General features: G+C 36.9%; 13 protein-coding genes and 6 long non-coding RNA genes across 21 annotated transcripts; 13 read left to right on the top strand and 6 right to left on the bottom strand.

Moving 5' to 3' along the window:
- Positions 1-3,733: 3,733 nt before the first annotated feature.
- Positions 3,734-5,449, top strand: LOC149618575 (uncharacterized). The gene is made up of 3 exons (XR_016375482.1): positions 3,734-4,266; positions 4,334-4,411; positions 5,319-5,449. It is a non-coding gene; the product is annotated as an uncharacterized LOC149618575 (long non-coding RNA).
- A 15,473-nt stretch (positions 5,450-20,922) lies between these two features.
- On the top strand, positions 20,923-26,885 carry LOC149618574 (uncharacterized). The gene is made up of 4 exons (XR_016375172.1): positions 20,923-21,503; positions 22,703-22,958; positions 24,161-24,510; positions 24,890-26,885. It is a non-coding gene; the product is annotated as an uncharacterized LOC149618574 (long non-coding RNA).
- Positions 26,886-29,132: 2,247 nt separating this feature from the next.
- On the bottom strand, positions 29,133-31,053 carry LOC149618573 (putative glutamate receptor). The gene is made up of 5 exons (XM_089854501.1): positions 31,027-31,053; positions 30,796-30,884; positions 30,478-30,562; positions 30,229-30,390; positions 29,133-29,846 (listed from the first exon to the last, which is right to left on the bottom strand). Exons 1-5 carry the CDS (start codon positions 31,051-31,053, stop codon positions 29,133-29,135), a joined length of 1,077 nt encoding a protein of 358 aa, XP_089710627.1.
- Positions 31,054-32,602: 1,549 nt separating this feature from the next.
- LOC149618572 (putative glutamate receptor) lies at positions 32,603-34,170 on the top strand. The gene is made up of 7 exons (XM_089854500.1): positions 32,603-32,629; positions 32,842-32,933; positions 33,203-33,293; positions 33,359-33,520; positions 33,642-33,798; positions 33,877-34,100; positions 34,144-34,170. The coding sequence occupies exons 1-7, from the start codon at positions 32,603-32,605 to the stop codon at positions 34,168-34,170; spliced, it is 780 nt and encodes a 259-aa protein (XP_089710626.1).
- A 15-nt stretch (positions 34,171-34,185) lies between these two features.
- On the top strand, positions 34,186-38,873 carry LOC149618571 (uncharacterized). The gene is made up of 4 exons (XR_016375493.1): positions 34,186-34,450; positions 35,835-37,100; positions 37,169-37,238; positions 38,806-38,873. It is a non-coding gene; the product is annotated as an uncharacterized LOC149618571 (long non-coding RNA).
- A 6,079-nt stretch (positions 38,874-44,952) lies between these two features.
- On the top strand, positions 44,953-45,983 carry LOC149618570 (putative glutamate receptor). Its single transcript, XM_089854499.1, has 5 exons — positions 44,953-45,041; positions 45,115-45,205; positions 45,266-45,427; positions 45,532-45,685; positions 45,754-45,983. The coding sequence occupies exons 1-5, from the start codon at positions 44,953-44,955 to the stop codon at positions 45,981-45,983; spliced, it is 726 nt and encodes a 241-aa protein (XP_089710625.1).
- A 6,055-nt stretch (positions 45,984-52,038) lies between these two features.
- On the top strand, positions 52,039-54,716 carry LOC149618569 (uncharacterized). Its single transcript, XM_089855255.1, has 6 exons — positions 52,039-52,174; positions 52,246-52,407; positions 52,511-52,664; positions 52,733-52,956; positions 53,066-53,355; positions 53,715-54,716. The coding sequence occupies exons 1-6, from the start codon at positions 52,151-52,153 to the stop codon at positions 53,926-53,928; spliced, it is 1,068 nt and encodes a 355-aa protein (XP_089711381.1). The 5' UTR covers positions 52,039-52,150; the 3' UTR covers positions 53,929-54,716.
- A 5,267-nt stretch (positions 54,717-59,983) lies between these two features.
- Positions 59,984-64,264, top strand: LOC149618568 (pancreatic lipase-related protein 2-like). Its single transcript, XM_089854498.1, has 10 exons — positions 59,984-60,005; positions 61,133-61,404; positions 61,915-62,061; positions 62,129-62,240; positions 62,310-62,426; positions 62,667-62,804; positions 62,874-63,128; positions 63,557-63,710; positions 63,783-63,980; positions 64,171-64,264. The coding sequence occupies exons 1-10, from the start codon at positions 59,984-59,986 to the stop codon at positions 64,262-64,264; spliced, it is 1,509 nt and encodes a 502-aa protein (XP_089710624.1).
- A 917-nt stretch (positions 64,265-65,181) lies between these two features.
- Positions 65,182-68,059, top strand: LOC149618567 (uncharacterized). Its single transcript, XR_016375386.1, has 4 exons — positions 65,182-65,257; positions 65,364-65,435; positions 66,771-67,727; positions 67,795-68,059. It is a non-coding gene; the product is annotated as an uncharacterized LOC149618567 (long non-coding RNA).
- A 4,891-nt stretch (positions 68,060-72,950) lies between these two features.
- On the bottom strand, positions 72,951-166,172 carry LOC149618566 (uncharacterized). Of its 2 annotated transcripts, XM_089855545.1 has the most exons (9): positions 165,449-166,172; positions 163,147-163,356; positions 81,002-81,196; positions 80,666-80,934; positions 79,354-80,593; positions 78,954-79,215; positions 78,735-78,882; positions 78,560-78,670; positions 72,951-78,043 (listed from the first exon to the last, which is right to left on the bottom strand). In XM_089855545.1, exons 2-9 carry the CDS (start codon positions 163,312-163,314, stop codon positions 77,236-77,238), a joined length of 3,201 nt encoding a protein of 1,066 aa, XP_089711671.1. In that variant the 5' UTR covers positions 163,315-163,356; positions 165,449-166,172; the 3' UTR covers positions 72,951-77,235. The 2 variants fall into 2 exon arrangements, with proteins under 2 accessions (XP_089711671.1, XP_089711672.1); XM_089855546.1 differs by lacking the exons at positions 163,147-163,356; positions 165,449-166,172 and adding an exon at positions 127,674-128,261.
- A 447-nt stretch (positions 166,173-166,619) lies between these two features.
- Uba1 (ubiquitin-like activating enzyme 1) lies at positions 166,620-186,211 on the bottom strand. The gene is made up of 25 exons (XM_089855281.1): positions 185,942-186,211; positions 185,455-185,574; positions 178,005-178,078; positions 176,771-176,939; positions 176,567-176,701; positions 176,393-176,499; positions 175,591-175,681; positions 175,385-175,517; positions 174,790-175,040; positions 173,563-173,733; positions 173,387-173,485; positions 173,226-173,306; positions 173,014-173,169; positions 172,456-172,704; positions 172,270-172,383; positions 170,790-170,854; positions 170,663-170,711; positions 170,448-170,594; positions 170,304-170,378; positions 170,048-170,234; positions 168,955-169,337; positions 168,450-168,533; positions 168,263-168,363; positions 167,805-168,197; positions 166,620-166,867 (listed from the first exon to the last, which is right to left on the bottom strand). Exons 2-24 carry the CDS (start codon positions 185,572-185,574, stop codon positions 168,050-168,052), a joined length of 3,189 nt encoding a protein of 1,062 aa, XP_089711407.1. The 5' UTR covers positions 185,942-186,211; the 3' UTR covers positions 166,620-166,867; positions 167,805-168,049.
- A 401-nt stretch (positions 186,212-186,612) lies between these two features.
- Positions 186,613-190,734, bottom strand: LOC149618564 (putative glutamate receptor). The gene is made up of 8 exons (XM_089854862.1): positions 189,630-190,734; positions 189,435-189,523; positions 188,811-188,901; positions 188,580-188,741; positions 188,303-188,447; positions 187,849-188,060; positions 187,266-187,543; positions 186,613-187,136 (listed from the first exon to the last, which is right to left on the bottom strand). The coding sequence occupies exons 1-8, from the start codon at positions 189,657-189,659 to the stop codon at positions 186,929-186,931; spliced, it is 1,215 nt and encodes a 404-aa protein (XP_089710988.1). The 5' UTR covers positions 189,660-190,734; the 3' UTR covers positions 186,613-186,928.
- A 188-nt stretch (positions 190,735-190,922) lies between these two features.
- LOC149618563 (putative glutamate receptor) lies at positions 190,923-195,420 on the bottom strand. The gene is made up of 8 exons (XM_089854497.1): positions 195,391-195,420; positions 195,207-195,295; positions 194,590-194,680; positions 194,369-194,530; positions 194,073-194,217; positions 193,645-193,856; positions 191,461-191,738; positions 190,923-191,298 (listed from the first exon to the last, which is right to left on the bottom strand). The coding sequence occupies exons 1-8, from the start codon at positions 195,418-195,420 to the stop codon at positions 191,082-191,084; spliced, it is 1,224 nt and encodes a 407-aa protein (XP_089710623.1). The 3' UTR covers positions 190,923-191,081.
- Positions 195,421-202,140: 6,720 nt separating this feature from the next.
- On the top strand, positions 202,141-205,831 carry LOC149618562 (sodium-dependent multivitamin transporter-like). Its single transcript, XM_089854496.1, has 11 exons — positions 202,141-202,473; positions 202,532-202,827; positions 202,925-202,992; positions 203,252-203,336; positions 203,441-203,579; positions 203,644-203,851; positions 204,297-204,451; positions 204,525-204,703; positions 205,225-205,337; positions 205,404-205,434; positions 205,520-205,831. Exons 1-11 carry the CDS (start codon positions 202,363-202,365, stop codon positions 205,563-205,565), a joined length of 1,431 nt encoding a protein of 476 aa, XP_089710622.1. The 5' UTR covers positions 202,141-202,362; the 3' UTR covers positions 205,566-205,831.
- A 2,306-nt stretch (positions 205,832-208,137) lies between these two features.
- Positions 208,138-208,581, top strand: LOC149618561 (uncharacterized). The gene is made up of 3 exons (XR_016375438.1): positions 208,138-208,223; positions 208,299-208,421; positions 208,498-208,581. It is a non-coding gene; the product is annotated as an uncharacterized LOC149618561 (long non-coding RNA).
- Positions 208,582-211,913: 3,332 nt separating this feature from the next.
- On the top strand, positions 211,914-214,479 carry LOC149618560 (monocarboxylate transporter 9-like). The gene is made up of 4 exons (XM_089854097.1): positions 211,914-212,159; positions 212,239-212,388; positions 212,936-213,697; positions 214,190-214,479. The coding sequence occupies exons 1-4, from the start codon at positions 211,943-211,945 to the stop codon at positions 214,348-214,350; spliced, it is 1,290 nt and encodes a 429-aa protein (XP_089710223.1). The 5' UTR covers positions 211,914-211,942; the 3' UTR covers positions 214,351-214,479.
- An 810-nt stretch (positions 214,480-215,289) lies between these two features.
- Positions 215,290-216,875, top strand: LOC149618559 (uncharacterized). The gene is made up of 2 exons (XM_089854495.1): positions 215,290-215,785; positions 216,213-216,875. The coding sequence occupies exons 1-2, from the start codon at positions 215,300-215,302 to the stop codon at positions 216,873-216,875; spliced, it is 1,149 nt and encodes a 382-aa protein (XP_089710621.1). The 5' UTR covers positions 215,290-215,299.
- Positions 216,876-241,467: 24,592 nt separating this feature from the next.
- On the bottom strand, positions 241,468-243,058 carry LOC149618558 (uncharacterized). Of its 2 annotated transcripts, none has more exons than XM_089854868.1 (2): positions 242,733-243,058; positions 241,468-242,652 (listed from the first exon to the last, which is right to left on the bottom strand). In XM_089854868.1, exon 2 carries the CDS (start codon positions 242,614-242,616, stop codon positions 242,179-242,181), a length of 438 nt encoding a protein of 145 aa, XP_089710994.1. In that variant the 5' UTR covers positions 242,617-242,652; positions 242,733-243,058; the 3' UTR covers positions 241,468-242,178. The 2 variants fall into 2 exon arrangements, with proteins under 2 accessions (XP_089710994.1, XP_089710993.1); XM_089854867.1 differs by having other exon boundaries at positions 241,469-242,652; positions 242,737-243,058.
- A 15,042-nt stretch (positions 243,059-258,100) lies between these two features.
- LOC149618557 (uncharacterized) lies at positions 258,101-259,315 on the top strand. Its single transcript, XR_016375479.1, has 3 exons — positions 258,101-258,336; positions 258,418-258,775; positions 259,185-259,315. It is a non-coding gene; the product is annotated as an uncharacterized LOC149618557 (long non-coding RNA).
- The last annotated feature ends 29,043 nt before the right edge of the window (positions 259,316-288,358 follow it).

Genomic DNA, 288,358 nt, shown 5'->3' with positions numbered 1-288,358 from the left:
GGCCTTTAAGAAATAGGACCCAAACTGCAGCCTTGTCTCTAATTATGCAGCTACCATTTTTTATAAGTCCTTTAATTTAAGTAAATTACCTTAATATCATGATACACCGGTGTGTCTTTTAATATCATTAATTTCATTGTAGGATCCTTTAGGATGTCTTCCAAAGAATCGTATCTGAAGGGGTCACTCTGCTTGGCAAGTTTGGCAAGGAGCGTACCAGTGAAGGATAACGACAACAACATGGAGGCAATTCTCCAACAACTCCAGCACAGACGTTCGTACAGTCGGCTACTTTTACTGTAACGGTACTGATTGACGAGCACAATTACGGACGAAAACAAATAATTTCCGTAAGTCTTTATAAAATCCAAACCACTTCGTTTTCTTTTGAGACACTGGACTATTAGGGTCCAGCAAAGCGAATACAGCAGTAAGACGAATATCAAAACTTTCCATAACTAATTGATAATTGAAAAGTTTAATTTGATTATATCTTTCAAGAGGAACGTTTGATTCTGAATAGCATAGTTAGTGTTCCATCTGTAGATAGTTATAAATCTCGGCATGCGTTCCATAGTAGGGGATCATTCAGTACAGCCACCTCTCGGTGGAAGAGGTTAACGGTAATAGTTAGTATAGGGCGCTGTAGGTTAGCTGTGGCATAGGGGCTAGCCACCACCCCTCTATGCATTGTAAAGGGACCCACCTGTAAACAAGCCACAGGCTTAGTGTGGAAATCCCTTCTTAGTCAAAGCTTAGATTATTATTATTCGAGTTGCTTAGTCACGTGTAAATTGCTCTTGTCGCTATAGCCTAAGGTTATGTACGAGAGAGGAATGGAGTGGTATCCTCTTTACTTATAAAACCGAAGTCCTCCCAGCATCCTTAGCGTTTAGATTGGGTCGTACTGTACGAAAACGTCGAGGACGCCCCCTCTATCTCAAAAATAGAAGGTAGTTCTCATACAAATACATGGGCGCTACGCGGCAGCACTTAGCAATCGCCTCCCGAAGGGTAAGGGTGTGCTCGAGGTACATTGGGATAGTTTTAGTGCCATTTTACATCATTTCTCCCTACTATGGGTGAATTTTACGTCCTTGGATGGGAAAGGGCCTATCGAGTTAGCAATATGGAGTATGGTACTCCAGAATGAAACGTTCCTCCTACAAAATGAAAATTCTTACGATAGCTTCGAAACTTCTTAAAGATGAAAAATAGTCGGGGATAAATATCCTGGGTGGACCTGATATAAAATTCCAGTCTTCCTTTATAATTATTGTGGTATAATCAAGATACATTACGCCTTTTTCTGTTAGATACGTTGGCACCACGCTGAATTGCGTCTCCTTTGAATTAATACTCATTTAAATTATTGTGGCATTAATTAAAACAAATAATACTTACATTTCGAATTAAGGATCCAAATATTCCAGACCCATTCTTGTTGGAAGATATTTCGCCATAGTTAATGATTCCATCAGTTAAAAGACTAACGAAATGAGTTTAAAATTTAAATGAATACCAAATATTTCTCTGTCCTTAAATGTGTTCAAATACCAACTGGCGAATGTTAAAGGGTCTATAAAGCGGGCATCGGCGGGTTGGTAATAATTATTGAAATACGTCACGTGACTGAGAAAAGGCGTGGTTCAAAGAAACTTTTTTTTTCGTTTCATTTCGATAACTATCTACCACTTCGGGGCTGTAATCTTGCGAAAAACAAGGACCAAGTGTCCATTCCACAGCATGTGGAGTATTTGTGTTTTGACGTCACGTGGTGCCTTTGACATTTATCAAATATGTTTTACACACCCACCGATGCCAACTTTACAGTCTCTTTAATTAAAAAATTTATTAAAAAAAAATTTTTTTTGTAAAAACACTACTCATTTCGATTAATTCGATCACATTCCGAATTTATAGAAGAATTTTTTTTCGCGTAGTTTTTGAACTAGTTGATCGAAATATCTTTTAGTTAAGTCATTATTCCCGATCAAACTTAAGTTTTTCGATCAATAGGTAATATACTATTTTAAATAAGTCACGTTTGCCGGAGTAACGTTGTATACTCCTCCTTTTAGTTCATGCTTCAATATATATTACCTAAAATTGTATTTGGTTCTGAGAATATTAAATATCATAGCAAATGGACCATCGAAACTATTATCGTCGACTTTCTCTAAGTAAAATGGGATCTAAAAGATAAAGTAAATGAAGAGATTACAATAAAATTTAATTTTAAAAATATGGAAAACCCACTTCAGTTGCGATGGCGGTTAGCGACATTATTTCTATAATTATTTCTATCAACCGTCAAAGCGTTTTGAAGTCGACGGAGGAAGTGATATAATTAAGTACGTCTTTTCTAGATAAAGGAATATTACTACACCAAAGACTCTATTAAGACTATAGAGTTCCATAATATAATATAGCATTGTTTCAAAGCTTTTTCCTCATTTGAAACAATATTATTGCCATAATTATAACATGGCGATAAACCCCCACCAACTCCATTACTTGCATAATAAAGCAGCAATCATTGCCTTCTCTAATACTATGCCTGCAAAAGCGATGAAAAATTAACTTAAATGTGGCATATTGATTTGCTGATAGTTCTCGTAAGGTGTCGCTTTTCCGAGAAAAAATGGTTAAAGTAGAGCTAGGTTGTGAAATCCCTATTGCGATTGCGCATCTCTAATGCCGGTCGAATGGTGCAATAATGGTGCAAAGAACCTTAAATTGAACTATATTATATGAATTTTATATTTGTTTGATTAAATTAAATTAAAATTTGGCTTTATGCATCGAAAGAGCGACATCTAGCGGGATTTACAAAATCGCTTCTGCTTCCGCATTTTTTTTTTTCATATTTCCTGGCATAGTGTTAGAGAAGGCAATGCAGTAATTTACCTTTCTGGGTAACAGGTGGTTCTTTTCAGTTCAGTGTTTCCTAGATATTTTATGTAATTGGGCGTAATAAAACTATCGTGCAAGCCTGAATAATTGGCGACGGGTAAAAATTAACAAGGTACAATGGTATTGGCTTATTGATTGAAATCTAGTAAGTAATTAAGCCATATATCAAAGGAAAAAGATTCGAATAGCGTGGATAAAGACAATTAACCATTTTATCAAGCAATTTATTTATTTTTATTAATTTTTTTTTCGTGTTTACTTCTTTGAAGCTCATCAAAGTGTACGAGTATACTTCTTTACTGTGTTTCAAAATACACAGTTTAGACCTGTCTGTAGAATACAGGGAACCAGTAAAATAAGTATGAGTGAAATCAGAAGTGAGATGAGACCAGAAGTACTGAGCTATCCAAATTCTTCACTCGGCGAAAGTGAATATTCTTGATAACACAAGAACGGTTGGCCCTCTAGTAGCGGTTTCTGAATTTTCCCTCCAAAACGTGAGACGCTCGCGGTGGTAGACGGCCGAACTAGATTCAAGGAGTCGCGTCCGTGTTCGGCCGCTTTGGGTTGAGGGGAAGGGGATAGGAAATGCTTTTGGAACTCGACCAATTTTTTTCTCAGTAGTGTAGGCGCGTGGGAAGCGGCATAAAATCCTCAAATTTGTTCACTAGTGCCAGGATCTACTTTCAATGCTAGAGCCCTTCACTTCTAGTCTCATCTCACTTCTGGTGAAATCTGTTGAAATGCACGGACGTTATTCCATAAAAAATGTTTTTATATTTACGGCAGACATTGTTCAAGGGGGTGACGGATTGGGAAATATTTTTACTGCGTGAGTACTACTTAAGAGAAACCTCCCTGCAAATATTTCTGTCTTCTCTTTTGGGCTGGGCGTTGATTATCAATTAGTCAGTCAGCACATCAACTTACATATATAAAAGGCCTAGATCATAGTTTTATTTACAGTGGTATTAAAACGTGAAAAATAAAGAACAGCATAATAAATAAGAGGTCTCATTAGGCGTGACTCGTAGTCCGTGACCTCCTACCACTGCGCAGGGTGGTATGAAAGAAAAGGTAAATAGTAGAAGACCTTTTTATTCTGTTCAGGTCAACAATGTCATCAAAACGTTGATAAGAGAGATCCAAAAATAGATTTTATGAATTTCTTCACGCGATGAGGTGTAGAGATCTTACTACTTCACGTGATAAAACTTAAATAATTCAGTTAACGTAGGTTTCCTGACGACACCTACTTTTCGATTCTTCAAGGGTTTTGAAAATATTAACTCAAGCACGACGACAATGCATGAGCTAATTGTGTTGAACAGATAAAAAATGGTGAAGAAAGTAAAAGATTCCATTGTTAAAGGCGAAGGTTCAGGTGTAGTTTCAGTGATGCATAATTCTCCCATAGATGTCAAGAAATTTGCTTTCACTTCCATTAGAAAAGTCTCCACTACTTGTTCGGTCCTATTTTGTCATAAAAATTAAGGTAATTTAGTTTGAAGATACCAACTCCTTCCCCTTTTGCAACCTTTTTCCCCTTTTTCCCTTTTGCAACCTTTTTCCCCTTTTTCCCTTTTGCAACCTTTTTCCCCTTTTTCCCTTTTGCAGCCTTTTTCCCCTTTTTCCCTTTTGCAACCTTTTTTCCCTTTTTCCCTTTTGCAACCTTTTTCCCCTTTTTCCCTTTTGCAACCTTTATCCCCTTTTTCCCTTTTGCAACCTTTTTCCCCTTTTTCCCTTTTGCAACCTTTTTCCCCTTTTTCCCTTTTGCAACCTTTTTCCCCTTTTTCCCTTTTGCAACCTTTTTCCCCTTTTTCCCTTTTGCCATCTCTTATCCCTCTTTTCACCCCTTTTGCCATCTCTTATCCCTCTTTTCACCCCTTTTGCCATCTCTTATCCCTCTTTTCACCCCTTTTGCCATCTCTTATCCCTCTTTTTACCCTCTGTTTCCTCTTTTGCCATCTTTTTACCCTCTGTTTCCTCTTTTCCCATCTTTTTACCCTCTGTTTCCTCTTTTGCCATCTTTTTAACCACTGTCCCCCCTCTTGCCATCTTTTTACCCTCTTTTTCCCCCTTTTGTCATCTTTTTACCCTCTTTTTCCCCCTTTTGTCATCTTTTTACCCTCTTTTTCCCCCTTTTGTCATCTTTTTACCCTCTGTTTCCCCTTTTGCCATCTTTTTACCCTCTGTTCCCTCTTTTGCCATCTTTTATCCCTCTTTTCACTCCTTTTGCCATCTTTTACCCTTTTTTATTTCTATTTTGCCATCTTTTACCCTTTTTATTTCTTTTTTGCCATCTTTTACCCTTTTTTATTTCTTTTTTGCCATCTTTTACCCTTTTTTATTTCTTTTTTGCCATCTTTTACCAATTTGTTCCTCGTTCTTTTCTCTCCAAGTTTTACGGCTGGATGGGTACCATTATCCATATGGACACTACTCTGCATACGATAAGCAAAACTGAGGCTTAAATGCTGTCTCGGAAATATCTTGAAAACGGAGTTTGCCATAATCTACGCAAAATATAACTCAACTTACACATATTTAATGGTATTCGCTATTTCACTCCGTATATCTCTCCTCATGTGAATTGCGAACATTGATGCACTTAGGGGAGTTTTTGAATAGTGAAGTTCAGAAACGTCTCCGCATACTAAAGTGCACATTACCAGGAAGGGTCTTTTCAAAGCTACAACTGCCATTTTTCCTTTCATCATTTTAGCAAATGTATCGAATAAATCAACGTCTTTCAGCTTAAGTACAGTATTTTCCCGATTTACTTTCTCCCAAATCTCTCTTTCGATTAGGTCACTAGATTGCTGATAAAAGACAACTTATTGAAATTTGATATCATCAAATTGTTACACTTACATTTTAAGGTAAGTATACCGGTTTCGAAGTTTTCCTCTTTTCAGTTGAACCACGGCCAACTTAGCTCGTCTCCTTCTTCGCCTGTACGGAGGAGATAAGTTGGCCGTGGTAGAACACATAAAATAAAGAGCATTTCAAGACGATATCATGTATCCATGTAAAACACGGAAGAAACTTCGATCAAATTAAATGGATAAATAATGTGTTATATATACGGACTTATATTCCATCAAATAGAGTTCTACTGTGCATGCGTGAATTTCGTAGCGTTATAAGTGCCTTGGGAAATGTATATCGGCGTTTTCGTTGAATCTACACTTACTGCGTTGAAAAAACAGTAATGTGACATTGCCCAGTCACTACTACAGGAAATAGTATCACTACTACTTCAAAAATATAGTTCATGGTACGCCCCTACATAACGTATTGTGCTTCGCTATAAGTTGGATACATGATTCGATGAGATATTATTCGAAATAGTTATGAAAATTTCTAAGCCGCTCTTTTTTTTCAGATTATAGTTGAAAACTTTGCTTTTACTTTTATTTTATAGTATGGCGGATTATTTTCGCCTAAAATTAGTTGCATGTTAGGATCGAACAAGATGTCTTCCAATGTGTCGTATCGAAATGGTGCGTCCTTTGTTGCTAGACTGGCCAAAAGCTTCCCTGTGAACGACCACGACAGTAACATACAAGCGATTATCCAAGAAATCCAGCACATTCGTTGGTACGTTCGATTAGTTATAATATTGCTGTACTGATTGACAAGCACAAACGCTGCCGTTAATACGTTATGTCCAAATGATTTTGTGAAGTCCAGGGCACCGTAATTTTGCTTTAATGATTGGTTAATAATCGTCCATATCATCGCGTACGCTAACAAGACTACCATCAGGATTAACCAAAACTGAAATTCATTAAGTTTTAAAATATTTTCTTGGTGTTAACAAAGATAATACAGAGTGTTTCTGAAAATGTGCCCCGAATTAAAGGGTGTGTTTTAGGGTCAAAGAACATGAAGTCTAAAACATTTAGTTACCGAGATTTAGGCTTCCAAACTTTGGCCCCAAAAAACAAGTAATTAGTCACTTCTACCCATTTTATAATAGATTTCTGCTAGATAAAGGCTCGGTAACGTTCTTCTTACATTAATGCGTGATTTCCTTGTCATAGGGGCCAATGTTTGGGAGCCCATATGCCTACGTATCTAAATAGAAGTAGCCTAGGCTAAACGTCATAGATTCTCGTAAAGTGAGGCCAGTTGATGCACTGTCAAGGCTTAGTACACACTAAATAGGAAGATGGTTTGCAAAACCGAGTGTAGTCAATTCTCGCGTCGTTCTCGATCTAGCTAGCTCTCAGTAAGTCTCTAGCCTTATGAAGTATAGTTAGTGTCATACTTATGAAACATTTCTAAAAAACTTATGGTTTGACCCTAAGTACAGACCCTTTAATTTATAACAGACTTATAAGGAGCCTTATGTATTTTTCTTACTGATTTTCCGAAAGATCTCAAAGATGAGAAATGGTCAGTTATAAATATTTGTGGAGGTCCCGAAATTATTGACCACTCTTCACGAAAAATAACACTTTAATTTATAACAGACTTATAAGGAGCCTTATGTATTTTTCTTACTGATTTTCCGAAAGATCTCAAAGATGAGAAATGGTCAGTTATAAATATTTGTGGAGGTCCCGAAATTATTGACCACTCTTCACGAAAAATAACACTTGTGTAATCAAGCCACAACACTCCTTTTTCAAACATGAACATTGGAACAACGCTGAACTGCGTCTCCTGTAAATTAATTACGGTTTAATAATAATATTTATTATGAAATTTTTACCAAGGTCGTACATTTCGAATTAGAGATCCAAATACTCCAGATCCATTCTTATCAGAATACGGCAGTCCAAAATCATATGTTCCAGTTGTTATAATACTATTTACGAAACATTTAAATTTTAGACTTATTAGAATATAATTAGAATTATTATTAGAATACTCTACCTGAAGTTTAATTTTGTACGTAATATAATTGCCACTAATGAAAGTACACCTTCAAGGTTATCACCATTCTGATCCGCTTCCAAGAGAAATGGTAGCTTTAAAGAAAAAAATATTATTAAATCTAAACAGGAATACGTGAGTTTTATTTAGTTGGAATCTTTAATGAGCCATAGACCCCATAATATCTGATTGAAGGTAAGGGGAAGGGCTTAAAACTATGTTAAACCGCCCGCTCCTCCTTTCCTAGCGTTTCATTGGCTATTCACATAAATAGGACAACCGTCGACCGAAGGTATACTCGTTCAAACGAAGCAAAGAAAACTAATATCACGTGATTTCTCAGTTAAAATGCATTATCCGTGACGTCAGGGGCAGAGTCCTGCTTAAGCCTGGCCCGGCCCCATCGGATCAGGCCGAACCGGGCTTTCCACATTTGAAAATTTTATCGGGCCGGACCGGGTCGGGCTTTTCAAATTTTGGAAATTAAGGGACCGGGCCGGGTTTTTTGTTCATTTATTCAAAATTCGGGCCGGGCCGAACTTAACTCTCTTTTAATCAAAAATTCAAATGAAATATAATTTAAATAAGTATAAGCTTCTAAGAACAATTATCAAAAGAAATGAATACACGACGCTTAGAAAACTAAAATTACAACTGCATTACGTGTAACGGGTCGGGTTTCGGACTTTTTTAAATGCTTAATCTCGGGCCGGGCTCGGATCGGGTATGAAAAATTCGGCCCGTGCAGGTCTCTGGTCAGGGGTGACTGTTTCAACACCACCTCCCCTTTAATTCAACCATAAAGGCACATAAAATGGTCTTATTTTCAAATTTATTTTAAAAAATTTATTTACATTAGTTGAAGCCGCCTTTAGTTCCATGTTTTACGCGAAATTGGCTTTTTAAATGTTTCTCATAGCTGTCTGGTGAGCTTCTGTAATGTTCAATCTCTCTGAAATGGTGGTTGATCCGATAGTTGATAAAGTAACGGTAAAAAGAGTATTGCATTCTAATTAAACCATACCAGACAACGTGTCTCCAATTCACTAGGCTGGCATGTCCTCTGCGGATATTAATCAGGGAGGAGTTGAAACGGAGATGAATTGTCCGCACTTTTAAACCGACAACCATAAATCTTTTCTCCCACAACGGGAAAAAAAGGATATCGCGTATCACGTGACAAGCAGCACCAGAGTATCCCTGAACTCGCAGTACGAGCTGCCATCTCGCGAGAATCTTGAGAAGGAAAAATGCGTCCGTTGGCTGTAGTTGCGAAATCAGTTCAAAACATTTTGAACATAGTACATATTTGTTGGAGATAGACCGCTAAATAGTAAATCAATATAGAGACAGTAACCCACGAGTCAATTAGAAACCAAATTATTCCGTGGCTTCCTCTATAGGAGTCAAGGCACGCGGTGTAGATTACTAGTTCCCCCTCACAGTACGTCTCCTATTCAACTCGTCCCTGTCTTTATACAGGCACACAATGTTTTAAAGGGTATGGTTTCAAAGTTTCTCTAATGAGAAACTATCGATTAAGTGAAACCTTGCTTTCTATTCTTTACGAAAAATAACATAATCACCGTAGCAACGTCCTCGGAAACAAACCGGAACTGTTTCCAAATAATTATAACCATATATTATGTATCAGTATTGCCCATGCGATAGAAATGTTCTTTGTTTGAACATTTCTCAAACAAACCAGAAGAAAATAGAGACGTGTATGGCCTACAGGGATTTCTTTCCAGGTTACGGAAAAAGATAGAGATAGATCACTGTGGGCGATGCTTCTATATCCAGGAAATCCGCCGCCAGGAGACGGCCCTTTCTATCCTTACTTATGGACATGGTGATAGGCTTATAATTAGAGTCTAGATTCTTAGTTTTACTCTAGCTAATGAAGTCAAAATAATAGCGTGCGTATGATGCCGCATGAGGTTTTGAGTAAATCCACTCGAGAAAAGCAAAGAAATACTCAATTGTTACCTCTCCGAGTGACGTAGGTCACGGAGAGGTTCTGTAACGATCGTGTGTGTCTGTGTGTGTGTGTGTCTGTTGTTACACCCACGTGACCGCGTTCGCAGTTTCCAAATCGGAGCAAACGTGTTCGCCATTTCCGAACTGCTTTCACAGTCACGGAAATGGCTACTCTACTTGAGTTCTCACACCACCATCTTCTGGTCTTTGTCCATCCCACACGGACACCAGTCTGTACTTACTGGCTTCTAATCACCACCATCTTATGGCCTTCGTCCATCCCACATGGACACCAGTCTGTACATACTGGCTTCTAACCACCACCATCTTCTGCTCATTGTCCATCCCACATGGACACCAGTCTGTACACACTGGCTTCTAACACCACCATCTTCTGGTCTTTGTTTTTGTCCAACCCACATGGACACCAGTCTGTACTTACTGGCTTCTAACACCACCATCTTCAGGTCATTGTCCATCCCACATGGACACCAGTCTGTACACACTGGCTTGTAACACCACCATCTTCTGGTCTTTGTTTTTGTCCATCCCACATGGACACCAGTCTGTACACTTGGCTTCTACACCACCATCTTCTGGTCTTTGTTTTTGTCCATCCCACATGGACACCAGTCTGCACACCTGGCTTCTACTCCATCGTCATCGTTGAGTTTAAGACATTCGCGGCGATCAGCTAGGGTTACGAGAAACGTCTAGCCTCCCTAGGGTGGGTTGTCCACGATAGGTTTTCGCAATTGCGGTTGTTCTTGCTTTTAGCTGTAGTTCGACACCCTTATATACTACCTATTTGAGTAAGGCGAGGCAACCGGCGTATGCTTCATTTCAAACGCCAATATTAGTCAAGTCTCTCAAGAATGTTTAATTGTTCTTTTTTAAAACGATGTAACGTTCAATAAGGCGAATGACTAACGAAGAAAATATTAAATATTAATTATATTTATTTTAATATTTAAGATAATCTTGTTTCTCAATTCAAAATTAATACGGAATGAGTCAAAAAGCAGCCTATGTTTTTGTCTGTGTGTGTCTGTCCGTTGTTACAGTAGTGCGCTGCGTTAGAAGTTCGTTTTGTTTTGATGTGTAAAGGAATCCTACAGAACCATAATATTCCCTTTATCCTTAATATAAAGTGAATATGTGGAAATATTTTTCGTAATTATGATGTATTTAGTACTTTTGTAGCTTTAAAGCTCTATTTCATTTTGATATTCCAAAGATTTTTTTTTAATATTATTATTTAAAATGGATGTTTATATATTACTTAAGCTATACTACATCTGTTTATAGCATAATCCTTTCTAAAGTGAATACAAGCACGACGCTACTGTGTTGGTCAAATGAACTTTTATTTGTCAATAGGCCTAGTGAACCAAAAAGTAGACGCATGGTTTTCGTTTCTGTAATGCAGAGACGTTAACGGTTTAGAGTGAGCCGAAAGTTAAATACACTTTAGGCTTAGATATTATAATCATGGTGGAAATCTGGGCCGCGTTCAGCAGAGCCCAGCGCTGTTAGCAGTGTCCTACATAACGGGATTGTGTTTTTGATTTTGACGTCACGGTGCTTAGCACTGAGCTAGCACGGTCTTCAAAGAAAATAGTCGGCTCTTTGGATAACGTGACGTAAAACGCATAGTTCTCAGCTTGGCGAAAAAACCATGGAGGAATTAATACAAATAGCTCTATGGGACTATAGCTATTTAATTGGCGTGAAACCAGTTGATCACGCGAGAATTTTAAGATATATGTTAGTTTCTAATTTTAATTATAAAAGTTGTTATCTATCTCTCTAAATATGTTATCATACAATTTTTGATAAGCCTTGGTACCTTGCACGCTTTATTGCGCTAGCGTCATTTATAAAACGCCGATGACCGGAGAAAAGCTATGACGACAGAGCTCACCGGTAAACATTTCCATAATCTTTTTTTGGTGAGCTCTGACCAGTGAAAGGTCTGATCGTAATCGGATAATAGCTTCGTGTTTTCATGCTGTTTATGGTAAGCATTTACTTTCAGTGTGTGTAGCCACAAATAAACTTTGGTGTTATGTAACGTTAACAGTCATGTTGACAAACTAAGAAAATCGTTGAGGTGAAACGAGAGGATAGTGTTTATATGGCAACCCTGTTGTGAATATGGCTTTGAACATAGAGGGCATACAGTTGAGGAGTAGAAAATTGGGCCTTTACAAACACGTAAAGGTAATATCCCTCCAAAGTTTTATCTCTTCATTTCCCGTTTTTTCCCCATCGGATGATTTTAATGTGTACAAGTATATCATTATTGGATGTAAAATGTCGTCTGATTTACAGTATATTTGCTATGTTTTGTATACTGCTTTAATATTTCATAAATTTTAACTTAGGAAACATTTTCATATCTGGGTAAATAAGTTTGTAAGTAGTCGTCTTGACTCGGAGAGGTAATATTTTGGTTTTCCCAACTTGTTTATATATAAATATCACAAGAATGACTAGGCCTAAAGTGTTTATCGTGCATTCTTCATTGTATTAATATAAGTGAAATATTTTTAAGAAATGAAAGTGAACAAGACTTAAAATTTAAGTCATCAAAGTTCATGCACCCTAACGAAAAGCTCCGACCCTCAATGCATAAAATAATTATAAATAATATAAATTTTCATTATGATCCTGTTATTCATTCTAGGTCCTTTTAAACAAAAACTTTTCAATTACAGTAAATCAAGTTTAAGATATTTTGATGAAAATTTCCTATCCCAGCAATTGCCTCTTCGTTGACAAATATAAACCTTTAAAATGTTTTTATATTTAGGGCAGACATTGTTCAAGGGGGTGACGGATTGGGAAATATTTTTACTGCGTGAGTACTACTTAAGAGAAACCTCCAAATATTTCAATCTTCTCTTTTGGGCTGGGCGTTGATTATCTTATCTATCAGTCCGATGTCAACTTACATATATAATTAAAGTTACGTTGATGCACAGCTGGGAGAGCTGGGCGGTAAGATTCGCAATCGGGACCGACTGAAAAATCCCAATCGCGCTAAATAATTTTTGTTTTGCGCGAGATTTACCGGAACTAAGTTTCTGGTCTACGTTTTCTAAATACTAAATTTTGAAGCTTTTACTTGCTTCCTAAGGTTCATAGTTTTTACTTTCTAAATCAAAGTACTAAGGTTGTTTTCTAAGTTTTATTTTTTGCTGGAGCAGAGCTCCTTGTTGTTTGAATTCCAAAAGTGTTGTGAGTTACAAAGGGGCCCGTCGGCCTTTTATACATACAGTCCATGAACTTATATACAAGAAAAACAAATTTATTTGCACGTGTGATATGGACTACGCTTCGAGAGGGAGAGTTTTTCAAAGGATAGGATGACGTCTTTTGGGTTCTTGACCCTCCACACCTGAACGTCCCCTTCCACCGAAATGTAAAGTTAGGGTCAGGCGTTCACGCCTCTTCTATAGATGATCTGGTTTTATTTTTAAAGGCGATTTGTTGCGGTTTTTTAACTCTTTTGAATTTTAGTTTCTATTTTTAACCCTTTAAGGTTATTTTTTTTTTTTGGGGAACTCTGACCTTTTTTTCAACAATAATAGGCCTAGATCATAGTTTTATTTACAGTGATATTAAAACGCGAAAAATAAAGAACATGATAATAAATAAGAGGTCTCATTAGGCGTGACTCATAGTCCGTGACTTCCTACCACTGGGCAGGGTGGTATGAAAGTAGATGTAAAGAGTAGATTACCCTTTTATTCTTTCCAGGTCAACGTCATCAAAACGTTGATTAGAGAGATCCAAAAAGATATTTAAAATTCAATTACGCGATGATGTGTAGAGATCTCACTACTTCACGGGGAAAGCTTAAATATCTCAGTTAACGTAGGTTTCCTGACGACACCTACTTTTCGACTCTTCAAGGGTTTTGAAAATATTAACTCAAGCACGACGACAATGCATGAGCTAATTGAGTTGAACAGATAAAAAATGGTGAAGAAAGTAAAAGATTCCATTGTTAAAGGCGAAGGTTCAGGTGTAATTTCAGTCATGCATAATTCTCCCATAGATGTCAAGAAATTTGCTTTCCATTCCATTAGAAAGGTCTCCACTACTTGTTCGGTCCTATTTTGTCATAAAAATTTTCGATTTTAGTTTGAAGATTTACTACCAACTCCTTCCCCTTTTGCAACCTTTTTCCCTTTTTCCCTTTTGCCATCTTTTATCCCTCTTTTCCCCCCTTTTGCGATATTTTTACCCTCTGTTTCCCCTTTTGCCATCTTTTTTACCCTCTGTTCCCCCTATTTTGCCATCTTTTTTACCCTCTGTTCCCCCTATTTTGCCATCTTTTTACCCTCTGTTCCCCCTATTTTGCCATCTTTTTACCCTCTTTTCCCCCTTTTGCCATCTTTTTACCCTCTTTTCCCCCTTTTGCCATTTTTTTTACCCTCTTTTCCCCTTTTGCCATTTTTTACCCTCTTTTCAACTTTTGCCATTTTTTACCCTCTTTTCCCCTTTTGCCATTTTTTACCCTCTTTTCAACTTTTGCCATTTTTTACCCCTTTTCCCCTTTTGCCATTTTTTACCCTCTGTTCTCCCTTTTGCCATCTTTTTACCCTCTGATCCCCCTTTTGCCATCTTTTTACCCTCTGTTCCCCCTTTTGCTATCTTTTTACCCTCTTTTCCCCTTATGCCATCTTTTACCCTCTTTTCCCCCTTTTGCCATTTTTTACCCTCTTTTCCCCCTTTTGCCATCTTTTTACCCTCTTTTCTCCCCTTTTGCCATCTTTTTACCCTCTTTTCTCCCCTTTTGCCATTTTTTACCCTCTTTTCCCCCTTTTGCCATTTTTTACCCTCTTTTCCCCCTTTTGCCATTTTTTTACCCTCTTTTCCCCCTTTTGCCATTTTTACCCTCTTTTCCCCCTTTTGCCATTTTTTACCCTCTTTTCCTCCCTTTTGCCATCTTTTTACCCTCTTTTTTCCCCCTTTTGCCATCTTTTTACCCTCTTTTTTCCCCCTTTTGCCATCTTTTTACCCTCTTTTTTCCCCCTTTTGCCATCTTTTTACCCTCTTTTCCTCCCTTTTGCCATCTTTTTACCCTCTTTTTTCCCCCTTTTGCCATTTTTTACCCTCTGTTTCCCTCTTTTTATCCTCTTTTCCCGCCTTTGCCATCTTTTTACCCTCTTTTCCCGCCTTTGCCATCTTTTTACCCTCTTTTCCCGCCTTTGCCATCTTTTTACCCTCTTTTCCCGCCTTTGCCATCTTTTACCCTTTTTTCAACTCTTTTTTGCCATCTTTTACCAATTTGTTCCTCTTTCTTTTTTCTCCAAGTTATACGGCTGGATGGGTACCATTATCCATATTGACACTACTCTGCATACGATAAGCAAAACTGAGGCTTAAATGCTGTCTCGGAAATATCTTGAAAACGGAGTTTTCCATAATGTGCGCAAAATATAACTCAACTTACACATATTTAATGGTATTCGCTATTTCACTTCGTATATCTCTCCTCATGTGAATTGCGAACATTGATGCACTTAGGGGAGTTTTTGAATAGTGAAGTTCAGAAACGTCTCCGCATACTAAAGTGCACATTGCCAGAAAGGGTCTTTTCAAAGATACAACTGCCATTTCTCCTTTCATCATTTTAGCAAATGTATCGATTAAGTCAACATCTTTCAGCTTAAGTACGGTATTTTCCCGATTTACTTTCTCCCAAATCTTTCTTTCGATTAGGTCACTGGAGTGCTGATAAAAGACAAAAACTTATTGAAATTTGATATCATCAAATTGCATAGCGCGGCTCCAGTGGATTCCCTACAAGTTGGCTTTCCTTAACAACTCGATTTTTAGCTTGGTAAAGCTAGAGGCATTTATGGGCGGGATTTGTACGTGCGTGTATAAATCCCGCCCACTAGCCTTTGCCAAGCCAAATCCGGAGTTCAGGAGGAAAGTCACCTTGTAGGGGATCCACTGGAGCCGCGCTATGCTTTAAATTTTAAGGTAATTGTTCCGGGTTAGAAGTTTTTCTCTTTTCAGTAGAACCACGGCCAACTTAGATTGTCTCCTTCTTCGCCTGTACGGAGGAGATGATCTAAGTTGGCCGTGGTAGAACACATAAAATAAAGAGTATTTCAAGACGATATCATGTGTCCATGTAAAACATAGAAGAAACTTCGAGCAATTGAATGGATAAACAATATAGGGACTTATATTCCATTAAATAGAGCTCTACTGTGTATGCGTGAATTTCGTCTCGCGTTATCATTGCCTTGGAAAATGGGCATCGGCGTTCTCGTTGAATCCGCGCTTACTACGTTTAACAGACGACAGACAGTCATGTGACAAGGCCCATTTACTACTACAGGAAATAGTATCACTACACAGGGCCGGAAATAAGAAAAATTTCTTATAGGACATGTGTCCAGTGACCCCCTATTTGACTTTAAAATTTATTGGACATTGTCCACTGCCGTGTGCATAAATAGTGTCGCATCTTCATAGTCAAGCTATCAAAACTTTGGAAAATTTATTGGTCAAAATGTCCAGTGACCTTCTTAGTTTTTATAAAAGTTATGGGACATTTTAATATTTTATTGGACAATGTCCAGTGTCCTGTGCTTATTTCCGACCCTGTCACTACAACTTCAAAAATGTAGTTCATGGTACGCCCCTACATAACGTATTGTACGTCGCTGTAAGTTGGATACATGATTCCGATATGAAATACTCACTGATCGAAATATTTAAGAAAATGTTTCAGATTATAGTTGAAAACTTTGCTTTTACTTTTATTTTATAGTATGGCGGATTATTTTCACCAATAATCAGTTTCATGTTGGGATCAAACAAGATGTTTTCCAACGTGTCGTATCGAAATGGGGCGTCCTTTTCCGCTAGACTGGCTAAAAGCTTCCCCGTGAACGACCACGACAGTAACATACAAGCGATTATCCAAGAAATCCAGCACATTCGCTGGTACATTCGATTAGTTACAATATAACTGTACTGATTGACAAGCACAAACGCTGCCGAAAATACGTTATGTCCAAATGATTTTGTGAAATCCAGGGCACCGTTATTTCTCTTTAATGATTGGTTAATAATCGTCCAAACCATCGCGTAGGCAAACAAGACTACCATCAGGATTAACCAAAACTGAAATTCATTAAGTTTTAAAATATTTTCTTGGTGTTAACAAAGATAATAGATAAAGTTCTTTGACCCTAGTTACCACGATCTAGGTTTCCAAATATTCCCCCCCCCCCCCAAAAAAAACAAGTAAATAGTCACTTCTACCTATTTAAAGGGACTGTAAAGAAGGCAACGGCGGGTGGGTAAAAATTATTTGAAATACGTCAGAGACACGTGACCAAAGAGAGGCGTGGTTCAAAGAAGCTTAGTTCGTTTTATTTCGAAAACTAAAACTTCATGGAATTGGCACTGCAATCTCGCCAAAAAAGGACTAGATGTCCAGATCCACTCCATGAGGAGCCTTTGTATCTTGGCATCACGTGATGCCTGTGACGTATTTCAAATAATTGTTCAAATAGAGCTATTTCAGAGGGGGTAATGGCTACGTCACCAATGCTATTTGCCCATAGAGAAAACCCTCACAAAATGTCCGCCCTACACTCAAAGGCAGGCCCAATTTTCGTAGCAGACGAAATTTTCCCCCCACTGAAATAGCTCTATAATAATTCTAGACCTCTGCTAGATAAAGGCTCAGTAACGTTCTCACATTATTGCGTGATTTCCTTGTCTTAGGGGTCAAAGTTTGGGAGCCCATACATTCACGTATCGAAATAGACCCGATATCCTTTTAGACACTTTTAACTCAGTTTGACCATGGGTTCATAAGATATGTTCCATAAGTTTGTCACTGGTTAATCATGAAGTAACCTAGGTTAAACGTCATTGATTCTCGTAAAGTGATGTCAGGTGATGGGCTGTCAAGGCTTAGTACGGACTAAATAGGAAGATGGTTTGCAAAACGGAGTGTAGTCAATTCTCGCTTCGTTATCGAACTAGCTAGCTCTCGGTAAGTCCCTATCCTTACGAAATATTGGTAGTGTTATACTTATGAAACATCTTATAAACTTATGGTTTGACCCTAAGTACAGACTCTTTAATTTGGAACAGACTTATAAGGAACCACATATATATTTCTTACTGAATTTTCGAAAGATCTCAAAGATGCAAAATGGTCAGTTACAAATATTTGTGGAGGTCCCGAAATTATTGACCACTCTTCACTAAAAAGAACACTTGTGTAATCAAGCCACAACACTCCTTTTTCAAACATGAACATTGGAACAACGCTAAACTGTGTCTCCTGTAAATTAATTACGTTCAATAATAATATTTATTTTAAAAATTTTACCGAGGACGTACATTTCGAATTAGAGACCCAAATACTCCAGATCCATTCTTTTCGGAATACGGTCGACCAAAATCAAATGTTCCAATAGTTGAAATACTATTTACGAAACGTTTAAATTTTAGGATTATTAGAAAATAATATTTTCAGAGAATACTCTACCTGAAGTTGAATTTTGTACGCAATATAATTGCCACTAGTGTAAGTATACCTTCAAGGTTATCCCCACTCTCATCCGCTTCCAAGAGAAATGGTAGCTTTAAAGTAAAAATATGACTGAATTTAATCTGGAATGCATAGATTTCTTGCATCGTATTTCTTGGAATCTTAAAGAAGCCATAGACCCCATACTACTATCTGATTGAAGCTAATGGGAAGGGCTTAAAACTTCGTTAAACTGCCCGCACCTCCTTTCTAGCATTTCATGGGTATTCACATAAATAGGACAACCGTCGACCCAAGGTCTACTCGTTCACACGACGCAAAGGAAACTTTAGGTCGCGGCACAGGTCACGTGGTATCTAAGTTACAATGCATTACCCATGACGTCAGGGGTGACTATTTCTACACTTCCCCCCTTCTAACTCAACCAGAAAGGCACATAAAATGGTCTGTTAAAGATTCCAAGTAGAACAAATTTATGTATTCCTGATATAAAGTCTATTTGGAATATTTTATTTACATTCGTTGAAGCCGCTTTTAGTTCCATGTTTTACGCGAAATTCACTTTTTAAATGTTTTTCTGAACTGTCTGGAGAGCTTCTGCAATGGTGGTTGATCCGAAAGTTGATAAACTAACGGTAAAAAGAGTACTGTTTGCTTAGTAAACCATATCAGCCAAAGTGTTTCTCACATTTGCTAGGCTGGCATGCCCCGCTGATCTTAATCAGGGAGGAGTTGAAACGGAGGTAAATTGTACAAAACCTTTTAGACTGACAACCTTAAATCTTAGCCCGTACAACGGGAAAAAAAGGAAAACATGGATATCGCCAGAAGTGAGATGAGACTAGAAGTACTGAGCTAACCAAATTCTTCACTCGGCGAAAGTGATTATTGTTGATAACACACCAACGGTTGGCCCTCTAGTGGTGGTTTCAGAATTTCCCCTCCAAAACGTGAGACGCTCGCGGTGGTAGACGGCCAAACTAGATTCAAGCACGCCGCTTTTGGTTAAGGGGAAGGGGGTAAGAAAGTTTTTTGGAACTCGACCAATTTTTTTCTCTCTAGCGCGGCGATTGAAGCGGCGTAAAATCCTCAAATTTGTTCACTAATGCCAGGATCTATTACCAATGCTAGAGCCCTTCACTTCTAGTCTCATCTCACTTCTGATATCGCGTATCAAGTGGCAAGCGGGACTAGAGTACCGGTGAACTCGCAGTACGAGCTGCCATCTGGCGAGGATCTTGAGAAGAAAAAAAATGTGTCCGTTGGCTGTAGTTGCGCAATTAGTTCAAAGCGTTTTGAACATAGTATATATTTGTTGGAGAGAGGGCGGTTAATAGTAACTCAATATAGAGACAGTAACCCACGTGTCAATTAGGAACCAAATTAATCCGTTGCTTCCTCGATAGGAGCCAAGGCACACGGTGTAGATTGTAAAATACTAGTCCCCTCACAATACGGTCTCCTTTTCAACTCGTCCCTGTCTTTATACACGCGCAGAGATATTTGAAGTAAGCGTATGGTTTCAAAGTATCTCATTAGAGTAGATCGATTAAGTGAATGTATCTCATAAACAAACTGTATATATTTACTTTAATATTATTTAAGTTCTAAACCATGTTTTTTATTCATTATACCAAAAAATAAGTTTATTGCCGTGGCAACGTCCCCTCAAACAAACTGAAAGTTGAAACTCTTTCCAAATAATCATAGCCGTATATTAAATAAGTATTAGTATTGTTCATGCGATAGAAAATTCAAGATACTCCTCTGCCATCTTTCTTTAAACTTTTCTCAAACAAACCAGAAGAAAATAGAGACGTGTATGGCCTACTGGGATTTCCTTCCAGGTTACGGATAAAGATAGAGAGAGATCACCGTGGGCGATGCTTCTGTTGCCAGGAAATCCGCCACCAGGAGACGGCCCTTTACTTATGGACAGTGTGATAGGCTTACGATAAGAGTCAAGATTCTTAGTTTTACTCTAGCTAATGAAGTCAAAATATAGCGTGCATATGATGCCACCTGGGTTTGTGAGTAAATCTACTCGATAATAGCAAACAAATACTCCATGGTTTATATATAAATATCACAAGAAAGAATAAAGTGTTTATCGTGGATTAGAATATTCTTCTTTATTGTGATTCGAAATACATAAAGTGAGATATATCAGTGAACATTTTTCAAGAAATAAAAATGAACAACCCTTAACCCAACATCGTGAAAACCACACCCTGAGATCTTTGGTTTCCATCAGTTCATACTCCTATTTATCTGGGTTCGACTTAAAAAACCCAGCCCACAAAAAACCCCACAGTTTTTACCTACCATAAATGATATTTATGGTTTTAAGTTCAAAAGTATTTAATAATATTAATTATTTTTTAGAAAACATTGAAAGACTTATCTTTACTAAGCAGTTATTTTTGAATGACAATTTCTACAATGCAACCGTGGTATAGACCCAACCAACAAGTCTTTTGAATTTTTATAACGGCTCAGATCTCGTTCTCGGGTTTTGAGGCAAGAAAGGGATAACGTGATTGGCTTGAATTTCCCATGCGCAGAACCTTTTTTACGCCAATAGACTCTAATCCTATCAGAAAAATATGAGATTTATTTTCGTCGCTCAACGGCAGATGGTACTACAGTCAACGTTGTTAGTCACGTGATCCAACTTGTTTGTTGGGTCTATTGATGTGCTTTACAATATGGCGTGAATGAAATAGTCTGGATAAAACCTGACATTAGAACACGATAGTCCAGTTTTGTGTTTGAACGTTCCTAGATGTTATATTGGGTCTAATTGCGGTAGAATTTGTATCGGTGAAATAGGTATTAGACACTAATTTATAGTTTTTAAAGTCAAGATTTACTAGGCGTTTCCTTCTAAGCACTTTGGAATTTTTTCTAAATCTCTTAAAGTGTACTGTTTTGCTTGAGATCTTGCAGTTTTTCTTTCGAGGGCGTAATGACGATGATGTCGAAATTTCAACTATTAACGAACATAGTGCCATTGTCATCGTGAATCCGTATGCCATGAGTATGAAGTAAAACTTTTCAAGTTTCAATGGCAAAGGTCCAATAGTGTGAGATTCGGAACACATCTTGCCTATTGATGATATGAAGTTGACTTTTTGATCGATTAGGTGACCTTCAACAACTGTTTCAACCCTAAGTAAGTGTCACAAATAGCGAAAAAAATAAATGTTTAGCTCTCTATAAATGATTTTATTAAGAAAATAGATTAAAACTTCCAAAACTAGGGTATACATAATGGTCTAACTAATATGATTTCCGCCAAACAACTTCTAGCAGAGAGCCCAGCGAAACATTTAAATTCCTTATACAGGGTTGCCACAGTACCTGGAAATCCTGGAAAACCTGGAAAAGTCAGGGAATTTAAAAATTGGCCCAAAAGGTCAGGGAAAAGTCAGGGAATTTTAAAAATTTCAGCAAGGTCAGGGAAAAGTAAAGGAATTTTAAAAATTTCAGCAAAGTCAGGGAAAAGTCAAGGAATTTGATTTTAGTGGGTAAAATTTCTGGGTGATAAGTCTTTATTGAAAGACTAATGAAAGTTTCTCCTCATCCTCTCTTAACACAGAAAACTCTAGAGCAATCCTTAAAAATGTCTAGAATTGTTTTTGTAAAGTAATTGCTCTCTAAAAAATCTCTTAGACTGTTATTTATAGTTAAAATGTTCCTTATTAATTTTGGTGCGAAAAATACATTGGAAAACTTCATGTAGAAAGTTAATTCAATTATAAGCACTTAATACGTGCTGTAAACATTTACACTTTCGGCCTAAAAAGGTCAGGGAAAATCTCAGAATAGGTCAGGGAAAACCTGGAAAAGTCAGGGAATTTGGTTCTGAAAATTCCGTGGCAACCCTGTTATAGGAAAAATAGTAAGTTTTTTTCCGGAAATATAGGATTTTATAGGAGAAAAAATTTCTTTTGAAAGAAAAATATTGGACTAAAACTGCTCATATATAATACTATTATGGCTTGAACTGTGTAGAAAAAATGTCAAAAAAATTGGATTTATTTTGAAAAGAGGAACTTAATAAAAAATTCCTGAGCGGGGGAAGCAAACTCCGCAATTTCGATGTCTAGTTAAAATTGATCTCGATAAAAAGGTAAATTTTGATAAATTTGATGCTAAACTATACGAAAATTTTGACCAAGTCAAAAATATAGGATGTTATAAGACCTTTGATAAAATTATAGAATATTATTGGGCAGGCTCAAAATATAGGATTTTATAGGAATTATAGGATCGCTGGGCTCCCTAAACCTTCTATTTATAAATTTTTCACATTTTTTAGAATTCAGCTACTCACACAAAGTTTATGATTTTCTTTACATCTTTGCTCAGGTCCTTCCTCATGTGAAGGCAAAACAAAGTGACGTCGAAGACTTTTTTCGAGACATGAACTTCTTTGAGTAATCCGCAAAGCTCCATATTTATGCATAGAAATGCCCTTGTCATCATCATAAAAGACATTTTACCATTTTTTGTGGCTTCAAAGACATCTATCAAATTGAAACTTTCATAATTTGCCGCTGTCCCTTCACGAACAGCCTTAGCAAAAAGACTTTGTTCGATGGCATCTGTTGATTTCTGAAAGAAGGTAAAATAACATATAGATAACATATTTTAAAGAAGATTACGTAAACGGCGTTGCCCATGTTTTGACGTGTTTTCTGTCTACATAGACGTAATACACTCTAAAGCCTTCCCCCATTATTACCATAAGTTTATAAGATATGTTCCATAAGTTTCTCACTGGTAACTGAGAGCTTGACACGAAGTGAATCAATCGAAACTTCATAGATTCTCGTAAAGCGACGCCTGGTGAGGCGCTGTCAAAGGCTTATTACAAACTTAATAGGAAGATGCACTGCAAAACAGAGTGTACTTAATTCCAATGAGATAGAATATATGTATTAAACCTAGAGTCACAACGTGGTATCTCGAGATCGACGTTTCGCGATACACTTTTTGTCGAGCATGAATCTTTAAACAAATACGGGTGGCGCCACCTATTAATCAGTCGAAGAACTTTTTTATTACCGTCTGCTGCTATAATCTGTGTAACAAGCTGTCAAGATAGTTTTTTAAACGTGTTAAATAATAAAAACTCTAGTCTTTAATCTAATAAATATATGAAATAAAAATCATAACGATGTTTCTGATTGCAAATAAGCAAGTAAAAGTTGTAATTAGTTCCGCTAGAGGCTGACAGGTGGCGCTGTCTTGTTTTGATAAACGTGCTTGATAAAAACAATGTGTTTCGCGGTAAGCCGATTTGAACTGTAACTCTATCTATCTCTTTGGTTAATTCTCGCTTCGTTCTCGGACTAGGTCCCAGTAAGTCCCTAGTTTAAACAAATTAGTTTATTAAAAATAGAGAAACGAACACACAAAGGCGTGGCCGCCATTGGGGTATCCTTCCTCTCGCCAAGAAGCAACGCCAGATGTAGCCCGAGTTCACTACACGCGGGAGGCTAACAAACTCGCACTGCCTCTAGCGGAGCTATTTGGTGAGAGCGAGGATACCCTAATGGCGGCCTCGCCCCTGTGTGTTGGTTTCTCTGTTTGTAATAAACGAATTTGCCTATTACGAAGCGTAGGATGTGTAATACCCTTATAAACTTATGGTAATATACCATTTGAAATACCATGCATTTTTGTCAAAGCCGATAACGAATTTTAACTGTGTATAAAGAACAAATCAACCACGTCCTCAAACATATATAAGATGCAAACCTTCATTTTCTCGTAAATTGGTGTGTTTTCAAGCAAAGCAAATTTCATTTCGGGGTCGTCTAGGATATCTTTCAGTTCTTCGTACCGAAATGGCTCGTTCTTCTGCGATAGTTTAGCCAGAAGAGTACCCGTCAATGAAAGGGATAAACAAAAACATCCAAGTCTCCAAGATATCCAGCAAATTCGCTGGTAAAATTGATCACTCTTAACGTATCGGTATTGATTGACTAGAACAATAACCGATGAAAAAACGAAATCTCCAAATCGTTTCACAAAATCCATAACCGAATGATGTTGTTGAAGTGATTCAGTAATTAGAGTCCACGATAAAGAGTACAATATCAAGGAAACGAGAACAGCCATCCACAGCTGGAATGACGACATAAATGTTATCAGAAGAAGGATGACACTCTGTATTATTTCTTAATACTTTAGTTATGTAACGTCATTCTTCCCATTTTGTTTGCTTTCTCCCTTCATCAAACTTCACCGTAAGGTGAATTCTATAATTGTTTGGCACTAAATCCCCAGCAATAAACCCACAAACCTCGTCTTGGGATGGGTCAAAAATCCAGAAGCGCGTCTTGCCAAATAGTTAAACGCTAATAGAGTAATGATGAGGGAACTACTTACATGGCGTATGTGATTCGGTTTAGTAACCTTGCTCCAAATGTTAATGCTGATGTTGGGAAGAATGACGTTACACTTACCCCGCTTTGTGCTAGTACACTTCTCTCGAAGAGAAGTATTATATACATCTAATGTTATATAATATCCTGTTTTGGTTCACAGATTTCTTACCGATGGTTGAAATACGTTGACAGACGTGAAATGATCGACTACGAAAAGTCTAGATGGACCTGTGATAATGTTCCATTCTTCCCTGCCTAGCACCATTGTGTAATCTAGCCATTGTACTCCATCTAATGTAAGGAACTGAGGAACCACGCTAAACTGGGTTTCCTGAAATTAAGTAAACTATTAATGCGTGAAAGGAATTGAGTGTTGTGAAGAAATTAAAACTCTTGCGTTGCGAATTAGCGATCCTAAAATTCCAGAGCCGTTTTTTTCAGAATGAAGCTCCCCAAAATCAATCAGACCAATGGTCGTAACACTGAAAATTATCAAACGCTGTTAAATGATTACACCAGAAGGGGATAATAGAAGAAGGATGACACTCTGAACGCTCTTAATATTCTTTAGTTATGTAACATGATTCTTCCCAGGCTCATCAAACTTCAGATGGGCATCGCACCGTGGGGTGAATTCTATAACTGTTTGGCACTGAATCCCCAGCAATAAACCCACAAACCTTGATTGTCTTGACGTGGGACTAAAATCCGCAAGCGCACGCGCCTTACACTAATAGAGTAATGATGAGGACTATTTTTGTGATTCGATTTAGTAACCTTGCTCCCTGTCTTCTGATGTTGGGAAGAATCATGTTACAATTACCGCACTTTATGATACATTTTTCATTATGAGAATTATTATACGCTTCTGATAATATTGAATGTTTTACCTGAAGTTCAATTTAGTCTTTAACATAGTCCATAGTTCTGAAAAAGGTCCTTCTAGACCGTCACCATTTTCCATCAAGAAATAAGGTATCTGCAAGGATTAAGTGTTTGAGAGCCATATTGGACTAAATACAAAGAGGCAAACCAGTATGCTCAATTAATAAACGTTGCCTTATTGTGCAGTGAAATTACACTTTATTAATACAAATACAATTTTTGCATTTTCATATTAATGAATGTAACTACGAATACATAGATTTCTTTAATTGGAATCATTAAGAGGCCATATCTGATTGAAGCTAAGGGGTTGGGCTTAAAATTTTGTTAAACCGGCCACTTCTCATTCCTCGCGTTCTTTGGCTATTCACATTAATAGGACAACCGTCAACCCTAGGTCTATACGTTCAGCATATGCAAATAGAACTGGATTACATTTGGGCTCGGCGCACGTAGGTCGCTAGCTGTGGTTTCTAAGTTCAAATAAATTAACCCTAGGTCTACACGTTCAGCATATGCAAATAGAACTGGTTTACATTTGGGCTCGGCGCACATAGGTCGCTAGCTGTGGTTTCCTAAGTTCAAATAAATTACGCGTGAGTACAGGGGTGACGGTTTCTAACCCACCTCCACTTTAATTCAATCAGAATGGCCAGGAAAATGGGCTCTTAAATATTCCAAGTCGAAGAAATATTTGTATTCATTATATAACTTACTTGCGTTGCTACTGCAGTTAAAGGCATGATTCGCCTCTGTCGTTATCGAACGCGACTGAAGAATCTTGGAGCCAAGGATTTATGTCATTTGCGTGGTTCAAAAGTTATAGTTTGTTGCGTACAGCGAGACTAGAGCATTGTATTTATTGTTAAGGAAACAGAGAACTTGCAAAGTTCATTAAGTTCATTTACCGAGTTGTTCAGAGTATTTCCTTTTTCGAAAACCCAAGTTTTTTTCGTTATTGTTTACTTACGTGCAGCCGCAACCTCTATGTATTTTTAGTATGTTTTGAATATAGGGTTTATATTTAAAGACGTATGAAATTATGGAGTCGGCGTTCCCGTTAAATCAATTGTAAATTATGCTAGAAGTATATAATACTATTCTCAGAGAGAAATGTACCAGCACAAAGCGGGTAATTTTAACACGATTCTTCCCTACATCATTTTACATTTGGGGCAAGGTTACTAAACCGAATCACATACGCGATAAATAGTTCCCTCATCATTACTCTATTGGCGCTGCTTAACTATTTGCCAAGGCGCATGCATGCGCTTGTGGTGCATTTTTGTCCCGCGTCACGACAATCAAGGTTTGTTGGTTAATTGATTGCTGAGGATTTATTAAATACAAAACAGTGATAGAATTCACCACACGGTGCGGTTCCTATCTGAAGTTTGATGGGCGGGAGAGCTAAACAAAAAAGTGCACGAGCCTGGCATGAAACATGTTACATAACTAAAGTATTAAGAGGATGCAGAGTGTCATCCTTCTTCTATTATCCCCTTCTGCTTATGTATATATTTCAGTTGATACAGTTATGTTGAGCTATCGATTTTACCTAACAATTTATCGTACGCATAACCATCAAAAGTAAGTCATTTTAACGCGAAACTATTCGAAGCAACTATAAACTATTGAACTAAAGGCAAATAGAAGTAACAGAGGATATTTAGCAATGGGGAGGTTAATTAAACCCTCTCGTAGTGCCCAGTTTCATTAATAAATTTAGCACAAAATTTCATTATTTTAAATTTGTTTATTTTTAATTTTCATGTACAATTGAGCAATTGTAGGATATAATCACAAATATTTGGAAATAATTTGGGTTTCCTTTGACAATTAAGAAGCTGTTTAGACTTGTGTTATTAAACTAATTAAGTTAATGGGACAAGTTGAACTTGAAATAGTTTTTTTTTGTTCGTTTCTTCTTTCACTAGTTGAAGCAAGAACCCGTATGCTTATAGTTTTGCATTGGATGCTTCCCAATATGGCAGTGGTGCATAACGAAGTCCACCGGAAATAGTGGCTAAATACAACCCGTGATCAGCGCGTTACAGCCCAATTCTGTATTTGAATGTTCGTAGATTTAATATGAGGTCTAAATGCAGTCGAATTTATCTCGGGCGAGTAATTATTTGTCCTTATTTTATCGTTTTTCAAGTCAAGAATTTTTACGCGTTTTCTTCTGAGAACTTTGGAATTTTTACTTAATCTCTTTAAGTTCACTGTTTTGCGTGAGTTTATGGTACGTGGTGGTAAAGATATTTCAACGATTATCGAACAGATGGCGAAGGATATGACGAATGCGTAAGCCATGAATATGAAGTAAAATTTTTCGATCGTCAAAGGTGTAGGTCCAACAGTATGAGGTTCCGAACACATTTTCCCAATTGTCGATATAAAGTTGACTTTTTTGTTGATTATGTGACATTCAACCACCGATTCAGCCCTACAAATCGAAGATTAAAATATTATCTTCTATATCTATATAAATCAAAGTCCTGACTGACAGACTGACTGATAATCAACGCCCAGCCCAAACCGCTTGCCCTAGAAGGCTGAAAATTTGCAGTAACGTTACTCATGAGTAGTAGGCGCGTAATAAGAAAGATTTTTCCAATTCGCCGCCATCTTAAAAAATGGCGCCCAGAAATGTAAAAAATCTTCTCTATGCAACGAAGTCCGAGCGTTTCAACCGATTTCACAAATATTTAGTACACTGGTTTCCTTTAACCTATAGACGGGATGAATGGTCTTTTGGGTTCGAATTGTTGCCATCTTTTTAAATGGCGACCAAAAACTTAAAAACCCTTCTTTATGGAGTAATGTCTGCGTGAAAAGTAATAAAAAAATGTCCCGACGGGCTGACGGGCAACACCGAATGCCTTCGCTCCTAGGGTGCTAAAAAATTATTAGTCGTCAGTAAATCTACCCATTCCGTGTATCATTTTGATGGAAGTTCTTATTACACGTGAGCGACTCCGCGGGTAACAGCTAGTACTTGATAAAACGGTATACGGAATTTCTTTGCTGCTCATAAAAAAAAATTTGGTTTTAAAATCAAAAGGAGTTAAAATTGCTACGTTACAGGGGGATCATACTACACCATGTAATATTATGTATTGTCGGTATTAGCCAAATAACTCTGTATACCCAAAAGTATGTTTAAAAAATACAGTATCTGGTATAGTTCTAGGCACTAACATAACGATGTTAGTGCCAATAACTATACTTTGAAGTGGTAAATTTGAAATTTCCTGTTCAAACTAACCAATCAGGATTCTCCGGAGAGCTATAATTCCTTTAACCCAAGGGACTTGGCTACTTCCGACTCAATTTAGAACACCCTCACATCCGCAAGTGAAAATGTTTTTGGCCTAGTTTGGAGTATAAATCCATGGTACATCCTTTTCAGGAATGTTAGTTTGTTCTACTTAAAATAGTTCATATTGGCTCTTATTTCACTTGGTCAACAAACCACCAGTTTATAAAATCCGTTGAAATTAAATTTTAGCTACTCACACGAAATTCACGATTTTCTTTATGTCCTTTCTCAAATCCTTTCTCGTGAGAAGGCAAAACAAAGTGACATCATGGACTTTTTTTGAGACATGAACATCGTTAATTATGCCACAATTATCATAAACTACAGCATAAAATGCCCTGGTCATCATCATAAAAGCCAATTTTCCGTCTTTCGTATCATCGAAGAGATCCAACAGATTTAAATCGTAGAAATTACCCACTGTGTTCTGACGAACACCACGAGCAAAAAGACTTTGTTCGATAATATCAGTCGATTTCTTAAAAATAGTGCATTTTATGACCATTTCTTGTTTATCGAAATTATAGATAACACAAACCTCCATTAACTCATAAATCGGTGTATTTGCCAGCATACCAAACTTCATTTCGGGATCGTCTAGGATATCTTTCAGTTCTTCGTACCGAAAAGGCTCATTCTTTTGCGCTAATTTAGCCAGAAGAGTGCCCGTCAATGAAAGAGATAAACAAAAACATCCGAGTCTCCAAGATATCCAGCAAATTCGCTGGTAAAATTGATCACTTTTAACGTATCGGTATTGATTGACGAGAACAATAACCGACGAAAAAACGAAATCTCCAAATCGTTTCACAAAATCCATAACCGAATGATGTTGTTGAAGTGATTCAGTCATTAGAGTCCACGATAAGGAGTACAATATTAAAGCAACGAGAACAGCCATCCATAGCTGAAATTATGATATAAATTTTCACTGACATCAGGGATAGATTTAATTTTAGAAGTAGGAATGGAGAACGGTTAGTATTTACTTCAGTCCGACTCATAGCCCAGTATAGAGCCCCTCCCTCCAACACGTAACGAAAAGTTTAAATTATCTTATTGGCTCACTTAAACAACGTTTTGATGACGTTGCTGACGGGGACGGCGAAAAATACGTTATTCCTTTTTACCTCTGTCGCTACGACCCGCCTCTTCTTTTATACCCCCCCCTTCCCGGGGAAGGGGGTCCGGGACTTTGACGCTCGCCCACATTACTCTGTTCTCCGTTCCTTCTTCTAAAATTAAGTCTATCCCTGCTGGCATCTTGTTTTCTTTTGTACTTAACATACCGATGGATCAAACACGTTCAAAGACGAGAAATGATCGACAACGAAAGTTCTGGGTGGTCCTGTGATAATGTTCCATTCTTCCCTGGCTAATACCATCGTGTAATCTAACCATTGTACAGCTTCAAATGTAAGGTACTGAGGAACCACGCTAAACTGGGTTTCCTGAAATTACGAAAATCTTTAAATAATAGAAGAGGGGTACAGAATGACCCAAAGAATGGAGTGGTGCTTAGAATTTAAAATATTTACATTTCGAATTAGTGATCCTAATATTCCAGTGGCGTTTTGTGCAGAATATATCTTCCCATAGTCAATCATACCACTGATGGTAAGGCTAAAAATTTTCAAACATTATTAAGGGATTAATGCAAAAATATATTTCAGTTTATTGTCAAATATAGTAAATTACTCTTGAAGTACATTTCTCAAAGCTACCATATCTAAGTTAAACGCCCCCCTACAGGTGATTTTTACCCTTTTTCTATAACTTTGCACGGGCTAAGTTATCTTAAAGTCACCATTTACCCATACCCCTGCATGCCAGAAGTCGCTTATTATATCACTTACCTGAAGTTCAATTTAGACTTTAACATATCCCATATTTCTGCAAAGGGTCCTTCTAAACCACCAGCATCTTCCGTCAAGAAAAAAGGTATCTGAAAGGATAATTACACAATTTGAAAGTCATCGTTTTCCCATAATAATTTAAGGAAAACCGATATCCGCATTAATAATTATTAATTTATTAGGTAAATTTAGCCAAACCGTGTTGTTATTTTATTATTAAATGAAACTTACCTCCGTTGCTATTGCTGTTAAAGACATGATAGGCCTACACTGTTATTGACCGCTACTAAAGCATAGATCTTAGAATAAAAAGGGTTTATTCAACTGCGAGCTTCCAGAATGATTTACCATTGCATACAGCGAGAGACGTATTTCCCCATATGAAAACCAATATAGAGCTTGTTTTCTGTGTTATTTCTGTTATACCGAATAGGAAACTAGAACTTTCTCGTTATCTTTCACCTCAATACGCCCCAAATAATATATATTTCAGTGTATTTTATTACTGGCTTTGTTTATAATTAATATGACGGTTGCAATTATTGCTCTAGAGTCGTATAATTATCCGTATAGCAATAATTATGGCTCCTTTATGGTTTGTGCAATAAAGTTAGGTTCTGATATGGATTTTTTGTGTGCGTGACTATCAAAAAACTTTTGACATGACTCTAAAACCACAAAGGAATAAAAGTATGAAAATAAATTATATTTGGCATCTTTTGGAATATTGGGAAATTTTATACAGAAACGTATGTTGACACCAGTAATAACAGAGGCAAATAGAAATAGATGAAAGTGAGGCATGAAAGAGAATGCTATTTGCGTTACAGCATTTACTTTTCCGTCGTGATATACTTTAGGGAAAATTTGCGTATGAATACCAGTACGAGTACACAGGGAAACCAAATTACATTTAGAATTAATATTTGCGTTAAAAAATCTATGATAATCTCTAAGAACCAAAAATATTCTAATACCTCTAAATGCCGGGTACCAAGTTGTGGCTTGGTATCGAAACTCCACACATACGCAATAGAGAGGAATAAATTAGAGAAGTTTTTTCAAGGGTAGTACGAGTCACGTGACGTCTGGTTTCACAGCTGTGCGCCGAGATAGGTGCGCGTGAGAGAGAGAGAGAGAGAGATAGGCCTGTGCCGTTATAGTTACCTACCCCTTCACTATTTGACTCTCCCTCTTATACCTTCTAACTGGTTAGCTCTCGTTTACAGGCAATGGTAGCCTTTGAAAGATAAACTGTTCAGTGCAAGACGTGTATGGTAATTCCATAGCATCCCATTTTGACATATTAAGATATATATCAGCAAACCTTGTTCCCTTAATTCCTTTGTTCTCCATAGTTGCGTGATTAGTTCGCGGGAAAAAATTTTAAGGTACAACATCTGGACTTCTCGTGAAAGTTTAATATCGTGTCAAATTCTTTTGACGAGAAAAAATTTATATAATCAAAAGATGCTATAATTAACTTTTTGGCGCGTCCGTCAATTTTCGTTCATATAATTAACTCGGTGAACTTTAAGATAGCGTGCCATCGAAACTCTATCGGAAACCGATAGTACAGTACTTCATATACCAAATGTACTAAGAAACCCAGGTTCAATTTCGTTTCTATTTCACTTGATGTTTGTGTATCAATATTCGTGACAGAGAAGACGGATTTAGTTCGGTTTGTTTTTTGCGCTGTAAAGAAATCAATATTGAAAACAATAGACAGCAAAGTCAGAGGGAGTGGCATTGATTTAAAAGAAAATCGTAGAAATAAAGTTATTTTTCTTTTATTACAATCGAGATGCCGGTAACTGCTGTCACGACGATTGTAAGCAATTTTTTCTCTTTATAATCCGTGTAAATTCGAACTCTCACTTAAAGCTAATTAATTTCTAAATTTTTTATTAAAATAAAATTTTCTTTGTGTTCTAATACCATGTTCTACCAAAAAGATTAATTATTGTGCTATATTTTTCTGCAATAACGTTACCATTTTGACAGTATCAAAGTAACGCTTACGTAATTTTTTATTTAATGCAGTTGCCTGCAAAGTTTCTGGAACATGATGGAGTTACCTTAACTGGACCTTACTCGGTACTTTACCATGCAATAAATAGTAAATTAAATAACAGGTACAATGAAAATTTTATATATTTTAAGATATTTACCGTAAAACTTGTACCCAAAAACGTTTTGAAATTTAGTTTCGTTATGTTTCAATTTCACAAAAACTTCAACGAGTTAGACCATTTTTCATAAGAATAGGTGATTTTCACGGGCCTAACTTGAAAGATCCCACTATTTTAGAGCTACATGTTTACTTAGAAGTTTTCCGAATTTATTAAATGCACTGCTCTATCGGTTTGTTCTAATTGTTAATTTTTTTAATTCTTTTTCACAGTGTTAATCTCAATATTGTTGGATCTGGTGATTTTGGTAAAGTTGTGTCTGAAAACAATGGAACGGGAATATTTGGATCTTTGTTAAGAAATGTAATTAAACTTTTTTCATAAAAAAGTTGTTTACATTAAATTTTATTAAGTTTTTTTAATTTTAGGAAAGTCTATTCAGTGTTGCACCACAACCATTTACCGAAGAAGCTTGTCGTTATTTGGACTACACCTCTGTCTTATTGTATGACGACTGGGCTATTGTATCAGGGAAACCCATTTTGTCGTATCAGAACTACTCATCCGCTCTTGCTGTATTCGATTTCAATGTAAGTATAATGAATGTATATGATATAAAAATGCATCTAGAAATAACCAAACCCAGAGCCAATGGGGTGGTTTAAAGACTTCCATAATATCACTACTTCGGAAACAATTTTACTTTTTCAGGTGTGGCTTGGAATATTCGTGGCATTTGTTACTTTTACAATGTTTAGACTATTATTGCCAAATTTGCTCGTGAGAAAAAGGAGTAACAGATTTAAATCTAAACGACAATCAATTGTTTCATCGATGCTTTTCACACTAAGAGTTTTAGTGAGGCAAGGTAAAAACTTTAGTTTCAACCTCTAAAACAAATTATAAAATATTTTATTTCTCATAACTATACTTAATCTTTTCTTAGACGTTAACTTCGGAATTTGGCACAAGTTTTTGCATCAGCGTATATTGTTCGCATCTTTAATGTTAGGGTTTTACGGCATATCCACACCATTTATGTGCTGTATATTAGCAAGATATTCCAAAGCTGATTCTTTGTTATTCTACGATAAGTTAGAAGATTTTCTGCAATACCCCGATGTTAAATTATTTCTCTTTGAAGACACTCAAATACACGACGAGATAAAGGTAAGCTAGATGTATATTAATTTTTTTTCAAGAAAATTGTAAGGTTTCATTTGCTTTAAGAACTCCTTGAATCCAATGATGAGAAAATTATGGCGTAAAGTTTTGGAAGATGGCTCTGCGAAACAAGTTGGCGAAATTACAGTTGATGAAATTTTTGCCAACATGCTACAAGGAAAAATTGCATTTACGGCTCCAAAAAGAATTTTTTTGTCTTTGATCAATATTTATTGCGAACTTGTGCAGGAGAATGTGCCCTTGTTTTCAAATTCAAGACTAACGGACTCGATGATATTCACTATATACACCAGGAAGGATATTGATGAGGAGTTGAAACGACTTGTGAATTTCGTGTGAGTTAAATGTTTGTGGTTATCCGTGCTGTTCATAAACTACGTCATAACGTACCTGTAGGGGTCATAAATTTTATGATGAGTATGAGAGAGCTGATGAGTAGGCAAGGCTTTCTGTGTCATCAATTTGTGATGAGTGTGAGCTAGTTTTAACTGAGGGGCATGACTTTTGTGTCATCCGTTTGTGATGACGAACCTGCGTCATCAATTTGGATTGAAATTGACAAAACTGATGAGGGCCCATGACTTTCTGTGTCGTCACTTTGTGATGACGTTGACGAAGCTGATGAAAGGGCATGGCGTTTTGTGTCGTCAATTTTTGATGAGAATGACGTAGCTGGTCACTTATTGCTTTCACCAGAAAAGATTAGATAAAATCACTTATTTCATAGATCCTAATCCCAAATGTGAATGAGTATTAAGATTCGTCAGACATTTTTTTTCTAAAAGCTCCTGATATTCTGGCACATTTATGACGTGTTTTTCCTAGTTTAATGCACATCTACAATTCTACATAGCGTTCCCTAACTTGATGCTTGAATTCATATCAATATAAGCATTCCTAAATAGTGTAATCTATCACGAGGAAAATTTGTCTAGCTCTTCCCACATAATCCGCGCGCATGCGTTGCAAAAACGGCTGGCTACACAATGGTTCCTACTAGCTACATGTTTTGTTGCTCAAACTTAATTAAGTTGCAATTAAAATATTAAATACCTTAAACTTCTTGACCCTGACATATAATCTCTAAATACTTATAATTTCGACCTTAAACTTCTTGACACTGACAAATTATCTCACCCAGAAGTTTATGACTTCTTATCCTGGGAAGTATTGGACTCTAACCATATCCGGAACCATCTCTGTTAGCCAACTTAACGAAACTTTAAGGTGTGTCCTGTGGTTTGAGGTAACGAATCAGAAACTGTGACAAGAACAGCTGTTAATAGAGTTTGCTAGAAATTCCGGTCAAACTAGTGTGGGGTCCTAGGCCCACGGATTGTAATGGATTGTCGTAGAGTTCTAGCCAGACGGCTTTTCAACGATTGGCGCTGAAAAAGTTTTGAACACGCCCCACAGTTTGAGTGCCACAGCCTCTCAGCGTGGGATTTTTTTCAGTAGATTAGATAGTTTTCCTAGTGGGGAGGAAACTTTTGACCCTCTTTTACGATTGCCATAGGCGATTTTGACTAGCAGGGATGGATACTATATAAAGCCTTAGTGTCCAATACTTCCCAGGATAAGAAGTCATAAACTTCTGTCTCACCCTTTGTTACGTACAACACGATAGGGAGGACAAGCTTGCCACGATATAGTGACGATGATAATTTGTGTTTCATTTGTAATTGAAGGAAACAAAATAAATGCTTTTAACTTTTTTAGAGTATTTCAAATTGTGGAAACGAAAACAATTGATGCCTTAATCGATCGGGACGTGTATTACGGCGAATTGTGTTTGCAAAGAGATCCACCCCAACTTGTGCCGTTACAACTGATAAAAATCTATATATTTGTCATATTCTACATCGTTGCCATAACCCTGTCTATATTGTGCCACATTATTTGGTTTTCTCTCGCTTATTTTAAATGGACTACCGTGTAAATATTAATTGGAGACAGAAGCTTGAAATACCGAAAAAAACTTAATTTACTCATTTCGAAATATTTTCTATGAATCTTGAAGCAATACAGTACATTTGTTAGACTTAGTATGAAACACATTTGTTTTGTCATAAAGTCATAAGATATGTTCCATAAGTTTATCACTGGTTACAAACTGGAGCTTGTCATGAAGTGATTGAAGTAGGTTATAGATTCAGAGTAAAGCGACGCCTGGTGAGGCGCTGTCAAAGGCTTAGCACAGACTAAATAGGAAGATGAACTGCATAATTAACCGAGTGTAGGACTTCAATTCTCGCTTCAAACTAGCTCGAGCTGTAAGGCTCTAGCATTACGAAGCATGGGAAGTGTCATACTTATAGAATATATCTTATAAACTTATGGTTTTATTTACGCCGGGGACGTGACATTCATCACTGTGTAAGACAACAACCTTCACGCCTTGTTATTGATTCTATATAAAGTCAAATGTTACCTTTTTTTACGAAGGAAATCATAATAGTTCAAAACAGTTTTTGTTTTTAGGCTAAGCAAGATGTTGGTCTTGGGACTTTTTTGTAAGCTATAATTGTGTATAACTTTATTACATATCTTAAAATTAGTCTTAGAAACTACTCAGAGTGAAAGAGGAATTAAGGCATTATGGTGAATACAGGGTGTTTCTGATAAGTCTGAGATAAATTAAACGGTGTGTTCTTCGGATCAGATCATCAGAATGAGTTAAAAGTGTCAGAGAACATGAAATCTGAAACATTTAGTCCCTAAAACTTGAAAATTGGCAAACATTTCAGAGTGCCCATTTTGGTTCAGACAATTTCACTACCCTCCAGTCTAAGAACGATAATGGAAGTGTACGTTTAAAGGTGGAAATATAAAAGTAGTTAAAAGTGTCATAGCACAAGTTTTGTTTTCTGAGTAAAAATGTACCTTGTCAAAATTGGTTGAAAATAATGATTGATTCATAAACCGTGAAGATTCAGGTGACATAATAAAATGAAATTTATTTGCTCCCGGATGATGGATCATTTTGTAAGCCTCATAAAATCACCCGTTGTTTTTGACATAAAGTAAAGCCATGTTTTATTTTACTGAGGAAGACATTGGGCAAAATTTTAATCTGATTCACTGGTGATAAGCGAGATGTCGTACACCGCCACAGCAACAAATGTGAGCTGTAATTTTTATGATCACTAATTAACATTTTTTATTACCAGTGCGCTATAGAAATTAAAAATTATTTATGAAATGCTAAGTAAACCTAGGCCATGTTCACACTTGACACTTTGAAACCGCTTTCAGTAGGTTTTGAAAGGTCGGAATATAAAATTTGGTTGTAAATCATAGAAATCTTTCATGACAAAATGCAATTATTACTTTGAACCAAAGATTTGACCTTCCCAAAAAGGTTGAAAACGGTTTCAAAGTGTCAAGTGTGAACATGGCTTTAGAGTAATCGTGTTATACAAATAGTTGCTATATTAAAAACTAGCTGTTACCCGCGGCGTCGCTCGCGTGTAATAAGAACTTCCATCAAAATTATGCAAAGAATGGGTATATTTTACTGATGACTAATATTTTTGTAGCACCCTAGGAGCGAAGGCACTCGGCGTTGCCCGTCAGCCCGTCGGGACATTTTTTATTACTTTTCACGCGGACATTATTCCATAAAGAAGGGTTTTTTAGTTTTTGGCCGCCATTTAAAAAGATGGCAACAAATCGAACCCAAAAGACCATTCGGCCCGATAGGTTAAAGGAAACCCGTGTACTAAATATCTGTGAAATCGGTTGAAACGCGCGGACTTTGCTGCATAGAGAAGGGCGCCATTTTTTAAGATGGCGGCGGATTGGAAAAATCTTTCTTAGTACGCGCCCACTACTTATTAGTAACGTTCCTGCAAATTTTCAGCCTTCTAGGGCAAGCGGTTTTGGCTGGGCGTTGATTATCAGTCAGGACTTTGATTTATATAGATATAGATAGACTAGCTCTTACCCGCGGCGTCGCTCGCGTGCAATAAGAGCTTCCATCAAAACGATATAAAGAATGGGTAGATTTTACTGATGACTAATATTTTTGTAGCACCCTAGGAGCGAAGGCACTCGGCGTTGCCCGTCAGCCCGTCGGGACATTTTTTATTACTTTTCACGCGGACATTATTCCATAAAGAAGGGTTTTTTAGTTTTTGGCCGCCATTTAAAAAGATGGCAACAAATCGAACCCAAAAGACCATTCACTCCGTCTATAGGTTAAAGGAAACCCGTGTACTAAATATCTGTGAAATCGGTTGAAACGCGCGGACTTTGTTGCATAGAGAAGAGTTTTTACATTTCTGGGCGCCATTTTTTAAGATGGCGGCGGAATGGAAAAATCTTTCTTAGTACGCGCCTACTACTTATGAGTAACGTTCCTGCAAAGTTTCAGCCTTCTAGGGCAAGCGGTTTGGGCTGGGCGTTGATTATCAGTCAGTCTGTCAGTCAGTCAGGACTTTGATTTATATAGATATAGAAGATATACCAAGGAAAAGCGAAAAGTATTAAATTGAGGAACGTATGAAGATGTACTATTACCGCTTTTCTTAAACTGCTATAAAACTTCACGTAGCCCGAATGTTATAATTTCCAAGTGTGAAATAACGAAATGTTGCTCGTACGACTGAACACTTAAAAATGCTTTTCGAAGTTGATATTTTCGGTTTAGTAGTAAACCTTAAATTCATTGTTATAATATTTTATAAAGATGCTTGGATTTCTTGAGAAAAATGGAGATGGGTTCGTTGGACCATTTAAGCTTATTTACCAGGAAATACAGGAAAAATTAAACAAAAGGTAATTGCCATCTTATTTTAACCAAAAGCATATTTTTTTTCATTCACCGTTGATCTAATTGAAATAATGTTGAGTTTTCATTTTTATTTCGATTGCAGTCTTAAACTTCATATTTTGGGTACATATGACTTTGGTAAAGTTTTATCTGAAACTAATGGAACAGGAATGATTGGCTCAATGCTTCGAAATGTAAGACAGCGCTTGTACGGAACTACATGTTGTCGATGTTTATTCTATTTCCTTTTTTCAGGAGAGTCAATTTAGTGTTTGTCCGATGCCATTAAATGACGAGAAGAATCGTTATTTAGACTATACGTCTGTCCTAACGTACGATGATTGGGTTATTGCGTCAGGAAAACATATCACTTCTATTCAGGATCATTTATCTTCACTTACTACATTCGATTCTAATGTGATTAAGACAACACTATGTTTTCTCAAGCACATAATAATAATACTTTTAGAGTAAATAAAACCCTTCTGTAAAAATAATATTTTACAGGTTTGGCTAGCAATACTTGCGTCGTTCGTTACTGTTCTACTGTTTTCGATATTTGAAAAGAGCTTTGCCTTCATAATTTGTCGTACAAAAGAGTCTAAACAGAAATCATTTTGTTCAACGTTACTTTTCATAATGAGAGTGTTAGTCAGGCAAGGTTAGAGTTTATATCGAGTTGGAAATGAAGTTGACATTCAACTGCTTGTACTCAGTACGTCTCATCATGTTTTTAGACGTTTCTCTGGAGAAAAGGGATCAATTGCTACACCAGCGTATTTTGTTGGCGGTTTGGATGCTGGGTTGTTTTTGCATATCCGCTTCATTCATGGGATGTATTTTGGCAAGATTTGCAAAAGCGGAATCTTTAATATTCTACGAAAAATTGGAAGACTTTCTCGACTATCCTGAAGTGAAACTGTCGTTTGTCGAAGGCTCCGAACTGCATAAAGATTTGAAAGTATGTTTTAGATACGAAAATATGTCAAAATTCAAAATTGTATGTTCTCATGGCGAGATGCGAGTAATATTAAAATGTAATATTATTCCAGACTTCTTCGGACCCAATGAAAAGAAGACTGTGGAATAAAGCGTTGAAAGACAAATCTGTTATGAAACCAGTCGATGTAAATTTCGTCAGTATGTTTGAGGATCTAAAACTGGGGAAAATAGCATTTCCGGTTCCAAAGCGATTATTTATGTCCGTGATTAATAATTATTGCAACCATTTTCAAGACAGTCCTCCTATTTTATCAAAACAAAAGCTTTTAAGTTCGGATACATTTACACTCTTTACCAGGAAAGACATTGATGAACATCTAAGGCGAATTGTTAATTTTGTGTAAGTAGAGTGATACTACCACGTAAAGGCAAATGGAAACGTAAAGAAACAGTACGTTTGACTCGTGTTGTTTCTGAAAGTAAGCTAGGTTTGCAGTAAGAAATCGGAGATGTTCTAGTGTCCCGAATGACTCGAAGAGAGAAGCATTGTAAACATCACAGTGGACACTGACTTAGTGCTTCACTCTCTTTTATTTCCATTTGCCTTTGATAGTGTTAATTTGGCCCTAAAATATAAAAAAGAGTTTTTAAACATTGCAGGTCTTCTCAAATTACGGAAACAAATTTGATCGATGCCGTACTTGATCGTACAACGTTTTACGGGGAGCTGTGCCTACTTCGGGTTCCACCCGAGCTTACTCCCTTGCCACTATTAAAACTATATCTATTCATGATATTCTATATTGTTGGCATGTCAATCGCTATAGTTTATCACGTCATATGGTTCACTCTTGGCTATCGGTACTAAATTTTAGTAGGATTATAAAGACTGTAACAACTGATAAAAAAAGGTGGAAGAAGATTCAAAAGTGTATGACTTTTGAGAGCAACCATCTTATAAAAGGAGACGTGCAACACGAGGTGGAGGTCGAGGTTGTCATGGTATCGTGATGATGATAGTCCTAGTTTATGAATGGTCCCTTTCGTAATTGATCTAAATAAAACAAATGCTTTACATTATTTTAGGGTATTTTAAATTGTGGTAACCAAAACAATCGATGCCTTAATTGATCGCAACGTGCATTACGGTGAATTATGTTAGCAAAGAAATCCACCTCAACTTGCCCCTTTACAGTTGATAAAAAGCAATATGTTTGTCATATTCAATATTGTTGCCATGTCCATGTCTATATTGTGTCAGTTTATTTGATTTAACTCGCTTACTTTTGATGGATTACGATATAAATATTAGCATAAGTTTATCATGACTCTAAGTAGTGATATGGCTGCTACTCCTATGGCAATAGTGTTTGTCTGGCTCCCTTTAATGAAACCCTATACTCTCTCCGTATCATTTATCACCTCAACTTCAATAGAAAATTGTACTGCCTAGCCTAGCGTTTCTTTTATCCCTTATAGAATGTTTCAGGACTGAAACCGCCTCTATCTCACGAGAGAGAGGGATTTTGGGGTTGCTTAAGTAAAATTCGTTTCCCCCAATGCCTGCCTATACGAAACGTAAAAATCTCCTTTATTCCATTGGATGATTTTTTTCATTTGACCCATTTAGTAATCGTCTCGACCGCTTGCTGGCTGCATCGCTACAGAAATTTCAAAATTTTCTCTCTTCGGATCTTAGCGCTATACGAGTTCTGACGTCACAGTAGCCTGCGGAAGATGCCTAGTTGTAACACATATTTGTGTACTTAGAGGCATGATAAACTTATGATATTAGTTGGAGGCAGTAGGCTAGCTTGAAACACGAAGAAACTTTTCTCATTGCGATATATTTGCACGGAATTCTTAATTCAACATAGCTGTTCTGTTTCTTGTTCAAATACCGTGCTAAAACGATTTCCAAGTAAATGAAGATTCAGTTGACATTGGAATCTTTAGTTTCTTTCTTTTTGCTTTGCGATAACGGATCATTGAGCCAGGCTCATAATTTTGGCGTTGTTATTGATTTCAAGTAAAGCCATATTTTCTTTTACGAAGGACGTTATTGGGCAAAATTCTAATCTGATTCGCTGGTGGTAAAGATGGCTCATTTTTTCGAGTCAAGTGAAGATGGTTTCAAAGGTCCTTTTAAGCTTATTTACCAGGAAATGCAGGCAAAATTAAACGAAAAGTATTATTATTTTAACCAAAGGCAAATATTGTTTTTAATCACAGTTGATCTAATTGAAATAATATTTAATTATTTTTTTTTCGTTTGGAGTCTTAAACTTCATATTGTGGGTTTGTACGATTTTGGTAAAGTTTTATCTGAAACTAATGGAACAGGAATGATTGGCTCCTTGCTTCGAAATGTAAGACAGCGCTTGTTGGAAGTAAATTTTGTCGATGTTTATTTTGTTTCCTTATTATAGGAGAGCCATTTCAGTGTTTGTCCGATGCCATTAACTAAAGTGACGCATAGTTATTTAGACTACACTTCCGAGATCAACCCGAACTTTCTCCCTTGCCACTGAAAAAACTCTATCTATTCATGCTCTTCTATATTGTTGGCATGTCCCTCGCTATATTTTATCACGTCATATGGTTCACTCTTACCTATCGTAGTGAATTTTAGTCTAAAGACTCGATCTGATGTTTCTATCTCTAACAATTGACAAAGACGGCGGAAGGAAAGTCAGAAGTGTATGACTTTGGAGAATAACCATCTCACAAACGGAAAGACATGCAACAAGAAGTCGAGGTCGAGGTTGTCATGGTCTCGTGACGATGATATTCCAACTTGCATGGAAACAGTTGTATTTGATGGAAACAAAACAAATGATTTACACCATTTCATAGTATAGTATACAGGGTGTTTCTGAAAAGTCCATCACAAATTAAGGGGCGTGTTTATGGGACCAAACTGAGCGGAAAGTACCAAAGAACATGGGGTGTACAACATTTTGTTACGGAGATATGGCCTTCCAAACATTCGCCCCTAAAACAAGGAAATATCCAAAAATGAGGAGTAACACTTAAGACCGACTAACCAGCTTGTTTAAAATTACTAGACAATTTCAATAGCCTTTAATCGAACAATTGATTTCTACCTTTACTAATCAGAAGCGTATAAATGAGTAGAAGTATGCCTACGGTGGTAATGTAAAATTAATCCCAAGGGACATGATGTTTCAAGATCTTCCCAGCACCAAGTAAAATGGTTCTGATTGAAGGGACTTTTATTAGCACAGCGTAAACAACGTTATTTTCAGGAATTAGTCCAAATGTCCACGGGCGGCATTACAAAAACGAGGCAGTCTTTCGAATGATACTTGGACATGTTGGAAGATCCCTGGCTTGTTCCTGTTATCTCAAACCGTAAAAAGCTACGCAAATCTTCATCATCACGGACAACACTCTTGTACGTTAGGTATGACCTTGAGAAAACCTAAAAGGACATCTCGAATGTATTTGAAAAACCCATCTCCAATTAAGGGGCGTGTTGTTTGTTTCCAACAGAGTAAACTCGCCCAGAGAACAATTACAATGCAGAGCCACGTTTCGGCGTTAATGGCCCACAAAGGTGGTCCCAAACAAAAGAACAAACTTTAATTTGTTTCGTTCAGTAAGTGTTTCATGTGTCATAGATAAAACGCCATGTAATGCCGCCCGTGGACATTTGGACTAATTCCTGAAAATAACGTTGTTTACGCTGTGCTAATAAAAGTCCCTTCAATCAGAACCATTTTACTTGGTGCTGGGAAGATCTTGAAACATCATGTCACTTGGGATTAATTTTACATTACCACCGTAGGCATACTTCTACTCATTTATACGCTTCTGATTAGTAAAGGTAGAAATCAATTGTTCGATTAAAGGCTATTGAAATTGTCTAGTAATTTTAAACAAGCTGGTTAGTCGGTCTTAAGTGTTACTCCTCATTTTTGGATATTTCCTTGTTTTAGGGGCGAATGTTTGGAAGGCCATATCTCCGTAACAAAATGTTGTACACCCCATGTTCTTTGGTACTTTCCGCTCAGTTTGGTCCCATAAACACGCCCCTTAATTTGTGATGGACTTTTCAGAAACACCCTGTATAATTGTGGATTCAAAAATATTAAAAAAGTGCACTGCGGCGAATTATGTTCCTAAAGAAATCTACCCCAACTTGCCCCTTTACAATTGTCATATTCTATATTGTTACCATGTTATTGTCTGTATTGTGTCACTGTATTTGGTTTTCTCTCGCTTACTTTTAATGGATTTCAGTGTAAATATTAATTAGAAACAGTAGCTTGAAATACCGAAAACCTTTTTCTCATTACGATATGTTTATGTTACCACCGAATTCTCAATTCAACATAGCGCTTCTGTTTCATGTTCAAATAGCGTGATAAAAAGGTTTCCAAGTAAATAGAGATTCAGTTGACATAAGAATCTTTATTTTCTTTTGTTTCTTTGGGATAATGGATCCTTGAGCAAGGCTCATAATTCAGGCGTTGTTATTGATTTAAAGTAAAGCCACATTTTCTTTTACGAAGGACGTTATTGGGAATTTTTTTAATCTGTTACGCTGGTGGTAAGCGAGATGTCGGTCACCGCCGTAGCAACAAATGTAAGCTGTTATTTTTCAAATTACTTTATAACATTTCTTATTACCTGAGCTCTTTAGAAATTACAATTTGCTAATAGAATTTTAAGAGAACTTGTTGTAATCAAATGGGGTATCATGCCACTTGTTATATATGTTGATAAGTGAATATCTAGGAAAAACAATAAGCATTTTATTAAGTATAAACTAAGCACATATTCCACTTTTCGTAAATATGTGTTAAATTTTAATTAAAACATTTTCAATGTCTGGACCATCAGTTAAGTTATTTACCTCATTCTTATCGATACTTTTTAAGTCTTCGATCTATCCAAGATAATTTTGATTAGTATCAAGATGTGCTAAATACTAATACTGCTTTCGATTAACTACTATAAACTTCACGATAGTTTCCAAGTGTGCTATTTCAAAAACTTTCTAGTTCGGCAATCGGCGTAACACTCACGCTTTCTAAGTTGACGTTTTCGGTTTAGTCGTAAAGCTGAATTGCATTGTTATATTATTTCATAAAGATGCCTGGTTTTCTTGAGCATAGTGGAGATGGTTTCAATGGTTCTTTTAAGATTATATACGAGGAAATACGGGCTAAATTAAACAACAGGTATTGTTTTTACTCGCCATTGATCTAATTGAAATAATATTAAATTCCAATAACTTTTTTTTTTCGATTTTAGTGTTAAACTTCATATTGTGGGTACATATGATTTGGGTAAAGTTATATCTGAAAATAATGGAACAGGAGTGTTTGGCTCGTTGCTTCGAAATGTAAGTCAACGCTTGTTTGGAAGTAAATGTAGTCGATATATATTCCATTTCCTTATTTAGGAGAGTCAATTCAGTGTTTGTCCAAAGCCATTAACTACAGAGACGCATCGTTATTTAGACTACACTACTGTCTTAACGAATGATGATTGGGTTATTGCTTCAGGAAAACCGATCACTTCTTTTCAGGATCATTTATCTTCACTCACTACATTCGATTCTAACGTAATTAAGACAACACTGTGTTTTCTCAAGCACACAATGATAGTACCGTATTTAGAGTAAAACAATCCCTACTGTACAACTAATATCTATATTTTTGTCTACAGGTTTGGCTAGCATTACTTCTGTCTTTCATTACTGTTCTCTTGTTTTCGATATTTGCAAAGAGCTTTGTCTTCATCAACCAACGTAAGAAAGAGTCTAAACTGATATCATTTTGTTCAACATTACTTTTCATAACGAGATTGTTAGTCAGGCAAGGTTAGACAAAACGAATGTGATGTTATTGTTTACTTTTAAGTAACGATTATGATTTACGATGTTTTTAGACGTTGCTTTAGGGAAAAGGCATCAATATCTACACCAGCGTATTCTGATTGCGGTTTGGATGTTGGGTTGTTTTTGCATAACTGCTTCATTCATGGGATGTATTTTGGCAAGATTTGCCAAGGCGGAGTCTTTAATACTCTATGAAACATTGGAAGACTTTCTCATCTACCCTGAAGTTAAACTGTTTATGGTTGAAGGCTTCCCACCATATGATGATTTAAAAGTATGATTTACGTACAAAAATATGGCAAAATTGTATGTTTATATGGCGAGATGCGAGCCGATAATAAAATATTATTTCAGTTTTCTTCGGATCCAATGAAAGTAAGACTAAGGGATAAAGTGTTGAAAGACAAATCTGTAATGAAGTCAGGCGATGTAAATCAAAACAAAATGTTTGGAGATCTAAAACTAGGAAAAATAGCATTTCCGGCTCTAAAGATATTATTTATGTCCGCAATTAATCTTCGTTGCAAACTTTTTCAAGACAATCCTCCTATATTATCAAAACGAAAACTTGGAAATTCCTACACATTCACACTTTTTACCAGGAAAGACATTGATGAAGAACTGAGGCGAATTGTTAATTTTGTGTAAGTAGAACTATGCAAAGGCAAATAGGAACGCAAAGAAAGCGTTAGTTTGATTCGTGTTGCTTCTGAGTCAACGAAAAAATATTTACTAACCCCTTCATGGTATAAACTAGCGAAAAACTCGAGTACCAAATCAAATGCTAGTAAGCGGGCAAACCGAATTACATTTTCCATTTCTGCAATATGAAATCTGAGATACTTTAACGCCTCAAATGACTCATAAGTCAACATTATGTTTGGCCTACCAAAGAAGCTGGAGAAAGCATTGTAAACCCCATATAGTAGATATTACATTAGTGTCCCTACTCTCTATTATTTCCATTTGCCTTAATTTAGTGGTAATTTGACCCTAACGTCTGCTTTTAAACATTGCAGGGCTTTTCAAATTGCGGAAACCAATTTGGTCAATGTTTTACTTGATCGTACAACGTTTTACGGCGAGCTATGCCTACTTCGAGATCCACCCGAACTTTCACCCTTGCCACTGATAAAACTATATCTATTCATGCTCTCGTATATTGTTGGCATGTCACTCGCAATAGTTTATCACGTCATATGGTTCACTCTTGCCTATCGTAGTGAATTTTAGTCCAAAGAATCGATCTGATGTTTCTATATCCAACAATTTACAAACATGGCGGGAGGAAAGTCAAAAGTGTATGACTTTGGAGAATAACCCTCTCACAAGCGGAAAGACATGCAAAACGAAGTCGATCGAGGTCGAGCTTGTCATGGCCTCGTGACGATGATATTCCAACTTGCATGGAAACATTTGTAATTTATGGAAACGAAACTAATGATTTGCACAATTTCATAGTATTTCAAATTGTGGAATCAAAAATATAAAAAAACGTGCATTACGGCGAATTATGTTCCGAAAGAAATCTACCCCAACTTGCCCCTTTACAATTGTCACATTGTTACCATGTTATTGTCTATATTGTGTCACTGTATTTGGTTTTCTCTCGCTTACTTTTAATGGATTACAGTGTAAATATTAATTAGAAACAGTAGCTTGAAATACCGAAAAACGTTTTCTCGATACCACAGAATTCTTAATTCAACATAGCGCTTCTGTTTCTTATTCAAATAGCGTGATAAAACGTTTTCCAAGTAAATAGAGTTTCAGTTGACAAAAGAATCTTTATTTTCTTTTGTTTCTTTGGGATAATGGATCCTTGAGCAAGGCTCATAATTCAGGCGTTGTTATTGATTTAAAGTAAAGCCACATTTTCTTGTACGAAGGACGTTATTGGGCAAAATTTTTAATCTGATACGCTGGTGGTAAGCGAGATGTCGGTCACCGCCGTAGCAACAAAGGTAAGCTTTATTTTTTCAAATCACTTTATAAGATTATTTACTACCAGAGAGCAATAGAAATTTTAATTTATTAATGGAATGTTCAGCGAGCTTGTAACGCGGTATACGTAACTGTGAGTTTATGCCACTTATTGCTATATTTCTTGAGAAATTAATATCAAGGAGAAGCTTTTAGCATTTTATTTAACTACCATAAAAATTCTCGCAGCCCTTATGTTATAATTCGCAGTAGTTTCTGAGTTATTCGATGGAGTGGAACACCAAAAATCCCATGCTTTTTCTATGGGACGCTAAGCCTAAAATCTGTGAATTATTTCTTTAACATTACGGGAGGGTGTGGGTTCTTATCTAGAAGGGCCTACCGGCCCTCTAGAATTTCCAAGCTTGAAATTGCAAAATCTTCCTCGTTCGGCTGAATACTTTAAACCGAAATTATCAATATCGAAAAGCATTTTTGTCGTAAAACTTAATTACATTGTTATTATATTTTGTAAAGATGCCAGGTTTTCTTGAGTTTGCTGAAGATGGTTTAAAAGGTCCTTTTAAGATTATTTACCAGGAGATATTGGCTAAATTAAACAAGAGGTATATGCTATGTTATTTTAACTACAGGCAAATATTGTTTTTACTTTCCGTTGATCTAATTGAAATAATATTTAATTATTTTTTATTCGTTTGGAGTCTTAAACTTCATATTGTGGGTACATATGATTATGGAAGCGTTTTGTCTAAAAATAATGGAACAGGGATGATTGGCTCCTTGCTTCGAAATGTAAGACAGCGCTAGTACGGAACAACATGTTGTCGATGTTCATCTATTTCCATATTATAGGAGAGCCAATTCAGTGTTTGTCCGATGCCATTAACTAAAGAGACGCATCAGTATTTAGACTACACTTCTGTCTTATCGTATGATGATTGGTTTATTGCGTCAGGAAAACCTATCGCTTCTTTTCAGGATAATTTTTCTTCACTTACTACATTCGACTCTCAAGTAATGAAGACTTTACTATGTTTTCTCAATCACATAATGATAATACGGGAAACCCTCATATAAGCGGTTCCCATAATAGCGGTCTTCATAACCACGGTTCCCAAAATAGTAGGACTAAGAATAGTTCAATTCTTTAGGATTAGCACTGCTATTTCCCAAACCGCGGCAGATGATCTTAAACAGTAGTTTCGAACAACGTTTTCGAAGCTGGTTTTTGGAACCACGGTTGCTATTTCGGGAACTGATGATTTTATTTTAAATTTTGTCTACAGGTGTGGCTAGCATTACTTGTGTCTTTCGTTACGGTTCTACTGTTTTCGATATTTGCAAAGAGATTTGTCTTCATCAACCAGGGTAATAAAGAGCCTAAACGGAAATCATTTTGCTCAACATTATTTTTCATAATGAGAGTGTTAATCAGGCAAGGTTAGTGTTTCTAAATGAAGTTATTATTTAGTTGCGTGTACTCAGTACGTTTCATGATGTTTTTAGACGTTGCTTTGGGGAAAAGGCATCAATTTCTACACCAGCGTATTGTGATTGCGGTTTGGATGTTGGGTTGTTTCTGCATATCCGCTTCATTCATGGGATGTATTTTGGCAAGATTTGCCAAGGCGGAGTCCTTAATATTCTATGAAAAATTAGAAGACTTTCTCAACTACCCTGAAGTTAAACTGCTTATCGTTGAAGGCTCCGTACTGCATGAAGATTTAAAAGTATGTTTTTGATACAAAAAAAATGGCAAAATTGTATGTTTTCATGGCGAGATGTGAGCCAATATTAAAATATTATTTTATCCTAATAATATGTAATATTATTCCAGAATTCTTCGGATTCAATGAAAATGAGACTATTGGATAAAGTGTTGAAAGACAAATCTGTAATTAATATAGCCGATTTAGATTTCAACAAATTGTTTCGAGATCTAAAACTGGGAAAATTTGCATTTCCGATGCTGAAGCGATTGTTTATGTCCGTCATTAATCATTATTGCGAACATTTTCAATTCAATCCTCCTATTTTATCAAAACGAAAACTTAGAAATTCTGCGACATTTACTCTCTTTACCAGGAAAGACATCGATGAAGAACTGAGGCGAATTGTTAATTTTGTGTAAGTAGATGATAGCGTACGTTTGATTCATGTTGCTTTTGAGTCAACGAAAAAATATTTTCTAACCTCTTTCATGGTAAACATTCGAGAAACACTAACTAAAGCATGTGTTAGTAAGCGGGCCAACCAAATTACATTTTCCAGGTCTGCACTAAATAATCTTAGATATTTCAACGACCCGAATGACTGAGAGAGAGAAGCATTGTAAACGTCACCAGTGGACGCCACCTTAGTGTCTTACTATCTTTTATTTCATTTTGCCTTTGATAAAGTAATTTTACTCTAATATAATCAAATTACTTTTCAAACATTGCAGGGCTTCTCAAATTGCCGAAGCTAATTTAATCGATGCTTTACTTGATCGTACAACGTTTTACGGCGAGCATTGCATACTTCGAGATCCACCCGAACTTACTCCCTTGCCACTGATAAAACTATATCTGTTTATGCTCTTCTATATTGTTGGCATGTCACTCGCTGTAGTTTATCAAGTCGTACGGTGCACTCTTACCTATCGGTAGTGAATTTTAGTATTAAGACTCGATCTGATGTTTTTATCTCTAACAACTGAGTGATAACCACGGTGGAATGAAAGTCAGAAGTGTATGACTTTGGAGAGTAACCGTATCACAAACTGACACACACAACAGGAAGTGGAGGTCGAGCTTGTCATGATTTCATGACGATGATATTCCTACATTATAAATATTCCCATTTGTAATTGATGGAAACAAGACAAATGCTTTACATTATTTTAGGGTATTTTAAATTGTGGAAACGAAAAATTGTGGAAACGAAAACAATCGATGCCTTAATCGTTCGCAAGTTACATTGCGGTGAATTATGTTAGCTAAAAAATACAACCCAACTTGTCCCTTTACAGTTGATAAAAATGTCAGTATATTTGCCATATTCTATATCGTTGCCATGTTCTAGTGTGTATTGAGTCACTTTATTGGGTTTTCTCTCTTTTTCTTTCAATGGATTACGGTATAAATGTTAATTAAGAAACAGAAGCTTGGAATAGGAACAAAACTTCATTTACTCATTTCGAAATATTTGCACCGAATTCTTAATTAAACATACCTCTTCCGGTACTTGTTCAAATAGCGTGATAAAACGTGTTCCAAGTAAATGAAGATTAAGTTGATATAAGGAACTTAATTATTTTTTTTCTCCGGAATAATGGAACATTTGCAAGACACGTAATTCGGTCGTTGTTTTCGATTTAAGGTAAAAAGGTTTTTTTTACGAGGGACGTTATTGGGCTTAATTTTATTCTGAGTCGCTGGTGTTAAGCGAGATGACGGTCACCGCCGGAGCAACAAATGTAAGCTTTAATTTTTATTAGCAAATTATAAAATTACTTATTATGAGAGTGCAATAGAAATAGCAAGTTATTAATGGAATGTTAAGCTAACATGTTGTAATCAAACGGGGGATAAATCTATAATTTTCTGCAACTTGTTCCTCTCTTTCATGATTATTAAGTATAATATCAGCACAAAGTCCACTTTTTTAAGCACGTCTTTAAATTTCAATTAAAAAATTTAAATATAAAGTGATTAGCCTCATTTTTGTTGATGCTTTTGTAGTCTTGGATCTATCAGGGATAGATTTAATTTTATAAGTAGTAATGGAGAACGGTTAATATTTACTTCAGTCCGACTCATAGCCCAGTATAGAGCCCCTTCCTCCAACACGTAACGAAAAGTTTAAATTATCTTATTGGCTGGCTCACTAAAACTACGTTTTGATGACGTTGCTGACGGGGACGGCGAAAAAAACGTAATTCCTTTTTACCTCTGTCGCTGTGACCCGCCTCTTATTTCATACCCCCCCCCGTCCCGTGGAAGGGGGTCCAGGAATTTGACGCGCGCCCACATTACTCTGTTCTCCATTCCTACTTCTAAAATTAAATCTATCCCTGGATCTTTACAACACCGTTCTGATTAATGTAAAGATATACCAATACTGCTTGCGTTTAACTACTATATAAATTCACACAGCCTGAATATTTTTAATTTCCAAGTGTGAAATTGCAAAATCTTTCTCGTTCGGCAGAACACTCAAAAAACGTTTTCGAAACTCACATTTTCGGTTTTGTCGTTCCATTGTAATATTATTTTATATAGATGCCTGGTTTCGAAGACCCAATAAATCTTATTTACCAGGAAATACAGGCAAAATTAAATACCATGTATTGCCATGTTATTTTAATCAAAAGCAAATATTATTTTTACTTGTCTTTGATCTAATTGATGATGTTTATAGAAATAGTATTAAGTTTGTTTTTTCTTTCTTTGAAGTGTTAAAATTCATACTGTGGGTATATATGATTTTGGTTACGTTTAGTCTGAAAATAATGGAACAGGAATGGTTGGTTCGTTGCTTCGAAATGTAAGACAATTAAACGCTTGTACGAAAGTTAATATTTCCATGTGTTTATCGAATGAATTTTCCCATTATAGGAGAGCCAGTTCAGTTTATGTCCCATGCCATTAAATGACGAGACACATCGTTATTTAGACTACACTACCGTCTTGACGTACGATGATTGGGTTATGGCGTCAGGAAAACCTATCACTTCATTACATAACCATTTATCTTCAATTACTACGTTCGATTCTAATGTGATTAAGACAACACTTCTTTTGTCAAGAACATAATGATAAAACCGTATTGAGAGCAAATGATACCCAACTGTATAAATAATATTTTAATCTTTGTTTACAGGTTTGGCTAGCAATACTTCTGTCTTTCGTTACCGCTCTGGTGTTTTCGATATTTGCAAAGAACCTTTTCATCATAAACTGTCGTGCAAAAGAGTCTAAACGCAAATCATTTTGTTCAACGTTACTTTTCATAATGAGAGTACTAGTCAGACAAGGTCAGACAAGTCGAATAAGAAGTTAATATTTACTTTTACGTAACCAATACAATTTATGATGTTTTTAGACGTTGCTTTGGGGAAATGGCATCAATTTCTACACCAGCGTATTTTGCTGGTGGTTTGGATGTTGGGTTGTTTCTGCATATCCGCTTCATTCATGGGATGTATTTTAGCAAGATTTTCAAAGGCCGAATCTTTAATGATCTACGAAAAAGTTGAGGACTTTCTCGACTACCCTGAAGTTCAACTGCGTTTGTCTGATTTACACCCGCTATATAAAGATTTAAAAGTATGTATTAGATACGAAAATATGTCAAAATAATATGTTTTAACGGCGAAACGTGTGAGACAATATTAAAATATTATTTTATCCAAATAAAAATGTAATATTATTCCAGACTTCTTCGGATCCAGTGAAAAAGAGAGTGTGGAATAAAGTGTTGAAAGACAAATCAGCGATTAAACATGTAGATGTAGATGTTATCGAAGTGCTTGAGGATCTAAAACTGGGAAAAATAGCATTACCGGTTGTAAAGCGATTATTTATGTCCGTGATTAATCATTTTTGCGAACTTTTTCAAGAGAATCCTCCTATTTTATCAAAACTAAAACTTGGGAATACCGACACATTTTCGCTCTTCACCAGAAAGGACATCGATGAAAAACTGAGACGAATTGTTAATTTTGTGTAAGTAGAATGATAGTACCATGCAAAGGCAAATGGAAACGTAACTAAAGCGTACGTTTGATTCGTGTTGCTTCTGAGACAACCAAAATTATTTACTAAACCACTTCATGGTAAATCAAGTGCGGACAAACGGAAGAATTATATTTTCGAGGTCTGCACTAAGAAATCTGAAATATTCTAACAGCCCAAAATTACTCAAAAGCCAAAGACATGATTGGTCTACCAAAGAAGCAGGAGAGAAGCATTGAAAATATCATAGTGGACACTACCTTAGTGCCTTGCTCTCTTTTTTATTTCCATTTGCCTTATTTAGCCGTAATTTGGCTCTGAAGTAAACGTATTTATTTCAAACATTGCAGGGCTTCTCAAATTGCGGAAACCAATTTGGTCAATGTTTTACTTGATCGTACAACGTTTTACGGCGAGCTATGCATACATCGAGATCCACCCGAACTTACACCTTTACCACTGATAAAACTTTATCTATTCATGATCTTCTATATTGTTGGCATGTCACTCGCTATAGTTTATCACGTCATATGGTTCACTTTTGCCTATCGTAGTCAATTTTAGTAGGTCTATAAAGACTAACAACTGATAAACACTGTAGAAGAAAAGTCATAAATGTACGACTTTTTAGAGTAACCATTTCACGAAGTGAGACGCACAAAACAAGGAAGAACTATTTCCCAAAATAGCAGCAGCTATTTTTAAAACAGAAGTTTTAAACAACAGCGCTGTTTTTGTAGATTCGCGGTTGCTATTTCGAGAACTCTTCTTGGACCTGCTGATACAAGCAGGGAGGAGACACTTGAGAGGGAGAGTTAGTCTAATGTTAAAGAAGCAGTAATATAAATGGAAGGGGGGAAAAAGGGAGGGTAGGAATTTTTATCTCTCTCTCCCTCGATTCCGGCTAAGGCGCACGCGCGAGTGGCGGTGGTTACAACGCTCCCACTTCCAGTTCAAAGCCGGTTTTTAAATTTTACGCATGCGCGCGGACACCGCGGCGAGTGACTGACCTAACGCCGGAGAGAGACGAGTTTAGCCACGAAGCGAACCAATTCTGTTCTTATAATTACTCCCATTCAAGTCCCTCCTCCCTGATACAAGGTTCATCCACATAATAAGAAAAATTACTGAATATCCTTGTTTTATACACAAAAATCGTGAAAACTCAGTTAACCACACGTAAGAAACACGCAAGCATTATTTACTCCGGGAAAAGTGGGCATTCATCACTGCGCAAGACAACAGCCTGTACGCGTTGTTATTGATTTTAGATAATTGCCAAATTACTTTGGATGGAAATATAACAGAAATTGGATTTTGGGTATGTGAGAAGCCGGTTACCGCTGCCGCGACACTTGTGAGCTCTATATTTGTATCACTTTATATTAAATCTTAAAATTTATCTAAGAAATTAATCGTGGTAAAAGAGTAATTAATGGACTATGGTATATATATATACATGTATATAATGACAGAAGTCCGAAATACAAAAGAAATTTATTATCTCATTTTTAAGTCTTTGCACCTAATTCTTATTTCAACACAGCGCCTTTGTTTCTTGTTTAAATCGCTTGATTAAAAATTATCTGAGAAAATAGAAAACTGTATTAAAATAAAAGAATAGCTCGTTAAATTCTGTTTTAAAATAAACCGTGAAGGTTTAGTTAAAGTAAGAAACTTAATTTTGTTTTTCGCTCCAGGATAATCAATTCACGCGTTGTTATTGATTTTAAGGCAAAGTCATACATATTCTTTTACGAAGGACGTAATTGGGCTAAATTTTAATCCTATCCACTGGTGGTAAGCGAGATGTCGGTCACCGCCACAGCAACATATGTAAGATGTATTTTTTTATAATGACTTTAGAGTAATCATAATTTTCATAGCACTATACAAATTACAAATTATTAATGGAATGTTAAGCGAACTTGATAAATGAATGTATAGTAAAAGCATTTTTTCGTTTAACTACTAATGAAATTCGGGAAGCGCTCTTATAGTCGTTTATGATGGTGTAGCTTTGGTTTTTTGAACTGAAGTAGTACTAGGTCAAGTGAGGTAAGTCACGTTTGTACCAAAATAGTCTTAGGTTAGGTTAGTTTAGGTTTTGATTTTTGAACCCCAATATTGTTAGATCAGATCTTTTTTGTTATTTTAACCCCAATATAATTTGATCAGTTTAGATTTATTTTGGTTTGTTTATATGAGTCCAATAGTCGTACGTAAGTCAGGTTAGCTTTGGTTATTTGAACCCTAATGGTTTTACATCAGCTAAGGTTAGCGTATGATGATCTGGATGTACTACTGTAGGTTTAGGAATTATTCTAAACTCAAGGTAAACACTACTATTTCGAAAAACAGCAGTTTGAACAACGCCGCTGTTTTATTTGAAATCGCGGTTACAATTTCGGGAACTACTGTTCTATGAAATGCTAAGGCAAGTATACATTCAAAAATCACGCAGTCCAAATGTTATAATTTCCAAGTTGACAATTGCAAACTCTTGCTTATTCGGCAATCCTCAGAACAAATAAAATAGGTTTCAGAGGTTGACATTTTCGGTTTAGTCGAAAAGTTTAATTATATAATATTTTATAAAGAGCCCTGGTCTTTTCGAGGCAAGTGAAGATGGTTTCATAGGTCCTTTTAAGCTTATTTACCAGGAAATATTGGCAAAATTAAACAACAGGTATATGCCATGTTATTTTAACCAAAGAAAAATAATGCATTTAATTTTTTATTTTTTTTTCGATTGGAGTGTTAAATTTCATGTTTTGGGTGTGTATGATTTTGGTAACGTTTTGTCTGAAAATAATGGAACAGGAATGATTGGCTCGATGCTTCGAAATGTAAGTCAGCGCTTGTTTGGAACTAATTGTTGTCGATGTTTAGTGTATTGCCTTATTTCAGGAGAGTCAATTCAGTGTTTGTCCGATGCCATTAACTATAGAGACGCATCGTTATTTAGACTACACTTCTGTCTTAACGTACGATGATTGGTTTATTGTGTCAGGAAAACCCATCACTTCTATTCATGATCATTTATCTTCACTTACTACATTCGATTCAAATGTGATTAAGTCAACACTTTTTCAAGCACATTCATAACACCGTGAAACCCAAATGCAAATTTAATATTTTAATTTTTGTGTACAGGTTTGGCTAGCAATACTTCTGTCTTTCTTTACTGTTCTATTGTTTTCGATATTTACAAATAGCTTTGTCTTCATAAACCGACGTAATAAAGAGCCTAAACCGAAATCATTTTGTTCAATGATACTTTTCACAATGAGAGTGTTAGTCAGGCAAGGTTAGAAATTTAACTAGTCGAAAATGAAGTTAATATTCACTTGTCTGTACTCAGTACGATTTATGATGTTTTTAGACGTTGCTTTGGGGAAAAGGCATCAATTTCTACACCAGCGTATTCTGATTGCGGTTTGGATGTTGGGTTGTTTCTGCATATCCGCTTCATTCATGGGATGTATTTTGGCAAGATTTGCAAAAGCGGAGTCTTTAATATTCTATGAAAAATTGGAAGACTTTCTCGACTACCCTGAAGTTAAACTGCTCTTGGTTGAAAGCTTGCCACTGCATGATGATTTAAAAGTATGTATTAGAGAAGTAAATATATCAAAATATTATGTTTTAATGGCGAAACGTGTGAGCCAAAATTAAAATATTATTTTATCCAAATAAAATGTAATATTATTCCAGACTTCTTCGGATCCAATGAAAATGAGGCTATGGAATAAACTGTTGAAAGACAAATCTGTAGTTGAACTAGTCGACGTTGATTATGACCGTATGATCGAAGGTCTAAAACTGGGAAAAATAGCATTTCCGACTCTAAAGCTATTATTTATGTACTCGATTAATCATTATTGCAAACATTTTCAAGACAATCCTCCTATTTTATCAAAACAAAAACTAGGAAATTCCGACACATTGACGCTCTTTACCAGGAAAGACATTGATGAAGAATTGAGGCGAATTGTTAAGTTTGTGTAAGTAGAGTGGTAGTGCCATGCAAAGACAAATAGTTTCGTAAAGAAAGCGTACGTTTGATTCATGTTGCTTCGAAGTGCTAGTAAGCGGGCAAATCGAATTACATTTTCTAGTTCTGCACTAAGAAATCTTGAGATATTTCAACGCCCCAAATGACTCAAAAGTCAACGTTATGATTGCTCTATTAAACATCGTAGTACACAACCTTAGTGCCTTACTCTATTTCCATTTGCCTCTATTTAGTGTTAATTTGACCTTAATATCTACTTTTGAACATTGCAGGGCTTCTCAAATTGCCGAAACTAATTTAATCGAAGTCTTACTTGATCATACAACATTTTATGGCGAGCGATGCTTATTTCGAGATCTACCCGAACTTACACCTTTGCCACTGATAAAACTTTATCTATTCATGCTCTTCTATATCGTTGGCATGTCACTCGCTATAGTTTATCACGTCATATGGTTCACTCTCGTCTATCGTAGTGAATTTTAGTATAAAGACTCCATCTGATGTTTTTCTCTAAGAATTTATAAACGCGGTGGAAGAAATTTCAGAAGTTTATGACTTTGGAGAGTAACCATGATCTCCATAGACAATTCCTTAATTTCACGGAGAGAAATCAACAATGCCTAAATTTGACCTTTCAAATTGTTCGTTTATGTTTATATATTGTACAGGTTAATGTTAAGTGTCCGGCCAAAGAACCTAAACGCATTTTATGGTATAGGTCAGGAATATATAGAATTCTTCTACTTGGTATCTTGACCTTGCCATTTTCCGGGCCTTGCTACTTGAACTGAAGTGGACGAGGAGTAGTAACTGTCTCTTCTGACGTCACGCAAATGTACTTGAACTTAAAAGCCAGGTGACATTGACGTAGCTATCGACCTATGAGCGCCGGACCCGAATGTAAACATGTTCTCTCTGAACAAGTAGTTCTATAGTCGACGTGAATGACCAATGAAACGCGAGGAAGGAGGAGAGGGAATTAAGCCCTTCCCCTTACCTTCAATCAGATATTAGCGTGGGATCTATGGCTTCTTAGGGATACCAAATAGAAGAACTATTTATTTAGGTATAGGTCAATATCTAGGACAACATAAATTAGTTGTTGAATTATTTCGCACCATTTTCGTAAACGTTTGATGCATTTTGAATATATATATTCATGTCTCTACACAAATTCCCGTTAATGTAGAGTTTCCGCCCACATAACTTGTTGACATGTTCTTAGTCGTAGAATTTTTCCTCAAATTTTGACATGGTTTGTAGATATGGAATATTGCAATTATTCACTTCTTTAACTAGTTAACAACCTCAATAAAAGAATCGATGTAATACTTAAGAAAAACTTGGAAAGGTTTCAAAATTTTAGATTATTTTTGGTTTGGTAATTCGAAATCGTGAATTTTCGATCCAAAAACTTTATTTTAATTTTAAATAGCAACACGTCCAAGGTCAGTTTTAAATCGAAACTGTCCTTCATTTTGCTGTTTTATTATGTTTTTTTACGCTATGAATGCGTAGTGGCGTTGATTTATTTCAACTACGACAGGTTTTTAATGACATTTTCGCTAAACCTTTACCGTTCATATTAAAAACCTTACTACACAGCTTTTAAGTAAACACGTCGACGTAACTGACATTAACGTCAGTCCCTTTGTCTAAAAAAGTTGAGTTGTTTTTCAGATCTAACGGAGTAGCACGTAACCAGGTTGCTCAATTTATCAATCGCAGTTTCATCTTAATCCATCATTAAATTCCAGATTTCGATCGACTTTGTTTTGTTCATAGATTCCTATAAATAAATAACTGCGAAAGTGTAAAGATTGAGTTGCCCTTTAGGTACCTTGAAAAGTGTACGATGGAAATCCAATTGCTCTTCGGTTTGCTTTGCGTTTGGTTGCCATACGGAAACGCGATTTGTAAGTTGAAATATTTTCAATTTTTGCAGAAATTAATTCGCAGCACAATTAAAGAAACTTCTCTAGTAATACTCTTATAATAAGAAGCCCACTAAACTTTGAATGTTTGTCCATAAGTAACGTAACATTATTTTGTTAGTTGCCCGAATATGACTCATAGTTCTCCATCGAGGTCTAAGTCGCAATTGCTCGTTGGATAAGTAAACCAAGGTGCATTGATGTGGGTTGAAGAAATAAGATATTATTTTACAGTGGGTTCAAGAAGTAAGGCCTTATTTTAGGGTGGTTGCAAGAAATAAGGTGTTAATTTAAACAGGATTTATGAGAATTATAATAGTAAGTTTAGATTTAGTTGTACTAGTGAGGTTCGCATTGTGAATTGTGGTTTAACTTTGCTCGATAGCGAGAGAGACAATTACCACAATTAAAGGTTGCGCATCGTGGTGCTACTTACTCAAGTTCTCTGTTTGAGTCATAATATTACAATTATTGTAATCATTTAAGAAAATAAAAGAGAGAGCATCGAGAGGCTATTCACTGAAACTATTCTGTACGTCTTTTAAGGGTTAAGCATTTGTTACGGGTTATAATATTTTTAGTGTTATTAAAGGCTTCGCATCGTGGGGCTACTCACTTACGTTTTCCGTTTGTGTCGCAGTAACATAATTAGAACAAAAGTAGAATGATTGAAGTTGGAATTACGGGTAATCATTTCAGCACAGTTAATAGTAGCGCATCGAGGGGCTATTCACTCTAATTTTCTGTACAATGTGGCTACTATTACGAGCCCAGCCCTTGGGTCGTCTTGTTCCTTTTATATTTAGAAAAAGGCCGTTCTTTAAAGGTATAAGGTTTTGTTTTGTGAACGTTTCCTTTCAAGACAAACAAAATCATTCGATTCCTCGAACACAAAGAATAAAAACAACAATGGATAAATGTATTTTTACCCTTTTTTGATAAAATGTCAAAAAATGTCAGTTTCGTTACAGGTGTTTGAATGAATTCCATAAAAAACACAATTGTAGTATATATATCTCACAATCAATCAAATAGTCTTTGAACATAATAAATCATTTATATTTTCTCGATTTCATTTACCACGTAAATATCATAACGTATTCGTATTTGCACTCCCTTTAGCAAATCTTTTAAATATTCATATTAAAGGTCATGTTATAACAGAGATAAAGCAATTTATTAAGTTTAGAAAAATAAGAAAAAATAATCAATTATTATATTAAATGTACTTCCGTTTTAAATCAAATCGAAAATTTCAATAACGCAGGAAGGAAACATTGTAAAATAAGATTAGAACCGATATTTAATTTTTCACTTCCTCCATTTTTCATTTTTATTTGATATCACATTTAGGTAAAAGAAAAGTGAGTTTTGTGATTTAACTCACTTCGTAATTTCATTTTAAATTAAAAGCATCACTTTAACAATGCGTCTAATTTTGCTTGTATTGTTTTACATCTCTTTAGGAGATGCAGTTGGTAAGATATTTAGTAATACAAGTTGTAAATCATAAACTTGTCAATATTATTTGGTCCTAAGTACAATATAGCATTTTCAAAAAAAGGGGGTCGCTGTATCGACTGATTAAAACGGAACATCTGGTATGTGGACAACAAATATTATAGATAGGGCTTCATAGTTACCAGTCCTCCAGCAAACTACTTATTGTTTCAAGCCATTTGTAACGTTTTTGTTGTCCAAATAACTTAATGTTCCGTTTTGACACATCAACGTGGTCACACAGTAGACTCTATTCAACCCCTAACAATTGAGAAGAGTATATGAATTATAAATCCATTTATTTTAATTGCAGTTGACATAGATAAATGTATCCCTGATCTTGGATGCTTCGATTACGTCGGGGACTTTTACCATCCCATTTATCGTCCGTTCGCCTTACTCCCAAGTGATCGAGAAAAAATCAACACTACATTTCGTCTCTACACGAAAAGCAACCCAACAACGCCAATTTATCTGAACAACTCTGATCCAAATTATAACTTTACCTCAACACCATTTAACGCCGAAGATGAGACCAAGATCATCATTCACGGTTTCAGAGAAGGCGAAAGCGCTTGGATGACGGTAAATATTCCATGACTTTTTTCCATGATGGATGGCCCCTTAAATTTAACATAAGATATTTCATAAGTATGACGCTACCTATTCGTCGTAATGCTAGAGACTTATAGCTCGAGCTAGTTCGAGAACGACAAGCGAGAATTGAAGTACTACACTCATTTTTGTTGTTCATCATCCATTTAGTCCGTACTTCGCCTTTTGACAGCGCATCACCACGCGTCACTTTACGAGAATCTATAACCTACGTCACTTCATGACAGCTATCAGTAACTTATGGAACATAACTTATGAACTTATGATCTAAGTATGAAACTAATAGACGAGGCTAATCTTATTAAGGGGTTATCCGTAAAACACCATAATCATAACTTGTTTAGAGTGTCTCTAAGGGGAATATGTCAAAGAACATTTTTGACTCAAAACCACCCATAGAATCACCCCACTGTACTTCGATCCTACCACCATTTTGGAGCACACTTTGTTTGATATTATTATTATCTGTAATCTCTCCAGGATGTAAAGGATGAGGTTCTGAAAAGGATTAGTGCTAACATTATCACCGTGGACTGGAATGGTGGATCTGGACTTCCATATACTCTAGCTGCCACCAATACTAGAGTTGTTGGTGCCGAAGTTGGGTTTTTGATAGAAAAACTAGTGGTACGTCATGGCCATGGGTTCTTTCATACACCGAAAACTATTATAATGACATTGTGTATTTAATTAGAGTCAAGTCAGTGCAAATTTAGATCGTTTTCACATCATTGGTTTCAGTTTGGGTGCCCATACTGCCGGTTATGCTGGTCAAAGACTTCAGGGACAAATACGAAGGATCACAGGTTGGTTATCAAATTACGTAATTATTATAGGAAAATTGCTTGATTAGAGGTATTTTCTATTTGCTTTAGCTCTTGATCCAGCTGGACCAATGTTCGAGGGAATGGGTACGAAGGTGAGACTGGATCCTTCTGATGCCAAATTCGTTGATGCAGTTCACACCGATGCCAAGACCTTACTTCAACTTAGTAAGAGGTTCTTAATTATAATGAATGCACAAGCGTGTTTTTAAATGGTTCCTTGATTGCTTACGTATATTTCTTGTCAATAATTTCCAAGTTTCAAACATATTTTGACATGGCTTAAATAGATACACTGCATGTTTTACCTTGCTTGCATTTAACTCTGGGAAATCGTAGTGTGAGCATTGACCCTACCTCACAAAAATATGTTTTATAAGTCAGTAATTGAATTTTTCATCGCAAAAGGTTTCGGAACGTCTCAGACCATGGGTCACATCGATTTCTATCCCAATGGAGGACACGATCAACCAGGATGTCCTCAGAGTGATCCTGAAAAGTTCAAAGTCATAACAATTGATCTAGTTGTTAAAGGATTAGACACTGGTATTTTTTATTAATAAATCTATCTAATATTTACTCGTGAACTTAATTTGATTCCATCTATTCATTAAGCCGGAGACGAAGTTGCTTGTCGTCACCGCAGGGCGTACTACTTGTTCCTGGACACCTTGAAGAATGACGCTAAGGAAATTGGATTTCCTTGCAAGAATGAAGATAAATTCAACGACGGACAATGCGGTACTTGCGGACGAGACGGAGAACTATGCGGAGTCATTGGATTGGAAGGTGAATCGCTTAAACCAATCACAACGCCCGAAGGAGGAGTCAAGTTGTTTTTGAAAACCAGTGAAGAGGAACCTTATAAAAGTAAGTTAAACCATGTAAGTTAATGACTTTTGTCCTGGGAAGTATAATACTAACGCTGTTCGTGGATCTTCTGTTATTTGTTAATTCAAATGACAGGTCGAGTTAGTTTATTATTAGGCCTACTGGAGCGCAATTCAGGCTTCTAACTAAAATATGAAGAGTGACGTATAGATTTTGTAACAATATAGTTTCGAATACGTTCGGGATCTTATACTTCCCAGGATAGAAGTCATTAACTTCTGGTAATACCAGGAAAAACATAAAAGGGACACGTGGAATTCTTGTGGGTGCCCTTTGATATTTAGTTATGTGGGGTTAGTTAATTGGCTTCATCAAAGAACAAAGCGTCATCAATGTCGGAGAGCTAAAGATTCCCGTGTCTCTTCTAAAGGTTTTTGCTAAATGCTTAATGTTTATTTTTAAATTAGAATATCACTATCAAATCACTCTGAGTACACCAAAAGATGATTCCAGTCGTGGCAGGGGAATTAACATTTTCATTAAAACTGTCAGTTTTGGTGGAGTGAACGCTACTCTTGAAGGTGAAAATGGAGAAAAGGAATCTGTTCAACTGACCTCCGGGTATTTTAATGTACAATTGTTCTGAATCAACAAGTAAAGTTTTAACACATCTGCTTTCCGTTCCCACATTAGAAATCAATTGTTTGAAGCAAGCACTGATTATCGGTTCCTGGCTATATCGAGTAAAGACCTTGGAATTTTGAAGTCCATTTCCGTAACGTTCACAAAATCCGGTTCCTTCGAAAACATCGTTAGACTTAATTGGAGAGTGCGAGATGAGTTATCACTTAAAAATATCAAAGCTGTGGCCATGGACAGGCTGAAAATATTGTAAGTACCACAAAGTGGGGTAATTGTAACATGATTCTTCCCAACCTCACTATATTTGGAGCAAGGTTACTAAACCGAATCACATTCGCGATAAATAGTTCCCTCGCCTTTACACTAAACGTTATCGCTGCCGTCTCGATGTCTGATAATGTCTTTAGTATTTATGCATATTTTTTTAAACTAATTTCAGGAAAAAATCGGAGGAAATATCCACTTATTGTTCGGAGAATAGTAAGCTTCAATCTGGAAACGATTACCAATTTTTACTTGGAGGATCTTGTTGAAAATAAATACTTTATTAGTGAACTTGCGTAGTTTGAATTACTTTCTAAAATATGCCTATATACATAGCCAAATATTTAGTGATAAATAAAAATATAAATGACAAAATATTTTTCGTTCGTGTATTTAAAAAGGATGGGGATTATGATAGTAAGTTTAAGCATTGCAATTAATTGTATTACTAAGGTTAAGCATTGTGAATGTGTTTCTACGTTTTAGCAGATTTTCGGATCGAGTGGGCTATGGCCTTGTCTATTTGCAGGTGCTGCATTGTGCCGCCATATAGCAGAGTCACTAATATATTTAAGGCTATTTAATGGAACTTCTTTTTTCACTCCACTAAAACCACTCGACGTAAATATTGCTTTCGACATTGGAGCAGTATTAAAGGTGACAAGAAGGCTTTTAATTCAATTTCAAAGGATCTATCATTGTCACTACAATAAAACTTCTCCATGGGAAATTCCAATTGAAACGTCAACGGTTTTGGGCGGGAAAAGATGGCCGTTTACAATTAGCATTTTTCATTTTAAAATAAAATACAATTAAATAAATTAGTGTAAAATTTAAAAGATTTCACCTTGAGGGAGTCGAGATATACACAATTTTAAATTATCCCCATGTTTCGGAAATAACATACTTTACGTTGTCGTTTCCATGGAGAAGTTTCGTGTTTACGACTCATGCAATATTGCTCTACACTGAAAGTTTGCTCCATTGTGGCAAAAAATATTTCCGTGGAGTAGTTTTAATGGAATAGAAACAAAAGATTCATTAAATTGTCTTAAATATACTTGTGACTCATAGAATACTGCTCTATGTTGGCATAGCCGCGCAACACTGCAGCCATAGCACACTCATTTCTCGCTCACGCACGCAATGTGCTCGCGATGAGTGCGTGATCGAGTGGGCCGTCAGAATTATGACACGTCAGCTTAAGGACGGTTGGAGGTTTCACGACTGTGCGTAACGCTGGCTAAAATAACCCGTATTTGGTAATTAATTAAGGTTTTTATTATAATTTTTCATCGTATTTTAAGTGAAAGTGTTTGTATATTAATTTTAATCTAAAATGGGCTATGAAAATCTGCGCAAATCAAGCTAAACCCTGGATTCGAAAAGTGGGTCAACGAGGTTAGGCTTAGTGTGGCGAAGGCCTAGCCTTAATTTTTAGTAAGTACTATGTTTCAAGTTATAAACTTTCAACTCTAAATTTTGTTAAAATCAAGAGTATAGGGGTTACAAGTTTATTAATCAAGCGTGAAAATTAATATCTTGGAGTGTAAACGTAGTGAAATTATCTAGGCAGTATTGGATGTTGCGGTATTTTAGTGTTAAACTTTGGCTTTAATTATTGCTTTAATCTTGGCCTCATTTTGGCAAATGTAAGGTTAGTTTCTCTAAGCTGGGTGTAAATTTTCTGTTCTGCAAATATTTAATGGAAAACGTTCAGATTGACGTTTCAGATTAATAGTTTGCGGCTCAAATGCGTGAGCCCCTGTAGAAATCTTAAATTTGTCGAAATTTGTTGATAGGTTAATAATGCAATTGTTAATTTGCGGAAGTTTATTGTAAGCTGACCCTTCTTTTTAGTTTACTGAATTTATTTAAAACTTATTGCGAGATATTGCTGTGTCATTTTAAGCCACTCAGAAAATGTCACAGTAAGGAAATTTTTGAAAGATCGATATGAATATTTTCAATGAACTTAATTTATTGCTAATTTACCCCACAAGAGAACCGTTCGCACTGAAGCATCTAGGATTGGTACGAGTTGCAAAGTTCAGTACTTTACCTTGGAAGGTTTTAGCGAGTTTGATAGACTTTGTTTATTAATTACGACCTTTGCAGAAATTTAAGCCTTAGTTGATATTATATTTTGGTTACCAAACTATGGAGGCAATTCTTGAACCTTTTAAGCGAGTTATCGCTGGTTTTCGATCAAGCTTAGATGACACTTAAACGTAATCTATTGGTGTAAATGTGGGTGTCAGGTCCGTTTGTTTTCACCGTAACAGCACTATTTGTGTAGTTTAGCCATATCTAAATGGCTTCTTGGAAATAATTTAGAAGTTAAGTTTGGGGATTTAGATTAGATTGGAATCTTTCAAATCGTTAATTTTTAGCTTTTATGAAAAGCAATGGCACAGTATTCATGATTAACATTTATGTCATACTTAATCTAAATATTTGAAATTAATCTTATTACATTTTTGAATCGTCTTAGCTAAACTTTCTAGTTAATTGTAGCCTGAATTTATTCCTGGTTTTACTATTCAGTCTTTTTAGTCGATCTAAAAGCAATTCAAAATTATTATTTATTCCCATAATTGATGAATATTTCAAGATTTACACTAAACCGTATTAATATTAATTTTCCTAGTTATGTTTAATTATTTATTTGAAAGTGAAATTTATGTTATTTTAAAATACTTGTGCCATTTAAAATGATAATAATTTTAAATTGTATTACAATGTTTGAATTGAATAGATTTTACTTCATTTTAGCTGTCATCCATTTCCAAAGGAGCAACTTATGTTGGATTCTAGAATGAATTACTATTATTGGCAAAATGGCTTGCAATATTAAACCCAGTACAATTCCATGCTCAATTCAGGTCTACACTTTGATTTTACCCGTTGAAACTGAATCTCCTTACGAAAACAATTTAGACCGCGTGTGAAGCATTTTAGGAACCTAGAGCGTAACAATAATTAAATCATATTAATAATAATACTAATTAGGTCAATGACTAAGGACAATTCCATTCTTAATTCAGGTCTGCCCTTTGATTTTATCCGTTGAAAGGGAATCTCATTAGGAAATCTATTTAGACCGCTTGTGAAACATTTTAGCGACTTAGTGCGTAGCATTAATTAAACATTATTATAAATATATTACCCTACGTAATTATTTGGCTATTAAGTTTATTATTTAGTATTCTATTTATTTTTAGAAGGGAAGTGCTTGTGTCCTGTTCATTTTAGGGATTTTTTTGCGCCAGGACATAAATAAAATGCTTAATTATGGAATAGGTGAGACTGGTCCTAGTCCTCCCTTTTAAGAATAATGAACCTAATCAGGATTTTAAGTGTGAGATTCCCTTTTCGGTATTAAGGTATCTAGTTTACTGTTTTAATTATAAAGATTTTTAGAGGAAAAAGCGCTTGTCAACTCGTTGAGGGACTTTTGTAGGATCGAAATAAATTTCTGATTTATGTCTAAGGTAGAAGGTTGCATGTACGCTTTGTCCTTTAAAAATAATCACCATTTTAAGCGGGGTTAAGGCAAGGCAAGGCTTAGCTTTTTGTGGTATTATTTTTCCTTCCCTCTGAACACCTCTATTAAGGTATTTAGTTTAATGTTATGCATTTGCCATTTATGCCAATAATAGTCATTTGTTTTATGCCGAAACATTTTGCGTTACTTCAGGCGAGACTACTCCAGTGGATTTTCATATTAAGGTAATTAATTTGAAGTTACGCATGTGCCATTTTTTTACAAATAATAATGAGAATTTTTCTTGTGCAGGAACATTCTCACGAGTCGACTTCATTCATCTAGTGGACTATCATTGGAAATCCCATACTAAGGACGAAGTTTCCTGGTTTTGGGGGGCTCCACAGCGGGCTTTAGTTTAAATTTAATAATTCCCGAGTTAAACAGGGACTTGTTAAATTTAAATTGGGCTCGCAAGGCTTACGTGGGGGGTGGTTCAGTAAGTATAGCTTAAAGTTTCGATACTAGGGGTGGAACGAAAAAAACAATCGCTGGACTTATAATCATTTTTTTGACCTTTTTTGCGTGGTTTTTTTTTGTATTTTTATTAATTTTTTTATAAATTTTAAATTTTTTTTTATTTAAAAATTCTTTTTTATAATGTTTTTGCCTATTTTATTTAATAAAAAGGTTAAAAAGGGGCCTAAAAATATCACCCTAAGTCCAGAGGCAAAAAAATCGAAACCAAGTCTAGTATATTAAAAATTCAAGAAAACAAAGAACGAGGTTTAAGGCAAAATTTATTCAATAAAAATCAAAAAAAAACAGAAGTGTTTACAAAATTTCGAACAAAACAATATTAAAGAGTTTTGTAAGTTAAAGTTTGAACGTAAAAAAAATAGTAAGTAGTTACAAATAAAATTTGCAAGCAAAAAAATTAAGTTAAGTGGTTACATGAAAAAATTGCAAGTTAAAAACATGTATTTTGTGTCTTCTAGCTTCGATGATTTCCTCCATATCTTTTAAGTCAGCGCTGAGAGAAAGAGCAAGTCCAGAAGACATCATGTAACGTGAATCCAACGAAGCATGTCATCAGGAATGATACATAGCAAGTCTAGCACAGCGGAAGTCATCAGAAATGATACATAGCAAGTCTAGCACAGCGGAAGTCATCAGAAATGATACATAGCAAGTCTAGCACAGCGGAAGTCATCGGGAATGATACGTCTCGGAGTGACAAGCAACAGAAAAATCCAAGAATATCAGCAGCATCTATAAATGAAAACATTAATAACACATCATAAACTATTGCCTATTTTAGGGCAGAACGAAATAATCTCTTAGATTAAATAATTTAAGAAAAACGTGTCATTAATTAAAAAACAGGCTTGAAATGACTTCCGCGATTGGCACCCTTAAATAATAATCTGGCTAACTAATTATTTCCCAAAATTGTATAGAAAATAGTTTTAGAAAAGCCTACCATTTATTTTAAGTTAAATTATGCACCCTTTTATTACCTTAATAATTTAAAACATTGCCTAAACTAGTTTTAGGAAACCTGACCTTTCAATTAAATTATAGCTTAACAATGAAAATAATTTATAATATCCCCTTAACTAATTTTAGAAAAAAAAATCTATTTATTTTAAATTAAATTACGTAACTTAATCATGAAAATAATTTAAAACATCCCATAAACTAATTTTAGAAAAACCTGCCATAAATTTATTTTAAATTACTTAGCTTGAAATTAAATATGGTGTCCCTTTTAATAGCTTAATAATTTAAAATATCCCCTTGAGTAATTTTAGAAAATCTGCCATTTATTTGATTTAAACCATTCCCACAGAACCGATAAATAAAAAACCTTGGGACAAGGCTTAACTTAGGCTTAGGTTAGCACAGCCTCGTGTCTTAAAATTATCTCTTCGGGTCGCTTTATCTCTAAATTAGTTTAAAATACCCCCTTGAATAATTTTAGGAAAACCTGCTTTTCTAACCTGCTTAACTATTCTCACAGACAGAACCCGGAAATAACTGGGTTTAAATGGGAAAAGGCTTAAACTTAGGCTAAGGGCAACCTCGTGTCTTAAAATTACCTCGGCAGGACTTGATTTCCGAAAATCTGTCGCGCTATCTCTAAATTAAAAATATCCCATTGACTAATTTTAGGATAACCTGCTTTTATTTTAAAACTATTCCCACAGACAGACACCGTAAATAACTAGGGTTTAAATGGGACAAGGCTTAAACTTAGGCTTAGGGCAACCTCGTGTCTTTAAATTATCTAGGCAGGACTTGATTTCCGAAAATCTGTTGAGTTATTTCTAAATTAATTACGTACCCCGTTTAATATGTTTAATAGCTTGTAATAATAGCCTCTAAACTAAGGGATTCTCTCTTGTCCAACATCTCGTTGTAATATTTCATTTATGGTACTTTATTTTTAATAAATAAATAAAAATAACTAACATTTAACATTACCTAATTAATTTAAATACTTGAAATTAAATAAATAATTTAAGGGGAGCTAGATGAATTTGGATTGAAATTTAAGCTTACGGACTGTTAAGCACGAGGAGGCCAAGCAATGGCAGCCAAGTAAGTTGAAGAGCTTCGTATTCAGCTTGCATCCTCGGGAAAAACTATCAGCGAAATGGCGGCTTCCAGGCAACGGTTGAATCGTAACGATCAACTGAGCGGTAAAGGTTTTTCCAAGTGACTTTCCTCGACTGCTTCTTGGCAACAAATGAGCTGGCTTGTAAGTCATAACTGGAAGTAAATTTCCAACGTCAGCTGAGCGGGAAAGATTTTCCGAAGTGACCTCCTCCACGGCTACGAGGCAAAGAAAGAACGCGGCTCTAACTTCTAACTACAAAATAATTTTCCAACGTCGGGACTGGGGGCGCTAAAAGCGCCGATGCGCGGACTCGGATGCGTCGTGTCCTAGGCCTATATTAATGAACGCTAGGCCTATATATATTAATGAACTCTAGGCCTATATTAATGAAAGTAATTGAATGGATAATCATTACATTATTAACATCTATTGTGACGTCACAAGTCAATTACATCTGTGACGTGGTCACATAACTTGGCGTCATAGGTCACGTGACTTGACGTCACAGGTCACGTGACCTGACGTCACAGGTCACGTGATCTGACGTCATAAGTCACGTGATCTGACGTCATAACTCACCTGATTTGACGTCATAGGTCACGCGATTTGACGTCATGCCACATGACCGGATATGACGTCATGCCACGTGACCGGGTTTGATTAATCTGTTCACACTTATAAACATACACTTTTGCGTAAAGTAAATACTTGAAGCATTAGTTTGTGCCGTTTCGCGTGGCTGCTATGTCACGCTTGAGTCCAATGTACTTCGGATAAAATCATTCATTATAACTTTGTTAATGTATTCAAAACTTTCATTGGATAAAGTCATTTACTCTGACAGCTTATTAAGAGTGTTGACACTCTTAATAACATATTCGACTCACCGCTCTAATTTTGAGAAAACACTTAGGTAAATAATACACTAAATCAGAGGTATGAATCAAGTTTCTATACCCTAGCCGATAACTATATTTAGTAGGCTTATAAGTAAAAATAAATTTATAAGGCAGACTTATAAATATTAATGCAATATTTTATTTCGAAACATATTCCATTATATACATTCGGATTTATTAAAAACTAGTAAATAAAATTCTTTTCAAAAAGTGTGTAATTATTCATTACAACTTTGGTTAAGGTCATTTATTCTGTTTATTATTCGACTCATCTGTTCTGTTATATTGAGAAAGCCCTTTAATGTAGTGGAATTTTACTTTAACTAGCTGCAAAGGCAACCGGTGTTTGCTCTCCTGCTCATAAAATTTCAGATGGGCATGGCACCGTGGGGTGAATTCTATAACCCACAAACCTCGTCTTAACGTGGGACAAAATTTTTTTTACTAATGTTCTGATGTTGGGAAGATGCATGTTACAATTACCCCTATTTTTGGTACACTTTTCTCCAAATAAAAGTAATATATACTCCTGCTTATATTCAGAGGGTACCAATCAAGTTTCTATAACATAGTCATAACTATAATTAGTAAGCTTATAAATAGAAATAATTTTATAATTTTTTAATTATTAATGCAAGTTTTTATTTTGATTTATATTCCATTGATACATTAGATTTTATCAAAAAGATTAATAATGAAAATAGTAAAAATATTTTTAAAAACGTGTAACTTCTGAGTGTTGAGTCCTGGTACATGTTGGTTCTGAAAATGATAACAAAATTTCTATTATTATCAAATTTTAATCGGCGTAGAATTAAAGCTGTTTTTCCACGCAAATACCCTACTGATCATTACGGTGGCTGTTAGGATCGAAAACTAGGGTATTTGTTTGGCAAATCGTAGCATTATGCTCGTTCGTAAAGTCACTGAGGCCAGAATGCGCGAGTGGTTAGCCCCTCGGTGACACTATAAAGTAATTCAATCATATATAAAATTATATATGGTCGAGGGGTCCAACATTTACTCGAAATCACGTACGGTTCTCGCGAAATCTTTGAAGCAATCAATAAATTACGAAATCAAAGAGGAAATCTTTGGCGAAATCAAGAAGAAATTCCGAAACCTTTAGTGAAGTCGCGAAATCATTGACGAAATCACAAAATATTTGCGAAATCACGAAATTCCGTACGTTTTATTTTTGGGAATGTCGGACCCCTCGTAAATTGTACTTGGTATGCCTCAAAACATAAACATTTATATAGCTTAGAAAGAAATACCACTATGGCTGCACGGGATGGAGCAACGCCGGAATAGCCAGGAACGTTTAAAACAATACCGAACATCTGCAATTATAATAAATAAATTAATTAGTTCTTCCATCATAGAACTAAGCAGAAATATTCAATTAATTTGCTTGAATCGGCAACATGAAAGATTTGATTAAAGAAACAAATCAAAATTTTCTGATAAAGAAACGTTAAAAAAATACTTTAACATATCTCTTACTTGAGAAGTATTACTGCTGAAAGCTTTTGTAGAGCTGAGAATATGTAAATCGAGTCTTACCTTTCATGATTCAAGGAGGATGGAGGGACGAAGAGAACCATCCAAACCGCGGGTCCCGTCTCTTTAGATGGTTACTGAAAAGATATCTAAGGGATTAAAATTAAACACTTACTCCCGTCTTTTCACAAACCTTAATTTGAGAATATGAAATATTAAATTTAAGCTCGAGATTTGAATCATAATGAAACTTTTAATGAAATGTAGCACGTGGTTTATAGAGAATATTTTGAAACCAATACTAAAAAAGTTCAACTTAACTTTACAAAACGAGATACTATACCTTTTCAGCCTTTGCTAGTGCTGTAAAGTTAGGTTTGAAAAAGGTGTACCCCTTTGGTCGCGAAACTTATAACTCATAAAATAAAATGTTAAAACTGAGATGTTTTTAAACAATTTAATACAATCAGTAATTTTGCAATAATATTACATAATGAGAAAATATAAATATAGTTTGTGAAAATTTGAACGTTACTCGTAAACAATAACGATTATGAGACAAATTAACGTAATCTTAATGATTTTAAAGTATGCGAAATGCGAAGGTTTACACGGAATTCTCAGTGTTCGATTATATTTGTACAATTTCGTTCACTTACAATTTGTAAAATGAAAAAATATTAAACCTGTAATTTAATCTTTGGAAGAACATTTCTTTTAACCGCTAATAACATATACTTTTCTTCGGTTTATGTTACGTTTTGATTTCATTGTTCGGTTTTTTTTTATACAATTAAGGATTGCTAACGAAAACTATTAAAGGCAACGGTTTAATTTACAGTATTTAAAAACAAGGTTTAATTAAACGCAAAGATATGTATGCATATTCGTTTTCTAATTAAAATAACATAGGTATTATTGGTTTGTTAACTTGATTATGCCCTATTTAATGCTACTGATGTAGCAATCCATCACAAGCAAAGTTTGCGTGAATGGGAAGGATCTGATTCAATTTTAATTCCATTCTAAGATATGCTTCTTTCGTTGAAAGGCTTTACACGTCCATGTAAATATTATTTATCTGTTTGTCTTTGTACCTTCTGTTTTGTCATGGTTATTTAAATACAACTCTTTTTAAAATTATTTATAATAGGCCTACAACTAATAGGAATTATTGTTTAGCCATTTTGTCAACGCATCTTAAGGTGGGTTTTGTGGGAGGAGCTACACTTATCAATATGCGTGACGTCACGAGCATTTTATCTCGTTGCGTGTTGAATCATGCGCGTGCGCCTGACCTCGCGTTGCTACCAACCAATGAAATCAAAGTAAGAAAGACAGCCCGAACCCCCAAAACCCGCTTAGAAATCAGCATATATGGTGACACGTTAATTAACACAATTATTCCTATTAGAATGTATTCCTGCTATAAATGTTATGATAGTTTTACCAACAAATCAATCATTATTTTAAGGTTCTATTTTCAATCAAATTTCGGGGTATTACATTATGAAACTTCTTAATTAATTTGTATAAATTTTGGTCCATAATTAATATTTAACAATAAACTCTGCCATATATATATAAATAAAACCACCGGTTAAATTGCACCACTATAAATTTGTTCCAGTAACGTAAAAAAAATCTAAACACTTTTTATGAATTAAATATAAGGCAGTGAGCAAAACCCGTTTTCGCAAAAGAAAAAGCTATTTTATCAATAAGGCAAACTCTATATCAGGGATTGCCAACACGCAGCCCGGGGACCACACGTGGTCCGCTGAGTTTTTAATTGCGGCCCGCCTAACAAATTTGGGAAGCTGTTTTTCCCGCACTTTGTGAAATCATATTTTAATAAAAACGTTTTCATGTTTCTAATTTATGCGTTATTAATTTTAAATTTGAAACCTGCGGTCCGCGACATAGTTGGAATTTTGGAATTTGGCCCTTTAGCCGAAAAGGTTGGCCACCCCTGCAGTCTATATTATATTTTTCTATTTATGTTTCTACAAGAAACAGAAACGTATCATTGTTTTTTGTAAATTTCCTTTAAAACTACTTGTAAATATTATCATAGCATTCTTTCCCTACAAAAATTAGCACCCAGATATTACTAACAGTGGGAAAATCACAACAATGGCTTTATCGATCACATCCACACACATTTATAGTAAAAGATTTTTCGTGGTAAAGGACAGATATATATATAATAATTAGCAGATAGTGTGAAGATTAGAATTGTTTCAAGGAATGTTTTTTGTATTTTACACACATAATTTGGGTGCGAGTGCTTCCTGCCTTTGGTATGTTCATTATCGAAGGGTTAATTGAGAAAACCTGGTCAGAAATGAGCGATCGCTTAGGGTTTTTTATCAAAATTGCTAATTAATTTGAGATTTTTAAGAATAAGATAACGTATCGCGTACCAATTCAAATATTTAGTATTTAATCTGTTCAGACTAATCACTGGTATACTCTTTGTACAGCGACACGAATTGTGTCATAGGTTCATGAACTTACCACACATTAGATCGTTTTGAAGGATATGCTTGTGTTTCCCGTTTGAAATTGCGTCTCCAGATGTCGCTATGGTCGTAACGCAAGCATTGGTCGATTTTTCAAACGCATACGCTACGAAACGCTTCAAGAGGCGTTAATGGGTTGTGACATAAGTTAATTATACCTCTAAGTACACAAATCGCTACCACTTCTATGGCAATAGTGTTTGTCTGGCTCCCTTTAATGAAACCCTATACTCTTTCCGTATCATTTATCACCTCAACTTCAATACAAAATTGTACTGCCTAGCCTAGCGTTTCTTTTATCAATTTTAGAATGTTTCAGGACTGAAACCGCCTCTATCTCACGAGAGAGAGAGGGATTTGGGGTTGCTTAAGTAAAATTCGTTCCCCCCCAGTGCCTGCCTATACGAAACGTAAAACTCTCCTTTATTCCACTGGATGATTTTATTTTTCGTCTCGACCGCTTGGTGGCTGCACCGCGACAGAAATTTTAAAATTTTCTCTCTTCGGATCTTAGCGCTATACGAGTTCTGACGTCACAGTAGCCTGCCAAAGATGCCCAGTCGTTCCCCGAATTTGTGTACTTAGAGGTATAATTAACTTATGGTTGTGAACGAACCGTACGGAGTGTACATTTATCTAGCTTCTTGCTGGTACAAAGCACAGGTTTTACAGCGCCATCATTCTTAATCTCCGACACATTGTATGATATTTTCTATTCAGAGGTATTGCTTATAATACTGAAAATTTGAATTGATAAGAAAAATATTGAGTTTTATAGATCAGTTTTGTAGTTAATAGCTGCTCTTTTAGAACTCTTGAGTCAAAGTTTAGATGTTTAAATTAATAAAAATAGCCTATTATAAATAAGATAAATAGAAGTGACACGTGGAACCTTTCTCCGCGATGATACTACCAGGAGCAGATGACCTGCTCCTGATACTACTATAGGTGGGCGTGTACTCTAGTAACCACATTACGTTTGAGCCATGTTGACATCAATTTCCTCTCAAGTATCATTGCGGTATCATTGCGGTATCATAAAAATCCGTTGTCCCTTCTACGTTTTTCCGTTAAAAATTATAAAATCACCAAAATTAAATTTAGAATTAGTTTAACTAATACTGGAGATGCATTAGATAAATATTTGGAAGAAGGTTGAAACATTTTCACTCGTGTATAGATTTTACGAAACGCTCAGTTGGCTAGATATATTTACGTGAAACGTCTATCATGTATTGGTAATATTTTCGAATATCTATTTTTAAACGCTGCTGTATTTAAGATGCATTTCCATGAATTGTATTAAACGTACTATAATATACTTGATATATTTATGCATATATAAAACAATTCTGAGATAATTTATATATATATATAAAGTTTTCAAACCCACATTCAGAAATATATCAGCAATTGAATTATTTTTTAAATAACTACTTAAAAAATTATAGCATAATCCTCGTATGGTTTTAAATCAGTATTTGAAATTTGATGTTCGCATAATTGTGGTATAGCTGAGCAAAATGGCTGAAGAAATTGAAATCTTGTTACGCCTGATAACAAAAGTATATCGGTATAGAAACTAATAGTACAGTTCATTAACAACCCCTGCCTTTTGCTGTAGACGACATGTAAACTGAGAAGCAAACTACCCTCCGCTCAAAACGCCTACAGGAACTAGCCAATCAGGGAAGAGCTTCTTGACGTCATAGGTTTAAAGAAAGTAGTACATGATGCTGGCTATCCAAATGTTTACTTTGCTACTTTATGAGCCTATTCACGGCTTATTCCCTGTTCGACGGTCGGGAAGGAATCATACGCAGAGGGGGTCGACACAATTCTGGAATAAAAGAGGGCTACTCATTTTACACTTCAGCGAAGTGTACTTTTTGTTTTTATATCTATATACTTTTGTTGATAAAGCCTGCATTCGGGAATCCTGCGTGTCTGTTAGTAAAAGTCGACTTTCACTCGTATGTAATTACATAAGACGCTCTTCACTTTCTAGTAACCCAATTGGTAAGGGGATAACTCTATAATACTGCTTAGAAACGCTCATACATTAAAACTAATTAAATGAATTTAAAGACAAAACTATATTAGAGTTGTTGAAAATTGGTCCTAAAAAGCTACTATAAATCTAAATGTGGGTTATTCAGATACTTTTGCCTTAATAATGACAAATACTTGGAAATTTTTTGCATCAATTTGAAAGTTTCCTATTAGAGCTTGGGTAGAGGCACCTTTTGCGAAAACCGTAATCATCCTCAATAATGGCGGTTGGATCTATATCGGAGTTCTTGACATTTGTACATCTCTGTTCCCTTTCTAATGACTGCGACAGGTTTCGTCTTTCAACTTGATCCGCGAATAACGAATAGAGATTGCTGCGTTGCTTCGGTTTGTTCCCGCTGTAAGTGTGAGACCTGAAAGCGCTTCCGCTTCTTCCGGTTGTATAACTTCCGTTTCCGGATATGGACGACCCACGCATGGACGCCTGAGCATAAATGAAATCCGTATCGTCTCTCAGTCGCGGTTGCAAACCCGATCTCGCTTTGACAAATCCGTCTGGGTCATAATGACCTTGGTAGTCTAAATCGTGTCTTAGGTCAGAAACCGACATCCGGCGTTGTTTGTGAAACATCCCGTCAGGTCTAGCCGGTAACGGAGGTGGGTGTCGACCGCCCGTTAAGTCCAGTTGACTCATTCCCGCTATAGAGTCATACACTATTTCTTCGTAAACGTGGTATTCCGCCGCCGTCGTGTACACTAGGGCTTGTCCTTGCGCGTTTCCAGTCACAAGAATGTGGTCTGTTTTCAACTTTTGGTTTTTGCTTTTGTACCTTCTTGGGAAAGTACCACCGCCGGCCGGTGACGATACAGTGTCTATTTTGGTTTCCTGAATGCGCCCCGATAATGGAATTGAGCTGTTAAAGGCGGAGGAAGTGGCATCGTTGATACCATTTCCGTTGATTTTGCGTTGACTTGAATTGCTTGGTAACTTCAAGCCACTGATAAATACATTAATTAAATACAATTAGTTAATTTAAAATTTTTGAAAAAATTAGTATGCGCCAGAAGGAGCCAACTATAATCTACAGATTCTAGCTTCTAGTCGTTTCATTTTCAGCGAAAAATTATATGAACATGTGCTTCACACGTGAGCAATAAGCCAAGCTTTTCAGTCAAGCCAAACCGGGCAATTTAAACTGATTGCTTTAACAATTACTTGATGTATCGCAAACTTTCAGTGTCAGTTGAAGCGTACATCCATCTTCTATCTATGAGTTATAAAGCATTGAAAATATTTTGCTTTTCGGGAAATACCAACTATCCTAGTTAAACCCTGAGGTTGCAAAGCACACCATTAATAAACTAGCTTTGTAACCAGAGTTGACGTATCTAACTATACGTGTTATTGCTTGTATTATAGTGACAAAATATGGTAATTTTAAAAACACGTGACTTAATAAAATAAATATTAAGATCTCTCTAGTGTTGTTGAACAATAAAATCAGACAACTTACGAGCTTTTAGATGGCCTGCAATTAACATTGGCAACTTTTCGAAACTGTATGTCTTCCAATATTTCCAACATACAACGAGCCACCTCGGTGAATCGATTTTTAAATTTTCCGCTGTAAATAAGAAATTTTAGCACTTAATATGATCATGACTTGTTAAGAAACATTTCGTAAATACCTGGATGACGTAGAATTGGCTTTGGTTTCTTCGGGGGAATGAACTTGAGCTTGGACAATTTGTTGCGAACCTTGAAGGACTTGGCTACTGTTGTATCCGCTAGATTCCAGATTGAGTGAGGTCGGTTTGTTAACCGAACTGTTTGGTTCTGTTAAAAATTTATTAAAGGTATCAAGAATTAGTTTACATTTTCAAGAAAACCAAGGGTTAAACACTAACCTTTCAGTCTCTTAACTTTAGCCACACTGGACTTTCCACTTCGATACTTCTCTTCGATCATGGTCACGTAGCTACAGGGGAATTCTTTAACACTCTCAAGATCGTAATACTCCGCTTTACCATAAAGCAGAGCGTCAATTTCTTCTTCGAATGTTGAATCCGTTGAAGCCACGTTGTCCGTCGCTCCTTCTGACAGACGGGATCTGATGCCCGCGCACAACGGGTCTTTTAAAATTGACTTAGAACCTTTCACGTACGCTCCCTAGTGAAGAAATTACATTATTAAATTTACAAATGGTTTCATAGCATTCATTAGCTCTATACTTTAAGGTCAGAAGGGCAATAGATAGAACCTGACAGACCAACCAACCACCATAATTTCAAATAGCAATTTGCATACTTGTTTCGAGCCTACGTAACTGCATCCGCTGTCCGAATATTGACTGGTGTGAGATTTGACTGAGACGTTCTTGGAGCTGTTCGTCGCGTAAAAGTACGAATCAGTATCGAAGCGTACCGACTTCTGCGACGTGGGAGAATCACCGTCACCGGATCCTGATGTGGTGAAATCCGAATTGTCCGATTCCTTACGGTTGGGTCGCATCTCCGACGAGATAGAGCGAGATCTTCGTCTGGGCCTTTGTTGCAGAGAAGCTCGCGGTATCTGAGGGCTTTGCGAACCCATTTGGCTCGTCGTACACTGGCTAGTCCTGTTACCCGATATATTGTCTTTCTGCTGCGCCGAAATGGAAGCGTTCATACTCGCTTCGCATTTTTGGATGGCCGTTATTAAAGTCCTTCTCAGATGCATTAAATGATCCAAATCAACGTCGTAGTATTCGGTTCTTCCGGTAAGGGGCGCGTTGCGCGAACCCACGGAACTGCCTTGTAACGAAGCAGTATCGTAGTAGTTCGTTAAATTTCCTTGAGGCCTCGTTGCAACCATCTGACCCGTTTCGAATCGACTCGCGTTTTCCATTTCGCCTTGGAAGAACTCAGTTCTCGCGTTTGTTGTCGCGACGCGTAATGGTAAAGTCTCCATAGCGGGATGCTTCTGGAAGTCAACGGCTTTCGTGCCCATTTTTGGCTTTGGGTCAATTCCCCTGTGATTAGGGCTCGAACTTGAGCTAGACGAGTCATTCACACCGCCGGAGTAGTTACCACTAGCATTACCACCCTTCTGCACGACCACGTTTGGCGACCTTCTGGACACACTAGGTGAGGTTTGCGCACCAGATTTAAGTTTAGAGTCTAATGCCCTTTCAGAACCCTGGTGGTGACCGGTGCTGGATAGACTACCTTTCCGTTGGGTAACGGGTGGAAGTCTTCGCCCGGTCAAACCGCACACGGTTTGTGGAGGTAGAATGGGTTCACCGCCGTAATACGAACTCTCAGGTATTTCCGGCGTGGGACAAAGACTCTTGTAACCACTATCGACAGAATTTGAACCGGCGTAACCAACAGATTCCCTGTCTTGGTCTTGCGTCGTGGTTTGAACCACCGTGGGTGGTGTTTCGAAAGAGTCATCAGAGTCACCGGGATCGTAATCCAAAGCACTTATGGTTTCCAAAAGTGGGTTGCAGTTTGGTTCGGATTTACTTCGCCGGTGATTCTTCGACTTCTCTTCACCTTTCTTTCTTCTATTAAGAAAGCAAAGATAATATTGACCATACTGATATAAAAGCTTTCCCTTTCCCCAGAATTTATCTTACCCCGGGTCTCGACTCCTTGGGGGTCTTTGAGGTGGTGCGACATTCATCCTTTTTCTTCTAACTCCTGGGGAACCGTAAAGAGCAGTGGCTCTAAGTACTTGTCGTTGATTGGCTGCGAGGACGTCTTCTTGGTAGCCAGATTCAGCGTCACTCGCTTTGAGCGGTTTCAAAGGCGGAAGTGGCAAAATAGCTCGTTGTTGAAGGCTTCCGAAAGCCGAGGCGTTTTGTCCGGCGTTTCCACCGGGTGATGTGAGAGGTTGGGCCCAAAACTAAATAGTACAAAATGATTATTTAAGTTAAAACAATTATTCATGTACCACAGGGAGATATATTTACCTCTAGCTTCTCATTGGATGCTCGGGTTGGTTCGGACGACCGGGCTAAAGCTGGAGTAGGATTTTGACTTAGCGGTTGTGCGAGGGCTGCTTGTGCCTTGCCAGCGTTTGTTCCTCCGATTAGCACCTCTTCAAAAATAGCGTACATGTGACACATCTGACGTGCGAAGTCATCCCCTTGCAAACTCAGTTCCGCCTTCAAGATCAAAAGAAACAACAGTGTCAAAAACGTTTTCTAATCGAAATAAAACGGCATTAAAAAAATTAAGTATTCTAAAAAATATTCCACTTCTTTAGCAGCTTTAATTCATTAAGTACTCATGATATTTATATACATTTTTTTAAGAACAGAAAAAAACCCAAACGAGTATTTGATGAATAGGTGTTGTCAAGTAATATTTGATGTATATTAAATGAATAACGAAAGTGGGTAATCGTGATTTCTGGATGCGTCTCACCTTCAAAACGATGTGTCTGCCCCTAACCAAAACACACCCAACCAAATTAAAATGCAAATTTGTCAGTCATTATAGCCTAGCGTATTAAAATACTTCAGCAAAGAGCATTTTACGAGTTACGGAAGACTTAACATACGCGTCACACACTCACACCTTATCCGGAATCATTAGAATTAGAAGAGGATAATAGAAGAAGGATGACACTACTTTAGTTATGTAACATGATTCTTTCCGGGCTCATCCTTTTTGTTTGCTCTCCCGCAAAACTTCAGATGGGTAACTATCGCACCGTGCTAGGGTGAATTCTATAACTGTTTGGTAGTTACTAAATCCTCAGCAATTAATTAACCAACAAACCTTGATTGTCTTGACGTGGGACAAAAATTAATCCACAAGCGCATGCATGCGTCTTGGCAAATAGTTAAACAGCGCTAATAGAAAAGGTAATGATGAGGTAACTATTTACATGGCGTATGTGATTCGGTTTAGTTACCTTGCTATAATAAATGTTAGTTCTGATGTTGGTTGGAAAGAATCATGTTACAATTACCCCGCTTTGTGGTGGTACACTTCTCTCGAAGAGAAGTTTAGTATACTTCTGTTAGAATCTAATGTATCGAATTGAGTGTCAAAAACCTCGTAAGAAAAACAATATAACTTTTCACCATCGATTGATTCAATTTAAAGTTCGTTTTGTTTGTCTCTTTCGACTGTACTCTTATAAATTTCCGCCGTGGGATCATTCTTAGGCTATTCAATGCCTTAAGTATTGTAATTAAGAACCCCGAGTTTCTTCTTGACTTTCCCATCTTATGGCCGCCAGGGTAAAATAAAAATTACATACGTATCTTTTAGTTTCTTCACAATTTTATCGTGAAAATTGCGCAATAGAAAAAATAATAGTTTCAATACAGAATCATTTTTCATGTTGTGTTAATGGAACAAGCGATTTTGCATAGCATATAATATGTTTAATGCAATTTCAATGAAGAGAGATTTATTCTAAACGGTTTACGAAGTCTTTTTGATATAGATTTTATGGTAATAACCTCTTGCACCAGTTTTTTTTACTCCATAATAGCGAGAAAAACAAAATTACATAAGTATTACTGCGAAGAAAAAAAAAATTCGAACACGCATAAAATAATTTCGTGTCATTTGAACTAATAATAAAAAATACACTCAATGTTTCGTTTGTCTGTCTAATTCTAGTTTCGAGTCGTTGTTGAACCCGTCAAAGTCCTTCACTATTAGTACTGAAATCTTTCTAATGTTTCAGAATACAAGTTTCATAACCAAGCCACTCCTTACTGATTTTAATTGCAATTTGGCAATAAGATAACAACGAAAGTGTTTCGCTCCACACTGTAATTCTAACGAAGGATTTAGAGGTTTACATGAAGTGCAATTCGGCAATAAGAAAACCGTGAAATTGTTTCACATCACACTATAAATCTAACAAAGCATTTGCAGGTTTTGAAGTGCAATATGGCAACAAGGAAATGGTTTAACTCCGCACTGTAATTTTATCGAAGGCATTGGAGGTTTACATGAAGTACAATTCGGCAATAAGAAAACCATGAAATTGTTTCACTTCACACTATAATTCTAACAAAGCATTTGCAGGTTTTGAAGTGCAATATGGCAAAAACGAAATTGTTTCACTTTACACTGTTATTTTATCGAAGGATTTGGAGGTTTACATGTAGTGCAATTTGGCAATAAGAAAACAACGAAAGTGTTTCACTTCACACTGTAATTTTATCGAAGCATTTGGAGGTTTACACGTATTGCAATATGCTAATTAGAGAACAACACAGTGATGTATACGAAACAAATGTTTTGAGGTTTACAATCAATCACACACCTTGAAGTAAAACTTTCGATGGCGTGTTACCTAACTTGTTCCTTCAAACTTGAATTACGGATATAAGAAAAGCGCGGTAAGGCGAAATTTCTTCTCGCCCGTTGGCTCTTTTAACGCATTTCATACATAACATAGACCATCCATGTATTTTTAAAGATTTATCCCAAGTTCGCTCTCAGGAATTTTACCTTCGGTATTTTTATTCCCCTGATTTCTGGCCCTAGGATTTTTTTTAATTTTGTGGTCTACATTATATTTTGGGAGCGCGTAAAAGACATTTTTATATGCACCTGACGCTTCACCCTGCCGGGCATTCATTCTTCTTGACGGTTTTTTAGATTTTCCCCTTTTGGGTGGACCTAAGACAACTTACTCCCAGAGGGATTCGTACTAATGTGATATTTCTGGAATTGGAAGATAGTAAGCTGAGCACTTCACTTTCTCTTCACAGTTTCTTTCCATGAAACTTGAAATTCTCTATAACATATCCTAGATATCATGAGTTCATAAGATATGTTCCATAAGTTTGTAACTGATTACTGAGAACTGGTCATGCAATGCATGTTGTACGTCAAACGTCATAGTCTCGTAAAACCTGAGATATGAAGCTAGGTCTTTCTGATTATAATGTCCGAAATAATAACTCAGACAATCCATTTCAGTCATCGCATTTTAAATCTTTTTACATAGCTTAAGTTTCTAATTCTTTCCTGAATTAATATTACCAAGAATAAATACAATCACTGAGAATTATTGTGCCCCATATCTCCAACGTTAATTTCTATACAGGTTTTGTGGGTGGGACTTGAGAACGCTTCATAATTTTGACGTCTTTCTAACTGCGATCTCATTGGTTGGTAGCAAAGCGAGATTATTTAATTCACCATCTAAAATTTTTCATACATAATGATTAGTCTGGCTCGTCCCACAAATTCCGCCTAGATATGTTGAGTGAAAATGGTTACGCAGTGATCCCCCTTTCAGCTGTATACATTCCTGATTTTACCCAGTAGCACCTAGTACACTCTGCGGAACAATGGGTCTTTTCAAGAAGTTAAAATCCGTAAAAATGACATCGGGGGGTTAGGGGAATGCAGAGGCATTCTGCCCTTCTGCGTCTATGCGAGCGCCCCATGGTGGAAAGTAATTTATAAAATACTCTTTTCAATCTATCTTAAAACTTCTACTAATCCTTTTGGTGGTGTTAATGGTCCTTTAACGATGGAGTTAAAAAATTCCCCTTTCACTGAGTGAATCGATCAGCGTGCCCTTAGCGATATGTTGGGCAGATTTCGACGATATTATAATCGGTTGGAGACGCTAAATTGGAATTAATGACGCTTATTGCCTTCGCCCATCTTCCCGCGTTGAGAGATGAGTTGGACTGGGTTTTGAAAAAAAAAATTGCAATGGATAAGCTCGGCCCCTGGGAATTATAATGAAACTTTACCCATGCACTTTTTTGCTAGGAGTACGAATAAAATGGAGAAGAAATTGTGAACGGAGTTGAGTTTCCAATTTTAGGTCTTAAACGGTGAGGGGTAGGAAATTTGAAATGAGCTGGTAAGATCTCCACTGCGCAGCTCGAGTGAGATTGATTATTTGGAGATTGAATCTATTTACAAATAAAGTGGCCTCTGTACCCCAATCAACGTCAACGAAGCTTCCCCAGCATAGTCAGCGTTACGTAAGGGTCGTACTGCACGATATAGTGGCCCTCTGTGTTGCAATAAGTGGGAGCAATTTGCCATGCCTCTACCGAATCGCAAGCTACTCAGGGACAAGTTCATTGCCTACAACATCATTTAACTCTTTTCTCTAAGAGATGAGCCGAAAAGATCTCTACTGCGCAACTCGGCTCGAAAAAACACCACCACTCATTGGCCAGACTACTGAGTCACCTGTTAGCACGCCTACGCGTTAAACCTGGAACTTTTCCAGTGAACACCATTTTTTAAAGTGTAAATTCATCTCCTACTAATGAGTTCTCCTTGTTTTCGGCTTGCTTAGAATGTCAAAAGAAAGCTCGCTTATAGAATGTCAAAATTAGCCCTTTTTTTAAAAGTAGATATTACAGCGGTTTAATTTTTATCCACCCTTTGCCCAAGGTTGGAATAAATTGTACGGAAGGATTGGGACGTGGATGATACATCGGAAGATTACATTTTTTCGACTTATAACCCTAACCCTGGTTGTAAAAAGTAGTTATTTTTCAAAATCTTTAGGGTAGTTCAATCATATTCTGTACTAAAAGTTCTTCTAAAGTCAAACAGAATCATTAAATAATGAAGGCACATCGATTTTTAGATCTAACAATATTTTAAAACGTAATATCTCAGCTTTTTATGTATCGATTCAATTAAACAATCGTTCTTTGAACTGTTGTGTTAAATTTCTGCTTGAAATTCTGTTAGAATGATTGTTAACCTACAATTTAAAGAGATTCTCCAAGCTTAAGTGTTTTTTCTATTTTAATCGAAAGAGCTTATAAAATAATGAATATATCAATTGGAACCATGTCTCTATCTACATTATTAAAGAAGATATGAGCAATTATGCTTCCGTAATGGATGGCACTACGCGTTAGGCTTCTCCACCAAGCACTGGGGAGGTACTCTCCAATTGGACGGATCCGTCACGTGGTACTAGGGCGTCCAATAGGGGTGCTTCCCAGTGCTCGCGAAGACGCCTAACGCGTAAACTGAATTGCGTGTATCTTCTTTAATAATGTAGATAGAAACATGGTTCCAATTGATACATTCATTATTTTTTACCCTCTTTCGATTAAAAATGAATAACATTCTAGAAGAGTGCATCACTTAAAGACTAAAGTCCCTGCAAAATTTCAGCTCAATAGAAAAATCAGTTTGGGTTATCAATCAATCAGGGCTTACTCAGATTTTGGGGGACACTACACGCAATTACATGCATATATTATCTATTTAATGTTGCACATAATTCTGTTTTTAATCAGAGCTAAGAGAAAAACTAACAAAAATATTTCTCAAGGTATACTTAGCCCTGTTTATTAAAAGAAATATCCGCACTAATTTAGTTAAATAAGTTGCACATAATTCTATCTTCAATAAAAGCTGACAGAAAAAAACTAACAAAAATATTTCCCAAGGCACCTAGCTCTGTTTATTAAAAGAAATATCCGCGCTAATTTAGTAAGTATAGAAGTTTTTAACTAATTTCATAAATGTACTCTTAATAAATTAGGGAACTTATCCTTTCATCGCAATTATTTTTATACATCATTCTCCCTTCTTTACTTTTAAATTATAACTCTAAGAGCTCTCGGCGTAATCAATTTTAGAAAATGAGCCCTTGAGTGAGTTTTCGTCCACATTTACAAAAATGGTTTTAGCAAAAGGCGGCACGACGTTTTTCAATTTAACTCTATCTCGCTCTCTCAATAATTTAATTATACTACAATTTTCCCCAGAAGAACCAATTTTATATTATATTTTCTAGTTTTGAGACGATGCCAAACGAAAGTGAAAAATTCCACCACCACTGGAAGAAGATTTTAGTCGAAACGAGGCCATCGATTCGTAGACTCTTTAAAAATATCAAAAAATCCAAGCCATGGAAAACTTTTCCATTAACTTAATTTAATAGTAGAGTTCTACAGTAGTTTTTCATTAAATTTATGGAGAAGAAGTACATCTATTGAAGTCTTTCCGGAATTAAGAAAGAGAGATCTGAAATTCTGAATTTAATTTTTTTTAGTTCGTAATGTTTTAAACCGATTACTATACGTAGGGTGTTTCTGATAAGTCTTTTATAACTCAAGGGGGATCTTCTGTGGGTGATTTTGAGTCGAAAATTTTCTGTGACATTTTTCTGTTCGGGGCACTGTTTTCGAGTTATAGATAACCAAGTAAAATACTCCAATAATAACTCGAAAACAGTACTTCAATACCTCCATGAAAGTTCCCGTAAAAATGGTTAATCTCAACGCATCTTAAATATATATTTAAACATATTTAAAATGTAGATTATGCTATACCAAGAAGTGATATCTAGTTTACTAGGGTGAAGGTATAAATTCGCCACATTTATAATCTAGCTTTATCTCCAGTCCAAAAGACGTAGGTCCGGAGTTAATCCCCGCCTCTAAATTACAACCAGCATCTCATTTGTCCTTGAAAACTCACGTCAGCGCGACGCGAATGACGACGAAAATTACAGTCATATTTTCCGACTGAGGAGAGGCGAAATAGCCCGGCCTCCTTTTACGTCCCCCCTTGTATTTTGAAAGGGGGACTGGGACTATGGCGCGCGAATACTTAGGCATCTTATACCTTCTCCTTAGTAAACTAGATATCTCTACTTGGTTATACCATATATTTTCAAAAATATTAATTTTAATATTTTCTCAGAATTTAGACAGAAAAGTTACTTTCCCATGACATTTTTCATTATTTAAAAAAAAATATCTCCTGCCCTCTAAATCATTATCTGAGCGGATATTTAGGTTTAGGTACATGCAAAAAAAGTCACTTAAAAACCAAGATAGTGCAAACAATGCATTAACAACGGTTGAGCTTCGGATGTAATTAGGCGTTGCTCAACTTTCACTTTCAAGAGACATCACGAATTTCTTAAGTACCCCGTGACGTCCCGGGTCTTTCTCACTCTCGCTCTCGCTCTAGAGTCCGAAGCAATTTACTCAAAATCGTTATTTAATTGTAGCGCGTCCAGTCATAAAACGTATTTAGTTTTGAAATGTCCAGCCCTCGGGTGTTGTACGGCTTTAAGTTCGCAATCACGCTGCAGACAAGCGAATTATACTACGACGTCGCAAAGGTCTGATAGATAAAGTTTTAGGTCACTTTATATTACCTTGTCGTTTATTTTAAAGGGAGTATAAAGATATTTGCAACCTAAACGTCGTGAGAGTGCACGTTATTTACAGACAGACAGACAGACAAACTGCGTTTCTCTTATTGCGATAGACCATTTTCATAATCGTTTGCTAATATGGGTTGTTTCTGAAATGTCTGGCACAAATTAAGGGGAGATTTTTGAGTCTAAAATGTTCTATGGGAGATTTTTGAGTCTAAAATGTTAAATAGGAGATTTTTGAGTCTAAAATGTTAAATGGGAGATTTTTGAGTCTAAAATGTTAAATGGGAGATTTTTGAGTCTAAAATGTTAATTAAATGGGAGATTTTTGAGTCTAAAATGTTAAATGGGAGATTTTTGAGTCTAAAATGTTAAATGGGAGATTTTTGAGTCTAAAATGTTAAATGGGAGATTTTTGAGTCTAAAATGTTCTATGGGAGATTTTTGAGTCAAAAATGTTCTATGGGAGATTTTTGAGTCAAAAATGTTCTATGGGAGATTTTTGAGTCTAAAATGTTGTATGGGAGATTTTGAGTCTAAAATATTCTATGGGATATTTTTGAGTCTAAAATGTTCCATGGGATTTTTTGAGTCTAAAATGTTCTATGGGATTTTTTTTGAGTCTAAAATATTCTATGGGAGACTTTTGAGTCTAAAATGTTCCATGTGAGATTGAATCAAAAAATTAAAAATGACCAATTTTTGCTGCCTTAACTTTTTGACCCATCTAGTTGAGGCCTTAAGTAGACGATACAAATGCGAACAAGCCCAACCCTATCTATAACCTTTCATCAATACGAAGTAACCGAAAAAAAGATAAAAAAAATCAATCAATTTTTTTTTTAAAAAAAAATCAAGATTTATACAATGACTTGATCCCTGCATACAAATTAATTATTCTACATCAAACCCACCTGATCTTTCTAAACAAGATTTAACACCACAAGCAAAAATTTTAAATAATTAGTAATCAACAGATACAACGAGACAGACGGGTCAGCTCAGTTGGGCGTCATCAAGACCATGCATGGAACTGCTTTATTTCTTTTTTTTTTTCTTTTTTGTTCGTCGATAGTCCAAAAAGGTTTGTTTTTATTTCAGATTAGAGTTCAAGAAACTTGGAATAGTTTATTTTTCGTTCAGGAAAAAGCACCCTGTCTTTGCCCCCCTTTGAAACAGAGGAACTTCAAGAGATAGTAGCATAAATGTTGGATAGATAATATTACTGAGCACTAAAAGGGCTAAAGAAATTTCCTCCCCCATTTCTTAACTTTAACTGCGCTTTATGGTTGCCAGTAATCGACGTAACAAAAGGGGATAGGAAATCCTCAGCATCGGGACATACAAGGGGTTTGGTACAATGCCGTTTCTGCGCACTATCATGGTATAAAAAGGCTACAGCGCATGCGCCAAAAAGCGAGATGGAGGGCAGCGTTTTACCTCCGTGTCTTTCCCCCTTAGTTACATCGAAATGGTCTATTTGCGAGAGCATCTCAGGTTTGGAACTGAATGATCACCGAATTTTCATTGCACTCACAAACGATTGGCAACGCACACTATGTATAAGGAAGTTTTTGATGTATGCATAACCTATATGTTTTGAGAAACAATACTGCCGTAATCTTTGGTGGTATTGACACAGTTATTACATGACAATGATGCAATAGTTAACGAAGTAACGGAGGGCGTGGCATGTCCTGTTTCTTTGTTTAAATTGTGGTTCTTTCGGAATGTTACAACTAACCCTGAGCCTGGGTACCACTGTACTAGGTTCCAGTGACGAGCTACAGATATTTTCCGCCAGATGGCGACACCGATATGATGTCTCCACGCAGTCAAACAGTACACTGTATTCCCTTCCCCCCTTTTTTAATCTTTCCAGTTTTCAAATATGAAAACTAATTTTCGCATATTTAAGTATTCATTCAAAAATATTTTAATTAAAATTAAATGCTACTATCCCTTTAAATGGCTAAGACGATGGGAAAACAGTAGAACTCCCTTTACGAAAAGTAAATTTAATTAAAGAATCCCCCCCCGTCCCCGTCTTTTGTACACTAGTCTTTCGTTTCATCGGACAGTGCAAATAATACAAGGGCAGGGCCAACCCGTGCACTTTCAAGTTAGCCTGACTAAATACATTTCAGGGTAAATGTACTTTGGTAAAAAGTACCTATTTATCTTAACAGTACGCACCAACTTAAGAATAATATATAAAAACAAGTCGGGAAAACCAAAATATTACCTCTCCGTGTCGAGAAGATTATATAACCTTAAGTATCCAATGAAAACGTCGACCTTTTGCCCTCATCCTTTCCCGCGCTTTGCGCTTCCGCATTTCATCCTTACTCTCAACATTATCTTCCTCCATTTTACATATAAAAATCAAATACTCACAAAAAGAAGTGGCAAAAACCTGCTGGTTCTTTACAACCACTTAATTTGACTTAATATCCAATTTCCAACAACAATAATATACCGGTAGTTTAATTGACAACCTACTAGCATCGCAATTCTCATAAGGAATGGCTCCCGCGGATAAAAAACGGCAATTTTCAACTAGGTGGGCGTTATCTCATAAGATTTGAAAAATATCATTTGTCTTTTTTACCAATGCCTAACCGTTTGGATTTTTTAAAGCAGTCTTAGCACCAAAAAATATTTTTGAATGAGGATAAAAAAGGTCTGTCCTCTCGTAATTTTTTAAGCTTTTATCATGATTACTCTATACAACAGTAACAAGGAGTATAAACGCATTAGTGGAAGCAGTATTTTTTTCCCAAAACAATCTCGCTTATGTTTATGCAATGAATGAAATATATCACAATGCACGGGCCTTGATAGATATAGGAGGCAATGAAGGAAATATATCGCATGCACGGGCCTTGGTAGATATAGGAGGCAATGATAATCTCTCTCTTTGCACGAGAGGTTTATCTTTAATATTTAAATAAATATAATTATTTTTAATTATTTTAATCTTCAATAATTAACATTAATAATAGTTAAATCGTTTAAAATAAAGTTATACTTATTATCTTCTCAAACTTTGCTAATATTGAGGTTTAAAGTGAAGGGTACCCCTCTTCCCGCTTTCTTCAAATTTTGGGGTATATATACGATTCGTTTCCATTATAATAGTAAGGAAAAACCGCAAATGCGAAAACCTTTGGTAGCGATCCTACCTTAGGGAGGCTAGACGTTTCTCGTAACCCTAGCTGATCGCCGCGTATATCCTAAAACCAAACGATGATAATGGAGTAGAAGCCAATGATACAGATTGGTGTCTATGTGGAATAGACGGAAGACCAGTGGATGGTGGTGTTAGAAGGCAGTGTAAGTGCAGACGGGTGTCAATGTGGGATTGACAAAGAACAGAAGATGGTGGTGATTAGAAGCCAGTATGTACAGACTGGTGTCCACGTGGAATGGACGAAGACCAGAAGATGGTGGTGATTAGCAGCCAGTAAGAACAGACTAGTGTCCGTGTGGTATGGACAAAGACCAGAAGATTGGTGGTGTGAGAACTCAAGTAGAGGAGCCATTTCCGTGACTGTGAAAGCAGTTCGGAAATGGCGAACACGTTTGCTCCGATACGCAAACTGCGAACGCGGTCACGTGGGTGTAACAACGGACAGACAGACAGACACACAGACACACAGACAGACACGGCCGTTACAGAACCTCTCCTGGACTACGTCACACGGAGAGGTAAAAACAGCAAAGGCAAATAAAGTACTTTGGGTTCTCTATGCATTAGATATTATCGTTGAAATATTGAAATATACTAGACTTATCTCCAATAATTAATTCAGGCTTAAATTCCATCACCAAGGGAATAGAAAACCTGTCGGATGCGTATTTGCATAAAAAAGATATCAAACGTTCAAGTTACGATTTTTTTTTCTCGTTTGCTTTTAATGGCTCGAGACAATTTTTCTTATTTTTGTCTTTTTTTATTTTTTGGGGATGACCCATTAAATGTTTATCACACGATTGCAATAAATCTTTATCGATTCAGGGGCGTATTGCAGCAGGTTCTTTTGGTAATGGGGTGGCATATCTTAAATCAGGATTTAAACTAGCAATTTGTTACAATATTGAATATCTGTTTTTAATCGATAGATGCTTATGTTTTACTGTATTTTACACAAGATATCATGGTTAATGATGCGGAAAGCGGCTCTAACACCAAAGCCAGATATTCTTCATCATAAAAATTCTGTACGAAAGTTTAAAGGTATACACTTGTATAAGAAAAAGTGTATACTGTAATGAATATATCAACTGGAACCATGTTTCTATCTGTAATATTAAAGAAGATACAAGCAATTAATGTTTCCGTAATGGTCACTACACGTTAGGTTACTCCGCGAAGCAACCTTCAGACGAGGGGATTAGGAGGAAACTACCCCTATTGGACGACTAGAATCACCTGACGTATTCGTTCGATAGAAATAATCCCCCTGTCTGCAGCGACGGGGGACTACCACTATTGGACGACTAGTACCAGCTGACGGATTTGTCCAATAGGGATAGGTCCCATGACTGGTGGGTGCTTTGTGAAGTAGCCTAACTCGTAAGGAAACATAATTGCTTGTATCTTCTATAATATTGCAGATAGAAACGTGGTTCCAATTGATATATTAATTATTTTATACGCTCTTTCAAATAAGAATAACTAAATTTTATCGTCGAGTTTTCCTGTAAGAAGTTTTGCGAAAACCGTCTACAGCTGCTTAGAGAGATGTACAATATAGGAAGCAGGCCAATACCAATCAAAAACAGTTCTACTGCGCATGCTTGCATTTCGTAACGTTATCAGCGGATTGGGAATGTCCATCGGCATTTCCGTTCAGTCTACCCACCGAGTCATCCACGCTTACTACGTTAAAGCAGACGACAGACAGTCAGAGGACATTGCCCAAGGAAATAGTAACACTACTCCTTAAAAAAATATTTCTTGACACGCTCATACATAACGCGTTGTACATCCCTTTAAAATTTGACATAAGTTCTTGGAATTTTTGAACAAGAAAACTTGCACGCGATCTTAAAATTTATGTTTAAAATTAAATAAAAATTCAGATCGTCTAGGTCGTCTAGGTCTTTCGTATTGACCTAGACGTTTTTGGTTACTTTCAATATGTAATTTACAATTTATTCAAAGCAAAGTGCCCCATAGCTCAAAAAACTCTTACCAAGTTTAAGAAATTTATCTTAAATTGCGTAGGAAAATTCGTATTAAGCTCTAGAAGCGGAATTTCGAAAAATAATTTTGGATGCATGGTACAAGAATTAGAAAACTGGCACATGCTTTTCAATTTTAATTATCGAATTAGGCTTATACGTTTAAAAGTTATCGTGAAGTTTAAGCGTAATTATATTAAACCGCGGAATGTCTAAGATCCTACATGCTTGCCCAGACGTTTTTGTTTATTTTGTCGTCGTGTTTTCTGTTTATAATACCGGTATAAGCGATCGATAACTTTTAGGCTGTCGAGGCCTCGAAAGATGCAGTGAAGGGAGAACACGGTTAAACTGCATAGTTGCATATGAAAATAAACCAAGTTTATCAGATTCTAGATCAATCTCGAAAATAAAATTATTTTTAAGTTATTTGAAAAATAATAAAACCATAACGCTTAGCATGCAACGAATAATTTTCGATATAACCAGACAGGAAAATATTTTTCTTATTTGTCTTTAAGTTTGGATTCGAACAGGGATGTTTAGATAGTAACAGAACTTGTTAACACTTAGTGAAATGTTTATTTTAATTAAACCACCCACAATGGGTGGATCCTAGTACTTTTCGTAAGGTTGTAACCAATAAGGAGCTTTCGAAATATAACGTGCTTTATCTAGTTTATACAAACTCACATTGAGTTCCATCATTGCAAGAGATTCCCAAGTGCTGTTTCTATAGGGTAACATCAATACTGGATAAACCCCTCCTACCAAACGTCAGGCCTCCGCTTATCCAATCATAGTTACTCCCCCACTAGACTTCTGCTACATAAAATCCTTCACCATGGAGATGTAAATGGGAGGAGCCTTCTGAAGCCCCACCCCTTTTGCTCTTTCCCTATAGAGAGCTTTCAGTTGGAGGAGTTGCTGAGTCTCTTGACATAATTTACGCTGCCATATTGGTGGGATTAGAGCAGGAATGAAGCTGAGACCACCCAATATGGCTACCAAAACAGCGGGACGACTTGGGATGGTGTGACGTACTACTATCCCATCTGAAAGCTCTCTATAGAGCTTTCAATTGGCAAAGTACTACGTCACACCATAATAAGTCTTACCCAGATTCTGGCATTCATTTTGGTGGGTTTCAGCTGTCCTTCCGCATTCAACCTACCACCGTGTAAATTTACTAACAAGCCTTAGCTCTTCCCCAAACCTACAGCATATTCACGAGCAGAGATATTTTCATTTTGATCAAATATTATTGCGAATCTGGTCCCATTCCCATTTAGGGTTGACTGATCTATAAGAAATTCTCCACACCAGATGTTTATGTATAAGAATTTATATTTTTGAAATTTAGGCGAAACGTGTCATCGGCAAAGGTCCGGTGTTCACTGAACCATATATTATATTTTTACACCATGTCCAAATATAGGTTAGGCTCAGCAACTTAATACCCATTACAGGTGGGGGCCCCGAAATAAATTTAATAAAGTGCTTTTAATTGTCGTATAAACTTTATAATAAGCTACACCATAAGAAAAGATGTCGAAAGAATTCGGAAATATTTTAGAAACAATAAAATGTAATGAAATTCTTTTCATCCTGCGTGAAAAATATAATCATTTGGAGAAGAGACTCATTTCTTTTAACAAAGCGTGTCGAGAGACCATGCAATGTCACAAGAGGACAATCAACATTTTTGTGGCTGGCAGCACTGACACGCGAAGTTCCATTCGTTTTGGAAGCTTACCTATAATTCGCCAGAAAAAAATGGTTTATATTCCATTTTAAGGTTTGATTGTTTTAAGAAATGGGAAATCATTATTTTAAGTCGTTCCGAAGTTGTGGTATTAATAACCTATGACCCTCGACTTTTGAAAATGGTATGTTAATTTGTAAATAATGAAATCTATTCATAGCAGGGTCTACTTGGTCTTAGGGAATGTTTTATTTCGCACCTTTATAGAAAAGGGTTGAACAAGATTTTATAAAAATGCTGATATTACACAACGTTTATGACTATCCCATACCCTAATTAACTATAGTGATCGATTGAGCTACAATTGTCGAAGATCTGATTATTTTTAGTGTCTTTTGTGCTAATTCAGTTCTGTGGGGTCCCTGAAATAACCCTGTGTTCTGCAATAAATTTTAAGGAGTTGCTATATTTAGAAATTCTGATAATAAGTAAAAATTTTGACAATGCAACTTTCTACCTATAGAAAGGGTTTCATTTACCACAAGGGTGCACTAATAGAGTATTTGTCGTCTGCTAGAAAGGGTTTCTTCTAACTGCCAAGCAAAAGATTTCACAAGAGATTGCAGAGAGAAAGGCAAACAGTTCCGTTTGAATCAGTACTAGGCTAAGTCGGCTTATAACACTGCACTGAACTGACCTGCACAGTTGAGAGAGGGAGAGGAAATTTCTCTAGCCCCTTTTATAGAAAACTCCCTATTGGGAATGGGGAAAAAAGGGTTTCATTATTTGAGCTCAAATTTGAATGAAAGTAGTACTAGTAGAGTATTTGTCGTCTGCTACAAAATGTTTGGCATAACTTCCGCCAATTGGGAATGGGAAATTTAAGATATATTTTGACATCATCTGGGCTAAAATATGACAGAATGTATTTTTATTATTCGGGTCTTGGCCATTCTGTTTCTCTCGCCAGAACGCTGCGAGCGTCGTGCATGAGAAGACCCAATTACAATTAAACACGAAAGGGGGGTGGGGATAAGGAGGGAGCTGATAAGAAAAATCTAGAATCCCGCAAAACCCGGGAATAGTAGTGTAGTAAAGAAGAGGGGGTTTGAAACCCTTACGAGAGAGAGAGAGAAAGGAGGCGATTGGTGGGAGGGGGAGAGGCAATGAAAGAATATTTTGAAGAAGAAAAAAAATGGTAGCCCAGGGGCATATTTTTTCAGGAGCTTCAAAAGCTACAATTAACCACATTCCAAGGCGACATTATAAAACCGAAGCTGCCAGAATCATTGGGCGGGGGTCAACAATACTTTTAAACGTTGCTTAGCAACGGAGGGGTCAAGTTTTACGGACGAAGGAACTTTCCGGAATAATATTAAGCCAAAAACGGAACGGTTGGCGCCAAAAGACGGGTTAGGTAAGAAGATGCGCTTAGCGCCCTTAATAAGCTTTATACGTTGCCAGCGCCTCACTCGAGCTCTATCTCGCGTCGTCGTAACTCGCTTCGCTCGCGAACTACGCGAAAATTCCGCGCCCAATATAAATAAATTAATCCCCGGGCTACGCTTTTGGGTCCCATCCATCGGATTCCCCTCACGCCTTGAAATTAGGGAGGGTTACGATCGCTAATGGGTGAAACGATTCAACTCGGAATAAGAAATAAAAAAAATAAGATGGGCAAGGTTCGAAAGTACATAAAACATTATTGGCTTTTCTTTTACATCGAAACAACGAACATTTTTTAAAAATATTTAATGGGGTTTTCGGTAATATGCAAGCACTCTGCTAAAATGAGATTGTGCTTGTAATAAATGGGGTTAAAGTAAATGTGTTTTTATGAAATTACTAAGTTGGGAACTTTCGGTAAACTACTCTAAGTTAAGAGCTAGGCCTATATTGTTTCCGAGATTCAACGAAAAGGGTTCTATTGTATCCACGATAAAACGAAAAGGGTCCAATTGTATCCGAGATAAAACGAAAAGAGCTCTATTGTATCCGAGATAAAACGAAAAGAGCTCTATTGTATCCGAGATAAAACGAAAAGAGCTCTATTGTATCCGAGATAAAACGAAAAGAGCTCTATTGTATCCGAGATAAAACGAAAAGAGCTCTATTGTATCCGAGATAAAACGAAAAGAGCTCTATTGTATCCGAGATAAAACGAAAAGAGCTCTATTGTATCCGAGATAAAACGAAAAGGGCTCTATTGTATTCGAGATAAAACGAAAAGCGCCCTATTGTATTCGAGATAAAACGAAAAGCGCCCTATTGTATTCGAGATAAAACGAAAAGGGTCCCATTGTATCCGAGATCCAACGGAAAGGGTTCTATTGTATCGGAGATCGAACGAAAAGGGTTCTATTGTACCCGAGATCGAACGAAAAGCGTCCTACTGTATGCCAGATTCAACGAAAAGGGTTCTATTGTATCCGAGATTCCCCGCTGTCAAAACTTTGAGGGGTTTAAGGGTTTTAGACTAACTGAAGGCTCGCAAAGGGTTCTAGACCAAATGATAATAAACAATACAATGCCCCTTTATGAAACACATTTCCAAAATGAGTGTTTTAAAAACGCTACATGGGAACAACTTGATCTGAAGGTAAATTTAACTGAGCAGGCACTATACCTATCAACGTCCTGTAACTAATATCTGAATGGTTGTAAAATAAGCTTATCTTCCGACAAAAGAAAAAAATCAGTTATCTGATTACAGGTCCAACCAGCGTCAGATAAAAATCTTAACGTATTAACCACACGAGCGAGACCGTAAGCGTTTTTGGGTGAAACTAAAATCTAAAGTGAAGATGGCTTCTTTAATATTCCTTCAAAAAAATTACACTTAATGTAATCTAAAACGATTTGAATTACTTCGAAATATAACTATATAACCAGTTTTAGAATAGATTTCGTGTGAAATATGAAAATTAAATTGTAGGTAAAAACCTTAATTAATGGTATATGTAATGAAGAAAGGATAGAATAATAGAAACATCCCTATGGTCTAAATGGTGTTTAACCTCTCGTATGACTGTAGGGCCTAAAGGTGATAACCTGTTTCGATTTCCATTCGGTCTTAATCTTAATCGGAGAACGAGATAGCGTGGTTTTTTCCCACGATATGTCAATGATACGTGCTTGGTCTCGAACCTCCGTCGCATGCAGCCAGTGCGCGTTTCATGATAGATGTACATCTTAATAACAGGTTGCCTCATTGACGACATCTTGTCATACCTTGTAGAGCAAGGTTCAAAAAACGTCATTTTGCGTGCACCAATATGTTAAAGGAAAAGTTTAGGTAACATAACTGATTATACCTTAATTTAAAAGAACGGCTGATTTTTTCTAAATATAAAAGGAATTAAATATTAAAAATAAATAAATGATCCAAGGGATAGATTTAATTTTAGAAGTAAGAATGGAGAACGGTTAGTATTTACTTCAGCCCAGTATAGCCCCTCCCTCCAACATGTGACGAAAATTTTAAATTATCTTATTGGCTACGTTTTGATGACGTAGCTGACGGAGACGGTGAAAAATACGTAATTCCTTTTTACCTCTGTCGCTATGACTCGCCTCTTCTTTCATACCACCCCCCTCCCGTCCCGTGAAAGGGGGTCCGGGACTTTGACGCGCGCCCAGATTACTCTGTTCTCCATTCCTACTTCTAAAATTAAATCTATACCTGATGATCTCTTATTACAATATGATAATTAGTACATTTAATTAGTCTTAAAAACAATCAAGGACTACCGCCTCGCCATCCGCCATTGATTTAGTGCAGGCGTCTGCTAAATCGAATCTCTTACCCCTACGGGATTGGTTGAATTCTCACAAGCTGAGAGATGTAAGGCTAAGAGGTTCTGGTTAGCAGAAGCTTGCACTAAATCAATGGCAGATGGCGCAGTAGTCCTGGATTGTTTTTAAGACTAATTAAATGCTAATTATTTTGTAATAAGAAATCATTTATCTATTTTAATATTTGATTCCTTTTATATTTAGAAGAAGGCCGTTAATTTGAGGTATATTGTTGTGTTACCTGAACTTTTCCTTTAAGACTCATCTCATTTATAAAAGGGGCCACTCAAACGTTAAATTATGATGTCTAATTGAAACTCGAAGATTGTATAAGAGCGCTACGCGAGTCATATTAAGTTCAAACTTGAATTTTTTTAGTGTATAATTACTGCTAATTATTTGGGGGCATGTAATGTATGTGAAAAGAAAAGATAACTTTGTTATATTAGTAAAGAAATTGAAACATCGAATATATTATTAAATTTTAAACACTGACTGAGACTTGGAAGGCGTGTGAAAATATGATGTAGATCATTGTATTAATTGCTACAGAGAAGCAAATACCACAGGGGCTTGGGAGATCACAAGTACAATCAAAAAGGGATATCTAGTTTACTAGGGAGAAGGGCTAAGATGCCTAAGTATTCGCGCGCCATAGTCCCAGTCCCCTTTCAAAATACAAGGGGGGACGTAAAAGGAGGCTGGAAAATTTCGCAGCCTCTCCTCAGTCGGAAAATAGAAGTAATTTTCGTAATTCGCGTCTCGCTGACGTGAGTTTTCAAGAACAAATGAGATGCTGGTTGTAATTTAGAGGCGGGGATTAACTCCGGACCCTATACGTTTGGACTGGAGAGAAAGCTAGAAATGTGGCGAATTTATACCTTCTCCCTAATAAACTAGATATCACTTCTTGGTTAGTTGAATTAAAAAATAATTTCGAATATTTGTGGCTAAAATATCATAGAACATTTTCCACTCCAAATTGCCCTAAGAACACATCCCCCTTAATTTATTTCTCACAGGCCTTTCAGAAACACCCTGTATAACCAAAACCACATTAATAACTTCCTTCCATGTTATGATATAATCCTGCAATATCAGGTGAAACTTCCCCAATTTTGACCCCAAAACGACACCGTTGCAGCTGGTGCGTACTCTTCCAGCATTTTTAATAAAAACGGTATACAAGGCAATGCAATAATACTTCGTACGAGGTTAGAATAGCGGTCGCATAGAGTAATAGCACCCGATATTATTTCCCCCATAGAGCTCAAACAGTCAAAGGTAAGGAACTGCCATTATTCCATATTATATCGTGATATGTATGACGCGTTACGGCTATACAGTTTTGTCGCACGCGTTTTTGGAGGCGTCGCGTACGTCAAATCGCTTTATCACATTTTATCATCGTAAAGAAAGAGTCTTCCGGCACACGGAATTAGCTGCCCTAACGGGAAATTTAGGAGAAAAAATATATACATCTTTTCCATATGCTGGGAAAAAGTATTTCGCAGCCAATTTTACATGTATCGTTTCCTGGGACTATACGTTTAGCCTTAGCCTTCCGGCAATTTTAAACAAACATTTTGCACGAATTACATCATTTAAACACGCCATATGCGAAAGAGTTTATGGTTAAGGAATATTAAAAAGAGATAGAGGTAAAAGATATCTGATTAGACCCTCAGGAATGATTCAAATTATAGCCTATTCCAATTTCAAAGTGATAAGTGTTGTAGACACGCTAATATTAAATATTTAAAGATGAGTTGTGTTATAGTACTTAAAAGCTTCTTAGAACCTTGCTATGATCAGAAATGTATTTCAAGGAACGGGATGGTCTATTTACAAATAAATTATTGAAGGCATCACTAAGCCTATCTGACTTGAACGAGGATTTGGTTTTACAGCTTCTATTTACTATTGCTTTTCTTAAGGATCAAATATTCCAGAGAGGAAAATATACAATCGCGAGAAAATTGGTATTTTCTTAAGAAGGATGGATGTGAATTTCAAGAAATTTATCCTAGAATGATAAAAGGACAGAGTGAATACCGAGATAGCGGTTCCCTCTATCTCAAAAACAAAGAAAATTGTGATAAAGCAGTGCCATCCCTCTCAAAGACGAAGCGAATACCGAGAAAGGTGGTCTTCCTTCTCAAGGACAAAGGGAATATCGAGAAAGGTGACGTCGTCCTTCTCAAGGACAAAGGGAATACCGAGAAAGGTGTGCCGTCCTTCTAAGGGGCAAATCTAATGCCGAGAAAGTGATTTTGTCCTTCCATACTTCCAAGGACACAGCAATTCCCCAGAAAAATGATGTCACCCTTCTCAAGAACAAAGAGAGTCACCAGAAAAGAGGTCTTATTTTTGGAAAAAAAAAGCAAGCTAAGAAAGAATCCGCTTAAATTTCGACAAGGACAAATCAAATTCCGAGAAAAGGGATAAGTGCAAAGAGAGTTGCTAGAAAAGCGGTAGGTATAATTTTTCCAAGGACAAAACAAATTACTAGAAAGACCAGTCCCTTTCGTGTCCACGGACGAAGAAAGGATCCCTGCAGGTGACAAATCATTATCATTGATAAACCATTCATCATTTAAAAATAATAATAATAATCATTTTAAAAATACGATATTTTTGAATAATTTATATAAAGTGAAAAAAAGATAAAAAAAAACAAATAAAGGATTCGAGACGAAAAAACAGGAAGTAATTCGTAAAGTGGTTAAATTATTCAACCAAAATTAAATCCCTTTTCCAAAAAAAAAAAGAGAGACAAACGTATCCTGTCTCTACAGCTAGAAAATAAATAAAAAAGGGGAAGAAGAAATACTTTGAGAGGTCTCAAAGAAGAGATCAATATCTAGGTAAAAAACGGTAATATATTTTCATAACAAGACTTTTTTTTAACCTTAGATAGTTTAGTCTGCAAGCAGTATAATATCTATACAGAAAATGTCAAAGCTTAATTTCCGAGAAAGGCTGCCAAGCGAAAGAGAAAAAGAATAAGAAATTTCCTAAAAAACCCATTAATCTTGAAGAACGCCGGCCGGCCGGCCCTCAACTAAGCAGCATTCGGGAAACTCGCTGTTTATTACACGAAGAGTTTATTTTATTTTTACAAGAATCCTTACTCGAAACGCTAAACCTTTTTTTAGAAAAAATTCCTCATTTTTATGAATATTATTTCTGATATAATTTTGAACCTACGCACTTAAAAACATATGGAGTGTTGAGGCGTATTAACACTCAATTATAAATCTTATAAAAAAATTGGTAGTTATGGCATATCAAGAGACACTTTTCAAAAAAATGGGGAGCTTAAGTATCGTCTGATTGTCATAGCAATATCGATTACTCAAAACCACCTCTTCATTTTTCAGAATATAGACCTTTTCGATGCAAAAAGGGGGTTGATACTTTGCCATCCTTCTCTGCGCAGTCTCGTGATACAAAAGACTGCAGCGCAGGCGCCAAAAGCGAGATGGAAGGCAGAGTTTTACAATCATGTCTTTCACTCTACGTTACATCGAAATGGTCTATAATTTAAGAGTTCCACCAGAAAAATGGTTGTTAACAGGCGCCCAGCCAGCCATAATATGGGTTGAAATGGGTGAAAGAGAAGTAGAAATAGGTACAAGAGGTGGTACTAAATCCTCAGTTTTAAATCTAAAACTATTTTTCTCCTCGCTAGATGGCGCGCGACGCTGTTGTAAATATACCATTTGAACTCCAATACTTTTTCCCTCGTCACTATAAAGCGCGAAAAAGTAAAAAAAAACTTTATAACAGAGTATTCACGTAGAAATTGCGTTAATTCATTGATACACGGAAAAGGTTTTCCTCCTTACCGATTTAACTACTGAAACTTGACTGAATGACGGGGGACGAGTATTGTACCGTATTTTCAAAGCAATTAATTTTAATTACATTATTATTTTTTATTTTAACTTCGACGTCGTCTTTTTCTATTAACGGGAATTCCTAATTATGTCTGTCGAAATCACTCCACGATATCGTGTATGGTATCATATTGGAACCCGGAATAACAAGTTTAACTTAATTCAATGTTTGATTAAACATAGACGTGATATTAAAAGACTTAATTATATTTATCCGCTTCTTATATCCAATTATAACGGGGAAACTTTCCGAGTTAATTTGACTAATTTTATTATTTACGAGAACCGAACGGGGTTTTGAACCGGTTTAAAGAAAATTAAAAAAATAAAAAAATAAAATCCAACCACGGAATGATAATTATGATTAAGGTACTTTATGTCTGGGCTTTAATTTAATTACATGATTATTAAATTTTCTCGTTTTTAATTTATTGAAACTTGTGCGGTTAACCAAATATAAACATTAAATATAATAATAATTATATTTATTAATTATTTATTTATTAATAATTTCTTGTCTGGAACATTTCTATACCCAATTATGTTTAAAAAAATTTTTAATTTACGATGATATAAAATTGATGTAACACAGTGTGTAGAGCCGAAGTATAGTGAGTTCTATGGGTGATTTTGAGTCAAAAGTGTTCTATGATATTTTGCCACCCTAAATAAGTAATGATTAGCATGAACTCTTAAATTTAAGAAAGAAACTTTAATTATGGGGTCATTAAAATTATTACTTTTATAGGCAAAACGTAATAGAACATTTTCTACTCAAAATTGTTAATAGAACCCGCTGTACTTTGGTACTACCACCCTTTTTGAAACACCCTGTATGTTATTTCTTTAATAATAAATGAAATGAAAGGCAATTAATATTATACCAATATGGAGTTTTGAAAACATTTTAGTTTTACTCGGTTTCTTTGAAAAATGCATTCACGGAAGAAATGCTTACTGTTAATTACTGACTTATGGAACTTTGAGGGTGTACATTTAGAAATAAGCAAAAAGTTATCAATTATCATCTAATACTCAATTAGAGATGACAAGAAGGTGACAACGGTTGAAAGTAGGACGCCATAGTATTAATCCGCCTAAATATTTTGCGTAAAAATATGAGAAATGCTTCCGTAGAACATTCATTTTAGTAGGAAATACTTTAGGCATAGGAAATAATTTCATTAAGCCTTGGTCATGACAAGCAATTAATGAATTCTCTAAAAGTGGGAGAGCCTGATTCGATCTCAAAACAAATATCGCGCCGTCTAGTCTAAAAATTATGCAAATATAAACAACACTCACTCCATCGTTGTTCATCTTCCTCAGCCCAACCTCAATTTTGCTGTCATGGAGTAGAAGTAGAAAGGAGAAGAAATGGGGCTCTATTCTCTACCCACTAAAGAAGACTTTCACCATTTGAAGGAGCTATATGGTTCCTTTCATCAAATGTTCAGGTTTACCAGGAAGGTTATGATCACCTCACCCAGTGTCCCCAAGGTTCTAATCCAAATTCTATGATTCTGATGAGTTTATGTGTTAAAATATTTGATATTTAAAAATAGTTTAAGAAATTCATTTTTTCAATTCAAAAGTATATTTAAATTATAAGATTTTTAAAAGAGCAGTGCTTTTTGAATGAAAATTAGTTCAATTCACGCAACTACTCAATAAAAAACAAGTTGGGAAACCAAAATTAACCTCTCCGAGTCAAGACGCAATTAAGAATTTTTTCTTAAATTATTAATTAAATAAATATAATTGATATTAATTATTTTAATCGCCATTAACTTTGCTTAATTCTAGTTAAATCATTTTAAGAATCTTTATGGGAGTAGAAGTTAAAAAATTGCTTTTTGGGAACACGTTTGCTCCTATTTGCCAACTGCAAACACGGTGACAGACACGTCCACTGTAATACCTCTCCGTGACGTCATCGTCACTCAGAGATGTAAAAACCCCTAAGGGCTGGGTTTTTTCGAACCCTGCCCTAACCTTACTCAATCCCATTATGAGAAGTTAGCATCTCGATTTTACTTCCATGATTTTTGGTACACGTAACTTGTGACCATCACAGACGCTATCCTTAATCAGTCACGCATGCAACTCTCTTAGACCAGGGGGTCCGCCTGGCCATATCGGAATGCGCGACCTAGAGCAATTTTTCAACACGTTGAAAGGAAATGGTCCAATGGACCAACCATACATAGCTCATAAAGTTTATATAGATTTATAAAATGAGGTGCATTGGGGTGAAAAGGCGTTTTAGAGTCTACTTAAAACAGCAGCTGGCGTTCATGGCGTGCAGCCAGTTTAAAAGAAAAAATAAAAAATGTTCGCTAATAAAAAAATATTCGACTCCCAATTACTGTTATTACTTCAATACTAGTTGATTTCCTGCATCGCGTTAAAGATTAACCGAGCGGTGGTAAAACGTTAGTGGGTTTTGTAAAATATGATGTGCAAAAACACGGTAACTGCTGTGGCTTCGCGCGACCAGCAAGCATCTCGACAGGGTGGTCTGGTTAAATATATTCCACAATATTACCACAACCCTACAATACTCTTTATAAGTATGGGTCGACTTCGCTACTACTAGCGGGTAAATTTCCCGTATATTGCGCCTCCTGGTGGGTGGCGTTTTAACCGGAATCAAACCATCTAACGTTTAAGGGTTTGAGACCCTATTCAAATTGTATGCTCTAGTGGATGTTTCTGATAAGTCTACCATTAATTAATGGGTGTTTTCTTTGCATCAAACCATAAGTTTATAAGATATGTTCCTTCCATAAGCATGACATTACCTATAAAAGTTCGTAATGCTAGAGACTTACAGCTCCAGCTAGTTCGAGAACGACGGAAGCGAGAATTGAAGTCTTACACTCGGTTAATTTTGCAGTCCATCTTCCTATTTAGTCTGTACAAAGCCTTTGACAGCGCCTCACCAGGCGTCGCTTTACGAGAATCTATGACCAACTTCAATCACTTCATGACAAACTATCAGTAACCAGTGACAAACAAGGGGACAATCAATGTTGGGAGCCCATATCTCCGTAACTAAATATTGTAGACCACATTCTTCTTAGACACTTCCCTTTCTCGGATACAGGTACCAAAAAGCATTCGCCACCCTCACAGCAACCAAGGCCCTACACCAAGTAATCCAATAACTTAACTCCCTCAAGGCGTCCCTACATTAAAAAGTTCACTTGGCTAAATTTTGAATTAAATAAAACGTAAGTACATACCCTATCCATTTATATCGAATATTCAGTGTTTCTGGTTTATATCCTTTAGAGAAGAACTTTCGATGGTAACTAATCTATATCAACGAATTTTCTCTTAATAAAGGGCGTATTAAAAGCCGCCCTCTCCGTTATACATTTATAAGCAATTTATTAAATAAGTAATGATAAATAAGGCAAAAATCCAATTATAATTTTGCTTTTTTAATCGCCTCGAGGCTTCTAAGTATATATATCCCACGAAAGGGAGCTACGCTCAACTTATTAAAGGGATAGTAACTTTTAATTTGAAACGCCTGAAAGTTTTGATAGTTTCTAGGGTAGATATAATTTTAGAAGCTGGAATGGAGAACAGAGTAATCTGGGCGCGCGTCAAAGTCCCGGACCCCCTTCCCCGTGACGGAGGGGTATGAAAGAAGAGGCGGGCCATAGCGACAGAGGTAAAAAGAAATAACGTATTTTTCACAGTCCCCGTCAGCAACGTCATCAAAACGTAGTATAAGTGAGCCAGCCAATAAGATAATTTAATATTTTCGTTACGTGTTGGAGGGAGGGGGCTCAAAACTGGGCCATGAGTTGGACTGAAGTAAATACTAAACGTCCTCCATTCCTGCTTCTAAAATTACTTCTATCCCTGATAGTTTCAAATAGTTGAATATGAGAAATTTTAGTTTAGTTTTGTTGCTTAAATCGGTAGTATTTTGAAAATTTAAATAAGCAGACGGTACAGCATGGGTGATGACGTCATAATGGTGTCGCCTTCTATAGACCATTTCGATGTAACTAAAATGTGTAAAAAGACACGGGGGTAAAACGCTGTCTCTCGTCTCGCTTTTTGGGGCTTGCGCTGTAATCTTTTTTTCTCATGTGCGCAGAGACAGATGGCAATGTATCACCCCCTTGTATGTCCCAATTCTGTGGGTTGCCTACCACCTTTACTACGTCGAATCGAATAGGTCTATTGAAGAAACTCAAATGCCGTCGTGCCATCTGTACGCTGTAAGTATTGATAGCAACAGCTCTACGTCATAAGGGTGCACGGCGTCCTTATTTTTAATTACAATGGGAAAATTCCAGAGGAGTGTGGCTTTAGATGTACGTACTCCTGAAATATGACATCTCTATACATTAAAAAAGCTTCCTTTTTTCTCAAACTAAAAATGTTTAGACACAAAATTTATTAAATTACTATCCCTTTAAGGAAGTGGCTTCTGCTACTAGAATAAAAATGATGAAATTTAATTCGATTTTAGCTAAAGGATGTTTTTTATCGCATGTTAATATGTTAGGGTTTGTGCGCGCGGTGCTGGTAATTCATGTCCCAGGACATGATTTATAGCAAAATTGAAGCTGGCTGAACATATTCGTTAATCGAGAGTGAAAAATGACAGGAAACATTTTTCTTTACTAAACTATAGTTGCTGATTAAAGGTCTTTATTATTAAAGCCCTAGGACCTAAGTTAATTTTAACTATCATTTAATTAAACGTATAATTGAGCTATCATTCATTTATAATAAAATAAGAAAATTGCGACTTCAAATGAAGACAATGTACTATGCTTACAATTGAGTAAAGTGTCATAGGTTCATGAACATAAGCCTACAACTACTACATGCTATGAGCTCCACGCCCTCTGGAGAGTAGGAGACACCAGTGAAATTTGAGATTATAATTGTAGCGTTCCAAGGCTCGAGTACAAATTGCAACGCGTTCCGAGGTAAAATTCGTCATACATAATGAATTGTCTAGCTCCTCCCATAAACCCCGCCTAGATAGGGTGAGTGAAAATGGCGATTACATAATGATTCCTAGTTTCTCTATGTATTCCTGTTTGTATACTTAGGGTATTGTTAAAATATGTATTAAAAATAAAATTGGTGTTTTTCAATTTGTTACCATTTCCGCATATTTTAATTTTCAAACGTCTGATGCGTGACTCGAGTTTCAAAAATTACAAGAAACGTAGACGGTAAATATAAACATTTCATATTAAAAAGAAGCGTTACATTATTTCGAGGGGACAGTCACTTATCGTTATCCCCCTCGAATTTTTCACTCTCTTTCTGCCAAAAAGCGCTTTTAGATCCACAATGCGTTGCATCATTGCTAATTTGTTCCATTTCCAAGCTATTATATCTGTTAACTAGCATCAAAGGCACCCCTCACTCCCGTCAGCCAGTCGGGGCATTTTTATAACTTTTCATAAATAAAAGATGGCGGCCAATCGAGCCCCGAAACTAATGAACCCGTCTATAGGTTATAGGGAACCAGCGTACTAAATATTAAATAAATCTGTTGAAATGCACTTACGTTATTTCATAAACAAGTTTTTTTTTTCATTTCTAGCCGCCATTTTTCAAGATGGCCGCGTATTGTAAAAATATGTGTTAATGCGTACCTTCTAATCCAAAGTAACGTCCCTGCAAAATTTCAACCTTGTAGATAAAGCGGTTTGGGCTTGGTGTTGATTATCAGTCAGTCAGTCCGGACTTTTACAAGCTTATTCCAATTGTTCAATAAATTTGATAGTGACCAACCCCTCGACAATAATTCGCCATGACCATGAGTGGTGAGAACCAACGACAAAGACTCTATCTAACTTTACAGCATAACCAAACGGAAGAAGACTTTTTTCAACTCATAAAACCATTGTCAAGTTACATCGAAATCTTTTACATAAACTCAACTCGAACCAGTCTGTTTACAGCACGCCTAATTCTCATTTTATTTTTTATTTAATTCCTCCTTGGGTTCTTTTCAACGAACCTTAAATTTTGACAGCTCGAAGAAAACACCACCGATTTCAGCTCCCCTCGCGATTTAACTTTAGAATAGTGAACTGGACGAATTTGACCCAGTTTTCTTCGATTAAAAAAAAGAAACATTACAAAATGGACTCGGTTTGACTTTTATCGCTACATTAGGTCGAAAATATGAAAAACCTTGCCTGAACTCCAGGAGTTATGACGCCAAGGAAAGGGGATCGAGAGACTCATTTAAATATCCCGGATACATTTTTAAAAGAAGTTGAAATAAAAAAATAAATAAAATATGTCTCTGATAAATATCTTCGAATAAGACGGGTCAAAAATATTAAAATCTAAACCAGTTTATTAGGTCGATTTTTATTTTTAACTTTGAAATGATAAGTGTTTAGAAAATTTCATTTTTAAATGCAATTTACAAAAATATTTATCTTATTTTTTCCCACTCGGAGTGATGATGGCGTAACGGAGAGGTATTACACTGGACATGTCTGTGTGTGTGTCTGTCACCGCATTCGCAGAAAGACATTTATGGCTTCTACTCAAATCGTTAGGATTAAGAAATACGCGGCTATCGGCTAGGGTTACGAGAAACATCTAGCCTCCCAATGACAGGGCTTCCACCAAAGGTTCACGCAATTCTGGGTTTTCTTATCATTTATTGTGAATCAATCGCTTTATATACTCTAAATTTCCAAAAATTGTTAAAGAGGCATACGCTTGAATTCAAACGTCAACAATAGCTATGTTTAAAATGATTTTAGGAATGAATTTTCTAAAAACCATTTAACTAGAATTAAGTTAAATTAATGACGATTAAAATAATTAATATCAAATATATTTATTTAATTTTTTAAGAAAAACCTCTTAATTGTGCCTCGACTCGGAGAGGTTTATTTGGTCTCCCAACTTGTTTTCCATAAATATCTAACTTAAAAAGTTATGGTTATAGAGGATATTTCTGAAAGGACAGTCTAAAATACAGGGATTATGTTCTTTGGGAGATTTTGAGTCGAAATTGTTCTATGACATTTTTCTCTGAGGGACACCGTTTTCTAGTTATGGTTTGAAGAGTTTTACACATGACTGACCCCTTAACTAAATTCGCTGTCTTACAGTTTATTAATTAAATTTAAAACTCCAATGTTCATAACTTAAAAACGGTGTTGCTTAGGACATGTTTCTGTGCATATGTTCAATTTAAAAACCCAACCCAGTGCTAAAATAATTAAAAACATAATCCGTATATAATTTGTGTACAGAGAAGTTGAGAGCAATATAGTCCCCCTCCAGTTTTCAAGTCCCCTCGATTCATTTTAAAGACCCGGATCACATATCAAAATGGTTACTCTATTATTCAACCCTTACAACACGCCGGGGAGAATCGCAGTTGGAAAGTTCTCACCCGAGAAGACAAAAGAAAAACCTTCATGAATAAAAGACAAAAATCGGCAACCGAAACAAAAGACATACACGAAAAAGAGTTCCCCACCAAATCGACTTGTCTTCTTTAGACACTATAAGTGAAAGCAACATTGATAAAGGCTTACTAGAGGCATACGTGAATAACAGTACGACGGTATTATGTCTATTAGCTCATTTTGTTTAAACAAAGATTATAAAAGAAAGGATCAATAACGCCCACTTATTAAAAAGCTTTCGAAGAAGAATTTCATCTCGAACACTTTTCCCACCATTTCTTCAAGTGCGCGACTTGGACCATGTATCTTAAAAAATCTTTTTGTATTGCTGAATGCAAAAAGGGATGAACTTGATGGTTGTTTATTAATTAAATTAATTACTGTATATGCAATTACGGTACTGCCCATCTTTCGCGGTTGAGGGCTGATGCTTTTAAGGGTGTTTGTTAGTTAGAATTTTTAATTTTTCTAACCAATATGGCGGTGTTTTGATGAACTGGGAATTAGTTTGGGGAGAGTGGAAGCTGAGATCGTGGTTTTATTATAATATTTATCATATGTTCCATGATAAGTTTGTCACTGGTTACAAACTGGAGCTTGTCATGAAGTGATTGAAGTAGGTCATAGATTCAGGGTAAAGCAACGCCTGGTGAGGCGCTGTCAAAGGCTTAGTACAGACTAAATAAGAAAATGGACTGCAAATTAACAGAGTGTATACTCAATTCTCGCGACTGTATGGGCTAGAATATAAGATATGTTCCATATGTTTGTCACTGGTTACAAACTGGAGCTTGTGATGAAGCGAGGGGGAGGGGTAGGTCATAGATTCGAGGTAAAGCGATGCCTCGTGAGGCGCTGTCAAAGTCTTAGTACAGACTAAATAAGAAAATGGACTGTAAAACCGTGTGTACTCAATTCTCGCGTCTGTATTGGATAGAATATAAGCAAGAGCCTATAGTTTAAAAAGAGTCTGCCTCTATGCGGTTAGCGCGCGCCATGAAAACTAACAACATCTCCCTTAGTGCCTACCCCCCCTTGAGCTGAGGGCCATAGCACATTGAAAAATGCGTTATTCGGCCGCGAAAAGTAGTTCTGCTAGTATACTTAGATTTTTGGTCTTTGGAAGTTATGGTGTTTGGAAAGTCAAAATTTAAAAATTTTTGCTAAGCCTCGGTATTCCACGGGTATTCCAAGCGAAAATTGCTTATGGTTCGTGGCCGTTGTGAAAGTAGGCGCGCGCGTCGCTTACGTGAAGCCTGGTCTTTTCATAGGGATGGGTACCGGCGGCTAAGGGCTTGCTCAAGTTCAGGCCGTTGTGAAAAGAAGGTGTGCCGGCGCGGATTTTCCAGCTGTCGCAAAACTTAAGCTAAGGATTACTTTACCGGGAAAGGAGAGAGTTTTTCGCCGGAGTGATAGGAGATTTGCCGGCTTGTGAAAAAGTAGACAGGTGTGCTGGGAGTGTATGAGATAGGGGTGCTAGTATAGGAACTTAGGAAGAGGTTGTGAAAGAAAAGACAGATGTGATGGGATAGTACAAGAACGACTTGAAGCGTAAAATAAGCGAGAAATATTAGTTTTTGGTTCCTTTACTTTGAAAAATGAGTTTGAACGATTCAAATTTGGCGTTTGAGTGTGCCTTTTCCTAAGCCTTGGCACGCCGCCTTGAGTCGACGGGGAAACGAGTCCCTCCCGTACCGGTTGTGAAAAGAAGGTGTGCCGGCGCGGTCGCGGATTTCCAGCTACCGCAGCCTACCGCAAAACTTACGCTAAGCTTCGGTCTTTCTAGGAATATGATGTTTTTTTTAGGATTTTAGTAAAATAAATTCGTTCCTTCATGTTTCTGTTGATTTCATTTAGGCAAACAAAGCTAAGCCTAGGATTCGAAACTAAGCGCTTCATCCTACAGCCGCTTCCAAAGACCCAAATAATAAAGCAGACGATTTTTCTTGAGCTTGGCAAAGATTCTACAGGCGTCGCTGATGTCGAGGTACTACTTTTCCAAAAAAATCAATATCTGTTTCCCCTTATTTGATTGGCTAGCTTATATAGGGGGTAAGGGGGTATATAGCGAAGATGCTAGTTTTCAAGAAACCTATGGTAGAAGGTACGAAAAAGCGCTTGAGACAGACTCTTTTTAAACTATAGGCTCTTGATATAAGATTTGTCACTGGTAACTAAGAGCTTGTCATGGAATTATGTAAGTGAAACGTCATAAATTCAGGGTAAAGCGACACCTGGCGAGGCGCTGTCAAAGGCTTAGTACAGACTAAATAGAAAGATGAACTGAAAAATCGAGTGTAGTCAATTCAGGCGACTGTATGGATTTCCTGAATTAACTTTAACTAATTTCCTTACAGTAGTATACAGTACACAAAATACATAAAGCCTGAACACACAAATCACTGACCATGCGTTTCTTTCTTCGAAGCATTTCATATTAAACCTGACATTTCAATGCTTTAATTTTGCGAAATCACGTTATGAACCAACCAGTCTTATTAAATAATAGTAACAAAAATTATAACATTGGCATTAATCTCACTTTTGAATATACTAAGTTCCGTGTTAGAACTTACAAACGCAACGCATGGCAGCAAAGTTATTATTTTTCTCTTAAAACTTCTCATATATCAAAAAATAGATATATATACATTTTCTTTTTATAAAGTAACACCTGCATCAAAAATGAAAATTGTTCAATTTTATGTTTTAAAAACATTAGTGGAACAAGGTAGTACCAAAAATGTATTCATTAGTAGCATGAATCGCGAGTTAACTGATATTGCAAAAAGTTTGTTATATGAGACGTTAACTTTGTCGAAATTCTGCAGATATGTAAAAATTACTGTGTATTATGTTTACTTAAGGGGCGTCTGCTAAACCGAACCTTTAATCCTTACCTCTCACAGCCTGTAGAACCTCTCACTCCTACGAGATTGGTTGAATTCTCACAGGTATTCTGAGAGTTAATTTGAAGAGGTTCGATTTAGCAGACGCCACTTAACCAATAGCGGATGGCGCAGTAGTCGTTGATTGTTTTTAAGACAAATTAAATGCTAATTACTTTGTTATAAGAGATAATTTATTTCTTTTTTAATATTTAATTCCTTTTATATTTAGAAAAATCCGTTCTTTGGAGGTATAATGTTATGTTACCTGAACTTTCCTTTAAAATCTTTCGTTTCAACAACTCAAGATTCATGAATGAATTTAGTAAATTCAAGACTTTTCCAGCCCAGGTTAGACAGACATGCAGTCACGTGTGAGCTTCACAGAATATAAAAAATTAATGTTTCGTTCTTCGTAATACGTGGTGCATTTAGAACGTACTTTTGCCCAAATTTACTGAAATTAATTTTTCCCCGTGGTTTTGCGAATTACTCTTCTGCCTCGAAATAAATGGCTTTGAGAGAAAATTTCTTGTTAAAGCACGTGTTTATATACACATATGGTTGCTGGCTGGTGTCATTAAATTCTAAGTATTCCGGACACTACAGACACAAATTAGAAGGAAATTGGAAAATAATCGTGCTGACACGAGTACGAAATAAAAATTAAATATTTATCGCTGTGGTGCATGATGATGCGCATGCTATGACATAGGATCTCGTTAAGTAATTGCTACGATACATCTGTTAAAATATAATCGAGCTGTTTAAAATCAATAAGAAGAAAAAATAAAATTGTGTTTTCTTTTAAGTTTTGGTTCTTTTTTTAAGATAGTATGATATCATATTAACATAAGACTATCATACTCTCCGTAAGTATGGGTCGAAAGGATATCTGCAATGATTACGTATTCCATATATTACTTGAAGACAGACAGGAGGTCTTTCTCTTAGGTTATTTCCCTCTTGCCAAGAGGCAACGAAAGACGGAGCTTGAGTCAACTACAGGTACAAGGCTAGCCGACTCGCACTGCCTCTTGCGGTGATTCTGGGCCGGAGGGAAAAAACCCAAGAAGGTGATCTCTCCCGTCCCTGTGGTATTTGGTTCCCTTCTGGAGTTAATAGAGTGGTCTATAAAAGGGTAGAGAAGAGTCTCGTGGCGATGTATTTATTTCTCGTTAGAGGTTCGCCCCCTGGTGACGAATTTGTTGGAAAAAGAAACACTGATAGCCTACTCTGATCTCTATTCCTACCCGTAACCTGACTTGGCCAAGGAATATAAATCACAGTAAGCCATGCATCTATTTACCCTTTTCAAAAGGTCGTCTGCTTGATATATTTTTAAGCATGTGTACACAAAGCCGATAGATGGTGCTTTAATGCGACTGAAGTCCTTTTGTTTGAAGCCATTCTTAACTTACTTCTTCGTTGTCCGTTGTTCTATAACAATTTGGAGAAGAAACTTATGGTCAAAAGATGGCGCGACAATCAGTTTAATATGGTCTCAGAATGCCAATAAGGAGACCGAGGGAGACCCATACTTATGCATTATACGTTTATCTTATCACACATTTCAGATACGATTATCATAATCGGCATAAAATGCATGCCCATCTGATATAGAATAATCAATTTACCACTTTTTCTTCACGACTATAGAAAAACGTACAATTTTAATTAAAATCTTTTTCTTTCCACTGGAGATCCAGCCAGCTTCGTCTCATTTTTGCTTAATATCCTAACACACGCATGCAAGTACTGGAGTGAATTTGATCTAAAAACGTGACACTCTAGAAGACGGGAACAGGACGGGATAATGAGGTATCTCTTTCTAAAAAAAATTATTTCAGCGAAAAATGAGATTGAAAACCGAGCAGGTGATTTGGTTTTACTTATTTTTACGCCTTAGAGAGAAGGTTATCGGTTACACTTCGTTGCAAAGAAAAGTTTACGATGTCGAAAGAACTGTATATAGCATAAATAACGACTTCTAGATAAGTATGAATCTAGTTTTTAAAATTATACTGTTCTTCGGATTATTTGTTAGTCATCTTGCTTCACAGCGACCTCTTTTGACCAACTACCAACCTGGATTCTTAAACTATTATTTTTTAGTCAATTCATTGCTTCGAGCACACACACACACTCACTAACTAACAAACAAGATACCAGACTACAAGTTGCGTACGTTTCACCAATAAAAAGGTACAATTGAGACCTTTTAACATAGTTAACTTAACTATGAGTTAATGATAAATAAAGTATTTTTTTTTTCAATTTAGCTTTAAGGTTTTTATTTGGGGCACAATTTCTACTATAAAATATTTATTTTTAAAATTTAAATTTTTTCTTAAATAAAGAACATTAAAAAACTTTACGTAAACTAAAGAATAATAGAATTTAAAACTTTTCTTGAACTAAAGACTATAAATATTTAAATCTTAAAAAAGTATCAAAATTAAAAAAAACATTTTTTAAATAAAGAATACTAGAATTTAAAACTTTTCTTGAACTAAAGAATATTAATATTTAAATCTTAAAAAATACTAAAATTAAAAATATTTTTTTAAATAAAGAATATTAATATTTAAATCTTAAAAAATACTAAAATTAAAAATATTTTTTTAAATAAAGAATATTAAAATTTAAAACTTTTTTAACTGCAGAATATTAAAAATCAATACATTTTCTTAACTAAAGAATATTAAAATATAACTTGTTTGGAGCTGTCATACTTATTTATAAATTTACTCATAATTTTAAATTCGGTATATCCTGGAATACGATACATGGCGTGTACTTGTGGTTGAGTTGCGATATCACAAAGTTTCGTAATGAGGTATTTTTAAACCTCAGAGGGACCATATCATACTTCAAACTCAATTTGCTCAAGATCCCCATAAATATAACACAATTCTCTAAGTAAATTTTGAAACCTTTCCCAGACTGCAACCCAACTATAGCGAATGTCGCGCAGTCAAAAGTCTTAGGGGATTTTCGTGCGGTTTTTATATTACCACTTAAATTATACGTATAACCAGAAGAGGATAATAGAAGAAGGGTGACACTCTGTATCCTCTCAATACTTTAGTTATGTAACATGATTCTTCCCAGGCTCACTCTTTTAGTTGCTCTTCTGCTCATCAAATTTCAGATGGGTATATAACTATCGCACCGTGCTAGGGTGAATTAACTATAACTGTTGGCTATTTACTAAATCCTCAGCAATCAATTAACCAACAAACCTTGATTGTCTTGACGTGCTGTAACAAAAATTAGTCCGCAAGCGCATGCATGCGCCTTGGCAAATAGTTAAGCAACGCTAATACAGTAATGATGAGGAATTAACTATTTACATGGCGTATGTGATTCGGTTCAGTAAATAACCTTGCTATAATAAATGTTAATTCTGATGTTGGTTGGAAAGAATCATGTTACAATTACCCCTCTTTGTGGCTGGTACACTTCTCTCGATGAGAAGTATTATACACTTCTGACCTAAGCCAAAAACCGAAAAGAGGGATGAGAGAAGATCGAAGTTGTTCCGAGCGTGGACACGAACTTGGAAACTTGGCAATAATTATATAATGATAAATGTTCCTAAATTATATGTATTGGTAATTAATAAATATACGTTTATTGTGATTTACACTGGGTAATTTACGACTAATACCGCGTGAGAACCTGAAATGGATGGATCTCGATCTACCGCTTCTAATGATTCAAAATTCTAAATTTAGAAGTATGAAGGTAGTTTGAGTTGCCCGGCCTACGGGCGCTCTACTTCGTTTACCTGTCGGGTTGTATCACCGCCATATGGGCTCCTCAACGTTTTGAAAGACTCTGCATTATTTACCACGCAGGTAAGTCTTAGCTAATCCTTCGGTTAGAATCAGAAGATGTCATTGCTATGTTGTGAAAGCGACACGTCATGATTTAATCCAATCCATAAGAACTTTGGTGCAAAAAGGGGAAAATACCGCCGTGGTTTTCCCAAATGATTCACATGATTGAAAGATGCTAGAGTGGTAGATTACTTCAGAAAAGCCAGAAATTAAATTGAAATTTTAGTTATTTTCTTGCAATTCGAGATACACTACAATTTGTTTTTTAATATCTGCACCTTCGTAGATATTCAAATCTAATTTATCACAATACAGTAAAAAATTGGCATTGGTAGAGGAAGTACTAGGAACCGAAAGTTCCCACGGTTGCAGTTTAAAGGGGTACACTGGGTCTGAATTATTTCCATTTTAATAGAAGGAGCGTATAAAATAATGAATGTATCAATTGGAACCATGTTTCTATCTACAATATTAAAGAAGATACGAGCAAGTAAAGTTTCCGTGATGAACACTACGCGTTAGGCTGGGAAGTACCCCTATTGGACGCCTAGTACCACCTGACGGATTTGTCCAATAAGAACACTCCCCAGTGCTTGGTGGAGAAGCCCAACGCGAAGCGTCTGTCCATTACGGATACTAAATTTCTCATATCTTCTAGAATTTTGCAGATAGAAACATGGTTTCAATTGATATATTCATTATTTTTTACCTTCTTTCGATTAAAATTATGAAAAAAAAATCCCTTTAAATAAATAATATTTTAAAAATAACACTACCAAGTATAGCAGTATTTTAACGTTAAATTCTAAACCAGCGTGAATCCATAATTGAATAACTTACATATTTTTCGAAACAATTTCTAAAACACCAAAAAAAAATAGAATAAAGAAAAAAACTTCAGAAAAAATCTGGGAGTTTGAAATGTGTTAAGCAACTATTGCCAGCCTTTCTTTAACCCCTATAGGTCACTACCCTAGAATTTAAAGCGCAATGTTCTACGTGTATACAGATCTGAAAGTACCCGGTACCATTAAAACTTTAATGGCTCTCCATCAGAGTAGATTAAATTTTGAATACATTTCTGTTAACAGCTTCGTTGAAAGCAAACGAAAAAAAAGTTAAAAAAAAATCTAACTAGGAAACCGAATTTTAATGAACTACATTAAAGGGAGTATGAAACGATAATACACAACTTTCTTATCGCTTGAATAATCCGGAAATATTTAAGTACTTTTAGAAATAAAATATTAATGACCTCGCTTTAGAAGTCTTAACTCCAACCAATCAGAGATCGTCGTTTATAAGACAAATCAAGAACTCACTTCGAAAAAACGTATCAGATCCTTGAAAAGGATAGCTTCTCTCTGATTGGTCCTAGATATCAACTAAACTAGGCTATCAAGCCATTTTAAAATAAACCGGTTTTAATTAAAAGTAATTGTCAATTAAGTTTTAATTGTTTCTCAAAAAATTAAATTATTAATAGACCCTTTTCTAAAGGAGGGACGTGTGTCGTCTGCTTGGTATAAAAGGGTTAAGACGGTACATTGATTCGTATGTGGACAACAAAGACGTTAGATGGGGCTTCAAAGTTACCAGTCAATTACCAAATTTGGTCTATAGGATTTTTAGTCTCAAGAAGGCAAGATGGTCAAATATAAAACTCTTTTTCTGAAAAGTATCTATTGGCCATAAGGAATTGATCAAAAAGTATACTTTTCTTACACTTCATTCTCCCTTTGGTTGAGAAATACATAAAAATAGTTTAAGATAAGTGGCGTCTATGGTAATGAAAGACCTAAAGACAATTGGACTAACATACGTCGTCTTGCACTTTGTAGATCTACATGTTTATGTCGTTGAACCGAGTAAGAGAGGTAAATATGTTAATATTAGGAGAGAAGGTACAGAAGCGATTCATCCTTCGCGTTTTCGAAAGTAATCTGCATAATGACACATCATTCGCAAATTAAGTTTCATTAAGTGTAATTGTATCATTAGGAATGAGTAATTAAAATACTTAATTATAGTCTTAAAGAAGTATGGTAGTTTAGTTTATTCATTCAGGAACATGGAGGTACGACGAAGATTTATAATAATATTTGTAAGTAAAGCATATTTGTAAGGAACAAGAAAAGGGTGAAGGGGGGTTGCCTGGTGGCACATTTTGAATTCAACAGAAACCATAGCCAACTGTGATCTTTGTCTCTACCCGTAATTAGACTAGAGTTAGGAAATAAATTCACTCTCCATATGTGTCCAAAGTATTTTTCTTTTCAGCACGTAAGGGTATAGGAGCGTCTCCTGGTGGCAGATTTGCCTTAAATAGAAACCATCGCCAACTGTCATCTCTATCTGTACCCATAACCAACTAGAAAAAATATCACATGCCCTTTTATTTTATTTATTTTTCTGGTTCTGGTTTGGTGTGAACTTTTAAATGAAGATGGCGCAGCTGCCTCTTAGCTTTGCCTCGCATGGACAATACCCTACTAGGGACCATACTTACGGAGTGTATGATAAGCTTATGGTTTCTATTTAAACTATTATTGATCCGTCTAATGAACTTCTTCAAATTATATGCATATTTTGCGATGACAATGCGGAATTCTTGATAATTTTAATAAATTTAATAGTCTCCTGGTATAACAAGACATGCTTTTTTCATCATTATCTTGAATTTTAGGACTATTTTTATGAGAAAACTACTAATTTCAAGAAACTCTAGACTCAGAAAAACTAACTAATGAGTAGCCTACATCTACATTGAAATAATTAAGAAATTTACAAGAAATCTCTAGGGAAAATCATATTGATACCTTTATTTTTTAATTGGTAATACCTTTACCTTAATTAAATCAAAATGTATTAAACGATATTTACTATTTAGTCACGTATACATTTGCATCATTTTAATGCAGTAATAGTAGCATTTAATTGGACTATCTATACCTCTTCATCATCATTTCGAATTCGAAACATTTTTGCAAAATATTGAGAAATTTAGAATTTTTAAATATTCCGAAAATTTGTACAAAGTCTCACGTATAAAAATTGCAATTAATTTTTTTAAGGTACCTGTACTCGTGTACCATTATATTTCTTAAGGTGTGTCTTATTATTTGTTTGTAAAATCATTTTTAGATATAAACAACAGATTTTGGATGAAAAATTAACATTTCAAAATAACTCTTTCAAAATTAATGATAATTCCGCACCCAGTTTTATCTTAAAATATCTCAAGATCGCTTGTTGTGAATTATAGATACTTTAGTTGTCAGTAGACAACGCAGAGCTGAAAAAACATCCAAATTATTTGAAAAACCAATTTGTTTCTGTATCTCGTAACATAATAATCTGGGCAGTTTGGAACAGATCAGAAAAAACTTATATTTGAATTTCGCCGTACTGCCGACGAAGAAATTATAGATATGACGAATGTCAGACCATTGATACACAGAAATAAGAATTAGCCGCTCTGATTTCAAATTATTTGAAAGATCCATTTGTTTCTGAAGCTCTTAACATAATTTTCTGTGCAGTTTGGAACAGATCAGAAAAAAACTTATTTTGAGGAGTTTCGCTGTACTGCCGACGAAGAAATTATAGATATGTCGAATGTCAGACCATTGATACACAGAAATAAGAATTAACCACTCTGTAGATTTGAACGTTTTCACGCGAAAATAAGTGTTCATCTGATCTGTATATTTGTTTCTATCTCTAAAACATTTGTTATCAACTTTAAGGAATCTATGAATTGTAAAGATCATTTGTTCGTGATAACACCTCTTCTGTTAAAAAAGAAACACAGATCAGACTTAAGAGATAAAATCGTTTTAAATCCACACCCTTTAGGCAATCAACTTAAGGCATACATGAAAAGAGACACGTGACATACGCTACTTAATTTTTACACAGAACGCTATTGCACGCGTGTATAGCAAAACACTATAAGATGATATTTTAACAATTTACTTTTCGTGTTCAGACTCTATTAAACTACACAATGTACGATGTTTTTTTTTTTAAATTTCTTTTTTTTTACTTGGTAAAAGTTCTTTATTTATAATTGAGATGGGGGGTAAAATGGTGGCGAGAATGGCTCAGCTCCCAACAACCAACACACTCGTCCTTGACACCGCGGTCAAGCATGAGAGTGCCACCCCGCGTGTACGCTGGAAGCTGGCGCGAGAGCCACCGTCTCTTACCAACAAGCTAACCAGAATTTTAGGAACCCCGAAAAAATGCAACCGAAATGTTTCTCGATCAATTTTTTTTAACTTCATTCCAAGCACTATATAGAAGTAGTTTGGTAAGGGGGAAAAATAAGTCTTAAACATTTTTTTTCTTTTCTAAGAGGCCTCGTTCGTACGTTAGAAGATTCTTGAAGAAATTTGGTGGTTGGTAGTGTGGTTGGTAGTTTAGAAAAGGCTATTTAGAAAGAAAATGCATGTGATACCATAAGTTTATAAGATATGTTACATGATAAGTATGACCCTACCTATACAAGTTCGTAATACTGAGAGACTTACAGCTCGAGATATTTAGTTCTAGGGAGAACGACGGAAGCGAGTCAATTGAAGTCCTAACTACAATCGGTGGTCGTTAATTTTGCAGGACCAAGTTCCATCTAAGTCCTATTTAGTCTGAACTTACTAAGCCCAAATTTGACAGCAGCACCCCACTCACCAGGCGTATGTCGCTTTACCCTGAATCTATGACCTACTTCAATCACTTCAAAATTACAAGCTCCAGTTTCTAAGTTACCAGTGACAAACTTATGGAAGGAACATATCTTATAAACTTATGGTGATACTGTTGAAGGTAAACGAAGTCTCTGTGGAAAAGACTAGAGCTCAACTTCCTTCAATGAACTTTTTGAATGCTTGGTCCTTTCGACCGATACAGAATGAGATTGTCGTTTGAACTTGAAGGATCGCGAGGTGGTGATCGATTGGGAATTTGGTCCTATAACACATGGGTAAGAATGGCCCATTCATACAGACCGATACATAATTGTGTCAAACCATAAGTCTCTTCGATGAAATGAAGGGAGTAGGCAACCCCCAGTATCGTACACTCACGATACAAAACGCTCAACATCAGAACATTTGGAGCAATGTTACTAAACCGAATCACAATCGCGATAAATAGTTCCCTCATCATTACTCTATTAGCGTTCCTTAACTCTTTGCCAAGGCGCATGTATGCGCTTGTGAATTAATTTTTGTCCCACGTCAAGACAATCAAGGTTTGTGGGTTAATTGATGGCTGAGGATTTAGTAAAAACTAAACAGTTACAGTTTTATGAGCGGGGTGCATGAGGCCTGGGAAAAATCGTGTTACATAACTGAAGAAGTAAGAGTATACAGAGTGTCACCCTTCTTCAATTATCCCCTTCTGATAACACTATAACTTTTCAATGGTGTAGCTATGGGCCCTTAGGATAAAATTTACATTAACCATATCAAGTGGGGGCCTTTAATTCTTAAATAGATAGACAAAACAAGAGGGTTCCAGATCTCGTCTGAAGGGGTATTACGGTACAGTAATTACCGCTATCTTTATAATACAGCTAACCAACCCATTACATCTTTTTTTAAAAAGCAACAATCCCCCAAACGCAAAAGAATATATAAAAAAAATATTCTAAGCTTGTCGAGATTAAGAAAAAATCACGTAACTCAAGTTCCAGTTTCGGTTCGGGGTTTCGAAAATAATTTTTTCTTTTTTATTTTATGAAAGGCTATCGAGGCAATTCCCATTAATTTTTTCTTGCTTTTGATTTTCTTTTTACAACTTTTAATGTTACGGTATAGACCAGTGAACAAGAGTTTTTCTCCCATGATAACGGAAGAAGGTTCTGGTGGTGGTTTGCTATAATGGACATTGCCCAAAAAAGAACCCTCCTAACCGACTGAAAAAAAATATAAAAATTTCACCACCATCTGCCGCCTAAAAATTCCATAAGTGAAAGGTGAAACACGAAATGTAATTAAGCTAAAGAAATATTACATTATTCTTTTCTTTTTATATAAATACTATGGAGTGACGAAACCGCATTACAATATTTTAAATGGATATAAATTTAAAATAAAAACGACAATTAAATGAATCTTGCATTAATGTCTCAAAGGGAAGGTGAAAAGGAAATTCAAATTATTCTTATCGATTCTTCTACTAATTATGAGACCAATCTCCGAAAGATTTTAAAATTCAAATTAGTTTTGATGAGATTTCATAGATAACTTGAAATTAGCACCTACGACCAATCGCGTAACGCCCTGCTTTCTTGTTAATAAAATTTACGTGACAGCTCCATCTTGTGTCGCCACGATTGTCACATCGCGTGCAATTTTTAAAAATCAAATCTCGTGCTAAATTTCATTTGACAGGGAGCGTGCCACGTGAAATTTGTTAACAAGAAGGCAGGGCGTTACGCTTTTGGTCGGAGGTGCTAATTTAAAATTACCTATGACATCTCAAACCAATTTAAATTTTAAAATCATTCGGAGGCATCAGGGATATATTTAATTTTAGAAGTGGGAATGAAGATCAGAGTAATGTGGGCCCCCGTCAAAGTCCGGGACCCCGCTCCACGGGACGGGGGGCATGAAAGAAGAGGCGGGTCATAGCGATAGAGGTAAAAAGGAACTACGTATTTTTCGCCGTCCCCGTCAGCAACGTCATCAAAACGTAGTTAAAGCGAGCCAATAAGATAATTTAATCTTTTTGTTACGTGTTGGAGGGAGGGGCTCTATACTGGGCTATGAGTCGGACTGAATTAAATACTAGCCGTTCTCCATTCCTACTTATAAAATTAAATCTATCCTTGGAGGTATTTATTGGATGTTTCTCTATACAGACTGGTCTTAAAATTAGTACAAGAATAAATAAATAAAAACACTTGAGTCTTCCCTTTTCACCCTCCCATTAAATTAAGTATTTCCTTTCCAATATACAACCCTAATTTGCTAATGATAGTTATCCCAAATAAGCACTATTTAGTTAGCACTAAGATTTTTTTCACTATTTGTGTAGGGGAAAACAAAACCCTTTTCATGATGTCACACCGCAGATGTAAAGAATATATTTATGGATTTAATTCTTAGTTAATTTACAGAAAATTATAGGGTTTTCTTGTATGAGGCAGATGCAACATATAATTCACTTTAAACGATTGTTCAAAAGACGCTTCTCTCGATTAAAATTAATTTTCCATTTAAATGCAATGTGTTTTGTCCCAGTCAGTAATAAACGAGTGTGCATTATATAATTATAGTTGATTTAAAGAAACTATAGCAATTTTTAGGGGTTGTAGGTTAATATTGTGTATTTTGCTTTTTCATATCAAAAAACTAACAGATGCCACCTAAATAATATTGTTTTAGTTTAAAAAAATGGGTTTTTAAACGGGTTAAAGGCAGAGATTAAAGAAAGGTTCAGGTAGCATAACATAATCCCAAGAAGAGATACCTAGTTTACTAGGGAGAATGTTTCACATGCCTTAGTATTCGCACGCCATAGTCCCAGTCCCCATTTCAAAATACAAGGGGGGACGTAAAAGAAGGCCGGGCTATTTCGCCTCTCCTCAGTCGGAAAATATGACTGTAATTTTCGTCATTCGGCTCGTGCTGACGAGAGTTTTCAAGATCCATTATTTGAGATGTTGGTTGTAATTTAGAGGCGGGATTAACTCCGGATCTACGTTTAGACTGGAGATTAAGCTAGAAATGCGGAGAATTTATAACTTCTCCCTAGTAAACTAGATATCGCTTCTTGATTATACCTTAAAAGAACGGCCTTTTTCTAAATATAGAAGGAAAAATATTAAATGATCTCTTATTACAGAATAATTAGCATTTAAATAGTCTTAAAAACGGGGACTACTGTGTCATCCGCCATTGGTTTAGTGGCGTCTGCTAGCCAGAACCACTTACCCTTACCTCTCTCAGCCAGTGAGAGTCCAACCAATCCCGTAGGGGCAAGAGGTTCGACTTAGCAGACGCCACTAAAACAATGGCCTATGGCGCAGGAGGTATAAACTTATGCTACCTGAACTTTTTCTTTAAGTGTTACTGGTATTAGTCATGCAGTTTTGAAAATAAAATTTGTTAACTAACGAATTGCGACTGCGCAGATATCATAAAGAACAAACATACAGACATACAGACAAAGAAAAAAACTTTGAAAAATAAAATTTTCCAAATATGAGTATTTCAAAAAGAAAAATTTCTTTTGTAAAATTAAATTTTGATTGAAAGCTTGTTATCAAAATTCAAAAAGGTTCCACTCCTCAAAAATTATTTCGATAAATATGAAAATTGAAAATTGAAAAATGAAAAAAAAAAAAACAGTAATTTGCAAATCACTCAGAAAATCACGGGCGTATTACGAAGAAATTCCATATAGTTGAATTTCTGGCAAAAGCACATATTTTGTGAATAGTTTCAATTAGATAAAAAAAAATTAATGCGCCTCCCCCAACCTTAGGCATGCAGTGTAGCGTCAAAATTATCGATACTCGATCGAGCGGCGATAGTGAATCACCCCCGTATGATGATTTATGTCCTGTTTCGAAAAGAACAAGTTTTTAAAGACATCTTTAGAAAACACTCAATGTCAAAACCGGTAATTGATTTTACTTGAGAATAATTTTGACCTTTCTTGAGCCTGGCATGCGCCCATAGTAAATAAATCATTTTTTCCTTCTTCTTCTTCTTAAAGGCGCAGTGGGTACGCACACGCTTCAAATTCCCCCAAACATAATGCTTTAAATTAAACCAATTAGTTTTGTACTCAGCAGTTATTGCTTAAAAAAATATGCGAGTGATAATCCGAGGGGCGAACCACTTCTATGACTTAAGAGTGTGTTATGTCTAGGTAACTCTCATTGTTGTGACATCAGTAATGTATTTCCAAAGTAAAAGATGTGTTGTTTTAACTTAGTAGACGACAGTCTGTTAGTCTTTTAAATCGATCACTGTCATTGTTCAGACATGATATGATGACAAACGTTTAGCATTTTAAAGTGATCCTTTGAACATTGTAGAAGTCCCAATAATCTATTCCTTCGTTCAGTATATGGGATCCGAAACGAGCATACCACTGGGTATTTCTGGGTTTTATCGAGTTTTTTTCTGGGTTTTATAGGTTTTTTTCTGGGTTTTATAGAGTTTTATTCTGGGTTTGATCGGGTTTTTTTCTGGGTTTTATCGAGTTTAATCTGGGTTTTATCGAGTTTAATCTGGGTTTTATCAAGTTTTACTGTTGGTTATCGAGTTTTTCTGGGTTTTATCGAGTTTTTAAATTTTAGCAATTACGAAAATTTTAGTAATTGTCCTTCAAAACTCACTAAATGCTTAATTAAAAAATCTTGAATGTTTCATAAAAAATGATAAATATTTTTAAATAATACTTCTCATAAGTTGCAACAATAAATATCTTGAAGCTATTTTAAAAATAAATTACGTAAGCATTTAATTTCATCTTAATTGAAGAACTTAGTTATGGGTTTTATTAATTGGGTTTTTTATGTTGGGTAAAACCCCAAAAAACCCACGGGTTTTTTTTTCATTCCCACTTTATTCGCAATATATTTTAAAGAATAGACTATTAAAACGGAGCAGAACCATTCATTCTCAAACTAGTTAATTGGTTTCAGTAAGTAATTAACACCAAGTTCACGGTCTCTGCTAGAAACCAACAATTAGCCTAATTAGTAGAATATGACTAAGCTTATTACAGGCTTCCTTATACAGTACCCAATTTAGAGGTAAATAAACTTAGTTTTTTTGATATTACTATTTTTGAATCGATTTAATGTAAGAGAATATCGCGTGCTAAGAAGCAATACAAATTAAAAAACGATCATAATAATTATTCGTCTGGAAATTCAAAATTAAATTAAAGAATAAATAAATTTCTTTTATATTAAAATTTCTGCTTGCAGTTTGTACATCTTCAAATCGATTTAATATTAGAGAATTATCTGTACTTAAAATTAAGGAATCTTCATTAAAAAAATTAAAATTATTCCCATGAATTTCTTAATTAATATATAATAAAGAAATTTATTAAAGAATAAATAAATTTCATTTATGTTAAAAATTCTGCTCGCTAATTTTAAAATTTCAAATCGATTTAATATTTGAGAATTTTCTCTACTTAAAATTAAGGAATCTTCATTAAAAAGAATTAGAATTATTCCCAAAAATTCATAAATAAATAAAATAATAAATGAATTCAATTATTAAATATTTCTCATTACAATTTTTAAAATTACGACTCGATACAATCAGCAGATACGTTTCTAAACTAAGAAACAACCCCAATTTTAAAACTTATTACAATTCATAAATTAATGAAAGAATTTTGACATTTTCATGAATCAAAACTAAAATAATTTTGACAGGCACCCAACCCTTTAACACACCCAAACAATTGCTTAAAATATTTTTCAAATACACAATCAGCAATCCCAAAAAAAACCCCTAACAATCTATCAACGTGTAACCTTTAAATCCCAAAAATTTCTCCACCCAATTACAAGAGTAAGAAACCAGTACATTTTTTCAGACAAATCATCCCACAAAAAAAACATTCTCCCAAAACCCTTATTATCTCACCTATACTAAAACATGTACATCTTATCACTAAATAGCATCATCACTTCAGAAGAACACAAGCATCTTAAGAAAAGAAATTAATAGTGAATAGAAAATTCTTCTAACCTGATTTTAATCCTTTCACCACCAAGTACTCTTAAAACATGATCACGAAGAAGTTTCTTTTCTCAAAATAGATGCAACCTCAAGATACGAACGATGTAATATTTCAAAACTTTAACTGATCACTGTTAACAATGCACGAAAATCGCGTTAAACATTTTTTAGGCAATCCAGGGAACTTCTTTTACTACAATGCCTAAAAAGTGAGTGCCACAAAAAATTCGTTGTCACAGGAACAACCTCCTACCACCACCACCGACGTCGTCGTTTAAGTACTGTGGTAGTAAACACTCATCATCGCGCACTGGGGGCGTCAACCGTTCTTCAATTACCCATCCGTGGGTCCATCGACTGCCCGCTAAGAAAATAATAGCTTACGGAAGATGAAGACCAAAACCGCCCTGCTGGATGCAATGGGCTTTGGGCTTTATTCACCTTTATTATTATTATTTTTTAAGGTAAGTTGGTAGACAACGTGCGTGCGTTTTGGGGGATTTATCGCTAGTCTACGATTTTTTGCACGGAGCTGAGAAATAAGCGACTATCTCGACAAGAAGTCTCGCCGGGTTCAAATTCTAAAATCGGGACGAAATTTCTACGTACGGTCCGTTTTCTTTTTTTGTGTGTGTGAGGAAAAGAAGAGGGGGGAAAAATTCCAAATCGCGATCCGAAAAGGGGCCGAAAGGTACATTTTTAGTTACATCTTCAATAGGTACGTCTATTGGTAACTAATGAAATTTGTTTTTAAATGTTTTTAAAGTAGTAGTAGTAGATGTAATTATGATGTCGATGTTTGTCGTAATATTGGCACAGTATCGTTTACTGATATTTTTGTCTGCTGTGTTTGGCTTAAACCTTTTGCGCAGTTTGATCTACAATTGGTTTCATTCTCGCTACAATTACCGATTGATTGTGTGCAAACAAGTGTTGCTAGTCATTTTTCAGTGCAATGCAACCACTAGCTATAACTGACTATAAAGTTTGTAGTATTCTGCTCGATTCAGTTATCATTCAGTTGCAAATCAGAGTTGCTCTAATAACAAATTAGTGGCAAAACTGAAGTGCAGTTAAAGTTTAGGAAAGGGGGAGGAAATTTCTCTAGTACCTTTAGTGCACGTTAAGTATCTGATGTAATGTTACATTTGGTACTATAATTCATGTTCATATATGCTTGGCTTTAAACGTTTGCTTCGTTGGCTAGAAAACGGCAGCATCACAGCAATTGAACCTAACCAAACCTTTCCTAACGCTCCGTAAATGTTATTAGAGTGGGACTGAGGTTGAAGTGTTATTTTGTGCTCTAAATTTTGCATAATACTGGTCTACCGTTCATATTCATAGTTTTCATCTGGTACACATGCAATTACCTAAATATTAATGCTGACTCATGGGTTCAACGTAACATTATCGAACTATGATTTAGCATATCGTTTGACATCAATCTTACATCTTGCAGTACGATTATTGCAAGTTGTTAATTAAATCACATTGCTTTTACGATTTGCACCCATGTTGTTGCACACATACCCAACAATTCACTTCGTTACTGAGTGGTTGCGCCACCTCTTTCAGCAGTCATCTCCAAAGGAGTGATCTAATTAACACGCCATTTTTCCATCTTGTTAAATTTGGTGCTAGAGAATGCTACCCAAAATCGTAAGTAGCGTCACCGCAGGAGCAAACCACGTGACTTTACCGGCCCTCTTCGTAAAATAGCCTTCTCCACTTTCCCCCGTTGTATCGCCCCTGTCGGTCCTGCCCTCCCTCCCTCCCTCCCCCAATGAAAAGCCCTCACTTCCTTTCAGTGTTACGTTGAAGGCTTCTAAAAAATACAACCCGAAATACTGGATCAGATTTTAAAAGAACGGAGAAGTGCGCCAACTCGTGCATATCCACGTAACTCGGATTTTTCCTCTCAAATTTTAACATAATCTGAAACTATAGATCAGTATGTCACCTCCATTAAATTTAGAGCTGGATTATGACTCGCGTCTTGACTTTCTTTGAATCGAGCATGTCAGAAACCTCAAACCTCTTTGGCATATGCCCTTTGATTGTTGAAGTTAACAGAGCACTGGTTAAACATAAGTCTTGTGACCTACAGTCAGAACTAAAACCGTTTTGATTTCAAAATGAAGGTTTTGTACATTTCTGGTAGACCACTTTTCAAAACATCTTTGTTACGAGTGCCCACTACATACGAGTAACAAAACATTAGTTACACAAGAGTTTGGTGACCTTTAAAATAAATTGTAAATGCTTATTTAGTTAGGCCATTTTTTACATTTCTGGAAGCTATTTATGAAATAAGTACAAATCGATCGATAACCGGTGATCCACCATTAACAGAAAAGAATTATCGTTAATCGGCAAAAATCGATCGTCTGTCGAAACAATCTGTTGATAATCGGTAAAAATTGGTTAATTGGTTTGAATGGGTTAAATAAGCGGTTAAAATGAGTTTCGTTGGGTTAAATAAGCGGTTAAAATGAGTTTCGTTGGGTTAAATAAGCGGTTAAAATGAGTTTCGTTGGGTTAAATAAGCGGTTAAAATGAGTTTCGTTGGGTTAAATAAGCGGTTAAAATGAGTTTCGTTGGGTTAAATAAGCGGTTAAAATGGGTTCTATTAGGTTAGTAAGCGGTTAAAATGGGTTCCATAACTTCCATTGGGTTAAATAAGCGGTTAAAATGGGTTCCATAACTTCCATTGGGTTAAATAAGCGGTTAAAATGGGTTCCATTGGGTTAAATAAGCGGTTAAAATCAGTTCCATTGGGTTAAATAAGCGGTTAAAATCAGTTCCATTGGGTTAAATAAGCGGTTAAAATCAGTTCCATTGGGTTAAATAAGCGGTTAAAATCAGTTCCATTGGGTTAAATAAGCGGTTAAAATCAGTTCCATTGGGTTAAATAAGCGGTTAAAATCAGTTCCATTGGGTTAAATAAGCGGTTAAAATCAGTTCCATTGGGTTAAATAAGCGGTTAAAATCAGTTCCATTGGGTTAAATAAGCGGTTAAAATCAGTTCCATTGGGTTAAATAAGCGGTTAGATCAGTTCCATTGGGTTAAATAAGCGGTTAAAATCAGTTCCAGTAAAACGTACTATCGTCATCGGTATTGGCATTGGTTAATTTTCCTCACCTGCCATCACTATCATTCGTAAAACAATTACCTCAACATTGAACTCTTACGATATTAACCATGCATACACCCACTAAATCAGAATTTATTGAAAAAGAGCGTCGTTGGAGATACGAGGTTCTATACCTTTTTCGAAATTTCAGTTATGTAAGAAGGAAACCTTCCTATGGTGAGCGCAACAAACCCTCGAAAGATATTTTTATCGATATAAAAGATCTGTTGGCTGGTGGTGGTATTGAAGGCAGAAAGTCAACGTATGTCACTGTTGCTATCTCGTAGGCGGATGATGTTAATCTTTTCAAACGTCAAACTTAAAACGTGAAAGAGCCAGCAGCCAAGAGGACCTGCACTTCCTTTCTCGCAGACTAGACTCACTTCATCCATAACGAACGAACGAACGGACGAAAAGAGAATGAATAATTAGAGCAAAGACCATTATGTCAGCATCAGTTAGAAATCGACTTTATTGCAGATACTCTATTAGATAAGTCAAAGACAATTGACATAAATTTAAAGAGATAGTTTCCCTGTGCTGGATTTCATTTTATGTTATGTAAAGTAAAGATTCTGTTGATAATTTTAAGTCATTTATTTTTCCACGTGTATATAGTCTATAAAACCATGTTGAATTGTGAACACTACATACTTAGTTTAGGGGATTAACACAGTGTGAACTAAGGGGACATATTAGGACAAACTGGACTACAAACTAAAATAAGCTAATTTTTATTTTAGTCTCTGGCAGTCTAGATAACTTAATTTTACTACAAAACAAGTCGGGAAACCAGGATAAACCTCTCCGAGTCGAGACGCAATTAAGAGGTTTTTCTTAAAAAAATTAAATAAATCAAATTGATATTAATTTAATCGTCATTAATTTACCTTAATTCTAAAAAAAATCGTTTTAAGGAACTTTATTCCTAAAATCATTACACGGTGACAGACACACAGACATGTCCAGTGTAATACCTCTCCATGACGTCATCGTCACTCGGAGAGGTAAAATTTTTTGACCCTGAACGTCAAAATTTGATTTAAAATTGTAAAATTACAGTATGATATAAATAAATGATTTACAGCGGTAATTTACTTTTTTAAAATTACAGTATGATATAAATAGGTAATTTACAGCGGTAATTTACTTTTTTAAAATTACAGTATGATATAAATAGGTAATTTACAGCGGCAATTTACTTTTTTAAAATTACACTATGATATAAATAGGTAATTTACAGCGGTAATTTACTTTTTTAAAATTACATTATGATGTTAATCGGTAATTTACAGCGGTAATTTAACTTTGCCAAATTACGGTATAATATAACTCGGTAATTTACAGCGGTAATTTAACTTTGTCAAATTACGGTATAATATAACTCGGTAATTTACAACGGTATTTCGTAAGTTACCGGTAAGTAACAGACAGTAAATTACCAGCTCACATCCCTTTAAAGAATATTAAAAATCAAAAGAAAGAAAAGTGCTTGCCATCTTCAGAAAAATAAGATCACATCGCTACCCCTTTAAATTCCATCCATTCCTGATACATCTTAGAAAAAAATGTCAATTCTTTTAAAGTCTGTTTTTCCTGGTTCAAACATGAGGGATTAACGCACCATCGAATGCTACCTATTCCATTAATTATACCTTCCAAGGCCAGACCAATGTAAATGCCGATAGAAAACGTAATAGTAAAAAAAGAAATGAAAAACAGAAGAGTAGGCATAGACCATTAAAATAAATATCTACCACTCCATAACTAATATCTTTCTCTCACTATCCCAACACGGAAAACGAACATTATATCCAACATCTTATAATAAAAGAAAGCTCGTACGAGAGATAATATTATGGTAATAACAATCGTTCGTCTTAATGGAGCTAGGGTTTTTGGTGCCTTTGTAGGCCCTACACATTCAAAAATGGGACGGTCGTACGCGTCGCAAATGAGGACAATACTCGAATTTATATTTATTTTAGAGGACGGTTAATTTAAGTAGGTCTATATTTAATATTTACTATTTATTATTTAGGGCAAGTGGTCAGGGAGACGAACTGGCTGATGCTGGATTAGCATCAAGCTTTTGTTAAAAATATACGTCTAAGACGTGTTTTATTTGTCAGATATTGTTCTACACCAGTGATTTTTATAATCCTTAAGGTCCATTCAGACGTTGATTTGACAATTTCGTTTTGTTTGCGTCGGTACGTTCATTTCCCTGTTCAAACGTTAGAGCAGACGACTTAATAAAAGTCACAGCATATGTGGTAGTTTTCGCACCAACACTTTTGAGTACTAAAATAGACGAACATTCAAAATGATTGACAAATACCGCGCCAAGAATCCTAAAAGTTTTCATACATCGTCTGCCAAAGCGTAGCTCACTCTGTCGCGAGTTAGTAAGGCTTGATCGTGTTAGCTATGGTGGATAATTTTAGTGTAGTCTGAATGGACCTTTAGTCTTGCTAGGCATATTCTTAAATCAAAAGTGCCCAAATTCACAAAAACATTCTGGCAAGTTTCGCGAGTGCTACATGGAGAGGTTAAGAAATTTATCGAAAAACTTGCAGATTTTCAGACATCAGTCTTAAAGTTCGGAGTAATGACTACGGACTACTCATAATCATTTTAACCCAGTGGTAACACTAAGCGAATGGCCACTGGGATGTAGGCTTTTTCAAGTATAGTTCTAGAAAAATATTCATATGAATTCAAAAGATCAAAAACATCTGTACCGGTACTACATGTTATTCACTTAATTTCTTAACGTCTCTATTAAAAGTTTTCAAAATATAATTGGACTGTTATATATGAAATTCATTACCCATAAATATTACCAAATTATTTTGGCTATGACTTTTTAGTGCAAGATTATAAAATGCAAACAAACTTTTAAAATTTTCCCGAATTTTGGTTTTCAACATACAGTAACCGTTTTTTAAACCAGGCCAAATAAAAGTGGCGTTAAGTAATTTATTTTTAAGGAATTTTAGTAAATTCGTGCTTATAAATTCACAGGAAAGTAAGGTAAAATGCGAATGCGATTAAGTTAGTTATGTCACTATAGATAAATTTGATAACAAATTTTCTTCGTATTCTCTTTCGAAACCAAGTTCAAAGCTCTTTCACGAGAAAACTTCAGTTTCTCGGAGCTATAATTAGCAATGGCAAATATACATAATACAAAGTGAGGCAGCAACGATAGCGAGTCGCCTCTGAAGCAACGAAGAAGGTATTTACTGCCAGCTAGAGGGAAAACTGACGTAAGAATACTTCAGCAAGTCCGCAGGCAAACCGAATTACATTTAGTGCACCAGGTTATCACAACCAAGAATCTAAAATATCCTGACGTTCATAATGTGGGAGATGAGGTCGCAATTATTCCTGTTAGCTGTATGCATTCCTGTTGTAATCTAATGAAGATTAAAAATTTAAAACTTTCTAACTAAATTTTATTAGTCCTTCACTTCCGAGGCTTCCTCAATAAATTTTATAAAACTAAGAACGTTGATGTGTATCCTTATTTAAGACATGTTGAAAAATGCAGCTGCCTCAATCCAAAATCTCAGGAATCGATCCACGCGCTTCTAGGAAGTATCTGATGTCTTTTTACATTAAAAAAGAAGATATTTTCTTCTCTTTTAAATTCTTAACATGTACAGGGTGTTGAAAATGGTAGTGGGACAGAAGTACAGTACAGTGGAAACCATTCCACTGTACTTATGTCCTACCACATTTTATGGAACACCTTGTATGAAAGCCAGGTTGTAACCTTTAAGAAAATAATTTAAATTTTATTTTTCTTATCTTAAAAGAATAAGTATGTTTCACCCGGTGGTCCCGGTTTATTTGAAAATATATTTATCTTAAAAAGCTTCAATTATGATAAAGAAAAGCGTGGATAGCAGATGTGCATGCACGTCGAGGCTATGTGTCTCCATACAGTTAATCTACTGTCAATACGACCTCCAACTGCATTAACCTTTTTAAAAGCAATAAGATACGCTTATTGAATTTACATTACTCCTTAACTAATTTAAAATTGTAAAGTATTTTCCATATCAATTAATGTTTAATTGACTACAATTCAATTAAGTTAAATTAAATTAAATTAAATTAAAAATAAGAGTTTATTTAAGGCAATAATTGCTGCGGATGTTGGGCTAACCCCATCTTGAACAAGATGGCCCCGGCCAGATTAGAGCCTCGTCGGTTGTAAGGCTCCATCTATTGAGAACATTTTACTTGTTAAGATGTAAACCCCAAGTATCCCTTAACCCCAATCGCTTTTAAAACCGCCCATGAGTTTTTAGTGAGTAGCCACTCGATGATTACCCGTAACCCCTAAGTAACCTTTAATTTCCTATCACTAATGAATCCCTATCCCTTTTAAAAGCATCGATGAAAATCTCCAAAGAAGGAAAATTAATTATCGTTAGTGAATAGCCCCTTGACGCGCTACTTTTAACAATGCTAAATTGATTACCCGTAACCCAGACGCAACCCTTTATTGCCCATCACTTTTAAAACCACCAATGAAACTCCCAAATGAACAAAAATATCATCTTAATTAACAAAATCCTAACAAAGACGAACGAAAAACCTTAATAGAATAATGTTCATTGTACAGGTACCTTTCAACAAATTTCACTAACGCCAACGTTGCATCCAGATGGACAGACAAATTTTAGAAATGTATAACACATCCGAACGAAATATCATATTTCCTCCGTTATTAGATACGAGATTATGTATACATAACGGTAAATATTTTGCTTATAAAATTCCATTGTCAACAGACATAATTTATAAAGCTTAACTACAATCACGAAACTTGGCATATTTGCATGCTTTTTCAAAAACGACGCGTATAAGCAATGCATAAGTTCATAAGATATGTTCCATAAGTTTGTCACTGGTAACTTAGAAACTGGATCTTGTCATGAAGTGATTGAAGTAGGTCATAGATTCGAGGTAAAGCGAAGACGCCTGGTGAGGCGCTGCTGTCTAATTTGGGCTTAGTAAGTTCCGACTAAATAGGACCTGGATGGAACTTGGCCCTGCAAAAGTAATTAACCACCGAGTGTAGGACTTCAATTGACTCGCTTCCGTCGTTCTCCCTCGAACTAGTTATCTCGAGCTGTAAGCCCATCTCTAGCATTACAAACTTGTACTGGAAGTGTCAAACTTATCATGGAACATATCTTATAAACTTATGGTATAACCGTATTTCAACGATATGTATTTTTTTGTTTACCCAAGGTTTGTTTTAAAAATAAAGGAATGTAAGTGCGTTGAGACAACAAAGGAGAGAGAGAGAGGTAGATAGAAATATGCCAGGCATACTCGAGTCTCGTGCCAAAGAAAATGAACCCGTATTATGTTTACCAGTAAAATTCTTGACGGATGACGAAAGATAACGGACATTCAACGGTCATTAGGTCAGTAAAATATACAAGCCTATAAAGATCACCGGTTATATAATTTTCTTGTTTAAAAATATGAAAGAAAGAAGAAAAATGTTCAAAATGATCCATGTTCCAATTTATTTTAAAGAGAGAATGAAGGGTTGCAAAAACATTCATTTAAAGGTAAACAGTCATTGGCCATAGTTTCAGCCAATCAAAAAAGAAAACTGAAGGCGAGATGCATGATCTCTTAAGAATTTTGTCAAGGACTAAGAGAAATCGTTCGTGTGTTTTTAAATCTTTCCCACATTTCGCGTTCCCTTCTTTCATTGGCTGAAACATAACAGAAACCAAAACGACAGAATTTTATTTTGTCTGGGTTTTCTCGTTAAGTCTCTCATTGGGACGAGGTCGCCATTGAGGTATTCTCTCTAGTACGAAGAAACACCTCCAGAGGCAGTGAAGCTGACCAGCCTGGCGGGTGTACATAATTCTGGCGTTGCCTTACCCCAATGAACACAGGTTTCTCTAGATGCAATTTCCAAAATGGTCTATTATAAAGCAAATAAAATCATAGTATCTCAACTCTTCACGTTACCTTTAATATATTGAAAGAATAATGAAGGGAACAGGTTACGCGTGTGCTTCAATCACTTTTTGAACAAGAATTTCCGAGTCTATTATGATTTTGAAAATTGAACACCGTTAAAAATTGCGACACGATCAAATTGTAAATTTAAACCAGAGCTGAAGGATTTCTACAAATTCGACAATCGTAACGAATGATCAATCTCTCGGAAGTTGAAAGATATTGTACTTTAGCTCAACATTTTTTACTAAAAACATATTGCTTTGTTTATAAACTCAACCACAGAAGTTTGTAAGGTTAGAAGTGTTCAAAATTCTCAAAGATTACTCTGTTCATTTTATTATAATGTACACCATTTTGACGTTGTAATTATTTTATCTGCTAACATATCTAAACCGTAAAAAATTGTGTTACAGACAGAAAACCAATTTGTTCATTGGGTTAGATGATAGATTAAACATGGATATTATTACGTACAAATGAACCCTTTCAGTTTTCTTCCGCTATTCGATACAAGCTGGCCTCCTTTAGCGTATAAAAGAATGTTTTGATTTAATCGAAATTAAAGCAAGTTCTTTGTAAGAGCTGTTTTTCATAAATTTTTAAATTTCAGTATGTAATGGTTCCATATTTTCTTGGTGAATTAATGTTAGCAGAAATTAGACAACCCTCATCTCTGTATCAGGACATAAAGGGTTCGTCTCTGTACGCGTTTATGACACAAAAAGTCTATACGCAGAGCGACATTTTAATGGTTTCAGATTATTTCAAATTAAAATTGTCAAACATTATTAGGCAAATCTCAGTATTAGGACATAGCCCCTTTTCCTTCTCATGACACAAAAATGACAACAGCGCAGGCGCCGCACAGCCATATCAGCAAAACGACGTCATATCGGGGTCGTTTTTCTCCAAAATGTCACCAAATTCTTTTTAAATCTCAAAGAGATTTCACAAAACATAAACATGTATACATGGTGTTTCAAGGGGGATGCACTTTCGGCAATTTTGAGTTGAAAATGTTCTATGACGTTTTGCACTAAGTTAAGATTAGGGGTATTTACGGATGGCCCCTTATATTTCAGTAAGAAACAAGTAGACAATGCTACTTTAACTTAGGAATTATAAGTAAAATATTGAACCCAATCTTAACTTGAAAACGGTGTCCCTTAAGCCAGAATGTCATAGAAAATTTTCGAGTCAAAATCGTCCAAAGAACATCTTCCATGATTTCATATCGATCTTACAGAAACACCTTTACATCAAACCCAACTTTGATTTATTCTATTTAGATAAACATGCTTCGACTCTAAATTCAACAATCTATTTATCTTTTGAAATCCCCTTTCAAATCAACGTAACCTTTTACGTATTTAATCATCAAATATGGGAATAAGATGTCATAATAATGTAATAAACTTTAAGAAGCCACGCAGCAAACCGAAAGAGTTACGAGTTCACTAATTACGGTGGAAATTTTGCATGGGCGAACTGGAAAAATGAAGACGCTCTTAAAAGTGACCTTCTCGACTTGAATCCGGCTTCCCAATTATAATTAACGAGAGAATATTTCAAAAGTTACTCTCGGCTGTGGTTTTAAAGACTCCATCAAAATACTTGAAATACCGTTTTCGGACGTGAGATCAGTGCTTTACGATCGTATTTACGTCGTCGTCGTTCGGCCCTTCTTAGGAAGGAGCCTATGCTCTCCTAATCAGTTGGCTCCCACGTTTACGTGCCCCTTCAAATTAAACGAATTGTGCCTCACGGCAATGACGTTGACGTTGTGGGTTTTATGGAATAATCTTCATCATAAGCCAATCATTCTCTTTAAGTACCCATCTGAAGTCACTTAGTGGAGCGTCCCTTCCACTTTTCTTTTACGTCAGCGCTTCTACCTTAAAGGAGATAGGGATAAAGTGGAAGCACCCATACCCATAACGTTGCCTCTGAACCCCCCCACCTACGGAACGGCTACGAAGTCATCCCAGCATCCTTAGTGGCGTTTAGGTAGGGTTATACAGTACGGAATCGTAAAGAACGCCCCTTTTTCTTAAAAGTAGAAGCTAGTTCTCATACAAATACAATGGCGCTAGTCGGCAGCACTTAACAATCGCTACCGAAGGGTAGGGCTGCATAAGGTACACTGGGAGAATTTCAGTGCAGCGGTAGTATCTCATAAAACCAATACCAGGTTAGGGTGAGACGGGGTACAGAATACGGAGGGGGCATAGAGTTAGACTAGTCCTCTATATATTCCATTCAGACATGGGTACTTAAAAGTTTGATAAACTTCTGGCTTCATAAAAAAGTATTTCAATATTTTTAGGTTTTCTTGCGGTTTGGTTTGACCGTTCGAGAACCCAATATAGTATTTTTAAATATTTGTCTAGTATTTTTATTTAAATGAGGCTTTTCAACAGACTTAACTTGTTTTTCACCCACTTGAAGCTGACTGAGGTTAGCTTAGATATGAAATGATTCATGCGGGCTAAAATGGAGCCACGCTATCCCAAAGCGTTAATACTTACTTCGTCTGGGTGTCGCGGTACTGCCAATGAAAAAAATCGGTATGATAAATTGCAGACTCTTGAGATTGATTGCACAATTAGATCACTTGGAGGTATTTCTTGGATGCTTCACTATGCAGATAGGTCTTATAATTAACAGAAGAATCGATAAAAAAATTACTTAATTCTCATTTTCACCCTCATTTTAAGCTTTATCGTTCGAAAGTTAGCTATACCAGGGATAGATTTAATTTTAGAAGTAGGAATGGAGAATAGAGTAATCTGGGCGCGCGTCAAAGTCCCGGACCCCCTTCCACGGGACGGAGGGGAATGAAAGAAGAGGCGGGTCATAACGACAGAGGTAAAATGGAATTACGTTTTTTTCGCAGTCCCCGTCAGCAACGTCATCAAAACGTACTTTAAGTGAGCCAATAAGATAATTTAAACTTTTCCTTACGCGTTGGAGGGAGGGGCTCTATACTGGGTGTTCTACGAGTCGGACTGAAGTAAATATTAACCGTTCTCCATTCCTACTTCAAAAATTAAATATATCCCTGGCTATACCTAAACCAGGTTAACATTAATTACCATTAAACAAAATCTTAAAAAAAAAAACATTAAATAGAAACATGTAAAATGGATTAAAAACCTCTTTATAAACACGAATTGTTTTTCACATTTAAAACACGTACTCGAGATTTAGTTCGACAGGCCGCCGCATTTCTATCTGATTGATAATATTTCAGCTATTTCCTATTGTGAACCGGAGAAATACCAAGGTCCAAAAATACAAAAATAAAAAATGCAAGCAAAGATTTATCAAAAAGGGGGTTAGGATTTAAAAAGGTTGTATTCGCTAGAGCATGTAGGAACTAATGAGTTCGAAATGGAAAAACATTAATCACTCGCCCAAATATTTATTTTACGAACAATATTAAGAAACGAATAAGCTGGCTGCTTTTTTATCTGAAATGAAGAGAGAATTTGACCAACGTTTTCGACCCCCGCAATGGAGGGGGATAAAAAGAAAATCAAAAAGCCCCAACAGGCGTTGCCTTGTTCAGAAATTTAAGCTCCATAGGTCCTTCAAGCACTTTGGTGTTCCTACAATATTTATGGTTTAAAGAAGTTCGTAGTAACTAACTTGAGATGCAGGATGACTGAAAATTCAGATGGGAACCTGACCCCAAAAGGTATTCATTGCGTGTTGTTTGACCAGGCTTAGGGTTGGGTATACGTTGGCTTAGGGTTGGGTTTTGTTGGACTTGGGTCAAATGTTTCGGTTAGCTTAGGTTAGGTTTTGTTGAACTTAGGTCGTGTTTAGGTTAGCTTAGGGTTAGGTTTTGCTGGACTTAGGTCGTGTTTAGGTTAGCTTAGGGTTAGGTTTTGCTGGACTTGGGTCGTGTTTAGGTTAGCTTAGGGTTAGGTTTTGCTGGACTTGGGTCGTGTTTAGGTTAGCTTAGGGTTAGGTTTTGCTGGACTTGGGTCGTGTTTAGGTTAGCTTAGGGTTAGGTTTTGCTGGACTTGGGTCGTGTTTAGGTTAGCTTAGGGTAGGTTTTGGTGGACTTGGGTCGTGTTTAGGTTAGCTTAGGTGAGGTTTTGCTGAACTTGGATCGTGTTTAGGTTAGCTTAGCTTATGTTAGGTTTTGTTGAACTTGGATCAGGTTTAGGTTAGCTTAGCTTATGTTAGGTTTTGTTGAGCTTGGATCAGGTTTAGGTTAGCTTAGCTTAGGTTTTGTTGAGCTTGGATCAGGTTTAGGTTAGCTTAGCTTAGGTTAGGTTTTGTTGAACTTGTATCATGTTTAGGTTAGCTTAGCTTAGGTTAGGTTTTGTTGAACTTGTATCATGTTTAGGTTAGCTTAGCTTAGGTTAGGTTTTGTTGAACTTGTATCATGTTTAGGTTAGCTTAGCTTAGGTTAGGTTAGGTTTTGTTGAACTTGGATCATGTTTAGGTTAGCTTAGCTTAGGTTAGGTATTGTTGAACTTGGATCATGTTTAGGTTAGCTTAGCTTAGGTTAGGTATTGTTGAACTTGGATCATGATTAGGTTAGCTTAGGTGAGGTTTTATTGAACTTGAATCATGTTTAGGTTAGGTTAGGTTTTGTTGAACTTGGATCATGTTTAGGTTAGATTAGGTTTTTGTAACTTGGATCCTGTTTAGGTTTTGTTGGACTTTCGTCATGGTTTGGAGGTAATTTTGTTTAAGCTACATGGGACGTCAGGATGTCCTAGGTCCTAAGGACTATGCCATCCGAGAAAGGTGTTACGTAAAACATCAACAAACCGAGACTTAAGTGAAACCATAGTTAAAATAGCCAGGAATCTCGTTGAAAAACCGAGACATGACCAAGGAAGTAGAATCACGTGATGAAAAACTTGATTTGCTCTCAAACCATAAAACCAAATCCACATACGCAGCGTTGATCTGTCAGTAGATGAGGACTGTATCTTGTGCCCTTATGCAATCTTGTTTTATATTAGGGGCTTTTATGGCGAAGCACGTGCCCCATACAAAGAAATGAAAGAAATCTAGTGGCCTCGTCGTGCACAAATCACGCGCTATAGAAAGGCCGTTCTCGTACATAAAATAAGAATAAAATAAAGAAAAAAAAATACTTCTGTTTTGGGGGAAACTAATAAAAAAGAAAAATAAATTCTAACGATACATCACGCTCCGCTGGCCCTGTTTTCAGACGGAAGAAAATAGCACCTAAAATATAAGAAACGCCGGAATCTTAGGGGTCTCCCTCTGAGCCTACTTCTTGCGGGTTTTTTTTTCTCTGGGTGATATACATTCAATAGATCTATTTTTCTATGGTCGTGCTAGTAATATATCCTGAGATATGGGTTTTGAGTCACAATGGCCACTTTGAGGCAGTTTATTAAAAATAAACACGAAGGAAAATCCTAGCGTAGCTGCATTGCGTCAAATGTACTTAGTGGTGGATTCTTTTCATCCGTTTGAAACCTTCGACATGGCATTCTAAAGTTTTGAAAGGTTCTGACTGAGTTTATGGCAGGGATAGATTTAATTTTAGAAGTAGGAATGGAGAACAGAGTAATATCTGGGCGCACGTCAAAGTCCCAGACCCCCTTCCACGGGACGAGGGGGTATGAAAGAAGAGACGGACTGGTCATAGCGACAGAGGTAAAAAGGAATTACGTCATTATTTTTCGCCGTCCCCGTCAGCAACGTCATCAAAACGTAGTTTAAGTGAGCCAATAAAATAATTTTAACTTTTCGTTTCGTGTTGGAGGGAGGGGCTCTATACTGGGTGGTCTATGAGGATGACTGAAGTAAATACTAACCGTTCTCCATTCCTACTTCTAAAATTAAATCTATCCCTGGTTTATGGCGTGTTTTATTTGTCTGCATGCTCTGATATCGTTCGAGATTTATTTAGACTATCTCGTCATCAAATCATTAGGATCGTTAATTACAGATTGCTTTGAAAATAAAATTCGCACCACTTTGAAATTGTCGCCACAACGTCTTGACAGATTTAGCAGGTGATTAAAAGTTCTACAGTGCAAAGAAATTCAGTATAATCAACCACTGATCAAACTGAACCTTGACCAAATAAAATTTCAGCAATCATTAATTCAAAAGGAAATCGATTAAATTGTCAATAACTGAATTCAAACTTAATTTTCTTTTCAATACAAAATCATTGTAAATATAAAAAAGTTTCGTTGATTTTCATTTAAAAATATAAAAACCAGTCGTGACATTTCAAAGCTGTATAATTGAGTTATTTCTGACTAATAAAACCATCAAGGTGTCAGAAAATAAAGTTTAATAAATGTCAAAATTAAAATTTAGTTCAAAAGAAACAACCTTCATACCTTTCAAACTACGTAAAACTATAGGTAAATTAACAATAATAAGTAAGAAATGCTGGGCCTTTATCAACATTCTTTAGCATACAGACATTGGAAAGAGTGCATCACACAAGAAGGGGATAATAGAAGAAGGATGACACTCTGTATCCTCTTAAATCTTAATACTTTAGTTACGTAACATGATTCTTCCCAGGCTCACTCTTTTTGTTTGCTCTCCCACTCATCAAACTTCAGATGGGTATATAACTATCGCACCGTGCTATAGGGTCAATTAATTTGGTATTTACAAAATCCTCAGCAATCATTTAACCCACAAACCTTGATTGTCTTAACGTGGGACAAAAATTAATCCACAAGCGCATGCGCCTTGGAAAATACTTAAGATGATGAGGGAACAGTTTATCGTGTATGTGAATCGTTTTAGTAACCGTGCTCCAAATGTTGGGACGATACATGTTAAAATTACCCCGTTTCATGGTTGGTACACTTCTCTCGAAGAGAAGTATTATATACTTCTAGTCACACTTATAACTATCATATTACTTACATTCTATTACGTAAAAATATAAATTTATATTTATTTCGAATCATTAAGTTAAAAATCAAAAACCTCATAAACATAAACTGGCCGACGCTGGAAGGCAATTCAAACCTAGTGGTCTAATTTGATTCCACAAATCTACATTTTCTTCTTAGGGTCTATTTTTTTTCTTTAATATATTTCTTTAATATTAGAAGGTTTATAAAAACTAGTATATATAGAAAAATAAAACAAGAATTCCTAATGGGTATAATGACAATAATTATAGGTTACGTCAACGAAGAGTAGAAAACACTATAAGGTGTTCAGTGACCCTTTTTCTTGGCTCTGCATGCCACTCTAGAAGAAGAGGGACTGCAGGGTTAAGGCTCCCAAAATGAATGAAAATAGACTGTCGTCAGCGCCACCTTCGGGCCAAATGTCGCCCATTAGAGACGCATTAAGTGGAGCTATAGACTACATTAATATAGCTTGGATTTAACCCCCCCCTCCTACCTTGGATGTAATTAATAAAGGACGCCTTATTTCAAAATTCCAAAAAATATAATGAAAATAGAAAAGAATTTAATTAGGGAAATGTATGAAAACATACTTAATAGGGACACTCTACATATGATGCTGTTGGAGAGACTTTCAATAAATTGCACTTTTTAGCAGCGACTTTAAGCGAATTGCACTTTTCAGAAGCGACTTTGAGCTATCAGCACTTGTCAGAAGCGACTTTGAGCTATCAGCACTTTGTACGAGCGACTTTGAGCGAATTACGCTTTCTAGCAGCGACATTAAACGATCTGCACTTTGTATGAGCGACTTTAAGCGAATTGCGCTTTTTAGCAGCGACATTAAACGATCTGCACTTTGTACGAGCGACTTTAAGCGAATTGCGCTTTATAGCAGCGACTTTAAACGAATTGCACTTTTTATCAGCAAATTTAAGCTAATTTCCCTTCTTAGCAGCAAGATTAAGCAAATAGCACTTTTGAGGAGCAACTTTCAATGAAATGCACTTTGCAAGAGAAACTTCAAGTGAAGTGAACTTAGTGAAAAACAATTTATGTGAATTGCACTTTGTTGAATAACGTTTTAATGAATTGCAGTTTAAAAATATTGCGAAAAACTTTAAACGAATAAAACTATAGCAAAAAAAGGACACCATAAAAACGTTCATTTTAAAAGGGGCACATAATGCAGCCCCTCAAAATCAATGCAAGCAAACCAACCACAAGTGGATTTTTGGCTTGATACAACAAGGAACCCATAAAGTATCATATATGGCTTCTTGGTACTAAACATAGCTATTACAAGAACAGATAACACAGATAGCTTTCTCTAAAGGGGCTGGCAAAAATTACTCCCCCTCTCTTATTTTTGACTGTAAGGTAAGCTAATCAATAATTGATTCAAACTGAGCTTCTTGCCTGGCAAAACAACAACAAAAAATACATCTTCAGTCAAAACTAGTTAATACAACAAATTGCAAATTTGTTCAGCACAATAATAATAATCTGTCAACGATATGGCCATGCAGGCAGCAAAATGTCCTCAATTAGATTATGTCCTATCTACTTGAATGTCACATCATGGAAAGATCGAATCATTAAAATGTGGAAAACGGATGGAGTGTAAAAATAACGAAACAGGTATTGGTAATGAAGGAGCTAAAAGCCCGGGATACTGAAGCCATAGTATACCGAGCAGGGTTGCGTGTACTAGATCAGCCGCGAGCGGATCGACATTGTCGCGAGCACATCCCCGAATTAGAAATCCGGCGCTAATACGAAACGGTAATGGACCCTCCCCCCTCCCAAAAAAAAAAGAATAAAATTAATGAGAACATTCATATTCTCGCGGCTTTCTTCGCTTCACAACTTGCACCAGTTAACTCCCATCTTTAATATAAGAGGCAAACAACACAGACGAGTGCAGTACCTTTATTTCACGTCCTTGGTAACTTTGCGTTAGACGTGAAGATGCAGATCTCAAAGGTTATTTTATAACCATATCATATTTTGCATAAGTATGAGTCCACACAGTTAAGGTTTCAAACAGACCGCAGCGCCATCTTCATTCAAGATTTTCTCCTTTCAAATCGAAATTTAATATAGCCTATTCTGATTTCATTTCTTGGTAGAGATAGAGATAATAGTGGGTGATGGTTTGTTTTTGAGGCAAATTCTCCACCAGGAGACGCCCCTCTAATGGAAATACATCAGGAACTGAAGTGCCATAGCCCACAGTGATTTCTTAAACTTCTTGGTCAAATTAGGTGTGAGAGATCACACTATACTATCACGGTTTCGTTTCCAACAAATCTACCACCAGGAGACGCTCCTCTACGAGAAGTTGACAAATACAACATTAATTGAATAGAGGCATAGCCTACTATGATTTACTTCGAATTAGGTTAAGGCAGGGTCGATATGGACGGATCACAGTAGGCTATCATGGTTTCTGATTCCGACAAATCAACCACCAGGAGAAATACAACAGGACCTGAATCGTGGCATAGCCTACTATGATTTCGTTTAAATTTCTTGGTCGAATTCGGTAGAGGGTCGATTACAGTAGGCTATCATGGTTTCTGTTTCTGACAAATCTATCACCAGGAGACGCTCGTGTACCCTTTTATAAAGGACGTATGCTCTGAACAAATATCCTTTCGGCCCATACTTATGAGCGCAACGAAAGACCTGTAGTGTTAGCTTCAACGCGTGCATAATTGAGTAACGAAGCTAAAAATTGCGAAACCCCTTTTGCTTTCGATGGGTTATTTAGTAATATGGTGCCGAACTGGATTGACTGCAAAGACTGGATTCGGTTTCAATTGTTATGCTAATTTGGCACACGAGCCGCTCGCTCATTTTCATTGTCAGCTTTTACCCCTCCTTGTTTCATTGTTTAATAATGTCTGTTAAATTAATTTAAGAAATATTTTTCTTCTCTCCTCAATGAAAGACCACTTACGGGCCATTAAGGCTTTCATTGTAAAAAGGGGAAAAATATAAATTCCAATTAAATTATCATTGTTAGGAAAACGGCTTATTCACATTAGGATAAATATACTTATATATCTTAAAGCATTGTAATTTGCATTACGATGTGTGCCATTGTGCAATTGTGTGGTCTCGGAGTGCGTCCATTAACACTTGAATTTTAAATGATCTAAGAGTGTTCTTAAACACGATAGATCTTAATTTCTAATCACGTGACATTATTGAATTAATTGCTGAATCGCGCGCGATTTAAAATTCGAAAACAAAGGCTTAGTGAATATTGATGAATTTATATAAGGTAATTTTAAGGGATTTTAAAGAAGGAACTGGCGGGTGGGTAAAATTATTTTAAATACGTCACAGGAACCACTTAATTGAAGTCAAGATACGAAGACACCTAGTCCTTCACGAGGCAGCAGCGCCAATTCCCTGAAGTGCTGGTAATTGAAATAAATCGAACTGAGTTTATTTAAACCACGCCTCTCCTCGGTCGCGTGCCTCTAATATCCGATGCCTGCTTTACAGTCCCTTAAAATCTGGATTTTTGTATATTGTCTAAGGACATGGCATCATGGAGATTGTAGAATTTTACGGATGACCCCTTAAACTTAAAGTACTGAAAGACAATTATTTCTAATTTAACTAAGTGATCATCCCTAAAACACATCATCAAATCCATAACTCGAAAACAGTGTCCCTTAGTACAAACAAAATGGAGATAGAAATTACATTTTCGACTGAAAAAAATCGCCTAAGTAACATCCCTCTTCGTTGTTTTCTTTTATAACATCCCTCTTATTTTATGCCCGACTTATAAAAAAAACCCTTGTATAAAATGACATTAAATTTAATTCATTAACCCTATAATTTTAAGAATTAAACCTATCTTACAAAAACCCTTTCAGAAGGTAAAAATTCCATTAAGGGCAAAACGAAAAATAATAATCAGCATACAAATAAACAACAAGATTAAATATAAAACCAGTCTAATGACATTTATAATTTATTATTGTCGATGACCGACGTTGTTCGTATCCCACTCATATTAAACGGGGTATTCTAATCCACATAACTATTTAAAAAAAAATAAAAGAAAGAGAACAACCAAGCTCGAATTGAATTGAGAGCCCCGAAATCGCCGTAATATATTTCAGGAATCTTAGGAAGTCATTTTACGAAAATGTCATCGACAGTGGAATGCAGTTTATAATTGAAACCTTCAAAGCCGTATCAAAGCTAAAAGCGTTGCTGCAAGATATTACCAGCCACCGCGCATTCCCCTTTTAATTCCCGTTCCCTCATTGTCCTAAACTCATCGAAGAAAAATTCATCACAGAAGAATTCTTTTAAAATTGTTGGGTGCAGTCCTTTCATTCGCCAGCCCATTCAATGATGTTAATAAACTTGATCACTCGTAGTGCTCAGGAGTATAATCAGGGAGCTGTAGAAATGGAGACATTGTGAGGTGAAGTATAGTATTGAGCTATATCATTTGTGACGTCAGTGCCTAGGTAAAACGTCATGGGCTTAGCTTTGGCAGTGGGCGGCCATGTTTGGTACCGCTTCAGTTCTATGGGAAAATAGCATGGGTGACGTCACACTAAGGCTTCTGAGATAGCTCTATTCTACACCAAGAGTCTAGACTCGGTTGGAGAAAGGAAGTTAAATTGGTTCCTTATTGTCACGTGTGTTACTAATTCGGTACTATTTTGTGACCGTTCTCCTACAAAAGAGGTACTATTTTCAAAAACATCTTGTAGTACAGCCAACGAACGCGTTTTCCCTTGTCAAGATTCTCACGAGATGGCAGACTTTGTCAGTTCTTCCGGTCTCCCAGTGTTTCCATTCTGTTCATTAGGCAAGAAACTGCAGAGAGAAAGGCTAGCAGTTCAACTTTAACCTGTTCTTCGTAACACTGCACTGAAGTTAACTCTGAGAAAGAGTAGGGTGGAATTTTCTCTAGCCCCTTCAGTGAAAACTGTCTATGGAAAACGTTGCTATAAGAGTTATAAGAGCACAGTGTTAAGCCTTTGTCAGCCCAGGAATGATAATGGTATGCAAAAGAACTCGGGTGGGTTGCTATTGGATGGGCCTATAGTAGGAGTCCTAGTTCTAAATGGGTAAACGACCATGACCATCGACCATAGCGAACAAACAGTCGATTAGCCAAGGCCCAATCAGTACTTATTCGTGACTACACATCATGAATTTCTAAGCATAACAGAAAGCGCTAAAGAAAGGTGGATGTTACGGTGAAACAATTGAGTTACTGTCTTTGGTATCTTGTTTGGAATAATGGTTGAAGCGCGCGTCTTCGACGAATGTTGCGTGTAACCCGCGGTCATTGAAAGAAATAAAAGGCTCGTGTTGGCCTCGCGCTAAGCGTTAAGCATGATTTTACAAAGGATGTTCAATTATATCCGGCCCCTCGATCCACAATACTAATGATATCGAACAAGACAAATTAACATTCCGGTATTGCTAAATATTTTCACGAAGAGATACAGGAAGACCTATTAATTTCGATTATTCCTAATTAAGTCCCAGAGCTGTGCTAATTAATTAGTTAGCTAATTGAATTTCTAATTAATTAGCAAAATTTACTAATTGAAAATGGTAATTGAATTTTAATTACCTTAGTGCTAATTGAGAAGTAATTCTAATTAATTAGTATGAATCGGAAAGGTAATTATCTAATTAAAATTTAATTAGATTTAGGATTAACTAATTAGCCAATTGAATTTTCAATTAATCTTTTACGCCAATTTGTTGTAAAAAAATCGAGGAATTAACTCTTGATTCATCTATTTGAATATGAAAAAGCCTTATTATATCGATGAGGAAACCTTAGTGCTACTCTAAATTTTTCAGCTCCTCAAACATGAGAAATTTTGTAGTTCGCAACTGCCCCATGTCGAAATTTCAACTGTTTTACCTACTCGAATTAATAGCAGTGCGCATGTATTTACTACTCAGGAGTCCATTATAGGAACTGTGGCAAGAAAATGAAGAAATGAGACAAATTTTAACATGACGGAAGGTTCGAGGCTTGTCTCATTTTTCGAGAATAATTCATGGCTACCGCGTACCCGTTTTTCAATGGCATTAAAACATTAAACTTTGCATTACCAAAGTACTAAATCCATGGGCACTTTTAAACTTTCATGTTTACTTATGGTTTCTTTTTTACCTTAATTAGACAAGTAATTAATTAGAAATTAGTAATTCTAATTAATTAGTTTGATAAATTAATGCCTAATTTCTAATTCAATTGAATTAGTTTCTATGTCTAATTGCTAATTGGCTAATTAATTAGTTCATAAATATTTCCCTAATTGCTAATTCTAATTCAATTAGTTGTCAGCTAATTAGCACAGCTCTGTTAAGTCCAAACATTTTCTACTTGCATTGAAAATTCAATAGGAACAAGGCAGTAAGTGATAAACTCCTCCTACATAACGTCAGACCGCCGCTTACCCAATCATCTTTACTCCCCCACTAGCCTTCTACTTTATAAATTCCTCCATCTTGTAGATGTATATGGGAGGAGCTATCTGAAGCCCTGCCCCTTTTGCTGTTTCCCTATAGATCTTTGATTCCATTCATAAAATAATGAAATGGGTTAACGCCATAGTTCAAAGCATGTGGACTTGGAACCAGACACAGAAAAACTAACTTTTGGACAATATGTAGTAGTTCACTTAGGTCAAGCCCAATTAATATTAACACACTAATTTTCTATTTCAAAGGTGATTAAGCCGAACTGAATGGGTAAGGTGAAGTAGCTTGACTTAATATTTATGTGAAAGTTTTGAACCATCTAATTATATAATAAGTATGTTATTATAATACTTACAAAAATACTCATGCCTTCAATACATAGCCGAAACTTCTCTAATTAGTCTAGGGAACCTTTACGAAAGTGTCAATTAAAATATCTAACCCTTTTCCAAGTTTCTACATCATAGTTCTATAATGAGTCGTCGTTGGCCTAATGGACAAGCCAATTTACTTAATACCTAAACATTATAATCAAGGAGCGTCAACGTTTCAAGTATCATATTTTCGGTAGCTCACCCAGTTTTTAATTTTTGAGTGCCAAACCCATGCAGCTTTTCATAATGACGGGTATCAAGCGAAAAATGTACGAAATTTTAAAGTTTAATTACGTTCTCGGCATATTTCTTGTTATGAGAACGGAAGTCAAATTCTTTCCCTAGATTTTAGGTTTGTTATTTTTAATGTTTTTCAATCTAATTAACGGCTACGTAATATTTATTTCGTGTGAAACCTCATTAATATTTAAATACAATGAACTAAGGCCGATATAACCTATTGCAAGTAAGTATAGATATCTTGTACTTGTCAGCCGTTTTCCGTAGCTTTCTGCTAGAACTAAAGGGGAGGAGATGTAGAAACCGTCAGTCCTGACGTCACATGTACTAATGTATTTGAACTTAGAAGCCAAGTGGCGTTGACGCAGCTATCGAGCTACGACCGTCAAACCCGAATGTAAACAAGTTCTCTCTGCGTGTTCTGAAGGAGTAGTCCAATAGTGGTATTGAGAGGGGAGGAGCTACGGGGACGTGACGTCAATATTGGTAGTCCAAATTGTATGGTCTGAGCTGACGACTTCCAATATGATCGCCAAAACCGAGGTAAGAAATAGGGGGTGTGACGTCATGAGAAAGTTCGTAGTAGCAGACTATAGTCGACGGTTGACATGTGAATGACCAATGACACGCGAGCGAGGAGGAGCAGGCGGTTTAAGCCCTACCCCTTAACTTCAACCAGATATAAGCGTGATTATCTATGGGTTCCTAACGATTCCAATTCCTGATTATTGTAAGAGAGACACGTCTCTGTCTGTTAGTGACGCATTGACATATTTTAGCTAGCGTAACATGGTTAGTAACTTTATTAAACTAAACCACAGACCATCGAGACTCGCTTTAAAGTATAAACAGTTTTAAAAACATCAATAAATTTAAGTGAAACTTTCCTTGCAAGAATTTAATGATAACAAATTATTCCGGTGTTTGAATTATGTCTATGACTTCCTCAGCTGTTGAAAATTATAGGTCTAATTATAATCGACGATTTGAGCTTTGTGATTTTATCGTAGTTCCATAACCATTAGAGAAAAGTCCCCCGCGTGCGCCAGTTGTGAGTCGCTAATTAGAGAAAATAAGGCTACGGAGTATACAGGGTGTAAGATGTTCCAAAAATGTAGTCGGTTCTATTGGCAATCAATTTTGAGTCGACTCGAAACTGTTCTATGCCTATGCCACGTGAAAGATTATTTCCCCCCCCCCCTTCATTTTTGGTAAAATTAATTATGTAAAATATGAAGTTGTCTAATTATGGTTGTATCTTCTCTGTATTCTATTATAGAGTCTTGAAACCGTGTTATATGAAAAGAGGGAATTTCAATCTACAAAATGAGGCCTTGAAGTATTCAATTGAAGGTCCCAAACGTAAGTTATGGCGAGTTTAAGACAAGTGTTCCATATTTGAACTGTTCCAAGTTATGGCAGTGTGAGGTTGTCTAATTATGGTTGTATCTTCTCTGCATTCTATTATAGAGTCTTGAAACCGTGTTCTATGAAAAGAGGGAAATTCAATCTACAAAACGAGGCCTTAAAGTATTCAATTGAAGGTCCCAAACGTAAGTTATGGCGAGTTTAAGACAAGTGTTCCATATTTGAACTGTTCCAAGTTATGGCAGTGTGAGGTTGTCTAATTATGGTTGTATCTTCTCTGCATTCTATTATAGAGTCTTGAAACCGTGTTCTATGAAAAGAGGGAAATTCAATCTACAAAACGAGGCCTTAAAGTATTCAATTGAAGGTCCCAAACGTAAGTTATGGCGAGTTTAAGACAAGTGTTCCATATTAGAACTGTTCCAAGTTATGGCAGTGTGAGGTTGTCTAATTATGGTTGTATCTTCTCTGCATTCTATTATAGAGTCTTGAAACCGTGTTCTATGAAAAGAGGGAAATTCAATCTACAAAACGAGGCCTTAAAGTATTCAATTGAAGGTCCCAAACGTAAGTTATGACGAGTTTAAGACAAGTGTTCCAAATAAAATCTGTTCCAAGTAAGAGCACGCAGCTGACCCTATGACATTTTGCCACAAGAAAAACACCCTAAACAAGTTATGATTAAAATGTTTAACGGATGACCCCTTAATTAAAAATAGCACTGTTTTCAGTTTCTTAATTAAATTTAAGGAGTCGTCCGTAAAACACTCCAATCACAATTTCTTCAAGGTGATAAAATGTCACGGAAATTGCAATTTCGACTAGAAATCGATTTCCACAGAACAAACTAACTGCACTTCGATCCTACCACCCATTTTGGCATTAACACCCTGTACTATACGCAATGGATGGTGGTTCAAAATATCGGGGACACACCTTCCTCGTAAGCAACGCAACATGCGTCAGCTGCGACGGGGACCCTCAAGCTGCTGTTGCTCTCTCTCTTGAAATATGGTATCCGTAAATACCGTACCGTTTTTAATTTCTCATAAATTTCGAAACTGTCTTATAAATTAAAGTGCTTTACGGTTCATGTTTTTCTAATTTTGGGCAGGATTGTTTATTAAATTTGAAGAGGTTGGGTTCTACATTAGAAAAAGACCACTCCATTAATTTCAGCAGGGAAGCAAACACCACAGAATAGAGTGGTTTTAGTCAAAAATAATTTATTGTTTTTTAGAACTTATATAGACCATTCAATTAATTACTTTAGTGAAACCAAGACACAGGAGATGAAGTCTCCTTCTTGGGTTATTTCTCTTAAACTAAGAAGCGCCGCTAGAGGCAGTGCGAGTTGCCCAGAGTCCTTCCGCGTGTAGTCAACTCTGGCTCCGTCTGGAGTTACCTCTTGGTTTGGAGTTATCAAAGGGGGCGGCCCCCGCTAACCCAGCTTGTGTGTTGGTTTCACTGCAAGTAATTTATTAAATGGTCTATTTGTTCAATAAGACAATAAAACATAACTAAAACCACTCCTTCCAAGCTTAGAACAGTGGATTACTAACAAGCTAAGAGCACAAACCTCTCGTCAGTGTAGACGCAAGTTCATAAGGTATTTTCCATAAGTTTGTCACTGGTTACAAATTGGAGCTTGTAATTTTGAAGTCATTAAAGGGACTGCAAAGATGGCATCGGCGGGTAGGTAAAAATTATTTGAAATATGTCAGAGGCACGTGACCGAGGAGAGGCGTGGTTCAAAGAAGCTTAGTTCGTTTTATTTCGAAAACTACCACTTCAGCCAATTGGCGCTGCAATCTCGCGAAAAACAAGGACTAGATGCCCAGTTCCACTCCATAAGGAGTCTAGTATCTTGGCATCACGTGATGTCTGTGACGTATTTCAAATAATTTTTACCCACCCGCCGATGCCTTCTTTGCAGTCCCTTTAAAGTAGGTCATAGATTCAAGGTAATGCGACGACGCCTGGTGAGACGCTGCTGTCAAATTTGGGCTTAGTAAGTTCAGACTAAATAGGACCTAGATGGAACTTGGCCCTGCAAATTAACCAACCGAGTTTAGGACCTCAATTCTCGCTTCCGTCGTTCTCCCTCGAACTAGCTCGAGCTGTAAGTCTCTAGGATTACGAAGTATAGGAAGTGTCATACTTATGGAGCATATCTTATAAACTTATGCTACAGATAATGGACGACAGCTTGGACTGGACGTAGACGTACTTTCTTAATAATTTATCGAAATCCATTTTGTAAAGCGTATGTATACCCAAGGGTAAACTAAACGCTAATTGTTTCCTTCATAATAACCAATCCCATTTTTTCTTCTTAAGTTCATAAATTAAGTACCAGATGCGGCACCCTTATGGCTTGGGGTGGTGAAAAATATACAAGATAGGAAACGATACGGGATTTGCTAATAGCAAGATATTTATATAATTAAACCGTTTCTGTTTCCGTTTTCATTGTCAAAAACGAGGATATGAACTTGGCTTGGAGGGAAGATGCAACCATATTTGTCAAATTGGATCACACTTAAACCATTTGCTTAACCAGGGATAGATTTAATTTTAGAAGTAGGAATGGAGAACAGAGTAAATCTAAGTCCCGGACCCCCTTCCACGGGACGGAGGGGTATGAAAGAAGAAGCGGGTGGGTCATAGCGAGAGAGGTAAAAAGGAATTACGTATTTTTCACCGTCCCCGTCAGCAACGTCATCAAAACGTAGTTTAAGTCAGCCAATAAGATAATTTAAAATTTTCGTTACGTGTTGGAGGGAGGAGCTCTATAATGGGCTATGAGTCGGACTGAAGTAAATACTAACCGTTCTCCATTCCTACTTCAAAAATTAAATCTATCCCTGGCTTAACATATTCACCCAATTCAAAAATATGGCACAAGGTTTAAAGCTAGTAATATCATAGGTTTATAAGATCTATATCATAAGTATTTACACTACCTATACTTGGTAATGCTAGAGACTTACAGCTCGAGCTAGTTCGAGAACGACGAAAGCGAGAATTGGAGTCCTACACTCGGTGGTTAATTTTGCAGGACTTACATCTAGGCTCTATTTATTCTGTACTAAGCCTTTCTTTGAGAGCGCCTCACCAGGAGTCGCTATACAAGAATCTATGACCTTTCACCTTGGGTCACTTCATGACAATCTCTCAGTAACCAGTGACAAACTTATTAACTTAAGTAATATTGATGAGGGATTTGATACTGCGACATGGTACACTAAAATCAATGTTGGTCTAATCTATACCACACTGCCAATGGTTTCCAGGGAAAGTCTTAAATTCCCCAAAATTCTAACGATCTCCGAATTTCCAAAAAAAAAAAAAATTCCAACTCTAATTTGCAGTTGAAAGATAAGTGTATGATAACTAAATTCGGAACTCATAATTTTTGCGCAGAAGTCCACCTACATGAATAACCCTTTCGGGCACCCAAGCAAGCTCCGTTCCAAGAAGTGACGTATAAATTAACGACAAGAAGACACACGCATATGCTATTCCCGCAATGCTATAGCAGTACAGTATTGCGAGGGCTGGCGATAATGAATGTCAACCTCCCCGGGCTTGTTTGGACAGCTAGTCGTTGTGTTTAATATACGATCTGAATATCGCGAATCTGATATCGGTTATTCTTTCAATAGAAATTCCTTAGTTAAAGTAAAATTTATTTTCAAGAATTAGTTGAAAGATCATTTTCAAAAGGTGGGTAGCAGTATCGTCAGCGTACATCCGGTAGTATTTGCACGCAAAGACGTTAGATTGGGCTTCAACGTTACCAGTAGTGCACCAAAGTCCTTTTGTTCGAAGGACCAGGGAGAAATGAGGTAAGATGGAGTGGTAAAGATGATGGACGACCTGCGACACTGAAGCTCTCCCAGTGTACCTCGCGCGCGTCCCTACCCTTCGATAGGCGATTGTTAAGTGCTTCCGCCTAGCATCATTACATTTGTATGAGAACTAGCTTCTATTTTTAATACAGAGGGGGCGTCATTTACCACATCGCACTGTAATACCCTACCTAAATGCTGAGGGTTCCGGGACGACTATGGTGCCGTTCCGTAGGTGGGGGTACAGAGGCTACGTTATAGGCATTCGGGTTACCACTCCATCCCGTTCTCCTTCAAGGAAAGACTACGGTGGTAAACGAAATCATACGCAAAAGGGGTCGACACTATTCTGAGGGAAAGGGGGGTTCCCATATTACATGGATCGAGAAACCTTCAAATATGTATACTTTTAGTTTTGATCTATGATCTTTTGTTATCATAGAATTATCCAGCGCGTCAAGAGGACAAGTTTGGCTAAGACTAATTCCCTGAAACTCTAATAATAAAAGGTATAGTTTTACTTCAATAAGAGACCTTCTACCTTGGTTTATTTCTTTTCCCAAAAGACGAATAAGATAAAATAAAAATTGCACGAGGCACGCAGCCTCCCACGTGCGTATTGTCGCCGAATATTTCAAGTCGGGAAAACTTGTCGTCGCCTCGAAGCGTTTTTTGGGCCAGGATGATCCTCGCAGTTCCACACCCAGATTTTGAAAGCCTAACATCAAAATTCACGTATCTTGAGACGATTTATAACCCGAACATAAAACATCTAAGCATTCAATCCCAAATTCTTTCGAGAGATATATTTTTTATCTTTCTCTTATCCAAAAATAAATTTTATACAATTTGTAGTACCAACGCGATGCCTGGTTCGATCTAGGCGCTAGATATAAGTAAAATGACCACGATAAGTATGACAAACAACGTTAATGGAGAGGTGTTTCCGAGTAAGATATGATTTCAGTTCAGGAGCGACCTCTGTTGAGGTAGAGTTAACACGAAGGAGTAAACTATATTGACTTATAATGAACCCCCAGCCGAAAACGGCTTTATCTAGAAGGCTGAAATTTTGCATGGAAGTTGCTTTTAAGTAGTAGCTACTCATAAAAAATATATAATTCCGCGGCCATCTAGAAAAATGGCGGCCAGAAATATAACCTACAATAAGTTTGTAAGATATGTTCCATAAGTATGACACAAACTATACTTCGTAATGCTAGAGAGTTATTGAGAGCTAGTTCGAGAACGACGCGAGAATTGACTAAAATCGGTTTTTCAGTCCATCTTCCTATTTAGCCCGTACTAAGCCTTTGACTGCGCTTCACCAGGCTTTGTTTTATCAGAATCTACGACCTACCTCACTCACTTCAAAATTACAAGCTCCAGTTTGTAACCAGTGACAAACTTATACAACATATCTTATGAACTTACGTTAATATCCATATCCTTTAGACGGGCTGTATGGTAAAAATTTGTTGTTAAGCATGCCCTTTCGCCATCTTTTAAAATGGCGATTAAAACAGTATCTGAAATGCAAGCACCTTTGCTGCTAATATAGATTATATATATTTATAAAACTATTCATTTTCATTTTCAGTTTTAATGGAAATACCACCATCAGGGAAACAAACAGTCCTTGAGATATTTAGCATTACGACTATGGAAATAAGTATCTGACTTACTGTAAATACGTTATTTATGCTATAAGCAAAAAACTAGTTTTAGTTTGATATCCTGGAGTTTTGGATCTTTTTTATACATATCTATTTATTTCCACCTTCTATACCTACATTTGATTTAATTCTTTTTTTGGTTCTTTACGTTACTAGGAAACACGTTGAACTCTTGTTTTGTATGAAGAAGTTTGTTTGGTTGCTTGGTAAAATCCGTGAAATAAGATTTTAAATTATATAGCCTTTTTATGGAAATTTTTAAATCTTTTTACCTCTCCGAGTGACGTATGTCACGGAGAGGTTCTAATTTCGACGTGTGTGTGTGTCTGTCTGTGTGTTTGTCTGTTGTTACACCCACGTGACCGCGTTCGCAGTTTCCAAATCGGAGCAAACGTGTTCGCCATTTCCGAACTGCTTTCACAGTCACGGAAATGGCTCCTTTACTTGAGTTCTCACACCATTATCTTCTCGTCTTTGTCCATCCCACACGGACACCAGTCTGTACTTACTGGCTTCTAATCACCACCATCTTTTGGTCTTCGTCCATCCCACATGGACACCAGTCTGTATTCATTGGCTTCTAATCACCACAATCTTCGGGTCTTCGTCCATTCCACTTGGACACCAGTCTGTACATACTGGCTTCTAATCTCCACTATCTTTTGGTCTTCGTCCATCCCACATGGACACCAGTCTGTACATACTGGCTTCTAATCACCACCATCTTCTGGTCTTCGTCCATCCCACTTGGACACCAGTCTGTACATACTGGCTTCTAAACACCACCATCTACTGGTCTTCCGTCTATTCCACATAGACACCAATCTGTCTTATTGGCTTCTAACTCCATAGTCATCGTTTGGTTTAAGACATTCGCGGCGATCAGCTAGGGTTACGAGAAACGTCTAGCCTCCCTAGGGTGGGTTGTCCACCAAAGGTTTTCGCAATTGCGGTTGTTCTTGCTTTTAGCTGTAGTTCGACACCCTTATATACTACCTATTTGAGTAAGGTAATGCAACCGGCGTATACTTCATTTCAAACGCCAAAATTAGTCAAGTCTCTCAAGAATGTCTAATTGTTCTTTATCAACGCGATGTAACGCTCTATAAGGCGAACAACTAACGAAGAAAATATTTAATATTAATTATATTTATTTTAATATTTAAGATAATCTAGTTTCTCAACTCAAAATTAAAACGGAAAGAGTTAAAAAGCAGCCTATGTTTTAGTCTGTGTGTGTCCGTCCGTTAGTGCACCGCGTTAGCAGTTCGCTTTGTTTTGTGGAAAGAAATCCTACAAAACCTTAATATTTGGTTTTCTCATAATATATTATTAATATATGGAAATATTTTTCGTAATTTCGATGCCTTTAGTGGTTTTGTAGCTATAAAGCTCTGTTTCATTCTGATATCCCAAGAATATTTTTTATTATTATTATTTGAAATCGATGTTTATATATTACTTAAGCTATACTACATCTGTTTATAGCATAATTCTTTCTAAAGTGATTTCAAGAAGAACGCAACTATATTGGGCAAATGAACTTTTATTTGTCATTAGGCCTCGTGAACCAAAAAGTAAACGCTTGGGTTTGGTTTTCGTTTCTGTAATACAGAGACATTAACGGTTCAGAGTGAGCCGAAAGTTAAATACACTTTTAAATAATTAGGCTTAGACTTTATAATCATGGTGGAAATCTGGGCCGCGTTCAGCAGAGCTCAGCGCTGTCAGGCGCTGTTAGCAGTGTCATCCAGAACGGGATTTTGTTATTGAATTTTGACGTCACGGTGCTCAGTGAGCCAGCGCGGTCTTCAAGGAAAATAGTCGGGTTTTTGGATAACGTGACGTAAAACGCGTAGTTCTCAGCTTGGCGAAAAAGCATGGAGGAATTAATACAAATAGCTCTTGCTGATTCTGATGGGACTATAGCTATTTAATTGGCGTGAAACAAGTTGATCACGCGAGAGCGGCGAGAAGTTTAAGAGACATGTTAGTTTCTATGTTTAATTATAAAAGTTGATCTTATCTATCTCCATAAATATGTTATCATACAATTTTTGTTAAGCCTTTGTACCTTGCACGCTTTATTGCGCTAGCTTCATTTTTAAAAGACCGATGACCGGAGAAAAGCTATGACGACAGATCTCACCAGAAAACGTTTTCCAAAATCCGCTGTCTTTTTTGGTGAGCTCTGCTGAACGCAGCCCAGATCAGTGAAAGGTCTGATCGTAATCGGATTATAGCTTCGTGTGTTCATGCTTTTTATGGTGCGCATTTACCTTCAGTGTGTGTAGCCACAAATTAGCTTTGGTGTTATGTAACTTTAATCGTCATGTTGACAAACTAAGAAAATTGTTGAGGTGAAAGGAGAGGATAGTGTTTACATGGCAACCCTGTTGTGAATATGGCTTTGAACATAGAGGGTATACAGTTGAGGAGTAGCAAATTGGGCCTTTACAAATACGTAAAGGTAATATCCCTCCAAAGTTTTATCTCTTTATTTCCCGTTTTTCCCCCATCGGATGATTTTAATGTGTACAAGTATATCCTTATTGGATGTAAAATGTCGTCTGATTTACAGTATATTTGCTATGCTTTGTATACTGCTTTAATATTTCATAAATTTTAACTTCAGTATTTGTTCATAAAAAAAAGAAACATTTCCATAACTGGGTAAATAAGTTTGTAGGTAGTCCTTCTCTTGACTCGGAGAGGTAATATTTTGGTTTTCCCAACTTGTTAACGTGTAATTTTGAAAATATCTAAATCTATATTAATGATAATAGTTCGTGCGTTCTTAAGCAGGAAACTCTATGAAAGAATAAAGATAAAAGAAGATTCTCTACGTCTCTTTTTGAACAGACTGTACATAGTTTTCAGTTGACCCTTCCGTACCAACAACAACACCCAAATAACATTATGTAATCTTGTCCTCAATGGAGAATTCAAAATATACATTGAGATTTAGCAAGACATCCGTTGAAACTTATGCAGATATTGATGTCATCGCTTGACATCAGCGATTCCACGTTGTGTAAAACAGCGTTCACGTTATGCATTTTCTAAAACTACACTATTTTTCATTAAATTTATGTTTAGAAATGTTACGATTTGACATTGGTTAGTGATAGCAAGGCGCGAGTTAATTCATGCAGGTCATAGGGTTATGTAAGACGGTGTCAAATGCTTAGCTAGTAGGTGGAGTGAAAAACCGCGTGTAGTCAATTCTCGTGTCTTTCTTGAACCAAAGAGGGTAGAAAGACGGGGAGTTGAAGCTAGCGGCTTCGGCAGAGCATTTTGGGCGTTCTCGCTTTTCTTCTTTATTTATTTGTTGTATTTCCCTCCTAATATCCGGTTCACTGTATTTCAACCAATAAGAGGGCAGAGAAAGATGCGCGCGCACACCGGAAGCTTAGAGGTAAACTTTCGAAGCGAGAACACTCCAGCCAAGCCTTCTACTCCCCCTCTTTCTACCCTCTTTGCTTGAACTAGGTCTCATTAAAATATATGCAAGGTTGTGCTATTACACTTTGAACAACTTTACATTACCATCTTAGGTACACTTTTACCTTTAAACGTAACACGGCTGCAAGATAAAGGCTCATTAGCGTTCTAAGATCGGAGGCTATTGAAATTGTCTGAACAAGATGGGTTCTCTGATATGTCTACCTCCCCACGAAATCAAGTTTCCTGGTTTCAATGGCCAATATTATGGGGCTCGTACCTCCGAGACTAAATATTTTAGATCCCATATTCTCTGACACTTTTCACTCAGTTTGACCCAACGAACACTCCCTTTAATCTACAGCAGACTTATCAGAAAAGACCTCTTCGTCAGCTTGGTTTAGTAGTAAGACAGATCAATTGTAAATAGAACGAGAAGAAGTTACACAGGGCTTCGCCGTTACCAGTCCCACACCAAAGTTCTTATTGTTTGAAGTCATATCAAACCGTCTTTGTTGTCCACATTTCCTCCGGATGTACCGTCTCAAGACAACACTTTGGTCAAACACTAGACCCTATTTTACCCTCAACGTTTAAAAAGGTTCTTTTCAAAAAATAGTCAGTAGCTATTGCTGCATACATAATGTTGAACTCTGTAATTGAGCCACGTTGTTAATTTGTGACCGCGCATTAATGTTCCCTTATCCCACTCTAGTGCCACTCGAGCACGAAAGCTCCAAAACTTGTAACTCAAGATTATACCAACACACAATAGAAGCAAAGACAAAACATTCCCAGGCTACAAAATACGACGGCGCAAAGTAAATGAGATGCAAAACACCTTTCTCTAAATCAAACAATTTCTCCCTGGAGCCCCGAAAAGTCACGCTATATAGTGGACATTGCCCTTTATACTCGAGTAAAGGTTTCTTATTTCCTGATTTGTCTCTATCGCAAGCGGGGGACGCGGAATTTCAAATATTTCTCGAAATAATCGATATTTCTGGGGTGAGACCTAGTCCTTTCCAACAACAGGGAACGCTTAACTTAAGAAAAGAATTAACAGATCACGTTAAAACATTTTTATCTCGGACTTTCGTAACATCGCATAATCTCAGTGTTGAATCCCAGAGAAGATATTACAGGAGAGTGAATCAGTAAAGGCTACCACTATCACATACTCGAATATCTTCCCAAATATCTTACTATACAAAAGTTCTGGTATCCCAAAATGGGCGTGGTTGTAAGACAATTATTCGTGGGTATATCAGTTCAGTTCTCAAGCTCAGTTTATTAGGTCTAAAGTATTCGGAAGCGTTCAACAGAGTTATCTCAGTTGTGACGTCATTGCCTATTTAAAACGTCACGAGTTTAGCTTTGGCAGTGGGCGGCCATGTTTGGAACCGTTTTGGTTCTATATGCAAATAGCATGGGTGACGTCACACTAAGGCTTCTGAAATAGCTCTATAGGGAAGTAGTAATTCCATCACATAGTCAGTTAATTTTCCAGGATACTTTATAATGTCAGCGTTCTGACTTCCCAAAATAGGGGTCGCACTAAAAATTATTAATTCCCCTAATTCAACTTAAAAGAACCTCAATTATTTGGTATCGTTCAACTGAAAAGAAGTAAATCTAACACATTATCAAAGATAATCCCCAAATCAGTTAAATACCAGAGTTCTGACATCCTCCAAAGTGGGGGTGGAAATAAGAGAAAAGTAGGAAAATAATTTCGTTATCGAGTGCCATTCCTTTAGTTGAGAGCTCCCTGAAACGAAGAGGATCGTCTCGCGCTCTCTCAACACGTTACGGGCGCGCTTCCGCCCACATGTCAGCTCGATGAATAATTTATCTTTCTGAGCTAAGTCTTTGCCCGAGATGGCATAGCGCACGCGCCCCCTGACAAGTCACCGCACGAGCCCCCAAAATTATTAAGACTGACGAAAACTGATGAGAGTTGAATGAACTAACTACAAAGGCAGCTTAGCTTACCATTTCCAGGCGTAGCTTGGCAAGGAGTTCGTCCATGTTCACAACCTCTTCCGGAGGTGGAGGTGGTAGTGCGTCCGGCAGGCTCCCTACACCACCATGGTCACTTTTCTCCATAGGGTTCGTTGTTTCTAGACTCGCATTGGATGCGTAAGGATCCGAACTCGCCATGACCACTTGGTGTCAAAGGTTTCGATACCTTCTTGGTTATTCCTAAAATACATATGACATACATTTAATTAGAAATTTAGCACTGCATTACGTTGACTCATGGTAACATACCAGGCAAAAATAAAACAAGAAAACCCTTCATGACGTACCAAACGCGAACGTTTTTGTGTTCATATCGAAGACAATGCGGATAAGACCTGACCCCCATAGTATTCAAGTGTATTAGTCTTAGGATAGGTTTAGACTACATTTGGTTAAAGGGAGCCACCGGAGGGTATGCTAGCCAGTCTGCCTATTCGTTTCAAATTTCGACGCTGCACTTTTGTGGCGCTGAATCTGCACGTCCAACTTTGTTTCAGTTTTCTGTGGGAGAAGCCTGGTTCTAGGTGGCCATGGGGGGATACTTTCTATTCACTCCCCTCGTAGCTAGAAGAGGGCTCGGAAATCCGCGGGAGGGAAATGCAAACCCTCCGATGGCTCCCTTTAAGCTTAGGTTAGGTTCAATTAAAGGTCATTTTGCTTTTAACCAAGTAACTAAATGATGTTGTTTATACTGCGGGTAAACACTAGTTTTCTTTTCTATTATGAGCATATGGGAATACAACTCATTACTTTAAACAACGCTATGAAATTTCGAGGGCCTTCCCAACGCCTTTGTGTAGAGGGTTTTGTATTGCAAAATGCTCGCAAAGCTTTCCTATCTTTTATTAAGGGTTTAAAAGATCCATGATTTTAGTCCTTATTTCGCAGCTACCACATTATATTGGTTAGGGAAAAACGCTATCAACAATGCGGCTTCAGATATAACGCGCGGACATATTACCAATAAAACTGGATATATGTCGTCTGTCTAACATTGTTTATTAGCTAAGTAATAAACCATAACTCTTAAAGGATAAAAGCCCAAATTTCGGCTAATGGATTAAAACAATACGACATTTAACCCCTGAAAAGAAATACATTCAAAACTAACTTACATTTAAAGTATAATGCAATGAAATAAAGTTAACTTTACTAAATACACTAATTAATATTACAAACTCGCACAACTAAAAAAATTGAAGCAACTTAATCTTCCAAAAACCCCGACGCTAATGAAGTCGCAAAAAACTAATTTAGGGCAAGAATTTCGACTTTGACCCGTTTGGATCTCGCATTGTCTATTTTAGTATGAAAATTAGACGTTTTAAATTTGCTTTCCAAAAGATTACTTTTAGAATAAAATGACGCAAATAAATGAGATAAATAACTTAAAATAAAAATTACTTTCTAGTGATTCCATTCTTGTGTTAATTTTATAACCAAATTCGTCAATTAGGCCAAAAACTGCGCAATGACGCAAGCACAAAGAAAATTTAAGCCGCGACAGAGCGATTGCTCAATACATGAACTTATGTCTATTTGGGTGTCAGAACAAAACTGCAGCAACAAAATGCCGTAACTGTCTCATCAGCAACCTCGATAGGCCTTAGACTTACATCAGACTAAAATATGGATTTAATTATATTATATTACATTTTATTATTACTGCATTGATTTACTTCGCTTGCCAGTTGTTGTGTAATATAAGCCTATAATGGCCGCTAATTAACAAGGAATTAAGGCAAGACACTGTAGCCAAGCTCAACCTTGCGCTTTATAAAAACTTAAACAGCGTATTTCATGATCAGTATTTCAGAAAATTGTATTCATTTATTCTGATTCAATCAATATACAGTTGCTGAATTGATCTCTTTTGCAGTACATGTCTACATAGATTGAAACCAAATCGATGCAAGCCACAATACTAAAGAACACGCTCAAACGTAGTACTTATCATTTGCTAATCGACCAGAAATAATCGAAGTAAATACGCAAGAACATGAACTTAAATTTTAAGTGCATAAACCTTGCACAGACAACTCATCGACTTTCATAAGCCTCAGTAAAATCCCTTCCATGAACCAAAAGACGAGAAAAATTGACTTTGCATCGTGTTACACTCAATGTCTGTACATGGCATTTGTCAATATTGACATCGTTTGAAAAAATAAGATTCATGAATCACTTTTCGTTTCGCCTTGCTTGAAACGGTTGCACACTAACCATAACAAAAACGAAAAGGCGGAGAGTATTGAACTTTTACTATACGTACCTTGACAGATAGATAATCCGTTCGATAAATATAGCAAGAAGCTTTACGTTTTTTCAGGGGCATTGCAACCTTCTTCACTCCGGCTTGAAAAAAGGCTTCTTCGTAAGGCAAACAACAATGCAAGATTGGTTGTCGTTTTAATCATAATCGAGTCGCGAGGAGGCACTACGACATTAACTTATTTCGGGGTAATTTCCAAGGGAAGTCCTTTAATTATCCCGTACCAAACATCAGTGTCGCCGTTAGCGACTCCGACGGTTTCCCGTTAAATTTCCGTCCATACTGCTGACGGTATGTGCGATGCATTGTACTCCGCCGACACAAACCCTATCCACGACAACGATGTTACGTAAAAGGGTATTCCTTCCTCGGTTTGTTATAAAAAAAGGTTATAGGGTCGTCGGCATCGGCTACTGACTGTTCTTCAGAGATCGCAATGCACTCGGCCTAGGCAATTCGCGCGCGCACCAGGCTGGGGCAGAAATGGGTAGACGGGCAGTAGTTGAAACGCAGGAAGTAAGTAGTGAAAAAAAGAAGGGATTCCGATCGATTTCGGGAAACATTTTTGGGAGGAAGCAACGAGCAAGCTCCCGCCGCAGTTCCTCCTCAAATCCCTCGTGGGATCATACGTTAGTAGCAATGAGCAAGAGTAAAGTAGATCTCGGTTGAGCCCCCGGGTTTTAGATAAGGGTACGGGGATTAAATTTCAACCTCATTAGATATTGCGAGCACAGACCCATTTAGAGAATAATGTACAACATGAATATTGGTTGTAATTACTTAGTAAAACAACACTACGCTATTTGAAGCAAATGAAGTAGAATTACTACTAACACATAGGCATATGCACACTTTTCAGGAAGGTCAAATTTGTTCAAACGACATCGTTATGGGCTTAAATATACTTACATATCTAAACCGGAGTACGAAATAGGTGTGTGAATGGAACAGCTTCACAATTTTTTGGCAATACTTAATAATGCTCGAGAATTTTGTGCTAGCTATGTTAATAAACCAACCTTCAAAATTTCCATGCATTCCATTACTTTTAAATGGACCCGACGTCGTGTGCTAATACCCAGACATGTCACCATCACCATGGAAATGATAGAAGCATCAAATTGAACTCATTAAGAGCTCAATTTTATATTAAGAAATGAACAACAATTAATTCTTTTGAAATTTTATTTTATTCTGTCAGATAGAAAACTTTTCATCTTTCAGGCTTTTTCGTGGTTACAATAATTAACAAAGCTCAAACATGGCCAAAAACAAAACAGTATAAAATACTACAAAAAAAAAAATTAGCCTGGGAGAAAATCAAAATAGCAACATTAACAACAAAATTTAAATTAAAATTGAACCAAACTCGGTTAAATTAATATTATAGTTGGTCACTAAAATGAATCTCTTCAGTATCTGAAATCAATTAAAAACATACAATTAAAACCTACCGAAGAAAAACAATGCAATATAACAGGGTTCATACAACTTTTGGAAAACAAATTTCCCTGAGTTTTCCAGGTTTTTCCCCATATACTTCCCTGAGTTTTCCAGGTTTTTCCCCATATACTTCCCTGAGTTTTCCAGGTTTTCCCCCATATACTTCCCTGAGTTTTCCAGGTTTTCCCCCATATACTTCCCTGAGTTTTCCAGGTTTTCCCCCATATACTTCCCTGAGTTTTCCAGGTTTTCCCCCATATACTTCCCTGAGTTTTCCAGGTTTTCCCCCATATACTTCCCTGAGTTTTCCAGGTTTTTCCCCATATACTTCCCTGAGTTTTCCAGGTTTTTCCCCATATACTTCCCTGAGTTTTCCAGGTTTTTCCCGTATATGGAGTATCCTATGGAGCAAATGTTAACGAAGGAGGGGGGATAAATAGGACTATAACAAACTCAAAGGACACCCCCGTATCTCAAATATAACCAGAGTTATGAGCTTCCAAAGTATAGTGTCATGTTTATCCTATGGAGGGTATGTTAGTCACCATTTTGCTCAATTACTCGGCCCCTGTTTGTCGTAGCCCTACGTTTTTATTATGGTTGGATGGGGGGCAAATTGGACTATAACTTACTCAAATTGCATCCCCGTATCTCTAATATAACCAGAGTTATGAGCCTCCAAAGCATAGCCATAGTGTCATGTTAATCCTATGGAGGGTATGTTTATGAACATTTTGCTTAATTACTCGGCCCCTGTTTGACGCAAATTTCCCTGATTTCCCTGAATTTTTAAAAAAAATTCTAAATTGCCCTGAGTTTTCCCCTGAGGTTTTTGTCAAATATTTATTTCCCTGATTTTTCCAGGTTTTCCCTGTTTTCCAGGTTTGTATGAACCCTGTATAAGGTAACTTACCTTTCAGAAAGAGGTTTACAACTGGACTTTAAAATGGTTAGTTTATTTGTATGTTTGTATGTTGCTTCGGAAGCAGAAGAGGGGTTGGAAAAAAAAAGATACCTAAACTGACAAAAGTTTTTCTATGACTTGATGAATTTGGTTGGTTAATTGTTAAAGACGCATGTTAGGAGAAATTGTAAATTAATTAAGTTGACTGTAGACTAAAAAATTCGCGAGATTACATTATGTTGTAGGGGGGAAATTTATTGACTGTTTTGCGGCAACTTGTAACGAACATAAGGTACTTCCACATCTTCACCATCACGATCGTTGCAACAAAGCTCAAAAACTAGAGCCTTGATATGAGGTTCTAGCTTTTTCTTTGATACTCTCTTCACAACCTCAGACATACTACAACGAACGTAGAAATATTAAGTACTAAAAATTAATAAATTTCAATTAAAAGTTTAAGTTACTTTAATTCTAGGCGTTCTTCTCTTTTAGCAGCATTCATAAAGAACGAAAAGAGCATACAGACACCTTGTGATAACATTGTAATTTCTAGGTCATGTTTTTCCTATGATAAATGAAGGTTGTTACGTTAATTGAAGATTTAATTACCAACTAAATTAGTCAAATATTAAACGGGATTTGGGGGCTTACTTGAAAATATTTAATGAACTCTCTTAAAGTTAGTTCACCCTCTACTTCAAAACGATCCCATAAAGTGAATTCCGTTTCATAATACTAATGAAAAAGTGAACGTATTACTATTAGAAACTGACAAATGAAATATTTCAATAAAAGCCTAGGCAATTGCCTATTTTAGCAGTAAGTTAGGGGAATAACGGTGCATCCAAATTTAAAGTCAATTCAAGAGTTGAAATAAGAGTAACACCACAATAGAAAGCATCACACTGAATGTGATACGTTCATTGAGGTGTGCTTCTGAGAAAAACACGATTTCTGCCTAATAACTATCAGTAGTTTCTTAAATGGAACCCGAGTCAACTGGCATAAACACCAATATTATTTTAGAGTTGCACTGAAATTGCTACTATTCACGTTTTCAAGCAAAAACTTGTGATTCTAATTCCCTGACCTTTTTCTACGATTTTCCCTGACGTTTTCAGGCCCAATCTTTATAGTTACATGTTCTAAATCTTACCTTCTGTTTAGGAGCTGGAATAGGTTCCGAAAATCCAAAGAAGGGAAGAGCTAAGTTGACAAATCCATTCTTATAGAGTTCAATTTTCTTATGTCCCTGAGCCAATTTATAAAGTTCCAGGCACACGAGACCAGTCACTAGTGACGTCGTCGTTGCAATTGCGGGAATGATTTTACCAGCAATCAATTTACTCTTATGCCTATCGGCTGGAGGGATGTCGTAGTTTTCAGCTCGCAAATTAGAAGCGGCCACAATATAGTCCATATGGTGATTGCTATCATCGTCCTTTTCAAATTCAACAGGTTGCATTTTCAGACCATCCTTTCCATGCTTATGCAGACATTCCATTATCGCTTCTTGAATTTGTACAATTTTCTCGGAATCTGCATTGCATGGAAGATAGGCAATTAAATGCAAGTAAGAGAAAGTTTTTACAAAATTACAAAGGATTTCCGAAAACGTTGTGGTACTATGCAATAGCGCGCACACAATATACCAAAAACGCTATTGTACAATGCATCAGGCCCTACTAGATCAGGGTTCGTACAAAATGTTTGTAATGAAATTCCTAGCTGACTTTTCCAGGTTTTCCCTGACTAAATTCCACAAATTTCCCTGACCATTTGCAATAACGTACATGGCGAACGTATATGAAAACCAATCTATATTCACTCAAATAATTATTGCACGAGTTATTTTTATAAAAATTAGCCAGTTAATTCGTTTAAATTTAATTTAAAGTAAATCATAAATAACCTGAGCGAGCGAAACGAGCTCCGCGAATTTGGGGCTTTGCTCAAATCTCAGACAAAAATTTTTCTGATCACCATTATACTTTCCCTCCAATATATTTTTCCCTGACTTTTTAGGTCCATTTTAAATTTCCCTGACTTTTTAGGCCCATTTACAATTTCCCTGACTTTTCCAGGTTTTCCAGGTCGTGTACGAACCCTGTAGATAAGAACCCACACCCTCCCACAATGTAATTGTACTATGTACTACAGTCTTTAATAGCTTAATCTTTTAGTCTTTAATAATCACTAAATCCTGAAATAGGATCAATGCTAAAAGTTTTGAAGATAAGGGGACTAACCACACTGATATTCTTGGTTAGCTTCAGCTTCCGTGACTGCAATCTTGACACCGGACTTGGGTTGGAATTCAGGCACTTCAATTGTTTCTAACATTTCTACTATTGCTCCTTTGTCGTTATTTTCAGGAAGGAAGTAAACAAAGGCCTTCAAATTCGCACCAGCCATGACGTAGTCCAAGTGCAAAGGCTAAATAATTACCATACTAATTAAAAACCAATTCAACCATAACTTCGACTTCTAATTAAATAAAATTACATTATTAGGATCAAATTTAATAGGATGAGGGCATCGTTTAGGTCCAGACCAAAATGGGGCACCTGATGATGTAACCTGAACATAAATTGTAATTAATAAAAATCAAGTTTTATATTAATAAGTATCAAAATTCGGAAATCTTACTTGTTCTGGTGGGAAGTTAAACAATAATTGCTTAATTTGATTGCTATACTCTTCCTCAAACTTGAGCCGAGCCCATCGAACGCAATCCTCAAAATTTTCTGGTCGTTCATCAATAATTGCTTTCTTAACGGACTCTAAGATTTCCAACTAAATGACATATACAGATTAGAAAATTAAAAAAAGTAATGTTAATTTTTTCTAGTATTAACACTTACGGGTTGATTTCCAGGTAATCTCAACGTCCTTTCCAAAAATTTTGGATCACTGAAGGAAATAACATTGTCATTTATTTTCATTCATAATTTTGTTTCTAGGAGCAATGAATGAAAACTAAATACAAACCTGGCAAACTGTACGGCATTTTCAACAGATTGTCTAAAGACTCCCTCAAAGTCGTCCCTTGCCCACTGAACGATAGAAAAAAAACAAAACACACACAACCACAAATGAGAATTGGAAATCCGTAACATAGCAAACTTAAGCATGTCCCTTTATCTATACATCTTCAACTGTACACAATTTGCCTATTTTGGACTAGCAACCACATTAACTCTAATAGTATCGACATACACGGTCGCCGCGTCAGGGGACTACTATTTTTATAAAGGTATTACTATTCTCCACGATAGCATCGATAAAGGTATTACTATTCTCCACGATAGCATCGATAAAGGTATTACTATTCTCCACGATAGCCACCATAAAGGTATTACTATTCTCCACGATAGCCTCGATAAAAGTATTACTATTCTCCACGATAGCCTCGATAAAAGTATTACTATTCTCCACGATAGCCTCGATAAAAGTATTACTATTCTCCACGATAGCCTCGATAAAGGCATTACTATTCTCCACGATAGCCTCGATAAAGGCATTACTATTCTCCACGATAGCCTCGATAAAGGCATTACTATTCTCCACGATAGCCTCGATAAAGGCATTACTATTCTCCACGATAGCCTCGATAAAGGTATTACTATTCTCCACGATAGCCTCGATAAAGGTATTACTATTCTCCACGATAGCCTCGATAAAGGTATTACTATTCTCCACGATAGCATCGATAAAGGTATTACTATTCTCCACGATAGCATCGATAAAGGTATTACTATTCTCCACGATAGCATCGATAAAGGTATTACTATTCTCCACGATAGCATCGATAAAGGTATTACTATTCTCCACGATAGCCTCGATAAAGGTATTACTATTCTCCACGATAGCCACCATAAAGGTATTACTATTCTCCACGATAGCCTCGATAAAGGTATTACTATTCTCCACGATAGCCTCGATAAAGGTATTACTATTCTCCACGATAGCCTCGATAAAGGTATTACTATTCTCCATAATAGCCTCGATAAAGGTATTACTATTCTCCATAATAGCCTCGATAAAGGTATTACTATTCTCCATAATAGCCTCGATAAAGGTATCACTATTCTCCACGATAGCCTCGATAAAGGTATCACTATTCTCCACGATAGCCTCGATAAAGGTATCACTATTCTCCACGATAGCCTCGATAAAGGTATCACTATTCTCCACGATAGCCTCGATAAAGGTATCACTATTCTCCACGATAGCCACTATAAAGGTATTACTATTCTCACGATAGCATCGATAAAGGTATTACTATTCTCCACGATAGCATCGATAAAGGTATTACTATTCTCCACGATAGCATCGATAAAGGTATTACTATTTTTATAATAGCCACGATAAAGGTATTACTATTTATATTATTGTCGCGTTAAACGTATTAGTATTATTCCTGTTATATCCCACTCAAAGCTTCCCTGTACAAACAATAAAGTCTTACCTGTAATGTGTGTTCAATGGCATTGGGAAAATTCTTCAGAGTGCAAATGGGAATGGATTTTTCTGGCGGATCCTGAGATGATGAGTAGGATTCGGTCATATGCGGAATTACAACCTTAAACACACAAAAAAACACTCGATTTTTAGTACCACATCCTCCACACATTAAGGGACATAACTCTTCTACCTGGACATTTCCCTTTGTTCCCAGCGTTCCGGATTCTAATAGAGGTAACCTATAATAGACGCATCGTCTATCCATATAAATACGAGCATCAACATTGTCTAACGCATTAGCAACTCCATCAAGCTGCTCAAAGAAGTCATCATCATAGATATTCTCCGTTTCGGGACCAACCCTGTTTTGGTGGGCGACTATGTTAACTTCCGGGTTCATTTTCTTTACCGTCGCTGCAGCCGTTTCAGATTTGTGGTGCTAAAATGAAATTCAAGTGTTATAACTTTGAAATGCAACTTTTGCAGGTATTTCAGGTTTGTAGGCAACTTTTGGGAACACTATTTCCCTGGCAATTGCAGGTATTTCAGGTTTGTACGCAACTTTTTTTTTAACACTATTTCCCTGGCAATTGCAGGTATTTCAGGTTTGTATGCAACTTTTGGAAGAAACACAATTTCCCAGAAAATTGCAGGTTCTTCAGGGTTTGTGCAACTTTTGGAAGAAACACAATTTCCCAGAAAGTTGCAGATTCTTCAGGTTTGTATGAACCCTGAACTTATAACTTACACCAACATCCCATGGTCTGAAGAGAAATTGCCGATTAAGGTTAGACTTCTCAATGATATCCATATCGGTCAAGATGACCTTTCCGTCGCTTCCACACCCAATACCCATCATGGCGAAGTTCTTAAGCAATTCACACCCAATTGCTCCAGCTCCAACCTATCATAAAAACACATAAGAGAAGAAAACTAACAGAAATTACTTTTAAGTCTTACCAAAAAGTACTTCAACTGTCCAAGCTTCTCCTGTACACCTTTACCAAGTACAGATACTTGTCCATCATATCTGCTGCCAGTCTAAATAAGAAAAATAACAAGGACGTTTAACTTCATATGAACTTAATAAATTCAAAAGAAATATTCTCTTAGACTCTTACCGGTTGGGCATCTTCTTCGGACACTCCACCAACAGGCAGACATTCAAGAGCATCAAAGTAAAACCACTGATGAATCGGAGAAAATTTCCCTGTGCATGCCTTTAGAATAGAATACAAAAGAATTATACCAGTCAGGACTAGATCGATAGAGGTTAACAAGGGTTACTATTGATTACCTTCATAAGTTCTTGAGCAGTAATGCCTCCAATTACAGCTTGCATAGGGCAGACATCACCAGCAGCGACAAATGCTAGTTTTTCAATTAGATCCGCATCTATTTCCTCCACGGGATTGCTTTGGGTTTTGTTCACATCTTTGGCAAGGGACACTAGAGTAGTTGCATCATCCTGCACCAAAAAAAATAATTCGTTAGAATTATACAACGACTCAGGGCTCCCACCAAAATCTCAAAAATAAATAGGGGAAAAAGGGACTTTTCACGATAAAATAGGGACCTAAATTCTAAAATTAGGAACCAAAAAGGGACCACTGGTAAAACAAAATGATATCTATTCTGTGAAAATATCACAAAAAGTTATTAACCTATTACTCTTTTTTATTTTTTCGACAAAATAGGATATTATTTCTGACTTTCTTTTGTTTATATTCTTATTCTAAGGGAGCGGTAGGTAAGACTTGAGACTGGCTCTAATGTATAAGGAACGTTTTTTTTGATTAGAAGTAACTATTTTCGTATCATGTTTACTGTTTTTGAAAAAATCCACTGAACTAGAATTTGGGCCTTTACAGGGTTCGTACAAAATTTTTGGAATGAAATTCCTAGCTGACTTTTCCAGGTTTTCCCTGACTAACTTGAACAAATTTCTCTGACCATTTGCAATAACGTACATGGCGGACATATATGAAAACCAGTCGAATAATTTTTGCACGATTTGTTATTGTTATAAAAATTAGCCAATTAATTCGTTTAAATTTAACATTAAGTAAATCATAAATAACCGGAGCGAGCGAAGCGAGCTCCGCAAATTTGGGGCTCTGGTCAAATCTCAGACAAGACATTTTCAGGTCACCCTTATACTTTTTCTGAGGTTTATAAAAATAGGGTGATTTAAGGACCGAATACCAATTTTAGGGTAGATTAAGGACCTTGTAGGAAAATAGGGACTTTTAGGGACCTGGTGGGAGCCCTGCAACGTTAATAACCAAAAACATTCATATTCTTCGTTTCTATACGTAAAACTGTAGGTTTAATAATATATCAACTCGGCTATTAAGCAAAATTGCGAAATTAAAAAACCCTTTCACTGTTAGCACACTTTCTGGCACTAATCGCCACAGTTAAGGCAATAATGCAAAAGGTTGGTGCTCCAATATGATTCTTTTAACTTATGGCAAAGTTAACAGTGCAACTGACAAATTATTCAAACCTTAATCTCACGTACCTTATTCCATGGTTTGGGAAGCCTTCCATTTTGCTTTTGGAATTCATGCAAGGCTTGGAATCCGATATGAAGCTGCAATGGCCTTTCCATCTTAGCAAAATCGGATATAAGCATATCTTCAGGATTTTTCAAAGACTCGGTTAATGATTTGAATTCCACAGTCTTTGGCATTTTAACTTGCGAGGCAATTCCGCCTCTAACGTAATCGTTGTAGTCGCTAGTATCGCATTCAATACTGAAACTGAATGGTCCTGTTGACAAAAAAAAAAATTAAGTTTAATCAGAAACTAACCTAACTATGTTGACAAAAAACGGTTAAGTTTAAATCAGAAACTAACCTAACTATGTTGACAAAAAACGGTTAAGTTTAAATCAGAAACTAACCTAACTATGTTGACAAAAAACGGTTAAGTTTAAATCAGAAACTAAACTAAATGTTGACAAAAAACGGTTAAGTTTAAATCAGAAACTAACCTAACTATGTTGACAAAAAACGGTTAAGTTTAAATCAGAAACTAAACTAAATGTTGACAAAAAACGGTTAAGTTTAAATCAGAAACTAACCTAACTAAACAAGATTTTAACGTTAAATTACCTATAACTTTGATTTTCTTTGGAGAACTGTTATTTAATTCCGTCATGCCTTGAATCTCGGAGAACGCAACATAGTCACCATCTTCAAATCCGTGTCTTCCTTCATCAAGACACATGACAATGCCTTCGGGACCCTACCAAGTTAAACACCACGATATTTGATATCATACTATGACAATTAATTTTGATTAACGACGAAGTTTCTACCTTGGATATATTTGAGATCATGGCAGAAAGTGTTTGTTCACCATTAACATCGGTTATCACAAATTGTTTCCCAAAATCACAAAAGATTTGCCTGAATTAAACAAAAATTACAAATTAACTTTAATATTAAAGCTAGAAAATTTAATAATTAAGGCTAGAACATTGAGTTAATTAGGGGGGACATTAAGGCTAGAACAATGAGTTAATCAGGGCGACATTAAGGCTAGAACAACCGAGTTAATCAGGGCGACATTAAGGCTAAAACAACCGAGTTAATCAGGGCGACATTAAGGCTAAAACAACCGAGTTAATCAGGGCGACATTAAGGCTAGAACAACCGAGTTAATCAGGGCGACATTAAGGCTAAAACAACCGAGTTAATCAGGGCGACATTAAGGCTAAAACAACCGAGTTAATCAGGGCGACATTAAGGCTAGAACAACCGAGTTAATCAGGGCGACATTAAGGCTAGAACAACCGAGTTAATCAGGGCGACATTAAGGCTAAAACAACCGAGTTAATCAGGGCGACATTAAGGCTAAAACAACCGAGTTAATCAGGGCGACATTAAGGTTAAAACAACCGAGTTAATCAGGGCGACATTAAGGCTAGAACAACCGAGTTAATCAGGGCGACATTAAGGCTAGAACAACCGAGTTAATCAGGGCGACATTAAGGCTAGAACAACCGAGTTAATCAGGGCGACATTAAGGCTAGAACAACCGAGTTAATCAGGGCGACATTAATGCTAGAACAATGAGTTAATTATACACCATTAATGTTGTAAACATGAAAAACATACCCAAAGAGGCCTTTAGTAGACGCTACAATAAGAGCAATATCATTTTCGTGAGTAATCTCCGATATCCTGAGCTGTTCATCAAGACTGGATTCAGTTAGTACTATGACCTGTAAAACAACACATTAATGAAAATTACAAGCCAATTAAAATCACTCCTTATAAATCAACACATACTCTAAATTTCTTAATAAAGTCATCATCGAGTTCCCCAGTGTGATGCACAACCTGGACGTAACTATTCAATTCAGCTAAATGTTGAACACAAGCCTCAGCTCGGTTTTTTCCAACATCGTCACTTTTCAAGTAAAACTATTGCAACATTGAAAATCATTATTATCACCACTGATACCATAAAAAACCCAAAGCAGTGAATCGCACCTGTGAAGATAAGTCAGCTAATTGCGTGACCTCGGTATCATGAACAGTAACAGATTTGACACCTCCCAATATAACATTTTTAGCAATTTCAACACCTAATCCTTTCATTCCCGAGATGAGGACATCCGAGGTGGCCATGCGTCGCATGGCTTCATGTCCGAGAACGTACCTTTACAGAATCGGCAACATATTTAATTAAGAGAAGCAGGAATGAAGAATACTTAAAATTTACTTAAGTCCGACTCATTACCCAATGAAGAGCTACCCAAAATCTCAAGGGTTCGGACAAAATTTTTATACTGAAAATCCCTGACTTTTCCACCTTAGCCCTGACGAAACTTTGCCAATATCCCCGACTTTTCCACCTTAGCCCTGACGAAACTTTGCCAATATCCCCGACTTTTCCACCTTAGCCCTGACGAAACTTTGCCAATATCCCCGACTTTTCCACCTTAGCCCTGACGAAACTTTGCCAATATCCCCGACTTTTCCACCTTAGCCCTGACGAAACTTTGCCAATATCCCTTACTTTTCCACCTTAGCCCTGACGAAACTTTGCCAATATCCCCGACTTTTCCACCTTAGCCCTGACGAAACTTTGCCAATATCCCCGAATTTTCCACCTTAGCCCTGACGAAACTTTGCCAATATCCCCGACTTTTCCAGCTTATCCCTGACGAAACTTTGCCAATATCCCTGACTTTTCCAGCTTATCTCTGACGAAACTTTGCCAATATCCCCGACCATTTTAAGAACGTGTTTACCAGAGCCCACTTCATAATTACACCCGGCCCATATTTAGCATTGCTCAAAGAAATCATGGTTTGATATACCAAACGATATCCCTGACATTTTACGAAAAAACTTTAAATCCCTGACTTATCCAGGTTCTGAACGAACCCTGAATTCTTATTGATAAACGTAATTTGAAACAAATCAGTTTCATAATGTCAAAGTGATCAACAAAATAATAACGTTGACAATCTTTCTTAAATATAAACTGCATTGCTGTCAAACCAACGTGTATGACAGAAAATCTATATTTAACTTTGTATTGCAAATTATAAATATTTCTAAGAGCTTTTCTATAACTTCTACTGAACCCAAGTTCAAGGTCTAATCAATTTAATGACCATGGCCTCAGTCCTAGAACTTCTATAATTATCTAAATGCCGAAGCAGACCTACAACTTCTAATGTAGGGGATATTCCTAGATCAATATCTTTATACTTACAACTGCCTTGAGTAAAGGCTTTCATCAATTTCACCATCATGCTTGGCTGATCCGTTTTGAGCAGCCATTTCACCCTGAAAAATTAAGAAAAATGGAACGACGTCAAAGACCAGCCTCCTTAAGCAATTAGTGGAAAAAGAAAGACCATTTCATTTCATAATTTAATTGCTCTGGGAACATAAAACCACGAAGATATCATAAAATAAAATATAATTTCAAACACAGCTTAGTTACGAAATTAATGTCCAAAGTCTTAGAAAAAAGTTTTTAAAAAAATCACGCGAACTTTTATTGAAATGCAGCGCGTGCTAGCGCGTGGTTTAAAAATATTTTTTTTTTGAAAACTATACAAAAAAGGCCAAGTTAACCATACACTACGAGAAATGAGATACTATACCTTTTCAGCCTTTGCTAGTGCTGTAAAGTTAGGCTGTGAAAAAAGTGTACCCCCTTGGTCTAACTCGCAAAAACTTTTCCACCTCATAATGTTAAGCTCCATAGAGTTTAACATTACGATTTCGGATTGAGTATAAATAGAAAATCCCTGATGGGATTCACAATTTCATTAACTGAACTGCATCGTTGATATTAATTTCATACAGAAATAGAAATTAGGGTTCGTAGGAAGTGGTTTGGTTGAGATGTTCAAGGTTGGGAAGCCCTAGCCATTCATCCTCGGTTTCCAGTCATTTAAAAACACATGGGAAACACCGGGTACCTTAACTAGTACTAGCAAGTTCATAAAATATGTTGCGTGATAAGTTTGTAAATTCTGGTAACTTAGAAACTGGAGCTTGAAATTTTGAAGTGATTGAATGAGGTAGGTCATAATTCAGGGTAAAGCGACATACGCCCGGTGAGTAAGGCGCTGCTGTCAAATTTGGGTATCTTAGTAAGTTCAGACTAAATAGGACCTAGATGGAACTTGGTCCTAGCTGCAAAATTAATTAACCACCACCGAGTGTAGTTAGGACTTCAATTGACTCGCTTAATTGTCGTTCTCCTTCTCGAGCTAGTTATCTCGAGTACTGTAAGTCTCTCAGTAGCATTACGAACTTATATTGGTATTGTCATACTTATGGAACATGTCTTATAATACAAGTTTACTTTCTATTTACTTTCTAGTCTAAGTTGATTGAGTAGCGGTACTAAACACGCCCTTGGTTACCATGGTAAATTATTGAATAATATTATGCATGTTGCGTTGTTATAAAGGGCAAACAGGCATACGAATTAAAATATTAGTAGCACTATTGATTTAACTATCTAAACTTTCTTCAAACTTCCGAGCTTGTGAGAAAATGTGCACTTGTTCATAAAGGTCAACCAGGGTTCGTGCAAATTCTGGAAAACCAATTTCCCTGATATTTACAGGTGCAAGGCCACCTAGTAACTGCAGAAGTGGCTTTCTTTGGAGTAATAACAACGGGATAGGTTATTTTTCAAACAATTTATATCCTGGACATTTCCAGGTTCTCCAGGTTTGTATGAACCATGTGAACACACTACCGACACTCTTAACATTTTCGTCATTAACACTAAAATTAACCCATAACCCTATGGGCCAACTTTGGGCGCACAACATTTCAAAGCAACTCGAATAAACGAAGCAAAACTTCAATAACGATAAAAATAATCTTAAAAGCTTCCTCTACTTGAACAAAGTAACATCCTTGACATTAACCTTCAATACTCAAGGAAAAAAAAATGTTTTAAGACTTTCCTGATTCCTTATTTTGATTACTGGTACCATATTAAACTGTTTATCTAAACCGGCTCCAATTGGTACTTCAAATTCTCTACCCAAATTAAGCATACTATGCCAGGGTTCATACAACTTTTGGAAAACCGATTTCCCTGACATTTCCAGGTACAGGGTCCACCTAGTAACTGCTGGAGTGATATTTTGTGTCGAGTAATAACTACGGTAGTGGCTATTTATAGTTGGAGCTACCCCTTCATACTTTACAAGCCTCACAAATTTCCATGAATTTCACTAAAAAATTATAAATTTCCCGGAGTTCTCCTTGAATTTTTAGTCTAAAATTTATTTCACTGACATCATTATAGGTTTGTTTATAAACCCTGTTAAACTAACACGCAATTCTTTGAAGATTTAAATACATTTTCACTTAATAAAATTAAATATCTGTTCCTTCAACCATACGAAATATTTTTTTTTTCAATGATTTTTATACATGAAAAATACATTTATCCAAATTGAAAACGATTGTTTTTGGGTTGGGTGTACAGTGGTTTTTAATAGTATTTTGCACGTAACAAAACAAGTACGTTAATTCATGAATCGGCATCAATATAAACGACATAAATCTGTTTGCACTTTAACCCTTTACCACTACGAGGTTTTCACAAACAACGACGCTATAAGTTGTGCTTAATATTCTAAGAAATTAACTCTTTGGCTTGCAAATATAGCAACAAAACTACAATAACACTGAACAATTTGAACAAGCTTTTCTAGTTTTCCATATTTGTATGAACCCTGAACTAGAATCTATCTCCGGTATCCTGAACCTCACATTTTCTTGATTAAACTTAAAAGAAATTCGTTGAACTATATTAAGCAATTGAAATACTGAGAAGCTATTAAACAAGTGCATCTGACTCAGGAACTGAGCTGTTATAATCTCCCTAATGTACCGTTGATAAGATAATAAAAGGTTATCTTAGTGTCAACCATTTCTTAATATCAAATTACGTCAGAAAGGGATATAGGCAGCCATTTTTTAATATATCAGAATACCAAAACGTATTTTCAGCAGACAGGTATTTCAGTATGTACACTTACACACAAAATCAATGAAAATATTATTTAAGGTATTTCTTGGTAAATACTTCGCGTGCTATGCTGGTAAAAATGTCAATACAACACTACGTGCTATGCACTCTAGTCCCTCATATTTACGACTGTACTGTCTAACACCTTAGAAATAAAGCAAATATATCATAAGCTTATAAGATATGTTCCATCCATAAGTTTGTCACTGGTTACCAACTGGAGCTTGTAATTTTGAAGTGATTGAAGTATAGGTCATAGATTTTAGGTAAAGCGAGAGACGCCTGGTGAGGCGCTGTCAAAGGCTTAATAAATAATGCAGACTAAATATGAAGACAGACTGCCAAACTCAATTCTCGCGTGGTTCTCTTAACTAGCTCTCAGTCTCTAGCATTAACAAGTATATGTAGTGTCTTATAAACTTATATCTTATCAACTTATGATAATATTTATTGCTAAAATACATAATTATATCATAAAATTCAAAGTTTAATACACCAATAATATCTAAAGTAACTTTTGTAACCACGCTTACGAGATTTATAAACTCGCGCCATTCGCACGTGGCCATAAAAGCCTTGGCTATAACTAAGAATAAACTATACTGGTTCCTTAGATTCAATCATACTTTATTAACTAACTAATTAAACAATAAATAATGCCGACTTGCATTAATACAATTAAAGAAATAATAATAATAATTACTAATTAATGATGAAGTCCAATACTTGGGCGAAGACGCCCTATGCTCGAGCATACTACTACATTCTAGTAGTGGAGAATGACTGACTTAATAGCATAAGCAGTCGACGCTTATATAGTACGGGGAAAGGTCAGAGGTAACACAGGGTGTTAATCCTCCAAGTAACCTTGCACCCCTGGAGTAGAACTCAGGAGGTTCCCTAATTACTAGGGAAGGTTACACTTTCAACTTTGCGAAATACTAATTTATTCCTTTACCATAAATTTTAGATTATTAGGATAACATTTCATAATATTGCAACATCTACAGTTTCTTGCATAATCAGAATTAATTCAGATTTGAATGATGCTAATTAAGTTATAAGATCATTTTAAATGGCTCTCTAATTTTCTATTTAACTGAGACTTATTTTAAAGTTTATTATTAAACATGGTTCTTACAACTTTTGGAAAACGGAATTCCCTGATATACCCAGGTTTTTTCCCTTATTTCCAGTTAGAGACCACCTAGTAACTGCAAGAGTGGTTTTTTGTTGTAAAAACTACAGCAGTTGTAGCAACCCTTTCAGGGAAAACTTGCTCAAGCCTCAAAAATTTCCCTGATTTCCCAGAACTCAAGTAAAATTTATAAATCATAAATTTCCCTGAATTTTTTGTGAAATTTTAGTCACAATTTATTTCCCTCACATTTCCACGTTTGTATAAACCCTGGACAAAAGCTATCTAAACTTAAAACAGTTGTTTTTGGGTGTACATTGACTTAGTTCTAACTATATTTTGCAAAGCAACAAAACAAGTACGCTAATTTCACCTATCAGCATCAATATAAATGACGTGAACTAGTTTGTATTTTAACCTTGAATAAAAACCTGTAATTTCACACAAAATAGGGCTGTTCCATACCCTACTTGATACCAATTTAGAATAGAGTACTTAAGTCTTTTGATACCAAAAAGATTTGATACCCCCAGCCCTAACACAAGACCACTAAGTATTGTACATGATATATTTTCATAAATAACCCATTGGTAAATATAGAACCCAAAAAATGTACAATAACATGCTAAAAACGGGGCCTTTTTTACCTAAAAACCAACCTCAAAGCATTATAATATTATAATTAGATCTAGATAAATGTATAAATAACTTTCAAATAATAACTGATAACTTCTAGATACTAGATATGGTCTAAGCGGGTTACATTTAGTTATATATTTAATCAAAAGTAAAACAAAACCACCATTGCTAACTCCATATAAGGATAATATCATAAAACTAGGCCAAATCTACTAATAATCCCCGAATTTTTTCACAAATTTAAATGTATCTACGTTGACAAATAAGGTATTTCTCTTAAGCCTTGGCTAACAATGATTTGGCAGATCTGAAGTCAACAACCAGGAAACGCGATAAACAATGGGTGTAGAATAAAAACGAACCGATTACAAAATTTTATAGTTAAAAAAATTCGGGCCTTGGTCATGATTTATATAATAAACGAAATAGAAGTTATAGAACTCACAGTATTTTCAAGTTCGGAATCTTGGGCTAATGATAAATTATCACGGTCAGACTCCGGCCAATTTTTAGTACTATCCGCGGCTACATTAGAACAGCTTGTTCCCATAGCAACGAAAACAGCGGACGACACATTTGTATATCATAAACTGAGCGAATATTATGCCGAGGGACAACTATAGAAGCCGAGTATAGACAGAGAAGCACGGCGCTGTAGGGGAGCGGGCGATGAAGACCCACGGAACGGACTGATGACGTGGCCTTGACGGGAAGGCGGGAAGTTCGCGATGGCGCAGTAGGCTTAATCATAGACTAAACGCGCATAGACTGCCGTAAGCGCCAGCCTGCCAAGTTAGCAGACGACTTTTTCGGCCTATTTTAAGCGCGAAAACTACGAAATTTTTTTGAGTGAAAATTTGGTTTCAAGTGGGGAAAGACAAAAGCGAGGATTGACGTAGTATAGATAGTTTTCACACATGGAGAATTCATACCATTTATACCAGGAGGCCGGGCTACATGGAGGACAAAAACCAGTCTGCTTTTGTCCTCCAGGTAGCCTGGACTCCTGGTGTAAATGGTATGAATCCTCCATGTGTGAAAACTATAAAATTACAAAAATATCTCCGCATTCTTAAAAATTCAAAATACCATGGTGCTTATTCCCGATATGTGTGTCAAGGCTTAAGACAATATTTTCTGACAAACAAACCTGGGTCAAAATCATGCATCGTCTGCTTCAGAGTATAGAGACGCATCATTTTGATTCAGATTTGGCAGTTAAAGTAAGCCTCGGCACAGGCATCGGGAATAAGGTGGATTGAAAATAGTATGGACAGTAAATTTTCGATACTATTCTAATAGGGACTTGGCAATTCGAGCTTAACTCCGCCCCCAGCGCCATTATGGTATGTTTTTTTAACAGAATGAAAGCTATATAAGCCCCTCCTCCTGGTATGTTTTTTAGCACTAGTGGAAGGTAGCCTGACGTTGCATGACGTAGTACTGCCAAGTCCCTATTGTGCAATTTATTGGGCTGCTCTAACTTCACATCGCATAGAAAAAGCGTGGCGCGGAATTCCGTCCCACAGAAGCTACCCGTCCATATTTAATAATAGTCTATAGTTTATCTGAAAGGGAAACACCCCAGCGGCCGTTGCGACTACCCTATTCCTGTCTGTCTAAGTGCGCTTGCTTGCGGCAGCTTGAAGTTAAGAACAAGGGGTAGAACTTAGAAGCAAGTCTAGCCATGCCTCACGTGAACAACTTCACTCCCCCGCCGTCTTCCCCCTCATTTCCGTAGCTAAAAGGGTCTTTTTTTTCTTTTATTCAAAATTCTTAGGTATTTGAGATCTCATTCATGAGAAGGGGAACTTACAATGGGAATTTAAAAAAATAATCTAAGATGATGTGAAAACATTTAGGGAAAATAATAAGGCAGTTCTAGGGAAATATATAGGCCTAAAACCAATTAACTGGATTGCTAGTGGAATAATTATTTAAACAATCTAATTAGGCATATACATAGTAGATCATAATTTGCCACAAGAAATAAGAGACTTCGATGGTCAAACTTTGACGTTTTGCTCTGATTTTTGCAACCTTTGGAAAACTAATTTCCCTAAGATTTCCATCAGGGTTTTTCCCCATATACTTCCCTGAATTTTCCAGGTTTTCCCCGTATATAGAGTATTCCATGGAGTAAATGTTAACGAAGGAGGGGTGGGGGCAAATAGGACTATTACATAATCAAAGGACATCCCCGTATCTCTAACAGAACCAGAGTTATGAGCCTCCAAAGTATAGTGTAATGTTAATCCTATGGAGAGTATGTTTATGAACATTTTGCTTAATTACTCGGCCCCTGTTTGTCGTAGCCCCAAGTTTTTAGTATGGTTGGATGGGGGGCAAATTGGACTATAACATACTCAAAGGACATCCCCGTATCTCTAATATAACCACAGTTCTGAGCCTCCAAAGTATAGTGTAATGTTAATCCTATGGAGGGTATGTTCACGAACATTTTGCTTAATTACTCGGCCCCTGTTTGACGCAAATTTCCCTGAATTTTACTAAAAATTATAAATTTCCCTGAATTTTACTAAAAATTATAAATTTCCCTGAATTTTACTAAAAATTATAAATGTCCCTGAATTTTCCCTGAAGTTTTTGTCAACTATTTATTTCCCTGATTTTTCCAGGTTTGTATGAACCCTGATAATCATAGATTAACAAATTGACCTCAGGTGTACAGTGAAATGAAGAGTGTCTGACCCTCTAACTTGTAACAGCTATATTATAAATAAATGTACACCAATTTGTAAAAATATCAAACCCTTCGCTTAAGCATTACAATTTGGCTGCTTCTTATAACCGACTCAAATTATCACACACTAAAGTTGTTCAATGGTCAAAACAAATAGTATTTGTACTTACCGAATTTTTTATTAGACGAGAACCACGGCTAGAAGCAGGTACTTCGACTTTACGTTTCTTACTTGGTGGGCTTATCGAGGTTTGTGGTTCTCTGGTTGCGTTGCCTGCCGCACCAGACATCTATTTTGTCAATAATAAACAAATATATTAGAACTAAAAGAACAAATTAAACGTACGTAATAATAAGGCTGTCTACAAAGCCTACTTTTCAATAATTATATACTAAATAATGGGCAAATTAAACTGATTTGATAAAGAAATTAATTAAATCCAAGCGTGCTTTTCACTTTTTAGGCTTAAGCCTTACGCGATGTTTTTATTGAGAAATTGGTATCACGGGGCCCAAAATTTCTGGAATATTCTTAACTAAAAATCATCGAACAAAGTGCTAATCTAGAGTGCTTGGAATGATTAACCATTTTACTTATTTTTCGATAATAATAATGGTCCGTGGATGGATTCCACAGAAAAATGTTTTTGTACTTACGCTATTTGAAAGAGCCTAAGCCTATCGGCTTTTTGCCAAAGCTGATCACTTGGCAAAATGTCCTTGATAAAAGGCGCGTTTAGAAAAAAACGGTGCTTTTGTGCAACGGTGAAAAAAGAAATAAGCAAAAGCGGCTTAGTTACAACTTAAAAAGTTAAAACTGACGGCTGCGGCTACAGACAGACTGAGACAGCGCTTACGAAAATACAAAGGCTTACGAAATGGCTTTGTCAGCTCGAGTAACCGGCATGCCGGGCATGGGAAAGATCTAAAAAGTCCAAACTCCAAAGACTACCTATTTCGTTTATACGTTCTTGTTAATGGAAAGAGGCGGAAAATATGGTGCCTTGGCCTCTAGAGTTTTTGGACGATGGTGCTACACCCAGAGTCGTCTGCTATTATTAAGGGTTTTAGGAAAAATAACAGCCCACTCCATCACGCGCTCACGGACAAAAGCTGCTCCCAAATCCCAATGGGAATTTACTATGCCATTTATCTCGAGGCTGGAGCGAGTCGAGTAGCTTGCTCGTGATCGAATAGGCGATGAAATAACGAAATGGTCACAGTCATTAATCTGTATTTATACCTAAGCTGAAATAATTGGCCAAACTTTTTCATGTAAAGTTTGATATTATAATGAAAATAAATACATTCAATAAGACATCAATTAAAAGCGTTACATTTTTACTACTAGAGTTTACATTATTGAATAACAGCGTAACTGGGATATATTTTATCACAAAAAATATACTTTTCCCGAAATAAATGTCAATAAATTCTTTGATATTATTATAATTATTATAATTATTATTTAAATACATTGAAAAAGACAAGAATTAAGTTTCGCACTATTGTATAACGAGTAACTTTCACTGTGATACATTTTATCACTAATATCTGAAGTGATTATAATTTATGGGTAAATTTGAAATTGAATGTGAAGAAAAAATAGATCGAAGTATCTTTCAAAAAAGATACCTATTTTAGTTAAACAGTGAAGAAAATTCTTTCAAAGAGAGAATATAGCAGAGCGAAAGCCAAACTAATCCAGTGAAATATTATGATGAAATAAAGTTTGTTCAAAGGAATTTGTGTGTAATGTTCAATTTCTGTTAGCCCAAGGCAATGCTCCCCAAATCTCGATTCCCTTTCCATGTACTCCTCCAAAATATGTCCTTCAAATGTTCGCAGAGCACTAAACATGCAATTAAAACAAAAACGATATAATGTTCAAATTCGGCTAGGGGTTTCCTGAGACCCCGGCCACGATGAGAATATCCTAAAAACCTCAAAATGTTTCCTGGGGTATATTAACTTAACCTACATTGATTTGATCTGAATTTTTGTGTCCTCATCCAAATCTCGCCTCATTAAGAACACTTTCATGGTCTGAGTGAAGGACCTTTCTGAAATATAGACGTCCAGAGATCCACAATACATTCTTATCACTTGTAATACGAAACTTGGGATAGCTAAAATCGACGATTCTCCCTTATCCACCTCCTCAAAAAACTTCAGAAAATTTATGTCACCGAGAGGTACAGCAGTTTCATCTGCAACTACCTTATCCCACACAGTCTTTCTCAAGGAGTCTTCCGAGTACTGCGTGTAAAACAGAATCTAGTCAGTTTGAAGGGGCGGGGCTTATATCAAGCTTATCTTCCAATCAAATAGAGTTCTACTGGACATGCGCGAATTTCGTAGCGTTACCAGTGCCTTGGGAATAGGCATCGACATTTTCGTTGAACCTATCTGCCGAGTCGTTCCACGTGACATTGCCCTATCACTCTTCCAGGAAATAGTAACACTACGACTTCAGAATATAGTTCCCTACATAACGCATTTTACATCCCTTTGAAGAGACGCCCTGAATAATAGGCTTATTCTACTATTTTTCAAAACTTTACTTTCAACTTGTCATATGGTGGAGTGTCTTGCAACACGTATAGTTTGATGGGATGAGTGACGAAATCTTCCAGTTGTTCGTATCGAAAGGGGTCATCCTTCTTGGCCAGTTTCGACAATAACAAGCAGTTGAAGGACATCGTTAAATAGAATGAAGCGATATCCCACGATATCCATAACAGACGGCCGTAAAGTGACTTCACTGGTATAGAATCTTAAATTGCACAAAAATATGGCTTAAGCCTAAGCCTTATTTTTGTGTCCTTTTCACCTTTTATGTCACAGGGAACTATACAATCAACTTCAGGTTGCGAAATATTTTAAAATTTTTGGAAAAATAATAATTTACTTATAAGGCCACGTACCAAGTAATTCACATGCTAATTGGCATGTTTAAAATTGTATGGTTTAAACGATTTCGTGATATTAGACGTAATAAACTTTTGATTTACACACCTTGGCGCATAAACACAGCGAAGACGTGCAATATTGAGTCTTCAAACGTCTTTAAATGCGACTGATGTGGTTTTCCACGGAAAACTCTCATTGCTGTCCAAATACAAGAAAATGCCAGAAAGGCGAGAATCGTAGATATCCATAGCTGGAGGAAAATATATGTCTATTATGGGTCTGGGTCGTCGTTGTACTCTTAAAGAGCTTTCGTGTAATGCTTAGTGAGAGTATGATAATACCATGCTCTAACTGAACAATTTTACGTATTTTAACTTTTTACCGTTTTTTGAAAACATTCGAGTGACTCAAATAAGTCCTTGTGGAATATTTTCGGTAGTCCCGATACGAAGTGCCACGGAAATACATTCGTTGTAGTCGAGTAGTCAAAACAGTCCACAACTTTCGCACTTGGAGTGAGGGGAATAATGCCGAATTGAGTTTCCTAACAAAATTTACATAAATGACGTTTTTACAATCTTTCGTTTGGGTATTTTACAAGATAAACTCGTACATTACGTATAAGTGACCCCAGTATACCAGTTCCATTATGATCTGATGTAAGCTCCCCAAAATCTCCAACACCAATAACAGTCATATCAAAGCTATCAAATAAGTCAATAAAACAATAACCATCAGAAGAAAAACAGACGCATTTAAGTTGTGAAATCTCGGACAGGTTTTGATTAAGTTATACTACAAGGGGATAATAGAAGAAGGATGACACTCTGTATCCTCTTAATACTTTAGTTATGTATAACATGATTCTTCCCAGGTTCCCCCTTTTTGTTTGCTCACCTGCTCATCAAACTTCAGATGGGCATCGCACCGTGTTAGGGTGAATTCTATAACTGTTTGGTATTTACTAAATCTTCAGCAATCAATTAACCTACAAACCTTGATTGTCATAACGTGGGACAAAAATTAATCCGCAAGCGCATGCATGCGCCTTAGCAAATAGTTAAGCGGCGCTAATAGAGTAGTGATGAGGGAACTATTTACATGGCGTATGTGATTCGGTTTAGTAACCTTGCTCCAAATGTTAATTCTGATTTTGGGAAGAATCATGTTACAATTACCCCGCTTTGTGGTAGGTACACTTCTCCCGTAGAGAAGTATTATATACTTCTGGATATACCTATTGTTTAATTTCGTCCGAAATATATCAATGGCAACTGAGTATGGACCAATCACTTCGTCACCGTCAATTTCGAAAATTGTCATAATCTAATTTAAAAAATTAAAATAAGGATCCTCGTTTGCAGATTTAGTTATTTTTAAATATCACAATTAATTTCAACATTACGATTGTGCTGTTGTAATTGCTTCTTACCTCTGTTGCAGCGGCTTTCAATTTATTCATTTTGATTGAAATATTACTTCAAAGATATTTTTCACAAAGTTTTAGAATGGTTTGCTGTCACATTTTGTTTAATAAATTACTGAAATAATTTTTGTTTTGAAAGCTGATTTGATTTTAACGCTAAGAAACGCGCGCAATACGCCACGGAAAATTTGCGCCCTTTCACTCGGACGTCGTTTGCGGAACCTTTTCAGAAATTGATCCAAACGCACTCTTATCTTGTTTAATCAGTTAGACTAAAATATTATGTTTTCTAGGTATAAACAAAACCGCACGTAATGTTATATACACAATAAAGAGCTACAATAACTGTATAACAAGTCAGAACTACAGTTCTATCTTTACCAGAACGTTAATTAAAGAAATACTATTTGATGAAATTATGCATATTTCACATTCCTGAAAATTATTTTCCACTAAAATATTACTCTCAAAGTTAAAATCCTTCTACATTTCCTTGTGTAAACATTTCAATCGAGCAAAAAGATCTGTAGCTCACGACAAGTGTGTTATAGCAACAGTGATGATTTTATCAGCGCACTAAATCGGCATTTCTCAAAGCTATATTTACATATATTTTAGTGATAGGTTCAAACCGATATGATATCGGTATCATACGGTGAACGACATGACACTTAAAGCAATATATTGGCTCGAATTTACTATCGAAATATCGGTTATAATAATCGGTCGATATCGGTTTCATTTTGTTAAATAATCGGTTAATTTTGCTGAATTTAGAATATCGGTTAAAATTGGTATCGGTATCGGTATCGACATCGGTTAATTTACAATATCCGCCATCACTAATATTTCTGAATGTTCTAGGTCTATTAGGGAAAAAAATTTTTAGACCCAAAATTTATCGATAATTTCAGACGCTATTGTAGTGTCCCTTTAAAAAGCGTCTAACGTCAGAGGCAAAGTTTCTGGATAGGAATATTTATCAAAATATGCATTATTTAGTTAGTCCTTAATTAAGGTATATTTAATGTATGTGGCCTATTTTTCATTCAGCTTGACAGAGTCACGCAAAGCGCCTTCCGGACCGTGCTTACTTCCGCAAAGTGTACCTTGAAAGAGCAGTTCACAAAAAAAGCAACCGAGGTTCCAAAGAAAACAGAGGCATAGTTCAAAACTGCTGTTTTATGCGGTGTTTAACAAGAGTTTTGAGCTATTCTTAACCCTACAGTTTACCTTCCCTTCAAAGTACAAATTGATCGTTGTATAACAACCTTACCTTTAGTTACCTCACCTAACTTTAACTCCTCTAATACTATCGAGGTTGAAATAACCAAAGCAAACCCTAATTAAGCTGACCTTGTACAATTAGAGGTCAAATAACAAAACTTAACCTAAACTATTTCTTATTTAAAATCATCATAAAAAAATCAAATGATTGAAATCACTATCGAAAACATTCTATTGAAGTTTGTCAATGAAGAAAATTCTTTCAAGGAGCGCATAGAGCACAGCGAAAGCCAAACTAATCCAGTGAAATATTATGATGAAGTAAAGTTTGTTCAATGGTATTGGTGTGTAATGTTCAATTTCTGTTAGCCCAAGGCAATGCTCCCCAAATCTCGCTTCCCTTTCCATGTACTCCTCCAAAATATGTCCTTCAAATGTTCGCAGAGCACTAAACATACAATTAAAACAAAAACGATATAATGTTCAAATTCGGCTAGGGGTTTCCTGAGACGCCGGCCACGACGAGAATATCCTAAAAACTTCAAAATGATTCCTCCTAATTGACTCTTAAACACTTTTGAAGTTTGAGGGTATATTAACTTAACCTTACATTGATTTGATCTGATTTTTCGTGTCCTCATCCAAATCTCGCCCCATTAAGAACACTTGCATGGTCTGAGTGAAGGACATTTTGGAAATATAGAGGTCGTAAATTCCACAAAACATTAATAACCCTTGTAACGTGAAACTAGGAATAGCTAAAATCGCCGATTCTCCCTCTTGCATCTCATCAAAAATCTTCAGAAAATCTAAGTCACTGAGAGATACAGCAGTTTTATCTGCAACTACCTTATCCCACACAGTCTTTCTCACGGAGTCTTCCGAGTACTGCGTGTAAAACAGAATCTAGTCAGTTTATTGGGGCGGGGCTTATATCAAGCTTATCTTCCAATCAAATAGAGTGCTACTGGGCATGGACGAATATCGTAGCGTTACCAGTGCCTTGGGAATGTGCATCGACATTTTCGTTAAACCTATCTGCCGAGTCCGGTACGAGACAATTTGGTCTCGCCGTTATGGTCTCGCCGATTTGGTCTCGCCGTTTTGGTCTCGCCGTTTTGGTCTCGGGACAATTGGGTCTCGGGACAAATGGGCCTCGGGACAAATGGGCCTCGGGACAATTGGGTCTCGTGACAATTGGGTCTCGGGACAAATGGGTCTCGGGACAATTGGGTCTCGGGACAATTGGGTCTCGGGACAAATGGGTCTCGGGACAAATGGGTCTCGGGAAAATTCGATCTCGGGACAATTCGGTCTCGGGACAATTCGGTCTCGGGACAATTGTTTCTCGGGACAAATGGGTCTCGGGACCTAACCCAACCCAACCTTGTTTGGAGGTAAGAAGATTATTTATACGAGTATTAAAAGCCCGCCTCTTACCGCGATCAATTTATTAGCAATAATAGAAATATTTTGGAAAAGGTGTCAGATAATTAATAGGAGAATATTTTGGAAAAGGTGGCAGTTAATTAATTGGAGAATATTTTGGAAAAGGTGGCAGCTAACTATTAGGAGAATATTTTGCAAAAAGGTGACAGCTAATTAGTAGGAGAATGTTTTGAAAAAGGTGGCAGCTAATTAGTAGGAGAATGTTTTGGAAAAGGTGGCAGCTAATTATTAGGAGAATGTTTTGGAAAAGGTGGCAGCTAATTAATAGTAGAATATTTTGGAAAAGGTGGCAGTTAACTATTAGGAGAATATTTTGCAAAAAGGTGACAGCTAATTAATAGGAGAATATTTAGGATAAGGTGACAGCTAATTAATAGGAGAATATTTAGGATAAGGTGGCAGCTAATTATTAGGAGAATGTTTTGGAAAAGGTGGCAGCTAATTAATAGTAGAATATTTTGGAAAAGGTTTCAGCTAATTAATAGGAGAATATTTTGCAAGAAGGTGACAGCTAATTAGTAGGAGAATGTTTTGGAAAAGGTGGCAGCTAATTAGCAGGAGAATGTTTTGGAAAAGGTGGCAGCTAATTAATAGGAGAATTTTTTGGAAAAGGTGGCAGCTAATTAATAGGAGAATATTTTGGAAAAGGTGGCAGCTAACTATTAGGAGAATATTTTGCAAAAAAGTGACAGCTAATTAATAGGAGAATATTTAGGAAAAGGTGGCAACTAATTAATAGGAGAAAATTTTGGAAAAGGTGGCAACGAATTATTGGGACCATTGCTTTGGAAAAGGAGGCAACTAATTAGGTAACCAAATAATCACGAGACCAAATAGTCCCGAGACCAAATAATCACGATACCAAATAGTCCCGAGACCAAATAATCACGATACCAAATAGTCCCGAGACCAAATAATCACGATACCAAATAGTCCCGAGACCAAATAGTCACGATACCAAATAGTCCCGAGACCAAATAGTCACGATACCAAATAGTCCCGAGACCAAATAGTCACGATACCAAATAGTCCCGAGACCAAATAGTCCCGAGACCAAATAATCACGAGACCAAATAGTCCCGAGACCAAATAGTACCGAGACCAAATCGGTGAGACCAATTAGTCCCGCGACCAAATCGGCGAGACCAAAATGGCGAGACCAATTCGGCGAGACCAAATTGTCCTGCTCCGGCCGAGTCATTTAACGTGACATTGCCCTATCACTCTTCCAGGAAATAGTAACACTACGACTTCAGAATATAGTTCCCTACATAACGCATTTTACATCCCTTTGAAGGGACGCCCTGAATAATAGGCTTATTCACAAATTTATTTCAATTTTTACTTTCAACTTGTCATATGGCGAAGTGTCTTGCGCCACGTATAGTTTGATGGGATGGGTGATGAAATCTTCCACTTCTTCGTATCGAAAGGGGTCATCCTTCTTGGCCAGTTTCGACAATAGCAAACAGTTGAAGGACATCGTTAAATAGAATGAAGCGATAAACCACGATATCCATAACAGACGGCCGTAAAGTGATTTCACTGGTATGGAATCTTAAATTACACAAAATATGGCTTAAGACTAAGCCTTATTTTTGTATCATTTTCACCTTCTATGTCACAGGGAACTACAATCAACTCTTTTGAAAAAATAATAATTTACTTATAGGGCTACGTACTAAGTAATTTACATGCTTAATGGCATGTTTAAAATTCTACGGTTTAAATGATTTAGTGATATTAGACGTAACAAATTTTTGATTTACACACCTTGGCGCATAAACACAGCGAAGACGTGCAATATTGAGTCTTCAAACGTCTTTAAATGCGACTGATGTGGTTTTCCACGGAAAACTCTCATTGCTGTCCAAATACAAGAAAATCCCAGAAAGGCGAGAATCGTAGATATCCATAGCTGGAGCAAAATATGCAGATATAATTAAAGTCTAAGTAATACTTCATACTGGGTTGTCGTTGTACTCTTAAAGAGCTCTCGTGTCATACTTTGTGAGAGTATGATAATACCATGCTCTAACTGAACAATTTTACGTATTTTAACTTTTTACCGTTTTTTGAAAACATTCGAGTGACTCAAAGTAGTCTCTTTGGAATATTTTCGGTGGTCCTGTGACGAAGTTCCAAGGAAACACATTCGTTGTAGTCGAGTAGTCAAAACAGTCCACAACTTTCGAACTTAGAGGGAGGGGAATAACGCTGAATTGGGTTTCCTATCATAAATTATGTTTTACAATCTTTCATTTGACAGTTTTGCAGACTACATTCGTACATTACGTATAAGTGACCCCAGTATACCAGTTCCATTATGATCTGATGTAAGCTCCCCTAAATCTCCAAAACCAATAACAGTCATATCAAAGCTGTCAAAATAACGAAAATAAAATAATAACCTCCGAAAGAAAAACGGACTCATTTAAGTAGTTAAATTGGTTTTGATTAAGTTATGCTAGAAGTAGATAATAGAGGAAGGATGACACTCTGTATCCTCTTAATACTTTAGTTATGTATAACATGATTCTTCCCAGTCTAACCCTTTTCTTTGTTCACCTGCTCATCAATCTTCAGATGGGCATCGCACCGTGCAGGTGAATTAACTATAACTGTTTGGTATTTATTTACTTAATCCCAATGGAGCAATCAATTAACCAACAAACCTTGATTGTCTTGACGTGGGACAAAAATTAACACACAAGCGCATGCATGCGCCTAGGCAAATAGTTAAGCAGCGCTAATAGATATAGTAATGATGAGGGGAACTATTTACATGGCGTATGTGATTCGGTTTAGTAACCAAGCTCCAGATGTTGGGAAGAATCATGTTACAATTACCCCGCTTTGTGCTGTACACTTCTCCCGAAGAAAAGTATTATATACTTCTGGATATACCTATTGTTTAATTTCGTCCTAAGTATATCCACCCCAACTGAGTATGAACCAATCACTTCGTCACCGTCAATTTCCAAAACTGTCTGGACCTAATTTTTTTTATTTTTGTTTTGAAGATTTAATTATTTCTAAATATAACAATAAACGCAATATTTGTATTGCGCTGTTGTAAATTACATCTTACCTCTGTTGCAGCGGCTTTCAATTTATTCATTGTGATCGAAATATTACTTCAAAGATATTTTTTTATAAACTTTTAGATTGGTTTGATGTTTTTTATGTCACATAAAATAAATTACAGAAATAATTTAGTTTTGAATGCTGATTTGGTTTCAATTCTATAAAACGCGCCCAAAATGCCATGGAAAATTTGCTGCATTCCAATCTGACTTCGTTTGTGGTATCTTTTCAGAAATTGATCCAAACACACTCCTGTCGTGTTTAAGTGGTTAGTCTAAAATATAATATTTTCCAGGTAGGCCTGTAAACAAAACCGCACACAATAAAAATCTACAGTAACCATAATAGTGTGAACTAAATTTCATTTCTTTGCCAGAGAGTCAGTTAAAGAAATACTATTAGATAAAATTATGTATTATTTTCTGAGGATTTCTTAGATTACTTTGCATTTTTGAAAATTATTTTAAACTGAAATATAATAGACCCAATCAACAAATAAACAAGTTGGCTTAGTCTCGTCTCCATCTAAGGGATAGGATCACGTGACAAACGAAATTGACTGTAGTACCATCTGTCGTTGAGCGACGAAAATAAATCTCTTCTTTTTCTGATTGGATTAGAGTCTGACTCTTGGGGTAAAACAGGTTCTGCGCATGGCAAAATCAAGCCAATCAGGTTAACCCTTTCTCGCCTCAAAACCCGCGAACGAGATCTGAGCCGTTATATAAATTCAAAAGAATTGTTGGTTGGGTCTATTTTTAAGGTGTTAACCCTTCTAAATACATACGTATATATATTTCAATACATCGTTTTCAGACTAGGAGGAATGATACCATTTACCCAGGAGGTCAGGCTACTTGACAGACAAAGTGCAGTACCAAGTAGCCTACCCTTCTGGTGTTATCAAATCTCGTAGCTCACGACAAATGTGGTACTTACAGCAACAGTGTTATTTCTTCAAGATTATTTAGGTAGCAAAATGGACAACTTTCGAAGCTTAATTATCACATATATTTATCAAAGATGTTTTTGTATACTCTGTTAATAATATAAAATTTTTAGATCCAAAATTGAACAATAAATTTAGATGCTATTGTACCTTTAAAAGCGTCTAGCGTCAGAGACAAAATTTCTATTTGTGAAATTTTGCCATATGTATTATTCGTGCCTATTTTCGTGAAGTTTCAAAACATCACGCAAAAGTCATAGTAACTTTCACCGACCAATCAATATTAAATTAAGTAAATCAGAAGTAAATAGGTGGAAGTACGTATCCCCAGCTTTACCAAGTGTAAGGAGTCCCTTTCCCGTAATAACACATCATGTGGCGCAAATTTAAATTCATCCAATCAGAGAGAGAGAGATACTTCTTACAGGCGTCACCACACGGCCAACATCATAACCATATAATAAAGGTAAATGATCAAAATTTCACGAACTAACAGTTCTTACTACACCTATATCTACCACCAAATTACACAGTATTTCCCCAAAACAGTTTGCGAAATATCTTAAGCCAAACATTATGCCAATTTTGAAATAATCCGCAATTAGTTTTAATTTTCATAGTTATGGTTTGTTTCGTAATGCCAATTTGATAATAAGCTAATCCGTAGAACAAAAAGCTAACTTTAAATTCCAAAACCGAGTAATTTAGTATATTAGGTAAAAATGTCATCATTAAGAACACTTTTATTTAACTAGAAGAAAAAAATCTTCCACGAACCATTATGGAAATGCAGCGTAAGAAAGCGCAAGGAGAAAAGAGGTAAGATGGAGTGGTGATGATGATTTGCGACCTGATGCATATGTTGCAACTCTCCCATTATACCTCGCGCACCCCTTACACTTTGGTAGGCGATTGTTAAGCGCTGCCCCGTACCGACATTGTTTTTGTATGAAAACTAGCTTCTATTTCTAAGACAGAGGGGGCGTTCTTTACGTTTCCGTGCCGTACGACCATACCAAAAATGAGGATGCTGGGAGGACTTCGTTGCCGTTCCATAGATGGGGGTACAGAGTCAACATTATATTAGGATTACCGCTCTATCGCTCTCTCCTTCAAGGGTAGCGTAGCTTACCTTTTACTTTGGTAAGGCTTCACCGGGTCTGAAGGAGTGAAATATAGCCAGGTTGTAATAACTGTAGATAATTTTATTAGTTCATAATGACGTATTTTAAAAGAAGTTTTGTAAACCTAATACTACCTCTCCTGGTAGGTATAATTTTTAAATGAAATAAAAAGAGGCAATCGTTTTGGTGACATTATATCGCCACAAAATCTAACCTAACCCGTGCCCAATCTGGTTTAGCTTGACAAAACAAAAGGAGACTCGTTAAAACTTTATAGACCATCCCATTAATTCTTACAGAGAAGCAAACACCACATGGGTTACTTTCCTCGCGCAAATAGACCATTACGAATATTACCTACAGAGAAACAAACTTCCAGGGGCACGCCTACATACTGGATAATTTCCCTGTCGCCACAAGGCAACACTAGAGGCAGCCCAAGCTCACTGCATCCGAGAGGCTAGCCAACTTGGTCATGCCTCTAGCGGTGTCTCCTGACATGATTGAAATTATCCACTAGAGAGGCGTGCCCCTGGAAGTTTGTTTCCCTGCATGTAATATTCGTATTGGTCTAATAGACCAATACGAATATTACAGCAATGCGAGTTGCAAGTATTTAATGGAATGGTCTATTCCAACAACCCACGATTTAATTCAGACGCTTGCTTCGGTTAGACGTATGTCTAGGTAGCTGATATATTAAAGTTTTCCAGGCTTGTACGCTTAACAGTTGGGCATTGCGAACTGGGTACGTTGAAGTTAAAACTACACCTACAAGCAGATATTCCGTAATAATTACGAAACCCTTCATCTATACTGGGAGAGTCGAAAAATAAAAGTACTAGTACTTGTTCGTACAAAGTTCATGATTATTTAAAGTTTGCATAATATTATATTCAAACATTAAAAAAATGTTGAGACAACATTTTAAGTTATTAATCTTTATTAGCAAAGAAACATTTACCTACTCAGTAAGAAAATAAACAGCGGTAGTTTTAGATAGGGGTTGCCAGGCAGTTGGTGAGTCAAGAGATTGTAGAGTGATGAGAAGGATGACACTCTGTATCGTCTGAATACTTTAGTTATGTAACATGATTCTTCCCTGGCGAGGGACCCCCCTTTTTGTTTGCTCTCCTGCTCATCAAACTTAATTAAGATGGGTAAATAACTATCGCACCGTGCTAGGGTGACTATAACTGTTTGGTATTTACTAAACCCTCAGCAATCAATTAACCCACAAACCTTGATTGTCTTGACATGGGCCAAAAATTTATCCACAAGTGCATGCATGCGCCTCGGCAAAAAGTTAAAGCCTAATAGAGTAATGATGAGGGAACTATTTATCGCGTATGTGATTCAGTTGCTCCAAATGATCTGATGTTGGGAAGAATCATGTTACAATTACCCCGCTTTGTGCTGGTACACTTCTCTCGAAGAGAAGTATTACATACTTCCGGTTTCACTCAGTACTTGTTCAACTTGAGTCGCAGAGGGCCTAACAACACTGAACTGAAATTTAAACTGAGACAAGGGGTAAGAACTTACTGAAAGCTACCTCAAGATTCACCTTAAAAATGATTAAATTCACGTTGATACTCTTCTAGTTTTATTCAAACGCAGACCTGTCCTTTGATTTAACCATTATCACGTCTTTTAAAAAAAATATGTATTTGATACGCCTCTGCTTTAACCTTAATCACGTCTAACTACAAATTTTCCATGTTTGCTACGCTTTTGTTTTAACCATTTGCACATGTTGCTGAGCCCAGAACGCGAGTTAGACTTAATTGTGCTGCCGAACCGTACGCACCGCGCTTTTAAATTTATCCGCATCGTAGTAGATATGGCGATATTTTTGAGTCCGAAATCGGTTATTGGATGGCCCGATTACGTGTTTATCGTGTTTATTCTGGCCTTTTGCGTGGCGTTAAGTTTCTATTTTAATCGGAAACGAAAGAACTCGTCCGTTGGTGTTGATAAATTATCGGAATTTCTTTTGGCTGGTCGAAATCTGGCTATTTTACCCGCTACTTGTTCGATCGCCGCTACAATAATTTCACCCGTATCTTTAACAGCGATTACGGGTGATCTCTATTTGTACGGTATTTACTACTTAGTTTGTTACCTTGGATTATCTATTTCCATGATTTTCTTGGCGTTTTTGGCTGTTCGAATGTACAGAAAAAAGCAACGTAATACGTGCAGTGTTTTTCAAGTATAGTGGTTTAACTATAATTTTATTATCAATATTATGGTATTAATTTTAATCAGCATTATTATTATATTTATTATATTTATTTTAATTAAATTTAACATTATTATTATTATATTTATTATATTTATTTTAATTAAATTTAACATTATTATTATATTAATTTTAATTAAATTTAACATTATTATTATATTAATTTTAATTGAATTTAATTAACATTATTATAATATTAATTTTAATTCAAATTAATTAATTAATTAATTTAAAATTAATTAACACTATTAATATATTAATTTTATTTAAATTTATTTAACATTATTATTTTAATTTTATTTAAATTTATTTAACATTATTATATTACTTTTTATCAAAATTAATTAACACTATTATTATATTAATTTTATTTAAATTTATTTAACATTATTATTATATTAATTTTAATTAAAATTAATTAACACTATTATTATATTAATTTTAATTAAAATTAATGAACACTATTATTAGATTAATTTTAATTAAAATTAATGAACGCTATTATTATATTAATTTTATTTAAATTTAATTAACATTATATTAATTAAATTAGTTTCTTTTTTTCGTATTAGTTGTTAGAGGATCGCTTCGATGGTTGCGTCAGAAGATCGTTTTCTTCGGTTTACATAATTCATAAAGTAAAGTTGTATTGTTATTATCAGGAACGCATACAGCTGACAGGAATTAATCATTGTGTACAACATATCCCACGCAGGGTTGGAAATAAGACAGGTTTACAAGTCCAAAACCAGATTATTAATTGCTCGAACCAGTTTATTCATTCCAAAACTTAGGGTCACTGGTCCTAGGGACCACTTAATTAATTATCGTTTTTGGAAAAAATAGACGGTGGGACCAGTTTAGTAACTCGAGGTTATTTTTCTAGCTCACACATTTTCTACCAATTCTACTCCTATGTAGTTTGTAATCCTTGGCTACAACTAACGTACTAAAGTTTTGTAGTCTATTGACTATTGTTCTACACTCTAGAATGAGTCTCTTGAAGTCGACAGCGTAGACGATAGTCAGTACTAGTTCTCAGTAGTCGTGTAATATGGTACTAGTCACATTACAGGATTTTGATCCTAATGGAGCTCTCGTACTCTGGCTTATGATAGCGAAAGAAGATATAGCCACAGAAATTATGTAAAACGTAAAAAGGATAGTTCAGAAAAGGATGAAGAACTTCAAATATCATTAGACATGATGATTGATGTTTAGTGGCAACTAGTCGAAAAATTGTAACATGAGGGGTCACTGGTCCCGAGGACCACTAACAAAATCCACCTTATTTCCAACCCTGTTTATTCCCACGTTTATTTCTACAGTTTTTTTTTGTAGGCCAGGCTTGAGCACTATAATTCTGAAGTTTCTCTAGCTGTGATTTATTTGGTTGGTAGTAACGCGAGGTTGGGTACGTGTGCTAGGTTCATGATAGATTATTCTCTAGGTAAAATTTGTCATGCATAATGATTAGTTTCAGTGGCGTCGCTAGGCCTTTTTTTGGGGGGGCTATAGCCCCCCCAAATTCCAAACTTATCCCCCCCCCCAAAATAATCCGTAAACCCTACCAAAAAATTGCTGTTAGCAACCTAAATTACTGTAGCAATATATAAAAAATTTTCAATATCAAACAGTAAAATTTTGAAGAAAATAACAGATGGAGACAAGTAAAATGTTTCATGTTCTTTCGAAGGGAGTCCCAATAGTGTGGACTAAAAGCTAACAAAAACTAAAAATAAACCTAAGACCAGAAGTGAGATGAGACTAGAAGTGAAGGGCTCTAGCATTGGTAATAGATCCTGGCACTAGTGAACAAATTTGGGGATTCTATGCCGCTTCCATCGCGCCTACGTAACGCTAGAGAGAAAAAAATTGGTCGAGTTCCAAAACATTTCCTACCCCCTTCCCCTCGTTCTAAAGCCGCGGAACACGGACGCGGCTCCTTGAATCTAGTTCGGCCGTCTACTACTGCCAGCGTCTCACGTTTTGGAGGGGAAATTCTGAAACCGCTACCAGAGGGCCAACGGTTGGTGTGTTATCAAGAATATTCACTAATGCCAAGTGAAGAATTTGGTTAGCTCAGTGCTTCTGGTCTCATCTCACTTCTGCTAAGACGAGTGAAAATCCTTCATAATCGGTTCCGTAGTCCTTATCAATAAAAGGTTGTACATCTTTAAAATACGAATAATTTCACGTTGTTCACAAGTTCTTATAATAACTTTAAAATAGTTTGCCCAGATTTAGCCCCCCCAAATTTCAAACCCTAGCGACGCTACTGATTAGTTTAGTTCTTCCCACGTAATAAACCTAGATACGTTGAGACAATGGCTACGCAATGATTCTTATTCGATGCATGTATTCCTGTTATTATTTATTTGTAATGATAATTTAGAGTGATTATTATTCTAAACGTTCTGAAATAAATAGGGCTCGCATAGAATTTATTGCAGAAGTTATTAATGGAAATTTCAACATAACTTCTTATCAGATTTGAAAGAAATTTGTCTCGCAGAGAATATTTTACCAAAGTTGTTTATGAAAATTTCAGATTATCTTTTTAGGCAAAATTTATATATTTTAAACTATTTAAAACTATCAAAACTTTATGGTAGTTGAAATAGAACGTTACCATCTTCTCTCCTTCAGCTGTTACACATGGCTGTAGTGTTATACCTTCCGGCCCTTTCGTTGACAACTCTAACACATTCTAATACGCACGTCACAACATTGGTACTCGGAGTCGTGTGTACCCTATACAGTTCTGTTGTAAGTATTTAACCCTAAATTATGTATAGTTAAAACCAAACTAATTAATTTTTTACAGGGAGGGTTTCGCACTGTAGTATGGACCGACGCTTTGCAATGCATTCTTATAATGGCCGCTCTGTTAATGGTCATCTTTCAAGGCGTAATTAAAATAGGAAGTTGGTCCGATATTTGGTCATTATCCGTTGAAAATGGTTTTCTTACTTCGATAAGTTGGACAGAAAGTGGTACCGCGAGGAGCTCTGTTTGGGCTTTCGTCATTATGGGCCCTGTTTTGTCAATTGATTATTTTTTAATCAATCAAGCCGTTATGCAAAGGATTTTGGCCGTTAAATCCAATTCCGCTGCAATAAAGTAGTCAATATTTCAATATTGCTTAAGCAATATCATGCGCTAATAATACCCTTTAAGTTCCAATCTTAGTCTTTCAATGACAGTTGTGCTTGTCTAGATTTCTAGTCCATCCTCAGCAGAAAGTTAACAAAATTTTGGGGAATTCTAACATTTTGAAGGAAAGCGGTGAGATAGAGTGCCTATAATTATAATGATGCGTCATTGAAAGCCTCTCATAGCTCCGTTCGGTTAGGTAGGGAACTATGGTGGAATAGACACGATGTTGGGAGGACTTCGATGCCGTCGCAGGTCCACGACCTTTCATGACAAAAATATCCATACAGAGCAGATGTCAAAAAGAGAGATGGAAATCAGAGTTTAAACTCCTTTCATTATCCTCTCAGTATGATCAAACTGGTGTTTTCTTCCCTCTGAACAAATATAGTCACTCGACATTTAGTTCGTGCTTACCAAGTTTTTAAACGTCCCTATCTCAATTCTGGCTTACGCAAATTACCTAAAGATCACAGGTGACACAAAACCTAGACAAGACTAGGGCAGTTTCTTGGGAACTTCGAGGGTATAATTAGCTTATGTAAAATCAGCCAATATCTCATATTTGAAACATTTCAAGCTCGGTTATCATCGCTGCCATTCTGATTTTGCTTGTCGGTGTGACGCTAGGCGCTGCTGCAGGAGTTCTCTACATACTCTACGGACAGTGCAATCCGTTAAGCCTAAAAGAATACACCGGTGTTAAAACAGTGGACCAAGTAATGTCTCCAAGTCTCAGAAACCGAATCATTGTGACTAACAACCATTTAATAATTACAATAGATTTTTGTTTATGCCATTGGAGATTTGTTCCTGGATTACCCCATTCTTAAAGGCGTTGCCATTTCAGGCATCATTAGCGCTTCTCTTAGCACCTTTTCATCGTACATCAATGCATTCGCTGCACTCGTATTGGAGGATTTTCTTAAACCATTGTTTCCAAGTTTCACCGCGAAAGAGAATGTTTCTGTTAAGATATGCATGGTTTTAAGTAAGTAATATGTTTTCAATCTTGATCCAGGAAAGATTCATGATGGAATAAGCCTTTTCGACGTTAAAAATTGGGGTAGGCAACTCTCAGTATCGGGATATACAAGGGGGTTGACCAATAGCCGTCTCTGCACACTCTCTGTACCCAAAGCGCCTAAAGCGCAGGCGCCGTAAAGCGAGATGGAAGGCAATGGTTTTACCCCCGTGTCTTTCCCTCTTAGTTACATCGAAGTGGTCTATGTGGAGAGACCAGAGAGGTTTGGCTTAAGATAGCTCCTCCCTTTTTCCTAAAAATTCCGGCGAACTAGTGTGAGAATGCTACTGATTGGCTAAGTGGAGCCTGACGTTTTATAGACCTTTGTTTATTCCTTATTTTCGAAAAGTCATAAGAATCAGTGAATTTTTTCGTAACAAGGTGTTAGTGTTTACTGTTCTTTTCTTCGTAGGTTTTTTATTTGGATTACTTGCAACTTTCACCAGTCTCATAATACCGCTGATTGGTAATGCCGTTAAAGTTTTAAGCATAATCAACGGACTATTTCGTGGACCCTTGAGTGGTATTGCTTTGTTGCTTATGTTTTACAAGAAACTAACAAAAGCCGTAAGAATTCATCATCTTGCACCAAACCAAAAATTTATTTATAACATTGTCTTTTTTTTTTGCTCTTTTCAAGGCTTGCTTGTTATCTTTAGTGATAGTCATGACTCTCATCGGTTGGATTGCAATTGGTAACTCTTTGTACGTGAAGAAAAACAAATATAAAACCCTGGGACACTCTATTGATCAATGCGCCCTTGACTATTGGGAAACCAATCTTAACTCGTCTGTAAAGGTCACAGTGGAACAGAAAGGGTAATGTACTCAAAGTGTTAAAGGCTGAGAGATCCAACAAGAAGGATTCTAGGCTAATTCAAAGTCGAGAATGGAAATAACAATGGGCGATAGTGAATCCTTTTCATTGGATCCAGGCCTTAAATCAGTTTAAAACAACCTTTTGGGCTATTACCAGGGATAGGTTTAATTTTAGAAGTAGGAATGAGGAACAGTTAGTATTTACTAGCCCAGTATAGAGCCCCTCCCTCCAACACGTAACGAGAAGTTTAAATTATCTTATTGGCGGCTCACTTAAACTACGTTTTGATGACGTTGCTGACGAGGACGGCGAAAAATACGTAATTCCTTTTTACCTCTGTCGCTACGACCCGCCCCTTCTTTCATACCCCCTCCGTCGCGTGGAAGGGGATCCGGGACTTTGACGCGCACCCAGTTTACTCTGTTCTCCATTCCTACTTCTAAAATTAAATCTCTCCCTGCTATTACAAATATATTTTGCTATTTCTTCACAATTTTGTATTTTTTAATGTAATTGACAGAAGTATTTTCATGCCTTTGTACGAGATATCATATTTTTGGTACACTACTATTGGGTTTACATTGGCTTGTCTATTGGGGATTGCCTTTTCAGAAATTTCAGTCGCTTTCCATGGTGAGAATATACTAAGCGAATTTTTTTCTGCATTATAAAGTATAATAAAACCGAATTTTTTCATAGGACGAAAAAAATACTCGCAAGTTCAAACTAAGTAAGTTATATCAAAAGCAAAGATATAAAACAGAAAGTAAGGCTGTGAAGTGGAAGATTACTGAACTCTCCAAATTTTCTTTTAGAGTTCCTGCCGAAAACGGAGGACCAGAATCAGCTCAACTGACATAAAAATTATTGCGTAATATCAGCAGAGGATAATAGAAGGATGAAATACAATCACCCAGCTTTGTGGTACACTTCTCTCGAAGAGAAATATTATATACTTCTGCTAATACACTTTCTTAAGTTTGTTCTGTCTTATACTAGTGATAAATAATATATCAAATTGTTTGTTTTGTATATTTCTTTAAATTAAAATTAGTGAAGATATATTGTACAGTTTACGATATAGTTAAAATATAAATATATAATGTGAAATTAAATAAAATAATATTATTCCCACTACGATGCCTTTAATCATTTTGATTGACTATTCCTGTCAAAATTATAGAATGGCATTCACGATTACATCACGTGCTTACCAACTTACGTAAAAGAACGTAATAATAATAATACATCTTTGTTAGTTCATACAAAATATTGTTAGCTCAGCACCTGCGAGTTGTAAAACTATTCACATTAATAACTGTCGTCTGTCAAAGTTAGACCTATAGTTCAAGGTAGTGTCCCCCGATGTGTTTCTTACATCAGATTTGATTTATACAGGGTGTTTCTGAAAAGTCTGCCATAAATTAAGGGGGCTGTTCTTTGGAAAATTTTGAGTTTGAAAATGTTACATTTTTCCGTCCGGGCTACTGTTGTCAAGATTTTTGAGTATTTTACGGATGACCCCTTAAATTTCTTTAAGAAACTGAAAGACAATGCTAACTAAATTAAGGGGTCATCCCTAAAACAATAATCAAATCATAACTCGAAAACAGTGGCCCGGACGGAAAAATGTCATAAAATTTACATTTTCGACTCATAATAGCCCAAAGCGCATCTCCCTTAAATTATGGCAGACTTATCAGAAACAGCCTACACTGTATTTTAGGCATAAGAAATTATTAAACCCTAATAATATGAAGCTGTTAGGAGCCTTTAATATACGTCATAAACGTGGACTTACTAGCTAGTTTGACAATGTTGTTAAGAACCATCAATTAATATCAGATTTGAGCACTGGATTAGCAGGTGTTAATTTAAGTTAACGTAAATTGATAATTAATATTACCATTGATTATTTGGGCGAAACGAGATTTACGTCTTGATCAAAATACAATTCTGCTCTCAATCAAGTTATCTTCGATGATCGTAACCCAACATTTTTGGAATAAGATTAATGGTTCACCTTGAAGCTAGTAGAAATATAAATAGCAGTTAAGCGGGATAACACCTCATGCATTTTCTGAAATCGATTGGGTAAACTGCACAGCCAAAATGACAAAGTTATTCAGAAGCATCTTTTTCGTTGTCTGCGTCTTGGCTTCGGCCGCTATTTACGGTAACTATTTTCTCTATCTTCACTTGGCCTGGCTTGCTGAACTTAGACTAATAATTAGATCTGAAAGAATTCTGGAGAAACGAGCTTAATTTTTTCTAAATCTCAGCTTTTACAAATTTTAATTACCGATGATTTGCTTGAATTAAATTTTTAAATGCCTATTTTAGCACAAGAAACTGAGGGTCCCACGCAGGAACCAACAGCTGCGCCAACTGATGGGGTAACCGATGCCCCGGCACCAACTGAAGCACCAACCGAAGCCCCGACTGAAGCAGCAACCGACGCCCCGACTGAGGTACCAACCGAAGCCCCGACTGAAGGAGTAACCGACGCCCCGACTGAAGGAGTAACCGACACCCCATCCGAAGCACCAACCGAGGCCCCAACCGAAGCCCCGACCGAGGCTCCAACAGAAGCTCCAACTGACGCCCCAACTGAGGCACCAACCGAAGCCCCGACTGAAGGAGTAACCGACGCCCCATCCGAAGCACCAACCGAGGCCCCAACCGAAGCCCCGACCGAGGCCCCAACCGACGCACCAACTGAGGCACCAACCGAGGCCCCAACTGAGGCACCAACCGAGGCCCCAACTGAGGCACCAACCGAGGCCCCAACCGAAGCTCCAACTGAAGCCCCAACCGAAGCTCCAACTGAAGCCCCAACCGAAGCTCCAACTGAAGCCCCAACCGAAGCTCCAACTGAAGCCCCAACCGAAGCTCCAACTGAAGCACCAACCGAAGCTCCAACTGAAGCACCAACCGAAGCTCCAACTGAAGCACCAACCGACGCCCCTACTGAGGCACCAACCAATCCTCCAACCCAACCTCCTACTCAGCCACCAACTCAACCACCTACCCAACCTCCTACCAAACCCCCAACTCAACCACCAACCAAACCACCAACCCAACCACCAACCCCGAAACCAACCCCAAAACCAACCGTACAAGAAAAATGCAAGAAATTACACAGCACTGGCCTCCTTGACTTTATAATTGCTACCGAAGTAAGTTGACATGTTTTACAAATCTTTACGTTGACAATGAATGTAACTTTAAATTCACATTAACAGGAAGAAGGTGGTTGCAAATGGAACTGCTATGCAATGAACATCTTAAAGCCACTTTCTTTCCACAAGGAAGATGATTTAACTCCTTGTGGTCGTGGAGGAGTAAGATAACTGAATAATGTGGATCGAACTTTAATCTTAACACATTCCTTGATATTTTTAAAAATTTTAGAATTTGGCATGTTTGGACGGAAAATGCCGCAAAGTCGTAAAGAGCAAGGAAGCGATTAGTAGTTGCGCTAAGAAGTACAACGGTGGAGATGTTTCAGCTTTCGAAGTAAGTTACGTTTAATGAAACCACATTAATGAAAATGAATTTTATTTTATTTAATAACTTGTATATTAAATTAAGATTGAAGACGATATATGCCGAGTCGACTGTTTAGGAGATATTGACGGTAAAAAGAGGAGCAGATGGGGTGCCATCAACCAAGGAAGAAAGTGTGGAGCAAATATTCCATTTATCGGAGCACCTGTGAGTAGTTATTTCAATTTTGGTGCCACATGTTTAATAAATTAACAACTCTAATGCATCTCATTCTTGTATACAGAAATGCAACAATGGATACTGCTCTCGAATTTAATTGACTGTTAATTTTAATGTAAAACTGTAATTATTTTAGATTAAATAAAGTATTTAAGACGTTACTTTCATGAATAAACAAGTTGGGAAAACCAAAATATTACCTCTCCGAGTCAAGACGACTACTTACAAACTTATTTACCCAGATATGGAAATGTTTCTTAAGTTAAAATGTATGAAATATTAAAGCAGTATACAAAGCATAGCAAATATACTGTAAATCAGACGACATTTTACATCCAATAATGATATACTTGTACACATTAAAATCATCCGATGGGGGAGAAACGGGAAATGAAGAGATAAAACTTTGGAGGGATACTACCTTTACGTGTTTGTAAAGGCCCAATTTTCTACTCCTCAACTGTATGCCCTCTATGTTCAAAGCCATATTCACAACAGGGTTGCCATATAAACACTATCCTCTCGTTTCACCTCAACGATTTTCTTAGTTTGTCAACATGACTGTTAACGTTACATAACACCAAAGCTTATTTGTGGCTACACACACTAAAAGTAAATGCGTACCATAACAAGTTGGGAAAACCAAAATATTACCTCTCCGAGTCAAGAGGTCTACTACTACAAACTTATTTACCTAGATATGAAATTATTTCTGTTTTTTGAAGTAAAATTTATGAAATATTGAAGCAGTATTCCAAGCATAGCGAATGTACAGTAAAACAGACGACATTTTACATCCAATAAGAATAAATCTCGGACACACGGAAATCGGTCAATGGGGAAAAGAACAGAAAATGAAGTCTACGCTTCAGCTGTTTACCGTTTATTCTGATAGCTACATTCACAACTGGGATGCAGTGTAAACACTATCGTCTCGTCTCACCTCAACAATATTCTTAGTTTGCCAACATGAATGTTAACGTTAAATAACACCAAAGCTAAATTGTAGCTAGACGCACTAATAGTCAATGCGCACCGTAAAGAGAATAAAAAGTCTGTAGCTACTACCCGTTTACCATTAGCCCTTTTACTAATCTAATTGCCACCATGATCTTTTCTTCTATTATAAAATCTTACCCTGATTATTTAAGAGTGTATTTAACTTTCGGCTCACTCTGAACCGTTAATGTCTCTTCATTATAGACACGAAAATCAAAGCCTAAAGTTTACTTCACCTCAGGCCTCAATTATTTACTCTTTGTTTCACTAAGCCTATTGCGGATAATACTTGATAACCCGCCGGAGTCTAGGTCTTAATTTTCTTCATGAAACCACTAAACCAAGGATTATTCTATATACAGATGTAGTAAAGCTTAAGTAATATATAAAGAGCCATTTCAAATAACAATATTAAAAAAATCTTTGGAATATCAAAATGAAACAGAGCTTTAAAGCTACAAAAGTACTAAATGCATCATAATTACGAAAAATACTTCCACATATTCACTTTATATTATGGAAAAAGGGAATATTAAGGTTCTGTATGATTTCTTAACACATCAACACAAGGCTAACTGCTAACGCGACGCACTAGTGTAACAATGGACGGACACACACACAGACAAAAACATAGACTTCTACTTTACTCTTTCCGTATTAATTCTGAGTTGAGAAACACGATTATCTCGAATACTAAAACAAGGAAGGATTATAAAATGTGAATTATGGAGTGGAAGCTGTATCCTTATTACTCAGTTTTTTTTATTAACTAACGTTATCATTACTTGTCCGATATTAGCTTTGCAAAAGAGTTTCCGTGGTTTGGAATACAATGGAGTAACGTCTTTTTTACTCGCTCTATATTGACTATGAAATGTGTATAGTGTTTCGACTTCATACGCAATCTTCATTACTCGTCCTATATAAACTTTGACTAGAAATGTTTGATTGATAGAGGTTTTTCTTAAACAATTTCTTAAATTTATTTGATATTAATTATTATCTTCGTCAGATATTTGCTTTAGTTATACTTACATCGTTTTAAGAAACTTTATTCGTAATATCGTTTGAACTTAAACTATTATTTTGGTTTCCCCGCTAGCGTACTGCCTTTGCCAAAGTTTTGGAAATCTAGGGTATATATAGCAATCGTCTCCCAGTAAATATTAAGAAAGTACGCAATTGCGAAAACCTTCGGTGGTGATCCCACCTTAGGGAGGCTAGACGTTTCTCGTAACCCTAGCTGATCGCCGCGTAAATCTTAACCATAACAGCGATCATAGAGTAGAAGCCAGTGTTGCAGATTGGTGTCTATGTGGTATAGATGAAAAACCAGTTGATGGTGATGTTAGAAGCCAATGTTGCAGATTGGTGTCTATGTGGTATAGACGGAAGACTAGTGCATGGTGGTGTTAGAGGCCATCAAGTAGCGACAGTTTTCCGAATTTTTGTGAACTGCGAACGCAGTCCGGAAACTAACAATACGTTTGCTCCGATTTCCCAACTGCGAACGCGGTGACAGACACACACACACACCCACACACACCCCCACACACACACACAAACACAGACACACACGTTGAGTGTAATACCTCTCCGTGACATACGTCACTCGGAGAGGTAAAAACAATTTAGACTAAGTTTTATGAACGAATTGTGACTTTGCGCAAAGAACAAACATGCAAAAAATCTGAATTTGTAGCTGCACCATGGATATGTATAGATACTAACATATTATGGATTCCCAACTTGGCGAAATACGCGTTACACTTGCGGATGTGAGACTGCTTTAAATCGAGGGGGAAATAGCTAGGTCACGTGGGGAAAAGGAACTATATTTCTCTGGGCAATCCTGACTGATGGGTTTGAAATTTCGCCCATGCGCAGAGAGAAAAAAATACGATTTTCCCTCTCACTCACGGGGTAGGTAGGGCTGCAAGCTATGTTTTTTCACTGTTGAGCGGGGGGCTAAGCAAAATGATCTGTGGAAGCATGGTCTTGTATTGTAAGCTTACATTCCCCTAGCTTTTCTTACCACTTTTCTTTCATATTCACCGTTGAAAGAAGAGAAGAATGTTATATAAATCATTGCATAATTTAGAGATAAATTTAAATTACGTAATGACTTATGTAACGTTATAAATTGACCCAAAATCGCTAGTCACACACTTTGATTAATTTCTTTGAATTTTTTTACTGGTGTTGTATTTCTGTTGATAATATGTATTCCTTGTTTGACAGATCCAGATAATATTCGTGGAAGACGTCCTCGAAAAAAATGGTTGAGTACTCATAACCTTATCACTTCATAGTAGTAATTGAGCCTTTTCTGCTACATATTTTTTAAAATATAAACATCAAAGATAAGATACATTTCAATATACACGCGGGATTAACGGGTACACCAAAGAACAAACTAAAAATAATCTCAGCTATAATTGAAGTACAAGAACGTTTTTTTTTAAAAAAATTCTAGATATTTCTTTCATTTTAAAAGTAATACTACGAAGATGAAGTGTTTAAATTTTTTGTTCGGCGATAGTTTCAAGAAAGATTCCGGTTATTCGTGGTTCACATTGTGTTTAAGTTTCACTATAATTTCGTTCAATTCGGGGTTGTTTTTTTCTGCGGGTAATGTCTTTGTGGCTTTGCAACAAACGTATGCTACGAACAGAGAAGAAACTGCCGAAATTATCAACACCCTTACAATTCCATTTTATATAGCCGGTAAATTATAAATTATAAATGCAACAATAATTGTTTTATTTAATTTTCGATACACGTAAATTTTATTGGTAAACCTTAGGTTTGTTAGCTGGACCGTTGTTAAAATGGATTGGCTACAGAAGAACGGCCACACTCGCTATTATACTTAACGTAGCTGGAGTAGTACTGTCATCTCGTATTGTTCTTGATAACCGAAGACTATGGTTTATGATTTGCTTTCCGTTAATAGGTAAGGTATTCTTTATACTTGATTTTGTTAGAAATTACTGAGTTGATAAGAAGATAAGCTATGTGTCAAAAATCATACTTCATCAAAGTAGGAAAGTGTAGATAATGTATTTGAAGCTTACTACACAATAGAGCGTTTTGAAGTGATGCGTTTGAAAATTTCGCCGAAGCTTGCTATTCAAGTTCAAAAACGCATACTTTGTCCATGGATAATTATAAAAACCAACGTATTATGGATTCCTAACTAGGCTATAAAACGGGGAAAGGTGAGGTGCCTCTTAATAGAGTCAGAAGTAGCGAGGTCAAGTGTGTAAAAGGAAGGAGAAAGTCTAAGCTAAATGCTCTGTGGAAGGTAGGAGATGGGAGTCCATGATACGTTACAATTTATACATTTATCCTACTCTACGCCACGCTTCAAAATACTCTGATGTATGCTAGAAAGCTTTGAAAATGCTCATTTGCACACAATCGTTTCACATGAAGAAAAGCCTAGGCTACTTTGAGTGTATCATTCCTGCTCACATTCTTCTTTTTCTCTAATTTTCTAGGGTCAGGCCTGGCCATATTACACCCTGCATGTTTCCAGATTACCTTTTCGCACTTTCACAAACTGAAAGGAATCGTTTCGAGTATCATCATGCTTTCCAACTCGGGTGCGGCTGTAGTTTTCTCACTAATTTTCGAAAACGTGTACGGAAACTACGGCCTATCATACGCGCTAGCGGTTTACGGCACCGTATCTTTGCAATGCATCGTTCTTGTGTCCTTATTTCGCGAATTTCCCAAACCGAAATCAACAACACCCGAAAGAGTTTCACTTCTAGATGAAAAAGAGCTTCAGAGACCTTTCGTCGAAGACTTAACGGTGTATTTCAAAAATTATAGGGTTTATGGAATGATTATATCAATGTGTTTCGGTTTCGTGGCATTTACAACGTTGATATCGACCATAATTGACTTGGCAACTGATAATGGTTCCCCAATCGCGGTTCTAATGATCGTGATTCATTCATCGGGTGAAACATTATCGAGAATACCTATCGGTTTGGCCTTAGATAAGAAATTGGTGACTTCGGAGATGTTAATCGCGATAAGTATGACTCTCTCGGCAGTTTTCTACGTCTGCATACCGTTATCAGTTGGTTATGTTTTAGCGATTTTGTGTTTCGCTAATGGTTTTGTCTACGGGTGCTCGTCTACTGGTAGGACATGTTTAATCGCGGAAATTGGACAGGAGTTTATCGCAATTTCTTTCGGAGTTTCTGGATTCGCAGCGGGTTTATTGAACATCGTGGTTCCAAGTTTAATAGGTAAGAAATAATGCAAATCTTTATATATTTTACACGTTTTGAATCACTTCGAACTTGTTTCCCATGTATGTGTGAACATGAAGTGATATCTTGTTTTTTAGGAAAAGGTATAAATTCGCCACATTTATAATCTAGCTTTATCTCCAGTCCAAAAGACGTAGGTCCGGAGTTAATCCCCGCCTCTAAATTACAACCAGCCAGCATCTCATTGGTTCTTGAACACTTACGTCAGCGCAACGCGAATGACGAAAATTAAGGTCATATTTTCCGACTGAGAAAGGGCTGGGAAATAGCCCGACCTCCTTTTACGCCCCCCCCCCATTGTATTTTGAAAGGGGGACTGGGACTATGGCGGCGAATACTTAAGCACCTTATACCTTCTCTCTAATAAACTAGAAATCACTTCTTGGTGTGAACATGGCTTTACACGCCCACTCATAGATGAATTGTATGTATAGATGAGCACTTACGATATTATATTTCTTTAAATAGGATGGAGTAGGGACGTTCATGGAACTTACAACTACGTGTACTACGTATTCTCGGTTCTTCAGTTGTTTAGTGCAATTGTATTGTACGTTCAACATTGTTGTAATAAGAAATACATCGATAAAGTCGATGAAATAGAACATGAATCCATTTCAGAGAACTAATATAAATTTATGCAATAAGTTATTGTCACCTTCAAAAACTAAACTGTTAAATAAACCTCGAAAGTGCCAAATATGAAAGTAGTGGAATTGGTCTAAAATTGAAAACTAAAAGGCTATTTCTAAACCTATTCTTTGTAATCATTTTGTCAAATTCATTGACGTGGGACTTTTAAAATAGATCCAGTGATCAATGACACTAATATAAACATAAACGTTAAGTTCAATAAATCCTTTCGAAACAATTAAATGCAAACAATGGCATTGTACGCAATGTTATAATATGAGAAAAACACATTTCATACCAAGATCACAAGTATAATAATTATAAATAAGTATGCCATTAACATAGTCTGCTTTCCTAAAAGCAACGTATATTGATTAACAGTCTCAATATCCATTACATTAGAATGACACACTTAAATCTAATTATTATACTTCTACAAAGATTAAAAACCAATATCAGTTTATATTTGTTATTTGTCAATTTCGGTGTGTCAGAAATGATTGATATATCGTAACAACAAAAAAAAATTCGATTCAATCAATAACTAATTACGTGAGTAACTAATATTAGTGTTGCAAGACCTGAATCGAACATTACAGTAAACAGAACTTCATGCAAAACTCTGCTTCAATAAATTTGAACTTTTTACAAGGCCAGCAAATGCAGCTTAGCGGCAAAATAGACAACATATTTGAAGAAAGCGTTGACTGTTGCGTCGTATGATGCGACGACGCATGCGCCTATACTAAATTTGGTTTTGGCTAATGACTAATTGACTATTGGATATTTAACTGGTTTTAACCGACCAATCAGAAATTTTTGCTTCAAAGTTCCCCTCTCCTGTCGTGAGAGAAACATTTTTTTTTTCGAAAAACCTGTGCTAACGCTATTTATAACTTACAAGTTATCGTACTGTATGGTCAGAAATTTTCTCGAAATACGAAAATGAAAATCAAAATAATACCCTTACGAGTTGGTTTCAACAACAAAGTTTGGAAAATCATTTTCAAAACAGTGTTCAGTTTGTCCACAATATCATGCGTGTTTCTAATCTACAGTGCAATTACCGTAATTTACGCTGCAATCACGAAACAGTACGCCAAGAACGAAGACAGCCATAAGGGTCCGATTGTCTCCTATTCATATTTCAGCTTCGTTTTAACATTTTTGGTATTGAATGTCAAGAGATCGAAGGTTCGTAGCATTACCTTCGAAATCGTCGAAATGGCCGAATCAATAAATACGAAAATCATGAAGAGAGTTCGAAAACGAATCGTAATTGCGTTGGTTTTAACTGTTGCATATTGCATCTATTTGACATTCATCACTGCGAACCATAACGTATCTTTTCACAAAAGTATTCGATCTGCGCACAGCATTCATTTTTGTTTCGGATGCAACTACAGTTCATGGGATAACGTAACGTTAAAAGTACAATTTACCTTCCAACAATCGTTAATTGTTGTTTAAAATTAGTAAACACTTTGGGTTATAAAGGGTGTTATAAACAGGGAAATAGTCAAGCATGGAGAGTAAGACTATAACCCTGACCATTTTGTTTAGAATTATTCGACAATTGCAATAGCATTCAAGCTAAAAACGTTACTGAAACTTTATCTAGCAGAAGTGTAGTCTTAGATTGAAGGCTATTGAAATTGTCTTTTTCTAAACAAGATGAGCAAGCTGATATGTCTTACTCCTCGTGTGATATTATCTCCTTGTGCTATGGGAAAACGTAAAGGAGCACTAAATGTTGTGTACCCCATGTTCTGGTGACACTTTCTACTCAGTTTGACCCAAGGAACACCCTTTAATTATGGCAGACTTTTCAGAAACAAACTGTATTTTTATATTCTAGCTCTTCATTTTCACGTTTTCAACACTTCATTGGTCAGCGGTCATCGGAGTCAGTTTCTTTCAGGTCATGTTGTATTATTTCTTGACCAGTATCCTCGCTGACGTACTTGGTGACAGCGTCAAGGCATTTTCGAATAATTGTACGCAAAATGGGCTGTTGAAGTTACGGTCGCAGTATTTACGAGTTCGTTCATTGATTGACGATATGAACAGTATATTTAAAAACATAATATTCTTGTGGTTCGCGACTACTTTACTAACCACATGCCGTAACGTAACCTTCTTCATCAGTAACATTGAGAAACTTGAAAGTTTGTACGCCTATTTTTGGACTATTTACTTGAAGGATTTTGTCTTACTGATTTCGCTGACTTTCGTGGCTTCAAGAATCCCTGAAGAAATTGAACTCTTATATGATTCATTATTTATGATCACTGATGACGCTACATCCTCAAACTTTGAAATGAACTCGACGATTTGTTTAATTTTCTACAATGAATTGAAAGCTAGAAAGACGGGGTTCAAAGCAGGGTCATGTTTTCTGATTAATAAGCGCATGTTGTTGTCGTTTTTAGGCTTGGGTTTAACCTATACCGTGATTTTTATTCAATTTAACATGACTACACCGGTATCCGTTCAAGGCAACAATAATACTATCAAATGAAAATGAACACTTCGAAATCCATCCGTAGTGAAGTGGTATGATGTTCGTGACTCGAAATAAGTTCCACTTTCGAGGCATTAGGAGTGTTAGTACAGTTTTGGTTCATAGATTTTATGGTGAAAACCTGGTGGTAAATGTAAATTGGTTTGCCTGCGCCCTAGAGCTAGTATTCAACCGCACTGGTTGCAGTAAATCTTACCACACAAAAGTGCGTTTCGAAACGTTGCGTAGCGTATGCGTTACGGCCATAGCGACATCTGTCGACGCTATTCAAGCGGGAAAACGCATCTAATGTGTTGTAAGCTTAAAATATTTCGTTGGCCCCGAAGCATCGTGGTTCACGTCTACCTATCCTCTTTACTGTGACATTTTGTCATTTGTAATTCAATTTCGTACTATTCTATGAAATCTGCTATTACCGTACCGCATTGTATCGTCAAAATAATCAATAAATTCAACATCATCGATCGGGAAAACAAACATTTTTAAAATTGTATTGTAATATTAATTGCTGTTGAAATTAACTGCAAAATGCAAAAATATTTTTTTCAAAAAAAATAATAATAATAATAATAAGTTCACCACTAACACCATCACAGTAGTCCAAAATTGGTCGATATATCATATCACCAGGTTAGGGTATAACTAGATGGCAATCATTGTTTCAGCAGTGTAATGTCTTTTAGCTGAATTGAAATCGATACGCAATTTGTTAAAATATGGCAAATTTTATTGTATCTGTTATCATAGAGGGTGTTTTTGATAAGTCTGTCACAGATTAAAAGGCGTGTTCCTAGGAGTGGAAAGTGTCACCAGAACATGGGGGGGTCTATAACATTTACTTACGGCGATATGGACTCCTAAACATTGATTGGCCCCTAAAACATGGAAACTGTGATTATCAAATAGATTTGACAGTAAACTATAACTGTACGTCATACCACAAGTTCATAAGATATGTTCCATAAGTTTGTCACTGGTTACTGAGAGCTTGTCATGAAGTGACGTAGATCATAGATTCTCGTAAAGCGACGCCTGGTGAGGCGCTGTCAAAGTCTTAGTACCGACTAAATAGGAAGATGGACTGCAAAATTAACCGAGTGTAGGACTTCAATTCTCGCTTGTCGTTTTCGAACTAGCTCGATCTGTCTCTAGCATTACGAAGCATAGGATAGTGTCATACTTATGGAACATATCTTATAAACCTATGATCACACTGTTAGTCACAAATCTCTCAATGGATTGTTAGAAGTAGGCGGTGGTGTATTTAAGTAATTGGAAATTCACCAAATATATTATCAGTTGAGTGCAGAAAATAACACCTTTCAAATTTCGAATATTTCCAAAGCATTTGCATTGTTTACAGCATCCTTAAAACTATTTCTGTGTAAAACCCTTATATTATATTGAATAAATTATGTGAAGTTTACGATTAGTTTACGTTTCGTCGCATTCTGATGCAATACCTTTGTGGGATTAGCAAAGTAGACTATATTATTCTGGTTGGTAAAGCAAGATTGCACAATACCTACCGAGAGAGAGTTTTGAAAAGATCTTTTGTGCCCGCCAAGTCTTAACTACAAGCCTAATAATTTTCCTTTTAATTTCCCAACGTAGAAACTAAATTCCCTCGAGGAACGATTTGTCATTCGGACCTCGAAGACTAAGTTAACCCTTCGGCAATTTTAACGAAGTTGCGTATGTACATATAAGAGAATCCTAAAGAGCTTAGAAATCGCGGCAATTCTTTGAAAGGCAAGGCTAAGCGATATAATTTCCCAGGGTTAAAATGAAAGACACTGACAGTCAATTAAACTAACTTATTCGGACTTTTGAAAGTAAGGTGTGGATTTAGGGTGGTCGCAAGCTGCGCTAGTAGCGAGGGGACATACACAAAGTTATTTCGATATTCTTGCACACAGACTATAACGGTAATCATACGTTTACGCTACATATACTTGGTAATACTAGAGACTTACAGATCGAGTTAGTTCGAGAACGACAAGCGAGAATTGAAGTCCTACACTCGGTTAATTTTGCAGGCTTTCCATCTTCCAATTAAGCCTTTTATAAGCCTTGACAGCGTCTCACCAGGCCTCCCTCGCTTTATGAGTATCTATGACGTTTCACCTACGTTGTCACTTCACGACAAGCTCTCAGTAACCAATGACAAACTTATGGAACATGTCTTATCAACTTGTGATTTACGAGTGGGTTTCAGGCCTTGTCTGTAGAAAAACCGCCTAGATATGTTGAGAAAATGGCTGAACAATGTTTTTACTAGATGCATGTATTCTAAGTTCCTGATGTCACAAACATCAGGAAGTGGAGTTTTACACAGCCCTGATTCGTTTATTGTTGAACCCCTCGATTCTGAATAATTCCTTTCAACGAAATGATATTTACCACTACGATTGAGGCAGGAGCTTCATCCCGAAATTTTGCTCGGCGAATTTCTGTTCTTTTCTGTTTGACTATTCGTTTTGTGACATTACCCTTTGAAACATTTTCCACGAAAGGGAATTTTTGATCAAAAACAGCGTAAGCCCAATGCAGCGGTGACCAAATGAAAGGGAAAAGAAGAGTTTAGGGAATTCTCTACTAAAGCGAACCTTTGACGTTGTCCAACGTATTAATTTGGAAATTCTTTGAATAGATGCCAGCCAGGACCGAGGACCGAGGCCCGAAGACAGAGGTGGATGCTTTACCGTACCCAGAGGCAAATTTGTAACGGGCAGGGTTTCAATTAAACCATCTGTTCAGGGACTTTTCAGCTTTCAAGTTTCCCCGCGTGGCCACAGGCCGTACAGTTTACAAAACACGATTTCAAAGGAGTTACATTAAAAATTTAAAATTAACATTTTCAGAATTTAATATATTTTTAATTCGTTGCGACTTTTCTAACTCTTTGAAGTGGATACGTTAAAAATTAACCCGCTATGATCATGAGTGAATATACCATTTCAATGTAACTAAGAGGGAAAGACACATGGATAAAATTCGGCCTTACATCTCGCTTTTTGGCGACTGCGCTGAAGTTTTTTGGTATCATGAGAGTGCGAAAAGAAGGCAATGTATCAACCCCCTTGAATGTCACCCATACCCATTTTTTTACATAGAAGAAGCTTATGGGAGCTTTTCCTAACTTTGAAACCGATCTTCCCTAAGTAGCTCTTCATGCCCAAACGTTATGGTAACGGCTGCATTTTTACTCAGATTTCATTTACTCTTGATAAAAGTGTATTTTTCATAAGCAGGAATGTCTTCAAGAAAATGAAGAAAATAGGCCTAAATTTTTAAAATAGTATTAAAATTGAAAACTCCGAATTTCAAACTAACAACATTCATAAACGTTTTATCGCGCACACAAAAAAGGTAACGAGGGTTATACGTTACAAAAAAGTGGAGTTTGCTGTTTTCCAGCTAATGGGAACTATTGTGTAGACATTTTCTCAACGTATTTGGGCGAATTTCGTAGGAAGAGCTATACTTATCATAATGTATGACGAATTTTGCCTCACGAATAATCAACCTTGCTGCTCCTTACCTCACGTTTCCACCAACCAAAGAAATCACAGGTAAAAAGACGCCATCAGAATTATAAGACGGGTTAGATAGTAAGCTCTTAAGCCCAACCCACAACACCCGCATGGAAATGAACAAGAAAGATACGGTTACACAATGTTTCCTATTAGCTTTATGCATTCCTGGTGTACAATAAATTTGTTATACTTATTTTCTGAGAGGAGGAGACAGGAATATAAGTTATAATAATGTTCTTTGATCCCATGCATTAACAACAGAAACAAGAACCCCTTCAAAATAAAAACCCCAGGATTAGAACGGAATCAGCAAAAATGCAGGAAGCGGGTTTATTTCCTAATTATGAAGAATCTTTCGTTAAACACACATGGAGTGGAGAAATGACAAAAAATGGTGTTCTTTGACGCCTCATAGAGCACTTCCGAACTTCCTCTAGGCCTCGGGGAAAAAGAGTGGCATTTGTTTTACTTCTTATACCTCATCACGAGCCACTGAACCGTGAAAAGGGATACTTTTTTAGCAGACGATCGATAAAAAACTCGAAACCATAAGGAGAGACTTTCCGCCTTCGTTTCAACGACATTTTTTTTATAAAACTATGTACTTAAAAAAAGTATAAGTAAGAAATATTTGGTCTTCTTTTTTTCAGTGACAAAATATACAGTGTAATCGATATATATTTTCGATATCCCAATACAGGTATATATCTATATGAAAGATGTCAAACTAAGCTGTTGACAACTTTAATTTGACGACAGAGACGGACTTTATTGTGAGCTATGAATAAACACCAAAATTGAACTTCGTATAATGCGGATAGACGTTGTTTGGTTGTTTATAGAGTTGCGGATATTTTTTAGAATTTCTATAGGGTGAATCATAACTATTATTCATAGTTCATAAACAAGCTTAGTTCCTTAGAATGGGCTCAAAAACTACACATTAGTCATGATGCTTCAAAGGTTACTTTTATTGCTGTCATTTTAAAGAATGACATAGTATTCTTACCAAGAAGCATAAGTGTATAAGTTATGCAAGGCTTTTAAAACATCTGGCCGCCATTTTCCAACATGGCCGTGTATTGAAAATATTTGTTGACAAAGGGCTCAAAAACTACACATTACTCATGATGCTTCAATGGTTACTTTTATTGCAGTCATTTTAAAGAACGACATCGTAGGCCCTATTCTAACCAAGAAGCATAAGTGTATAAATCAAATACTTATGCACGGAAAGGTTTTTAAACATCTGGCCGCCATTTTCCAACATGGCCGTGTATTGAAAATATTTGTTGGCAAGTATACCAACTATTTAACAGTAACTTCGCATCAAAACGAGTTTCACTTTTCTAAATGCAAAGTGGTTTGTCATACTATCAGCTATTTCTTTCGTAAATGTAGAATGAACGTTTTTTGTACAACAATTTGCTCATTAGGTGAGGTGACGTCATCTGACCTCCTTAAAGGTAATCAGCCGACATAAATCGAAATACATGCGTAACGTGTTAAACGAAACCTTACTACATTGCATCCCATTACAAAAATGAATTTCATTACAAACTTAAGTTTTCGGTATTTTCGTTTTCAAGAATCGCGTTCCTTTTTCCATATTTCTCGTTTTCTTTCTTCTTATTTCCTTTCTTTTTCCTGAAAGCGATCACGTAAACGAAACATTGTTTACAGTATCTACAACTTGACGTTTAAAGGTGCGTGCTTAACCTTCTTCCTTCGTCCGTTGTTCGAAAAAGCGAAGGAAATCCTCAGGCCTAGGAACAACTAACTGCCCAAGCATCATCGCGTTTCTGGTTATAGCCTTGTATCTGTCTATACTGCAAAATAGCCTACGTTTCATTTTTGTATGAGTACGGATACGCGCCGTCTGCTGTGTCGAGAAAGTTAAGTTCAAAAGAAAGTCCGCATGCACCACCCCAAAGCGAAAGAGAAGATCTTAGGAAAACTCAGAAATGGAGTTTGGACGAAGAAGCTTTTATAGTATAAGCCAAAAATATATTAAACAACCCTTGAAGTGGACAAATTCGTATATTACATTAGTAGTGTTAAAACAACTGTCGGCTCCTGAGGCACCCCTAACATTCTGTTCAGGCTTGTCTTATGCATACCAATTTTACCTTGACAAAGGCAGGAGCCAATCAGAACTCGTTAACGTTGAGGGCGGAGCTAAAACTAGGCTTTGCTAACTAAGCTTAGCGGGTTAGTCAACTCCACCCCCTCGATTATGGGAGCATCTAGTGGCATTTGTTTAAACTAAACCACAGCTGAGACTTGTTTGAGCTAGACAGCTAGTCATCGAGGATGGCCGTCAGAATTATGAAGCGTGACGGACAGTACTCAAGCTCTGCCCACAAAACTCGCATAGAAATTACCATGGGTTAGATGGGGGTCTCAACGATTCCTATTTGTTGTATATTTTCCAGGTTAGGGAACAAGAGCTCCATCTAGTATGGTAAGGAACTTACTAAAGTTTAATTGAATTAAAATTAGACTTTTACACAAGGTGTGTATTTCAAAGACTAACGTGTGTATTTCTTTCTGGTATCATAACCCTATAATGTATAAGTATGAATCTGTCGTATAGGCTTCTGTAGATGAAACGTCATAGATTCGAAGTAAAGCGACGCCTGGTGAGGCGCTGTCAAATTCGGGCTCAGTAAGTACAGACTAAATAGGACCTAGATGGAACTTGGTCCTGCAAAATTAATTAACCACCACCACCGAGTGTAGGCTTAGGACTTCAATTGACTCGCTTAATTCCGTCGTTCTCCTTCTCGAACTAGTTATTTCGAGTACTGTAAGTCTCTCAGTAGCATTACGAACTTGTATAGGTAGTGTCGTCATACTAACGGACGATATCTTTTCAACCTATACCCATACTTATGAAGAGTGTGGTACCCTTATGCTGGTATATAAAGTTGTGGCGAAAAAACGATGCGGGCAGGAGGAAGACGAGGGTTAGAGAGAGAGTTACAAAAATATCTTATATCCGACCGTTATCTCTTCGTTAGTAAGCTCGGGGCATCGTCTGATAATCGATTCTGGAGCAGAAAGGGCCTATATTTCTCTCGTTAAGAAGGAGCGTGCCCAACACAAATACTTACACGCGACTAAATGGAGGTCAGCTTTTCTCAAAGTTCAAAAATGCCCGCCGGAGATGCCAGAAAGAAACGGGGGACTTTTTATCGATTTCGGGAAACACAAAAATATAAAAATTTTATATATGACAACCGAACGCTTCCCAATAGTTACTGTCCTTTTCGACACCCACCGAGAGATAAGATATCTTTGTGCTTCTTGTGCACTTTTTCATTCGTCAAACGTTTATAATTGCTCTTGTTTATAATGTATAGACAAACGTTATAAGTTGCTTAACTTGCATCTTTCTTAACTGCAGCGTATCTTCAATAAATATTGACTCAGTTAGAAAGATAATTTTACGGTTACTGATTAAAAATGAACGAAGATATTTGCTTAAAACGTTGTCATTCTAAAGCCAGGAATGCACGAAGTTAATGAGAATCATTGTGTACCCATATCTCCCATGTTAATTTCTATGTGGGTTTTGTGGGTATATCGGGTTTAAGAACTTACTACGCGTCACGCTGCTCATAGTTCTGATGGCGTCTTTCTAACCGCAATTTCATTGGTTGATAGCTAGGCATGCGTGCAAGGTGCAACGCGCATCGAGATAGATTATTAAATCGCGAGGTAAAATTCGCCATACATTATGATTAATCTAGCTCCTACCACAATATCCGCACCTAGATACGTTGAGTGATAATCGCAACACAATGATACCTAGTCGTTATATGCATTCTTGGTTAGTCCTATTCCAGAAACGAATAAAAATTAATGTTAAATCCGACTTTTTTTGCCAAAAAATTCACTATAAGAGCAGAGCTGAAAACCGACAGAGGTAAATAGACCCCGATTAAGATTACATAACAAACTCATAATGACGAGGACAAGTGGATTTTCTAATGAAAAATTGCCTGAACAATGAAACTCAATACTCAATTAAGCCTTTGAAACGACGTTCCTTGGGTATAACAAATTGCAGGTATACACCCATTGACTGCAAGTTGTTCAATGTACTGCAGGATTTTTCTATCATTATAGCGTGAAATAATGCTTTGTAAGAAGTATTTGTCCTTAGAGAGTTGTAAGTAAGATAGATATAGTTAGGGAATTGAGATCCAGGGGATGGCATTGATTGCGAAACAGAATGTGGCTGCTTGTCAAGTTCAATGACGACCTCGACGCGTCGCCTTCTGTCGCCCACATCACGTACCATCCCGAAGAGAATCGACCCGCGCAGTTAGCTATATAGCTGAAGTCGTCAATACCGACGATGGATATCTTGTACAATTTTCCAAGCTTACAACAGCGCGTGTTACTGCGTGCTTTGGCTGTTTTTAAAGCGAGTTGTGATGACAAATATTTTGAAGGAACTTTTGAAAGAATCAATAGCACTTATCATTGATTTCTTAACTATATGTTACCGGGTCAATAATGTTATGGCAATTAAATTGTTATTCTACAGAGCCAGTAGACCATTGTAGACAAGATCTGAAACCCATTCGTAAATCTAAAGTCCTTAAGATATGTTCCATAAGTTTGTCACTAGTTACTGAAAACTTATTGTGAAGTGACGTAGATGAAACGTCATAGACTCTTGTAAAGCCATGCCTGGTGAGACGCAGTCAAAGGCTTAGTACAGACTAAATAGGAAGATGGACTGCAAAACCGAGTGTAGCAAAAGTTTATTAGATGTGTTAAATATGACACTACCTATACTTCGTAATGCTAGAGACTTATAGGGTTACAGCTCGAGCTAGTTCGAGAACGGCAAGCGAGAATTGACTACACTCTGTTAATTTTGCAGTCCATCCTCCGATTTAGTCTGTACTAAGCCTTCAACACAGCCTCGCCAGGCGTCGATTTACATTGAATCTATGACCTACGCCACTTCATGACAAGCTCCAGTTTGTAACCAGTGACAAACTTATGAAACATATCGTATAAACGTCTGGTATCATAGCGGAACGAGAGGGTTTTCTAACATACGCAAGAAAAGCCATTTTGCAATTACAATGACTTAGTTTAAAATTTCAAAAATAAAAAAATAAAAATGAAAAAAAAATCGTTTGCGAAGTTGTTATTCTATTCAGGTTTATAATAAAGAACGAGAAAATATAACAGCAATCCATACTCGTATATGGCATTCATGATTGATTTGACCAATAGGAACTAAACCTTGCCAAGGCCTAACTATATTGCCATTGGTCGAACTTTTATTTTTCACCTAACTGTTATGTAGTTGGCTAAAACCCGGGGTAGTTTCTTCCGCTTTGTCCCGTCACAACCAAGAAGCGAAATATAAAAGTTTATTGGTCACTTCCGGGCGATAAATCGCGACTTTTTTTTTTTCTTGAAAGAGCGGGTTCCCTTTTTTTCTCGGGCTATTAAGTTTTTCCCCTTTTATACTTCGGTTTTCCCTCGGTGACTCTTTGCCCTTCTATGACACGTTCGTTTTCAAGAAGAAATTTTGTCCGAAAATAGACAAGATTCTAGATTTTCTATACAGGATGTTCCAATAAAATGGAGGATGGTAAGATGTGAAATCAATTTTGAGTCAAAAGTGGTACTTCTATGACATTTTGACCTAAGGGATATCCCCTGAACATGCTATGATTGTATAGTGTTTTACGGACGACCCTTTAATTAATAATCTTATTGAAATTTAAGGGGTCATCCGTATAACACTCTAATGTTCATTACTTGTTTAGTGTGTCCATTAGGGTACAATTACGAAGAAATTGAAGTAAACGTTTAGGTAACATAACATAATACCTTGAAACCACGTTTTTTTTCAAAATATTAACGGAATTAATTATTAAAATGTAAATAAATGATCTCTTATTACAATATGATAATTAGTACATTTAATTAGTCTTAAAAATAATCAAGGACTACTGCGCCATCCGAAATTGCCTTAGTGGCGTCTGCTAAACCGAACCTTTTACCTCTACGGGATTGGTTGAATTCTCATAGGCTGAGAGAGGTAAGGGAAAGGTCATGATCCGGGCTAGCAGACGCAACTAAACCAATTGTCCTCGTTTTTGAGACTAAATAAATGCCATTTATTTTGAAATAAGAGATATTTTTTTAAATATCTTTCCTTTTATATTTAGAAAAAGTCCGTTCTTTAAGGTATATTGTTATGTTACCTGAACTTCACATTATCGACTCATAATCGCCCATAAAACCTATTGTAATTCTGGCCTAAACCTTGTATAGCCCCGTCTACAACTCAGACATAAACCTTGTATAGCCCCGTCTACAACTCAGCCATAAACCATGTCCACTCAATGAATAAAATAATGCAAGTCCTAAGCTCATTTAGTTCTTAACTCTGGACCAAAAGGTAAAGGTCAAATGCATACTTGATAAAATTGTATTACTTATGGTTGGGTGTACAACCTAGTAATTTGCTTATGGCGTATAAACAAGTCTCTAATCCGATGTTTAACACGGTTAACTGCATGTCCTTAGTACATTTAGTTCTTAAGTCTAGTCGGGGCCTCCCCAAAAAAAACCCTTTTAGCTGTTTACTGTTTACAAGGAAAAGTCATTGGCGGATGGACGTAGAACAGTGCATGCATCTCGCTGGATAGCATCGGAAAAGGAACTGTTGGGTATATATCGTCTATTAGCGAGTGGATTGATGGTTCTTGTCGAAACGTCGGAAGTCTGGGGACAGTCAAAATCCGATTAGGCGTCTTTTTCGCCCTCAATACCACAAAAGTGAGCTTTCCTGATCGAAGTTAACCTTTCCCTCGAGCTCTTTCCTTGCCGCTTTTGGGGACTTTGGGAACAATCGATCCGTGTTCGGGTTCTGCATCTCGATCTTACCACCAAGAGTAAATCAACTAAAAGGATATGGAACTCTAGCTAAGATACCCGGCGACGGCGTTACCCAAGTTTTTTTTAAACAAACTAGAGTCCGCCTAGATACATACGTTGAGAAAAGGGTTACACAATGATAATTATGAGCTCCATCATAAGTCCAAAAGCTGGTCACAGGGTGGTTACTGAGAGCTTGTCATGAAGTGATGTAGCTGAAACGCCATAGATTCGAGGTAAAGCGACGCCTGGTGAGGCGCTGTCCAAGGCTTAGTATAGACAAAATACGAAGATGGACCTCAAAATTAACCACCGAGTGTATCACTTCAATTCTCGCTTTCGTCGTTCTTGAACTAGCTCGAGCTGTAAGTCTCTACCATTACGAACTCGTCATACTTATGGAACATATCTTATAAAAGTATGTATCGCTGCAGTGCATCATGATTCTTAAGTGACACTCCTAGTTGATGAACTCTTGACGTAGCCGATCCCTGGCCCCTAGCGTGCCATGGGCTTTAGCGTTATAAAAATAGCCCGCCTTCATTCCAAATAGCATATCTTTTTCTTTTACTTTTGGTTTTTTCCCTCAAGATATAACTACACTTTTGTATCGACCGGAAGTAACTGAAAAAAGAAGAAGTACTAAAAGGTTCTTTTCGTGACACAAACTTGCCGTATTCCTTTCTTTTAGTTGCGAGGTAGAGTTAACTTGTATTAAAGTTAAGATTTCTTTGAAGATGACATATCCGAACCATAAAGACAGTGTATTTGATATGTTGAAACAGTATCCCAGAAGTCAGCGGTTTGTATTACATGTCACCAGTCACTCGTCCAAGGTCCAATCAAACACTTCTAGTTCTTCAAAGGAAATGTTCAAGCAACATAACACTATGCCTTAAAATAATGGCCTATTTTTCTAACAATAAAAGGGAAAATATTAAAACAAAATAAATTACCTCTTATTACTAAATAATTACCATTTAATCGCTCTTAAAAATTCTAGCCATGTTTGGAGGCGCCTGCAAGCCAGAACCCGAAAAGGATTGGTTCAACCAATCACATAGGTTTAAAGCGTTCTGGCAAGCAGACGATACTAAACCAATGCCGGGATAGTAGTCCTCGTTTCAAGACCAATTAAATGCAAATTATTTTGTAAAAAGATGTCATCTATTTCTTAATAATACTTTCACTTTTATGTTTTGAAAAAGGCCGTCCAAAAACGGGATCTTTTCTTTGAAGTAGATTCTTAATAATTTTTCGTGTCGATCTTACAGTAAACACATTTCTTTACGTTATAGGCTTAAAGTTTTGCCAATGGCTTGACAAAAATTTCTACTGAACTTCCAATAATCCTACTGTACTGTATTATCCTTTGTTGCACACAAAACATTTTTAAAAACTCTGTGCTTCCAGAAAATCTCAAGTTTTCAATGGTTTTCCAAGAATTACTTTCAAAAATGGCTGTTATAAAAATTATTTAATGGATCAAGGCGAAACATAAACCCACTCTGTCCCTATAGTAGGGATGGACAAAGTGCATCAGATAATATATGGCTTTAAGGTAAATTGAATATTCCAGGAAATGGTTGAATTGAGCACTATTGAAAACAACAATGAATGTTTCGGTTTGTTGAAGCATTCCTCTTTTGTAATGAAAGAGCTATCATCTATCTTGGCCGACTGATTAGAGAGGATAACCTGCTGAAATGAGCTCGATTGCCCCAGAGCCAACTAAATGGTGCCCAGTAGTCGTACGAACCTTCCCTTATTCGACCCCCTATCTTGCTTTAATTGAAGAAAGGAGACAAGGACATTGTAGACATACTGGGACAGAAATCATATTTCTCGTTAGGCCTTTATAGACGATACGACTTTTTGATTCATTTAGATGAGTCAACTTGAGTTGAGTAAACTAGTTGAGTCGCGTGAACTGAAGTTGGACAAGTTGAATCACTGACTACTTGTTCCTGAGTCAAATTTTTGACCCATCTAGTTCAGCCAAAAATTGTATCGTATGAAAGAAAGATGGGCTAGAGAGAATGAACAAGAAAGAAGCTTTGAATTATCGAGTCCGTATACTAAAGCTAGACGCACAAAGATGTCAATCGAGTAATTGTTGAACATTCGTTTAAATTCAAGATGTCGCTGCAGACCAAAATTACAGGAGTGTCAAAGGTCGACATGTATTCCTTAAATTTGAGAAGTTAGGGGATTCGGCCCCCATTGATATTACAAATTTTACGAATAATGGATGCCGTGCCAATAGGTCGTGGATTATAATTCGTACTTAGAATTGATACTTTTCTACAGTTATATTTGCTTCTATTAACCCGCCATCTGTTGTCATAAGTCAAAAGCAGCTTGATAAAGAATTTATATTTCAAAATGATCAATTAAATCTTAATTGTCTTTCAGGCACAATTAAAACTTGGAAGTTTTCACTCGGGGGCGAAAAATTGTGACAGACGTTCGAGCTGTAAAATGCAATGATATTTCCCGTCCCTGTATAGACATAAATTCCTTGTAAGAGAATATATGTTCGAGTCGTTTTCTGGCTGGTAGAAGATCAATCTGAATTCAATTCAATCCTTTCTTTGTTTGTCTTGAAATAAAACTTTTGTTTTTGTTTCTTCTTTTTAAACAGGGATTCTTTCCCTTGATTGCCTTAATTTGTGCGGGTCCTGTAATTGATATACATTACGTTTACCATTACTTGATTGATTGTTGGACAAAGCTTATTAATGGCCCGTAGGCCGAAGCCAGCTATTTAAAACCTCGGTTCTGTTTAACAAATTACGCTCCAGAATAGATGTCAAAAACAATTGTAGAAGAACGCTAAAGATTAACGACTTATTTTCAAACATAATGGAATTTGTAAAGACGCTTTGTCTAATGTTTCAGCAACAGTGATATTTCAATTAGATCGAGTTTAACCAAGGGTAAATAGAAGAAACCGAAAGTGAGACACTGCGGTGGATGAGACCCGACCGCTGTGCGAACTCTGCGTTACTCTTTGTCTTTCTTGGTCAACCAATCAGAGGTCTGCTTATGAGAACACTATCTTCTACTCTCCATAAACCAAATCTTCTGAGTTGGAATATTTTTGATGATTGGAGATTATCACAGATTCCGTAGAGAAAACCTGGGGTAAATTCAATTTTTGCAGTGTCAAGTATTCCTCTAGTATAGTCTGCTACTACGAACTTTCTCGTGACGTCACACCCCTATTCCTTATCTACCATATTGGAAATCGTCAGCTCAGGACAAACAACTAAGGCTACAAATTTTGACGTCATGTTCCCTTAGCTCCTTCCCTCTATAACGAGGGAAGGCCAAACTATTATGTTCCTTCGCCTACTTCCCATTTTTTTTCTATATACCTCTGGTACAACCTAAAATCAAGAGTTTTAAAGTAAATTAGGCCATTACAGGTAATGGATTTACAACAAATTTAACCATTATTTGACAAAATTTCTCATAGGGCACGATCTGTCAATAACGCATGCTTTTTCCCAACCTCGCTCGTGAATGACATAACGTAACTAAGCCAATTTAGAGAACTTTCCTATCTGGCCGAATACCGATTTAACATCATCATAGCGAAACAAACGTGAAGTAGGAAAATTGAGTTCATTTTACAATGAACTCTAAAATCTATTTGTTTCAACACACACTCCATGGTTCTTTTCAAGGGGAAGTTTCAATTGAATTGTAACATTTTAAAGACGCCATTAAACATTTCTATTTCTTCGTACCACAAGTTCATAAGATGTGTCCCATAAGTCTGTCACTGTTACTGAGAGCTTGTCATAGATTGTTGTAAAGCAACACCCGGTGAGACGCTTTCAAAGGCTTAGTACAAACGATTTCAAAAAATTGTATCTTGGTGAAATCTTAACTGATTTTAACAAAACTTATTTTAAAGAGAAAAACACCCTTTAACTCTTTTAATTGGATTTAAAAAGGGCCTTTTAAATTAAGACTTGTCCTTCAAACTTAACTGCATGAGCATGACGTCCATTACAGGGTGTCTTATCTTGCAACATAGAATTTTTTTTTTTTTTTGGAAAAAATATTTCTTATCGGGAAGTGTTGGCATTCCTAAACCGTTAGCGCTCGCAAATGTATCAGACAGGAAAGGCAGCATTGTCTTCACCCAATTTTCTTTTATAGTAACCACGTGCGGACAGTGCAATGCACCACACGCTCCCAAAACGATTATCTTTCCAGTAATTGCGTGGGAAAAAGTTTACAAACAAAAATCGATGTTCTGCCTTAACAAGGAAAAATGTTCTATAAAAGAATTTTCTGATATATCATAATCCTATAATATACTCCGTAAGTATGGTCTACAGCATCGGCATATTCCATGCGAGACTAAAATAAAGAGGCTGCAGTGCCATCTTCGTTCAAGGTTGCACCCTTCAAACTGGGACAGAGTATAGGGGTATAAACAACTGTGATTTTAAAAATTTGGTGTAGTCGGGATATAAATAGAGATGAAGATCACAGTGGGTGATAATTAAAATATTAACGTAACTCGCGCCATCTTAGTTTTGGTTTTTGTTTTAAAATTCAACAGAATAGAGACATGGCCTACTGTGATTAGCCTTTATTGATCGAGTTGGGTTACTAGAAGATATGAAGATCATAGTAGGTGATAATAAAAATATTAAAGATACTGGCGCCATCTTTGGTTTAAGGTTTCTTCTTCAAACGGAATAGAGACAAGGCTTACTGTGATTTTCCTTCTTTGCTAGAGCCGGGTTTAAATTATATTTTAGACTTGTCGCAGCTATATTCTAGACAAGACGATTTTAGTAGTTTCATCTATTGACGAAAAGGGGGCGTGTTATTACAAATTCAGTTTTAGAATGATCGCTTGACAGTAAAGTACTTTGGTTTAAAATCTACTCAATTAGTAAACTTCAACATGTAGTACATGGTATCTGTTTTCGGAAAATCCACCAAGTAACGCCCATCTAATAAAGACAACAGCTAGAAGCAAAGTATCTCTTCGACCCATACTTATGAAGAGTATTATAGGGGTATGGTTATATTTATCGAAAAACTACTCGGTTGGACAAATTAAAAAGAATTCTCCTGAGCAAAAAAGTGTCGAACGAAAATGGTATTTTTTTTACAAGGTTCACGTACGCCTCAGCACTTTAGTCGATATTTTGTGTTGGGTGCAGAAATAGCGGAAGAACTTTTTCTTCCTTCCACATTTACACCGGTTAAGTTATTTTACGAGAGGAATGCAATAAACGTTAAAAGTCTCAATTTTATCGTTAAATAAAGAACTTTTAAATTAAATTAAGTTAATCAATACTGAGAATGAAGTACTACATTTAGACCCAGGAATATTATACATATGACGTTACAAGGGTCCCTAGCCTAATATTTAACCCATAGCCCATGAAATAAAGGATTCCAGTCCAATATTTAACCCATAGCCCAGTAAATCAAGGGTTACAGCCTAATAATTAGGTTATAGAGCAAAACATCAAGGGTTCCATTTCAATATTTAGCCCATAGTCTAAGAAATCAACGGATCCAGTCCAATAATTAGTTCATAGCCCAGAAAATCAAGGGTTGTAGCCCAATAAATCAAGGAATCCAGTTAATATTTTTAGCCCATAGCACAAGAAATCAAAGATTCTAGTCCAATAATTAGTCCATAGCCAAAGATCAAGGGTTCCAGCCCAAGTTTTGGCCCAGTAAATCAAGGGTTACAGCCAAATATTTAGGTTATAGCCCAATAAATCATGGGTTAACCCGTAGTCCGAAACATTAAAGGTTTCATCCGAAACTCAAAGCTACATGAGCCAAAAAACAAAAACCTCCAACATCGAAAGCATTTTTCAAGGCATATCACCCTTCGAAAGAAATGCAATTAATTGGAATTTTTCCAGATAGTTTCTTTTAAAAAAATACGCTAATTTCACATCTCTAGAGATACAATGCATGTTTATAATTAAGGCCATACCCAAGGAAAAGGTAATCTCACGAGGTCAATTCTGCGAGGTCACTCTCTCTCTCTCTCTCTCTCTCTCTCTCTCTCTCTCTCTCTCTCTCTCTCTCTTCTCTCTCTCTCTCTCTCTCTCTCTCTCTCTCTCTCTCTCTCTCTCTCTCTCTCTCTCTCTCTCTCTCTCTCTCTCTCTCTCTCTCTCTCTCTCTCCCAATGTATTTCTTTCATTCTCCCCCGGCGGCGGCTAAGCCAATAAAATTGGATCTTCATTCTTATAAATAGCTGGGACGCGGTCACCTACAACTACTGAGGGTTAGTCTTCGGGTTTCCTTTGCCTGAGTTAAGAAAACAAACCCAAGAAGTGAAAGGTTACTAGGACTGCTATGGTGCATACCAGCGAGGGAGAGAAACTCGTGCGTTCTTAACATCCGAATAGGGCTAGTCTAGCTAGGACCCCCAAAATCCCGCTAATTACAGTGGCGAACTAATCCATATGACTCTTCCAAGAAAGTCATCCAAATACCCGCTGAGTACAGGCCACCCTCGTGATACTACGAACGCTACGGTGTTCTTCTTTATTTCTAAAGAGTTCGTCCAGCAGCTTTTGTCGGCGTCGAAATAAATTCGGAATGCGCTTCATTAGCCCCTATTGTTCGCTTTCGGCCCCGGTCACATACTATCACCGTGCCAAAGGATTATAGATATATTAAGGGAGATTGGATTGTAATATTAAATACCGATAGGCCCGAGCAGGAGCTGGTAGAGATTTCTGGTAAAATAGAGATTATCTTATGGCAAACCATACAAATACAAATGTGGTAGAAAATTCGCTCGCATACAGATGGGCCTTGGCGAATGTAAATTGGATACGTAACGAATTGATTAACAAACTTGTGAGCACTGTTAGAAGAGGCTCGGAGAGATCTAATTCTCCTTTCATAACCGGTACCGAGCCGGTCTTACATTCTCGCATATGCGCAATCAGCCCAACAGAGAGAAATGTTTTTACAACTTACGGCCGAGGCTTAGCTCGTGCATGTTTACATCACACTGCTTCTGGCTCCTCGGTTGTGCGTGAGATACAGGGGTGAAAAGGGTAGAAGGGCGTCGCGTAGTGGCGTTTTTCTCGTATAAGGGCGTCACCTGGTGGCCGTTTGCCATAAATAGAGCCATAGCCTACTGTGATACCTCGACCAAGGAAGAAATTCACAGTAGGCCTTGCCTCTATTTTGTTCCGGTTTGAATAAAAATGTATCAAATGAAGAAGGCGCTGCAGTCAGTTGAATTTTGTCTCGCATGGACAATGCCAATTTGGTAGACGTAAACTTTTGCAATAATTCGATGCCCGTCATTTTAGAATAAACGCAAGCGAACATGTAAGGAACGTTCGTAAATCCGATAACCTTCCCTTGTTTTTTCGTATGAATCTTGTGTGATGTACAATCCTCTTTCGCGTTGCCTGTGACCTATTCTCCTATACTTTAGCTCTCTTAGAATAATTAATACAGGCTATAACGACCAAGGCCCAAAAAAGGCAATTAAGCCGTCTTTCGCTTAAAAAAAAAAACTTTGCCAAAATACTTTTTCATCAGGCTGCTATTAATGCTTTACTTAGCAAGGCTTAGACCCATACAAATGCGAAAGAAGAATGGCTATTTCCCTTACGTACCAGTATATTTACATACACAAAAGGATGAGTGCTTCCAAGGGATGTGAAAAATAGATACCCTGGATACCGAGCTTTATTAATTTTCACTAGCATAGCCGGGGAAATGCATTAAAGATTACTGTGCTATGGATTAATTCTGTTGATTAAGGGATTGAACTGCGCCAGATGCATGGATTAAGAGATATTTTAAACCTACAACTAGGTACTTAAGCCAATAATACTTTTAAAGACATGTATGGGATTTTGTATATTAACAAGACAAATTACTTTTACGTAACATTAACATATCTACGTGTGTGTGGTTATAAAATTCTGCACAGCGCTAGCAATTAGATTAGGCACTTTAAAAACTATAGATACTGTACACTAAAGGAGCTAGAGAAATCTCCTAACAAGTTTAACTTTAACTAAGCTTCAGAATTGAAAATAATTAGCGAGAGCATCTCATTCAGGTTTGGAATTGAATGATCACTGAATCTAACAGAAATACAAGCTGTCCAGTCTGTTGTACATAGCACTCGCAATTTAAATGTATTTCAACACTTGTTTGCACTTGATCAATACCATATTAAAAACCTTTACTAAGAAATTGGCTGCAACCTATCTCATAATTTAAATGAAAGTTCGAACCTTCTTTTTCGTGTATCCGATGTGCTAAACAGGTGCTCCACAGGCTCTCGGCATCGCCGCAGATGTTGTGATTCTACAATAACACAGATAAAATATAATAAATATTAATTAATTAAGCAAAAAATAAATATCAAAGAAACGTTTCGAGCACAAACCTTTTCCGATGAGATCCACAAACATGGCCACAACGCACATACAAACATATCGGTCCAATCTAGGTTCTGTTAAAGTAATACCACAGGTAGATAATAAAATATCAAATATATTCTACCAATAAAATGAAATATCAAAGAAACGTTTCGAACACAAACCTTATAACTGTTTTTCGTGTATCTGATGAGATCCACAAACACGTCCACGACGCACACAAACATTGCGGTATAATCTACGTTCAGTTAATGTAATAACACAGGTAGATAATAAAATATCAAATATATTCCACCCTAAAAAAAAAAGTAGTAATATCAAAGAAACGTTAGGAATTTAAGTTCATACCTTATTTGAAAATTCTTGGAAGAAATATTGTTCAAATATATTTCCGGATTCAACGATATGAAGGTTCGAAAAAAAAGGTCAAATAAAAATCTGAGAATAAAAAAGAATTATATATATAAAATTTCATATTTTTTCTGCAAATACATATAATAGGGGATAGATAAATTCCAATCTTTTTCTATATACACAAGATTTTACTTTGCTCTTTTTGCTACCCAGAATTCCTTTCGAATATGCAAACAATATTAAATGACATATATTGCCACAAATATGAGTTTTTTCAATACTCCTTGAATATCAAACTGCAAACATTTGAGGAATTGATCGAGGTATCTTAATTGAAGTCTACGCTTTAGGCCTTTTTGTGAAGTAAATAAAGTTTAAGCATGTATCTAATTAAGTCTCGAAATTTCGATAATAGGGTTATGTGGATCCAACGACTTTAGATATGGCTGCAGAGTTAGCTGTCCACCAAAGTTCTTGTTGTTTGTAGTAACGTCTTTGTTGCTCACTTACCGTCTTAGGAAAACAAGATGGTCAAACACCAAACTACTTCACCACCGAATTTGGTAAAATGATTTATTCTCGCCTTCATTTTTTATTTAACTTTATGGGAACAACAGCGCCACGATTGAGAGAAACCCGAACTAGACATAGTGATAATAGAAGATTGAGCACAGTCCTTAATCTAAGAGATGATAGAACATTTTACAGCCAATTTTAACATCAAACATGAAATACTCACGACAATATTGAAATCGTTTCTTCCGAACCATAATATTACATTCGAGATTTAAAAGTACTGTAATATAAATTATGAAAAACAAAGAGAAAAGCAAGACGGGGGGAATAAAATTTAAATTGAACCCGAATCCAATTTTTTTCTTATGTTTCTCCTTATTTATACATATAGGGATTTTGCCATTCTTATAAGATAAGGCTGTAGAACTCCTGCCATGGACAGTGTAACTCGGAAAAGGGCCGAGAAAGAAGGGTTTTAACTTGAGGGATTGGATTAGAACATTTACAAAGGCGACCCGCTTGATAAAAGGTTAACGGAATGATGCTCTACTAGCACGTAAATGATCCCATAGCTCTTGATTTTATATTTTTGTATCGGCTAAGAAAACTCTTCCAGTTTTCCAATCCCTATGCAGCTACGATCCATGCTATTGTCTTTCTTAAACCATAAGTTCTTAAGGTATGTTCCATAAGTTTGTTACTGGTCACTGAGAGCTTGTCAGGAAGCAACATAGGTGAAACGTCAGAGATTCGAGGTAAAGTGACGCCTGGTGATGCGCTGCCAAAGGTTTAGTAAAGACTAAATAGGGAGATGAACTGCAAAACCGAGTGCAGTCAACCAATTCTCTGGCGTTTTCGAACTAGCTCGAGTTGTAAGTCTCTAGCATTACGAACTTGTATAGGTAGTGTCGTCATACTTATGGAACATAACTCATGAACTTATGCTGAAACGTAAACCGGTTAATTTTGCATTCCATTCCTTCCTATTTAGTCTGAACTTACTAAGCCCAAATTTGACAGCAACTCACCTATCGTCTTCGCTTTACCAGAAGGGAATAAGAGAGAAGGGAGACATTAGAGCCTGCTATGGTAACGAGAGTCCGACCAACCTCAAGAAAACCGCGAAAACTTTGCGCAAGTACACAGCTTTTAACCAATTTACTGCAAATATAGTTCTTAAGTTCTCCGCGGTATCAGGCGGCCTATTTGTCTGCTAGATTTTCATTCTCCAAAGGCTTAGGGCTGTCGATGTTTCGTTCTTGTGTAATTATAACCTCAAGTATTTATTTTATTGAAACTAATTTTTATTTTTTTATATTAATTCAGAATAATTAGTTTTCATCTATTTATTACCTTCAAATTATCTGATTTTGGTATGTTCTCAATTCCCGTGCATCTAAATTAATTGCACATCTTGATTTCGTTTATCAACATGAAATTCGGCCATTTTATCTCCTTCAATGTAAAGTTGTAAACAAAACTACTTTTTATACGTCAACCGAGACGTCACCTTCTTATGCGACGTCACAGCTAAGACCGAAGTTATATAGCCAATCAGTGAAGGGTAGTTGATTTGAGGTTAGTAAGACTGTTGTTACGAGTGTAAAGCATTATGGAGATATAAAGTGTGTCCCTTCTCTCTTATTCCCTTCTGGCTTTACCCTGAATCTATGACCTACTTCAATCACTTCAAAATTACGAGCTCCAGTTTCTAAGTTACCAGTGACAAACTAATGGAAGGAACATATCTCATAAACCTATGCTGAATGGTATAACGGAAAACAGAAAGGCCCAACTGAATCTTCGAAATTTCAAAAAACAAAACTGAATAATTTATTTCCGATAAACGGGAACGAAAATCCGTAACGATAAATACAAAACCAATAATTGAATCGGTGCCGGTGGCTTCTAGCCTTCCTTCTTTACTTTTTAGCATTCCCTTTCTTTTTAGTTTTACGCATATCAAATGATGTCGGTGCACCGTTTTTCTATTATTCTAACTGTACCATCACGTGACTTCTTGGTTGCTAAAGAAATGAAATATTTCCGGAAGGTTCCCATCCCATCTCAAGGAAGGAAGGAAAGAAAGAACAGAAGGAAACGTTTTGAATGGATAAGTAAAAATAAACAAGATTGGCTCAATCCTTACAATTCGTTTTACTTTCCTTGAAGAGGAAGGGAAGGGGGTTGTGAAGAAATAGGAAATGTCGTTAACGCGACGCCTATTCGATACAAAAGACCTATTCTTCTTAGAAATGGCGTTAAGGGATGTATTGAAATGTCTATGGAAGGTAGAGATTGTAAATTTTTTTGGGGCGAGTAACGTTCACAGACAGAGAGCCATCTTTTTTAATCTACATCCTATTCTTTTTATTTCTGCACTCGTAAATATGCAACTGCACATAGTTATTGCGCATGCTCTTGATTTAAACATTGAATATACTCTTTTAGATAAATAGAGTCTGCAGGTGTTTGACTTGTAAAAGTCGTAAAAGTTTCAATGAAAGATCAACGTTTACTCATTTTCATTGTCCCTTAAAGTAATACACAATCAGTTATATTGTAAGGGGCAGGGCTTATACCAAGGTTATCTTTCATCAAATAGAGCTCTACTGGGCATGCGTGAGTTTCGTAGCATTAGGAATGTGCTTCGTCATTTCTGTTAAATCAATCCGCCAAGTAGTTCCAGGCTTAGTCACGTGACAATACCCAATCACCACTAAGGGAAAAAGTAACACTACTACTTCAAAATATAGTTCTTGACACACTCTTACATAACGCTTTGTACTTAACTTTAAATGGACTATAAAGAAAACATCGGCGTGTGGGCAAAACTATTTGATATGCGTCAGAGGCACGTAGCCGAGGAGAAGCGTGGTTCAAAGAAACTTAGCTCGTTCTATTTCGAAAACTACCACTTCGGGTAATTGGCGCTGCAATCTGGGGAAAAACAAGGACCAGGTGCCCCATACACCCTTTCGACGCGGGGGTAAAACTCTGCCTTCCATCTCGCTTTTTAGCGCCTGTGCTGTAGGCGTTTTGAATCTGAGAGCGCGCAAACACGGCACTGGAGCAACCCCCTTGTATCTCCCGATACTAAGGGTTGCCTACCCTCCCTTTTCCCCGTCGAAAGGGTGTATTCCATACGGAGTCTCTATTACTTGGCATCACGTGGTGCCTGTAACTTTTACTCGAAACATTTGCACCCCATCCGCCGACGCCTTTTTCATAGCCCCTTTATATCGTGCTACCACTGAAAATTTATATCTTCAACAAAGTCATAGACGTTATCTGCTACTTAAAAAGGGGAACGGAACTAAAAATAATAAGAAAAGGAAGACGAAGAAGACCAAAAAGACGAAATAAAAAAAAGGGACCGTTTTGGCTTAAATGGTTTTCTACCGCAACCGGAATTCCTAATTTTTGCAAGAAAAAGTAAGAAATCGATTTTGGGGCTAAAGAAAAAAGAAGTAGCAAGAGAGAATCCATTATATTTTCAATCGGGATTGGAACGTAGCCGAAGCCATCCATAGCTTCATTGAAATAAGGGAAAAGGACTTTAATAATACATTAGGAAAGGAGCTATGCTATAGGCTGTAGCGCTGCGCTGCTGCTACTGGGAAGTGAAGCGACTGATTAAGTAGCATACGCCTTCTTCGCAGCTTTATTATCCTAATTTCGAGCCACTTAATATTCCCTTTTTTTAAAATAGATTAATCAATCAAATCACAATTACCCGGCTTCGCTTTGAAGTTGCAAGCCCGGTTTCGCTACTTTCAAAGTAAAATTTCCCCTGTTAATAGAGAAAATACTTCTGGAATAGAAGGTACGGTCAAAACGGAGAGGGAATACCAGATTTCTGACCTAAAGTGGCTTGGTTAGATAGACACACGTGACTGGGAAAGGTGTGGTTCAAAGAAACTTAGTTTTATTTCGAAAGCTAGCACTTCGGAGAATTGGAGCTCCAATCTTACAAAAAACAAGGACTAGGTGTCCAGTCCCATTCTATGTGGAGTATTTGTATTTTGGCGTCACGTGGTGCTTGAAACGTATTTCAAATAATTTTTTGAAAGAAGTCTATGTGATACTGAGAGGGAAGGAGATACGGGGACGTGACGTCATCATTGGTACAGTCTAAATTGTATGGCCTGAGGTGACGACTTCCAATATGGCCGCCAAAACCGAGGCAAGAGATAGGAGGTATGGCGTTATGAGAAAGTTCGAAATATCAGACTATTCAATATTGAAAGACTTCATTTGATTTCAAAGGGACTTTTGAGGTTTTCAAAGGCACCTTTTCAAAGATATTTCAAAAGATTACAAATAATATCAAGGGATTTCATAAGACTCTACTTCTCAATTCCGACAATTTTGTCACTGTATTTCACGGGTGGTTTCCTTCACGTGGTCAAAAACGTTATTGAACACCATGTTCAGCTATGATGCGTCGCAAAAAAGTCAATACTAAATTGCAACCAATGAGACATAGCTGGAGAACCAAAATGTATCGAGAATAAACTTGCGATGTAAGTTTAGATTCGGGTCCTTCTATTCCAGTACTTGTTTCTCTGCAGTCAAGAACCAGCTATCGGTTCAGTGCGTTTTCTTGACTAAAAGCTACGTTATTACAACCTTCCAAAATTTAATGGAAAAGCTTTATATTCAAAACCTAAAGTTCAATATTTAGACTAAATTACCCTTTTAAGTGCTGGTGGACTTAGTACTTGCGTTCGTAAGTGTGACGGAGCTTTTAGTGTTAATTTCAAAGTTCATTTGTATGTATTCTGTAAATTTCTGATTTCGATATCTTTAAAATGCACCGAAGTGTAGCAATTATACAGGGTGTTTTTGAAAGGTCCATCACAAATTAAGGAGCGTGTTTATTGGACCAAACTGAGTGAAACGTATCAAAGAACATGGGGTCTACAACATTTAGTTTCGGAGATATGGCCCCCCAAACATTTGCCCCAAAAACGAGAAAATATCCCAAAATGTGGAGTAAGGGTTATTACCATTACCCAACTTGTTTCGAAGTCATAGACAATTTCAATAGCCTTGAATTTGAGAAACACTACTGTAACTTTAGATAGCAGAAGGGTATAAATGGGTAGAAGTACGCGTACGGCGGTAATGTAAAGCTAATACCAAGTGTCATAGTGTTTTAAGATTTCTCAGCACCCAGTAAAATGGTTGCGATTGAAGGTTGTGTTTGTTCATTACGTTAGTGTTTGATGTGTCACAGAGAAAACGCCATGATACGATCCCAATGTAAATGTATTCTTTATTAGTTCTTCATTCTTAATCTGTAACAAATAACTACTACGAGAATTGTTCAAAGTGTTCACCACCCGCGTTAAGGCAAACTTGAACACGCCTTACAAACGATTCCCTAGCACGTTGCAAAATGCCTGGAGTATCGCGAATAGTTTGACAGGCATTAACGATTCGTCGACGAAGCTCGTCCACATCAGGTACTTCACTCTGATAAACTATGTCCTTCAAGTGGCCCCAAAGGAAGAAATGGCTCGGGTTAAGGTCGGGTGATCGAGCAGGTCATTCCACGGGTCCACCTCGACCTATCCACCGAAAAGGGAACGTCGCGTTAAGGTGAGCTCGGACAGCGAGACTGAAATGTGGTGGTGCACCGTCATGCATGAACCACATTCTGCGCACCAAACCTAAGGGCACGTCGTCAAGTAATTCCGGTAAAACGTCTTGTAAGAATTGTAGGTACGCCTCACCGTTTAACCTGGGCTGTAGAAAATACGGTCCAATTAAATTTTCACCTACAATACCGCACCACACGTTTAAACTAAATTGTACTTGGTGAGATTTAACGAACGTTGCGTGAGGGTTTCTTGGGGACCATTGATGCTTATTATGCAGGTTAATAATACCATCTCGCGAAAAGATAGCTTCGTCTGTGACTAACAGACTACGCGGGAAAACAATGGCGTTTATCTGAGGCTGAAACCACTGGCAAAACGCCATGCGTCGTGGGTAGACCGCGGGATTCAAACCTTGAACCTTTTGAAAATGGTAAGGATGAAACTGGTGACTTTTGAGGATTTTCCACACGAGCACGTGACCAAAGCCTAATCGCTTACCCACCTGGCGGGTACTTGCTGCTGGTTCGTCCTCGAAAATAGTAAGGACTTCGTCTTCTACGGCCTCTGGGACTTCTTGCTCTCTAGGTTGAGGTCCAGCCGGTTGGATTCATCCGTCCTGTCGTAAACGTCTGTCCACAGCCTCGAACGTCAGTCGGTTTGGTAAGCGTCTTTGCGGAAATCTTTCCTGATAAAAACGTACAGCTGCAGCAGCATTCCCCTCGGCTCGTCCATACATTAGGTTCATATCCGCATATTCGGCCCAGGTTAAACGGTGAGGCGTACCTACAATTCTTACAAGACGTTTTACCGGAATTACTTGACGACGTGCCCTTAGGTTTAGTACGCAGAATGTGGTTCATGCATGACGGTGCACCACCACATTTCAGTCTCGCTGTCAGGGCTCACCTTAACGCGACGTTCCCTTTTCGGTGGATAGGTCGAGGTGGACCCGTGGAATGACCTGCTCGATCACCCGACCTTAACCCGTGCGAATTCTTCCTTTGGGGCCACTTGAAGGACATAGTTTATCAGAGTGAAGTACCTGATGTGGAAGAGCTTCGTCGACGAATCGTTAATGCCTGTCAAACTATTGGCGATACTCCAGGCATTTTGCAACGTGTTAGGGAATCGTTTGTAAGGCGTGTTCAAGTTTGCCTTAACGCGGGTGGTGAACACTTTGAACAATTCTTGTAGTAGTTATTTGTTACAGATTAAGAATTAAGAACCAATAAAAAGTACATTTACATTGGGATCGTATCATGGCGTTTTCTCTGTGACACATCAAACACTAACGTAATGAACAAAACACAACCTTCAATCGCAACCATTTTACTGGGTGCTGAGAAATCTTAAAACACTATGACACTTGGTATTAGCTTTACATTACCGCCGTACGCGTACTTCTACCCATTTATACCCTTCTGCTATCTAAAGTTACAGTAGTGTTTCTCAAATTCAAGGCTATTGAAATTGTCTATGACTTCGAAACAAGTTGGGTAATGGTAATAACCCTTACTCCACATTTTGGGATATTTTCTCGTTTTTGGGGCAAATGTTTGGGGGGCCATATCTCCGAAACTAAATGTTGTAGACCCCATGTTCTTTGATACGTTTCACTCAGTTTGGTCCAATAAACACGCTCCTTAATTTGTGATGGACTTTTCAAAAACACCCTGTATACCATTCGAAAACTAACTAATTAAATCGATTAATAGTTATATAAAATAGGTAAATTTTGAAAAATTACTTTTTTACGATACTCAATTATTCAAGCTATTAACATTGATTAATCAAAGCGTGATTAATCATGATATAACAGTGAACTAATTAATATAATCTAGATTGAATATCGAGTTCATCTATTTTAATAAGTATAAAATCAAGCCTAAAACTATTTACCTTCAGATATCTGAAACTATAGTTTTGTTGGGACGTTATAGAGCATCCCATTAAGTCCAATAGAGAAGCACAGGAGCGGGGCTTCTATTTTTAGTTTAACCAATCCCGTGAGAGTTCTGGCTAGCAGACACCTTTAAACATGGCGAGGCAACAGTCAGCGTTTTTAAGAGCAAATAATTGCTAATTGATTTTAAACAAGAGATTATTTAATTTTCAATATTAGCCCTTCTATTTAGGCCTTCCTTTTAAGGTTTTGTTGCCTGAACTTTTCCTTGAAAGTATAGATTACTTATTGGTCTATAAAAACTATTTTAAACCAAACCCTACTTCTAAGACAAAAGAAGTATCTAAAACTTCATCAATTCTCTTGGCAAAGTAAAGTTATCTTAAACGTCGTGAACGAAAAAAGGAGTTGACAACTTTTTCACTCATCCCTCGCCTTCTCTTTCAGAACTCTGCATGCACAGTATCTAAGACTGGCTGCCATCAGCTCCGTATGCGAAGTCGGTTGAACCTTTTTTTGAATGTAGCATCTTAGCTAAGGCCTAAGAGAGTCGCAAAACAAACTTTTGGTGATACAGCAAAGTTTCCTCATGGACCGTGAATTGTAGAGGACAAGAATTCGTCTAGCCGTTAAAGAGAGTCTAGGCTGGGGTTAGATTTGATTTTAAAAAATGCCACTAGATGCTCCCATAGTCGTAGGGTGGAGGGCCCGTTAAGCTGGGCAAAGGCTAAGCCCTCGATATTAACGAGCTCTGATTGGTTCCCGTCCTTGTCGGGGTCAAATTGGTGTGGATTAACCTGCATGATATGGGTGCCACAGGAGCCGACATTGATTTAAAGAGTGGGAACAAATTTCACTCAAGCAACATTCTAGGCATATGGTAGAGGCGAACTATCAAGACACGTCCGAGGGTTGTTGGTAGCACGTGATTTTTGGGCCTTTCCATGCTTTCTTCAACCCTCAGCGACTTAAACACGTCAGCTTAACTATTGCACCAGAGGAGCCGTTCCCTATGAGCACCACAAAAAATGGGCCCTACGTCAAGTCCCATGTTTCAAATATAAGGATCCAAGTGAAGTTCAGTGCCCATTGGACTGTAATTCTGTTAGGACGGCACTGCCCACCATTATGATATTTACTTAGTGACCTAGTACGACGATGTCGCCTGATTGGTATACAGGGGTATACAAATGGTTGCTTTACTGGTCCCCTATAATTTACCTTGTCCATGAGGAAAGTTTCCTCAGCAGTCCATCCTTGGTGCGGCGGGACAACAGCGGGAGGGATACTGGAGTCTTTGTTTCGCAACGTAACGTAACATACACGTTCCCCAGTCTTGGTAGTCTCATTTTAATATAAGAGGAAAGGAGCGATAAAAATGATTTATGAGGGAGTCCCGCTGAAAAAAGGTGTCTCTGGCACGCCATTGTCCAAGTCCCGCCGTCTCCTAATGATCTATTCGCACGCTTCATTTATTCCCGATGGGGTGTTTCCTATTGAAAATTCTCAACGTTACCAAAACGAGGATTAAGGAATTATCACTGTGTAATAAATATGCATTTCGCAGACGACGATATTTTCACTCTTTCTGAATTTCGCAGGCAAAGACCAACGCTTGTCACCTCCTCGACTTGGAGGGAAGAATGGGTGGGATTGAGAAAGACGTAGGGATGGCTGCTGTATGGCGTCTTTGTTTTGCTAGTCTCGTCTTTAACTATAGGACCATTTATACGTCGGGCTAGAAAGGTATGACCAATTCCATTTGGGTACTAGATGCGCGTTTAATGAAAATATGGATACTATAAGCTACTACGGCTGTGAGAATTATAAGGTTGGACCATTTATGTCTCGGGCTTGAAAGGTATTGCCAATTCCATTTGGGTACTTGAGGCATCTTTAATGAAAATGTGGATACTATAAGCTACTGCAGGCAGAGAGTATTATATGGTTATCCAAACGCGAGATTCGTGTTTCATGTCATCTAAACAATCCATTGGGTCGTTCTAGAAACGTATATAAAGGCCAGATCTTTAGAGAAAAGCTAATTGTCGGATTTTTCGAATCTATAACCTTTAAAATAATACATGGATTTTAAATTTTATAAAACTCTGACCAGCGGTTATTTAATTTTATGGAAAAGAAAACGAAGAAAGAAGTGACCCAACGTGGCGATTCCAGTCTGACGTCATGCTTTCTAAGTACATTATTGGCTGCTTGTATGCATAGGTTTATTGTGGCTAAACGTTGATGATTCAACACTCCAAACGACAATTTCCTCGACCACTTAGTTTTCTAAGAAAGAAAACTGCTGCAAAGCATCAAAGTGACTATTCATTCAGCTACCAACAAAATGTCCTCCTAATTTTACTCTAGAAAAAACCAAAATGGCATCATTGAGGACTTCAATCCTTAGATTCATATCCAGGACTGTAAATAGTCTTTGGTTATGTGAATAAAAAGGCGTGAGGTTTCAGTGACGTGGAAAAATTGTTTTTCCCCATTCGAAACTAATTAATTAAAGTGTCATTACTAAGTCCACAGTCATTTCTTAGAATTGAATCGCGAGAAATTTGAAGCTGGACAGAAAAACAGCTCAAGAAAGACGTACATTGTATTTCATTTTCTCATTCCTTTTGTTTTTATACTCGCACCTTACCATTCAAGATTAATACCAGGCCGACCTCATTTCTGGTTTTGTTACTCGAGCCAGTAGAAGGATTACGAAAAGAAAGCTTACCCATTTAATTATGTAGACGACTTGGGTTCAGAATGGTCTGCGTAAAAGACAAATAGAATCATTGATCGATTCAAGTTTCATCCTTTTGTCTAATCTTACTCGCTAAACTTCTACAAAGTTTCGAGGCCCATTGTTTTTTCATCGACAAAGTTAAGAAACGTTTCGACAAAAGTGAAGCAACCAGGAGTCATTGGAACAGGAACTGAAATATGTCAACATGCATTAAAGGATTTGAAAGAGCCAGTTCCCTGTGTTGCAAAATGGGCCGTATTATTATTCTAGAGTTTTAAGAAAGTACCACGACATCTAACGCCAAATTTTCTTGCATAAAGAACAAAATTGGACATCTTAACAAGTCACCTAAATTAAGATTTTCGTATTAGCTAGGTGTGGTTGGTGGTGGGGACTGCATGTTAGTTTCGTATGTAAGTTTGTCACTGGTTACAATCTGGAGCTTGTCATAAGTGATTGAAGTAGGTCATAGATTCAGGGTAAAGCGACGCCTGGTGAGGCGCTGTCAAATTTGGGCTTAGTACAGACTAAATAGGACTTCCTGCATAAGGACTGCATGATAGTTTCGTATGTAAGTTTGTCACTGTTTACTGAGAGCTTGTCATGAAGTTCTTGTCATAGATCCTCGTAAAGTGATGCCTGGTGAAGCGCTGTCAAAGGCTTAGTACAGACTAAATAGGAAGATGGAAGTGCTGCAAAATTAACCACCGAGTGTAGGACTTCAATTCTCGCTTGTCGTTCTCGAACTAGTTATCTCGAGCTGTAAATCTCTAGCATTACGAATTATAGGTAATGTCATTCTTATGTAACATATCTTATAAACTTATGGTGCAAATTTCAAGAAACTCAACCTGAATTTCTTTGCCGAAAACTGACAAATAATTGATGTTTTATGAAATTCAATTTAATGACGCAATCACCATAAAACATTTCACGCATTTTCCCATTAGAAAATTTCAAATTCAGATCTGTGCAGTTTCATATTCCCCGAAGTTTAATCAAAAATTCATAATTAGCGCTTGATGTTTCAATATTTGGAATGCATTTTGCCTAAAATATGGAAGGAAACGGTACTTTATATTAAAGCAGCATAATTTCAAAACTGAAATACGCAATACTATAACCCTATAAAGGAACCTGTAAGGATCGGTCGTATGGCCAATTGTAGAGGCCTTGTCCATGCGGGACAGCAAATTCTTCAGTAGGATACGAACCTTGACGAGAAATACACCAGCATGAGACATCCCACGCTCTTTTCTAAAGGATACGTGCAAGTAGCAACAAGAAGTTATATCTAGTTTATTAGGGAGAAGGATAAGATGCTTAAGTATTCGCGCGCCATAGTCCCCCTTTCAGAATACAAGGGGGGACTATTCGCAGCCTCTCCTCAGTCGGAAAATACAAGTAATTTTCGTCATTCGTGTTGCGCTGACGTGAGTTTTCAAGAACCAATGAGATGCTGGTTGTAATTTAGAGGCGGGGATTAATTCCGGACCTACGTCTTTTGGACTGGAGATAAAGCTAGATTATAAATGTGTAGACGAATTTATACCTTCTCCCTTGTAAACTAGATATCACTTCTTGGTAGCAAATATCCTTTGGACGCATACTTATGGAGACTCTCATTAGGTTATGACAATATATATATTTGTACCATTGGCCATCGTCCTCAACGCGTTGCAAAATTAGTGTACGCGAAACGTTATTCCAAAGATGCCTCTATTCCGAGCCAAGCTATAATGCTATAATAGAAGGAGGGTTTGAAATCGTAAAAGGAAGCAATTATTCATTCGGAGCGATCATTAGCTCGATCAATTAAACTAATGACATATTTAACCACGGCACGTTCAACATTAGTCACTTACGCCCGCTTCGGACTCAACTACTTCTATTGATTCCCTAAAGCTTTCGAATGAAGTCCCATATAATGGACAAGCAAGTAGTAATGTTCAATTTTAGTGAGCTCAGCTCGTTCATCACGATCTAAGTCGAAGTGGTATGACCTAAAAACATAAAAATATTCAGTGCGAGTATTTAGTCATAGAGCGTTTGGTCTGCTCAATAGGTGTGATCATAGTAACTGGTCCATGCCTTGAAAACGTACAAGGGTCTCATTGGAAAGATTATTGTGCACCCACAAAGCAGACGACAGAGCAACCATCCTCCTTAAGACTTTAAAATTAAGACCCCGTTTACTAACCCTAACCGTAAGTCCTTAAGATACGTTCCTATAGTTTGTCACGGGTTACAATCTGGAGCTTGTCATGAAGTAACGTAGGTCATAGATTCAGGGTAAAGCGACGCCTGGTCAGGTGCTGTCAAAGGCTTACTAAATAGGAGGAGATCGAAGTCCTGCAAAATTAACCACCTAGTGTAGGACTTCAATTTTCGTATGTCGTTCTCAAACTAGCTCGAGCTGTAAGTCCCTAGCATTGTTTGTTATAGGTAGTGTCTACTTTTGGAACCTATCTTATAAACTTATTCCTAATGGGGTATACTTTTCTTTCCCCTGATTGGACGTTAAGTAGCTATGAATCTAGCGTTGGAAATGTAAATTCACTTCATCGATAATCACCATCAACACTTAAGTTCGCGATAACCCCCTTTGAACCCACTGAACAATAGAGTCCCGTCCATTCCCTTTCGGCCCTAAACCTCTAAATAGAACTGCGGCATGCAGTCACTGTTGCGTTTATTTCATTAAGTATATTAAAGGCTTCCCCACGTACCATCTAAAAGCAAAGCTTTAATTAATTGAAAGGTTTTTAGTCTTCTTTAGAAATTGGAACGCAGAACTCCATTACAATTTTTGAAATATTTATGGAATATTGCATTGCGGTATCGACAAGACCATCCCATAATATAGCTTCATAGGACGGGGGGAAATAATCGTTACTAACGCGGGGTCAGTATTTGCAACATATGTAGTGGTAGTGTACATGATTTAATATGGTACTTAAGACAAGTCTTCGATCGCCTCATTGACTAACCACCGACTAGCTTCGCTGGATGTTAAGACCATGATTAAATGGGCGAGCATGAATATTAATTAATTAATATGGACATGTACGCTTGAGCCAAATGTTAGCGAATAATTATACTAATTTCATGTTGATATATTTATTAAGCTATATAAAGATATATTTTTATTATGGGGTTAATTTTGAAGGTAATACCAGTTTCTCGAGGTTGCGTAATACACTAGGTTACAATATAATTCTCAAGTTACTGAGATTTAGGCCTTGCCATAAGTATACAAGATATGTTCCATAAGAATGACACCACCTATACTTTGTAATGCTAGAGACTTACAACTCGAGCTAGTTCGAGAACAAGCGAGAATTGAAGTCCTACACTCGGTAGTTAATTTTGCAGGACTTCCATCTTCCTATTTAGTCTGAACTTACTAAGCCTGTGACAGCGCCTCACCAGGCGTCTTCTCTCTACACTGAATCTATGACGTTCCACCTACGTCAATTCATGACCTCTTAGTAACCAGTGACTTATGGAACACATCTCATAGTATTACTTGCAAAGAAATAAACATTTCGTCCGGAGGGTTTGTCCCTCGCGCCCAGTAGGCAACACCAAACGGACACCGAGTTCACAACACACAGGATTCTGGGAGGAAAGCCAACTCTCAATGCCTCTAGCGGTACTTCTTGGCGAGAGGATAATACCGAAAAAACCCAAAAAAAACATCGTGGTTTATGCATTGTGTTCACGTAAGGTTGTTTATGTAGAAATTCGAAATTCATTTTATGCATAAAAGAAGTCAAGAGCATTGAAGCTTTCTCAAAAATTAGATTTAAAGTTTGTGAAGCTCTTAATCTGATTAAACATCCGTATAAAGATAAAATAACCCTTTTATAGGAAGAACAGTAAAAATAACAGCTAGAGGAAAATCTTTGGTAAGAAAGATTGCTCGATTATCTGGCGCTTTTAACCATTATGTTTCAGAGGGATCGTGATGGCCCCAACGTGCCTTTTCAGATCCGTACACGCTTTTACTCTTTGTGCCGCATAACTCAATCGATTTGCCAACAAGAAAACATTGTAGTCCCTGACAAGTTGAATGTCCCTGGTGACGCATCATTTTCCCAGATTTATTCCACGTTTTTACCAAAGGGACACTTTAAAATCCTCGAATGGAGCCAGCCAGCCCAGCCTTCTCCCGCTCTTTATATTGCATACATAATGTATTTCACCATCCAGGATATATTGGCCTTCACCAACAAAAACATTCTAGACTTCAAAAGGGATAGTCAGTTGCCTTTAATCTCGTCTACCATTAAGGTTGGTTTTGGTAGTTTTAAATACATGGAAATAATTCGAAACCGGAAACTTAAATAGGCACACAGACCTACCAGGGTGATGGTGTCCTATTTGTGTCGCCTTCTGGTGGAAATGACCTGTATCTCACGATATAGAGAGCACAGCCTTGAAGGAGAAATTTTTGATTCTGGAGTAGAATCCTCTATATAGCTAACACGAGAGGGCCCTTCCATAGACCTTTTCAACTTAACTTAGCAAGACAAGGGGGTATAACTTTGCCTTCCACATCCCTTTTTGTTCATGCGCTGTAGTCATTTTGTTTCATGAGAGTACATGCGCAGAGACAGTTCGAAATGTATAAACCCCCTTGTATGTCCCGATACTAACGTCGAAAATAACGTAAAATTTACCCTACCTTTTCTTGGACATAAGTTTTACATGCCACCTGGTTAAAGAAACAGTAACTTGAATTCACACGTGACTAAATTATTTCCACCGAGATATGTATCAGACCACTCAATAATGCCCAACCTCGAAAAGCATGCTGGGATTTTAAACACCTACAGAACGGATTGGTCCAACTACGGTACTCAAGAATAAAACGGTCCTCATCCAAGGTGCCGCACCCGACGCCCCCGTAACTATAGCAAAAGGGTGACGTCATAAATATGGCGTAAATATATTTTCAATGCAAATTTTAATGATTTGAGCTACTATCCCTTGTAGAGTCTATTGAGTTAGCAAATCTTAGTCCAAAAAAGTAAATAATAAAAACAAATTTGTAGACTACGTGCCAAGGACGTTGTAAGAAAATGATAATATTTATTGCTTGGACTTATTCTAGAGTGAAACGTGATTTCTAATTCAAATTGGTGAAATAAAATTTGGTCCTTGAGCATGCGGCTTTTGGTGTCAGTTTTCGTTTTTGAGAAGCACTCAAAATGAAAGATCCATCTATACTTGAATGTTATTTACGTTTTCATTCAAGAGACCCATAATTCAAATTGAAACTATGTAGACCTATCTACCTTCAATATTGAAATATTATTATAATAGAGCCAAATATATTTCAGAAAGTTATTTGTTTGATCTTATCATAATTTCATAAGATATGTTTCATAAGTTTGTCAATGGTAACTTAGAAACTGGAGCTTGTAATTTTGAAGTGATTGAAGTAGGGAGGTCATAGATTCAGGGTAAAGCGACATACGCCTGGTGAGTATGGCGCTGCTGTCAAATTTGGGCTTAGTAAGTTCAGACTAAATAGGACCTAGATGGAAGTCCTGCAAAATTGACCACCGACCACCGAGTGTAGTTAGGACTTCAATTGACTCGCTTAAATGTCCTTCTCCTTCTCTAACTAGTTATCTCGAGTACTGTAAGTCTCTCAGTACCATTACGAAGTTTAAGAAGTGTTAACGTATCTTAACTAGCTAGTTCTATATATTAGAATAACCAACAAACCGATGTCATTAAATCAAAATCGGTTGCGAAAACAATATACTTTTTTCCTTAGTCGTTGAGTATGGACTATTAAATTAATTCCGGCTGAGAAGCAAACACCATAGGTGACGGGAAGGTAGCCTTCATGGGTTATTTCCGTTAGGCCAATATGAAACATGCACCGCTAGAGGCAGCGTGAATTGGTTAGTCTCTCTACCGCGTGTAATTAACTCGGGCCCCGTCTGGCGTTGCATCTTAGGGATAGAGAAATAACCAAAGAGATAAAGGTCCCAAAGTGTTTCGGTTTCTCTATAAGTAATGAATGGAATGGTTTATTTCAATATTTTCCACAAAGTTTGGAGAAAATTTAAGGTTATAAATGATTATATTGGATTTATATTGTTGCATGAACGGTATGGTATCAGCCGATTTAGCAATATGGTTCGATAAGCGTTCGTTTCAGCGTAGCGTAAACGGTCGCTTGTGGAAATTCAATATTGCAAGTTAACATACGCATGATGTAACATAATTCGAAGCGATTTGACCGTCGTTCCGACTCAGCCCCTCTAGAATATTCCCCTTTAAGATACGGTTTCATACATAGCACCAGAAGGGGATAATAGAAGAAGCGTGACACTCTGTATCCTCTTAATATTCTTTAGTTATGTAACATGATTCTTCCAAGGCTTACACAACACTTTTTGTTTGCTCTCCAGCTCATCAAACTTAATTAAGATGGGTATGTAACTAACGCACCGAGCTAGGGTGAATTAACTATAACTGTTTGGTATTTACTAAATCCTAAGCAATCAAGTTACCCACAAACCTTGATTGTCTTAATTGACGCGGGACAAAAATTAACACTTGGCAAATAGTTCAGCAGCGCTAATAGATATAGTAATGATGAGGGGAACTATTTACATGGCGTATGTGATTCGGTTTAGTAAGTAACCTTGCTATAATAAATGTTAATTCTGATGTTGGTTGGGAAGAATCATGTTAGAATTACAGTACCCGCTTTGTGATAGGTACACTTCTCTCGAAGAGAAGTATTATATACTTTGATTATACCTTCGTATAAGAGCCAGTAAGTCCGAATCTCCAAGGCAATCCCATTTACACATTTAACATGCAAATATAACGAATATCATTAACGGTCCATGCATAACCTATGGCGCAGCGTCTTACACAAATTGATACGAAGCTCTATTAATATATTAAAGTTAATTTTACGATACGTTGTAACAAATACGACGATGTTTAGAATAGATTTAAGTTGAATAATCGATTGGAAATATAATTGTTAAAGCCTACACCTCGAGTAATTTCTTTGATTTTATTGGGGGTTAATTTGGTTCTTTGTCAAGTATATAGGGCCCTCTATCCAGCACAAAATATACTACTTTTAAAAACGTCTCGAACTAATTGGGCAACTACAGCAAACGTACGCTTTATTTCTTACAAAAAAATCTCAATAGAGGGCACAACTTCGAAGTGAGAGTTTGGAGGAACTCTGAAGCCACGTGATGAGCGATGACCAAGTTTTTACTTTCCCCCGTCATAAGAGTTAAGATCTACGGTTGTCAATGTAAAAAACAGAACACACTCAGTTCTACTCCATTTTGACTCCTCCCTGCCAATAGAGGGCACTGAGTAATGAGGTGGGAAGAGCTACGGGGGCATGACGTCAATATCGGTAGTCTAAATTGTATGGCCTGAACTGACGACTTCCAATATGGTCGCCGAAACCGAGGTAAAAGGTCTTAGGAGGGTGTGACGTCACGAGAAAGTTCGTAGTAGCAGACTAAATCCTTTCGTAAGTTATGCGCTTTTAGAAAATATCCCTTCGACCCATACTTATGGAAAGTATAGGGTTATGATTGCAAATAAATAAGAGAACAGGATCTCCTCTTTTTCTGGACTTCTCGACATTCAAAGAGCCACTAGACAAATTGTTTCTAAGAACAATTATTTCTTAAAACAAATAATTAAAAACTTTCATTATATTCTATATGCTTATACAACAATACAGGCCGTGACTCCTTAAAGTTCAGAATAATTATACCCAACGACTGACTTACTTTAGGAAAACAACTATAATGAGAAAACTTTTAAAATTTTACGAATCCACTTTTAAAACTTCTCATATGTTGCATTTTCAATTCCATGAACCGCAGCGAAACTATACGATTCCTTTTAACTTTTAAGCAAGACTAAACATACAGGGTGTTTCTGATAAGTCTGCTATAAATTTAACCTTGTGTGGAAAGTGTCAACGAACATGTTAGTTACTCCCAAACATTGATTGGCCCCTTCAAACGAGGAAATAGTTACACCAAGAAGCGATATCTAGTTTACTAGGGAGAAGGTATAAGATGCCTAAGTATTATCGCGCCATAGTCCTGCAGTCCCCCTTTCAAAATACAAGGGGGGACGTAAAAGGAGGCCCTGCTATTTCACCTCTCCTCGGTATTAAAATATGTAATCTTAAGCATTCGCGGCGCGCTGACGTGAGTTTTCAAGAACCAATTAGATGCTGGTTGTAATTTAGAGACGAGGATTAACTCCGGACCTATGTTTGGACTGGAGCTAAAGCTAGAAATGTGGCGAATTTATACCTTCTCCCTAGTAAACTAGATATCACTTCTGGTTCGTTGTTATTAAGCCCATAAGTGTTATAGACTCCATATTCTTCGACACTTAAAACTCAGTTTGACCCTAAAGGCCTTTCCAGACGACCCAACGTTAGACTCAACTAGATGGGTCAAAAATTTGTTGGTATTCAAACTTCAATATGATCATTCAACTTGTCCAACTTCTGTTCACACGACCCAATTAACTACCTTACCCAACTCAAGTTGACTGATCAAAAGTCGTGTCGTCTGAAAGACCTTAAGAACATACCCTTATCAAAAACACCCTGTATACGATTTGGATCGGGAGTCTTAATTCCTAAAAGGTTACGGTACGGTTGTTGTTGCCTTGGAGGTCAAATTAAAGAGCCTTGGGTAAAGATAAGAAAACTCTTCTAGCATTGGGAACGAACGATTGGGAAACTATGAAATTCGAGAAAAGGAAGGGGTGGGTTTTAGTAATTCAACGGAATGATTTCGGTATGGGATCAAGGCGGCCAAGCGTTAATCATTCATTTTCTCTAACGTTACGTCTCAAAAGCCGAATCACCTCAGTGCCTAATCGGCCAGGCGTTAAATTTCCTTAAAATCAATTTCGAAACGGGGCATCGCGCTCGCTGCGCGCATGGCATCTAAACTTCACAAATCCCAATCGAGCAATCTTAACACGCGCTACAAATGCAAAGCACGTGCAAACGCCGCCGTCATTCCATTCTTGTTGCGAGAGTGTTACCAATTAGGCCTAGCTTTTACGTCTTCGCTACCCCCCCCCCCACCTTTCTGTTCCTACCAAGGATGTGTGATCCCGAAATCTAATCTCCTCACCCCTTTTCGCTTTTGCTCCGTCTCTAACGTTAGCTAAACCGCAAATTAAGAAACGCGTACCTAATGGTATTTTTAAAGTGTTTTTAAAAGAATCTTGGGGCTGTGCGAGTAGTACTTGTTTCACTATAGAGAGCTTTCAGTTAGAAGAGAAGCCGAGTCTGGTTACATAATTTACGCTGCCATATTGGTGGTGGGTTTAAAGCAGGAATGAAGCTGAGGCCATCCAATATGGCTACCAGAACAGCGGTAAGACTGGGGAGGGTGTGACGTAGTACTATCCTATCTGAAAGCTCTATTATTCGAACGTTTCGGTTTTTTAGCTAAGAACATGTATCGGTGCAAATTTTGAAAATGACCAAATGGTGGTAGGTTTAGGTAACGATTTGGATCAAATTATTCTACCATATCCCACTCGATCATGTGTCCAAATTTTGCCACAGAAACCTCCCAAAAAGTCGTTTTTTTTCAAAGCCATTATTTTGTATTCTAGAATAGTGAAAAGAGATATTTGAATTCGTCGGAGCGAATGGTCAGCCCATTGTTTGGTCAAAGTTTTTGGTCGAAACCAATACTTTGCTTAGGCCTAAAATAAAGATTCGTTATGCCAGGTTATTTCTAATCTGTCAAAGGATAACAACATTTTGGACAAAAATTGTACTTCCAGAAGAGAACATTTTCAAATGGGGGAGATACAGTTTCGTCTGCTTTGAGTTAGGATTATAACGGAACATTGATAGGACGGTATGGTATATGGACCACAAAGACGTTAGATGGGGCTCCAATGTTAACAGTTTACCAAATTTAATCCGTATTGTTTCAAGCCATATCTACCACCATCTTTGGATTTCTTCTTAAGAAACACCAGAATCTATTTTACTACCGACTTTAAAAATGGCCTTGGTCTTAGACATCCTGTCCGAAATTAAATGGAGCATAAATTAGGCATTTAGCTCTAAATTGGTCAACACATGCTACGTACCTTTTATTTCAAATTCGCAATAAGTAAATTATTTCCTATTAGCTTCTGATTACTGTAGTCTTTCAGACAAACATTTACACTCTCTGAATAAGACATTCAAAACGAAACCACGTTACATTAAAGACAAAATGTCAAGGATCGGGCCGGTCGTAACTTGTTGCAAAACGAATTTTTATCACCATGTCCCGTATTGTAGACGTATATGAAAAGTGGGGTTACAATTTACTTTGAAAGATGAGGCCGGATCGTACGTAGCTCGTAGGGTTGAGAAAGATGCCTTCTGCTTCCACTATAGGTTCGCGGTCACAGGTGCTTCAGTCAGATTTATTGATTTCACATTACCTTCCTACTTTAAGTGTTACACATTTTGAACGATTTATCGCCCGCTCATTCCGTGACCTACATCCGCATTAGTCCAAGATGCTCAAGAAAGAGCATTTTTTTCAACACTGTGCCCCTTTTAAAGTAGAAACGTAACGCCGTGGAACAAGTGAAAATTCACAGATGGCTCATCGTCAATTGGTAAATGGTAACCCAATCCGTTTTGTAATGAAATTAAAAGTGGTTCGTTTGTTTGTCACAGCTACTTACTGAATTTAACCAAATTGTATGGTTGTTATCAGTAACACTATGGGAGAGATTCATTAGATGTGGTTTAGTTGTGTTTTTCTCAAGGTTGGGTCCGTGAACCCCAAGGTCTTACGCTGGACGCTTGAAGTCAATGTCGGCTCCTAAGGCACCCCTAACAATCTGGCTAATCTTCTACACACAAATTAAAACCTTGCTAAATGCAGTAGCCAATAAAAACTTGTTAATGTCGAGGGTGGAGCTAAAACGAGCCTTTCCAAAGCTTAGAGGGTCAGTCAACTCCACCCCTCGATTATGGGAGCATCTAGTGGTATTTGTTTAAACTGAACCACAGCCGAAACACACTTCAACATTTCAGCTCAATGTATCAAGCATTACTAAACTTGAAATTTGTAGAGGTGTTTAGTGTTTACATAGAGAGAACTGAAGACATTACAATGTTTTCTTCCATTAAAAACACCAAGTCTTTTACCAAGTTTATATTTAGGTTAAGACTTTTTGGAGAAATAACATCAAAAACAAAATAGAAGCTTTTGGTTTCAGTTCTACTTTAAAACCTGAAAAAAGAAGAAAAGTTGAAGGGAAAAAATTTAAAAGGAAAAAAAAAAAGAAATGAGGAAAATAATGGTCGGTGAACGAACTACTAGGAAGCCTCTTAACATTGATGAAGATTATCTTTAAGCACTCCCGAGATTCGGAACAGTTTTGTAAGAAATTTCGCAGGAAAACACGGATGGATTTTTTTCCATTAAAACATCTTTCATAATGTACTGGCTACACTTTATCAGATTGTAAATATTACAATGAAAATGCCTAGATGGACTGCCTCTAGCGGTGCTTATAGGCACGAGGGACATAACCCAAGAAGGTGACCTTCCCGCCTCTGTTGTGTTTGCCTCTCTTCAGGAATTAATGAATGATGATCTATTTACTTATTTTAGGGGCCAATCAATACTTGGGAGGCTGAATTCATGTCTCTGTAATTAAGCTTACTCATCTTGTTTAGAAGTATTAGACCATTCATAAGATATGTTCCACAAGTTTGTCACTGGTTACTGAGAGGTTGCCATGATGTGACGTAGGTAAAACGTCATATAACCAATCACATGCGGGTTCTTGCTAGCAGATACCACAAAACTAATGCCGGTGCAGTAGACAGCGTTTTTAAGACCAATTACTTCTAACAGGGATAGATTTAATTTTAGACGTAGGAATGGAGAACGGTTAGTATATACTTCAGTCCTACTCATAGCGCAGTAAAGAGTCCCTCCCTGCAACATGTAACGAATAGTTTAAATTATCTTATTGGCTCACTTAAACTACGTTTTGATGACGTTGCTGACAGGGATGGAGAAAAATACGTAATTCCTTTTTGCCTCTGTCGCTATGACCCGCCTCTTCTTTCATACCCCTCCGTCCTGTGGAAGGGGGTCCGGGACTTTGACGCGCGCCCACATTACTCTGTTCTCCATTCCTACTTCTCAAATTAAATCTATCCCTGCTTCCAGATAAGAGATCATTAATAATTTTAATATTTTCCCTTTTATTTTTTTAGAAAAAGGCTGCTCTTCTAAGGTGTAATTTAGCGTTGCCAGACCCATTCCTTTAAAAATCAAACCACAGAAACATAATAGTCATATTTCATGCCGATAACGGATTATCCGCCATTTAAAATCTTTCTTTTCAATCCAATGGAATCCATTTCCTTTACATATGTTAAGAACAAAGCTCACCTTAAATGCGTAGACCTAAAAAGGGAGACCTAAAGACTGGTTCTCGTTCATCAAAGATACTATTTTATCCGCTTCCCAGTGGGAAGGAATGTATAGTACATGGGCAGGAACGTAAAGAAAAGACAATGGGAATAAAGACTTCAAAAGTTTAAACCTAGTAATCTCTTTTTTTAGTTGAAAGAAAGTTGAAAGAATTGCGGTCGGAAGAATCTAATGGATTTCAACGAGTGGATTTATGGCTCTTGTCTCTACGACCCGAGAGTACCTTTCGATAGGGACTCTCTAAACATAAAGGGACTAGTCGTTGAATTTGCCCAACCGTGTAAGGGATTAGAATAGGGGCGTGGCAACCACGTGGGCCACTACTACGTGGTCTACTCTACGGGACTTTAACACTAAATGGCCCTTTTCCCCAGCTACAGTATAGAAAATGTTGGCTCGCCCCTGCCTGAATTAGAATCTGAGTATGCAAGATACTCGCATAAGGAAAATCAGGAATCATGGCACCAAATTTTAGTCGAATCGGTTAAATCATGGCAATTAGCGTTTCTTGTCCTTAACGCCGCCATTTTACAAGATATAACTAACTGTGATTTCATTGGTTGGCCGTCCGGTTATATTCCTGATTGTCCATATGACTGTGACACAGCAACGCGAGGTCAACACGGGGTCAATGTTTAAACACGCATCGAGATAATCATTCGTAACGCAAAATGTATCATATATAACGATCAGTCTAGCCCCTCCCTCAAAGGCCGCCTAGATACGCTGATAAAATGGACCCTACACAATGATTCCTCACAGATGTATTAGCGTCAAGGGAAAACGTCATGTGCCACTACGAGGTCATGTTACCCACCGTTTGTCCTCAGCAGACAAAATTTTAGTGAGGTACGCACCTCAATAATCCTTTTCAATAGTCCGCTAGTACAAAATGTTTCGTGACGTCACACCTTAATACCTCGATCTTGCCTCAGCTTTTGGAGACCATCGTCAGCTCAGGCTATACAAATTAGACTACCCCTATTGACGCCACGTCCCCGTAGCTCCTCCCCTCTCAGTACCACTCAATTGCGAGTCAACAGCATAGTAGAATCGTGGAGTCTTCCAGGAACCCTCGTGACCAGAAGAGTATACGATAAAAAATAAAATGGCTAGCAAGTCCCAATGGATCGAGTGTTCATGGAGGTTTGAATCTGCCTTTGCCTTGAGGAATCGGATCCTTTTTCTTTTCTTTTATAGCACCGAACTACTCGGGCCTTGGTAGGTTCGTTCTCTTTTCGATAGGAGCCTGACTAACCGTTTCCGATCAACCTTAACATTTACCTCGAGCTAGGGGGCACGAGGCCAGGCGGGGTAATCGATTCATGGCGGCTCGCGCTCCATCCGTTTTATAAATAAACCGCCTTAAACCAAATAAAAGGTTCAACATATTCATCTTATTCGCTTTGGCCTAGCTGGTCTGGTGCATGGCTATACCTTGGTACTGAACCAGGCCTGCTCGGGATAAGGTTTCATTCTAAATATCGACCCAAAATCCAATTTCAAGTGTATACTATTATACAATATATGAAGGGTAACTTGAAACTCGTATATGAGTATATAAAGACTTCGTTATTTTCATACGGATTTAATCAAATTATATATAAAAAGAAGTGCATTTCTTGAAGAGTAACATTCTGGTTTATGTCCAGTTGCATTGACCTATACCCTTTCGATGGAACATCCGGTGACGTTACCAGTCCCACACCAATGTCCTTTTGTTATTAGTCGTATCTAACTTCTTTGTGTCAACATACCACCGGATGTTCAGTCTCATGACATTGTACTAGGTGGTCGAATTTTGAAAAGGATCTGTTGTTAAGAGGAAATAAAACTAAGCAATTAGACATTTCTGTGCAGTTACTGAGGGTATTTGAAGTACGATTTCGATTCAAAACTAATTCCTAAATAATTAGCTGAATCTCTTAATTAGATAGGTGTGGCGCGTGTATTAGTACATACATCTTTACTTTAAATGATGGACATTATGGTCGCGACCAAGTTTCAAACTCCAGCCAATTTGTTCACAAAAAACATAGGAAAATACCATAAGATCATAAGATATGTTCCATAAGTTTGTCACAGGTTACAAACTGGAGCTTGTCATGAAGTGATTGAAGTAGGTCATAGATTCAGGTTAAAGCGAAGACGCCTGGTGAGACGCTTCTGTAAAATTTGGGCTTAGAGAGTTCAGACTAAATAGGACCTAGATGGAACTTGGTCCTGCAAAATTAACCACCACCGAGAATAGGACTTCAATTGACTCGCTTCCGTCGCTCTCGAACTAGCTCGAGCTGTAAGTTTCTCAGTAGCATTACGAAGTATAGGTATTGTAATACTTATGGAAGGAAAATATCTTGCAAACTTATGGCTGTATGTATTCCTGAAGTACAGTATTATCCAATACCCAGGTAAATATTAATCTGAACAGCTTGAAAACTAGCAATTTTATAAACCTTGGGTGAAGGTGATCCAAGGGAAAGGGAAATTCGATTTTCTTGGCGACGTCTGACACTCGGTTGCCACGAGGGATTTAACACCGACGTAGATAACGTTAAGCGTTAAACTTCTGGCTTCGTATTTCAGTTTCCGGAAAAAGAAATGTTGAAATTTAACTTGATATAGGTACAGCGATTATCTTTCCCCTGGCTGGCCAAGAAATCTGAAATTGCGTGAAAATGTCAAGAAGTAACTTGATCCTCCTGGAATTGCGTTTGCCGTCAGAAGTCTCGCAATAACCACAGTAAAAGTATTTTGCAGTAGTGTTAGAGTTAAAGAACCTCAGACATATCAGGCCTTGAGTTAGAAGTAAAGAAGAGAGACCAGCATACCCACCCACTAGGGTGTTTTCCCTCGCGCATAGAGGCAACGCCAGATGGAGCCCGAGTTCACTACACGCGGGAGGTTAGCCAACTCGTACTGCCCCAAGCGGTGCTTATTGGTGCGAGGGAAGTAACCCAAGATGGCTTCCCCGCATTGGTTCCCTGCATTATTACCAGATGTATATAATAATTCCCTTCAAGAGAAGTGTACAACAAAGCAGAGTAATTGAAACATGATTCTTCCCAACATCACAAATCTTCGACATCTCAATATTTTCAAGTCTGTTCCGGATTATGGTGAAGTCATAACTTCAAGAACGGTTATTACGAGACTTTTAATGGAAGTTAAAGTTGAACACTTATTTTTTAAGACTCCATATTACAAAATAATAACTGATAATAAAGCAAATATAATCTTAACACAGATTTTCTTCTTTCAAGTTTGGGTATCTTCGGACCCAACTATAGCTTGATTTTATCGAAAACCAAATAAAAATTTAGTATCTCTCATTATGTATTTAGAGTTCTTAAAAGCAATTTGAAGGTTACGAGTCTGCGCTAATGTCTTTCTTAACTTCCTATAGCTTTTAAGTCTGAAAGAAAGCGCAAGCAGCGAGTCGAAAGGGGAATTTCATTTGAAAGCGAAGAGATTTTGTTTTTTAATTGCTAATAAGAGTTTTCTCTCTTTCCGTGAGAGTTGTGTCTCAGAGCACGAGCTTTGTTTCAAGAGGTATGAAAGGCCATGAGACTTTTGGAGCCAACGCAACAACCATTTTATTTGGAGTTTTAGTTGGGTAAGATTGGGTTCTATTGTAGTATATCGTCTCCCATGAAATTCTCAAGGCTTGTGAAGTCGGCAGGCACGGCTAAATGTGATGGAATGGCGGATCTCTCTCCAGCTAATTAGAAGGGCACCTTGGGGATTCCCTCCATCCAAGTCTTGACTTACGTATAATTGCTTTCTTCGTCTTCCCTTTTCTCCACCTTTATATTCTCTCCAATTGTACAACGTACACCTTAAAACCTAAGAACAACATAAACAACCGGGAGTCTCGCAATGTGTCACGGTGTAAACTGACCCAAGAATAGAACTAAGTCTTCACCGCGCATTAGGTTCGGCGCATGGAGTCACGTGTTGTTCTAGAAGGAAGTGGAGATCAGTATGTTGCGATGTGTCGCGGTGTAAACCTACAGAAAATAGATCTAAGTTTTCACCGCGCATTCAGTTCGGTGCATGGAGTCACGTGTTGTTCTAGATGGGAGTGACGATCTGTTTGTTGAGGTGGTTTACAATTTCAAGTCCAAAGAGGAGAGAGGAAAGAATTTGAAGTGCACTGGTAAAATTCTCTACTGCGCAACTGGGCACGCACAGTGTTGCCGTTGGCATCTGAGTTTTGGTAGGGGTTAGAAGTTGTGATTGTACTTGGCCCCGCCCAATGTTAGGCACTGTGTTCTAGGAACTATTGATTAGTTTTTCAGTTTTGCGCATTGTTGAGGGGATGCTGAAACTATGATAACCATTTGGAGCAGGCATCTTTTTAAACGCAGACAAACTTTCCCCATGTGTGACACAATAATACATCTTAGACTTCACATATTAGGGTTGTTGCGAACGATTTTAGGATGCCATTGGTCTTACCACGGAAGAACCAGGCGAGATGGAACGGCGACGAAGATAGCGGAGCCTCTACCAGAAATGAAGCGAGTGACGTAGGAGAGCTCTCCGAGATAGTGGGAACAGAAAGTTCGGTCTGCGCAATATTCGCGCGCCTCTGATTTGTTATTGGTTACAGCTGTTAACGTTGAGGTTTAAAGCCGAGGCAGCGCCGAACCGTCCATCTCTCGAAACTTGGCGAGAGTAGCGTAAGCCTTGTTCACTAAAATTTGAAATTGAACTGGCGCGCGCCAACCGACGCGCGCAGCCTTTCCACGTACCCACCTTTAGGAAGGGAGGAGGAATCTAAATGGGGTATTCAAGTTTTTGGACGACAGGTTTTTCAACACTAGGGGGCTATTCCATCTCGCCTAGTTCTTCCATGGTCTTACCTTGCACTGTTTAGTAGTACAAGACTTCTTAACTCACAAGTTGAAGTACCTTACTACGCATTTACAGAAATAGATTGCCAACTAGACCAGTCGCGTACAAGTTACCACATTCAAGTGGAAACCTCAAAGGCCGCTAGAGCTAGGTGACAGTGGTCTATGCATAAAATTGTTCTGACCAATAAGACTCCTTGTGCTTTTGTGCTTTTATCCTTTTAGATATTACAAAGCGTGAGCTCCCACTACTACGGGAATGTAGTCTTAGTCTTTTTTAAATAGACTCGAAAATGCGCCAAGAAGATAAATTGCACTTCAGCAAAGTAGCTCGAAACTCCACCAAATTAACATTCGTAGAATAACCTTGTCTCCGATATTTCGGTTGTGTTGTGCAAGACTAAAGATGTATGCAAACAAAATAGATCTGTCATTGACCTCAACGTAATGTTTGGTAGAGTGCACAGATTCAACCCAATAGGATCAGGTGACTCTGGAGTCAGAACAAAGACCTCGAGGAGGATGTCGTCTGTTATAAACCTTCTGGACGACAAACCAGTGTCAATCAGTCAATGGGGAAAAACCGGAAATGAACAGTAAAAAATTGGAGAGATATTCCTTTATGCATTGGTAAAGACTAATGTGTCTGCCTACTCCATACTTTAAATCCTCTATGATACTAGCTCTTTAAGATCAATATTTTCGAGTCAAATTCGTCATAATGGAGATGAAATAATCATCCAGAAGTGGAATGAAATCTGCGAAGTGTATGGAGACGCCTCCGTACCGTAAAACAGCAATTATTTTAATTGCCTCGCTTGAAAAAATACAAGAAACGAATAGGTAATTAATTAAAAGAATAATTTTCTCCGCGTAATTGCTAAGGGAAATTCAGCTTTCAGCGCTAGGCTAAAAGAGTTCCTCACTTCCCATTTCTGAAAGTATATCTACTACCATAAGCCTATCACACACTTCGTAAGTAAGGGTCGAAAGGATATGTGCTACGAGTACACATCCTTCATCAAAGGGTAGAGAGGAGTATTTCTCAAAGCTGGCGCCTTATGGTTTCCCAAACAGGAAACAATCCCCTCCTCTAACCTGACTTGACCAACTAAGGAATCACAGTAGGCCATGCCTCTATAGACCATGGCATTAATTCAAGAAGCGAAGCAACACCACAGAGGAGATCACATTCTTGGGTTATTTTTTGACCCTGTAAGCACCGCTAGAGGCAAGGCAAGGCAAGGCAAACAATCCAGAGCAGCCGGGGATAAATCAACTTCTTGGGTTACTTCATCGCGATAACCAAGAAGTACCACTAGAGGCAGTGCGAGTCGGCTAGCCTCCCTTCGCGCACAGTGGACCCGGCTCCATCTGGCGTTGCCTCTTGGCTCTTGGGAAATAACCCAAGATGGCGGCCTCCCCCTGTATGTTTGCTTCTCTGCCATTACTTATTGGATTGGACTATTTTGTTCTGGTTTGAAGAAGAAAACGTCAACCAAAGATGGCGCTGTAGTCTTTTTAATTTGGACTCGAATATGCCTATACGGTAAAACCATACTTATGTATTTTTAGGGGTTATGCTAGTAGTAATGGTGTCGGTACGGACAGAGAACTCCTCGCCAATCTCTCCAGTTAATGAGATACAGTACCTTGGAGGATTCCGCAGCTTGACTTTTCTCTAATTGTTTTTTTCTTCTTTTTTGTCCTATTTTCTATGGCTCGAGTTTTCTACGCTATTTAGTTTTTACGATTGTAGATTGCAAAGCTTTGAAAGAGTACAAAGTATGAGACTTGAAGGTGCGAAGTGTAACCTTTCATAATGAGAATAAGTAAGGTTCGAATCAATAGAAAGATACTTAAAACCTAGGTAGATTACAAGAATAAGTTTACAATGTTGGGTGAAAAGAACAATTAAGTGATCTGTTATCGATTCTTCTACTAATTATAAGACCAATCTGAATAGTGAAACATTTGCTGGAAATACAGACTCCAAATTACTTTAAAATTCAATTAGTTTGTTGAGATTTCATGGATATTTTTAAATTTGCACCCCTGACCAATCGCCATAGTGAAACATCCAGGAAATACAGGCTACGATTATTTTAAAATTCAAATTAGATTCATGAGATTTCATGGATAATTTGAAATCTGCACCTCCAACCAATCGCGTAACACCCTGCCTTCTTGTTAACAAAATCCACGTGACACGCTCCATGTCGAATGAAATTTAGCGCTCGAGATTTGATTGATAAAAAACGCACGCGATGTGGCAATCGTGGCGCCACAAGATCGACAGCGTGCCACGTGAATTTTGTGCATAAGAAGGTATGGCGTTACGTGATTGGTCGGAGGTGCAGATTTCAAACTATCCATGAAATCTCATTTGAATTTCAAAATCATTCGGAGCTAGTATTTCCTGGATGTTTCACTGTGAAGATTGGTATTATAATTAGTAAAAAAAATCACTTTATTTTCATTTTAGCTAAACTTTCCCACAAAGCTCGTTTCAGCATCGTTGAAGATACAGTGATTAGTGTGGTAACATTCCTAAAATTTAAAAATATTTTTCCATGTAGGGGTAGTTTTAATTAAAATTTGTCTACATTCTAATATGTCTTAATTTAACACTCGAAGTTCTTGAAATTTTTATTAAATTTCTTGGGAGTACTTGATAAATTGGCAGCAGTTATTAAGAAATTATATGGTCTCGTTATTTTCACTGGCTATATTTAAAAGCGAGTTATAAGGGAAAGGAGGGGGGAGGGTCCGATGGGGGAAATTTTAAGCCTTTCTAAATCGTTTGATCTCTTTAGAAACTAAATTTATGCGCGTAATTAAGGAGCGCTCTTTCAGAGGAAGGTCGCGAACCTCTATCCATCATCGAGGATAGCTCTTCTATCAGCTTTTAGCATTAAACTTCTCGAATTTTATCTTTAAAGGGAGTGTGAAACGAATTTATCCACCATAAGTTCATAAGATATGTTTCATAAGTTTCTCACTGGTTGCAAAGTGGAGCTTGTCATGAAGTGATTGAAGTAGGTCATAGATTCTCGTACAGGGAACGTTATAGCAGAAGTAAGATAAGGGACTAGAAGTATCGAGGTAACCAAATTCTTCACTTGGCGAAAGTAAATATTCTTGATAATCCACCAACGGTTGGCCCTCTGGTAGCGGTTTCTGAATTTTCCCTCCAAAACGTGAGACGCTCTCGGCGGTAGACGGCCGAACTAGATTCAAGTACCCGCGTCCGTGTTCCGCGGCTTTAGGTTGAGGGGAAGGGGGTAGGAAATGTTTTTTGGAACTTGACCAATTTCTTTCTCTCTCTCTAGTGTAGGTGTGATGGGAGCGGCATAAAATCCTCAAATTTGTACACTAGTGCCAGGATCCTTTACCAATACCAGAGCACTTTAATTCAAGTCCCTTATCTTACTTGTGGTTATAGGTATGGGGGTTTCCACTAGGTTTCTCTCTCTCCTTTTAGGTTTCGCTATGCAGATTGGTCTTGAAATTAGTAGGAAGAATCGATTTAAAGAATCACTTGATATTCCTTTTCACCCTTCCTTTGAAGGCCGGCCTATTCAACGCAAGACCAACTGCCCACTATTCATGGCTGCAAGAGTCAAAAGACAATCCCACGGGCCACGACGCCACTGTTCATTCTTATTATGTACAGAAACTGTTTCCTCATCCGCATTGTTATAGAGATAATCCTTCCTAAATATAAAGGACTTAATGCAACGTCAATCAGTTACGAATCTATAAATTAACAAAGTACAATAGAGCGATGAAAATTTTACGTCACTTTAACAGCATATAGTTTTGTTTATTCAATAGCAAAGTTGACGAAGTCCTTATATGGGTCTTATTGCAACTAAGGTAAAATAGATAGTCAACAGAATGTTACGAATTGGAGTGGGTGTAAGACTTTCCAAGTGTCCCATATGATGTTTACTACGTCCTACAAGTCTCGATTTAATTCTCTCTAACTTCATGGGTCGACCAATCAACAATCACGATATTTCCAGTGCTTTCTCATACAATCAAAGACATCCGGTGGTATGTGGATAACAAAGAGGTAAATTAAGATATGGTTTCAAACACAAGGACTTCGGTGCAGGACTTGCGATGTTGAAGCCCCATCTGAGTTCTTTGGAAATACATGCACAATCAATGTTCAATCTTAAACCTATTTCATGCAGACGAAATTGTGCCGCCCCCCCCCATTAAAAAGGGTCCATTCTAGCATTCATACGCGAGGTTTTCTCTAACATACCACGGGAGGGCGCAATAAAATTTATTTTAGTTGGTTCAGAGGCAGTTAGGGAAATAAGAAAACTTCTAAAAACTAGTCCTGAGGACCAGTGAGCTCCCGGCGTCCAGAACAATAAACAGGTCCTTAGGACTAGTCCCCACCTTTGTTTTCCTATATATTTTTCAATTAATAAACCGATCCTGAGACCAGTAACCCTCACTTCTTGAAATTTAAAACTGGTCAAAGCAATTAAACTGGTCTAGGACCAGAAGAAGTGTGGTATTTCGTACGTTGCCTCTGATTCAGAGGCAACACAGCTCTTCTTACAAAACACCACACACAAACTTTCTGTTACTTACATCAACTAATGAACAAATCTTATTTATTACTTGTTTGAACCATAACGACAAGCAATTCATAATTTTAAATAAATGTCTTAACACTTCAGAAAAGTAATAACGTCCTATCTATGTCAGTAACATTCATTTCTCTCAGGAATTTCTTAATTAAATTCACTAATTGCCCTTTCTCTTTTTCGTATATTACACGTATATTACAGATATATACAAACAACAAAGTTTCGCGCAAAATTAATTCTAAAATTGTCAACAAGTATGTACAGAAAGCGAGGATGAAAATGAATTTTCTAATCTAACTTTTCTCGAACAAGCGTGATGCGGGGGAAACAAACAAGGAATGATATCGCTAGACCGGAAATGAAGGAGAGAAAATATAGAAACGAAAAAACAATTGATTAGTTGAATTTATAACGTCACGCCGTTTCCTGGTGTGACATTTTGTCAGTGACAATTTTAAAACTATATTTGTAACAGTACAATTAGAACATCTGTTTTGGCCAAAGAAAAATCGAAAAATTCCCCAAAACAATTATCAGAGATCTTTGAATAAACGGTTAAATTCATGTGCACTTGTACAGTGCACGTTATGCAGGGGAGTGTCAGGCACTATATTTTGAAGTATTAGCGTTACAATTTTGTGGAGGAGTGATTGGGAAATGTCACGTGACTAACTTAAACAGTAATAAATCTCATATTTAAAGATTTTTAGCGACGCCAAAAGGATTGCGAGAAAGAATTAAGAACATAGAAGTGGCACAGGAGATGTGACGCTTCAGGCACCGCTATGATAAATTTAGATATGGGAAGAGATTGTATCACAATCGAAAAGGCTTGCTGTTTAATCACGGCTATCCTAATGTGAATCAGGAAATCGTAAAAGAATCAGATTTACCGCTAGTGGTGCCCAGATGACTTATAGTAATGCGTCAAGGTATCATATACCTTTATTTACGTCACCATGAGCCTTCTCGTGTACCCGCCCACATCTCGAAAGATCATCAGTAGAGACCAGAAGAGAAATATTCTCAGTGGCGTTACTATTTTTCCGTTGTGTACTTTAAACTTATCCATTCTGATAAGACTTCACTACATCTGAAGGGTTATAGTGGAATAACGCTTCTCTTTCGAAGATCTAAAACTGAGTGGGCGTGACGCAAGCTACTGCTGAAGAAGCCACAATTTCAACACCTACAAAGAGTTCCCAAACCATTTAAATCAAGTAATGATGGTATTACTGTACCGTGGGGGATGATGGTAACAATTAATGCTCGCAGGAGAACCTCTAAGCCATCCCTAGTCGTTAGGCCTAAGTTCTTGCACAACCCGTCCCTTACAACCGGCGCTAGAGCGGTCGCTTGGTTGTACGCAACACCCGGTTGACAAGCCCATAAATCACTCTTGATTGTGTTTCTGCTATTACAGATAAGAAGGGAGGCTAGCTTTTCGGTTTTCATTTTACCACTTAAATTAACACCATAAGCCTACTACACGTAAGTTTCGGTCTATAATGCCAGACAAAATTAAAGAGACTACAGCGACAAATTTACACTCTAAACCGCAACAAAATCGAGCCATGAAGCACTTGGATTTCTTTCATTGGTAGAGTTTGTTTACGAATAGAGGTGCAGATCACAGTGGGCGATGGCTTCTGTTTCTGGAAAATTCAACACCAGAAGGCGCCAGACAAATTTGGAGACTGCGTCTCCATCTTGTATTAAGAATTTCTACTCTAAACAGGAACAGATAGAGGCATTGCCTACTGTGGTTTCCTTTCTTATTCGAGTCGGTTACAAGTAGAGATGGAGATAACAGTAGGCAATTTCTTCTGTTCCCAATAAATACTAAACCAGAAGCCGCACCTCCACGAGAAGTACCTCACGAGATGATGCCCTTGAACCTTTTATAAAGGACCTGTTTTCATGCAAATACCACATCAGGTTAACACGATTTGATTCCGGCTTAGCCATAGATGGCACCCCTCTACGAGAAATAAGTCACCAGATGACGCTCATATACCTTTCAAAAACATACGCTTTCTCATACAAATATCACAGTAGGCTACCATGATTGGTTTCCGCCTTAGCCACCACTAAATGACGTACCTCTACTTGAACTAAATCACCACGACACGCCCCTCTACACTTTCACAAATTATTAGTACTCTGCACAAAAATGAACCATACTTATTAAGATTATTATACCCTTATGTAACACCGAACTAAAGAGACGAAAATACAAACGCACGAACGAACTGAGCTAAACTGGACTACTTTTCTTTTTTTTCTTCTTATTTTTAGAGTTACTCCGTAGGAGATATACCAGAATGGGAAGTACGCGTGTTGGCAAATGTTGCCATTTCGGATTTCTTTGGCATCCGCTTTACGGTCAGTTCTTTCAATTATTCGCTAATTTGCAAAATGTCACCAGAACTTTGTTTTATTCGGCTCGACTGCTTTTCGTTTTTCTAAATCCGTAGTCAGAGAAAACCGCGGAACATTCGTCGTAATAATCCCAGCTACTTATTAAAAATGGGAGAGCCCTGAACCATCGCACCACCCAACCAGCGTTTATTGTGGTAGGTTTTGTTTAGATAAGATTGTATGTAATTTGTAAATGCCTGGATTTTTTGCTGGTGAGGTTATGGAGTTGGTGGTATGTTTGCGGTGTTAACTAAAAGTTTATTTGTTGTTTAATTCAAACGATAAAAATATGAATTTTGTAAATACTTGTTTGGGGTTTTTGTGGTAGGTTTTGTTTAGATAAGACTGTATGTAATTTGTAAATGCCCGGATTTTTTTGATAGTGAGGTTATGGACTTGGTAGTATGCGGTTTTAAGTAAAAGTTTATTTGTTGTTTAATTCAAACGATAAAAATATGGATTTTGTACAAACTTGTTTGGGTTTTTTTGTGTGAAACTACTCGCAAATTTTAGAGCCTCATAACAAGGTCTTCGACTTAAAATTAACATTTAAAAGTGGTGGTCCATTTCTTTCAATACATTCCATCAGAAATACATATAGCTGATTGGAATCATTATGTAGCCATTTCCTCTCACCGTATCTAGGCGAATTTTGTGGGAAGAGTTAACGAAGTATATAATATTTCTATTCGAGAGAAGTGTACCTACCACAAAGCGGGTGGGGTAATTGTAACATGATTCTTCCCAACATAAGAACATTTGGAGTAAGGTTACTAAACCGAACCACATACGCGATCTAAATAGTTCCCTCATAATTACTTTATTGGCGCTTAACTATCTGCCAAGGCGTATGGATTTTTGTCCCACGTCAAGACAATCAAGGTTTGTGGGTTGATTGCTGAGGATTTAGTACCGAACAGTTGTGGAATTGACCCCACGGTGCAATCGATGCCCATCTGAAGTATGATGAGTAAGGGTTCTCTCGCCTGGGAAGAATCACGTATCATAACTAAAGTATTAAGAGGATACAGAGTGTCATTCTTCTTCTATTATCCCCTTCTGGGGCTGTACGCGTATTCCTGATTCCAATCAGAAATGTCCATTGAAAACAAAATGCTAAAACATTCTCCACTTCTGAGTTCTGACATGAAACTTTCATTTCGAAGTGCCTTGTAACAACAGCTAGCGTAGATGATTTTGGGTACGATCCCGTACGGTATATTCAAATGTGAATGGTTTCCTCCAGTAACTTTGGAATATTTCTAGGACAGTTAGGTAAAGTACAAGCAAGACTGGCTCGCAATCAGAGCCCCGTTGCAAGCAATAATAATAAATTTTCGAGGAACAAGTGACAGGAAGGGTAGAACGAACTTCTGCAGCGTGCACACACACATACACAGAGAGAGATAGGGATATACGGTTCCGTAGTAAATGGAGACGAACTACTTGGGAATGGAATACGAAAGTAGACAGGAAATTATGCCAAGATGGTTCGAGTTACTACTACTATACTACCCTGCCGGTGCTGGTGCGGGTTCCTTACGAGCTAGAAAGGACTTTCAAATTGTCTATCGATTTTTAGGGTAGAGAGAGACACACAGAGAAAAAAAGAGTTGCAGTTTCCATGCAGAGAACGGAACAGTGAAGGAAAGAAAGCAAGCTAAGCTCAAGTATACTACGCGTAAAAAGAATATTTACATACTTTTCGCATACCTTTATGAGCAAAAAAATGCTTTTTATTTTTTAAAATAAGTACCTAGTTTAGGGTTGGGAAAATATTTTACTCCTTATGAAGCGATGGGTATTAATGCTCAAACGTGCTAGTTTTCATCAACTAATTGTCTGCGAGAATTTCTTAAATCTATAGTGTAATTATAGAACTTTTTAATATATATAAAATGTTTTGGAATGGTGTAAATAGTCAGACATATTGAAAAATGGCGGAAATAAATGTAATCGCAATTCTGAATCAATGTTCGTACAAATATGTGTCAATTGGAACCATGTTTTATCTACAATATTAAGGAAGATACGAGCAATTAAAGTTTCGGTAATGGTGCGAAGCACTGGGGACAACCTCTATTGCACGACTAGACCACCTGATGGATCGTCCAATATGGGGTAATCCCCAGTTGTTCGTCGTATGCGAAGAACCCAAATGCGTTGTGTCTATTACGGAAACTTAATTTAAGTGGTGTTTGTTTTAAATCGGCGTCCATCTTGGAAAATGGCGACTCAACCATATCTCACTCCATTATTTGCTTCTAAAAGTTCAACTCCAAACAAGTGCTTATATCTGAAACTTGAAATTTCTAAAATTATTCAGTGTTAAACTTGAAAGAAGATGAATTTCTCTGAGCCATTCTTAAGAGTCGAACTTATCCCCAACAATAAAAGACGTTATGAAACTCACTTAGCGACAACTTCCAACGTATCGCGTACTAAAAGTCAAATTTCCTCTTTTAAGAGCTAAAGTGAATCTTTCCAGTTACGAAATGTCAGTTTTCTCTAAAAGCTTTCACAAACTTACGCGGCTCTATAAAGTAAGAAAAGTTGCTTAACTTCCCGCCTTCGATTTGAGTATTATGTAAGATTTTCTAGGTATATACTAAACCGCTCACGAGAAATTTTAAAATAAAATTTGAAAAATATTTCGAATGTCAGCATTTCCGTCGTTTTTTAGGAATTACTGATCTTATGGTTTATCAAATCTTAGCAAATCTTACACTATATCTTATAGAAGGGCTGTATTGGGTTTTTTGGTTTGTTTTGAATCCGCGGCCACCTTGAAATATTATGTCTAGACACATAAGTTCATAAGATATATGTTCCATAAGTTTGTCACAGGTTACAAACTGGAGCTTGTCATGAATTGATTGAAGTAGGTCATAGTTTAAGGGTAAAGCGACGCCAAGGTGAGGTGCCGTCAAAGGCTTAGTACAGACTAAATAGGAACTAAGATGAACTGCAAATTCGAGTGGAGTCAATTCTCGCTTGTCGTTCTCGAACTAACTCTCAGTAAATCACTAGCATTTAATAAACTGATCCCGAGGGCCAGTACCCTCACTTCTTGAATTAAAGAACTGGCCCAAGAAATTAACTGGTTTAGGACCAGAAGAAGAACTGGTCCTAATGGTATTTTCAACAGTTTAGCAGATGGTACCAACGAAAGTCTAACCAGACATTCTCACTAACAGAAGCATCTTCAAGTGTGCCAACTGAGGCTGCTAAAATCGCTTCGCACTGGTAATGAAGACGATGTCAATACTAGTTCTGAACCGATTCCCATGTAAAGTGTGAACATAACTATACTTTAAATAAATGTTGATAAGGCAGTTTTCCCGAAACCTTTAAATTACCCTACCAAAAGGGGTAAGGTAACAGGTGAATAGAAAACCGAACCCCAACTTTATTAAAGAAGTTGCCAAGTCTTAGGATAGGCTACAGTGTGAAGTCTTGTCAAAAACAGTCTCCGGCAGCAATCCTGGATGGAGTTTGAAAGAAAAGTCGCCCAAGCGTGCACTAAAACGCTAAAGGAATTAACAAGGGCGCTTCGCCAAGGGTTAACCCGGAGGAAGTAGGGCTCTTTTTCTTCAGTAGGCCCTTTATGTGGTCTTTAAAAGTATATATCTTTTGTCGTAAAATAGCCTGAAAAAAGGGAGACGTGGAGAAGAAAAAAAAGAAGGAAATAGCTCCGGTACCCTAAAGTCTCTAATCGGTGGGTGGAAGTTTACGGTCGGAGTTAAGGCCACGATCGCTCAATAAAACCTTTCGCCAAAATGGCTACCTTTTCCTATACATATTAGGAGGGCATTGAAGCAGAGTGCGTTCAAAACTCTTTCCAGTGTTTTTAAATACAGTCGAAGGTAAATTTTTTCAAAGTAGAACCAGGAATACATATCAGATAATGGGAATAATCGTGTACCCATATCTCGAATGCTATTTTCTATGCGGGTTTTGTGGGCGGGGCCTCATAATTCTGACGTCTTACTGATAGTGATTTCATTGGTTGGTAGCAAACGTGAGATGAGATGCACGTGCGACCAAGGTTCAACGCGCATAGAGATAGACTAGAGGTAAAATTAGTCATAGCATAAGTTCATAAGATATGTTCACTATAAGTTTGTTACTGGTTACAAAGTGGAGCTTGTCATGAAGTGACGTAGGTCATAGAGTCTCGTAATGCGATGCCTGTTGCTGTCAAAAGCATTGGACGGACTAAATAGGAGAAGATGGACTGCAAAACCGAGTGTAGTCAATTCTCGCGTCAGTAAGCCTCTGCATTACGAATCGGGTGTCACCTTAGCCTTCTTAGAACCTAACTTTTATATTTGCTATTGATACAGCCTATTTTAGATCTAGCTCGAAAAATGTACATTGCGAAATACAAATAGGGTCTTACACTTCTTCATTTACTCTCGTCTATACTGGGCTTCATTTGAGAATACCGGCATAATAAGGCCATACTGTAAATCTATAGTTTCATTAAGGTACCCTGTGTCTAAGGCTGCTTACTGGTAAAGTCGTAAAGGCAATTTTAATCACCTTCTTCCCCACGTACATTCTTCAGCCTTGTACTTAAACGTAATTTACGGAACTATTTAAACCTACAAAACCATTAACACGTGTATTTAATTGGGTCATACTTCAAACACCGCTAATTACGCATACGACAGACTTTAAGAAACTCCGGTATGTGGGCAACAAAGAATTTAATATGGCTTCAAACAATGTACGGACCAAATGGTTGTGTATTGGTAACGTCTTTTCATCCATATACGGTTGTTCCGTCTCAACCCTAAATAAGCAGACGATACTTCGGAACTGAATGATTTGAATCGAACAGAACTGCAAACCCATCTGTCTGTTGTAGTTAGACCATGAATCTTAGAGGAGAGAGGGATGGTGTAGTAATAACAATAACTATAACGTTGCCATTGTACCCCCACCTACGGCGAAAAGTCCTCCCAGCATCCTCTGCGTTTAGGTAGTGTCGTACAGTACGGAATCGAAAAGGTCGCGCCCTGTCTCTTAAAAATAGAAGCTAATTCTCATACAAATACAATGACACTACGCGGCAGCACTTAACAATCGCCTACCGAAGGGTATGGACTTGCGCAAGGTACACTGGGAGAGTTTCATTGTCTCACGTGGCCCATCTTCAAACCACTCCATCTTACCTCATATCTACTTGCATGAATTACACTGACAAGTGACTTAAAACACTTGTTCGTACGCGGTAATGCGACTCGGCTTCCATTGAAATAAAATATCAGACATATTGTTATAATACTAAACGCATAAAGCTCGATGAAAAGTTTATTTTTAAAGTCATTTCATCCTGGTATGCAAATCATGCGAGGGTTAGCTTTTGTTAGGATTGTAATTTTAGCCACAAAAAAAAATGAATTTCAAAACGGAGAAAGATATGTGAAGGGGAGGGGAGGGGGGCTTTTTCTGGTAAAGTACGAATTTGAAAGTTAAATTGGTAAGAAAAGCATGAGTTTCTTCAGTTTAGGTTCCTTCGTGCCCAGAGTACAACACATTTTTGAATAACTTCAACGAAAAAATGTAAAGGGACACTTGAAAGCCCGAAACTACCTTAAATATTTAACTACTAGCAGCAAAGGTACGCGGCCTTACTTGTTGGAACGTTTTTATTACTTTCCGAACAACCAGTTTCCAAAAATTAAGCAAGTTAAACCCGAAACCCCTTAAAGTTCGTCTATCTTACAGGTCCTGACTGACTAATAATCAAACCCAGCCGAAAAAGCTTTACCTAGAAGGCTGAAATTTTGCATCGACGTTACTCTTAAGCATTATTCATGCACTAAGAAACGTTTTTTTAAATCCGCCGCCATCTTGAAAAATGGCGGCCAGAAATGTAAAACCTTTATGGAGTAACGTCCCCGCGTTTCAACTGAATCCAGCAATATTTAATACAATGGTTCCCTATATCCTATTGACAGGCTTTGTAGCTTTTGGGATTTGATTTGCCGCCATCTTGAAAAATGGCGACCATAAATGTGAAAAACCCTTTTTATGGAATAACGTTGATCTCGCGTTTCAACCCACTTCACTAATATTCCGTACAGTGATTTCCTAAATCCTAAGGACGGGCTTTGTGGCTTTTGGAGTTCGAATTTCGATATGCCGCCATATTTTAAAATGGAGTCTGGTTGGTGCCTTTCTCTTTTGACTTAAAAACAGTCTAGCAAAAACCTACATAGCTAAAACTATTAATAAATACTAGGCGCAGTTAAGTAGCCTTTAAATATTAGAAAAAGGCGCTACACGTTACGTTTTTAGTCCTCGGTTCCTTTCATTTTAGGCAGTTTTTAAACTTTTTGGGTACTTTTGAGCAGCATCTAAGGGAAGGGGAGGGTTAGGGGGCGGAAACAGTTCTGGCTTCCGGAATTATTGATTTTACTAACCTAATTAAATTTCTGAAACGCGCCAGTCGTGTAATTTGCAGAGCCTAAATTACTCTAGCCATTGGAGCTTAAAATTCAAGCTAGAGTGCTTTTCTGTTATTCTTTCTGACATAAATGAAGGCCTAATGGGTGAATCAGCAGAAATTCCGCGGCGCTAAAACTTAACGGTACAAAACTAACTTTTATCAAATCATAATTGACGATACGTTCCCCGGCCCGCTTTCATTTCACGCGTTTTAATTTTTAAAATAACTCAAATTTCGTTTTATTGCCCTGCAAGGACCACGTTCCATTTTTTAAAAAAAATTGCTACTATTTGCTAACATATTAACTCAATAACTGCAGGGTAGATAAATCTTTTCGTAATCATTGAACAAGAATCATTTTGTTTCCATTTTATCTTGTGTTTTATCAGGGATAGATTTAATTTTAGAAGTAGGAATGGAGAACAGAGTAATCTTGGCGCGCGTCAAAGTCCCGGGCCCCCTTCCCAGGGATGGAGGGGTATGAAAGAAGAGGCGAGTCATAGCAACAGAGGTAAAATGGAATTACATGTTTTTTGCCGTCCCCGTCAGCAATGTCATCAAAACGTAGTTTAAGTGAGTCAACCAATAAGATAATTTAAACTTTTCGTTACGTGTTGGAAGGAAGGGCTCTATACTGGGTGTTCTATGAGTCGGACTGAAGTAAATACTAACCGTTCTCCATTCCTACTTCTAAAATTAAATATATCCCTGGCTTTATCGTGTTACGAGTTGATCATTGCACGCGCCCTTTCCTGACCTCGCGTTACTTGATACGTCACTGTCATATGGGCAATTTTCAATTATTCAAAGTATTCAAAGGGATAATTAATTAGAGATAATTAGTGCGAAGAATTTGTTTCTTAGGTTCGAAACTCTAAAGTCGTGGAAAGCATGCCAAGGCCAGCCTAAACACAGGAGTTTTCCGATGCGTTTGTTAAACGTTATAATTTTAAATCGCACAGTTACGTCGGTTCTTTACTGACTGGAAGATGGCAACCTGACCACCATTGAACTTCAGCTAACCAAATCTAATTTGAACCCTAAACCTAACGTGCCTTAACCTTACCTGAAGTAACCTAAACTAAAGCAACACAACATAAATACCACAGGGACTGGGTTTCCGTTTTATCCACCTTAAGAACTCAGTAGTTATTTCATGATTTCCCACAGTACATTGGGTACCGTGAAAAGTACTTCTACAGATTTTAAATTTACCTGATTGTTGAGTTGATGAACTTCAAGTCTCGTAATCTGTAGACCAAATAGTCCAAGTTTTATCATAGTTAATTAATTTTCACAGTTAATGTTGCTGTTAATTAAATAATAACCACGAAGACGCGTTCTCAATGTAACAAGAGCGAAGTAAAACCCGTCACTTAACTGTCTTTGAAGCCGAGAAACTCGTAACGAAGAAATTAACGCCACGTATTTTTAGTTGTAGTTGATCTACTGTGACTCACATCACGTTGCTTTTAAATTTTCACACCCCCAAAAATTGGCATCTTTCCAATTCAAACTCGCTGACTACATGAACTTGGCACCCGAAAGCAACGTTTTTTTTCAGCTACACTTGCGCAGTGAGGGTAAAAGAATGCATCTCGTGACCTACACCTCCCCCTTCTCGCCTACTCAAAGTAAAGAGTACTTTGACCTTGATACTAGATTATATGCTTCCTTTCTGTTGCGGTTTCCAATTCTAAAATGAAGTGTATATACGACTGTGCTCAAACCTTGGAGGAAAGACGTGAATTGGAGTGGTAATCTAAATACCTAAAAACGTACCCTCTGTACCCTACCCATCTACGCAGCGCCAATTTGATAGCGGTCGTACGTGGTATGAAAACGTCTAACAGTATTCACCAACTAGAGTCGTATTTAAATCAACTAAATCACACAGAACTAAAAAACTATGGTGAAATAGTCCTATATAAAATGGGGGTCATAACATGACACAAACAAGTTGGGAAAACCAAAATATTACCTCTCCGAGTCAAGAGGTCTACTACTACAAACTTATTTACCTAGATATGGAATTATTTCTCTTTTTTGAAGTAAAAATTTACGAAATATTGAAGCAGTATTCCAAGCATAGCGAATAATACAGTAAAGCAGACGACATTTTACATCCAATAAGGATAAATCTTGGACACATGGAAATCAGTCAATGGGGAAAAGAACAGGGAATGAAGTGTACGCTTCAGCTGTTTACCGTATAATCTGATAGCTACATTCACAACTGGTCTGCAGTGTAAACACTATCGTCTCGTCTCACCTACACAATATTCTTAGTTTGCCAACATGAATGTTAACGTTAAATAACACCAAAGCTAAATTATAGCTAGACGCACTAATAGTCAATGCGCACCATAAAGAGAATAAAAAGTCTGTAGCTACTACCCGTTTACCATTAGCCCTTTTACTATTCTAATTGCCACCATGATCTTTTCTTCTATTATAAAATCTTAACCTGATTATTTAATAGTGTATTTAACTTTCGGCTCACTCTGAACCGTTGATGTCTCTTCATTTCAGACACGAAAATCAAAGCCCAAAGTTTACTTCACCTCAGGCCTCAATTATTTACTCTTTGTTTCACTAAGACTATTGCGGATGATACTTAATATACCCGCCGGAGTCTAGGTCTTAGTTTTCTTCATGAAATCACTAAACCAATGATTATTCTATATTCAGATGTAGTATAGCTTAAGTAATATATAAACAGCCATTTCAAATAACAATTCTAAAACAAATCTTTGGAATATCAAAATGAAACAGAGCTTTAAAGCTACAAAAGTACTAAATGCATCATAATTACGAAAAATACTTCCACATATTCACTTTATATTATGGAAAAAGGGAATATTAAGGTTCTGTATGATTTCTTAACACATCAACACAAGGCTAACTGCTAACGCGACGCACTAGTGTAACAATGGACGGACACACACAGACAAAAACATAGACTGCTTTTTAACTCTTTCCGTATTAATTTTGAGTTGAGAAACAAGATTATCTTTAATATTTAAATAAATATAATTATTTTTAATTATTTTAATCTTCAATAATTAACATTAATAATAGTTAAATCGTTTAAAATAAAGTTATACCTATTATCATCTCAAACTTTGCTAATATTGACGTTTAAAGTGAAGGGTACCCCTCTTCCCGCTTTCTTCAAATTTTGGGGTATATATACGATTCGTTTCCATTATAATAGTAAGGAAAAACCGCAAATGCGAAAACCTTTGGTAGCGATCCTACCTTAGGGAGGCTAGACGTTTCTCGTAACCCTAGCTGATCGCCGCGTATATCCTAAAACCAAACGATGATAATGGAGTAGAAGCCAATGATACAGATTGGTGTCTATGTGGAATAGACGGAAGACCAGTGGATGTTAGAAGCCAGAATGTACAGACTGGTGTCCAAGTGGGATGGACAAAGATCAAAAGATGGTGGTGATTAGAAGCCAGTAAGTACAGACTGGTGTCCGTGTGGGATGGACAAAGACCAGAAGATGGTGGTGTGAGAACTCAAGTAGAGGAGCCATTTCCGTGACTGTGAAAGCAGTTCGGCAATGGCGAACACGATTGCTCCGATTTGGAAACTGCGAACGCGGTCATGTGGGGTCTGACAGACAGACAGACAGACAGACAGACAGACAGACACACAGACACACAGACACGGCCGGTGTAATACCTCTCCGTGACGTCATCGTCACTCGGAGAGGTAAAAACAGTGTTAAAATTAAATCTAGAATTACCTTGCAATACTACAAGCCTACAACGCTAAATAACGTCCACGTTGCTTATGCATACCTTCACTTTATTATATCAGGGATAGATTTAATTTTAGAAGTAGGAATGGAGAACGGTTAGTATTTACTTCAGCCCAGTATAGAGCCCCTCCCTCCAATACGTAACGAAAAGTTTAAATTATCTTATTGGCTCACTTAAACTACGTTTTGATGACGTTGCTGATGGGGACGGCGAAAAATACGTAATTCCTTTTTGCCTCAGTTGCTATGACCTGCCTCTTCTTTCTTACCCCTCCGTCCCGGGGAAGGGGGTCCGGGACTTTGACGCGCGCCCACATTACTCTGTTCTCCATTCCTACTTCTAAAATTAAATCTGTCCCTTGAAAAACCCTTATCATAAGTTTTAGAATAGTTTTTGGCCTTAGAGCACTTTGATAGCAAAATAAAAGAAAGGTCGTGTAGTAAGATTCATGTTTTAAGCAAAACATTTATATATAAGCGTATGGATGTAGGAATTGCGATAAAGTCTTGAGGAATAAACTGGCCGGGGATCGCTTTACTTGGAAAATAAAATCGGGATTGTGTCGTATAAGAGTGAAAGAGAAAGAGAGATTAAGTATCGCCGGTTGGCGAGTGGATTGAAGCTTCTTGTCGAAATGTCGAAAAAAGCTTAAGCGTAATCCTAGGCAGGCGTCCGTCTTCTCTTCGTTCCGGCCAAGTAAGCTTTTCCCCGTCGACCTCAACCTTTCCCTCAAGCGCATCGCCAGCGGCCAATCAAGCCTACCCGCACCCGTCACTTCCCGTACGCTCTATCGATCTTTTTACATCCTAGAGTACTCGCAATCTTTGGGGGTCCTTTTAGGTTAGAGCATAAGTTCATCATCTACCATTAAGTTTCCATGTCTGAATGTAATCTATGGTTTACTAGTCCTACCCCTGTTGACTAAATTCATTCTCAACCCCGACCTGGTATTAAATTATATCAGGTACTACCGTCGTGAAAGAATTCTTTCTTAGTATGAAACGCTAGAGGTGATAAGTAAACCTCTCCTCGAGACAGACGTCAAGGAAAGGGGTAGGAAACGATCCAATTAACAAAGATGCACAGATGGATACCCTAAACTGGTATTAAATTATATGAGGTATTACCGTCGTCAAAGAATTCTTTCTTAGTATGAAACGCTAGAGGTGATAATAAAACGTTTCTTAAGTGCAGACGTCCTGGAAAGGGGCAGGAGACGATCCAATTAACAAAGATGCACAGATGAATACCCTAAACTGGTATTAAATTATATGAGGTACTACCGTCGTGAAATAATTCTTTCTTAGTATGAAACGCTAGAGGTGATAAGTAAACCTCTCCTCGAGGCTGACGTCAAGAAAAGGCGCAGGAGACGTTCCAACAAATATGTACAGATGGATACTTAATGAGGATGATTCACTTATGGTCAAAGGAGATTCCGATACCCGAAAGATACCGCATTTCTCCCCCAAAAGCACCAGTTGAACATTTTTACTAAGTTCCAATAGCATATTCTCTATCGTTTCCAATAAATGCCATAAACCTCTTACATGCATACATAGGGTGTTTACGATAAGTCTGCCATAAATTAAACGGTGTATTCTTAGGAATGGGAAGTGTCAAGAGCATGGTGTCTACAAAATTAAGTTACGGAGATATACGGTTCTATTAGTACACTTTTGCATCAGTTAGATAAAGGTTCAATAACTATTGTCTTATTTCACATGTGTGACTATTTCCTAGTCTTAGGGGTCAATCAATGTTTGGGAGACCATTATGTCCCTAACCAAATTTTCTTTGACCCTAAAACACACACAATTTATTTTATCAGAAACACCATGTAGAGTCGTATCATTAGGGTACACAATATTATTTTTTTAATCTTAGACAAATCGAGGGGCTATTCACTCTCAGAATCCATGTACAACGATTACGGGTTACGTGAAGTCTTGATACGCCTAATCTCTTTAGTACAGTCAAAATTGTTGCTGGTCCCTCGACACAGTAGCCATGACATGGCGTAATCATAGGTGCAGGATTTAAGTCGTTTCATTGAGGATATTTGGAATTGGAATCGATAGACATTTTTATCGCATAACACGCCCGAAACCTTTTTCACTTACCTGTCCGCCATTTTCAAATATGGCCGCTTATTAAAATCAAAACTATACTTCTATACCTCTGGTTTACAACTATGTACCAGTGTTCTGAATTGCAGAAGCATCCGTTGAACGTTACCACTTTGTAAATAAAATTTACCAACGATCCACCAATTGCAATTTCATAAAAATCCATTTCATCTCAAAATCAACAGAGTCATTTCTAAGTGTACTTAAATTCCAATATTCAGTATTTACCGAAAGAAAAAAACAAACTACTTAAGGAAAGAAAGCCCTCAGTCCTTTCTGCGTTCGTTTACGCTGTGGTATTGCGGCTTCTATATCACCTGGATCGAAGGTACCAAGAACCACTAAAAGAGTCGGAGACGCATTTTCTTCGATAAGCTTTCTTCCAGACATTACAGAGTACAACCATAACCACATAATGCATTAGTATGGGTCCGACGTTGGGTCTTGTAGTATCTCTGCATTGTTCATAAGTGGGTGGAGAAAGTAAAGATACTGCTCCCCCATCTGTGTTTAGAGGTGCCTCCTCCAAACCGGAACAGAATACAGATATGATCTCTTTCCTTGGTAGAGTTGGGTTCAGTTTAGAGATAGAGTAAGCAGTAGGACATTATCATTTCAACATCAGAAAAATTCACCACCAGGAGACATCTTCTTTGAGAAATCTACTCCAGAAAACGTCCCTCTTAAGAAAAATACGCCTCTAAACACGCCCCTCTAAGAAAAATACGCCCCAGATCAAGCCCCTCTTAGAAAAATACTTCCCGTATCACGCCCCTCTAAGAAAAATACGTAGCTGGACACGCCCCTCAAAGATCTCTACTGGGCATGAGTAAATTTCATAACGTTATCAGTGCATATGGGCATCGACATTTCCATTGAATCTCTCCGTTCAAGCAGACGACAGACAATCACGTGACATTGTCCAATTATTACTCCAGGAAATAGTAACACTTCTACTTCAATATTCAGTTCTTGACAAGCCTCTACACAACGAATTGCACATCCCTTGAAAATGAGTTTGATGAGTATTTGAAACAGTTCAAAATCAAACAACCTAACGACCCATACTTACGGAGAGTATGATAGGCTTACGTTAGGACGTATAGAGAGAGTCCCGGAGTAATTACGTTTTTATCCATCGGATCATTATTTACAGAAACAGCAGAAACTGCGGTTTCCTGATGTTTTCTCATTGGAGTAGCGAGCTTGCCCTAGCGATATCATTATCCTTTTAGGCCTGGCCAAGTGATTAGAAGAGTTGACCCACTTAAATGACGGAGGAAGAGCTGACTAACGGAAAAGATTTCGGCGCGTTGAAAAAGAAAGTGCCTACGTAGGCCTATATATACTTTCTTCTCTCAAACTTTTCTTCTTTAGAGCGTTTTACAGGAAAAAACACCGTTTTTCAACCCAAATGGTCTAAGGCTCCAGCCCAAATGGATATTTCTCAATATTTTTAACTGGCTTGCAAACTCAGCGTCTCAACTTTCATTGATTGCATATATGTGCCAACATGCATGGTGCTAAGGAGCCAGACGTTGACTGTCTGGACCTTTTGGTTATACTTCTGGTTGTTGTCCCAGATTAATGAATATTTTCAGGAGAGGATAATAGAAGAAGGATGACACTCTGTATCCTCTTAATATTCTTTAGTTATGTAACATGATTCTTCCCAGGCGAGGGACCCCCTTTTAGTTAGCTCGACTTCAGATGGGCATCGCACCGTGCTAGGGTGAATTCTATAACTGTTTGGTATTTACTAAATCCCAATGCAGCAATCAATTTACCAACAAACCTTGATTCTCTTGACGTGGGACAAAAATACCCAAACGCATGCATTGGCAAATTGTTAAGCAGCGCTAATAGAGTAATGATGAGGGAACTATTTACATGGCGTATGTGATTCGGTTTAGTAACCTTGCTCCAAATGTTAGTTCTGATGTTGGGAACAGCAAAGGTGCCCAGTATTGTACTCGTTTGGCTACCTTTTTAAAAGATGGCCACATATTTTACCTTAACCTAATAGTATACCACAGAAAGGGGCAGTACATATTTTTTTAGATGACTCATGAGAGGAACGGGGCCTCAGCTTTAGTTACTGTACGTTCTATTGTCCAAATAAGGCTCTGAATTTTAGTATTTTTTTTCAACAATCAAATTAAAATTTTGGTTAATTAACTTAAAAATATTTCCCATTTCCAGTAGAAAATTAGTTCTATTATCCTCGAGTTTTCTCATCAAGGAACCTTTTTAAAACCCAAAAGATAATTAAATACTTAATTACTACCGTCCCAAAATAATTAGATTACATTCCAACTGAATTTAAAGTTAGTAGGAAAAAAATGTGGTTTCTGTATCGAAATTCTTGCAAAGCCATGAATCTTTTTATTAACATGAATATTTATATATCTCTATCATCAGAAACCTAGGCTTAGCGCTACTCAAAGTCTCTTAAATATCTATTAAAATCTATAAATCATAAGGTTATGAAATGCTTTTAAATATTTAACTAAGAAACTTTTATTTGAAATGTCTGAAAACGACGATACCTTCAGTTGATAATTCTCATTTCACCGCATGGTCCTTACTCCTCGTGTCTCTCAAAACGCCTACACTCCGCAGACCGTCTAGACAAGTCGTCTGCTCACAAAAAGTCCCGAAACTTGACTAACGTCACAAGCTTTAAGCTCCTAATATTCCTAGTCAATATTCATGCTAATTAATAGATTCATGAAAAAACCATATACCAAAGCTACCCTTTTTCAAATGAAACTTAATTAAGTAATTTTTGTTATTGTAATTAAATTGTAAGTTATTTATCTCTCTGTCCTCTCAAGGATAAAATCAAATTTAATTTTTTTTTCTATATTCAATTCCGAAATCATGTTAAGCGGCTTAACTTTTATTTATTTTCTTTTTTTTTTTCGTAGAAACTCTGTACCTTGGGTATTATTGATTATTTTTGGAAATGTAGATTAAAAGTGACGCCTAGAATGAATTTTTAATCTTTGAAGCAGTGGAAAGAGGATTATGTACACGGTTTTCTAAGCAGCTTTGGTTTTGAGCTCCGATGAACCTTTCGTCAAAGAGAAACGACAATACAAGGAGTGGTAAGACAAGTTTGTTCTAGCGCAAAAGAAACTGCGTTAATATTAAACCGTAGTTGTAGTGTTTGCAGCGTTATTTACAGACAGACTTTTGAAAAAGGCTCTGGATTTTTAGTGCTTAACAGTAAGTTAGAACTTTATATGATATATACCTTGGTTTTTAGTTTCTGCCTTAATATTAAACCTTACTGATCATGTTTTTGAATCGAAACGCTGCCAGCGTTATTTATAGACAGACAAGAAACAAAAGCCGTGGATATTTAATGTTTAGTAAAAGAAGCCCTTATATATTGGACCTATTTGTTCTCTGTAGTACTGAAGGGCAACAGCGTTAATATTATGCCTTACTTATGGTTTGCAAGAAAAAGCCTCCAGCGTTATTTACAGACAGACTAGAGAAAAACGGCTTTGGATCGTTCTAGCTTTGTTAGATAATCTACCATTGTTTCTTATTCTCTGTACTACTGAAGGGTAACTGTAATAATATTAAACGATACTTATCATGTTTTAAAAACGAAACACTGCCAGGGTTATTTTTACCAATAAAGGTTTGATGCAATTTTGCATGCGACTCCTTTTCAATGTCTACTCTTTACCCTCGCGTTGTAAAGAACACTGAGTTACAAAGGGGATTACCCTTTTTCTAGTCTGGTATTATCCATGGAGCGTATAATATAAATGACCTACAACAAAGTATAAATCCATTTGATTTATTAAAAATTCATTTGTATATCTAGTGCAAAGGGTTGCGTTTAAATTGCTCTTCTCTTCAATCAGGATGAGCAACTCTTTCCCAAAAGCTACAACCTATACCGTTCCCTACTAGCCCAAAATTCTATATCTGTACAAGAAATGAGTCTCGGCTATAATCTAGTTCAAATAAACTCCACTAGATGCTCCCATAGTCGAGAGGTGGAGTTAACTGAACCTCTGATCCTAGTAAAGACTATGCTTTAGCTAAGCCCTCGGTTTTAACGAGTTCTGATTGGTTCCTGCCTTTGGCAACGTAAAATTAGTGTCTTCAAGATCAACCAGCAAAAATCCACAAGCGCATGCGCCTTGGCAAATAGTTAAGCACTATGAGGGAACTATTTATGGAGTATGTGATTCGGTTTGGTAACCTTGCTATAATAAATGTTAATTCTGATGTTGGGAAGAATCATGTTACAATTACCCCGCTTTGTGGTAGGTACACTTCTCTCGAAGAAAATTATTATATACTTCTGGTAGTATCCACGATGGTGCTCTAAAAAGGTTTTGGCTATTCGGAAAAAAATTATAACGGTATTTTTCTTCTAATTACTAAAATTAAATTTTAATTTCATTGCTACTAAAGTTAATTAAAATAGTTCAAATTGATCAATTAACGATATAATCTTGGGGCAACAATAGTCCATTATTTTCTCGAAGGGTGACTTTAGAAACTTATTTAGTGGTGCTTTTTTACTATTTTTGTTTCTCGCATGGAAATTGGTTCCCAAACTCTGAATATAATTAGGTGGTACGTAATATTGCGGTATTAAAACCAATACAGTATTCCATACCGAATTATTAACTAAATGAACCTTGACCTCGCAATTGCTATTAGA

The sequence above is a fragment of the Phalangium opilio genome, unplaced genomic scaffold (assembly GCF_054372755.1).
Source record: "Phalangium opilio isolate 3A_F unplaced genomic scaffold, DU_Popi_V2 ptg000209l_1, whole genome shotgun sequence".
In the NCBI taxonomy this organism is placed as follows: domain Eukaryota; kingdom Metazoa; phylum Arthropoda; class Arachnida; order Opiliones; family Phalangiidae; genus Phalangium; species Phalangium opilio.
Note: the sequence above shows the minus strand (reverse complement) of the source record. Positions and strands in the feature narration are given on the sequence as shown.

Bases quoted from the DNA above. Each gene is read 5' to 3' on its own strand.
- LOC149618563 (XM_089854497.1), bottom strand. From the start codon at position 195,420: ATGAATAAATTGAAAGCCGCTGCAACAGAG. The intron at 191,739-193,644 runs GTAAAAATTGAA...TTTTACACGCAG, and splicing joins CGCCATATGACAAGTTGAAA to TACTCGGAAGACTCCGTGAG. The intron at 191,299-191,460 runs GTAAGGTTAAGT...TTGTATGTTTAG, and splicing joins AAAAATCAGATCAAATCAAT to TGCTCTGCGAACATTTGAAG.
- LOC149618572 (XM_089854500.1), top strand. From the start codon at position 32,603: ATGCCGGTAACTGCTGTCACGACGATT. The intron at 32,934-33,202 runs GTACAATGAAAA...TCTTTTTCACAG, and splicing joins AATAGTAAATTAAATAACAG to TGTTAATCTCAATATTGTTG. The intron at 34,101-34,143 runs GTAAGCTAGATG...GAAAATTGTAAG, and splicing joins AAATACACGACGAGATAAAG to GTTTCATTTGCTTTAAGAAC.
- LOC149618573 (XM_089854501.1), bottom strand. From the start codon at position 31,053: ATGTCTTTAACAGCAATAGCAACGGAG. The intron at 30,563-30,795 runs GTAAGTGATATA...GAAAATTTTTAG, and splicing joins AAGTCTAAATTGAACTTCAG to CCTTACCATCAGTGGTATGA. The intron at 29,847-30,228 runs GTATGTTAAGTA...TCATAATTTCAG, and splicing joins TGAACGTGTTTGATCCATCG to CTATGGATGGCTGTTCTCGT.
- LOC149618566 (XM_089855545.1), bottom strand. From the start codon at position 163,314: ATGGCGAGTTCGGATCCTTACGCATCCAATGCGAGTCTAGAAACAACG. The intron at 80,594-80,665 runs GTAAGATAAATT...CTTTCTTAATAG, and splicing joins CCAAGGAGTCGAGACCCGGG to AAGAAAGAAAGGTGAAGAGA. The intron at 79,216-79,353 runs GTATGCAAATTG...TTTCTTCACTAG, and splicing joins GTTACGTAGGCTCGAAACAA to GGAGCGTACGTGAAAGGTTC.
- LOC149618559 (XM_089854495.1), top strand. From the start codon at position 215,300: ATGAAAATCAAAATAATACCCTTACGAGTTGGTTTCAACAACAAAGTT. The intron at 215,786-216,212 runs GTACAATTTACC...TTTATATTCTAG, and splicing joins GGGATAACGTAACGTTAAAA to CTCTTCATTTTCACGTTTTC.
- LOC149618568 (XM_089854498.1), top strand. From the start codon at position 59,984: ATGATTGAAGTTGGAATTACGG. The intron at 60,006-61,132 runs GTAATCATTTCA...TTTTAATTGCAG, and splicing joins GATTGAAGTTGGAATTACGG to TTGACATAGATAAATGTATC. The intron at 61,405-61,914 runs GTAAATATTCCA...TAATCTCTCCAG, and splicing joins GCGAAAGCGCTTGGATGACG to GATGTAAAGGATGAGGTTCT.
- LOC149618558 (XM_089854868.1), bottom strand. From the start codon at position 242,616: ATGGCGTTTTGCCAGTGGTTTCAGCCTCAGATAAACGCCATTGTTTTC.
- LOC149618562 (XM_089854496.1), top strand. From the start codon at position 202,363: ATGGCTGTAGTGTTATACCTTCCGGCCCTTTCGTTGACAACTCTAACA. The intron at 203,337-203,440 runs GTGACACAAAAC...AAACATTTCAAG, and splicing joins AAATTACCTAAAGATCACAG to CTCGGTTATCATCGCTGCCA. The intron at 204,452-204,524 runs GTAAGAATTCAT...GCTCTTTTCAAG, and splicing joins ACAAGAAACTAACAAAAGCC to GCTTGCTTGTTATCTTTAGT.
- Uba1 (XM_089855281.1), bottom strand. From the start codon at position 185,574: ATGTCTGGTGCGGCAGGCAACGCAACCAGAGAACCACAAACCTCGATA. The intron at 176,940-178,004 runs GTAAGTATAAAG...GATTCTGTAAAG, and splicing joins AGCCTTTACTCAAGGCAGTT to GTACGTTCTCGGACATGAAG. The intron at 173,170-173,225 runs GTAAGACTTAAA...TTTTTATGATAG, and splicing joins GACAGTTGAAGTACTTTTTG to GTTGGAGCTGGAGCAATTGG.
- LOC149618570 (XM_089854499.1), top strand. From the start codon at position 44,953: ATGCCTGGTTTTCTTGAGCATAGTGGAGATGGTTTCAATGGTTCTTTT. The intron at 45,206-45,265 runs GTAAGTCAACGC...TTCCTTATTTAG, and splicing joins TTGGCTCGTTGCTTCGAAAT to GAGAGTCAATTCAGTGTTTG. The intron at 45,428-45,531 runs GTAATTAAGACA...TTTTGTCTACAG, and splicing joins TCACTACATTCGATTCTAAC to GTTTGGCTAGCATTACTTCT.
- LOC149618569 (XM_089855255.1), top strand. From the start codon at position 52,151: ATGGTTGGTTCGTTGCTTCGAAAT. The intron at 52,408-52,510 runs GTGATTAAGACA...CTTTGTTTACAG, and splicing joins TTACTACGTTCGATTCTAAT to GTTTGGCTAGCAATACTTCT. The intron at 52,665-52,732 runs GTCAGACAAGTC...TGATGTTTTTAG, and splicing joins GAGAGTACTAGTCAGACAAG to ACGTTGCTTTGGGGAAATGG.
- LOC149618564 (XM_089854862.1), bottom strand. From the start codon at position 189,659: ATGAATAAATTGAAAGCCGCTGCAACAGAG. The intron at 188,061-188,302 runs GTGTGTAAATCA...GTGCAATTTAAG, and splicing joins CGCTGTGTTTATGCGCCAAG to ATTCTATACCAGTGAAGTCA. The intron at 187,137-187,265 runs GTAGGTTAAGTT...TTGCATGTTTAG, and splicing joins AAAATTCAGATCAAATCAAT to TGCTCTGCGAACATTTGAAG.
- LOC149618560 (XM_089854097.1), top strand. From the start codon at position 211,943: ATGAAGTGTTTAAATTTTTTGTTCGGCGATAGTTTCAAGAAAGATTCC. The intron at 212,160-212,238 runs GTAAATTATAAA...GGTAAACCTTAG, and splicing joins AATTCCATTTTATATAGCCG to GTTTGTTAGCTGGACCGTTG. The intron at 213,698-214,189 runs GTAAGAAATAAT...TTCTTTAAATAG, and splicing joins CGTGGTTCCAAGTTTAATAG to GATGGAGTAGGGACGTTCAT.